Source organism: Cryptomeria japonica, chromosome 6, assembly GCF_030272615.1.
Source record: "Cryptomeria japonica chromosome 6, Sugi_1.0, whole genome shotgun sequence".
NCBI lineage: Eukaryota > Viridiplantae > Streptophyta > Pinopsida > Cupressales > Cupressaceae > Cryptomeria > Cryptomeria japonica.
Genome location: NC_081410.1, coordinates 496,237,303 through 496,525,660, shown reverse-complemented (window position 1 = coordinate 496,525,660; position 288,358 = coordinate 496,237,303). Strand labels below are relative to the sequence as shown.

The 288,358-nt window shown below is 37.7% G+C and overlaps 1 protein-coding gene across 3 annotated transcripts; it reads right to left on the bottom strand.

Moving 5' to 3' along the window:
• Positions 1-81,212: 81,212 nt before the first annotated feature.
• On the bottom strand, positions 81,213-248,790 carry LOC131052880 (protein BUNDLE SHEATH DEFECTIVE 2, chloroplastic). Of its 3 annotated transcripts, XR_009107520.2 has the most exons (6): positions 248,426-248,786; positions 248,187-248,223; positions 174,206-174,289; positions 81,801-81,877; positions 81,653-81,692; positions 81,213-81,538 (listed from the first exon to the last, which is right to left on the bottom strand). XR_009107520.2 is itself a non-coding variant. In XM_057987524.2 (5 exons), exons 1-4 carry the CDS (start codon positions 248,702-248,704, stop codon positions 81,825-81,827), a joined length of 453 nt encoding a protein of 150 aa, XP_057843507.1. In that variant the 5' UTR covers positions 248,705-248,787; the 3' UTR covers positions 81,213-81,597; positions 81,801-81,824. The 3 variants fall into 3 exon arrangements, 2 of the variants coding, with proteins under 2 accessions (XP_057843507.1, XP_057843506.1); XM_057987524.2 differs by lacking the exon at positions 81,653-81,692 and having other exon boundaries at positions 81,213-81,597; positions 248,426-248,787; XM_057987523.2 differs by lacking the exons at positions 81,213-81,538; positions 81,653-81,692; positions 81,801-81,877 and adding an exon at positions 87,992-88,172 and having other exon boundaries at positions 248,426-248,790.
• Between the last annotated feature and the right edge of the window lie 39,568 nt (positions 248,791-288,358).

The following is a 288,358-nucleotide window of genomic DNA, read 5'->3' as shown; positions in this document are numbered from 1 at the left end:
GAAACCCTAGGTCGTAATTTCGTCTTTTGGCCGACCTAGAGATTGAATATCCCGCCAATTTCTTGGGGTTAAGCTTTATTTTATGATTGGATCGTGCTCCTAAAATTTCGGGAAAAATGTCCGGGACCGTGTGCACTCCGGGCGCCACGGTCCCGACAACTTTTCACCAAATTTTCAGGGCCATCGGATATGATGATTTTAGAGAGAATCTCGAAGTTATAGGTGATTTCGAGATGTTTTGACCCCTGAAATCAAGCCCCCAAGTTCAAAATAGGACTTAATTAGGGTTTTTGATTAGATGATGTATTGGAGGAATAACATGAAAAGGGGCACACTTTAATGAAAGGGCCCGACTTTATGATGTGAAGGATGATGAAATAGGACCTTAGACCTAATTAATTTGATTAATTAAGTGCTAAAGGAGAAATGCAATGCAAAATGTAAAATGCACCAAGGCGGGTGCTAAACTAGGTGTGAAATTGTACCACCCTAGCAAGTGCGTACAATTTACGACGCTACAGGAGCAGAGTCAAAACTAAAATATAATAAAAAAACCTCTTCCTTATAACCTACAAAAGATCAAAATATTTCCATTCCAAGGAGAATATCCAATGCTTGTGTACTTCTTGGAAAGCTAAAAATTGAGGAAATTATTTACAAGGGCCAAAATCACCTCAAGCACAAGCTTTAAGGTGGATTCCATTAACTGCAATGGGAAGGGCCTCACTGTTGACCCTAGATAGATGGAAAGAATTGGCTTCCTTGCAGCTGGTGATGACATATGGGCCACTCCAAATAGCATCAAATTTGGAGTGCCTACTTGGTTTGGCCTAGTCAGCATCCCACTTTAGGATAAGGTCACCAACCCTAAAAGTCCTATGAGTGGCTTTCCTATAAAAACTTATTTTGACCTATCCCTGATGGATATTAAGGGTTTGCATGGCCTTACTTCCGATTTCTTCTAGCTCCATCAACTCTGCATATCTGACTATCATAGCATCTTTATCCATGAGCTCAGGCTGGTGTGCTAAGTCAAAAGAGGGAAATTCAAGGGAAAAGGGTAGCCTTGCTTCTCTACCATATGCTAATAGGAAAGGTGAATTACCAATTTCTCTCTTAGGTGTGATCCTATCAGCCCTTAGGGTTGTTTCCAACTTCAAATGCCAAGACATATGGTTGTCATCTTTCAAGGTAACTACCTCCATCCACCTTGTGAAGTAATTTTTGGTGGCCAAAATCCACTTATGGCTAGGACTTGACAGAGGGTTGATTGGGCCAATAAAATCTACGCCTCATTAAGTAAAGGGTTCATCAGTCTGTATAGGATGAAGAGGAAGGGAAGCCAACCTTTATTTACCTGAGAAAAGGGAACAGTCCTTACACCTCCTCACCCACCTATGAGAATCCCTAAATAGGGAAGGCCAATAATATCTTGACCTGATTATTTTTATGGTAGTAGTCCTTGTAGATAAATGGCCACCTAAGGGGCCATCATGAAAATCTTATAATAGTCTCTTGACCTGATCTTCTTTAATGCATCTCAGTAAGACCCCATTAGGGTATTTTTTGAATAGAATGTCATCCACTTATACATAAGGGATAGACTAAAGCCTACAGTGTCTTCTCTTGATTATGTAAAAATTAAAGGGGTAACTACCATTATTTAAGAAGGCGGTCATGTCTTCAAACCAACTGGTTTGTCCATATTCATTGTTGGTTGGTCGTTCTTCATCTTGCAACATAAGGGTAGCCTCTGGGTCCTTATCAAAAGATGAAACAAACTACTCACACAGGCCATTGCCTCATACAAGCTTGGTTATTTTGGTGTTGAGGTCGTATTCCATAACCTTGGTGATCCATCCAGCCCTCTTCTCACTAATATCCTTACTTCAGAGGAAATCCTTCACACTGGTGTGTGGGACTAGGAGTTGAATCCGATCATTGGATAACATGTGTCTGAACTTCTTCAATACCTTGACCATAGTGATGACCTGTTTCTCCACATAGCTATATTTAAGCTCATAATTTTTTAGACTCTCACTAAAACAGGCAATGGGTTGCTCTAATTCATCCTTATTTAGTTGTGATAAAATAGTTGAGATACTTGCTTCTCCTCCCAAAGTATAGAGGATGAAATCTTTCTCATAATTGGGATTCACCAGGGTAGGTGCCTAAGCAATTGCTTGTTTGATTTGTTCAAAACCTTATTTTCCCTCTTGGGTCCATCTGAAAACTATATCCTTCTTCAACGTGGTCATAAGGGGTTTAACCATAGTAGTTGGGTTTTGAATAAATATTCTTACAAAGTTGATCCAACCAAGGAAACTTTGCAAGCCCTTTTTGTGACTTGGAATTGGAAGAGACAAAATGGCCTCCACCCTTTTTGGATCTATGGCCAACCCTTCCCTTGATATGATGTGTCCTAATAAATTGCCCTTATTGGTGGCAAATACACACTTATTAGGATTTAAAGACACACCATATTCTATATATTTCTTGAATACTCACTTCAAGTGGCTTAAATGATTTATGCTAACACCTGCATTGGTTATATACATGGCTCTTTTAAAAGTGGCACCTGCATTGGTTAGTTCAAATGTTATCTTACAATGGGAATAGGTGCCCCATTTAGTAGTAAATACAATCTTGAATCGGTTTGATTCTTTGACTAGGATTTGATTATATCCTGAATATTCATAAGTAAAAGCAAACATATCATTATATTCTTTACAAAGGTTGATAAAGGCTTCCTAGTTTATTTTAGAATATACCTTTCCCAAGTTGAGATTCTTTCCATCAACCACTAAGATTGACTTGTAATCTTATTTCCTTGCGACCAAGTTCATAGTATTCCCTTTCCCTTGATCATCTGAGTTGAAAAACCCTTCCAAGGTGATCAATCCTTTGGGCATCTTGTTTGAACTGAGTTGCATGATATGGTCTCCATACTGGTTTTTCAATAAGGGTTGATTCTTGACTGAGAACTCTGCCTCTTCTTGAAAAAAGTTGACAATCTGTTGATCTGAATCAAAAAGTTGCCAATTAACTCAATTTTTCAGGTACAACAGGCCTAACTACAAGCCTAACTTGTTGCTCTTTTTTGTTTGCAACATGAGTTAGTATTTCATGCTAAGCACCAACTACTGCCAGTCTATCAGCATGTGTGTTCTCATTTCTAGGGACACTAGATATGTTGAAGGCTTCAAACCCTTCCATTAACCCCCAAACTCTATGCTTTTGAGATTTACAAAGGTTGTTCTTGGTTACACTTTGAGCTCTTACCTAATTGACAGCCAAATTGCTGTCTCCATGTGCATGTAGATATTTGATCCCTCTTCCTTGATCTATTTGAAGACCTAAGATCAATGCTTCATACTCAGCTACATTATTAGTGCAGCTAAAATGTGGCCTAAATGAAAAATAGTATTTCTCCTCATCAGGAGAGATGAGTAACACACCGGCCCCTGCACCATTTTTGTTTCTGGAACCATCAAAAAACATATTCCACAATCTCTCAAAGTCATTGCATACTTTGGTGAGATTGGGAATAAGAGTGTCTTCCTCATGAATGCAATAAGTACCAAAACCTGTATCTCTGACCTCACCAATTGGGTCGAATTGAAAAACATTAGCCCACTCATCAAGCAAGCAATTAGGAAGTTCTTCCAAAAGATTAGGAGGCTCTCTGACTAAAAGGTCCTCCTTTTTATCATGGAGAGTATGATTCATGTTTATAGGGCTCGAAATATAAGGCTTAATGTAATCTTTTGCAATGGGCTATGCCTGGATGGTAACCTATGTACCATATCTTATTCTAAAAAGCATATGTGACTGTTGGACAAAATGGATCACTGAGAGGGGGTGAATCGGTGATTTAAACTCTCTTCCTTCTACAAGGAGACACCAGTAATATATAAAACAAACTGAGTGCAAACCAGTAACTTAAATAATGCAAGCAGATTGTGTGAAAGGACTTGATAAAACATTAACATAACACATGCACAAGAATACATCACACAACACCAGATATATATGAGGAAAACCCAATGTGGGAAAAACCTTGGTGAGAATAGTTGTTGGAGATCTTTTGCTCCAATCCAGCCTTACAATGAATCTTTGATTATAATATTTAGGACACCAACCCCAGGAGCACCAATCCTTGATTTATGAGTACCAACTCAAAGGAGCACCAACCCTTGCACAATTTATAGGCTACAACCTAAAGGAGCTACAACCACTGCACTAAGCTACAACTTAGTGAAAACAATATAAAACTCAAATATACAAATGAAATCACTATTGCAAATGAAGTTTTGCAACCTTACAATATTCTCCTTTGTCGGTTTCAGCCTTACCGGTTTGTATTCTCTCCACCCACTTTGCAACTTAACTTTGTTGATCACTTTTCTAAATCCCCTCTCACAATGCCTTCCCTTTTTCAACTCACACATGATCACTCTTAATTAGGCACACTCTACCGGTTGTTCCTTACACCAATTTACTCTACTTCTCCTTATCAATCAATTCTTAGCTCATAAACACTTCAAGTGTTTATCTCTTTGGCTCTCAGACAATAATTTCACACTTGTCTTCACTCTGTAGCAGCAGCAATCATAGTCTCAAGTTATCATATTTAAACTTGAGCTTTCCCACCAAGAATCAATTCAAACTTGGGCCAGTTAGGGTTTCCTTCACCCGACAAAAATTGCATGAGATCCAATCCAATCTACCTTGGATCGATCACCTATACTCGAGGAATACATCTGTATGCATTTTCCATTATCCAATGCATATTTTCTAAAGATAGCAATCTCGTCCATGATTTTCTGCCTTGAAATCTGTCAACTCATTTACAGTCCAGTTGTTTCCTTCTCGAGGTCATCTTGTAGTCTGATTTCTTTTCTTCGATCTAGGCACCAACTACTCCCTGATCTTTCTTTGTCATTCTTTATTCCTCAAGCCGCATCAGTCAGTTACCTTCCCATGATTTTTGGTTGTTTCATTAATATCGACTAGTTTTTTCAACAACCATGTCAATGGAGGCTTCACCAACCTCTGCATGTTTGCCACCTCAACTCCACATAGCATCACAATGGTCATACACTTAGCTCACCGACACAAAATCGGTTTACACTTGAACATTCAGCAAACTCATACTCGTACAAGCCTTTACCAGTGAGACCTTCTCCTCCTGCTAATCGGTAGTGCACACTACACCGGTAGCACATCTTCACCTCTGGTGATTTGTGATTACTTTAACATTCTGCCTCTTCATCATAAACAGGAAGCCAACCCCCAAACTGGTTTATGCTCTACTAGTTATCACTCAACATGCTCACACACACATGCATCTTACCTCATACCGGTGAAGTCACTGATAGTCTCAATAACTACTTGTCTTCCACCATACCGATTGACAAGCCTTCATGTTAATCTTCTCAATACCTTATTTGTCTTCACCATACCAGTACACTCTTCTTCATACCAGATGGCATACCTCTACCAGTAGCCTACCTACAATACCGGTTGACATCAATGACAACTCAATGCCAACAATCTCCCCCTTTGGCATTAATGTTAACATTTTCTTTTCCAGTTTCTCTCCCCCTTTGACAACAATGGCAAAGGGAACCTTAGTCTGACATCGATAATCTCTCCCTTGACTGCATCTGGTTAAGGCACACTCTCCCCCTATGTCCATGCTTGATGAATCAAGAGTCATATGATAGTAGTAATAGTTGAATCCCCATGAATCATGCAATCCCCTATGCATTTAAGTGGTGCCAGATGGTGGGACAACTCCCATCTTTTGTCTCAAATACTCAAATGGGCCCAAAGGAAGTGGCTTGGTAAATATATCATCAATCTGCTCATCAGATGGAACATATTCTACTATGACCTCCTTGTCTTCTACCTTCTCTCTCAAGAAGTTATACTTGATTGCAATGTGTTTTGTTCTTGAGTGCATTACTGGATTCTTGGATATGTTGATTGCCCTTGAGTTATCACAACAGATTGGAATGGGTTCTAGTATCTCCACCTATATGTCTTTCAGTGTCTTCTTCATCCATAAAACCTATGAACAACATGTAGTAGCTACTATATACTTTGCATCAGCAGTAGATAATGACACTAAATCTTGCTTCTTGTTGTGCCATGATACTAATTGGTCTCCTAAGTAGAAAGCACCTCCACTTGTACTTTTTTGGTCATCAATGCTTTGTACCCAATCTACATTAGTATAAGTTTGCAAAGAGAAGTCTCCTTTCTTTGGATACCATAGACCATAGTTGATAGTTCCTTGCAGATACCTAAAGATTCTTCTGACCGCATTTAAGTGAGATTGTTTAGGAGAAGCTTGGAATCTTACTACTATGTAAACAACCTATATAATATCTGGTCTAGATGTTGTTAAATACAATAGACTACCATTCATAGACCTATACAGTATTTGCTCAACTTCCAATCAGTAACCATGGGAGTACTTACCGGTTTGTTGTCCTCCATTTGAAATTTCTTCAACATGTCTTTCGCATACTTGGTTTAGGTGATGAAAATTCCTTTTTCCTTCTGTGAGATCTACAAACCAAGAAAATAGGACAACTCAACCGGCATGGACATCTCAAACTCTATCTTCATCTGATTTGCAAATTCTTTGCACATGATATCCTTGTCTCCACCAAAGATAATATCATCCACATATACAACTATAATCATGTCATCTCCATTTACCTTTACATACAAGTTGTTTTCTACATTCCCTTTCCGAAATCTTTGCTCCTTCAAGTATTTGTCTAACTAGGAATACCAAGCTCTACAAACCCGCTTTAAACCATACAAGGCTTTCTTCAACCGGCATACAAAACTCTCATCTTCGTGCAACAAGTACCCTTCCAGTTGTTCCATATACACATATTCTTCAAGATTGCCATTGAGAAAAGTAGATTTCACATCCATCTGATATACTTTATATCCCTTGTAGGCTGAGAAAGCTAAAAACATTCTTATTGCCTCTAACCTAGCAACAGGTGCAAAGGTTTCTTCAAAATCAATACCTTCCACTTGAGCATACCCTTTGCAAACTAACCTTTCTTTATGCCAGAATATCTTACCTTCTTCATTCATTTTGTTCTAGTAAATCCATTTGGTACCTATGACATTCTTGTCTGATGGTCTAGGAACAAGTTCCCAAGTCTGATTTTTCTCAATTTGTCTCAATTATTCATCCATGGCATCTACTCACTTCTCTCTTTTGCTAGCATCATCAAAAAATTTGGGCTCTACTTTAGTCATGAGACAGAAATTTACCTACTCACCTTCTTGGGCTAATCTCCTTCTGGTCTGCAGACCTTCATTCCTATCTCCTATGATCTGTTCTTCTAGATGATTATTCTACACATACCAGTTTGGGATCTTGTTTGGTGTATCTTCTATAGGTCCATTGTCAGATTGTTCTTCATTTTCAATAGCTGAATCATCAATGTAGGGTGTTGGTGCAAATTTTCCTCTATGTGAGTCTTCATCTATTCTCACATTTACACTCTCAACCACCTTTCTCAATCTCTTGTTGTAGCATTTGTAGGCTTTACTGTTGGTTGAGTATCCTAAGAATATTCCTTCACCAATTCGGGAATCAAAACTTCCTAATCCATCAACATCTCTCTTGATGAAGCACTTACGTCCAAACACTCTAAAGTTCTTGAGTGATGGTTTCCTTTCATTCCATAACTCATAAGGAGTCATTCTACTATTCACTCTTAATTGTACCTGGTTTAAAGTGTAGACAACAGTATAAACTGCTTCCTTCCAGTATATATCTAGTATGTTGGCCTCATTCAACATAGTCCTAGCCATTTCCTTTACTGTCCTGTTTTTTCTCTCTACCACCCCATTTTGTTGAGGTGTCCTTCTAGCTAAATACTATCTTTAGATTCCATGTTTCTCATAGTAGTCAACAAATTCATTGGAAGAAAATTCTCCACCCCGGTCTGATCTTAAACATTTTAACCAGTGTCCACTTTCATTTTCTATCATCTTCCTAAAAATTTTGAATCTCTCAAAATCTTGTGACTTATCATGGAGGAAGGTTACCCAAGTCATTCTTGAGTAATCATCTATGAACAACATGAAATACCTTTCTCTAGCCAATGCTCTTGTCCTTGTTGGCCCACATAAGTATGTATGTATCAACTCCAAATGCCTTGAGGTGTTATATTCTTTTGTTTTAAAGCTGACCTTTGCTTGCTTACCTCTGACACATTCATCACAGAATGTGCTTGCTGGTTTTATGATCTGAGGTATGTTTCTCACATACCGGTTCTTGCTTATCTTAACCAAATTATCAAAATTCATGTGGCCTAATCTCTGGTGCCACAACCAGCTTTCATAAACCTATCCCATCATGCATTGGGACTCATAGCATTCCTTCAAATTGTAGACATTACCATCTTTTCTCTTTCCTTCTGCTACCACCTGACCGATACTCTTCTTTCTTATCTAATAAATGGCAAAGTCAAATGAGAACTTGTACCCTTTGTCACACATTTGACTTACACTTAGTAGGTTATGCTTCAAACCTTCCACATAGTACACATCATGAGCCTTGAGCTTTCCATCAATATTCAGTGTACCCCAGCCTTTGATCTTGATGGAGGAATTGTCACCAAACTGGACTAAACCACCATTCCAATCATCAAGCTTGATGAACTTTTTCTTATCTCCAATCATGTGATTTGAACAACCACTATCAACTACCCATAAATTCCTCCTTTCAACATGTAGAGCAGTCTACACAATCAGGTTGGACTCTGTTTTGTTTTTCTCCTTCTCTACCCAAACCGGTTTCTCTTCTTTCTTTTTCTCTTTTGTCACTTTGTGTTCTGGTTTTGTTTCCAACTTCTCATATGGTACAATTCTCTTTTTCTTGTCAGTTCTCAGCTAGCAATACCTTTCTATGTGACCAAAATTTTGACACTTAAAGCATTTCATATTAGCACCATAAGATGTACTCAATGCATTCTTGTAGGACATTTGCATATTACTCCTACATTCATAACTCTTGTGACCAAACTCGTTGCAATTATAACATGTGACATTTGTACTTTGTAATGCAGCAAATGAGTTTCTACTCTCAAAACTAGGGTTGACATTCATTTTCCTACAATCTTCTATTCCATGACCGAACTTATTACACTGGTGACAATAACCATGAAAATTTGGAACATACTAGTTGTCTTGAACTTGGAAACGGCTGCCTCATTGGGGGTCTTCCTTTCATATTGTTAACCCTTGTGAATCCTTCAAGATTAATGCTTGCATTTCTCCATGGATCTGCATGTCGGTGCATTGAGTATGGTCTCTGGTTCATTGATTGAGTATACAAGTTTATGTAGTGGTTTCTAGTAGCATCTAAATATGTCTTCTTGTCTGTATCCTTGCCTACCATGAATGTCTTCTTCTCTTCACCTTCATTTGAAAAAGTGAATTGTATTTCCTTATCAGATGTGTCTTTGTTGTTTGAACTTTGACCTTCTTGAAAACCTAAGCCACCAGTATCTTTGGATTGCTTCTGTTTGCTCAATATCTTGTCTGGGGCTTCAGTGTTGCCTTCATATTTGCTTCTCACTTTTATTTCTTCCTGACTTTTTTCTAAGTCCCTCCGGAGTTTCAGTCTTTCTGCTTTTAGATTTTAATGTTCCTTTTCCTTTTCACTTAGACTAGTACTAGTGAATTCACACATCCTCTTGGCCTCTTCCAATGGGAGTTTTAGTTCTGCAATAGTTTTCTTGGACTCTTCAAGAGATTGCTCCAACAATTCTTGTTCTTCAGCTGTAGCCCTTTTTACCTTCTTTAAGTCTCTTCTTGTTTTCTTTACCTCATCTAAGGAACTAATGAGCACTACTTCAAGATCTACTTCTCCTTTTTTCTCTTCATCTTCTGCTTCTTTAGGTACCGGAACCTCTTGAGCCATAAAAAAGTTTTCTCTAACTTCATCTCCATTGCATCAATCATCTGAGGCACTTTCCTCATCTATGGTATCCTTTTCATGAGTGTAAAGACTGATCTACTTCTGGTAGCCTCTTCTATCATTTCGGTAGAAATTCTTCTTCCTATCCTTACTATATGATCTGCTACCACTTGATTGATCATCTTCATTCTTATCACCATAAGGACATTTAGCAGCAAAATGTCCAATCTTTCCACAGTTGAAGCATTTCAAAGGTAGCTTTCCTTTGTATTTGTCTAAACCAAGCTTGAGTCTTCTGACAAAGTTTGTCACGATGTCATCAGAGTCTTCACTAGTTGCATCATGATCAGATTCTTCTTTTCCTTTTCTTGATGTCTTGAATGCAGCTTCTTTCTTCACACCATTAGTGTCGGCAATCCTCATCTCATAAGCAGTTAGGGAGCCATATAATTCATCCATTGTAAAGACTTTTAGATCTTTTGCTTCTTCTATTGTTGAGACCTTTGTATCATACTTAGATGTAAGAGATTTAAGTACTTTATTCACTAATAACTCATCTTTTTTTTCTTCTCCAAGCCCTCTAATGGTGTTTGTTGTTTCATCAACCCTTTAGAGATAGTCAATAATCTTCTCTTCATCTCTCATCTTCAAACCCTCAAGTTGTGCCCTTAATGTCTGCAACTTGGCTTCCTTGACTTTAGCATTGCCTTCAAATATCTTCTACAACTTATCCCAAGTCTCCTTGGCAGAGGAGTAGTGCATGACTTTAACAAACTCTTTATCAGACAGCCCACTAAGAATGGCATTCTTAGTTTTGGCATTGTTCTCATATTCCCTCTTAGCATCTGGATCAGTAGGGAGATTATTAGGAATTGTATACCCATTCACAACCAACATCCATACATCACAACCTAGAGAGGACAAATAAGTTTCCATTCTTCTTCTCCAAAAGGCATAGTTGACACCATCGAACATAGAAGCTTTTGAGAAGACAGATTCATTTGTTGCCATTGTGAACACTTGACAGGATCAACCTAAGCTAGAGAACTCTTTTGACAAAATAGGGTACCTAAACTCTGATACCAATTGTTGGACACAATGGATCACTGAGAGGGGGGTGAATCAGTTATTTAAACTCTCTTCCTTCTACAAGGAGATACCAGTAATATATAAAACAAACTAAGTGCAAATCAGTAACTTAAACAATGCAAGCAGAGTGTGTGAAAGGACTTGCTAAAACATTAACATAACACATGCACAAGAATACATCACACAACACCAGATATATATGAGGAAAACCTAATGTGGGAAAAACCTCAGTGAGAATAGCTGATGGAGATCTTCTGCTCCAATCCAGCCTTAGAATGAATCTTTGATTACAATATTTAGAGCACCAACCCAAGGAGCACCAACCCCTGCACAATTTATAGGCTACAACCTAAAGGAGCTACAACCCTTGCACTAAGCTACAACTTAATGAAAATAATATAAAACTTAGATATACAAATGAAATCACTGTTATAAATGAAGTTTTGCAACCTTACAATATTCTCCTCTGTCAGTTTCAGCCTTACTGGTGTGTATTCTCTCCACCCACTCTGCAACTTGACTTTTCTAATCACTTTTTTAAATCTCCTCTCACAATGGCTTCCCTTTTTCAACTCACACTTGATCACTCTTAATCAGGAACACTCCACCAATTGTTCCTTACACCAATTTACTCTGCTTCTCCTTTTCAATCAATTCTTTGCTCATAAACACTTCAATTGTTTATCTCTTCAGCTCTCAGATAGCAATTTCACACGTGTCTTCACTCTATAGTAGCAGAAATCACAGTCTCAAGTCATCATATTTAAACTTCAGCTTTCCCGCCAAGAATCAATTCAAACTGGGGCAATTAGAGTTTCCTTCACCCGACAAAAATTGCATGAGATCTCATCTAATCTGCCTTGGATCGATCGCCTATACCCAAGGAATGCATTTGTACGCATTTTCCATTATCCAATGCATATTTGCTAAAGATAGCAATCTCATCCCTGATTTTTTGCCTTGAAATGTGTCGACTCATTTACAGTCCAATTGTTTCCTTCTTGAGGTCATCTTGCAGTCTAATTTCTTTGCTTTGATCTAGGTGCCAACTATTCCCTGATCTTTCTCTGTCTTTCTTTCTTCGTCAAGTCACATTAGTCAGTTACCATTCCGTGATTTTTTGGTTGTTTCATTAATGTCGACTAACTGTTTCAGCAACCATGTCGATGGAGGATTCACCAACCTCTACATGTTTTCCACCTCAGCTCCACATGGCATCACAATGGTCATACACTCAGCTCACTAACATAAAGTTGGTTTACACTTGAACATTCAGCAAACTCGTATCGGTACAAGCCTTTACCGGTGAGACCTTCTCCTCCTGCTAACTGGTAGAGCACACTACACTAGTAGCACATCTTCACCTCCAGTAATTTGTGATTACTTTAACATTTTGCCTCTTCATCATAAACAAGCAGCCAACCTCCAGACCATCTTATGCTCTACCGGTTATCACTCAACATGCTCATAAAAACATATATCTCACCTCATACCAGTGAAATCACTGATAGTCTCAATAACTACTTGTCTTTCACCATACTAGTTGACAAGCCTTCATGTTAATATTCTCAATACCTTATTTGTCTTTCACCATACCGATACACTCTTCTTCATACTGGATGACATACCTCTAGCAGTAGCTTGCCTGCAATACCGGTTGACATCAATGACAACTCAATGCCAACAGGGACCAATTCGAGGACAGGTGTCCTCCTATCTTGGTAGTAAACTCTCTTGATAAATAAATAGCAAAGAAGGTAGGGAGGTCAATGAATAAAATCTCTTGTAGGACACTACAACTAGGGCATGCATGTAAGGTCAAACATAAGTCTTTAATCACTCCCAATGTCTGTATTGTAGTGCCTTCGAGTTACACTACTCCCTTAGCCACAAGTTCATATTTAATACCTAGGAAATCAGCTACATTCTTGGGCATGACTTAGCTACTAGCTTGTAAGTCTACCATTCAATTATACACTAAATTATCTCCTATAATCAAAGATAGATAGAAAGGAGGTGGCTTACTAATCTTGTTATAACTTTCTACCTCCAACAGTTGTACCAAACTTGTTGAAGTAGATGATTTGCTTCATGTCACTATCTTGTTTGCACTATTGATGTCCTTTAGGGCCTCCTGGAGAAAATTTCTTTGAGATGGTATAGAAAGTGCATCCCACATGGAGATGTTAAGATTAGCCTTCTTCATTTTCTCTATAATGCTAAAGAAGACCATGGCTTTTGTAGGACCCTTATTAGTAACAAGGTCAAGTTCTGCTCCTAGGAAAACCTTGGGCTCCTTCTGCCTCCCGTTGTTTTGGGTCACATTTTGATCCTTGTTTGGAGCAGTTATGTTGTTTGGGGTTTTTGAAGTTATGACTTGTATAGAAGCTTGGATAATTTAAGCTATTGTAGGATATGCATCATCTCCTATAGCCCTTTTCTTTTACCTAGTGTTGTTAGCCATAGGGTGACTATTTAATTAATTAATGCCACAAAATATGCCTCCTACCAATTCATAAGGGTAGAATCCCCCTCTACATAGGTCAGGCAGCAATGAGACTATTGTTCTGAAGTGGTTGGTTCACATTGTGCCACTAGGGCTTGAGAGAACTCCCCACTTTGGCACACAATATGATTGTGAGGTTGATTGCATGGGATACACCAATCCTACTCTTGGGCTAGTTTGTTTTGTGTGGGAACTATGGCCTTTGATTTACTTGCATGTGTGTTGGTTAACGGATTTTGTTCCCTACAAAAATAGACAATCTGACTCTATGCCCACACAAGAGAACAAACTATCAATCAACAGTTGGATAAGTTGCGATTACCTACGCAACTTTCCTCTGAATTTTAGAGGTACAACTCCCTCTTATGATATAAGTTTTGAGGTTTTTTTGGGGCAAGCTTTTGACCAGAAAGATGGAAAGGCAAATTTTCACAAAATGAAATAAGAATAGTGCACAACTAAACATTCATGACCTCTAGAACAAAGTATAAAGATCAACTGCCATATATTTAAAACTCAAATCATTCATCATTATTCATACAAATATTTCTACTAAAGAATGATCACTATATATAAAAGGTCATTAACAACAACTCATAGAATATCTTATCTAAATTCACAACAATGTATAAAATAACTCTTCATCACAACACAAAGCCTAAAATAGGAAACCCATTCAACACATTCGATTAATCATTCAGATATAGACATGATGATAGCATCCAAAAAAAATCAAAACTCTAATTGAAACAACACCAAGTCTCTTTCAAATAGAAATACCTTTTCTTTCTTAAAACATAAAGAATTACTGCTAATTGAAAATTCAATTTATCACCTTTTTCAAAATTTTGAACCCTTAATTATGGTTCCAACAATGTATAAATAGTTTACCTTAGCTAATCAAAAATAACACTTTCTTGGAGACAACCAATTAAACAAAGTTTAAACTTAACTATCAAATGAACGGTCCACCAGGACCAATAGTTCAAGAGCTAGATCAGAAATAAGACAACTAACTAAACAAGAAATTAAACAGCAACGCCTCTGTCCACTTCTTCATCTTCCAACTCATCATCATCATCATCATCCACCTCTTCACCTACTACTGTTGTGTTGGTTGCATTACCTTGTAATTGTTGCGCCACCTATGGATTCACTTTCTTCGTGTAAACTCTATAGTTGGATAGAACGAGAGATATACTTTCTATCACAGGTTCTGTTGTGGCTTCAACTCTAACTTTCCACTTGGCCACCTTCTTCTTTGATACTCATTTCCTCTTCATCTTTAACCCATTAAAAAAGGGGTAGGGTGGCATTCTGATATGAAATATCTATCAGGTTTGAATTATCCTCTACTACATTCTTAGGAACAGCAGAAATGACATTAAAATTCAACATCTAGTTCAAAGTGAGTCACTTGAAACCTCTTCTAAAAACTTCATTCTCATCAACACAATCTTCCCAAAAGTCTTCTAACTTAGGGAAATGGGCATAATGAGAAGCTCGATATAAATTATTTCTGACATAACCCTTATTGTCAAAGTAAGTCCTCATGGGTAGAGGATGAAGACTAAGATCAGCTAGAAGTTTATCAAAAAACCTTGCAGATTCATTATTTTTGCAAGAAAAGTGAGACAAGCTCAGGGGAAAAGAATACCCCTTCTTCCTCATTTGAACATACTTGATATTGACAAAATCCATCTATCGACATAGCTCTAAAAATACAAGGTAGTTGGAGTCATACCTGGGGAGCTTCAAAGGGTCATTCTCATAACCTCTAACTCTTAAGTATGAAAAACTCTTGAATTGTATGTAAAAACTTCCATACATTTGGATTATGATCATAGCCTCCTTTGATGTTCTCTTTTCAAGGTTTCCTTCAATTTCACTAATGACTATCATGAGGAAGGTGTCATGTACACAAGAGAAATTTCTCATACCCTCTCCTTTTTGCAGCTGAGGAAAAAAATTAAAAATGGGGGCACCATCTGAAAGATTGTCGACATGTCTCAACCCAGCCAAGAAACTCTTCCAGCAACTATTACATACAGAAGCATCAAACACAAATGAAATCGCTTACTGTAATTGAACTTAATAATTTGTTTGTGGAGGGAGTCACATATTAACGTCACCCATTTAATTTGATTTTCATCATCACCGATGGTAAGGATAAAGTGACACATCCATTCTTCAAAAAATTCCACTTAGGTCGACCAACCACTCGGCAAAACAACATAATGATATCGGTGATATCATCCCTAAAAAGTTAAGTTTTAATCTAGGATGGCAATTTATACTTATACACACCACAATAATTCGATAAAGCATTAGCGGCAATCACAATATCACAAAGAGGACCCCACCATGAGCTCAAACCATCACGATAGAGCAGTAAAAAAAATAGTAATTGCAATATCGCAGGGGGGACCAAAAGCCAAGTCCTAACCGCTGCGATACTGCAGTAAGCAATAAAGGTCTCCTGCTTGCTGGTAGCGGGTAAAAGGGGAGGTAATATGAATGAAAAAGCCCCAATCAACCAATGAATTTTAAGTGAAATGACCGCCTCAACCAATCAACGAACAAAAAGAACAAGGCCAAAAAAAGGCTAAGGCAAGAAGCCTTAAGGGCTTAGGGTTTAGGCCTTGGGGTAATAGGGTTTTAGCCATTATGATTTCTCATATCAGTTATCTGCATGGCTAAGGTTGACACAAAACTGGTCAACAAGTACCATTACAAATAGAGGATAATGTTGAGCAGGTATTACAACCAAGTTATAAAATGAACAAGATTTTCAATGTGTTACCCCTCATTTTTGCTAAGTTAGAATAATTCTTTAGAGTAATAAGCCTCTTTTGATTCATCCCATGCTTTAGATTCCTTAGTTCCCAAATTACTCAATCAGTTGATCAACTGTTTCCCAGGCGTTAAGTCTCATTTATGTCCAAAAGTGGCCCAACCTTGCTTTGTCGACTTATTTCTATGTAATAGAAATGAAACTCACTAGGTTTCATTGTCACTAAGTCTCATTCCACCTGATCTATGATCTTCAATAGTACTGCGTCAATGGATCCCTCATGAGTCTCATATCGATCAATCGCACCTTAAGGATTTTTCAATACACACTTTCTATTGTTCCATAGTTCTTAAAGGAAGCGATAGCCTGATGCTCCGATGGTAGTGGTCCCATAACCAACAACTGGTATGGTGATGTCAGCATGGTACCAACCTATAATATGTATTAAATGAAGTATTAATTAAATGTTTCATTTCAAATATCAAGGCAATACGGCAGCCACCGAAATGCATGAATTAATTGCTCCAAGTGCACATATGTATGTCACCTTTTCTTTGATCATTTACATTCGAAACTTTCGATGAATACGAAGAAGCATTCAAGCACAGGCATAGAAATAGGTTTGGAAAGAAAGGATTTTCTCTACTCAAATTGTCAAAGTTTTTTGTTTCTCTTCTTTCAAATGATAAAATAGAAAGAGTTTGTTAATTTGGCATTCATGAACATTTGTTCTTCCTATGATTCTTTTCTATTTTATCCCAATTCAAGTTTTCATCCCTTGTTAGAAACCCTAGCTTTTCTACCTTCGGTTTATATGGTGCCCAAAAGCTCTCAGCCAATTGAGAGAAAATTGGACCTTATTAAAGACACAAAGATAGGACCATTTGTGGTGCGTGATATCCGCAGGAGATTACACAGCACAAAAAGATCTCCTATTACGCAGAAATTTGTATAGTCCTCTTTGCCTCAAGCCGGTTGTTTTGTCATTGCATGTCCGGAATTGGTCTTCACCTGCGTGTAGCATTATCATCTTGATTCCCATGAGATTTAGAGCACTAATAAGTCGGTGATAGCTGGAATTGATAGAAAAAATGTTGCTCTTGTTCTACATATTCCTAAGGAGGAAGACGAGGTAAATTTGTCTTTGCAATCGGGATGGGAATTCTTTCAGAACTGAATAGATTTGCTTCTTGATACTATCGCTCAGGGTTGGTTGAAAACCCCTCAATCGGGCATGTCCAAATTACCCTCCTAGATGAAAGCAGAGTTGTTAAGAGATAATATTGTTAACATTATTGTTATGTTTTGTCATGAGGTTGGTAGATGGGATAGAATATTTTGAGGAGTGGATGTGTCAATTTGTTCTCACTAATTGTGATGATAGGAATCAAATTGACTACAGAAAATTGATAAGTGACTCACTCCATGAGCAGCTTACCAAGTTTAATGATAGAAAATAGTTTCATTTATGTTATGTACTCTTTTATGTTTTAGTTGTTGGAAGAATATTTTGGCCAGGTTTGAGACAGGTGGGTAACCTTGCAGATGGTGCTCATGTTTATAATTATTTTCCCCAATTACATAAAGAAGAAGGCGTGAGGAAATTTTCCTGCATCCATGATGCTTTCCTCATGACCCTTATAAGGGATATTGAGGGAAACCCTAAGAATAGAATTTCAAAAAAAGATAAGGCTCTAATTCAAAACTATGGCAACTTATAAATTTAGTTAAGGAGTTTTTCATATTTGAGAGTCGGCGGCTATGAAAAGGAATCTTTGAAATTACCTAGGCATGCCTTTGATTATCTCTTCTTCCTAGAACTTTTCTAACAAATGACATTTGTAAATATTAAATATGTACAAATGAGAAAGAAAGGATATTATTTTCCAATGAGTTTAACTCATTTTTCATGCAAAAACAATGAATCTACCAAACTCTCTATTGTTGTTTTATCTAGAAGAACTAAAGTTGCATAAAGGAAGAATCAAAAACTCGCACCGTATGTAGATGCTCTCACTTCCTTTATTCGGTCTGCTTGGACTGCCAAAATATTTGCAACTAGTTCATCTTCGAGAGTATCTATCATAGAAATTATCAACTCTGATTAGTTAGAAATTGTCAAGCGATCACATGCCATAGCCAAAGCAGCCAATGGTTGAGTTGGTTTAGTAATTTTAAAAGGGTTGTCTTTATTGAGCATGGTTTGAAAAATTATGGCACTCTATGAAATTATTACTATGCATTGAGTTGAGCTACAAAATTCAAAAAGAGACACTAGCCGATTATCTGTTACCCTTCTAGAAATGAAAGAAATCATTAAGTTGTCCCCTAATGTCTTGATTTTAGATCATATCATTGAAGATCCCAATATAAATAACATCACCGTTTGGATAGAAATGTTAGATTGGAAACACAATGTCACAAAAGAATTCCAATTCAATCTTATAGCTTCAGTTGTTTAGAATGTAAATCTTCAATGAAATCTGAAGAACCCTTTCGACACAATCGCTATAAATATATTTGGAGCTAATGGAAAGGAGTTGTTAGGAGTAAAGATAGTGAGAAGAACATTTCACCAAAAGGTGGAAGATAGTCTCTCCAAAGTTAAAGTTGGATCTGATTCTCTAGAATGTCTAAAAGATGTAATGGTGGTCTTAAATTCTATCATTGAAGAAGTCAAGGATGTTCCTGGAAAGGTCATTGAAGCTAGCCAAAAGGTTGCCAAGTGGAGGATTAGAGTTGAGGCCACAACCAAACCTACCACAGAAAAGATATCACCAATCCTCGCTAATTTTAGAGCTTACAGAAAAAGAGTAAGTCCACAAGTGGCACAACAATCCAAGGTTGGTGTAGTGGATGCAATAGCAGTAAGCCAAGAGTTAACAAATGATGCATCAAAACTAGAAGATGAAGAGGTAGAAGGGGACGTGGTTTTTCTTTAGTTGCTTTTTAGTTAGATTGTTTTATTTCCAGGTCTTTGCTCAAAAACTATTGGTCTTAGTGGATCGTTTATTTTTAAGTTATGTTTTAAAACTCTTTAGTCGATTGTCCTCAAGAAGTCATTATTTTAATTAGTTTAATGCTAAGATATTTAAAGATAGAGGGAACAATTGGAAAGGATTCCAATTTTTCTTTGAAAATTATCTAAATTTTAGTTAGCAGTAACACTGTAGTTTTAGAAAAGCTTAATAGAATTTTGTTTGAAGGATACTTTGTGCTAATTCAATTGGAGTTTTGGTTTATATCCGATGTTATCATCTATATTTATATATGAATGATTCATTGAATGTTGGAATATGTGTTCTTGAATTTAGACTTTGTGCTATGGTGAAGAATAGTTTCTTGCATTTTATTTAAATTCGAAAGTGGATATTATGTGTGTTGTTGTTATTGATCCTTTTTATGTGATGATCATTTACTGGTGGTAATCTTTGTATGAATACTGGTGGATGATTTGAGTTTAAGTTTCATTAAGTTTGTTCTTCATACTTTGTTGTGAAGATCTTGTGTAGTTAATTGCATCTTTAATTCCCCTTTTTTTTAGTTTGAAAAGTTTGCCTTTCCTTCTTTTTGGTTAAAAGCAAACCTAGAAAAACCTAAATTTATATCATAAGAGGGAGTTGTACCTCTCAAATTCAAAGGAAAGTTGCCAAAATAGTTGCAACTTCTCCAACTGTTATTAATAGTTTGTTCTCTTGCTTGGTGGTGCAGGAGCACCTTTCTAAGGTCTTTCTCCATGTGATCTTTGTTGGAAATTTTCTTCTTTAAGAAACCATGTAAATGTAATAAGAGCTAAGAGCTCATTGGTTTTGTTTAGGTCCTAACTTAGGTCCTAGGTTCATAAGTCTAGGTTGAGTTTTCTTGTGCACTAGAAGGTAACTGTACCTTTGATGTGTTTGGGGTCCTTTTGACATGGTTGTGTCCATAGGATAGCCCAAGGTAGGCTCAAAACCCAAGAAAAGCAACATTGTAGAAGTTGCTCAAAAGTTGTAAAAAGTTGCATGACAACTTTTTAAAGTTGTCATGCAACTTTTCCACCAAATAGGTCATAACCTTAGTTTGGCATTAGGAACCCTAACCATGGCACACCAACCAAGGTAGAGACACTATAAATTGTTGCAAACCCTAAAATGACGGGTTGGATGTCAGATTATGAGGCCAAGAGAAAAGACCTTGACTGTGACTGTGTTTTTGTTGCCAGTCAGCACAAATGAAGCATTAACAGTTTGATAATGGATTGCTTTGTAAACTGAGTGATGTTGTGAGTCTTGCATTGTGTTTATCTTTTCATTTTGAGCACTTAGGGTAGGTTCTTGTGCAGGTTTTGTGTGTTTGTAATTATTTTGTGAAGTAATGGAATGATAACTCCTATCCCCATTGTGGAGACACCATGAAACCATGGGGAATAGGAGTGAAAACCTTATACACTATCCCAAAGAAAGCAGGGCCCTTGAAGATGTAGGAAAGTCTTTCAAAGACCCACTCCTAGGCGAGACTAGATTGTGCCCAGCTAGGAAGGGTTGAAGTTGCAGAGGTCCATGAGAGCAAGGTAGGACAAGGAGGGAGGCACCCTTTGGAGGAGGTGTAGAGGGATGCGTGAAGCACCATTGGTGAGAAAGAGGAGCTTCCACCAATCCAGATAAGGTGGCAAAGACAGTAAACCATCACTATGACCCAGGCAGGCCTTAAAACCCTTGTAAAAACCCTCAAAAACCCCAAAATTCACCTAGGGCAGTGTACGGATACTTGGAGGCCCAAAACCAGAAAAATCTTTGAGCCCTTGCCAAATGATTAGCAGTCCTTTTGGGAAGTTTCTCAAGTTTGTGTATCATTTGCAAGAGGGAGCCCTAAAAGTCTGGAATGGAGGCCTAATTGGGCACATTTCTTATAGCCCTATTTTGTAGAAAAAAAGACAAAATAGTGAGATCAGTAATGAAATGGAAGGTTAAAACCTCTTGGGGGCACATGAATGGATGGATAACCATGTCAGACACTTGTCCTAACCTCGCTAGGACCTGAGAAGGAGAAGGAGGAGCTAAACCCTTATTAGCCTATGTGAGGGTTTTTGATGCTTGAGAATAGGTGTGACTTAGGGAGGAGAATCACATATTGTTGGTGGGTGGATTGGGCAAGGTCAAGGGATTCCACAAGCAAGGGAAGTCCTAGAGACCCTAGGGTATGGTTGAAACACCTGGTGATGCAAGGAGATGATCAAGGAGCATAGACTAGGCTAGTCTATCCCATTCCCATTCCCATCAGATGGGTATCAGAGCTAGTTAAAGATTTGGTGGACCGTGCATGTCTCTATATTCTAGTGAATCAATAGGGGAGAACATAATGGTCACCAATGCAGAGCTGGCTAGGGAGGTAGAAGAACAAAAGGAGAAAAATAGACTCCTTGAAGATGCTATGAGTGAGATAAGGAACAAGCTACAAGAAGTGGTTGATCAGAGGGCACAAGAACTCTAGGGTGCGGAAACTAGTCAGAGAGGCAAGAAGGCAATTGATCTTGATGACATCATACCTAAACCAGACCCCTTAATCAATGAAGAACCTTTTGTAAAGGCCTTCAAGGATTTGAATACAAAAGCTTTTGAAGGATTGTCACATTTCAGTGGAAGGATGGACATTGACACTGTCATGGAATGGATTGAGGGTATGGAGAACCACTTTGAGTGTGAAGGTGTGACAGAAGCTCAAAAGGTTAAGGTTGCCAAATCAAGACTAAGGGGAGCAGCCTTGACATGGTGGAAGTACTTGCAAGAAGAGAGAGTTAGCATGGGAAAGCTACCTATAGCCAACTGGAAGGCCATGGTGAGTACGATCAAGGAGAACTACTTACTAGAGGATTATGAAGTCCAACTTCATAAGAAGAGACAGGGATTGAAGCAGAAAGACCTTGATGTGACCTCCTACCCAGAGGAGTTTCAAAAGATTTGTCTTAGATCAAAATTCCAAGAGGAGGAATCTATCAAGGTGGCTAGGTATCTAAGTGGCCTAAAGTGGAACATCCAAGAGCAGATAAGCCTATGGACTCCTACTACTGTCCAAAAATGTCATCAGCTTGCTATCAAGGTGGAAGAGAGGAACAAAAGGAAGGGAGACTCTAACAACCAAGGTAGAGGTAGAGGTAGAGACCAAATGAATCACCGAGGTGGTTATCAAAGCAAGGCAAATGAGAAAAGGAATCAAGGAGAGTCCAAGTTGACTGAACATAGTAGTGAAACCAATCTCAAAGGAGATCATTCTAGAGGAAGAGGTGCACAAGGGGGTCCAAGTAGGGGTAGAGGTACCAGTAGGGGTAACTCCTAATTTGCAACCATGAAATGCTACAACTGTGTTCAATTGGGACACCCGGCCTATAGATGCCATGACAAGCCTACCTCATCAAACAATGGAAAGAGGGTTGCTTATGCTCATGAAGACACATCAAGCAGAAAAACACCTGAGGTGGACCATATTGAATCAGAGATTGGAGAAAATCTGATGTTCAATAGAGTCTTGATAAGACAACCAGTTAAGGATGAACCTAAGCATAGGAGAGCATTGTTTAGGGTGAGATGCAAAATCTTTGGTAAAGTTTGCAAGGTGATAGTTGATTCAGGGTCAACTGATAACATCATATTAGATGAGGCAGCCAAGAAGTTGAAACTCACAAAGATACCCCACACTAGCCCTTACAAGGTGACATGGTTGAATCAAGGACAGAGTGTGCTTGTCAATGAATAGACTTGGGTGGAGTTCTCTATTGGAGGATACAAGGACAAGATCCTTTGTGATGTGTTACCCATGGATGCTTATCATCTACTACTAGCTAGACCCTGGCAATTTGATAGGAAGATGATCTATGATGGAGAGGAGAACTCCATTTCCTTCAAGAAGGATAGCAAAACCTTTAAGATTCAGTCTTTGACAGAGAATGATGAGGGAACCTCAAGGACACCTAGTGTTTTACTTAATACTGGTAAAGAGTTCTTACACCTGCTACATGAAGAGGAGAAAGTGGGATGTGCCATTTTTGTGAAGCCAAAGGAGGAGGAAGATAAGTTGCAGACAGAGGTACTTAAGGAGGTAAAACAAATGTTGCAAGAGTATAAAGATATAGTGAGTGATGGAGCACCTGCAACACTTCCACCAAGAAGGTCTATTAGCCATCAAATAGACTTTGTACCCAGTGCATCCCTGCCCAATAAAGCAACATACAAGCTCACACCTGATCAAAACAAGGAAGTGGCAAGGCAAGTGCAGGAGTTGTTGGATCAAGGACTGATCAAGAAGAGCATCAGCCCATGTGCAGTCTCGGTAGTACTAGCAACAAAGAAGGGAGGCAAGTGGAGACTTTCTACTAATTCAAGGGCAATCAATAGGATCACCATAAGGTACAGATTTCCTATTCCTAGAATAGAGGATTTGATGGACTATTTAGGAGGTGCCATGTATTTTTCTAAGTTGGACCTTAAAAGTGGTTATCATCAGATTAGAATTAAGGAGGGTGATGAGTGGAAGGCCGCTTTTAAGACCACGAAAGGGTTGTATGAATGGCTTGTGATGCCATTTGGACTTACCAATGCCCCAAGCACCTTCATGAGGTTGATGAATGAGGTGTTGAAGGACTTCACAAGCAGATTTGTGGTGGTGTACTTAGATGACATACTCATCTATAGCAAAACCAAAGAGGAGCACCTTGAACATTTGAGGTTAGTCCTAGAGAGGTTGCATGAAGAGAAGTTGGCAATCAACTTAGAGGAGTGTGGCTTTTTGAAGCAAGATTTAGTCTACTTGGGGTTTGTGGTGTCTAAGGGAACCTTGAAGATGGATCCAAGAAAAGTGGAGGCAATCTTGAATTGGCCTGCCCCAAAAACAAGGACTGAAGTTAGCAGTTTTCGTGGTTTAGCCCAATTCTATAGGAAGTTTGTGAGGAACTTCAGTGGCATATGTGCACCAGTACTTGACACCATAAAAGGAGGCCTTAAAAATAAGTTCAAATGGACTGAACAAGCTAATAAAGCATTCCAATTATTGAAGCAAGAAATAGCCACAAAACCCATCCTACTCTTACCTACTTTTGACAAACTATTCACATTGGAGTGTGATGCAAGTGGAATTGTGGTAGGGAGTGTATTGATTCAAGAGGGGAGGTTTGTGGCATTTTTCAATGAGAAGCTTAATGAGGCAAAGAAGAGGTATTCAGCATATGATCTAGAGTTGTATGCACTAGTTCAGTCTCTCAAGAAGTGGAGGCATTACCTACTCCCAAAGGAATTTGTGGTGTTCATAGATAACCAGGCTTTGAGTTATATCAACACTCAAGAGAAGCTTAGCAATAGACATTTCAAGTGGATGGAGTACCTCTAATCCTATACCTTTACCATCAAGCATAAAAAGGGGCAGCTTAACAAGGTGGTAGATCCTTTGAGCCGGAAGTTGTTGACTGTCCAAGAATTACAATTGCAGAGCATAGGGATAGAAGGTTTCAAGGATCTCTATGAAGAAGATGAGGACTTCTCATTAGCCTACAAGGTCTGCAAGGAGTTTGAGAATCATTTTCATGGTGAGTATGCAGATTACACTCTCCAAAATGGTCTCTTGTTCAAAGGCAATCAGTTATGTGTACCTAGAGGATCCATGAGAGAAAATATCATGTAAGAGAAACATAATGGTAGTCTAAGTGGACACTTTGGAGTCAATAAAACTTTGGATCTAGTACAAAGGTACTACTATTAGCCTAAGTTTCCAAGGGATGTGAGAAAGTATGTGGAGTAATGTGGTGTGTGTCAAAGGGAAAAAGGAGGATCAAGTAATGCAGGCCTCTATCAACCATTACCGGTCCCAAATAGGCCTTGGGAGTGTGTGAGCATGGACTTTGTAGCAGGACTCCCCAAGATAAAGATAGGTATGGATAGCATCTATGTGGTGGTAGACAGATTTTCTAAGATGAGCCATTTCATTCCATGTAAAACTACTCATGATGCTAGTTATATTGCACATCTCTTCTTTAAGGAGATTGTAAGGATTCATGGACTTCCATTAAGTATTGTTTCAGATAGGGATAGCAAGTTCATGGGCCATTTTTGGCAAACCTTATGGAGGAGACTAGGAACTAATTTGTCATTCAACTCAACTTACCATCCATAAACTTATGGTCAAACTAAAGTCATTAATAGGGTGTTAGGCAACTTGTTGAGGTGTCTAACCAAGGAGTATGGGTAGACATGGGATCTAGTTATTCCACAAGCTGAGTATGCCTACAATGACCGTGTAAATAGGACCACTGGAAGAAGTCCTTTTGAGGTTGTCTATGGCAGACATCCAAGAGGGGTGTGTGAACTAAGAGAACTTGGTTCCATGGAGATGAAGAGTGGCCAAGCAGAGGACTTCATTCAAACTATCAAGGAAGTCCAAGAACAGGTCAAGAAAGCCATCCTAGAGTCTACTCAAAAAATGAAAGCAAAAGTGGATGAAAGAAGGAGAGAGGTTCAGTTCAAAGTGGGTGACTATGTGATGGTCTGTTTGAGCAAAGCTAGAATACAGAGCGGCAAGCCTACTAAGCTACAAATGAAGAGGGTAGGACCTTGTAGAATTCTATCCAAATATGGTGAAAACTCCTACAAGGTGGATCTTCCTATAGATTTGACTATATCACCAGTCTTCAATATTGTTGATCTGATACTATACAAGGGTGAAATAGCAGGGCAAACTGAGAATCAAGCCAAGGTACTACAAGACTTGGATGTGAATACCTTACCTCAAGGGAAGCAACCCATAGCAGAAGAGATCTTGGAGTCAAGGGTGAAGAAGTCTACTAGACACTAAGTCTACATGGAACACTTGGTGAAGTGGGTAGGTCAACCTAAGTCTGAAGCCACTTGGGTTGAAGAGAGCAGGTTCAAGAAATTCGGTATTGACCCAGCTCTCATCTCTCCCTTAGTTCCTTAATTTTGTGCAGAGGGGGAGTATGGTGCAGGAGCACCTTTCTAAGCTCTTTCTCCATGTGACCTTTGTTGGAATGTTGCTTCTTTAAGAAGCCATGTAAATGTAATAAGAGCTAAGAGCTCATTGGTTTTGTTTAGGTCCTAGCTTAGGTCCTAGGTTCATCAGTCTAGGTTGAGTTTTCTTGTGCAGTAGAAGGTAGGTGTGCCTTTGATGTGTCTGAGGTCCTCTTGACATGGTTGTGTCCATAGGATAGCCCAAGGTAGGCTCAAAACCCAAGAAAAGCAACATTGTAGAAGTTGCTCAAAAGTTGTAAAAAGTTGCATGACAACTTTTCAAAGTTGTCATGCAACTTTTCCACCAAATAGGTCATAACCTTAGTTTGGCGTTAGGAACCCTAACCATGGCACACCAACCGAGGTAGAGAAACTATAAATTGTTGCAAACCCTAAAATGAGGGGTTGGATGTTAGATTGTACGGCCAAGAGAAAAGACCTTGACTGTGACTGTGTTTTTGTTGTTAGTCAGCACAAATGAAGCATTAACAGTTTGATAATGGATTGTTTTGTAAACTGAGCGGTGTTGTGAGTCTTGCATTGTGTTTATCTTTTAATTTTGAGCACTTACGGTAGGTTCTTGTGCAGTTTTTGTGTGTTTTTAATTATTTTGTGAAGTACTCTGTCATTGTCCAATTTTGGAATGTTTTGTGTAATGGAATGATAACTCCTATCCCCATTTTGGAGACACCATGAAACCATGGGGAATAGGAGTGAAAACCTTGTACAGTATCCCAAAGAAAGCAGGGCCCTTGAAGATGTAGGAAAGTCTTTCAAAGACCCACTCCTAGGCGAGACTAGACTGTGCCTGGCTAGGAAGGGTTGAAGTTGCAGAGGCCCATGAGAGCAAGGTAGGACAAGGAGGGAGGAACCCTTTGGAGGAGGTGTAGAGGGATGTGTGAAGCACCATTGGTGAGAAGGAGGAGCTTCCACCAATCCAGATAAGGTGGCAAAGATAGTAAACCATCACTATGACCCAGGCAGGCCTTAAAACCCTTGTAAAAACCCTCAAAAACCCCAAAATTCACCTAGGGCAGTGTACAGACACTTGGAGGCCCGAAACTAGAAAAAAATTTGAGCCCTTTCCAAATGATTAGTAGTCCTTTTGGGAAGTTTCACAAGTTTGTGCATCGTTTGCAAGAGGGAGCCCTAAAAGTCCGGAATGGAGGCCTAATTGAGCACATTCCTTGTAGCCCTATTTTGTAGAAAAAAAAACAAAATAGTGAGATTGGTAATAAAATGGAAGGTTAAAACCTCTTGGGGGCACATGAATGGATGGATAACCATGTCAAAGACTTGTCCTAACCTTTCTAGGACCTAAGAAGGAGAAGGAGGAGGTAAACCCTTATTAGCCTATGTGAGGGTTTTTTATGCTTGAGAGTAGGTGTGACTTAGGGAGGAGAATCACAGATTGTTGGTGGGTGGATTGGGCAAGGTCAGGGGATTCCACAAGCAAGGGAAGTCCTAGAGACCCTAGGGTGTGGTTGAAACACCTGGTGATCCAAGGAGAGGATCAAGGAGCATAGACTAGGCTAGTCTATCCCATTCCCATTCCCATTCCCATCACTTGGGCTAGGGGTCAATATTGTTATATTTTGGAGAGAACAAAATCTGTTAACCGACACAATAAACCTAATCCAAAACCCAATTGGTTGAACTTGAAGTGTCCTCTATTAATAAGTTTACAAAACATATATTAGATGCTACTCAAGTATGGTTGAACTTATGCATCCAAGCCTTAAAAAAAGAGTCACCATCACATACAACAAAGAAAATAAAAATAAGAGAAAGGACAGATCTAATAAGGATGATGGTATTGATGATTTCCTGACAAAGAAGATAAAAGTTCAAAAAGAAAAAGCATTTCAATCAAGGAAATATCCTTGTGGGGTCGATTATATCAGATACATGGGTAGTTGTAGCAACCACTCTAGCACAAACAAACTTAAATCAACCCATCTATTTCATACCCGTCAATACAAATGAGGATAAGAATTCCATCAGTGTCAAGATCAATACCCCTCCCACATGCAAAATCTTTATTCCAAAATCTATATTCCAATAATCTCAGAGGCACTGCGAGGCTCATTGCCATCTCTACGAGTAGAAATCCCAAAAGGCAAGCATTTGATGATGAAAAACCCAACTTCATCACCAATTAATCAAGTATTTGTTTCTCCACCATCTATATCCACTACCATAAAGATTGCCAAAGAAATGGAAATTGTAGAATTAGCAAAAGAAGTAACAAGTCATCATTCCCAAGAAAAAGGAGAGACCCTAATTGGAGAATAAGAAGGCAAAGAGAAAAATGAAGAATTAAGGAGCAAGAAAAATAGGCAAGTCCTCTAATGCCTATCAACGAATAACTAAGTAAAGATATTGACCCCATAATTGAAAGGGTAGTGAATAAAGTTTGATTTTTAAATTGACATTCGTTTTCATTTTCAAGAGATTTGTTTGGAATTTCCCCAAGAAATAAAAAGAGAAGATCCATTTTTTAAACCAATACACCAAATTAATAAAGGGGTTGATCCTTCAATTCACATTGAATAGGTAATAGGACAATCAGGTGACAATATTCCGATAGAAATGGTGGTGAGTCAATCTGTTGATGAAGCCAATAAAGAGAACACATAAGAGTTTCACCAAAAATAGCAATTAAAAGATAATACTTTGTAGAGTAACAACAAGAGACAACTAAGGAAAAATCAAAATAGATAGGGTCTCTTGAAAGGAAATAGCAATAGGTAGAAGAACAAGAGACTAGCACCCCTGCATAGTTAAAGTGAGAGATTCAAAGAATGAAGTAGGTAGAGATAATCCCTTTAGACTTGAAGAGTCTAATTCAACAAATAAAGTACTTAAGAGGAAAGGTAGGGTATAATTTGCTATCAAAAGGGATGCAATTGAATTGAGAATTGCCAAAATTGCTAAACCAGTTGCTCAGAGATAAGAGTGATACAACACCTTCTAGTTACTAGATATCAACTACCAATATCAAGCACTCCACTAGAGAACAAAAAAATGCAATGTTAAAAGCCAACATGGAGCAACAACAAGAAGAATGGAGAAAGATGAAAAGAAAAGGAACAAATTGAAAAGGCAAGTTGTGGAGCTACAAAGGTACATTAAACAATTGGTTGGTCCACCTTAACTTTGGAGAAACTCCTACCGAATTTTGTCTTGTTATCACAGGATGAAATATCTTCCCTAGATAAAATTAAGCATATAAGAAATGTAACACAAAATTGGTTGAAAATAATAGCTAAAGGGGAAGATACAATAAACATTGTTGCTAAAGGATAGAGTGAAATAGTGCAGTAGGGAAGTAAAGACACTAAATTGGAAGATAGCAATGCTAAAAGGCTAGAACAAGATGAGTTAGAATCATCAAGACTACAAGTCATTGAAAAACTAGATGACAACTTATGGATAAAATAAGGCATACTAAATGTTCAAACCATTGCAAAGGTAAGGACCTAGATCGAACAATTTAAATTAGAAAGGGAGAAGAATGTTAGGATAAAATAGAGAATCTCAAACAAGATTTCTTGCATCTAAAATATGAATACTTGACAATTATTGAAAAGTTACCATGTTTATGGTGTGACCCAAACAATAAATCAAGATAGTGAAACAATATTGGCTAAATTCATAAAAGTGTCCACTAGTATCCTCGATACTCAAACATCTGAATTCAATGAAAAAATGTTAGATACGGTTGTGATCCAAATAAGATTGATGAAGGGATATCATACACATATTAAAACAAGAAAATCTCAATTAACAATAATTTTGGATATCTATGATACTTGCAACTACAAATGGAAAATATGTCAAAACCTCAGTAGGGGTGTAATTAATAAAACATCAATTACTTTCAATGAATATAGAAGAAAGGAGTATGAGATAAAAGGTCGACGCATCATCAAGTCGAGTACTGAAGTAGATGCTTAAAGGTTCTCCTTGTAAATTTTTGGAATCTACCAAGTTTTACAAATTTTCATATGCCAGCTAGTTTTGCAAAACCTCTATTACCATCTTCCTCATTGTCATATGAATTCAATTTTGGATGTTCAAAGATTCTAAGGAATATTCAGCAAACTATCAAATCTCAAAGTTGTGAATCTTAAGAGGATTGTGTCATATATTCCACCATGACAATTATAAAGATGTTGATACTCACTAGATATTCTCTTATTTTGAATCTCAACCTATCAATATCAAGATGTAATTCAATCCATTAATGTTGTAACTAATTATGGCGTCTTGTGTCTATAAAAGGGTCATTGTTATCTTTTGCAAAGGATTAGAATTTTTTTAACTGTAGAGCAAATAGTTGAAGAATGGTCAACTCTTGTAGACTTCATGGTTTACTCTGATTTTGTCAATGAAATTTCTTGTATACTCTTGTAAGGATTGTAAATTTGAGACCACCTGAAATTCATATACATTCTAGACCATAAGTGACTATATACACTTATAATTTTTTAAATATCAATTTGTTGTGTTAGCATTTGGGTGCATTTTGATCTCTTTCTCAATTTGAGGAGGTTTTCCTTTAATATTTACACTATTTTTGTATATTTGTAAATAATGTTGGTAAAACATAAACTAATAAGGTCTATATTTATAATTATAAAGTGTATTCTTGTAAAACCGCTAAAAATTTAAATTTCTCTAACCTTTTTCCTTCATTCCTTTACCTATTCTATTTTCTTTAAATAGTTTAGACAGTTTAGAAGAATTTATCAAAGTTAATTGTAATCCTTGCAAATTCTCTAAAATAACTTGTAATTTGTGTGAGTATTAGTGAAACCATATATTTATCTTATGGTGGCTAAAGTACAAAACATTAAGTTTGCAAGCGTTACATTCAAAGTCACCAAGCTCAAAAGCACACTTGCACCTTACAACTTGCAAGGGATGTATGCATTGTTGGAATAAATAATTGATATATTAATTATTCACTTAATTGCATTAATTCACTAAATAATTTATTATTTAGTTAATTAATAAATTATAAATAATTAATTAATATTTATCTCCATGCATAATGTAAACTAGGAAAAAGCAAACTATGTTTAGATTTTTGAGAGTTTCATGCATTAATTAATCTATTATGTTATTTGTGAATACATGATGATTCATGCATTGTGTCAAACTCTCAGTCTATCTTGTAGACTCCACCATTTAAGGTTTCTATCTTTAGAGTTAGATTTCTTTAGAAGGATGTCATATCCTTCATTGTAATTCAAGCTGTAGACACCTAAAATTGTCCTATTTAATTAAATAGATATTTTTATTTATTTAATTATTTTATCCTAATTCTTCTATTAATTAAATAAATCTTTATTTATTTAATTAATTCATTAATCCTCTTCTAAGTCTTTCCTCATTTAAATAAATACTTTTATTTATTTAAATTGTCCTTTTCCTAAATTAAATAAATACTTCTATTTATTTAATTGATCCCACTTCATCTATTAATTAAATAAATCATTATTTATTAAATTAATTCATTAGCCTTTTCTACCCAGGACACATGTCATTCATTTATTAATTCCTACACTACCTACCCCCTTTATCATTTAATTGTTTCTTCTACCTACCCTCTAATCCTAGCCGACCATTTATCTTTAAACCTCTTAATCTTATCCCTTCATTTTCTAAAGTGTCTTCTATATAAGGAGATGATTCTTCCATTATTAACCCTAAGCATCCTAATCAGCTAATGAGCATTCTAATCAATCTTATGCAATCAAGCCTTTTTGGGATCAAGCTATCAACCATATTTTCGTTCTTTGTTGAGCTCTTGTGCACACATAAAATCTGAGAGCAAATATATCAAGCAAGACCAATGGAGATAGGAAGAATGGAGATTCAAACCCTAGTGGACATGTGATGGTATAATCTTTGTGATTTTGTTGATTTGCATTGTCTTAGGTAATCTTCATATGTTATGCTAGATCTTTGTTGTTGTTAGGCTAGGGTTTTGTGGTTGAATTCATTTAGTTTTTCAATATTGTTGTTTCTATTATCCACTTTTCACCATACACATTTTGGCACGCTCAGTGGGACTCTTGTCCTTTTGCATTTAACATTTTTGGTTACAGATTTTGTGTTCTTAAAGTTGCAGATCTGACATTTTGACTTTTCGCGTCTACACCTTTTAGAACCGCATTTTTGCTTTTCTACCACGTCTGAGCACCCCTGAATTGCATATGTGTTTTCGGTAGTATTTTCATTTTCTGGAGTGCAGGATTTCATTTTAGGCGCATCAATGGGAAATATAAATCGCATTTGTGAAATATAGCGTCTGTGATCATTTTAACCGCATCTGTATTCTGCAGAATTCTTTGTTTTACTTTTTTGCAGAAATGCGTATGTGAGGTGCTAAAATGTGTATCTGTTCCAGAACTACGTTTGTGGTGGGTAGAATCATGTCTATGTTTGGTTTGCATTTTTTCATTTTTCGTTTCTTCATTTAGGGTTCCATTTCACCATTTTCTTGCATTTAGGGTTTCAGATCTGGTTTATTTGAGCTAATATCTTGTGATCCAACTAACAAGGTGGTGCATCTTGTCTTTCAAAGCGAATCATGTTTCGAAGGCCCCTAATTTTCACAAAGTGTTTTGGGATTTTGTTAAAATAAACCTAACTTGTTTGCTTGCAAGAATGGGTAATCATTTGAAACAAACCAAACTACTAACAAATATTTGTTACAGGATCTTGGCAAGGGTTTTCTTTGATTTTCATTGTGTGCCTTATTTTGATAGATTAGCAAACACTTCTATTGGTGCACGAAAATTATACTAATGGCTTTTGTGTTTAATCTTTAGAGGGCCTACCTCCTTGTGTGGTTATTAGGACTACTAGTGAGGAGGGAACGACCCAAGTGGTAGCGACTGAGAGGGGGAGGGGGTGAATCAGTGGTTCTTAAACTTTTCCCTTTAGATATCCTATGTGAGCATACAAATTTGTGGTTCTAACTCAATGCAGACATACCGGTTAGTAGGGAGACCAACACAGATGCAATCACAGACAAGAGGCATCACATAACACTAGCATGTACGAGGAAAACCCAATATGGGAAAAACCTCGGTGAGCAATTCTGCTAGAGTCTACTGCTCCAATCCAGCCTCACAATGAAAATTGTTACAATGTTTAGGGCACCAACCCCTGACTTTATGGGATACAACCCAAAGGAGCTACAACCCTTGCACCAAGCTACAACTTAGTGTTCTTAAAGTAAACTTCAAATACAAAAGTAGTTATCTTGTTACAAATGAATCTTGCAACCATTTTATATACCTTACTTTGTCGGTGATATCCCCTCTCTGCAACACCGACTCACTTCTCTTGCTGCTCTTCACCTGTTGCTTCTTTGTCGGTAAGCCCTTCCGGTACACCTCTTCTACTCTTCTTCTCTGCAAGATCTCCTCCTCACTGCTTTGCACTTTACCAGTGCTCAACTCTATCAGTCCACTGTCTGCCTTCTCTTCAGCACTCTTCACTTTTATTTTGTCAGTATAACTACTACCGGTTCTTCTCTTCACTCTCCCTCTTGTCTCAGATACTCTCTGAGCACTTGGCTGATTTACTCTCACATGCAAAAGCAACACTTGATCACTTCGCAATAGCACAATATATTTCTTCTCTTTAGTAGCAGCAACTAAAAATGTCTTTTGCCTTCATATTTATAGACTAGTTTCTAGCCAAAAGACAATTCAAATTTTAGGTGGTTAGGGTTTCTTCACCATCCTTGAGGCAAAACCAAATCCAATCAGATCCTGTCTGATCTGATCTTCCAGACTGCCAGCTGCACAACTCCACCATTTATGCACCTCCTAGATCTCGCCTTCCATCTCTAGTTATTTACTTTTTACCCTATCAGCTGGTCTCTTGGTGAAACACAAAGATTTGGTTCTACTATTTCCTTCATCTGCCTTGATCTCCACATTCACTCTTATCTAGCTCGTAGTTGTCTCCAGACCTCTAGCCACAAACCCTTGCAATACTTCTGCAACATGTCCCGTGATTTGTGGGACCTTCCATTAATGTCGACCAACCCAGCAACTAACTTGTCAATGTACATTCCATCATTTTCCAAATACAAGTTCGCCACCTTGCCTCCAAGTGGCATCCATGTTGACCATCTGCTAACTTGGCTCTTCATGTTGGTCCATACAGGATCATCGACCAAACACTTCTATCGGTTTCTCTTCACTGCCAGTATACAAACCCTGTCGGTATCTCACATTCTACTGGTTAACTCATCATGTCTTCTCTCTGTTGAACTGTCGATGGAACACCTTGACCGATTTCCAGACATGTCTCTCTTGAGCATGCTCATTCCCACAAGGTGGGAAGACATCTACATCTGCACCTTGCTCATATTACCATTGGACTTACATATCGGTAAACCTTCTTGATGACACTCTTTCATCAACCTTCTCCAGACACCATCTTTACTCAGGCCACTTTCTAGTGACTACATCTTCTCAGCTATGCCTTCTTCCTGATTAGCTCAGACCATATCTCAACTGGTTTATCATGCTAACAAACTCGTCACTCTTCATCTGTATCAGCATCTCAATATGCCTTTTCCGTCGGTCCGGTGCATAGCCCTGACTTTATGCACTTGAGGCATTCCTTTTGTTTCATCAGTGGATCCAGTGTGAGCCTTTAAGTACTTGTCTTTACCTCTCCTTCCTTATCTCACCAAAACTATGATGCACACAATGCATAATAGGAGATAAGCTCCACTTACCGATGGAGTGACACCTTGTCTTTTGCATATTGCACTGTACTCATGTGGCTTCCCTATTTGTGAAGCATATCTTCAAATAGGCACATGTGATCCGGTGAAGGCGCTTTCACTATCAGTCATTACTTTCCTTGATGACTGCATCTTCATCCATTGGGAGTCATGTTGTTCTGCAAACTCACAACATATCGGTGTTGATATGATTTAAGTAACATTCTGCCTCTTCATCACAAACACCAGCCAAGCGACCTACCCACTGTCAACTCACCACTTGTCAATTGACATAACAAGTCAGGCACTAACATGTGTACTGGTGTCACCAGTGATCACTCTTCCTTACCTTACCTAACCTGTGTTCAGCAACACAAGGTGATATCAAAGATATCTCAACCTGTACTCCTCCTTGACAGTGTTGCACATACATCTCTCATACCGTTAATCATCTGATACCGGTTGACATCAATGACAACACAATGCCAACAATCTCCCCCTTTGGCATTGATGTCAACTCTTGTAGTATCCGGCATACTACTGAATCATTCTCCCCCTTTGACAACAATGACAAAGGCTATTGTCAGGGTATTATTTCTCCTTGTATTTACCAGTCACTGACAGAATTCTTTCTCCCCTTTTATCTTCATTGAATACAACTCCTCCTTTGATACCACTCATTATCTTATCACCAACTATTATATCTTCTCAAGTCACAGCACTTGAGATGGGGAACTTAACCATCAACCGACACTAATTTGAGCATGCAAGTCTGATACTGTTTGATAGAGCACTCAATTTTTAGAAAGACTGATACCAATTGTTGATGTGTTAGTGAATACTATTCACTTGTCGGTCACCCTGCGACACCTCTTGTTTGATCCTAAATTTCTTTAGAATAAAATGTGATTGTACCATGAATACAACCAACCAGAAGATAGGTAGATACCCATAACTATGAAATTTTCTTGGGTATCCCTACTGCAATTTCCATCACCTATAGTTTGGGAAATCAGTATCCTTATCAATTCAGGCATGCCGACTCAAATCATGAGCACTTGAACTCCCCTTGAGTCATACTTCTCAGGTTCTCAACTCTAGTCAGGTACAATATCGGGACTCCAATCTCCTTCATATACCGGTTGAGGTATGAATATGTGATCATCTGATGATCTTTAGCTCCGTTGTATCCACCATAGCCTTTGACATGATCCTAGATCTACATAATGCCAGACAATGTTATCATCAAGCCAAGAATCAAACCAGTTAACCCAAAGATGTACAAGCCTGCATGATCAGCAACCAGGCCCACTCATGTCTTTCAAGTCTTCATCAACACCACCTAAGATATAACTTCACTCCATGCTACCAGGGATATTGCAATGATCTCCAACCTCATTGTCTTACATAACCTGCAAGTACCTGTTAGCAGACATACCGATAACAATCTGCACATATCAATTTTCTTGTCCTAGTCCATTATCACTACCGGAGCACCTTCCTGTGACTCCTAACATCTTGTGTCACTATGTATCTAATTCAAATTGTTAACTTGTCATGCACAGACACATCAGTAGTGATCCAACATTCATCTATAGGTGTGTAGTCAAGGAAGCCTCTACACACACTTATCTTTTCATTTTCATTTTTCATACTGGCAACAGCACGTCCTTCCATGTTGCCTCCAACACTAAGGGGGTGAATGATAAGTTCAATATACTACTCCCCCTGAGGTCCAGCATTTCCTTTAAGCCTTAGGAGACATTACCTGTGCAATGGGTGCATAGTGTTGGTCCATGGTCTTCTTCCTCCATTCTTTCTTGGTCTCATCCTTCTTCCCATTTTTTAGCCTTGGGAGCAGGTCTTTCCTTCTTCTGCTGATGGGTCTTTTCATTTCTTGATTCTCCATCATAGCCAGAAGTAATGCTATAGTAGCACACAACATCCATCCCAACTTCATGTTTGGGAAATCTCTTGACATACCAGCTTAACCACCTTCTCTTGGTCATGTTGTTGTGACTAGCAATTGGAACCGATGGACCTCTTGCTCTTGCAGGAACACTTCTCCTTTGGTTTCATGCAAGTCTTTGACTTTCAAATCCTCCATATCCACTTTTCTGTGGAGCATAGTTGTTATACCAACCTCCATGTGGCTGCAAGTTCCTCTTCCTGCACTCAAATTCTCTATGACCAAATCCATTGTAGTTATGACAAATAATCTTTGCATAATCAGGAGGGAGGACATGCATGTATCTACTCCTAGATACATGTTGCATATTTGCACGATGTCTATAAGATCTTAGATCATTCCTTCTAGATATCTTTCTACATTATTCTGCCCTATGGCCATAAGCATTACATGCAAAGAAGTAACCAGTAAATGATGGTATATGACTTACAAATTTATTTTGCCATGCATGAGGAGATCTTACCGATTTTGCATCTCCATTTCTTCTTCCTTGAGAATGGATTCTTAATTGTCCATTCTGTGTAGCTCTTCCATCTAATCTCTTTTTCTCCCACACTTGCTTCCCCCTATGGGTGGTAGTATTTATTTGTCCTTTTCTGATAGAGGGTCTTCTTGTTTCTGCTTCCTCATCTCCTTGCTTTCGGTGAAGTTGTCTTCTCTCATCTTTCCTTTACCTTTGGGATCTACACGATTCTTCCTTTTTGCAACACTGGTCTTCACTCTTGTCTGCAAGTTCTCTCTAGTTGTGGTTAGGTCAACCTTCATTCGAGGAGTGTTTCTAACTAGGAAGGTCTGGCCTTTGTTTTCTCCATTTGAGGAGATAGATTGAATGTCATTGTGGGGGACATTCATGTTGGTGGAGCATTCACCAGCACTACTTCCTGGTCCTTTAGTGTCCTTAGCAAGCCTTTGCTTCTTCGACATTTTGTCCAAGGCATCACTGTTGCCATCAGCCCATATTCTCACCTTGAGCTCATCTTTACATTTCTCAAAGTCATTTTGGAGGACCTCTATTTCTCTTAGCAGCTTTTGATGTTCTTTATCTTTAATCTCTAGCTAAGAGGCTAGATCTTCACACTGGCACACCTTTGTGTTCTCTGCCTGAGACTTCAACTCTGAGAAGAATTTCTCAGTATCTTCAAGGCATTTTGTCAGCCAGTTCCGCTCTATTATAGCAGCATTCTTGAATAGCTTGTATTCCTTTCTAACTTTGTTGAGTTCTTCAAGTGCATTCACAGGCTCTCCTTCAAGATCAACTTCTGCTTCATCCTCTTCTTCCCCTTCCTCATCACTTCCAAACACCTCTTGCCGATGGGATCTATTTATCCTAGCAGTTTCAGATGTGTGCTCCTCTTCTTCAGATTCTTGAGCCATAAAAAGGTGGGTTCCTTCTTCATCACTGTTGTGGCCGCTAGAAGATCTATCTTCATCATCCTTATAAATATGAGATGTATTTCTCATATTTCCTTCAAATGTTGGTTCTGTAGTTGTAGGCTCGTTTCCATAAAGCTTCTTCAATATTTCTCATAAGCTCTTTATTGTTGTGCATCTGCTCACCTGTGAGGAGACATCACTGGTGAGTCCACTGAATATAGCCTTCATGGCTTCTTCATTGCACTAGTTTCTTCTTTCTTCTACAGATCCAGTAGGGAGACTATCCTTTCTAGGGAGACCATCAACTACTAACATCCATACATCAAGCCCTAAAGAGGATAGGAATACTTCCATTCTGCAACTCCAAATAGAAAAGTTTGAACCATCAAATAAAGGAGCAGAGATTGACACTAGACAAAACATTGTGTCCTTAGGTCAGAATCTACCCAAGTTGGAGAACACTCTTCTAACTGGGAACCTAGGCTCTGATACTAATTGTTAGACACAATGCACCACTGAGAGGGGGGGGCTGAATCAATGGTTCTTAAACTATTCCCTTTATCTATCCCATGTGAGCATACTGGTTTGTGGTTCTAACTCAATGCAGACTTACCGGTTAGTAGGGAGACCAACACAGATGCAATCACACACAAGAGGCATCATAGAACACTAGCATGTACGAGGAAAACTCAATATGGGAAAAACCTTAGTGAGCACTTCTGCTAGAGTCTACTGCTCCAATCCAACCTCACAATAAAAACTATTACAATTTTTAGGGCACCAACCCCTGACTTTATGGGCTACAACCCAAAAGAGATACAATCCCTACACCGAGCTACAACTCAGTGTTCTTAAAGTAAACTTCAAATACAAAAGTAGTTATCTTGTTACAAGTGAATCTTGTAACCATTTTATATATATTACTCTGCCGGTCATATACCTTCTTTGCAACACTGACTCACTTCTCTTGTTGCTCTTCAACTGTTGCTTCTCTATTGGTAAGCCCTTTCGGTACACCTCTTCTACTCTTCTTCTCTGCAGGATCTCCTCCTCACTACTCTGCACTATACCAGTGCTCAACTCTATCAGTCCAATGTCTGCCTTCTCTTCAGCACTCTTCACTTTTATTTTGCCGGTATAACTACTATCGGTTCTACTCTTCACTCTCCCTCTTGTCTCAGATTATCTCTAAGAACTTGGCTGATTTTCTCTCACATGCAGAAGCAACACTTGATCACTATGCAATAGCACAATATATTTCTTCCCTTCAGTAGCAGCAACTAACAATGTCTTTTGCCTTCATATTTATAGACTGGTTTCCCACCAAAAGTAAATTCAAAATTCAGGGGGTTAGGGTTTCTTCACCATCCTCGAGGGAAAACCAAATCCAATTAGATCCTCTTTGATCTGATCTTCCAGACTGTCAGTTGCACAACTTCGCCATTTATGCGCCTCCTAGATCATGCCTTCCATCTCTGGCAATTTACTTTTTACCCTATCAGTTGGTCTCTTGGTCAAACACCAAGATTTGGCTCTATTGTCCTTCATCCACCTCAATCTCCTCAATCACTCTTAGCTGGCTTGTAGTTGTTCTCTAGACCTCGAGCCACAAACCGTTGCAATACTTATGCAAGATGTCCCATGATTTGTGGGACCTTGCATTAATGTCGACCAACCCAGCAACTACCATGTCGGTGTACATTCCATCCTTATCCAAATGTGGGTTCACCACCTTGACTCCAAGTGGCATCCATGTCGACCATCTGGAAGCTTGGCTCTTTATGTTGTTCCAAATAGGATCACCAACCAAACACTTCTACCGGTTTCTCTTCACTGCAAGTATCTCACATTCTACCAGTTAACTCATCATGTTTGCTCTTTGTTGAACTGTCGATGGAACACCTTGACCAATCGTCAGACATGTCTCTCTTGAGCATGCTCATTCCCACAAGGTGGGAAGACATCTACATCTGCACCTTGCTCATATTACTGCTGGACTTACATAACGGTAAACCTTCTTGATGACACTCTATCATCAACCTTCTCCAGACACCATCTTTAGTCAAGCCACTTTCTACTCTGACTGCATCTTCTCAACTATGCCTTCTTCCTGATTAGCTCGGACCATGTCTCAACTGGTTTGTCATGCTGACAAACTCATTATTCTTCATCTGTACCGACATCTCAATATGTCTTCTCAATCGGTCCAATGCATAGCCTTGACTTTATGCACTTGAGGCATTCCTTTTATTTCATCGGTGGATCCGGTGTGAGCCTTTAAGTACTTGCCTTTACCTCTCCTTCCTTATCTCACCAAAACTATGATGCACACAATGCATAATGGGAGATAAGCTCCACTTACCAATGGAGTGACACCTTGTCTTCTACATCCTGCACTGTACTCATATGGCTTCCCTGTTTGTGAAGCATATCTTCAAACAAGCACATGTGATCCGGTGAAGGCGCTTTCACTATCATTCATTACTTCCCTTGATGACTGCATCTTCATCTGTGGGAGTCCTGTTGTTCTGCAAACTCACTGCATATCGATGTTGATGTGATTTAGGTAACATTTTGCCTCTTCATCACAAACACCATCCAAGCAACCTGCCCACTGTCAACTCACCACTTGTCAGTTGACATAACAAGTCAGGCACTAACATGTGTACCGGTGTCACCAATGATCACTCTTCCTTACCTTACTCGTGTTTAGCAACACAAGGTGATATCAAAGATATCTCAACTTGTACTCCTCCTTGACAGTGTTGCACATACATCTCTCATACCGGTAATCATCCCATACCGGTTGACATCAATGACAACACAATGCCAACAATATCGATACTATGTCTCCCCATAAACCCGTTTGATCAAATTTATATGATCAATAGTAGGGCGTAACCCCTACCAGCTGGGAGCCTTCTGTATTTACAGAGCTGAAAGTGCCGCACGTATGGCCACACGAGCGGATGCCCTTACTAGCACCTTTTTGTTTTAGAAAGCCAAAATCCTTCTAGTTGTTGGGGTAGGAGGTTGGACATCTGGAGCAACCCACACACATACAATTCTTAATAGAGATACAAATCTTTCCATAGGGATTTTTCATGGGGACTGGTGCTTGGTTTCCCCGGAGAAGTGAGTGTTGAGGGTGGAGCCAGTGGGTTCAAGCACCTAAGTATCCGCTCTAAATTGCGTAGCTTGGGGTAACCCCCCCACGTGAGATTCAACAATTATTGTCGCAGCTAGCCCTAGGATTTGTGCTTGCATGATCAAAACACTCAAACATTTTCAAACAAAACAAAGAAATATTCTGTCTACCGTGTTTTCAACTGTATGCAAAAACATTTCACATTTGGAAACATTTTTTGGACAAAAACACTTTCAAACATTGAGTCTTCATTATTATTGTGTTTTCTTGCCACAAAAAGTTAAAACATTAAGATACAATTGGACAAAATTGCAAAACATTTTCAGAATCACATCTGGGTTTGTTAAAACTGCGTCTGCATTCCAAGTTGAGAGATTACAAGAAAACTCTTGAAAACAATAAGGACTTAAGTTTTAATATCTAAAGAGCTTCTAAGGTTGCTTCCTATAGGGCTTCATTCTTCAGTCAACCTGTCTTGGTCATACACAGTAAATCATTTTCCTTCACTTGCATTTCCCTCATACATATTTTCCAAATTTGAGCCAAAAGGTTACTTTGTTTGTCCTCATCAAACTTTGCAAACATACTACAACACAACACTAGGTGATTCCCATATCAAGATCCATCATCTCTTTGGAAGCCACACCTTACTCTCAGACATACATACCTAGAGTCAAGGTCAACTTACCTCATCAAGAGATCCATCATCTCTTTGCAAGCCACACCTCACTCTCCTACTTTGGTCTTACACTCTTGGACATTGCAAGTTTACCATAGATTCATCTACACTTAATACACCTCTTGGTCTTCCATAGTCTTTGCATTTTCATACTACCTTTCATTTTGGTCAAGACTTTAGTCCATTGTTGAAACTCGTTCACAAGGTCTAGAAGGGAAGCCAAAGAAGCTTTGAGGTCTTTGAAAATGAGTACCTATGAGTTTGATGGAGATGAATTCTACAATCCATTTGAACACTGCAGTAATATACCAGACAATGACAACAATGATAATAACAATGGAAATGATAATGACAATGACAATGCATCCATGGATTCTGTAGAAGTTGAGGAAACTATCATGGATCCCCATTTTAATAGATTGGTTCAAGAAATCATGAAAAGGGATAGACAATATTTCCTACAAGTCATGGCACAAAGTGGGACAAGAATACCTCATGGATTTGATATGTCACAAATTTTGCAAGATGATCCAAATCAAGCAAATCAAGCAAATCAAGTTAACACAAGACAAAGGAGGCCCAATAGTGGTGGCAATAGGAGAGAGTGTCTCGTGCTTGAGTCACCTGTTGGGATCCAAGAACACTGAGAGGGGGGTGAATCAGTATTCTGCTGGTAACACAAGATTTTATCCTTTTATACCATACACATATAAATTGGTAAACAAATAAATATATAACTTGAAGCAAATAAACCATCCACATAAATGAACACCATACCACACAGAATTTGTATGTGGAAAACCTCAAAGAGGAAAAATCACGGTGGAATTTGTGACCCACAATATCAGTTCACCGGCCATATGAAAGGATATTACATATAATGGGGGTCTGCACATGCAGGAAGGCACACTGCCTAGAGCATATCGCTCATCACTAAAGAGTCTCACTGACTACAAGCTTCTTGCTGAATTAAAACAATAAAATTGAACTCAAAATTCATCTGCTATACCAAATAGAGTTCTGGTTCTAGCTCTGCTCTGTACCGGTTCATAAACCCTGAACACTACTACCAGTATCTCTTCTCCTCCAAGAATGCTTTCCAAGCTATCTACAGATCATTGCATGATATAACACTTGCATACAAATGATCTACATACATATACTTCAAATTATACAATTATGTTATATTCTCTTATATCGCATCCTATGTCAAACCTTCATCATATATATCAAAATGACCTAGCAGACTGACCTATATACCCATTACAAAGAATATTCCTTATGTCGGCTTGCAATGCATTACAAAAGATATTCAATGTCGGCCTCGACAATAATTACAAAATGATTTACTAAATAAATCTCCCTTGATGTCAGCTTCCTTCAAGTACTGATGTCGGTGTCGGTGTCGGTGTCAATGTAACCCTGAATGTTCCAAAGCCGGTGTCTGTCGGTATATGCCTCCTAATGTCGATATATGACTTCCATCTAATCTTGTTTCCATCAATGACAACAAAATGAATCCGATGAGCATCAATTGCCAACATCACCTTCATACCTATTTCAAAAACCTGAGATTCCAAACACATACACACATCATCATGCTAGTTATGATAGAACCTCTCATGAACAACCCCGAAGTCATCCTTTCCCATGGAGAACAACTACCACCATGCATGACCATGATGATACCCAAGATCATACCAATGCATACAATTACACTCAAGCAAATATTCAAAATCATGACACGAGGAGACCCCATGTCATATTTGGGGGCAATACTCAAGATCGTGCTTATGACACCTCATATCCCCATGGTCATGACATGTATCGACCTAGACCTAGAGCTCCTCACTATAATACCATATGAAGTGGTCCATATGCAAGCTATAACTATGTCCCTCCTCCATATGAACATATTTATGATCAATACCATCCATATATGCATTATATCCCTCCTCTGCCCAATGGCTCAGGCATGGGACTAGCTCAAAGAGGAAAGACACCACCCAAGAATGACTTGCAACAGCAGATAAAGGACTTACAAAAGAAAATGGCGGACATAAATACACCTAAGCCACAGTACACAATGAGAGATATATGCCCTTACCCATTTGATAGAAGCATTCCAATGCCTCCATTCCCTCCACATTTTGTGACACCAAACTTCAATAAATACAAAGGCAAAGAGGATCCTAAGGCACACATAAGACAGTTTTTCACATCTTGCATTGAGGTAGCAGCAGAAGAAACATACTTGATGAGATTGTTCCCACAAAGCTTAGGTAAACAAGCTATGGAATGGTTCTCCCAGCTTCCACCTAGAATGAAGTCATGGGGTAATCTAGCAAAGGCTTTCATACAACACTTCTCATATAACATTGAAATAGATGTGTCAGTAGCCACCTTATGAAATACTAAGCTGAAATGTGGGGAATCTTTCTCTTCATTTTTACAGCGATGGAGAGGTCTTTCTAGTCGATGCTCTTGTGATATACCACAAAAACAAATGGTAGAAATATTCACTCAAAATGTCAACAAGGATATTGAATATGAGTTAAAAAAAACATGTTTGTCTACCTTCAAAGAGGTCATTGAGAAAGGAATGGTGATAGAGAAAGTCCTTATTGAACAAGGTATCATCAAGATATTCAAAGAAAACAAAGAGGAATCAAATGGGAAAGACAAACCCCACTTTTGGAAAAAGAATAATAATACAGTCAATGATGGGGTAGTAGATGCAAATGTTGTGAAACCAAAAATAACCTTCCTCAGTGCAAGTTCTTCTAACTCAAACAATCAAGTGAACAATCAAAGGCCATCAAAACCTCGAAGAAAATACACCCCATTGGGAGAACCAATTGAAACAGCATTCAAGAAGTTAGTGGCAAACAAGCTCATAACACTGCCAGATAATCCACCATATGAGCAAAAAGTGAAACCAAATTGGTGGAATGATGATGAATATTGCGAATATCACAAGAGCAAAGGACATCTTACTAGCAACTGCCACAGATTGAAGAATATCATACAGGATCTCATTGACAGAGGTCACAAAGAAGTTGATGGACATACCTCCAATGAAGAGCATGCGATGATTAAGGAGCAATTTCATAAACATGACAAGGGAAAAGAAAAAATTGTCGATAATCAACCCAATTATACCAAGATGCCCTATGACTATGATTCTACCATTAATCAAATTTCAATGGAAAACCATGTTTCAACCATCATCATCAAGGATAAAACTCCTAAAGGTCCTACCCAAAGGAGTAAGGTTGTCTTAAAAGGCATTGGACCATCTTCCTCATCTTCTAAAAATGAAATCTCTGAATGTAATGTCACAACCTGTTGAGTTAAAGTCACCTTGCAAGGTGTTCCATCTAAGACCAAAAACTCATCATCCACAAAGAATGAGTATGACCTTGTATATCAGCTAGGGAAGACACCCGCCCTCATTTCCATCCTTGAACTTTTATGCATATCCCCCGCACATAAGGCCATCCTTGACAAGACTTTGAGAGAAACTTTTGTACCCACTGATCTGAACGTGAACCAGTTTCAAGCCATGGTGGGATACCTTTCCATTCCACATACCCTCACATTTACAGAAGTTGATGACGCATTTTGTCACCCAACCTCATAATGTACCTCTACATATTGAAGCTTTTATCTATAAAAAATGCATCAAACGAGTCCTGATAGATGGAGGAGCAGGTCTGAACATTTGTACATTGAGCACTATTAAACAATTGGGATATTTTGAAAAGGTTGTGAATTCTACACGTGCAATCACCATAAAAGCATATGATGACGAAGAGCGTACATTGAAGGACAGAGTCACCTTACCTCTTAGAGTTGGACCAGTGATGAAGGATGTGGTATGTCAAGTCCTTGATTAAGAGTTCACATACAATACACTTTTCGAACATCCATGGATTCATGAAATGAGAGTTGTTACATCAACATATCAGTGTATCAAATTCCCACACAATAGAGTTGAAGTGACCATCAAAGATGATCCAAATCCGTTCATATATTATAATAACCTATGACATAGATCAGAAATAACAATCCCAATCAATCGAGAAGCTATTCCTTCATCAGCATATGTAGATCCAGAATCCTTGAAACCTTCTACATCAAAGCAAATAGAGCTCAAAGAAAAATTCAAGGTTAAAGACATGGGATGTGGTGAGTATATCTTTCATGTTGATCAAGTCCCACTATCTCCTAAGACATTTAGTTGATAGGAACAACCTACAAACAATTTACAATATCAAGGAATTGGGTGTGAACCACATAGTGTTGTGGCTACTAAGTCTGAATGCAAATCTCTTCTAGTGGTGCAAGCAGCTCTTGATATCAATAGTCCTAAGAGTGGTTCCAACAAAGAATCTATTGAGCGTATCACCAGCCCTCTTGAAAGCTCACATAGCTTTACCATTACATCCATTCATTCCATTTCCACTCCTCTCCTAGACTTGGATCAACAAGAATCAGAAAAGCCCTTACTCATTGGGGATGAAAAATCAAGGTATGAAAAGAAAAATCTAAAATTCAAAAAAAAAGAGAAGTTCTTCAATCCAAATCAAAATCAAAAGCTATTGGACTCTGCAAAAATCAAGATCAAGGATAAAAATCCTATGAAGAAAAAAGAACAAGAGTTGATCTCCCCTAATACCAAAATAACTGAGGGCAAAAGTTCTAAAATTTCAAGTCATAAAGCATACTAGTTGATCCTAAGTCTCCATCATGTCATGATACTTTCACTTATTTTCGTAGTCATAAGTCTTCAGAACTCATCCACTTGTTGCACACATCCTTTCCCTTCTAGCGATACATCATGGACCTTTAATGGAGCTTCCTTGAGGGACTTTGTTATCAGGGATGCCCAAACTTCTTTAGGTGACACGCATGCGGGCTTGTGTAGTCCACATACTAGTAATTCTATCTCAGTTCCTTCATCAAGGAAGACATACACTCAAGCTACACATCATTCAGTCAAGGAACAGTCTAGCTACAATCATAAGGTAAAGCCTCGCACACTTGAGGTGGGTGACTTAGTTCTCAAAGAAAATACAAAAAATCAACAGGACCGAGAGAAAAAAGGAAAATTTGAGCCCAATTGGCTTGGTCCTTATGTCATCACAGTAATCTACAGATCAAGTGCATACCAAATTTCAACCCCGGATGGAGAACCTTTGGAAGATCTGATCAACAGCATGCATCTTCGCAGGTTTTACACATAGCTCTTCAGAATATCCTAATTCAAAAATACAAAAAAAAATCAAAAAAATATTGAAAATACAAAAAAATCAAAAAAAAAATCGTTGTTTGGTGAAAACCTAGCAAACAGGCACCTTGTGACAAAAAAAAATTGAAATTTTGAAAAAAGTAAAGAGAAATAAATTCGGTCAATGGTGAAAACCACTTTGGTGGCGCCCTGGTCAAGTATCATGATGAAAATCGGGTTACTAGCGCCATGTGTAGAGACATTTCTCCTCCCTCCTTTTCACCGCTTTACATCCATAATAAATCAGCTCCTATTTGTGGCTAAGGCAAATTCTAAGTCTAGTGATGGGTGTGGAACTAAGAGCATCACATTTTCCGAGGAGTTCAGTTTCTTCCAGTTTTCTTCAGTCTATCCGTGCACAATCCACAATAAAGCAACACTTGCATCACAGATCCGTAATAAAGTTTCATCTTCTCCACAATAAAGTATCAGTTTCCTGGATTCAGTCAGTTTCAGATGAGATGTGAACAGCAACAATGGGCTTCAACAAATCAACTCTTTCAACAGACTCAGACAAGATTATGGTTTAGTGCTATCTATCCTTTTTCTAAAAGTAAACGTTGTGACTAAAATCAAACCGACTTATACAAGTGACAAGAGACACTAAACTTGAGGACTACAGTGGATGTTGGTGTTGAGTCTTGGTTTTCTTTTGATTTTATCTTTTGGTGACATGTCTTTTAGCTTTTCTAAGATGTCTCTGACTAGAGATTATATCTCTTGGATGTCTTTGACTAGAAAGGCAAGGATGGGACATGTTCACCTATTGTTTTGTTGTCTATGGATTGTCTCTTAGTAATGCTATGACTTGTCCAAGGATATGAGGACACTGTGAGTCTAGTATGAACTGGGGCATTCCTTGTTTGTGAATGTATGATCTCCATGCAAACAGGTACAATGACTTTTTGGGTCAAACCTATACCTCAATGTCATAACCTATTTGTCATAATAAAGCTCAATGATGATAAAGCACAAGACGTTCTTTCACTTACATATCTTCTATCTTCCATTCCCCTTTCTTGATTGACCTCCATCGTCCTTCTTTAGTCCACGTAGCCCGCTATCACATGACTGAGTATAATGGCACGCCAAAAATATTTGCATTTCATGTATTTTGCACCTGCATTACCACATATTATCTTTTCATACATACATATAGATATCACAATCATATCACATTTTGCACACAACACATGTTCACACATTCTACATTCTCATCATGTAAATAGTTATTTGCATTATCATATTCATCTGCATTTCATACACTCACATATGCATAACATATTAAAACATAAAAGAACAAAAACATATTGCATTTCATCACGTACATATTTGCATCCATATCATAAGCATCATATGGAAACATGCATCACATAGAAGCAACATCACATAGGTACACATGCATATAGTTTCCATAAGGATGAATCATCTCATATATATATATATATATATATATATATATATATATCTCAAAAATCATGTCATGATATAATGATGTTAAAATACATCTGGCTACAAAATCACCTGAAGGTGTCTATATCGTCATACAAAAATGATACCAAAAAAAACTGAGACATAGGGAGCCCTCTCAGGCTAGGATGAACTCCCTCCCTCAGAGCCAGCCAGCCTTGATGGAGTCTGAGCCCTGGAAGTCCCCACCCTAGAATCATCTCTCCTACCCCCTCTATCTAGTGGTGTTGGAGGAACCATCTCCAACATCTGTGCCACTGCCTGATCATAAGACAGTAACGGACCTAAATGTGTCTGATCTCTCACTGTTTGCACATACATCTCTGAGACACGTGGCATCTGTTGTATCCTGTCAAACTACCTACATACTCTGTCAATCAACTATCGCTCAATAACATATAGCATCCACCCAATCAGATACCTACTGCTGAACACATATGGCAGCTCGACTGCGTCATCCTCCCACTCACAACCTTAGTAAGGCCTCTATACTACACTGTCTACCTCATCAATCACTCGACACCAATACTCTCGCCTCCCAATCTGTTGTTGGGAAGTAATCATATCATAGAAATGCACATAATTGCGCCCATGTCTCTTGCCTCTAAAGTGTATCGCTCATGTCATCGGAAGATGCTCATATACCCGTTGATCCATGATACACAAACTGATGCAGCTCATAATACAAGTGTGCCAGCAGACATGGCCCCCATGCAAACCTAGTGTGCTCAGTCACCAATGTCTCCAGTGTCCTCCCCCATCCCACAACCAACCCTCGTGTTGCCCTATCTGGATAGAGGAACCCACTGATCACTCATGCCAGCACCACCAGTAGAGCCAATCCTGTAGCTGTCATGGTATCCCAAGCCACATGTCTTGCCCTCATCTCCAGTCCTAGATCCTAGAACACTCATCTCAATGCCTCCCTATCTCCCTCTTGATCGTAAGGAACCAACTCCCCATCGATCGGTATCCACACTATCCTGTACACATCCTCTAAAGTGATTGTCATCTCACCTATTGGCAAATGAAACGTGCATGTCTCTGAGTGTCATCTCTCAGCTAATGCAGTCAACAATCCCATGTTCGCCCGAAACTTAGGCATATACATAATATATCATAATCCCATGGCCTCAACTGCTTCTCTATCCTCCAATGTCAACTCTAGTCGTAATCCCTGAGTCAAAGGGTATCTCCCTCTTGACTCTAGCATAGGTAGGTCCTCCTGCAGTCAAGCAAATCAATTGTGTCAATCCTAGTAGTACTCCCTGTTCATCACAAGGTGTTGTTTTTTTATCCTAGTGCTTATATTTATCGTATGGCACTCTATACTAGTACTACTCCCTATTCATCACAAAGTGCTTCTTTTTATCTTATCTTTTAGGGCACCTACTTGAGTGTATCCTCTTAAGTAGCTTATCCAATTGACAATGTATGTTCTATCACAGAATTGTCAATTTCAGCCTAATCCAATTGACAACATATTTTCTTTCACAAAATTGTCAATTTCAACATAAACCAACTGACAATGTATGTTATATCACAGAATTGTCAATTTCTATGGTACTCCCTATTCATCACAAAGTGTCTCACTCTATCCTATCCTAGGGTCTTTGCTTGAGTGTATCTTCTTGGGTAGTTTCCTGATTGGCGACATATGTTCTATCAGAGAATTGTCAATCCTAGCCCTATTTATTATCCTAGTCTTCCCTAGAGGACCTGTTTGAGTGTATCCTCTCAGCAACTTATCCAATCAACAACGTATGTCTATCACAAACTATCGATTCGACCTTGAAGACATAAACGCGCATTCATGACACAAACGTGCTTAAATACTACACAAACGTTCCTACATTTCACAGACGTGCCTCTATCATGCAGATAAGCACTTGAAATACCCAGACGTTTCTACATTTCACAAACGCGCTCACATTTTTCATAGACGTGTTTAGACCAAACACAGATGCGCCTAACCTACTCAAACGCGTCTGGCACCAATGCAGACGTGCCTTCCCATCTTTTGCCCCGCTTGACAAGTTTCTACAACATACCTAATATGCATTTATTGACCTACCTAACATGCATTTATGACAACAATTAATGCAACAAGGTACAAGGAGGTTTTGTGGTACTCACTGGCTCTCCCACATCTGCTGGTCTCTGATATCGACAAACGCGATCAAATCTATGCACCAATGCCATCGTTGTTGACTACTCTCTGCTCTCTCTGCACTCTGATCTCTTAGGTGTGTGGATGACAATGAGTATGTTTTCCCTCGTAGTCTATCTTATAGACTACCCTATCCCTAGTCTCCCGTGTCAGTCTTCTTTATCCCGTGACTCTGTCACTCTATCCTATCTTGTCAGTCCTTATCTCGCCTTTCTTTCTTATCGAGAGATTGTCTATGATCTTTTCAGACATTTTCATCCAATCTCTCAAGGGGTCATATCATTCCCATCTTGGGGCAACTTTGTATCATTTTATCTTATCTTCTTCGAGCCAATGCGACAAGCTACATTGTCTCAAAGAGAGGAAAAATGTAGACACCTAAAATTGTCTTGTCTAATTAAATAAATATTTTTTTAATTTAATTATTTTATCCTAATTCTTCTATTAATTAAATAAATCTTTATTTATTTAATTAATTCAGTAATCCTCTTCTAAGCCTTTCCTCATTTAAATCAATACTTTTATTTATTTAAATTGTCATTTTCCTAAATTAAATAAATACTTTTATTTATTTAATTGATCTCACTTCTTCTATTAATTAAATAAATCTTTGTTTATTTAATTAATTCATTAGCCTTTTTCTACCCATGACACATGTCATTCATTCCTTAATTCCTACACTACCTACCCTCTTTATCATTTAATTGTTTCTTCTACCTACCCTCTAATCCTAGCCAACCAACTATCTTTACACCTCTTAATCTTATCCCTTCATTTTCTAAAGTGTCTTCTATATAAGGAGATGTTTCTTCCATTATCAACCCTAAGCATCTTAATCAGCTAATGAGCATTCTAATCGATCTTATGCAATCAAGCCTTTTTGCGATCAAGCTATCAACCACATTTCCATTCTTTGTTGAGCTTTTGTGCACACATAAAATCTGAGAGCAAATATATCAAGCAAGATCAATGTAGATAGGAAGAATGGAAATTCAAACCCTAGTGGACATGTGATGGTATAATCTTTGTGATTTTGTTGATTTTCATTGTCTTAGGTAATCTCCATATGTTATGATGGATCTTTGTTGTTGTTAGGCTAGGGTTTTATGGTTGAATTCATTTAGCCTTTCAATATTGTTGTTTCCATTATCCACTTTTCACCATACACACAAGCAATAAGCAATAAGCAATTTCAAAACAATACATTCAATTATTGTTAATTGTCTTCAATTATTCTTTGTTGTTCAATTCTCTCTTATTGTGAGATAGGTATTCTTGCAGAAGATAATTGGGCTTGTGGGATTCGCATTTCACGAACTCTAACATGGTATCAGACCTCCAAATCTGAAGATTTATGTTCGTTTTTTTAAAACTTATTTGCATTTACACAACAAATTGTTCACCTTGGGTTAATTTGGAGCTCACCATCAATTCCATAAGGCTCGATAAAATCATGATCGCCTTTCGTTTCGCTGAAATCCGTTATACAAAATCCATTTTGCAAGGGTTCGAAGTTCAAGGGTTTTGTTTATTCTAGAAAGTACCTAAAAATTCAGAGTGTTTTGAGCCCAAAAGGACCTCGTGGTTGGATACAAAAGGCTGATTCCATGAATTTTGATATATAGTTCGACCTATTTGGGCATCTAGGGCATGATTTTTTATTGGCACGTTTTTCAAGTCACAAAAATATGTACGATCGTACTTGCACCTACGTCAAGAAACATTTTCCAAAAAAATCAACTGGCTAGTAAAAAAAATTCATTGCTGGGTTTTTAATTTTTATTTTTTTTAAATCAAGTGGGTGCATGCTATTTCAAAAAGATTAATTTTTAATCAATTAAAATAAGTCAAAGTACCTTCAGCGACTTTTCCATCTGCTGACATCAGCATAACGTCATGCTAATGTCAGCGGTACAGTCAACATGCATGGCCCCTCTGTTACAAGCTAGGGTTGTCGTTGCACCAAAAGATCGACATGTCAATGCCCGATACAACCACTAGACTTATAGAATCCACAGGAGGCTGTTAAACCATGTTGTGAATCCCTGCGAGGGACACTGGCCCACTGCCAACAATCCCCCTCCAAGCGTCACTCGTCGCGGCTTGCGTGATTTGAACTTGTGACCAAGCTCTATTACCACTTATTACAAGCTAGCGTTGTCATTGCACCAAAAGATCGACCTGTCAATGCCCGATACAACCACTAGACATATAGAATCCACAAGAGGCTATTAAACCATGTCGTGAATCCTCGCGAAGGATCCTGGCCCACTGCCAACACCCTCTTTGTGCCCTAAAAGAGGGGATTGGTATTTTGCTCATAACGTGAGCATACAAAGGCATTTTTTTTGGAAACCCATATACCGTTTGAAAGCTCTTTCTGAGTCCGATCCAAATATGGAGGTATATTTTTCTGATTTTTTCACTTCACAAGTTTTTTTGCCAGTTGAAGTTAGAAGTTGTATTTTGCACTCTCGGGGCATATCTTATGCATCTGGACTCCATTTTTCGCAAACAAGATATCGTAGGAAAGGTGATTCAGAGTTCTATCCAGATCTCAGGTCCATTTTTGTATATAGCTTTCCAGCCCACTGTCTCTTCCTTCCGAAGTAATCAGTGACTTCCTGACCCTATTTTGCCCTCTTGTGATGCGAGCTCCATCTTTTCTTCTTAGATCTCTATTGTTTTTAGCATCATGGAGAATATAATTTAGATTCAGTGTAACTACCATACCTCTCCATTGTCGGCATTATGGGGGGGGTTTCTACTATTGTTGTTAATGTTTCCTTGGTTTTGCATTGGATTATTCTATGTATTCTGATGCAAGAGCATCCCCGGTTCACAAAAATCTTGCATCAACCAAAAATATTTTCCTTTTTGTTTTGTTTTATGTTTGCAATTTCAGTTTTCTTTTTTGTGTCCCGGTTTTGGCTCACCGGATCCTTTGGAGTTGGATTCTACTTAAAGACTTGATCATCTTTCTTGCTTTTTGACTGCATCGCATTTGGATCACTTTCCGGCAAGATATCGCTACCAGTTTCCATGATAGTTTCTTGTTACTGGTTGTTCCTTTGTTACCGGTTGCCTGAGACCTATTATGGTGATCTATCGAAACCCATTATGAAGCTTGCAGAGCCTTGGGTGTTGATTTCGATGTTCCTTGGCGTGTCGCTGACCTTTTCCTGCGATCTACATTTGATCCTTTTGATTTTCTAGAGGAATCTCTTGGTGGAGGTTGGCCTTGTTATTTTCATGTTAAGTCTTGTTCTTCAAGTTTTGATCCCTTTTGGACCGACTGAATCCTTTGGATCAATATATATATATATATATATATATATATATATATATATTTGTAATTATACTTTAGAATGTAACGAAGGAGAGAATCAAGTAGATATACTGTGTATAGAAGATAGATCTTTCAATTCAAGGACCCGGTTGTGACCTATTCTACCAGGCTTGTGAGTTGGTATGTTGTAACCTGGTTGTTACCAGTTGGATGTGACTAGATTTCATACAATAAAATTATCTATTTTGCATTGCCTCCATCATATCTTTGTGTTTCTGTTGTGTTTAATCTTGCTGACTGGTACGGATTGATCTCTTTGAGGTCCCTCCTCACCGGTGACTGATTCAAGTGGTATCAGAGTGAAGTTTCATTTCAGAGACTATGTCTTGAAATTTTGTTGTAGGGTGGCGGATTGCAGATCTGACCTGCAGCTGCAGAGGACTAGTGTGAACGATGGCGCGAAGAGGAACTAGGAATGGTGGAGCATGTGGGAATGAATACCCTACTGTGATGGAGATGTTGCAAGGAATAGCAACCTGGTTAGAAGTCCTAGAGACAGCCTAGAGAAGAGGTTGACATATTGAAGATGTAAGTGAAGATGAAGGAGAAGAATCCCTAGTAGAACAAGTAAACCTACTGACAGTTGATCCGGATGAAGAAAGGTTTTTAAAGGTTTTGAGTAGGGTGAACACTAAACCTCATTTTACCCCACTGGAATATGATGGGAAGTTAGATTCAAATGAATTGATGGATTGGATCTTAGAGATGGAGAACACTGCAGAAGAGACGAAGGCGAAATATGCCTGTACCCAGTTGAAAGGTCATGCATCTCTTTGGTGGGAGCATTTGCAAGTTGATAGACAAAGAAGAGGTAAAGAAAAGATTAAGACATGGGATCGGATGATTGCTAAGTTGAAATCGAAGTTTGTGCGGGCAAATTATCAAGTAGATTTGTTCCGAAAGTTGCAAAATCTGAGACAGAAGGAATCTAGTGTGAAGGAGTACATCGAAGCATTTTACAAGTTGAACATCAAATCTAGACATGTTGATGATGAAGTTGAACAAATTGCAAGATATTTCAATGGATTGCGGATGTCTATACAAGATGAACTCAGTATGATCAAATTGGCGAGTGTTGAAGAGGCTTACCAGTATGCCCTAAAGGTTGAAGAGAAATTGAACAAAAGATGTGAGTAGAGACAGAGAGGTAGAGGTGGAAGGTTTACCGGAGGAAGATTTCAAGGAGGAAGAGGAACCAATTGTTGAGACATCAACCAGCTAGGACTCAAACCTAGGACCTTCCATACGTTGTTGGAGTGCTCTACCACTGAACTACTGGCCCCTCTTGGACTAGTCCATCGTCGGTCTGGGTGTGGCTTATTTCCAACACCAACACCCCCCCTTAAGCCACACCTCTCGTGTGCTTGGGGCTCATAGCCTGGACCTGGCTCTGATACCATGTTGAGACATAGACCAGCTAGGAATCAACCCTAGGACCTTCCATACACTGTTGGAGTGCTCTACCACTGAGCTACTGGCCCCTCTTGGACCAGTCCATCATCGGTCCGGGTGTGGCTTATTTCCAACACCAACATCAATACAAATAAGAACAAGGACAATGAAGTGAGAAAAGAATCTAATTCATACTAGAAGAATGATAGAAATTTCTATCGGAGGAGAGAATCGGATGGTTACCGGAATGAGAACTTTGAAAGACAAGACAAGAGGACATTTAGAGGAACTTTCTTTAAGTGTGGAGAAGGACACCGTGCATTTGAGTGTAAGAAGACAGAGGCTACCGAAAGAGCAGTAGTGGTGGAAGAAAACCCCACCAGATCAGACAATAAACCGAAAGATGGAAAACTGATGATGATGAGGAGAGCTTTGTGTCATACTAGAGGAGATGAAGAGCCCTTGCAGAGGAAGAATTTGTTCAAGACCAGATGTAAGGTATCCGGTAAGTGTTGTAAAGTTGTTATTAATAGCGGTAGTTCAAATAATCTTGTTTCAGAAGAGATGGTGAATAAGTTAAAATTGGAGAGATTGAAACATCCTAAGCCTTATCATATAGCATGGATTCAGGATGAACATAAGTTGTTAGTAAGTGAACAATGTTTGCTGAAATTGAAAATTGGAAATTATCATGATGAAGTTTTGTGTGATATTATGCCTATGGATATTTGTCATCTTTTGTTCGGTAGACCTTGGCAGTTTGATACACAGGCAATACATTATGGGAGGAAGAATACATACACTATTGTGGCCAATGGGATGAAACAAACCTTGTTACCTATGGAGGAACCTTTGAAGAATGAAGTTTGTACAAATACCAAAATTTGTTTAGTAGATAGAAGGAAATTCATGGATGGACTGAGACATGAGAATGTGTGTTTTACCTTAATTTCTAAGAAGACTGAAAGACTGGAACTGGAAGGAGAGCACCCAGAAGAGATAAGAGATTTCCTGACAGAATATGAGGACATCATTTAAGATAATGTACCTGATGGATTTCCACCTGTAAGAAGTATTAGTCATTGCATGGACTTGGTTCCTAGAGCTAGTTTGCCTAACAAAGTTGCACACCGGTTGACACCAGTAGAGAATGAAGAACTGAATAGACAAGTGCAGGAGCTATTGAAGAAAGGTTTGATCAGGGAGAGTCTGAGCCCTTGTGCAGTACCAATAGTATTAGCACCTAAGAAGAATGGAGAGTGGAAAATGTGTACCGATTCAAGAGCAATAAACAAGATCATAGTGAACTATCGGTTTCCTTTGCCTAGGATGGATGACATAATGGACTGTTTGAGTGGACCAAAATACTTTAGAAAGATAGACTTGAAGAGTGGATATCATCAGATCAGGATCAAAGAAGGTGATGAGTGGAAGACAACATTTAAGACAAATGAAGGACTATATAAATGGTTGGTGATGCCTTTTGGATTGACTAATGCACTAGGTACTTTCATGAGGCTGATGAATGAGGCATTGAATAAATTCTTGGGTAAGTTTGTTATTGTGTATTTGGATGACATTTTGATTTTTAGTAAAACAAAAGAGGAGCATTTGTTGCAGTTAAGACAAGTTTTGCAGAGGTTGAGAGAAGAAAAGTTGTTGATCAATATCAAGAAGTGTACTTTCATGAAGGATGAGTTAGTCTATTTAGGACTTGTGATATCTGAGGATGGTTTGAAGATGGACCCTGAGAAAGTGAAAGCCATTGTTGAGTGGCCTACACCAGAAAGTATTGGGGAGGTAAGATCATTTCATGGATTGGCTAGTTTTTACCAGAAGTTTATCAGAAATTTTAGTTCAATTTGTAACCCTATGACTAAGACCATGAGAGGAGATCGAAAGGAATTCAAGTGGACCACTAGAGCAAACAAAGTTTTGAATTGTTGAAGCAGAAAGTGATTGAGCAGCCTATGTTAGCTTTACCGGATTGCAATAAAGTATTTCAAGTGGATTGTGATGCAAGTGGAACAACAATAGGAGCAGTCTTGAGTCAAGAAGAGAGAGTAGTAACCTATTTCAGTGAGAAATTCAATGATGCCCGAAAGAGATATTCAGTGTATGATCAAAAAATTTATGTCATAATTCAAGCCTTGAAGAAATGGAGACACTACTTGTTGCCTAAGGAGTTTGTGTTGTATACAGATCATCAAGCCTTGCAGTATTTGAATAGTCAGAGTAAGTTGAATTAGAGACATATGAGATGGGTATAATTCTTGCAGAGTTACACCTTTTGTGCTAAAGCATAGAAGTGGAAAATCTAACAAGGTTGTTGATGCATTAAGTAAAGGAATTTGCTGATAGAGATGAGAGTGACAGTATTAGGTTTTGAATATTTGAACACCTTGTATGATGAAGACCGGGATTTTGTAGAACCTTGGAAAGCATGTAGAGAACCAGTTATGGTTGATAGAAGCAAATGGTTGGATTATTTCATCCAGGATGGGATGTTATTCAAAGGAGTTCAATTGTGCATACCTAAGAGTTCCATGAGAGAGAATCTGGTAAAAGAGAAACGCAGTAGAAGATTAGTTGGACATTTTGGCATTGACAAAACAATTGCATTGGTGAGTGAGCGGTACTTTTGGCCCCAGATTCATAAGGATGCTAAGAGATATGTGCAGAGTTGTAGATTTTGTCAAGTTGCAAAGGGTAGTAGTCAGAATGTGAGATTGTATAAACTTTTAACAGTACCGGTAAGACCTTGGGAGGATATAAGCATGGATTTTGTACTTGGATTAACTACGACACCGAGAGGGAATGATTCTATATTTGTTATAGTGGATAGATTTTCGAAGATGGCTCATTTCATACCTTGTAAGAAGACATCAAATGCATTACATGTAACAGACCTATTTTTCAAGGAAGTGGTGAGATTGCATAGATTACCTAAGAGCATAGTTTCAGACAGAGACACTAAGTTTGTTGGCTATTTTTGGAGAACACTTTGGAAGAAGATGAAGACAAATTTGAAGTTCAGTTCTACTTTTCATCCATAGACTGATGGAAAGACAGAAGTTGTTAAACGAAGTTTGAGAAATTTGTTGAGATGTTTAGTGGGAGATAAAACCAGAAGTTGGGATTTGATCCTTGCACAAGCAGAGTTTGCCTACAACAATTCAGTGAATAGAAGTACCGGAAAAACACCTTTTGAGATTGTTACCGAAGTGCACCCTAGAGGAATATCAGAATTGAGAGACATTAGCAGTGAAGACAGGAAGACTTCAGAAGCAAAAGATTTTGCAAATCACATGGCAGCATTACATATTTAGGTTAAACAACATTTGGAAGACATGAACAGCAAATATAAGGAGAAGACAGGTGAGAAGAGGAGACATAAGGAATTTGAAGTTGGTGATGAAGTGATGGTATATCTAAGAAAGAGAGATTCCTGGTTGGAACTTATAATAAGTTGCAGATGAAGAAGTTTGGACCCTGTAAGATTTTGAGGAAGTTCAATTCTGGAAATGCATATGAAGTGGAGCTACTAGATAGTCTAAGTATTTCACCTATATTCAACATTGCAGATCTTCATGAGTACCATGAACCAGAATTCAGTGAGGAAAATGTTACAGACTTGGAGGAACAATTGCCCCAGAAGGAACTGGACCAGATTGAAGAGATTTTGGATAGTAGGATTGGGCGTAGTACCCGGAACAGTCAATATAAGGAATATCTTGTGAAGTGGAAGGGTAGACCACTTCAAGATTCATCTTGGATTTCTCAGGTAGAGGTAGACCACCTTGCTTTCCCTCCGATCCCAGCAAAGTGAGAGGCTCGCTTTTTCATTAACCCCGGACGTCTGATGCAAGAGCATCTCCAGTTCATAACAATCTTGCATCAACCAAAAACAATTTCCTTTCTGTTTTGTTTTTTTGTTTGCAGTTTTAGTTTTCCTTTCTTTGTGTCTTAGTTTTGGCTCACCGGATCTAGTGGAGTTGGATTCTACTTGAATACTTGATCATCTTTCTTTCTTTCTAACCACATCGCATTTAGATCACTTTCTGGAAAGATGTCGCTATCGGTTTCCATGATAGTTTCTTCTTACCAGTTGTTCCTTTGTTACCAATTTCCTGAAACCTATTTTGGTGATCTACCAAAACCCATTTTGAAGCTTGCGGAGCCTTGGGCATTGATTTCGATGTTCCTTGGCATGTGGCTGACCTTTTCCTGTGATCTACATTTCATCATTTGGATTTTCTGGAGGAATCTCTTAATGGAGGTCGACCTTGTTATTTTCATGTTAGGTCTTGTCCTTCGAGTTTTGATCCCTTTTGGGCCGAATGGATCCTTTGGACCAATATATATATATAATTATGCTTTAGAATGTAAAAGGAGGAGAGAATCAAGTAGCTAGACTGTGCATAGAAGATAGATCTTTCAATTCAAGGTCTCGGTTGTGACCTATTCTACCAGGCCTGTGAGTCGATATCTTGTAACCCGGTTGTTACCGGTTGGATGTGACCAGATTTCATACAATAAAATTATTTGTTCTGCAATGCCTACATCATATCTTTGTGTTTACTCTTCCTGACCGGTACAGATTGATCTTTTTGAGGTCCCTCCTCACCGATGACTGCTTCATATTCAATACGTGTTCCTATGTACTAAGAGATGTAGGGCTATTTACCCATGCATTGTTTGTGAGATGGAGCACGCACTTACTTGTTCTAATGTACTATGAAATGCAGCGGCCATTTACCCATGCATTGTCAATGACATGGAATACTTACCATATCGACACTATTGCATTCCTATTTCTGGAGGTTAGATTTTCAACATCATCGCATTCATTATACGACAGCATTTGCAGCTTCTTCATGCTTCAATGTTTCTTCATGCTTGTCTTTTGTTTCTCTTTTGGAGAGGAGTTTTTTTCCCATTCAGGGTTTTCTCCTTTTCTCCGTTTCTGAGAAACTTTCATATTTTTTCATGGGTACCTCATCAGGGATTAGGCCAAGACCCATCCTGCGTTCACCTTTTCATGCTTTTTTCCTACATCTTTTTTGCGTCTCTCCCAATTGTGCATTCAGGGAGGCGTTGGAATAAATAATTTATATATTAATTATTCACTTAATTGCATTAATTCACTATATAATTTATTATTTAGTTAATTAATTAATTATGAATAATTAATTAATATTTATCTCCATGCATAATGCAAACTAGGAAAAAGCAAACTATGTTTAGATTTTCGAGAGTTTCATGCATTAATTAGTCTATTATGCTATTTGTGCATCATGAATGATTCATGCATTGTGTTTTAAACTCTCAGTCTATCTTGTAGGCTCCACCATTTAGGGTTTCTATCTTTTGAGTTAGATTTCTTTATAAGGATGTCATATCCTTCATTGTAACTCAAGCAATAAGCAATAAACAATTTCAAAGAAATGCATTCAATTATTGTTAATTGTCTTCAATTATTGTTAATTGTCTTCAATTATTCTTTGGTGTTCAATTCTATCTTATTGTGTGACAAGTATTCTTGTAGAAGATAATTGGGCTTGTGGGATTTGCATTTCACGAATTCTAACATGCATGTCCAAGTAGCACAAGGTTGCAAGAACTAAAAGCAAGGTTAAAGGCACACGGAAACCTTGCAACTTGCAAGGTAGGTATACAAAGTTCAAATAGCATGAGTTTGCAAGAACCAAAAGAAACATTGCACCTTACATGTACATATTTACTCATCATGTCTGCAAATCTAAGTAACATGATGTTGTAGTATCTAGAGGTAAGGAACATGTAAGGCTTCATATGAAGTTCACCAACCCCAAAGACCTTCCAAGTATAGTGCTTATGAAGTTCCAAGGTAAGAAACAAACATTGAACACATTCAATCGAGTGAGAAAGGTTCACCTTTTAGGTCTTTGGGGTTGCATGAACTAAATGTAATTTTGTATTTTGCATGTGCAAGGAAAATATTTTTAAGCTTGTGGAACCTAAAGGAAAGTCACATCTTGCAAGACATGTGCATGATACTCATGAAGTTCACACAATCGTAGGAAACAAGGAGTTATAGGGTTGTAAAAAATCAAGGGTAGGAGAGTAGTTTGCATTGGTTGCAAAGGTGCATGCTAGGTCTGCCAAATCATTGAAGATGGCAATTGCAAAGTTGTGAGAGTTGAAAGCATGTGTATAGTTCACAATGGATAAAGAGGCCTTGGAGGTCCATCACTCAAGTTTATGTGGGAACACAAGTTGTGATGCACTGCAATCAATGCTAAGTTGCATGCCTAGCCCAAAACTCTTAACACTCTAGTGCATTGCACACTTGTTGGGTTGTCATGCAAAAGCCATGCAAAGTTGCAACTCAATTCCCCCATCTTGCCACTCAAAAAGTTATTATTAAAACAATAATATTTTGTTTTTTTTACATATTTGCAAGAGACGATGTTAGTGGAATACATCCTATCATCATCATAGTGGACTATATCATATCATCACATTATGATCATCTTGCAATAGATTTAAGCCTTCTACTAGTATAATCATGCTTTATACATTTCTCTTGTGTTCTTTGAGCATTGTGTGTCACGTGTCTCTTTTGACACATTGGTGTTGCAATTGTAATGTGAAAAAAAAATTGTTAACCCTTGTCCTTCAATGCCCTAGGTTTATTCTTAAGGCATTGCCTTCCCCCTCTATGTTGTCATTTTATCTAATAAGATTTGGTAGAAAAGGAATTATATAAGACTATTTGGCTTAGATGTTAGCAAAGTTCACTCTAGAAGATGTTCAAATCAAGAATCTCAACATTCCATGGGGAGATCCATCCTCTTATTTGGAAGCTCGTTATCATTTTTGTCTGGAGGAAATATCTATAGAACACAAGATGCCACTGAGAGGGCAGATGAATCAGTGGTTGTCAATATTTTTTAATCCTGACTAAGTGTATCGGTTAGCAGTCCTAACACAAAGTAAATACATCGGTGAGATAAGGGAAGAGATCAAGATGCAAGAACACACAAATACACATCGCATAACATCGGATATACGAGGAAAACCCAATGTCGTTAAAACCTCAGTGAGAAACGTTGTTGGAGTCTACTGCTCCAATCCAGCCTCACAATAAACAACTGTATTACAACATTTAGGGAACCAACCCAAGGAGCACCAACCTCTGTTGATTTAGGGCACCGACCCAAGGAGCACCAACCCCTGTTGATTTAAGACACCAACCTAAGGAGCATCAACCCCTAACGGTTTATGGGCACCAACCCAAAGGAGCACCAACTCAGTGAATACAATGAATACTATCAAAATAATACATTAGTAATAACTTGGTTACAAATGAGTTATGTAACCCCTGCAACAGATTCTCTCTTTCGTTTTTACTCTTCTCTTTCGGTTCAACCCTGTTATGATCTCTACCGGTTCTCTTCTCACTTTGACCCACTACTACTTGTCACCACTGGTACTCTGCTCACCCTCTCTGAATCTTCTGCTACTCAGCCTCAGCTATGTCTGACCTCCCCTGATTCTAAGCCTGCACTGCTTCACAATCTATTGCCTTCTTACCGGTTATAACACAACCGGTTCACTTGACTGCTACAATCTTTAGCAGCTTACCGGTTACTTTGCTCTCACTGGTTAAACCCTTCTTACCAGTTCACCTTCATATGCTCAATCGCTTCACTCTTCTCAGTTAGATCAACTCTTTGTTCGCGCTCTTTTCCTGCATCTGGCATCCCAACATATGGCAGCATCGATCAGCTAAGGTCTTTGGTCGACATATTTATATTCGAGCTTTCCTGCCAACATGGACATTCAAACGTTGTGCACTAGGGTTTCTTCATCAACCACGAGTCGTACCAAATCCAATCAGATCTTGTTCCTCGGATTGACCGCCTGCAACATATCACTCAACTCCACCATTTATCTTCCTTCCAGTACACGTTTGCTACACTTTGCAACCTGCAAACTGATCACCGACCCTACATTTATCAATCACATTAAATGATCTCATTGTTTCCTACTTCACATCAGATCTGCATATTGGACATCCTTCATCGATCATTGCATTACATAGATCTTCAGTCTGCATCGAGCCGCAAACCCCTGCAATCGACCCGTGATATTTGCAGTTTGCATTAAATGTGGACTTAGTCGGCAACAACCTCACCGATGCATCATTCAACTATGACGGTACGTTCGCCACTTGGAGACTACATGTCAACTCTATCGACATCCATCTCTGTCCACTTTGTTGGTTCAAGCAAAGGTACTGACCAAAAAACACACAACTGGTATACACCTATTGGTTCATCTTACCTTACCGCTTACACTAACCGATTAACCTCTTTTTGGTTCTTCTTTGTCCTATCGGTTAGGTCATGATGACCTCGACAGCTCCTGGTTCAAAGTTCATCACTTTACTATGCACATCTTCATCTTAAGAGAGTCCTTCACTTTGTCTCTTTGTCAACTTACCGGTTGCCTTACCTACCTGCATACCAGACTAGTATTCATTCTCCTCCACAGAATACATATCAGTCAATTATAACTGAGCTCTCTGGTTCAACAAACTTGATGTGGTTTCAGTCACAGACACATGCCAATGTTATGAACATTTATTCTGAAGTGCAACACCTCGATGCTCTCCAATTATTCTTACCAATTGTTTGATCTCTTCTTTGTTCCTATTTACCAATTGATAACACATCTGATTGCATATTGGTAACATGCTTGATGATTCCATACCATCAACCTCCAACTGTTATGCATCAATCTACATCTGCATCCTGGTAACTCACTTTTGCCTATCGATGTAACTCCATATCTGCAAGGCTAAACCTTTCGTTCTCCTTCATTAACTCGGACCTCATCTCAACCGGTTTGTCAAAGTGACAAACTCATCACAACTTACTCTTCTTCTTCTGTCCTGGTAGCTCATCATGCCTTCTCTATATGATCTGGTGCATATCTCTGTTTTCACACACCAGAGGCATCTTTATGTTTCACATTGGTCATCCAGTATAGGGCTTCAACCACCTTCCTTTAACTTGTTTAAAATTCTTATCTCGGAGGGTTATGATGCATTCATACATGTTGTGAGATAAGCTAAGTATTACCACTAATCGATGGGAGTAGATAGATAGATGAACTTAACCTATCAATACCCAGTGCGAGTGGATCTTTGTTGCTCATTCTTCTTTCGGCATTGCACTAACATGGCATCCCTGTTTGAGCAGACACAAATTCAACTAGACATATAACCCAGTATACTTCACATTTGTCTTCCTTGCTTTCTTGAGGCAGCACACTTTCTATCATTCTTCTCTTCATCCAGTGACAACACCTTCATCTGGTGGGAGTCCTGATGTATGACATCAAACAAACCACATATTTGTTGCATGTAGTTCAACCTCACTTTCTTACCGGTCACAAGCTTACCAGTTGGCAACAACATACTATCGACACATCACTCATCAGTTGACATACCATATCGGTCTCCAATACTTGCTCACCGATCAACATTCCATACTTACCGACGACATGCTATGCTGGTTGACATCAATGACAACACAATGCCAACAATATCCCCATTTGGCATTGATGTCAACACATGTATTCAATACACTACAGTTTTTATGTCCCCCATTGACAACAATGGCAAAGGAGACAGAGAGAACTTTCTATCAGTTGCTTCTCCCCCTTTGACTATTATACTCTGCATCCTCTCATCCAGCAACACTTGAGATAGAGGGCTCAGACACCAACCATAAAGGGATGTAAAGCTATGAACTACCCCTGAACCACATGTCTCAAGTCTTCTTTGCCTATCAAGTCCTAAAGCGGGGCTCAAATCTGCACCTTGTACCAGTAGAGATGAGCATACATGATTTTACATGGCTTTCCACTTCCATGATATCTATCACAACTTGTGACATGATCTTACATGACCACAATGCCAAACCTCATCAACATTATGTCAATCACCAAATTGGTTGCCCCATAATGATACATCCATACAAGGTTGACTATCGGACCAATTTTGTTTTCCATTCAGGACCGTTCAATGTCACTTAAGACATAATTTCATCAATCCAAGTCATCGGAGCCACTGTAATGATCCTAGAACACATTGATTCGCACAATCTCCAATATCAGTTGACCCTATACCGGTCCAATATTTCCATGGACACTTTATCCATTAGCCTTTGTCTTCTTGTGTCAAGTGTCTCTGATCCCAATTTGCAATTTGAACCATCCATTGACACTTGCAATAGTAATTTATCTCACATATGTAGATGTGTAGACAAGGCACTAACTATACACACTGCCATCTCATCTTTTCCCTTATGTCGGCAACAACTTGTCCTTCTATTTGTCATTTTCCAAATTGGGGGTGAATGATATGATCGATATGTAGCTCCCCCTAAGGTCTTGCATCTCCTTTAAGCCTTAGGAGATATCACCTATGCATTGAATGCACAGTGCTTGCCCATGGTCATATCCTATTGCTTCTTTTTCCATACCTGCTTGATCTCACCCTTTTTCTCATTTGCAGTCTTTCGAGCAGTGTTGTTTTTCTTCTGCGGATCGATCTTTGCTTCAAAAATATTGTTGTAATAGTAGACAATGTTCATGTCAGACAAATGATAGGAGGTCCTACTATCAAACCGGTTTGTTCTTCTTCTCTTGATCATGTTGTTGTAGCCAGCTACCGGAACCAATCAATTTCTTGATCTTGCAGGAACACTTCTCCTTTTGTTCCATGCGGGTCTTTGATTCTCATATGCTCTATAACTAATTCCATTTTGAGCATAACTGTTACACTGGCTGCCATATGACTGAAAATTCTTCCTTCTACATTTATGACTTCTATGGTCAAAACCATAACAATGATAACATATAACATTTGCATTTCTTGGAATAGAAAAGAAATTCTTGTTAGCATAACCGGGAGAGGACATATGCATGTTTCTACATTCTGACATCTTATGCCCATATGCATTACACCTTTTGCAAAATAAATTGATATTCTTAGGAAAAATATTTTGTCTAATCCTAGACCTCATTTTACATTCATCTGCCCTATGACCATAATATATGCAAGAGAAGCAGGAACCGAAGAAAGAGGGCATATAACTTACAAATTTGTTTTGCCAAACATGAGGTGATATTGCTAGTTTGGCTTCTCCATTTCTACTTCTCCGGGGATTGTTCTTGAGTTGTCCAATTCCCACAATCCTTTCATCTGATCCCTTCCTTTTCCACACTTGTCTTGTCTTGTGGGCAGCAGCATTTCTTTATCTTCTACCAGCAGGAGGTCTTCTAGACTGTCTCCTTATATTCTTGTTTCCGATGAAACCATCTTCTCTCAACTTACCTTTGCCTTTTGGACCGACATTATTCCTTCTTGCAGCAGCACCGGTCTTCATCATCATGTCTTCACCGGTTGTAGTTAGGTCAACCTTCTTCCTTGGAGCATTTATGACTGTGAAGGCCTGACTTTTGTCATTTTCATTTTTGGAGAAAAATTGAATGTCTTTGTTGGAGATGTCCTTCCTTGTGGAACACATACCAGTATAAAATCCTAATCCACCGGTATCCCTGGAGTGTTTTTGTTTGTTCAACATTTTGTCCAAGGCATCAGTGTTGCCATCATACCGGATCCTCACCTTGAGCACATCCAGACACTTATCAAGGTCTTTTCTAAGATTCTCCATCTCACCTTTTTGCTTCAGACATTCTTTGTCCTTGGCCTCTAGCTCTAATGATAAATCTTTACACCAGCACTTCTTGATATGCAAATCTTAGTTTGATTCTACACTCACCCTTTTTGCATCATCCACTTGTGCTTTCAGATTAGCAATGGTTAGATCTGACTATTGAAGAACTTTGATCAATCGGTCTTGTTCCACAATGGAAGCATTCTTGAACATCTTATATTATTTTGTTACTCTTACTAAGCTCCTCGAGTGCACTTACAAGTTCTCCTTCAAGATCAACTTCAGCTCCATCTTATTCTGTGTCTTCGCCATCACTGTCAAACACATCTTGTCGGTAGGATTGATTTGAGTTATCACCTTTTGTTGTGAGCACCTCATTGTGAGTCTCTTGAGCCATGAAGAGATGAGTTTCCTCTTCATCATTTCTGCAGCAGTTGATTGATCTATCTTCATTATCTACACATGTGTTTGTTCTATTGTCCTTCTTTCTTCCACAAACCAGTTTTGCAGTGGTAGGTTCATTACCATAGAGCTTCTTCAATCTATCCCACAAACTCTTTGCAGACTTGCACCTATCCACCTGTGAAGAAACATCACCGGAAAGTCCACTGAGTATAGCTTTCATGGCTTCAGCATTGCACTTAGATCTTCTTTCAGCTTCAGGATCAGTGGGAGGACTGATAGGACTAGAGAGACCATTAACAACTGACATCTAGACATCATAGCCTAAAGAGGACAAGTAGACTTCCATTCTACAACTCCAAATAAAATAGTTTCACCCATTAAACACCGGAGTAAGGATTGAATCAAATTTAACCATTGTGTCCACACACCAGAATCTACCTGAGCTGGAGAAAGCTTATCTAACCGGGAACCTAGGCTTTGATACCAATTATAGAACACAAGATGTCACTGAGAGAGGGGGTGAATTAGTGGTTGTCAATATTTTTTAACCTTTTAATCCTGACTAACTGTATCGGTTAGCAGTCCTAACACAAAGTGAATACACCGACGAGATAAGGGAAGAGATCAAGATGCAAGCACACACAAATAAATATCACATAACACCGAATATACAAGGAAAACCTAATGTGGGAAAAAACACGGCGAAAAATGTTGCTGGAGTCTACTGCTCCAATCTAGCCTCACAATAAACAATTGTATTACAACATTTAGGGCACCAACCCTTGTTGATTTAGGGTACCAACCCAAGGAGCACTGACCCATAACTATTTATAGGCACCAAGCCAAAGGCGCACCAACTCGTGCACCGAGCACCAACTTAGTGAATACAATGAATACTATCAAAACAATACATTAGTAATAACCTGGTTAGAAATGAGTTTTGTAACCCTTGCAACTGATTCTCTCTTCCGGTATAACTCTTCTCTTATGTTTCAACCCTGCACTGTTCTCTACCGGTTCTCTGCTCACTCTGACCCACTTCTAGTTGTCACCACCAGTAACCTGCTCACCCTCTCTAAATCTTTTGCTACTCAGCCTCAACTATGTCTGACCTCCCCTAATTCTCACTCTCCACTACTTCACACCCTATTGCCTTCTTACCGGTTCTAACACTACTGGTTCACTTGATTGCTACAATCTTTAGCAGCTTACGGGTTACTTTTCTCTCACCAGTTAAACCCTTTGTTGAACCCTCTTACCAGTTTACCTTCAGATGCTCAGTCGCTTCACTCTTTGTTCGCACTCTTTTCCTACATCTGGCATCCCAGCATCTAGTAGCATCGATCAATTAAGGTCTTTAGTCAGCATATTTATATTCGAGTTTTCCTACCAAGATGGACATTCAAACTTGGTGCACTACGGTTTCTTCATTGACCACGAGGCATACCAAATCCAATCAGATCTTTTTCCTGGGATTTACCACCTGCAACAGATCACTCAACTCCGCCATTTATCTTCCTTCCAAAACACGTTTTCTACACTTAGCAACCTGCAAACTGATCACCGACCCTGCATCTGTCAATCACATTATATGATCTCATTGTTTCCTACTCCACATCAGATCTGCATATTGGATGTCCTTCATCGATCATTGCATCACTTAGATCTTCAATCTCCATTGAGCCGCAAACCCCTGCAATCGACCCATCATATTCGCAGTCTGCATTAAATGTGGACATAGTCGGCAACATCCTCACGAACGCACCATTCAACTACCACTGTACGTTCGCCACCTAGAGACTACGTGTAAACTCTGTCGGCATCCACCTCAGTCCACTTTGTCGGTTCAGGCAAAGGTAGCGACCAAAAAACACACTACCGGTATACACCGACCGGTTCATCTTACCTTACCGCTTACACTAACTGGTTAACCTTCTTTCTAGTTCATTTTTGTCCTGTCGGTTAGGTCATGATGACCTAGACAGCTCCCGGTTCAAAGTTCATCACTTTACTATGCACATCTCTGTCTGAAGAGAGTCCTTCACTTTGTCTCTTTGTCAGCTTACCGATTGCCTTACCTACCTACATACCGGACCAGTATTCATTCTCCTCCACATAGTACATATCAGTCAATTATAACTGAGCTCTTTGGTTCACCAAACTTGATGCAGTTTCAGTCACAGACACATGCCAATGTTATGAACATTTATTCTGAACCGCAACACCTAGATGCTCTCCAATTATCCGTACCGGTTGACAATGCATCTGCCTGCATATCGGTAACATCCTTGATGACTCCATGCCATCAACCTCCAACTGTTATGCATCAATCTACATCTGCATCCCGGTAACTCACTTTTACCTCCCAATGTAACTCCATATCTACAAGGCTAAACCATTATTTCTCCTTCATTAGCTCGGACCTCATCTCAACCGGTGTGTCAAAGTGAGAAACTCATCACAACTTACTCTTCTTCTTCAATCCCAGTAGCTCATCATGCCATCTCTTGATGATCTGGTGCATATCTCTCTTTTTACACACCAGAGGCATCTTTATGTTTCACTTTGATCATCCGGTATAGGCCTTCAACCACCTGCCTTTAACTTATTTGATTGTCTTATCTCGAAGGGTTATGATGTATTCCATGCATGTTGTGAGATAAGATAAGTATTACCACTAACCGGTGGGAGTAGATAGACAGATGCACTTAACCTGCCAATACCCGATGGGAGTGGATCTTTGTTGCTCATTCTGCTTTCCACATTGCATTAACAGGACTTCCCTGTTTGAGCAGACACAACTTCAACTAGACATATAACCCGGTAGACTTCCCATTTGTCTTCCTTGCTTTCTTGAGCCAGCACACTTTCTATCATTCTTCTCTTCATCCGGTGGCAGAACCTTCATCCAGTGGGAGTCCTGTTGTATAACATTAAACAAACTGCATACTAGTTGCCTGTAGTTCAACCTTGCTTTCTTACCAATCACAAGCTTACCGGTTGACATACCATGTCGGTCTCTAATACTTGCTCACCAATTGACATACCATACCAGTCTCCAATACTTGCTCACGGGTCAACATTCCATACTTACCGGTTGACATCAATGACAACAATATCGGTTGACATCAATCACAACACAATGTCAACAATCTCCCCCTTTGGCATTGATGTCAACACATGTAGTATCCGGTATACTACAATTTTTCTCTCCCCCTTTGACAACAATGGTGAAGGAGACTGGCAGAACTTTCTACCGGTTGCTTCTCCCCCTTTGACTATTCTACTCTACATCCTCTCATCTAGCAACACTTGAGATAGAGGGCTCAAACACCAACCAGATACCAATTGTATGTACCAATTTGATACCAACTGTATATTCTCCCCCTATGCGGGTAACTCTCCCTCTTTGGCCAGCATATGGTTCAAAAATCAAGGGATGTAAATCTATGAACTCCCCCTGAACCACACATTTGAGGTCTTCTTTGCCTGTCAAGTCCTAAACCGAGACTCCAATCTGGACCTTGTACCGGTAGAGCTGAGCATACATGATTTTACATGGATTTCCACTTCCATGATATCTATCACAACTTGTGACATGATCTTGCATGACCACAATGCCAAACCTCATCAACATTATGTCAACCACCAAACTGGTTGCCCCATAATGATGCATCCACACGAGGTTGACTACCGGACCAACATTGTTTTTCATTCAGGACCGTTCAATGTCACTTTAGACATAATTTCATCAATCCAAGTCATAGGACCCACTGCCATGATCCCAGAACCCATTGATTCACACAATCTGCAATACCGATTGACCCTATACCAGTCCAGTATTTCCACCGAAACACTTTATCCATTAGCCTATGTCTTCTTGTTTCAAGTGCCTCTGATCCCAATTTGCAATTTGAACCATCCATTGACACTCGCAGCAGTAATTTATCTCACATATGAAAATGTGTAGTCAAGGCACTAACTACACACACTGCCATCTCATCTTTTCCCTTATGCCGGCAGCAGCTTGTCCTTCTATTTGTCCTTTTCAAAGTTGGGGGTGAATGATGTGATTGATATGTAACTCCCCCTAAGATCTTGCATCTCTTGTAAGCCTTAGGAGATATCACCTCTGCATTGAATGCACAATGCTTGCCCATGGTCATATCCTCTTGCTTCTTTTTCCATACCTGCTTGATCTTACCCTTTTTCTCATTTGCAGTCTTTGGAGTAGTCTTAATTTTCTTTTGCCGATTGACCTTTGCTTCAAAAACATTGATGTAGTAGCAGATAGTGTTCATGTCCAACAAATGATTGGAGGTCATGTTTTCAAACCGGTTTGATCTTCTTCTCTTGATCATGTTGTTGTAGCCAGCTACCGGAACCCATGGATTAATTGATCTTGCAGGAACACTTCTCCTTTTGTTCCATGCAGGTCTTTGATTCTCATATTCTCTATAACTAATTTCATTTTGAGCGTAACTGTTACACCGTCTGCCATATGACTAAAAATTCTTCTTCCTACATTCATGACTTCTATCGCGAAAACCGTTACAATGATAACATATAACATTTGCATTTCTTGGAATAGCAAAGGAATTCTTGTTAGCATAACCGGGAGAGAGCATATGCGTGTTTCTACATTCTGACATCTTATGCCCATATGCATTATTTCTTTTACAAACTGAATTGCTATTCTTAGGAAAAACATTTTGTCTAATCCTAGACCTCATTTTACATTCATCTGTGCTATGACCATAATCTTTGCAAGAGAAGCAGTAACCGGAGAAAGAGGGCAAACAACTTACAAATTTATTTTGCCAAACATGAAGTGATCTTGTCGGTTTGGCTTCTCCATTTCTACTTCTCCGGGGATTGTTCTTGAGTTGTCCAGTTCCCACAGTCCTTTCATCTGATCCCTTCCTTTTCCACACTTGTCTTGTCTTGTGGGTAGTAACATTTCTTTGTCTTCTACCGGAGGGAGGTCTTCTAGACTGTCTCCTTATATTCTTGTTTCTGATGAAACCATCTTCTTTTAGCTTACCTTCGCCTTTTGGATCGGCATTATTCCTTCTTGCAGCAACACCGGTCTTCATCCTCATGTCTTCACCTGTTGTAGTTAGGTCAACCTTCTTCCTTGGAGAATTTATGACTGTGAAGGTCTGACTTTTGTCATTTTCATTTTTGGAGACAAATTGAATGTCTTTGTTGGAGATGGCCTTGCTTGTGGAGCACATACTGGTATCAAATCCTAATCCACCGGTATCCTTGGAGTGTTTTTGTTTGTTCAACATTTTGTCCAAGGCATCGGTGTTGCCATCATACCGGATCCTCACCATGAGCTCATCGTGGAACTTCTCAAGGTCTTTTCTAAGATTCTCCATTTCAACTTTTTGCTTCAGACATTATTTGTCCTTGTCCTCTAGCTCTAATGATAAATCTTTACACCTGCACTTCTTGATATGCAAATCTGAGTTTGATTCTACACTCCCCTTTCTACATCATCCACTTGTGCTTTCAGATTAGCAATGGTTAGATCTGACTCTTGAAGACCTTTGATCAATCAGTCTTGTTCCACAATGGAAGCATTCTTGAACATCTTATATTCTTTTCTTACTCTACTAAGCTTCTCAAGTGCACTTACAAGTTCTCCTTCAAGATCAGCTTTAGCTCCATCTTCTTCTTCGTCTTCACCATCACTATCAAACATATCTTGCCAGTAGGATTGATCTGAGTTATCACCTTTTGTTGTGAGCACCTCATTGTAAGTCTCTTGAGCCATGAAGATATGAGTTTCCTCTTCATCATTTCTGCAGCAGTTGACTAATCTATCTTCATCATCTACACATGGGTTTGTTCTATTATCCTTGCTTCCACAAACCAGTTTTGCAGTGGTAGGTTCATTACCATAGAGGTTCTTCAATCTGTCCCACAAACTCTTTGCAGACTTGCACCTATCCACCTGTGAAGAAACATCACCGGAAAGTCCACTGAGTATAGCTTTCATGGCTTCAGCATTGCACTTAGATCTTCTTTCAGCTTCAGGACCGGTGGGAGGACTGACAGGACTAGAGAGACCATTAACAACTGACATCCAGACATCATAGCCTAAAGAGAACAGGTAGACTTCCATTCTACAACTCCAAATGAAATAGTTTGACCCATTAAACACCGGAGTAAGGATTGAATCAAATTTAACCATTGTGTGCACACACCAAAATCTACCCTAGTTGGAGAAAGCTTATCTAACCGGGAACCTAGGCTCTGATACCAATTGTAGAACACAAGATGCCACTGAGAGGGGGGTGGGTCAATGGTTGTCAATATTTTTTTTTAACCTTTTAATCCTAACTAAGTGTACCGGTTAGAATTCATAACACAAAGTGAATACACCGGTGAGATAAGGGAAGAGATCGAGATGCAAGGACACACAAATACACATCACATAACACCGGATTTACGAGGAAAACCCAATGTGGGAAAAAACTTGGTGAAAAATATTGTTGGAGTCTACTGCTCCAATCCAACCTCACAATAAACAACTGTGATGTAGAGCATCATGGATGTAAATGATATTAAAAATTATGTTCAAGTCTGAAGTTATATATATTATTAATTCTTTACTGATATTCTTTGTTTCTTATGTCACATGTTGCTGAATATAACATTAATAATTTCGATGCATCCTCGGCACTCCGTTTGCATTTATTTATAGTCCTATGCTTCATCGATCAAGGCATGCCTTGATCGGTCATGTCTTTTAGACATGCCCGATCAAGACATGTCTTGATCGATGCATAAACACCGTTTCAATTAAGATTAACACTTGCATATGTTAATGCCAATAACTATCGGTCATGTCATTTCTCTTTATCGTGAGTTACGTCGATAGCTATCGGTCACGATATTTAATATGCCGATAACTATTAATGATCGTGGCAACGTGAATTAGTATAGATGCCCAATAAATGATTGGGATAAGTTAACAAATTAATGATCGATATTTAACATGCATTTTTGAATGATAACTATTATAGTTATCATATGATAGCATTATTCGATGCTATCATAAAATGTGAATTAGTATAGATGCCCGATAAATGATCGGGATAAGTTAACAAATTAATGATCGATATTTAACATGCATTTTTGAATGATAACTATTATAGTTATCATATGATAGCATTAATTGATGCTATCATATGATAGCTATGGTAGTTATAATTCTGGTCTAATCACAGCATGAGTAATATTATCGATTATGAGGTCTATACTTAATTGTAGTTATATCGATAAGGTAGATGATTGACTGAGAGATAAATGAAGTGTCTCATTCAATCATTTATCTTACCGAAGCTACTAAGTTTCAACAATGGAAACCCAACCAAGAACCCCAAAACAACCATAGAGTTCCAATTCTAGGGTGCTCACTAACCCATTCAACCTGTAACTTTGTTAGGTTTGAGGCATCTAACAAGATTAAACTCATCTCACAAAACCAACTCATCCAATACCCAATTAGTCCTTAATCCATTCAAGACAAAATCCAACATCTTTCAACTCAATGAGAATCCACATTATCAAGATTCACAACATCATCTTATACACCTAATTCGAGGTCACATTTATAACTTGATTCCATTCCAAGAGTTAGGCCTCAAAACCTATTTGGCCACAATGCCAATCAATCACAAAAACCATTACCTCTCACCTTGCAAGAATCCTCCACTCTATCCTTTAATCTCACATCCTTCACTTTTTTCTGTCCTCATTTTGTTGTCTTCACACAAACTCAAGGTCCATTAATCCTCCATAACATCTTCATGATCCTTCCATTGCCTGCACTAATATCAACTTCCAATAGTATGATCAACAACATAACAATGCCATAGTCCTCCAAAACCTGAAACATATCTCATTATATCAACCTCAGTACTTTCCACATCAATGAAGATCATTTACCAACTTCCTGGATGATTCATGAGTCAAAAATCCAAACCAAAACAAGCAAGAGTTTCCATTCTTTATGATTGTCCTAGTTATGACAGTTTTGACATTACTACACTCTGTCATTGACAACTTTCATTCAAGACATGATATGGCAAATCCCTCCGGTGAAGATGTAGATAACTAGGTTTAACATAGCATATCCCAAATTCAAGAAAATCCAACGGTTAAATACACATTTATGACCTCTGCATAGAGACTGTTTTGACTGTTACAGAAAAACAAGAAATGTGCATGCCCAGTCCGCCTAGGGCATCAAATATCTCGTGATTTACACAATCAATAACCTTAAAACCAAATTCATATGAAATGTTGTTGAGTTTACTATTAGATTCCAGAATATGGAAATTTTTGAATGCTTGTATCTTAAGATATCTTCAAACCCTTGTATACAACTTGGTTATAAAGGGTTTCTAATTAGATTTTGAAAAATCTAATAGAACTATTACACAATCTATGGCACACGACCAAATTGGTTCTTAAAGGAAGCCAACTCATTGTTCTTTGTATTCCAATCATTAATTAGGAGTTTTCAATCCATTTACATACAAGGAAATGTCAAATAGCAGCAAGAAATATGCCTACAACCAATACAACCAATAACTATCAACTGAATGAATTCAAAACAACAAACTTTTATCATTTTCCCAATAAAATACATTACAAAATTGATTTGTTGGTGGTCATTTGTCTTCCTAAATCTCCCTTCTCAGTACATGAAGATCCTTTCCATTTGGATGCACAAAAATGTTCAGGACTGTCACCATAAACCTGCAGTATGGGTGACAGCCAGAGGTACAAATGATGTAACCTCTAAATCCTCTCTTCCAACTTGATCACCATGACTCAAATTCGACCATTACATGAAATATATAATATCTTTCCCCCTATAAATGATTAACTACCCCTTTAGGACCGAATGGAAACCTTTTACATCAATTTTTGCAACTTTTTGCAATGTTGCTCTTTGCAACTTTTTGACAATTTTTGCATTTTAACCCAAATGACATCAAAACTTTGCATACACATTCTTGACACTTCAAAAGGGACTAAACAAAACATATTACATCATATTTACCCTTCCTTGGGCAATTTTTCCTACTTTGACCCTATTGACCAATATTGACCTTATGAGGACCTAGGTGAACAACTTTTACAATGTGGCTTTCCATAGCCTTACATTGGATTCAATTAGACTCAAATGCAATTAAACTACTCATGTTATAACTTTTAACCTCCTAGAACCTCCTAGTGCATAGGTGCTCCTGCACCAAACTGTATTACAACATTTAGGGCACAAACCCAAGGAGCACCAACTCTTGTTGATTCACAATAAACAATTGTATTACAACATTTATTGGTGCTCTAAGGTTTCTTCATCGACCACGAGGTGTACTGAATCCAATCAGATCTTGTTCCTGGGATTGACCGCCTGCAACATATCACTCAACTCCGCCATTTGTCTTCCTTCCAATACACGTTTGCTACACTTAGCAACCTACAAACTGATCACCGACCCTACATCTGTCAATCACATTAAATGATCTCGTTGTTTCCTACTCCACATCAAATCTGCATATTGGACGTCCGTCATCGATCATTGCATCACTTAGATCTTCAGTCTGCATCAAACCGCAAACCCCTGCAATCAAACCGCAAACCCCTGCAATCGACCCGTGATATTCGCAGTTTGCATTAAATGTGGACATAGTCGGCAACAACCTCACAGACGCACCATTCAACTACCACTGTACGTTCGCCACCTGGAGACTACGTGTAAACTCTGTCGGCATCCACCTCAGTCCACTTTGTCGGTTCAGGCAAAGGTACCGACCAAAAAACACACTACCGATATACACCTACCGGTTCATCTTACCACTTACACTAACCGGTTAACCTTCTTTCTAGTTCTTCTTTGTCCTGCTGGTTAGGTCTTGTTGACCTATACAACTCCCGATTCAAAGTTCATCACCTTACTATGCACATCTCTGTGTGAAGAGGGTCCTTCACTTTGTCTCTCTGTCAGCTTACCGATTGCCTTACCTACCTACATACCGGACTGGTATTCATTCTCCTCCACAGAGTACATATCAGTCAATAATAACTGAGCTCTTCAGTTCACCAAACTTGATGCGGTTTCAGCCAGAGACACATGCCAATGTTATGAACATTTATTCTGAACCGCAACACCTAGATGCTCTCCAATTATCCGTACCAATTGCTTGATCTCTGCTCTGTTCCTATTTACCGGTTGACAACACATGCCATTTACCGGTTGACAACACATATGCCTACATACCGGTAACATCCTTGATGCCTCCATGCCATCAACCTCCAACTATTATGCATCAATCTACATCTGCATCCCGGTAACTCACTTTTGCCTCCCGGTGTAACTCTATATCTGCAGGGCTAAACCTTTCCTTCTCCTTCATTAGCTCGGACCTCATCTCAACCGGTGTCAAAGTGACAAACTCATCACAACTTACTCTTCTTCTTCTGTCCCGATAGCTCATCATGCCTTCTCTTGATGATCTGGTGCATATCTCTCTTTTCACACACTAGAGGCATCTTTATGTTTCACTTTGGTCATCTGATATAGGCCTTCAACCACCTGCCTTTAACTTCTTTGACTGTCTAATCTCGAAGGGTTATGATGCATTTTGAGCATATTGTGAGATAAACTTAGTATTACTACTAACTAGTGGGAGTAGATAGACAGATGCACTTACCCTACCAATACCCGGTGGGAGTGGATCTTTGTTGCTCATTTTGCTTCCGGCATTGCACTAACATGATTTCCCTGTTTGAGCAAACACAACTTCAACTAGACATATAACCCAGTAGACTTCCCATTTGTCTTCCTTGCTTTTTTGAGGCAGCACACTTTCTATCATTCTTCTCTTCATCCGGTGACAACACCTTCATCCGATGGGAGTCTTGTTGTATGATATCAAACAAACTATATACCGGTTGTCTGTAGTTCAACCTTGCTTTCTTACCGATCAGAAGCTTACTGGTTGGCAACATACTGTCAACACATCACACACCGGTTGACATACCATACCGGTCTCCAATACTTGCTCACCGGTCAACATTCCATACTTACCGGTGACATGCTATACCGGTTGACATCAATGACAACAATACCAGTTGACATCAATCACAACACAATGCCAACAATATCTACTCCCACTAAATAGTCAACTTTTAGGCTTATTTTTAAAAGGACAACTTGTAAACCAATATAAAAATATGCTTAAATTTCGTACCATAGAATTAAAGTAGCCATGTGTTCATTCTTTCTATGGAACTCTAGGCCAATTACTAAAATTGTTAAATTCTACATGAGTAATGAGAACTAGTGTTGTGGATCGCTATACTAACCAACTTTGTCAAACCGTACACTTTTTCAATCTTGACTAGCAATGTATAACATTCCTAATAAAAGTTTGATGTTTAAAGGCAAACTAAATCAAGATAAGGTTCAATAGCATTATGAATACTGAGTGAGAATAATGAGTGTAAAATGATAAGCCAAGGTAAAGGATGAGAAGCCTATGGTATTTAACAAATCAAGAAGCTTGAAGTTCTTAACAAACAAAGGGTGAGAGGTCTATAGATCATAAATAGCCTCACCGTAACAAAAGAATCAAGCAATAAATTTCCAAATTACACCAAAGATCTGCAAGATGGATATCGTAAGGGAATAGAAGTCAAAGTGCACTCAAGACAGACTATTGGAACAAATGCTAAAAACAATTTTATTTGAGCTTATTTAAAAAGATAAGAACTTGTTTCTTCCAATTTTACAAAACTAACGAGTATTGTAAAAGATTTTGCATTAATGAGAATAGAGTTGGAGCTAGATGCAAAGCTTCCCAAGATGAAACCGAATTGTTTGAATTCTCAAGAAAAAGGAACATAAAGAAAAAACCAACTGAATACTGGAAGCAAGAATTATTTTTCCATTAGAAAATTAATATAACCTAAACTTGATCTTTATCTTTTGTCATGCCCCTAAAATTTGCGCAATTAATAAAGACATGATTAGTTGAATTTGATTTTGATTTTATTCATTCAATTGAATTGGTCAATCTGGTGGAATGGTTATTGTTTGGTTATAATGATTTTTGCTTTACTGATTAGATTCTCAATTAATCATCAAACATTGATTTTTTTATAATTCTCAAATGGACATTAATTAGCAACAATTTTATGCTATAGACATTTGTAGAACTCGATACTGCTGTGGTTCATATTTTTGAAATTTTGAGAAGTTGCAACTCAGCCAAGTTGTAGAGACTACGATGGAGAAAGGCTTGTTTAATAAGACCTCCTACAAAGCAATGAAGGAGTAGTAATTATCATAGGATTTTTCAGAAATAGATAAGGTCCTATAAGATACATATCATCTGTATTATGAATGTCTTGCCTAAACCCAGATCAGCCTTCAGATTAGTTGATTTTTGCGGGTTTCCCATCTGCATTATATTAGGCTGGATTTAGTCAACATGGTAGAAATTAGTAGTGAGCAACAAAACTTGATTCCCCTAGGCATCGATTTGCCACAAGTTGGATATCCTAGTCAATAGAAAACGCATCCTTGGGTAACGTTGTTTATAATCCTCGATACCAAAAAGCCTAGGGGCATGGAACAATAGAGACACTTGGGATATCTATATTTTCAACAAGACTGTTGTTGGGGCGCATGTCCCGGAACCTGTGAGATGGCACAAAATTATACAGTGGTTCTTAAAGAACTGGGGAAAAATCATCACTAAATTTGTGCATCATATGTTCAGTTTGTTCAAGGGTTTTGAAAGCATTTCATCAAAAAAATATCTAAAACCAAATCACATAAATAAAACACTAGAAATTAGTCAGAGTATTTTAATATATATTAACCAATCTAAGAAGTAAAGCACAACAATATAACAGCAATAACTGCAAACCAATTTTAAAACTAGGCCAAAGAAAAGTCTGAAGTAATATAGACGAGGCCTAAACTAATGACTCAAACCAAAAAGAAAATTAAAAATCCTTATTATATATAGTTTTGTATGCTCCATAAATATGTTGCATGTTAATAAAAATCAAACATTAATATCTTTTACCATATATTTTTATAATAAAAAAAAATCTATAGGAACAAGCATTATGAAAAATCATTTGAATTGTAAATATATTTTCCCCGTGCAACTTGAAATAATAAACAATTCACATATTAAACTCCAAGAATCAATAAAGCTTGATGAGAAAAAGTATTGGTTTACAATAAATGATTTTTCAAATATGAGGCTCAATAGTTATGATACAAGTAATTGGCCTCAGCAAGCAAAAGCCCAAGCTTGCTTTTCACGTTTCTTACTACTAGTTACAAGAAGAATTGTTTTTCCTTATATTCTTCTCGTGTTTGCAGTTTGTGAAAACCCAGTCAACTGAACAGCAGCAACATAATTTAGAAAATTCCTCCCAAGACCATTCCTTATAATTCTTCCTATAAAAAGCATAAATTCAAAAATTATGATGAACTCCTATGAAACACACCATACCTTATAAAGCTGCATTTACAAGGTTCATAACCGTGGAAGCCTGTTTGATTCCAATCCAAAGTAAAAGTTATGAACATTTAGAATTTTTCTGCAAACACATTTAGCACCAAAAAGGGCTTGACTACCATGTTCTAATAGTTTTCTATACCTTTTAAGCACAAAAACCTCCCACTCATAGGCGCCGTGAATATCCAGAACCTCTACAGTTCTTGCAAAGTATAAGACCTGAAAAAATCACAATGTAAAATACGTAGTAGGGAAAAAATCCATCACACCTATCCCCAAAAGAAGGTTTCAATGAGCTGGAGAACTTGCCAGCTCAAAAATTAAAATTACTGCAATCGCATTTCTTTGATGGAAAGATCTTCAAAAAGACCAAATAATAACCACTACATTTATGTCAAGATATGCATGCTTTAACTAATGATATACAGGAACCAAGAAGCTTCCAAGAAGTTGTTCAAAAAGCGTAGCCAAAATCAAATGTTCTGGCAAAGATGGTGAACAATTGCCTCTTGGCACAGGTTCAATCGTAGATTTTTCTGACCTATTTATCTAGAGATTTCCTTTGTGTCCCATTGTTAGATTGGTGTAATTATTTGTTTCATTAAGTAGAATAGGATGCATTTCTCAAGAGAAGTAACAAATTTATCCCTTTCTTTGGAAAAATGTATGCATCACAAATACAAATCTGCATAAAACACATACCAAACACAGTGATTTTCAAATGAACTTCCTAAGGACCATTACTACTGTTCAATAGAGAAAAGTTACAAACAAAAAAGTACACAAACAAATTATGTATATTATAGTACAGTTTTTCTCATTGACTGGTATTTTTAAGACATCATGAACGTGCAACCTAGAGCAAGTCACCAAAAATTCACAGAGCATTCGTAGAACTAGCAAGGGGATAAGGCATAGTAAATGACAAACTATTAATAGAGAGCTTGAATAGCTCAATGGGTGATTTATCTTGGAAATGGAAAGCATGCTTCCATGAAATCAAGATGATGAACTTTTGACTCGAACAATTTTGTGCAAAAAAAATGCTTCTCTTCAAATAGCTCATAAAAAAAAATTAAAATCACAATACAAGAAAGGAAGTGCCAAGGGACTATTAGTGTTCTAATTTGCACCTTCCAATGCAACATAAAAATGGAATAGATATTATGGTATAACCATTTTTCAAATTACAAGGGGAAGCTGCCTATAAATAAACTCTAACCTGATCAAAACAATATATACTTGCTATATATAATCTTTACAATGTTTTCTTAGGTGGTTTATCATCATACTAAGTAAAATTAAAATGTCTATCTTTTTGGATTCGCCTAGGACCAAAAGGATGGCACACACTTCAATGCAAGGCAACAAAAATTGTCCTTTAAAATCAAAATAAATCCTATGACTGTGCCCTTGCACCGTTCAACTGAACATAGAGACTGAATAATTCAAGTATACATGAAGATTGAATAGGGTAAATGTTGATGTGTTTTTTAGGCACATGCGAACACAGAATAAAATACCTTAAGTATTTTATCCTCTCTTGAACAAAATCTATCGGATGCTGAAGATTAGCTTAAGGATCACTCGATGTGTTTTTTAGGCACATGCGAACACAGAATAAAATACCTTAAGTATCTTATCCTCTCTAGAACAAAATCTCTCGGATGCTGAAGATTAGCTTAAGGATCACTCGAGAAGACTCCAAGGTTCATGAATGTAGGGTCACTACGTGTGGATAAGCTCATTGATTTGATGTGATTATGCTGGAATCACAAGGGAACTTACATTTGAATGCCTGAATCCTTGATTCGCTGGAACTTAGATCATTTGATGTTACAATATGGTGATGCTTTTGATCCTAAACTAGCTAGAATTTGAAAAAAATGGCAAAAGACGAGGGGTTGAGAGAGTCTATTCTAATCCTAAGAATGTAGGAAGATGAATGAATGATTAGATGGAATCCTACTGAGCGAGGTCTCACCATCAAACTGAACAATTTGACACAAGCTCAGTGCAATCTTCTAAGGACGATTCAAAGATGTTTGAATCAATACCATCAAACACTGATCACCATTCAAGTTAATGCATAAGCAATGAGTGTAGAACGATTCAAAGTTAGGCTCATATCATTCCAGTTGACTACACAAGGCACACTTACAATCAGCAAGAGGCTATTGGTATGGACAAAACGGATCCCACACAAATACATTCAACATATTCCTCCACTCAATCTAATAAACATGAAAATAAATCGAGAAGCAAAGACCATGCGAGTTGTTGAAATAACGAATCAAATTCACCATAACTTCAATGAAATCAATTGTTCTTTACAACAAGGTTTGGCAACAATCTTTGCCTTCTCCTAATCTAATTTCTATTCTAATTGTTATTCTATTCACTATTTGCTAGCCATTAACTATTCTCCTCACTATTAGCTATTCTAGCCCTATTAACTATCAACCTTTACAAATGAAGAGTCTGAGCTTTTATAGAGAGCTCATTACAATGAATGGCCAGGATTGAATCTCCATCAATGGCCAAGATTTTACAATGAAAACCCTAATTAGGGTTTGTTACAACAAACTCTTCTTAGCCAATGAGAGAATTACATTCAAAGAGTGTGGACCAATAAATATTGAGGATAGTTACATTGGAGTTTGTGCCTTCATATATGAGCTTGATTCATTGAACTTCGACGTGTTGATGTGGACCCCTCGGATTGGTGGAGGTAGTGACTGGGACGATGACTAGGATTCCACCTTTATCTTGCACTTCGTAGACTTGATTTGATTCATCATCATGAAGAGATGTTGAGAGATATCTCTTGATACTCCACATTATTCAGTCGCTCAATGTGATGATGATGAGAAGCAAACTTTGATTAACTCTTCTGAAACTATCTGCTTCTTCAATCAAGTTCGATGTAGGTCTTGTGATGACTTTGGTTGATCCTCCTTCGTTTTTTGACATACTTGATGAATGATGCAACTGGTTGAATGTAGCTCCTCATTATACTGACTTCGATTCTTGGATTCCCGAAGGGAATTCAAGATTGTAAAACATCCTTCCATCATGTAGGTTATCCTTCCTTGATGGTCTAGTGCCTTGAGGCAGTTGGATGATTTCTCCTTTAATGAGAACCTTGAAGATATCCTGCTCTATTGCTTACAGCTATTGAACATTTGAAGTCTTTCAACTTGGTAGCATTTTGAGTCTTCTTCATGCAATTGAGGTGGTGAGAGTCTTTAAATACTTTGAGATCTTCTCCTCCTTGATGTTCTTGTGTTTGCTGATGAAGCTTCTGGAAGAGGTTCTCCTTGTATCTTGCTCCATCTCCTGCAAAACAAACAAGTGAGTATCAAATATACTTGATATATAAATTTAATAAGAATATATAAAGAGAAATCACCCTCATGAAGTGACACTTGAAGTTGTTTTTGCTCGTGGAGAGAAGCTCTTGAGGTTTATTCTACCCTTGATGTTCATTAAGTCGCCTTCGTCTTGCATTTGAATTTACTTTCATTCTTGAAGTTCGCTTTTACATGTTGAGTTTGTGAGATTCAATATGAAATTCGCTCTTGCATGCTAATTCATGGAGTTGAGATTTGCTTATGTAGGTTTGAAGATGAAGATTGCTCTAGATGGTGTGCATGGGAAGCCTGTTTCAATCACCTTGCTTATTAAGTTCTCGTCTTTCTCAACTCATGAAATTCGCTCCAATCTTCTAAGTCATGAAGTTCACCTTTGTAGAAATTCACTCCAAATCCTCAACTCCTAAAGTTCTCTCTTAACCTCTAACGCATGAAGTGCATTTTGTATAAAGTTCGCTTCATTTCATTGACTCATGAAGTTTGTTTTGTAAAGTTCACTCCAAACCTTGAGCTCATGAAGTTCGCTCTTAACCTTGAACTCGTGAAGTAGGAAATTCGCTCCAAAATGCATAGTCATGAAGTTCGCTCTAAATGTTGAATTCATGAAGTTCATGTTCTCAAATTTGCTTCATTCCTTTATTCCCAACTTCACTCATGAAGGCTTGAAGATGTAATTCATTCCAGCATCCTTATTCATGAATTTCGCTCCAAACTTGCAATTCATGAAGTTGGAAATTTCGTTCCAAGAAGGCAACTCATGAAGTTGGAAAATTTCGCTCCAAGAAAACAACTCATGAAGTTGGAAATTTCGCTCCAATAAGGCAACTCATGACGTTGGAAATTTCGCTCCAAGAAGGCAACTCATGAAGTTGGAAAATTCACTCCAATTCGTAAACTCATGAAGTTCGCTTGGAATCATCAATTCATGAAGTTCGTTTCAAATTTAATCCATCCTAGGCAAGTGCTATCAAACCTCTTTTGTTTCTGTTTCAACTTTTCTCATGTAGGCTCGCTCATGTGTGTTCATTGATAAAATTTGCTCCAAATTATGAAGTCATGAAAATTCGCTCCAAGATGGCAACTCATGAAGTTGGAGATTTCGCTCCAAGAAGGCAACTCATGAAGTTGAAAATTTTCACTCCAAGAAAGCAACTCATGAAGTTGGAAAATTCGCTCCAAGAAGGCAACTCATGAAGTTGGAAATTTCGCTCCAAGAAGGCAACTCATGAAGTTGGAAATTTTGCTCCAAGAAGGCAACTCATGAAATTTGCTCCAAACTAGCAACTCATGAAGTTCACTCCAAACTGGCAACTCATGAAGTTCACTCCAAGAGGTGAAGTCATGAAGTTCACTCCAAGGCAGCAAGTCATGAAGTTCCCTTGTGAATGCTTAAACATGAAGTAAGTGATTCCTTCATCTCTTTATCTTTCCATTTCGCTCATGGAGCCTTGAAGGTGAAATTCACTCCAATACCCCAACTCATGAAGTTCACTCCAAGAGGTGAAGTCATGAAGTTCACTCCAAGGCAGCAAGTCATGAAGTTCCCTTGTGAATTCTTAAACATGAAGTAAGTGATTCCTTCATCTCTTTATCTTTCCATTTCGCTCATGGAGCCTTGAAGGTGAAATTCACTCCAATACCCCAACTCATGAAGTTAGAAATTCGCTCCAAAAGGTGAACTCAGAAGTTGGAATTTCTCTCCAAAAGGTGAACTCATGAGGTAAGTGTTCTCAAATCCTTCACTTCATTCCTTTATTGCCAACCTTGTTTATGAAAGCTTGAAAGTGAGATTCGCTCCAATCTCCTCATTCATGAAGTTCGCTCCAAATCCTTCAAACATGAAGTTCGCTCCAAAAGTCTCACTCTTGAAGTTCGCTCCAAGAAGTGAAGTCATGAAGTTCGCTCCAGGGCAGCAAGTCATGAAGTTTGTTTTGTGCTCCAATCCTCTCAAGCATGAAGTTCACTCCAAACCCTGAGTTCATGAAGTTTTGAAGGTGAAATTCACTCTTGAGGCTGTGAAGATGAAGTTCGCTCCTAAGGTTAAGCTCATGATGTGGCTTTCAAACCAAGACCAAACTCCCCTTTGCTCATTTTCACTTACACTCTCAACTTCAATACCTGATAACTTGCTCAACATGAGATCTTAGAGTGAGTCTTTGCTCTGTGGGAGAAGTGTAAGAAATTCACTACACAAGGAATGTTCATGAAGTGAAGTTCTTTCCTTTAAGAGGAGCACTTGAAGTGACCTTCAAATTGGCAAACCTTCCTTACTCATGGTTCAACTCTTGACATCTAGACCTTGCAAACTTACTTACTTCACAGTCATGCAAGACTATCTACCTGACTCCTAGCCATTGTAAGCGCCTATACCTCTCTAATGCAAAGGCTAATAGCAAAAGATTCAAACACTACGTAGAAAGCAAAAAAAAAAAGTGGGGGTCCCCATTTGCAATGGGGCGATGTGTGAATACCTCACAATAGTAAAGCATAAGGACAATAACACTTTGGTAACTTAAATTAAAAGATCAGTACATAGCCACAATCTTTGATTTCAAGTAGACCTGCGATACGAAACTTGCAACTCACTAGAAGAAATTTACTCTCTTCTATTAAATGAACACTACAGTTTGGATTAACAAAATAAATAATCAATGAACAGCAATTTCAGCAATATTCAAACATGGAAATTACCATTAGAAAACTAAGTGCAAAGGCACTAGTTTTATAAACTTTACAAAGCTCTTACATAAAAATAATAGAAAGCTAACTACTACTACTCTAGGAACTGATTGCTTGCATGCAATACATGTTTTATTATAGAATTCTCACCAACAGACTCCAATTAAGTTGTTTATTAGAATTCTTACAAACAATCACTTAAAGCTCACACCTCTTTCATGACAAGAGATGTATAATTAAAAGATCTAACAATAGTTGACTCCAATCGCACTAAAAATAGATAATGCTAAAAATATCACAGGCTATTAATAGGGTCGCTCAAAATAGGCTTCTCAATGGGGAGCTCTGAATAAAAAAATTCTCTAATCATGGTTGCATTCTGAACAAAGTCAAAAACTTTGAAAAACCTTGGCAATTTGATGTTTTGAATATGAATACCCTTCTCTCTGGATTCCAGCATCCTTTGCAAAAAAAATTAACACCAAACTTTTAGCAATTTCCTTTGACGAAAATCAAGTTATTGACCTTAAAATACTTTGAATGAAGATGAAAGGAATAGTTTTACAATTGTTTGTTCTAAAAACCTAGAGCCTGAAGATTTAGTAGATATATTCATTTCAAAACCATACCAATGTAATGGTCTTGACATCTGGAACCCCTGCTATATTTTGGTGAATATTTAAAATCGTTTAAAATCCTGACACCCTCTTGACACCTTAATTCCAATCAATCTTTTTTCCTAAATGAATTGATGCAGGGAATTTGAACAAGGATTTGAATTCAGATAAGTGCCAAAACCTAGATGCAGCTAATAATCTGAATTTTCAAAAAAGAATGTTTGCTAAAGATGAAACCCCCTACATGAAATGACAAGGAAAATCGCTGCCGAAAATTAAAAATTCCTGTCACTCTACTGCTGCCATTTAAATGAATATCACTGTCACCCTACTGATATGATTGCTTCTGTGGCAGAAAATGAACATTAAAGGTCATTTTAATAAACAGAAAATGCCTAATTTAGACCTTTATCACCTAAATTTAGAATGCTTTTTCCTTTGCTTTATGCTCTTAAAACTGATCTATTTCTGCACTGGGGCAAACTTCTATTCATAACAAATTTACTTTTGTTTCATGGATGTCTCCATATACAGCTGTTTGCTTCCATTTTTTAAAAACCACACTTACCATTCTGGACTGGCCTTAAGACAGAATTCATGCATTGATTCTGAGATCCAATCCTTCCTTCTCAGGCAAGCAACTTTGTTTCACATGCATGCTTATACATTACAAATTCTAACTTGATTTCATTATCAATTTTACTGTATACCGGCATGCCCTTGTGCACTGAAAAATTGAATTCAAAAATTAGGTTTTTGACACCCTAGGGCACACATCACATGCCATGGAAATGCATTTGGGTCTTGTAAATCTTATATGCTTATTTAAGGGTGTATAACTCACCAAAGGGTGTCACTTCGATTTTTAAAACAAGTTTTGTTCACTACCGAATGCAGGCATCTTCACAAGTAAAAATAATCTATTGAAAGGAAAGCAAAATAAAATAACAACCCTATTGCCCTCTGTTAGGCACACAAATAGGGCTTAAGTGAACATTATACTCTGCCCTGCTAATTTTTGGTTCCAAAATAATTGCATACCCTTCTACAGTACTCAACAACCACTTAGGAGACAAGTTTTAGGTTGAAACTTTTTATTTGATCCTCACAAGGAAGCACATATACTCTACAAATTCAAACATTTGTTCTACTGAAACCAATTAACACTCCTATACTCAGGTAACAAATCTTAAATGCACACGAAGATTACTGAAATTACTAATAAATACTGATTAAAAATCACTAAAATTAGGCACCTTGTCTTTAAGAGAATTTGCTGAAGAAAGATGGTCATTGAAATCAAGTACTACGAGTGACAATCATTGTTTCTTCATAATTGAATTTTTCTATTTGCCTTCACAATAGGGTCTTAAGGTTCTTCCTTCTCCCTTGAAAAATAAAGAAAGACAATGAAGACCAACAAGACAAAGGTTTGAAACATAACCTTTGGCTGAACAAAAGACAAGATTTAGCTTGAAATTAAACATAATTTCAAAAAAAAAATATGGGCACAACAAGGAGGACATCACGATCGATGTGCTAATGATGGATGGAACCCATATTGGTACATATCAAATAAGAGATCATCTCTAATAAATAAGTTTTTCATCACAAGTCATCAAATTTTGAATAAGCACAAAGGACGGAACATCAAACAATCTACAATAGGATTCCCTATGCAACGCCTATATAATTCTAGTATAGACATTGCGTTAGGAGGTGGGCATGAAACCCTATTGCACAGCTAGAAAAGGACATGTAGGACAGCATCATAATTGAACGTATAATTAGTAGGAAAATATCAAACTAGTAATGTGTGAAATTGTGAATAAAGAGCAAGACAAATGAAATGAATCCAAATAGATGCAACCCTAAATGGAGCGCTCTTTAGTGAGAAAATATTGAACTAGTAATGCATGAACAAAGAGAAAGATATCAAATGAAATAAATCCAAATAGGTGCAACCCCAAATGGAGCACAACAAGAGTGAGATAGCTCAAGTAAGCATTAACCCTAAGGTAGAGCAAAATGAAAATGAAATAACATGAAGTTAAAAATATAGAATAAATGAGAACAATGTTGTTAATTTTGTAACGTCGGTCGTACTATTTCATGCTTCCGATATATATATATATATATATATATATATATATATACATATATATATATATTAATTTGATTACATATACTAATATGTTAACGTTAACTAATGATAAATAAAACCAAAGTTTGTTGGCATATGTGCAGAGTATGTTGACATCATGATATTGTGTTGTCATTGATGTCAATATGCTGAAGAGTGAACCGGTAATATGTTGAAGAATGAACCGGTTTATTGAAGTTAAGCAACTGGCAAAGTGAACCGGTATATGTGCAAAAGGTGAAGCGGTACGTTTGTCCAAGTGAACCGGTATATGGAATGTTTTCTATCAAGGTCTAATATGGTATGACTACCGGTTGGTAGTCCCAGCCTCAGGGTTTCTGGTTGAAGTGTTTCGAGCCTGTGTGATTCAACCGATGGCATTGTGTGATGAGTTAGCATTGTAATGGAGATCAAATCGTGTTGCCACGTCAACCTCATGCGCGTGAAGGATCTTGCATGAAGGGGATTGATCCTATCTACCTCGAGAATGTGCGAAGTCCCTGCAAACGGTGAAGAACGCATGATGGGTTATCGCCTCCAAGAAGCGATGAAGAACGAACAATGGAGAATGTCTTGAGATCTGTTCAAGACCGTTGTATTCAAATGCAAAGTGTTCAATGATCAAGATTGAACCGACTGAATTGCTCAACCTAAATGTTTAGGGTTTAGGGTCTATGCTACCGACCTATCTATTTCCTATAAGGTCGATGTTGTGTTTCATGTTGAGGTTGTTGGCAAATGTTGTGTGTGTATCTAAGTGCAGAGATAACGTGATTCTTGCTAGACCAAATAAGAGAATTGATACCTGAAAAGTGTGTGTGCAGAAGGAAGGAACTAAAACGGATCTGCATTGGCATTGAGTGCTATTACCAGATCATTGTAATACCTGTTGATCTCTAATCACTTCAACAGTTGGAAAATCCCTTAACAGTGTAGCTTTAACCAACTTGCTATTAATCCTTTAACAGGGTGACTCAAAGCCATTGAGTTCATAAAATCCTCTAACAAGGTAACCTTTAACAGAGTATAACCCTTAATCGAGTATTCTAGCCATCCCTTAACCGAGTGATCCCTAACAGGATCGGTTCCTAACAGAACCTGTTGTAACAGTCTTTAACCGAACTAAGCTCCTAACAGAACGGACTTCTAAAGAGTTCAAAAACAGCTTGTGGGTATTCATCCCAACTGTGGTTTTTCCCAGTTGGGTTTCCACGTGAAAAATATGTGTGTCATGTGTGATACCTCTTTCATGTGATGTTTTGTTATTTCTTGTTTAGTGGTGAATCATGTTGTTCTAGTAAATTATTGTATCTCTAATGATAGATTATCTGTTTATGCATAAGGATGGAGTGGAAATGAGGGAGTAGATTGTATGGAAAGCTAAGTGTTGTCGGTTTATATCTTTCACAGTCTCATTATGTTTAACCGGTAGTAATCTGGTTTAGACTGGTATTAGTGTTTGTCTGTCAAGTGCACTGTTTGCAGTCAAACCGGTTCAAGAAAAGTTTTTTGTGTCTGTACTGATTCACCACCCCCCCCCCTCTCAGTACCGGTTTGGTACTCACTATTCATCATTGAGTTATCAATTGGTATCAGAGCGTCCTCCAGGTCCTCTGTGTTGTAAGCTTAACCACTTGAGGGAAAGATCCTAGTGTAATGATGAAGAGGGAAGGTCCAAAGTTCAACAAAGATAACTTTAAAATATGGAAGGACAAAATAAAGATATACATCAGAAGCATGGGTACTCAACATTGGAGCTATGTTGAGAATACTTATGTTATCCCTACCGGTACTCTCACCGATGACCAAAAGAGAGAGATTTAGGAGAATGGGCAAGTCATGGAAGCCCTAATTAGTAGTTTATCTGACATTGAGTTTATTGATGTTCAGGACAAAGAGAATCCCAAAGAAGTATGGGATGCCCTTGAGAATATCTATGGCAGTGATGAGCATGTGAAACAAGCTAAGGAAGAAAGCCTTAGGGGAAAGTTTGAAGACATGCAGATGGTTGAAGGAGAGACCATTCAACAATATGGAATAAGAATCAAAACTGTTGTTGGAGATATCAAGAGTGCAGGTGGTAAAATGGAAGATTCCATTGTTGTTAGCAAAGTTTTGAGATCCTTATTACCGGTCTATGCAATAAGGGTTGCAGCTATTCAGGAGTTGAGGTCTATAGACAAGACAAAGGTATCCCTGGACTCCATCATTGAAAAGATAATAGCTTATGAGCTAAATAATTATGATGGCAGTATTCAGAAGACTGAATCAGCCTTCAGAGCATCTGCTACACCATCCAGAAAAGGCAAAGAAGCTAGTACCAGTGGTGAACCAAGACAGAACAGAGAAATGGATGATGAGGAGATCCTGATGGAATTTGAAGCTCTTCTTGCCAAGAGACTTCCTAAGGGAACCGGTAAATACAGAGGTAAGCTCCATTTGAAATGCTTTTCTTGTAACCAGATAGGACACATTGTTGTAAACTGTCCTAATGGTGATAGCAAGGACAAACCGGAAAAGTTCAAGAAGTTCAAAGGAGGAAACCGGAGAAACTGTTTTGTAGCCGTTGATGAAGGTGTCACTGATGAGGAATCAGAAGATGAAGATATTGTGTTTGTAGCAATCAAAGAAGATGTGTCAAACAAGAAGGCTCTTGTCTCCCGCTTTGATAGTTCCAATGAGTGGATTATTGACAGTGGTTGTTCTCACCATATGACTAGTGACCGGAGTAAGTTTCTATCTCTGGAAGAGTATGATGGTGGTGTGGTTCGTTTTGGTAATGATGCACCATGTATGGTAAAAGGCAAAGGGTCCATCTCTCTGAATGGAAGAAGCAATGCTGACAATGTGTATTGGGTAGAAGGTCTAAGGCACAACCTTTTGAGTGTTGCTCAACTAAATAATAATGGACTCACTCTGGAATTCAAAAATGGAGTGTGCAAAATCAAAGGAAAAAGTGGTGAACTGATGGCTACCGGTATGCAGACCAAAGGTAACCTATTTCAGCTAAATGCTAATGTTAGTACATGTCTTATGGCTAAGTTTGAGGACAACTGGATATGGCATAGGAGACTCTGCCATGTAAACTTTGACAATATTGTGAAGGCCAGTAAGATCAAGGCAGTTAGAGGATTGCCTATGTTGAGCAAACCAAAAAATCCTTTGTGCAGAGAGTGTCAACTGGGGAAAATGTCTTCCTCAACCTTCGAAGGTAAACCTTTCACTGCAGAAAATTTACTTGATCTTGTGCATACTGATTTGTGTGGTCCTATGAAAACTAGGAGTGTGCAGGGAGAAAGGTATTTTATGATTCTTACTGATGATTGCTCAAGAATGAAGTGGGTCACATTCTTGAAGGACAAAACTGAAGCTTTTGGAAAGTTCAAAGCCTTCAGAGCACTTGTAGAAAAAGAAAGCGGTAAGAGGATTAAGTGCTTAAGAACCGATCAAGGAGGAGAATTCACTTCCGGTGAATTCAACAAATACTGTGAAGAGAATGGCATCAAGAGGCAACTGTCTACCCCCCGAACTCCACAGCAGAATGGCCTAGCAAAAAGAAACAATCGAACTGTGGTTGAAGCGGCTAGAACTATGTTGATCCAAGGAAAGGTTGCTCACACCTTTTGGAGAGAAGCGGTGAGCACTGCAGTCTACACAATGAACCGGGTACTCATCAAGAAAGGAAAGGATAAGACTCCTTATGAGTATTGGACCGATAAGACACCAGTAGTAAGCTACTTCAGAGTGTTTGGTAGCAAATGTTATATCAAGAGGAGTGAACATTAGAGCAAATTCGATGCAAAATGTGATGAGGGAATATTCTTAGGATATTCCACCAAGAGTAAAGCTCTCAAATGTTTCAACAATAGGACTCAGAGAATTGTTGAAAGCATCAATGTTAGGGTTGATGAAAACTCTGAGAAACCTGAGGAAACTGGCAGAGAGCATGTAGGAGATGAACCGATAGTAACCCTCTGGGAACCGGTTGCAAAACAGCCCAGTACCAATAATTGTGCTCCTACACCGGTGGATGCTGATGCTGATGAAGATGAGGATGAAGAAGAAAAGCAAGAGGAATCTGTTAAGAATATACCTAGGTATGTAAAACTCAATCATGATCCAAAGCAGATCATAGGAGACAGATGCAGGAATTCTTACAAGAAGAAAGGTCAAAGAAAACTCATGTATGATCTCTGAATTTGAGCCTAAATCATTCAAAGAGGCACATGGTCTTTGGTACCCAGACCGAAGCATAAAAATGTCATTGGAACCAAATGAGTCTTCAAAAATAAACTGAATGAGGATGGCATAGTGGTAAGGAACAAAGCCAAACTAGTATGTAAAGGATATGCCCAAGAAGAAGGAGAAGACTATGGAGAAACCTTTGCTCCAGTAGCAAGATTGGAAAGAGTTCGGATGCTTCTTGCATATGCATCTTTTAAAAGATTCAAGGTATACTAAACGGATGTAAAATCTGCATTTCTAAATGGAATACTTGAAGAGGAGGTGTATATAGAGCAACAAGATGGATTTGCCCTATCAGAAGATAGTGACATGGTGTGTAGGCTACATAAAGCCTTGTATGGACTGAAGCAGGCACCTAGAGCATGGTATGAACGCTTGCACTCCCATCTTGTGAAGATTGGATTTGAAAGAACAAGTGAAGATAGCAATATCTACTTGAAATCAGAAGGAGATCAGATTCCGATCTATGAAGTATTTGTTGATGACATAATCTTTGGTGGAGATGACAATACGAGTCATGACTTTGTAGATGAAATGAAGAAGGAATTTGAGATGTCACTCATAGGGGAGATTAAGTTCTTCATTGGACTGCAGATTCAGCAAATGAAAGATGGAACCTTTATTACTCAGTCCAAGTATGTCAAAGAGGTGTTGAAGACCTTTGGCATGGAAGACAACAAACCGGTTGGTACACCAATGGTGACCGGTTGTAAACTATCAAAAGAGGATGACTCGGCATTGATAAATGAGAAGGAATATCGATCAATGATTGGTAAGTTGCATTATGTAGTGCATAGCAGACCGGACATTGCACATGCAGTGGGTATTACCGCTCGGTTTCAGAAAAGCCCAAGAGAATCCCACTTGGTAGCAGTCAAGTGGATTCTTAGATATCTGAAGGGAACTATTGACTATGGATTATGGTATCCAGACAATGATGATTTCAACCTGAAAGTGTTCACAGATGTTGATTGGGCTGGTAATGTGGATGACCGGAAGAGCACAACCGGTGGTGCATTCTTTCTCGGTGGTAGACTGGTCTCATGGATGAGTAAAAAGCAGAGTTGTATCTCTCAGTCTATAGCAGAAGCGGAGTATGTTGCAACTTTTATGAACTGCACCCAGACTATTTGGATGAAGCATGTATTGAACGGCTTCAAAGTTCCTGTATCTGAACCAGTAAGTATATTTTGTGACAATACAAGTGCAATTAACATCTCCAAGAATCCGGTTTTACATACTAGAACCAAGCACTTTGAACTCAAGTATCATTTCTCGAGGGAAAAGGTTCAAAACAAAGAGGTGGTATTGGAACATGTTTCCAGTAAGGAGCAGTTAGTAGACATATTCACCAAGCCTCTACCGAAGGCTACTTTTACCTATCTGAGAGGTGAATTAGGGATGTTGCCCCTTCAAGAGGTAAACTAAAGGTTTGTGCTCCACATCAATCAGATCTTACTTTGCTATATCTTTTCAGGATTGATGTGTTGAAGGATACTACTCCTCGGGGGGAGCAGCATAGTGAAACAGGGAAGCTCGTCCCTCCACTTTGGCATTGTTGTCAAAGGGGGAGAAGATGTGAAGCGGAGAAGATATCTGTAGTATTAAGGAGAAGATGTGATGCAGAAAGAGAGATATCTTTGTATATTGCCATCAATGCCAAAGGGGGAGATTGTTGGCATATGTGCAGAGTATGTTGACATGATGATATTGTGTTGTCATTAATGTCAATATGCTAAAGAGTGAACCGGTAATATGTTGAAGAGTGAACCGGTTTATTGAAGTTAAGCAACTGGTAAAGTGAACCGGTATAATGTTGTGAACTGGTATATGTGCAAAAGGTGAAGTGGTACGTTTGTCCAAGTGAACCGGTATATGGAATGTTTTCTATCAAAGTTTAATATGGTATGACTACCGGTTGGTAGTCCCAGCCTCAGGGTTTCCGGTTGAAGTGTTTCGAGCTTGTGTGATTCAATCGATGGCATTGTGTGATGAGTTAGCATTGTAATGGAGATCAGATCATGTTGCCACGTCAGCCTCGTGCGCGTGAAGGATCTTGAATAAAGGGGATTGATCCTATCTACCTCCGCAATGTGCGAAGTCCCTGCAAACGGTGAAGAACGCGTAATGGGTTATCGCCTCCAAGAAGCGGTGAAGAACGAACGATGGAGAATGTCTTGAGATCTGTTCAAGACCGTTGTATTCAAATGCAAAGTGTTCAATGGTCAGGATTGAACCGACTGAATTGCTCAACCTAAATGTTTAGGGTTTAGGGTTTATGCTACCGACCTATCTATTTCCTATAAGGTCGATGTTGTGTTTCATGTTGAGGTTGTTGGCAAATGTTGTGTGTGTATCTAAGTGCAGAGATACGTGATTCTTGCTAGACCAAATAAGAGAATTGATACCTGCAAAGTGTGTGTGCAGAAGGAAGGAACTAAAACGGATCTGCATTGGCATTGAGTGCTATTACCAGATCATTGTAATACCTGTTGATCTCTAATCACTTCAACAATTGGAAAATCCGTTAACAGGGTAGCTTTAAACAGCTTGCTGTAAATCCTTTAACAGGGTGACTCAAAGCCATTGAGTTCATAAAATCCTCTAACAAGGTAACCTTTAACAGGGTTTAACCCTTAACCGGGTATTCTAGCCATCCCTTAACCAGGTGATCCCTAACAGGATCGGTTCCTAACAGAACCTGTTGTAACAGTCCTTAACCGGACTAAGCTCCTAACAGAGCGGACTTCTAAAGAGTTCAAAAACAGCTTGTGGGTATTCATCCCCACCGTGGTTTTTCCCAGTTGGGTTTTGTTGCGACATTTTTCACACATCGCCCCATTGCAAATGGGGACCCTCTCTTTTCCTGCTTTCTAGGGTTTTGTTAGTGTCCTGTGACCTTTTGCTACAGTTTGACCAAGCCTTGTCCAATTCAGAGCATTTCAGGCCCTGACGATTGAAAGTTAGTTTTTGCAAGTTATGTGATTCCGAAGTGTGAACACCACCAGAGTGCTTAGAGAGGCCAAAGGACGAAGATCGCAATTGATTTGGACGAATTTGGACAACTTTCTATTTTTAGAAAGTTTGCTTTTTTGCTTTTTCCTATTTTTTAGGAAGTTTCGTTTTTGGCATTTTCAGCCTGATCCCCGGTATGGCTATTTTTAGAAAGTTTTTCCTATTTTTTAGGGATGTCTGTTTTTTGCTTTTTCGGGATGCAAACCTAGGGTTTACACTTGTACCACTGACCAACTTCGACCGGAACTCGAAAATTCCAAGTTTTGACCTAAAAAAGCTAAATCCCTAGATTTTAGGCTTTTTGCTTTTTCGGGATGCAAACCTAGGGTTTACACTTGTACCACTAACCAGCTTCGACCGGACTCGAAATTTTCAAGTTTTGACCCAAAAAGCTAAGTTCCTATATTTTAGGGGGTCATGGCACCTTCAAAGGATAATCAGCTCGAAAAATCATCCTGATCCTCAAATGTCCTGAAATTTGGCTAAGTCTAGAATGTCATCCTGATCCTGAAATTTGACTAAGTCTGGAAAATTGGAGAATCCTCCAAAAACTAGATTTTGCATTATTAGTCCTAGAGGCCCGAAACCACTCAAACATCCTGACAATATATATGAAATATAACTTAAAGTATTCTTATACTTAAATGTTATATTTCATATATAGTTCACCCTCTTGAGAGCCTCCAAAAGTCCGCCTTGAAGAGCAAAGGTCTAGAAGTCCGCCCATGTTGGAGATGTCTAAAAGTCCGCCATGTTGGGAGGTAGACCAAAACTCCGCCAAGATGGGAGAGATGCTTGAAGTCTGCCCAAGAGGAGGGATGCCTAAAGTCCGCCCTAGGAGGTGTCTCCAAAGTCCGCTCAAGGTGGGAGTGTAGCCTAAAGTCCGCCCAAGCATGCCAAGTGATGAGAAGCCAAGTCTAAAACTCCGCCATAGGTTAGAGAGCCATGAGGAGGTGTCTCCAAAGTCCGCCCAAGGTGGGAGAGATGATAGAAGTCCGCCCAAGATGAGACACCACCAAAGTCAGCCCAAGGTGGAAAGCGCCTCAAAGTCCGCCCAAGGTGGAGAGTGCCTCAAAGTCCGCCCAAGCATGTGGGAGCACTCTTCAAAGTCCGCCCAAGGTGGGAGCACTCTTTAAAGTCCGCCCATGCATGCCAAGTGATGGAGAAGCCTTGTCCAAAGTCCGCCCAAGAAGAGAGGTCATGTGGGAGCTAACTTCAAAGTCCGCCATGCCTTAGGAGAGTCATGAGGAGGGACCTTCAAAGTCTGCCCCATGCCTTAGTCAAATCTACACCTTGATGGAGGCCATGAAGGAGCAATGTCTAAAGTCCGCCCCATGCCTTAGCCAAAATTTCACCTTGATGGAGCCAAGTCTAAAGTCCGCCAAAGGTTAGAGAGCCATGTAGGAGGTGCCACCAAAGTCCGCCATGCCTAAGGGGACTCACCAAAACTCCGCCCATGGTGCTGGTCATCCAAAACTCCGCCCAAGGTGTTGCTGAGTGAATGGCCTTGAAACTCCGCCCTATCCTTCCATGTTGGTGGCCAACCCTTCAAAGTCTGCCATGCTTTGGAAGAGGCCATGATGGCCAACACTCTAAAGTCCGCCATGTGTGTGGGGTGCCCAAGGGGTGAAGTCCAAAGTCCGCACTATGTTGGAGACCCATCAAAACTCCGCCCTACCCTAGAAAAATGATGCAAAGGTCTAGAAGTCCGCCCATGTTGGAGATGTCTTAGAAGTCCGCCTAGGGGGTGTGTTCCAAAGTCCGCCCTATGCCTTAGCTAAAAATTTGCCTTGATTGAGCTTTGCTCAAAGTCCGCCCTCCATGTTGAAGGGACCCTTCAAAACTCCGCCCAAGGAAGTGGATGCTAAGTATGATAGGGGAAGGCCCTCTAAACTCCGCCATACCTTGAAGAGGTAAGCGAAGTCCGCCAAAACTTGAAGAAGATGAAGATAAACTTCCAAAAAGTCCACCTACACATAAAAGTCAAACAGAATCAACGAAAATACAAAATGATGTCATGAAAATACTTCAAGATTTCGAACTTAAATCCAAAATAGAAAGTTTTCAAAAGGAGAATATTGGAAGATTAATAAATATTTCGAACTTATAGCCAAATTGGAAACTTTTGGAATATATTTTCTTCGAATTTGGAAACATGACAACACTTTCCTAAAGAATGAAGTTAAAATTGGAAACATGAGTTGGAAGATTTTAAGGGTTTCTGATTGAGGATTTAACTTTATTTACAAATACTTAGTGGTAAACTTCATTTCTACACCAAGAAGTTCGAGTTACTAACGAGAGCTTAGTAAAGTATTTTCGGTTTGAAGATCATCTAGAGAAAGTTTTGAACAGTGTTGGAGGTTGGATAAACTTTTTTGACAAAAGTTTCATAGATTTTTTTGAGAAAGACAACCAGCATAAGGAAGAGTTATTGAATCGTTCTTGAATTTCCTGAGTGTTCTTGAGAAAATCCAGCCTTACTTCCATCCATTCGAAGGTGAAATGGAATTCATGACGCAGATTTATGAATTTTCTAAGTATTTTTCAGAGTTTAAGAAATGATTTTTAGTAAACTTATTCGAATTTCTAGAGAATGAAAATCATTTTTTTTTGGGTAAGTATAAGAAATTTTCGGAGTTATAACACTTGGTGTTGATTCACGATCACAACCACCCTTGAAGACTGAAGGGTTTTGAGGATGAAATTTCAGTTTTTATGGCTAAGTATGAAAATGAAGTGAAATTTTCCAAACACTTAGCCGTTCGCAGCCTCGATTTTCTTTAATCCAAGATAGATTTCTAACTTATTTTCCTTTGGTTTTACAGGTCACAAGAGGAAATAGAAGCGGGATCATCACAGAGATCACAGTTGGAGTTCACATCCAAGGTTCATCCGGGCGTGAAGATAGCCAAAATTTGGCTAAGTGTGGGAAATGTTGAAGGCATGTCAGGGTATCGAGAAGAAGGACATGATCACAGCGAATGCCTGAACAGCTTGATCCCATCATTTCATATTTGCAAGGGGTTACCCAGAGCTTTTTAACCCTCCTCCCACGCAACATAAATTGGCAACTGAAGGCAGGATCATCACAGAAAACACAAATGGAGTTTCGAGCCAATTTCAAAATTGAAAATGGGACCACGAGCAAGGTTCGCCTGAGCATAGAGAGGGACAAAATTTGGCTAAGTATGAGAAATACTTCGCGAAGAGATTTCTTCTCCAAATTCGAGGCACTTGAAAGAATCTCAAGGCATCAAGAAAGAAAAGTTCTCAGACTTGGTGAAAATATGGGAAAGTTAAATAAACTTCCAACTTCTTGAAGGATTTCATCTCCTGAAGGAATAAAAAAGACAAGCTCCCAAGCAGAATCAAATGGCGACAAGAAGGAATCAAATTTCCATACTTAGATGATTTCTTGACACAAATTGGAGAATTCAAGGAAGACATCCAACACGTTGAAGTGGTGCCTCGTCATTTTCCAACCAATCAGATCGCTCCAAGTCGGCATGTCCAGGTTCGATGAACATGACTTATCAAGAAGCTTCTAGAAGGGCACACTTCACAATGCAACAACCTTCTATTTTCATTGATGGTTCATATTTAGCAAGAAGGACAAGTGTCCCAAATGTAATTGGTCGAGGGTAGTTAGTTTTGGGAAACCCTAATTAGGGTTTATAGCTTTCAATCTGGGCCCTTGATCACTGTTTGATCTCGGCCGTTCATTTATTCTTGAAAACTATGTAAGGCTACCTCCTCTCATTTGGAGAGTGTGAGGTTTTTGATGTATTGTTGCTTAAGGTCATTTCCAAATAATATATTGCATGTGCACTGCTTTGTAATCTCTATTATTTGAATGATTTGCATGGTTTCAATTGCCTCAACACTTAGTTAAAATTAACTTAGATTTGCTTCCATTGTTGTTAATTCGAATGAAGGATTTGATAAGTATCAATTGATGGTGTATCTTCGCTCATACTTTTGGTGTATGGATGATTTCCACCGTGCAAACTTAGTCTAAGCCCATCCCCTGTGCATCCCAACATCTCGATCATAAGCACAACCCATTGAAGATTGCACCGGCCTTGTGTAGTTGTCCCTAGTGTGGCGAAGCAAGGTTTGGTATCTCGAGAACACCCACTTGATACCATCTCCAGAATTCGTAGGATTAGATTAGCCTTCCTAAACCCTATCCCTTTTTCCATTTCTTTTGAAAATCTAGATCCCAGAAAATTCCCAAAAAAAGAAGACCCTAAAATTGCTAAATCCATCTAAGTCTAGCAATTCAAGATACTTGTCAAACGTAAGTCCCCCTTGAAATTTCAGCATACACTACCCAAGAAGCTATTCCACTAAAGTCGCTTGTTCGCACATATAGACCTTGGAATCAGTAGTGATTTTTCAGGAGAGGATAGAAAACCTTCGGGTATCCTATCCTAATGTTTGGTAGATGATAAAACAGACACCAACAGGTTTCCACGTGATAAATATGTGTGTCATGTGTGATGCCTCTTTCATGTGATGTTTTGTTATTTCCTGTTTAGTGGTGAATCATGTTGTTCTAGTAAATTATTGTATCTCTGATGATAGATTATCTGTTTATGCATAAGGATGAAGTGGAAATGAGGGAGTAGATTGTATGGAAAGCTAAGTGTTGCCGGTTTGTCTTTGACAGTCTCATTATTTTTAACCGGTAGTAATATGGTTTAGACCAGTATTAGTGTTTGTCTATCCAATGCACTGTTTGCAGTCAAACCAGTTCAGGGAAAGTTTTTTGTGTCTGTACTGATTCACCCCCCCCCCCCCTCTCAGTACCGGTTTGGTACTCACTGTTCATCATTGAGTTATCAAAGTTAACTTATCACGGTTGACCAACGGTTACACCGTTTATGGTATCGGGTGGTAAAGCGATTCTCAAACAAATCGCATTCCTTTCGATCGGGTAAGTAAACGGTGACTAGTTCATATACGGTGGTGAGAGGTACATATGGAAGAGATGTGTCTTCCCACGTGGGAAGACATATCTCTTAACTACGTAACCCCTCATCCACTTATATAGCATTCTTACATTGAGGAGGATGTACACACCGAAATTGATAAGTGTGGTGCATCTTTAAAACACGCTATAGCAAATAAAATACAACTTTCAAATCATATCTCCATCTCTTCTATTTTGATCACAGAATTTTGAAAGAACTTAACATGGTATCAGAGCGAAGTTAAGGAAGATCATATTAAAATTCTGTAACGATCTCATAAACTTTCACCAAGCTCTTACTAAGATCACATTCCCATAATCCTAATGGCAACCTATTGTGACCATTTCACACATCGCCCCATTAAAATGGGGACCCCCTCTTTTTGCTTTTGTTTCGCCTGTTCTTCTCTCTGCTCTTAGGGTTTTGATTAAGTGAGTGAGTTGTCTAGACTAGGGTTAAGCCTTAGGGGTCTCTATTGGATATTTTCAGGCCGAGTCTAGTCAAGTTCTTGAAGGTTATTGCGCATCCTCCTGAAAATTGATTACTAAAGTTAGGGTTGTCTCAAGTTAGGTCCAATCAAGGTTTTGAGGGCACATTCAAATTTTGTCTAAGTGTTATCATTTTAATGATGGAATTGTGTATTTTTTTTGCCTGGGTAATTTTTGACCAAATTTTGATGGCTTGATAACTGATTCCTGACCTTAGAAATGACCTAATTATGCCTTGTGAAGTGACTGAAGACCTAAATTTTGGATATTTTGGCTTATAGAAGTAAAATCGCTCCTATCCCTCTCCCAGGGACCAAGGCGAAAATGATATTTGGTGCATCTTGGTTATTGACTTGTTTTAATCGTTTTGTGCAGGGTCGTCAGGGGATATGATCGAACATGAATTGAAGATTTTGAAGATTTTGAAGACTCAAAAATGACAAGTTTTTAAGGTTTAAGGCAAAATCGCTCCTATCCTTCACTGAAGGACCAAGGCAAAATGGCTTGTTTTGATCATTTTTGGTCTTGGTTGATCAAACTGGAGCATCAAGGACGCAAGGAAAGATGAAGCGAGCATAATGGAGTATCCAGACTTAGTCGTTAGCAGTAAAAGGTTGAACTTTTGGCCTAGAAAGACAAGTTCGCTCCTGTCCCTCTCCAAGGGACCAGAGCGATTTTCTTCAAACACACCTTCTTGGACATTTTTTGGACTTAGGCTCTCGTTCACGGATTGCAAAAGGATCGTATCTTCCCCAGCAAAGGAAATTTGAGATGAAAATTGTAAAGATTTGGCCTTGAGGACAAAAGGCGCTCCTGTCCCTCGCTGAAGGACCGGAGCTTGAAATCTAAATTTGCATTATCCTTGCAGGATTTAAGTCATTTCGCGATTTGAGGAGGTCGAGAGAGGCATGTTTTGCTCGTTGAATATAACTTGAATGAGTCACAATGGAGAAAATCAACTCGAATTGCAGTAGGCGCTCCTGTCCCTCTCCAAGGGACCAAGGCGATTTTTAAAGGAAGCTCCTGTCCCTCTCCAAGGGACCAGAGCGATTTTCCCTCAAGACAAGTTTCTGGCCAAGGAAAAGCAAGTTTTTCGTTTGAGATGAGTAAAGGAAGGCATAATCACTCCATTGAAGATAATTTTGAAAGATTGCAAAACACAAGTGAGCTCATGATGGCCAAGGCGCTCCTGTCCCTCACCCAGGGACCAGGGCGAAAAATGCATTATCAAGTCTTCCCTTCCAAATTTGGTCAAATCCAGGCCAAGGCACATGATGGCGATGATATTTGGAATGCTTCAAAGAAGAACGAAGTTGCAAAAAACCACAAGACTTGATGAAAATGGCTAAGGCGCTCCTGTCCCTCACCAAGGGACCAGAGCGAAATCTTCAAGTATGCCTAATTTTAGAATGCCACCTTCGTTTCAAAGATTCAAGATGGAAGGCGGAGTGATATTCTACATTCAGAAAGTGATTTAAAGACGACACGATCAAGGGTTTGTACCAAGAACTAAATGGCGCTCTTGTCCTTCACTCAAGGACCAAGGCGATTTTCATAAAAACAATCATTCCCTTCCAAAACCACGTCAAGGCAAGGATATGCAAAAGTCAAAAATGTCTTTCGAAGGATGATGAACAAGGAACCAACCCTAAAAATCGACTATCTTAAGCACAAATGCAAAAATCGCTCCTGTCCTTCACTGGAGGACCAGGGCGAAAATCCTAAGAAGGTCAATTTTGCCTTGAGAAAGCAAGCAAAACATGCATAGAACGAGAGATGATGATCATTGCCTACCTCACATCATGAATTGGCGATTTGGAAAATGAAGTCCAAAGATAAATGTTAGGGCGCTCCTGTCCCTCACCAAGGGACCAGAGCGAAATCTTCAAGTATGCCTAGTTTTAGAATGCCACTTTCATTTCCAACACTCAAGATGGAGTAAGCAATGACGTTTTTTGCCTTGAAGGTTATTGAAAGTTGATATGATCATGAATGTGTGCAATAATGCAAAAAATCGCTCCTGTCCTTCACTGGAGGACCAGGGCGAAAATCCTTGGAAGAGCTCATTTTGTCTTGAGAGGGCGAGTGAAGCATGCATTGAAAGGACAAATGAAGATCATTGATTGCCCTGCAACATGAATTGGCAATCGGAAAGACAAGGACTAAGGACAAAAGTAAGATCGCTCCTGTCCCTCACCAAGGGACCAGGGCGAAAGTGTTTTAAGGTGCACTCCTTCCAAAGATGGAATAAATCAAACTCAAGATTCCAAACGAAAATGCCATTTTGGACGTCCAAGATAACACTTTGAACGTAAAAAGCAAGAAATACAAGGCCAAAATGCATGGGCGCTCCTGTCCCTCTCCTAGGGACTAGAGCGATGTTGTTTGATCTCCCTTATTCTTCCCATGCTTAGGCGCCAATATCCTCTAAAGACACATTAAATGCTAAATTTCGCTAAAACTCCAAAATCTTTAAAAAATTAAATTGATATTTAATAAGGGCCCACATCATTTAATAATTAATTTAGGCCTTTAAAAAATCGAAATTTTAATTGCAAAGGCATTTAAAATTAATTATTATTAAATTAAAATTCAAAGCGCTTAAGGTGTCTTTTTAATGTTTTTGCCAAAGTCGGCCTCTCCTTTTATTTAAATTTTATTTATTCCTTGGCCTATTTTCCAAGTCGGCCTATGGGCAATTGCAATAGCGAGTGCCTATATAAGAGAGGTATTTTGGAGCATTTTAATCCATCATTTAATCATCTATCCAAGTGCGATTTGGAGAACCAAGGAAGAGTGCGAAATCTAACCAAGGAAGAGTGCGAAATCTAACCAAAGAAGGAGTGCGAACTTTGTTGGAGGCTAGAGGTGGAGCGAATTTTCCTCAAGGCATTGAAGACAAAGGTGGCGGAGTTGAGGCTCGTGAGGAAGACCATTTTGTTGAAAGGAGGCGCATTTGCTAGAAGACTTCGATCTTCATTTTACCTAGCAAATTTTCTAATTTTGCATCGTTTTTTAGAGTTAGTTCTCAAGAAGAGGTATGGCGAGATCTCCCTGGTTCAAATTTTGAAAGTTTGAATTTCCAATTGCATAGTTATATTTAGGAAATGATAATTCAAAGATTTATCATGAAGTTTCCTAAATTTAAAACTTGAATCCAGTCTATATTTCTACGTTGCAAAGTATATCGCTCATTATGAAATGTTGTGTAGGTGACAAGATGGCGACCCCGAAGACAGGAGCATCCACTAGTCGTCCAGCCCTCATGAAGGAAGATCAAAGGAATGAAGAATTGGAGACCAAGATCATGTCCAAATGGAGCAACATTGGAGATACCAACTTGGGAAACTTCAGTGTGAAGAAGTTTCGAGAGGTCCCTTACATTGGAAAGCCATCACCTATCGCAAGGAGAGTAATTGAAAGTGGCATCATCAAGGCGGTCGGCTTCCCTCCAGCAGTCCAGTGTCCTAAGCTGATGATCGAGTGTGCCCGCCATTATGACCCACAATCCAGATCAATCGTGTCCAAGGAAGGAAACACTTTGGCTTACCTTTCAGAAGAGGCTATCAGTGAGGCTCTCCATCTGCCAGGAACATAAAGATATGATTTACAAAAGCTTGGAAGGAGCTAGGTCCATGTACGAAGATGATCCAGACACTTGCTTAAGCATCATCAATAAGAATTGGTTACTCAAGAGTCGTCCTCGCCTGAGCAAGGTTCCAAACACACCACATAGGATCGACTTCCAAGAGGAGTACAGAGATTTGATAACCTTACTCAATCAAGTTACAGGGGCTCCTCAAGCCTTCTATTTTGAGAAGTGGATGTTCTACTTCATCCAAGTGATAGTTCAAGGAAAAGGAACAATTCATTGGGCTAGAATTATTAGCCATTGCTTGGACGTGCAGTTGAGAAGACTAAAGGCTACCAAGTCCTTCCACATGAGTTCATACATCATATATGCCTTGATCAGAAGTTTTGAATATGAAGGACTACCTCACAGAGGAGTGATCGGAAGAGGACCGGGGGAAGTCAGAGTCTGTGAATCTTATGTTCATTTGCATCATCCACCTGGAAGTAACTACAAGTTAGTTAATGATACCTTCACGATGAACATCACCAGGACATTGCAGGGTGGGATTCACAATCGGATATCTCAAGATGCACAGGAGCTTGTAAAGAGGTATGGTGCTTGGTTTATCCAAATTCAGAAGTTTACATATATTAGAGTTCATGGGTGTCCTTCACCACCATATATGTTGCCAAGATATCCGACAGACAGAATAGTGTTACTGGAGGTGACTAGGCAATTGGCAGCTTATGCAAAGGCATTCAGACACAGGCATGGAAATGGGATTCCTGTGCCTATCAAACTAGGGAATTCAGTTGAGGTATGTCCTAATGATCTAGCCATGGATGATGCAGAGAAGGAGTTAGCCTTATATTCATTTTCATCCTTTGCCTTGAGAGAGAATTTTGATCCTTATGGATATGTAGAAGAAATAGTTGGTAGAAAGTACAAGCACGAATTTCAGATAGAGGACTTTTTGATGAATCTCTCAAGTGATTTAGAGGTGAAAAGAAAGATGCATTCCAGATTACCTTTAGATCTAATCCGGAAATGCAAAGTTTACAGAGTGGCCGATCAAGCCCAGGATAGTGGCAGGCATCTCCAATCGTCTTATGACTGAGAGGACAAAACATTGAAAATAGATTGGAATGAACCTGAGATTACAGACTTGAGAACTTTGATGACTCCGATTTTGTCTTGTACTCGCAAATGGGTGGATATACAACATCAAAAGTTGAGAGAACAGAACACATCGATGACTTTTACTTTGGAGGAAAGGCCAGGGGAAGGAGGAGCAAGCACAAGCGAAGGCAATCCTCATCCTAGGAGCACAAATGAAGACAATCCACACCCTAGATGCGTAAGTGAAGGCAATCCTCACCCTAGAAGCGCGAAGAGGAAAGAAAGACCTGAGAAAAGGGAACCCTCCAAGAAGAAGCAAGAGGCCCATCGAGGTCACTCATCTAGCACATCTTCCCAACATGAAAAAAGGACAAGTCAAGGACAAGAGAAGAGGGTACTTGAAGTTGAGGAATCTATGGAATCAATGGTCCAGAATGATAAACATGAAGAAAGGCAAGCACCTCAACATTCATCAAGTCAATCTCCCCAAGTCAATGAGCTACATGAAGACAGGAATGATGATGAAGTGACATCTCCTCTCCGAGAAGAGGGCTCCGTGCCTAAAGAAATACAAGTTAGAGAGACAAGGTCCGCCATTCCAGACTGGTTAAAGGAGAGGCTAACGAGGGTGATTGTGATCGAAGATGAAGATAATGTAATTGATTTAGAAAGCCTTGTTGGAAAGTCTCAGGAAGTGACAGAGAGAAGGAAGGCCACCAAGATTTCCAAGATGATCAGAGATGAGACAGGGTCCAGGAAGTTGCAGATAGCTACACAAGCAGTAGATAAATATGAAGGTGAAATCCTTGCAGAAGAGTATGATGTAGAAACATTTGAGCTTGGTCCACTCACAGCCGAGCAGACACTAGATGAGGCCACTGATTCATTTGAGGCACTTAAAGACAAGCTTAGAGAAGAAATGGAAAAGAATAGAAAGCTTGAGCGAGAGGTCGGTGCTTGGAGAGGCTACTTTAGCCATCTCAATCAGCCTTTGGGACATCAGGATCCAGCAGTATCTCCTGTGCAAGCACTTCCCCTTGAATCAGTTGGTGAGGCAGAAAGAGTTAAGAGCTTGGTTCAGCTTATGAGCTCTTGGATTGACAAATCTCATACCGTTGCCATTGAGTTCGCAACAAGAATGATGCAGACCACCCATCGAGCTATCCAGGTCCTTGAGATCATTCACAACCTAATGATAACAGTAGCCGCCTTTGCCCACACTAGAGATGTTATCATTCCTATATTGCAAGTAATCAGGCAAACACCAAGGAAGATCTTAGCACAAGAAAAGATAATGGATGGAGGAGCTCATAATTTACTTTAGTGGTCAACTCTACTTCAGATGAAGGAAGTTCTTTTCGAAGACATTAGTACGAAATGTAATCAAGTTGAGGAGGTCATCCATCCAATTCAGGACAAGGTGTTTGAGGTGTTATGTTCTATTCTTGGCAGGAGGATTGAAGATGAGACAGATGCGAATCTTCAAGAGTTGGAGGAAAAGGTCAAGGTCATCTTTTGCAAAGATGAGAACGTTATCACAAATGAGCAAAGAGATCAAATGTTCGCCACTATGCTCTTGATTGAGAAAATCAAGGAACTCGAGCCTGGATGGGACATAGCTCTTCTCAAGGCTTTCGATCAGGTCATCCACTTGGAGGAACGAATGAAGAATCTTCCAAAGATTCCTATTGCTGAGATCGAAGGAATCGTGTCCAGATTCACTACATATGCTAAGGAGCATTGGAAAGGGAACAAGGTTCTAGAAGAGAGGTTGTTATAGATGATGTGGCACCTTAATTATCATTGGTCTATGTTTCCTAGATTTTTGTGCCAATTAAATATTTGGCTATGTATTTAATATTGTTCAGTAAAAGGGGAACTTTTTGTAATAAAACCCTAATTAGGGTTTAGGTGTCAAAATCTCAGCTGTTGATCTTCTTTTGATCTGGGCCGTTCATTGTAATTGAGGATGCTATATATACCCTCATTCATTTTCATTTTGTAATAGAATATAGAATATAGATAGACAATAGCAGAATAGAATTAGAGCTTTTGGAGAGAAGAAAGTTATTTTGTAGCAAGATTGAGCATTGAAGAAAGAATTTCAAGCAATTGTTGTCTATGTTGACTTTGAGATCAATAAAATATTGAAGTTATGGTGTTTTATTGCAATTCTCGTGGTTATCTTCATGGTTGTTTACTTTCTTGAATCATTCTCAGTCGAAGTAGTGTTTAAATTTGAAGGACTAAGTGTTGAGCTTGATCTTTGGTGAGATTCACATTCCAAACCACTAGCTTCTTATTGATTGTAAGGACGCCTTGTGTGGTCAACTAGAGATATTTGGAATGCTTAAAACTTCAGTCATTATTGAACTATTGACATGTACCTTCATGGTAGTGTCTATGATTCTTGCTGATTTGAAAATCAATAATCACCTTAGAAGATCGCATCAATCTCAGTAGAGTTGTAATTCCTTGGCAATACTGAAATTGGTCGGATCTTACCAAGTCGAGCCTACATTGAGTCATTCTTAGGATTAGATTAGGATTCATCTCTTGCAAACCCTACCTTTTGATCTTTTTGAGAACTTGTTAGTTTTTAGGAAAAACTGTTCCTGAACGGAAACGTAAGGCCCCTTGATGAAACAGCATTCACAACGACCACTGGTGCTTATCCACACGTAGAGACCCTACATTACAGAACCTTGGAGTCACCCTGATTGATCCTTCTTCGCGACATCTTCAGCAATCAGAGGCTTTATTCAAGAGAGGATAAGGTACCCTTGGGTATTTTATTTTGTGTTTGATTGTGTACAAAATACACGTCAACACAACCGGAGTTAGGTTTGGAGATAGATTAGATGGAGCATCAAATTTTGTATCTTGGAAATTCAAGATCATGCTTGTTTTGAAAGAAAATAAAATTGACTCCCATGTCAAAAGTGAAATTCCTGAACCCTTTGATGATACAGAGAAAATTCAGTGGAGCAAGGACAGTGAGAAGGCCCTTAAGATAATTGTGGATTCAATAAGAGACCACATTGTACCAGTTATTTCTAAATATGAGACGGCCTTTCAGATGTTCAAAGCACTAGCTGACATTTATGAAATCAACAACACTAGCAGGGCTCTCACCCTAAAGAATCAACTACACCATATAAAGATGAATAAAGGAGAAACAATTACATCCTATTTCTTGAGGATCACTGAGCTTAGGGATCAACTATCCACTATTGGACATCTAGTAGACAACAAAGAACTTGCTATGATGGCCCTAAATGGACTTCCTACCTCATGGGAATCGTTCATTCAAGGAATCAGTGCTCATTCTAAATTTCCTAAGTTTAATAGATTGAAAACTAATTGCATTCAAGAGGAATCTCGGCTTGTCACAAGAGGAATAAAACAAAACAATGGTAATGAAGACATTCAAGTTCTAAACTCTAATTCCCACAAGAAAGGAAAGAAGAAGAACTTTAAGAGAAAGAGGGACAACAACTCAAATGGGAAGAGGTCTTCAAAGAAGAAGAGAGTCATTTCTGAAATACAATGTTTCAGATGTGACCAATATGGGCACTATGTAATGAAGTGTCCAGACAGGATCAAACAACAAGCTTCAATGGCAGAAATTAAGAAAGGGAGTAATTCCGAGAAGCTAGTCTTCTACTTAGCCCTCTCTAGTCAAGTCACCTCCAGTTTCAACACATGGGTGATTGACAGCGGAGCATCTCAACACATCACTGGATTTCATGAGCACCTAGACACACTTGTGGAAAGTTCAAATGAAGAAGTGACAATTGGTAATGACTCAAATTATCCAGTTATGGGAATAGGAACCTGCAATATCAACCTAAAGTCAGGCATATCCCTACAACTGACTGGAGTTCTATTTGTACCTAGTATAAAGAGAAACCTTGTCTCAGTTTCTGCACTTGAAGATAAGGGTTACAAATTAACCTTTATGGAAGGAAAGGTACTTGCTTGGCCAAAGAACTCCACCATCAAGAAAGCCCACACCATTGGAGTAAGACAAGGGAGCCTCTACACACTTTGCACCACTCCACCTCTAGCCTTGATTCATGAGACTCTAGATTTGAATGAACTTTGGCACAGAAGATTAGGGCACCATCATTTCCATGTCCTACCTAAGATAGAGAAGATGGTGATCGGCTTACCCAAGCTAAGTCAAAAATTTGAAGGATCTTGCAAAGGGTGTGCCTTGGGAAAGAATACTAAAGGGTCTTTTAATTCTAGCAACAGTAAATCCAAAAATGTATTAGAATTAGTTCATTCTAATTTATGTGGACCCATGTCTGTACCCTCATTAGGGGGATTTTAATATTATGTAATATTTGTAGATGATTATTCTAGGAAGACCTGGATACAAAGAGTTTGAAGAAATCCTTTCTAAATTTAAGGAATTCAAAGCTCTTGCAGAAAATATGACAGGTAAGAAAATCATAACCTTAAGAACATACAATGGGGGGGAATACACTTCTGATATGTTTAAAGATTATTGTATAAATGTCGGGATTAAGAGGGAGTTAACTGTACCTTATAACCCAGAACAAAATGGGGTAGCTGAAAGAAAGAATAGGACTATAGTAGAAGCTACTAGGGCTATGTTGTTTGACCAAAATATAGAAACCTCATTTTGGGTTGAAGCATCTAGGACAGTTGTGTACATTCAAAATAGATGTCCTCATTCTCTTCTTGACAATAAAACCCCTGAAGAAGCCTTTACTGGCAACAAACTTGACATAAGTCATTTCCGGATCTTTGGGCGTCTAGTCTATATTCATGTCCCCAAAGAAAAGAGGTCAAAGTTAGAACCTTCTGGAAAGAAAGGAGTATTTGTTGGGTACAGTGAAACCTCTAAAGTCTACAAAATATACATACCTGATCAAAGACAAATTGAACTAAGCAGAGATGTCATCTTTGAGGAAGACATAGCATTCAGGAGATCCAAAAGCTCTAACGAATTAGAACACCAAGATCCTCCTACAAGCTTGGATGAGGTTTTCACCCCTGAGATTCAAAGGGAGACCCCTGAAGATGCTGAGCATGAAGTTCAAGGCTTACCTTTAGAAGAAAATTATCTCGAAACTAGGAAGTGACCACTTTGGGCTAAAAAGATGCTTCAAGAAGCTGAAGATTATGCTGCTCCAAAGGGGACCTTCAGAGAAAGTAAGAGACCTAACCTATTTTCCAGTTATACTGCCTTGATGAGTGGGATCATTGATGCAGAACCTTCCTGTGTTGGAGATGCGCTCAAGCATCAAGTTTGGAAAGATGCTATGTCAGAAGAGTATCAGTCAATTCTGAAAAATGATGTCTGGGATATTGTGCCTAGGCCTAAAGGCAAATCTGTGGTATCTTCTAAATGGCTCTTCAAAATCAAACATGCAGCACATGGCAGCATTGAGAAGCACAAAGCAAGGTTTGTTGCCAGAGGTTTCTCACAGAAAGAAGGTATTAACTATGAAGAGACATTTGCTCTTGTTGCCAAATACACTTTTGTCCGAGCAGTTTTGACTATTGCAGCATCTAAAGGATGGAAAGTCCATCAAATGGATGTCATGACTGATTTTCTGAATGGTAAGATTGAAGAAGTTTATTTGGAGCAACCTGAAGGTTTTGTGATTCATAAGGCTGAATCACATGTCTGCAAATTAAAGAAAGCTCTTTATGGACTGAAACAGGCCCCCAGAGCATGGTATGAAAGAATTGATCACTATCTCTTGGAATTAGGGTTTTTCAAGAATGAAGCAGATCCAAATCTCTACTACAAGGTAATCAATGGTGAATTATTAATTCTTATTCTTTATGTTGATGATCTACTAATCACAAGAGAGGATAATTGTATTTCTCGATGTAAGAAAGAATTAGCCTCTGAGTTTGATATGAAAGATTTAGGAATTCTTCACTACTTCCTTGGATTGGAAGTTTGGCAGCAAGCAGATGGTATAATCCTTAATCAAGGAAAATACACCATTGATATACTCAAGATTTAGAATGTTGGATTGTAGATCCATGACCACACCTATGGAAACAAATCTGCACAAGCTAAAGGAAACAGCTGCAAAATCAGAGTTTGCAGATCCTACACTCTACAGACAGATTATTGGATCTCTGATGTATTTGGTAAACACAAGACCTAATATATGTTATGTTGTAAATGCACTAAGTCAGTTCATGTGTGAACCCAAGGAAATACATCTTGTTGTTGCAAAGCATATTTTGAGATATCTTCGAGGAATTATTGGTTTTGGTTTGAAATATAAACATGTAGAACTTGACCTACATGGATTCACTGATTCTGATTGGGCTGGAAGCATAGTTGACAGGAAAAGCACATCAGGATGTTGCTTCAGTTTAGGATCAGGAATGATCTCATGGTTATGTAGAAAACAATCTTCAATTGCTCAGAGTTCTACAGAAGCTGAATACATTGCAGCCTCCATGGGAGCAAGAGAAGTTGTATGGCTCCGGAAATTGCTTGTAGGATTGTTTGATCAGCCCTTAAATCCTACTGTCATCTATTGTGACAATCAAAGTTGCATCAAGCTTTCAATGAATCCAGTATTTCATCACAGGTCTAAACACGTTGAGATTCCTTATCACTATGTTCGAGATATGGTGGAAAGGAATGTGATCCGATTGAATTATATTAGTACAGGTGATCAGATTGTAGACATTCTTACCAAGCCTCTCTCCAAGATCAAGATTGAACACTTTAGAGATAAACTTGGTATGGTTGAAAATGTTATTTAATTTTGAGATAGAGTCTCATTTATTCTGATATACTAATATATTTAAAGATGTTTATTGTGTAAACTCTTTTATTTGTCATGTGTGTGACTCCATGACTGTGTGGGTCTTCTGTGAACATTATTGAAGGGTGACGACTTTTCAATAATGAACACTTGTTTCAAATTGATATTGTAAGGTGACGATTTTACAATTATCAATTTAACTATCTTGATGGATATCATGTGACTTGATATCTGTGGACATGTCATGATAGTATATATATCTCTGAGACATTATGGTAGATATTTGTTGGTTGATATCATTAAATAAACCATAATTATGATAGAGATCTTCATGGTGAATATTATGAACATAATATTCGTGGACATGCCATGAAATCATTATCAGTATGGTAGGCATCATGTGACTTGATGCCAGTGTACATACCTTACTTGATAACTATGAGTTATGGTGAGTATCATGAGACTTGATATTCATTGTTGAACCATATCTCTGAATATCACTATGGTGTGATATCTCCTCTCTTCACAATCAATGGATAAATTGTGATTTTTTCTCTAACATGAAATGTGTCCTCCCTAGTTAAGAGGGAGTGTTAATTTTGTAACGTCGGTCGTACTATTTCATGCTTCTGATATATATATTAATTTGATTACATATACTAATATGTTAACGTTAACTAATGATAAATAAAACCAGAGTTAACTTATCGCGGTTGACCAACGATTACACCGTTCATGGTATCGGGTGGTAAAGTGATTCTCAAACAAGTCACACTCCTTCTGATCAGGTAAGTAAACGGTGACTAGTTTATATATTGTGGTAAGAGGTACGTAGGGAAGAGATGTGTCTTCCCACGTGAGAAGACATATCTCTTCACTACATAACCCCTCATCCACTTATATAGCATGCTTACATTGAGGAGGATGTACACACCAAAATTGATAAGTGTGGTGCATCTTTAAAACACGCTATAGCAGATAAACTACAACTTTCAAATCATATCTCCATCTCTTCTATTTTGATCACAGAATTTTGAAAGAACTTAACAAATGTAACATTCCTCATTTTTGGTCCCTTTGTGAGTCTATGATGTTCCAATTTTGTGGTAAAATTGGATGTGAACTATTGTTCAAGGTCGAATGCAATTATCTATCTACCACATTTGGATATCATGTGTGTTGCATTGCCATGGTTAATTGATTAATGGTGATTATGTTATTGATTGATGCCTAACAATCCTAGTAAGGATCTTGTGCTGAGATTGATTTATTTTTTAATCTAATTCTTGGTAATTTCTATTATTATTTAGAAATAAAATTGAAATAACGTAACATTTTGATTATTTTATATGATTATTCAATTTTAGATATTTTATGATATCTTTAGGAAAGACATACGTGAATTAGCAATTTTAATTACAATAATTATTTATTTTAGATTGATTTGAATGTGCAAGTTATTATTAAGATTTGGAATTAAATATTTATGTTTATTCTTTTTCGAAAAAGAAAAAAGATAATAGATTTCTTATCTTTACTTTTTGACTAGAAAACTAATATTTGACTTTCTAATTTTTTATATTTAGATATGTGCATAATGGAAAAGATAATTTAAATATGTATATGTATATGTATATGTATATGTATATATATGTATATGTACATGTACATGTACATGTGTATGTAAATGTAAATGAACGTGCTTATGTATATGTATATGTATATGTATATGTATATGTATATGTATATGTATATGTATATGTATATGTATATGTATATGTATATGTATGTGTGTATATGTGTATATGAATTTGTATATGTATCAGCATAAGTATACGTGTGTATATGTAGACGTATGAGACCTTTTTTGTTTATTATTTTTTCCTTTTTTTGTCTATTATACATATATTATATTTTTTCTTATTTTATTTACTGCAATTGAAGTTCTTTATATAATAACATATATGCAATGTATACATGTATGTATACATATATGCATATGTATATGTGTATATGTATCTATGTATGTTGCTTCTATGTATTTTTGTATATCCATATATATAACTGTTGTTTATTTTGTTTATGTTATGCATGGTTTTTGTTACTCTTGCTTTTTTTATTGTGTTTATGTTTATGTATTTATCTGTGTGTACGTGTGCATGCATGTGTGTGATTCCCTTTGTTTACTCCTTGTCTTTATTGTAATTCTAATTATACATACATATATACATATAATGGAATAAGTTATTGACACGATTTGTTGTATTGGCATTTGAAGCAATGAATATTTGATACCATTGTAATGTCCCACCCTCTCTGGCACACTAAATATTTGATCAGTAGAAGAAGAACACCTGCTTGTTCTTTAATTAGATTAATAATACTATATGTCTTTTGAATGTTATCTTACAAAACTAGACAGAAGTTGCAGATGGTGTGTTTTTTGTTTTTGTTTTGAAGAGTCCCACTTAGTTATGGTTTTGCAACATGTTGGTAAACAGATTTGTTGCTTTAAGAAACTTTCTTGAAAAACTCTGTTTTGCCCTGTAATTAGCAACAAAGCGTTCACAACAGTTGAAGAATCACAAAAAAACAAAAGAATGGTAATTCTTCTCTGCGTTTGAGAGGGGCAGCTCCCTCGTATAATGGGGGTATTTGGATTTTTTTTGAAAATTTAAAGAACGAACAATAAAGAAAGATTGGATGCCATACAAGGTATGAATCTAGTTTAAAATAAATTCCATATAATCAAGTTTGAGATATCACAACTTGAAATAATCTTCTTCACATTCAATGTTAAAGGGAAAGCATTAGGTAATCATCAATTAAACATAAGAACATTGATAATAACCCATGAGAATAAGTTGAACACACATCCAAATTGATCTCTATTGCTTAATTTCTCGAATAATACTATTCAAGTCTTTCATACAAAGCTTGTGAAAAAGTGGAATCCCCCTTTACATTGAATAATAATGAGGTATATATAGGTGAAGCGGTAACCACCTGAGGTAACTACCCTAACCACCTTTATAACTACTTTATAACTTCCTCAACTACTTGAAATAACTTCCTCAACTTTGGGAGAAATAACTACTTAGAATAACTACCCAAAATGAGAACTTAGGATAACTACCTCATATGAAAAGAGCCAAGATTATCCTTTATTACAATACAGAAATAGAGATGAGAGAAAGGAAACTCGATCATGAGAGTTATTTACAAAGAAAGACAAAAACACGATGCGAGTAACACAACAAAAATGAAGACTATACAAAATGCAACTCTGCACTTATTCTAAGCTAACTCCTTGCATTGTCGATGAGGTTGTTGCTTTTGTAGGCACATTAGGTTGTCCACGTCCTTTGTCTCTGAAGATTCTGAAAAGTCGAATGGCCGAAGTGACAGATTTTCCTTTGGGAATTAGGATGTTAGCTATCCTCATTTTCCATGTCTTCAAGTTTCTATGAATGCCACTTAGTTTTGTCACCATGCTGAGTGTCTGAGGCATAGAAGTTCTCAAGGAATAGTAAATATCAATCAACCTTTCGATGGTATTTTCACTGAAGTTTGTCTTGTTAAAAAGCTGCTGATCTACCATGTTCTGGAAGCTATTCTGTAACACCTGCAAATCTTCCATCAATGTCACATCTGGGAGAAGAGTAGTGAGTTGTCCTTGGAGTTTGGTACACACATGAAAGCATGAGCTTTTCTAACTCTGATGAAACTTGATCTATGATCACTAGTTTCCAGTTAATGCTTTCTATCCATATCTCTGGATAATCTTTTTCATTACTAGGCAAGATTTTCTCGGTTGCAAGGGTGTCCATTCCAATTTCTATCATTTGTTTAAAATCATTCACAATTTCTTTCCAGGCTGCCTCCTCTTTCTTGACATTCCTCAAGTCTTTCTCAATAGTATTTTTCTTTATTATGGCCTCATCATGGATAGATTTTGCTTGGACTAGGAATTCACATGCGAGAGTTTTGACCTTTTCTACCCATCCTTCAGTTACTTTTCCATAGGCTTGGTACTTTTGAAGATTATCCATAACATTCTTTTCAATTACTCCTTCTGGTGTAAACATAATTGGCTGGCGATCTACACTTAGTGACATAGTGGAGGTATCAACTACGGATCTCAAGTAAGAAGACAAAATGTGCACTTGCTGTTTCAATTGATCCTTGGATTGCTTATCCTTTTCACTTCTCTCCACCATTCTGGCTGCCATCACATTAAAGTTCTGAATATCAGACTCATGAGAAGAAGGTCCCGTATCAATCTTTGTCATAACAAAGTCCGCAGAGGTGGCCTCATTTGTATCCTTCTCAGATATGGGTTGAGCAATCTCTAAGCACATATTCCTTGAATTCGGATCAGTCTTTATTCTTGAGGATACTTTGAGTTTCTTCGGTTTTTCAGCTCTTTCAAAAAGATCAGATATGCTACTAAATTCAGGTACCACTAGCTTTTCTACCCTCCTCTTCTTCAATAGACTTTGTTCTAACCATGGGAATGAAGAATTTTCTGTGGACTCTTGGATGTTTTCCTGTCTTGCTACCAGTGTTGTAGTCACCTCTCTGATTTCTTCAAATTGATCGCTTGGATTGCTTGGAAATGATGAATCCATGACTAAAGTATTTTGTTGTGCTTCTTGTCGTAGGGATTCAATAGGAACTGAGGGAGATATGGAATGCATTCCATCATCAAATCTTGTGTCAACCAGAATTTCCACTGGAACTTGATCCTTTACTTGACTTGCAATAGAATTTTCTTCTATGTCTTTTGCTCTGGATTTCTTCTTCTTTTGTCGGGGTTCATCACCACATGTGTTTTGAAGATTGTTCCTCCTTGGAGGGTCTTCATCTCCATCACTTCCTTGAGTATTCTAGTAAGAAGGAGTATCCCTAGCTGGAGTATGGGAAGAATGCAGTGACGTGGAGCTCTCAAGCTGACTTCCTTTCCTTCTTGGAGTTTCCTTTGTTGGTCTGGTAGCAGTCATTTGAGTAATCTTCTTCTTAATCCAGGCTTCGGAATTCTTGATTACAAAACTTGTTCTTTCTCTGATATCTCTCATTTCCGGATCTGCCCAATTCAAACTGGGAAGTGGCTAAGACTGGACTTGCTCAAAATAGATAGGATCAATCAAATCAGATCCATCATCTTCAATGCCTTCTATGGTCCAATCCATCTTGAAATCTTTCATTTGCTTCAAAGTTAACCTGGTCCAATCTCTTCTTCTAACCTCGAACTCGTCTTCGCAATCCTCCCAAAAGTCTTCGAGATTAGGAAAATGAAAATAGCCAGGGCCTAACTTTAAGCTGCTCTTGACATAATCCTTACTATCAAAAGGAAACCTCATCTGATATGGATACAAGTTGACCTTGGATAAAGCTTTTTCTGTCTCATCTGCTCTTGAACTTGACTCACATCTATAGTGCCCGAGACAAATGGGAAAGGCTACCCCTTTATTCTTTCTATCTTTGCATTTCTTTTGAACTGAAACCAATTGCCGACAAAGCTCAACTAAAATGAGCTTATCATCAACATATCTGGGTAGCTTGTGTGGATAACCTTCAAATCCTCCTACTTGGAGATAGGTAAATCTCGGAAACTGGATGAAGAAACTTCCATATTTCTTTATCAATTTAGCGGCTTCCTTTGATATCCTGGTGGCAATGTCTCCTTGTAATAACCTTACTGCCCACATTGTGAAAGCATCATTCACCCGCCTGAAATACACAAAGCTTTCCTCAAGTTGCAATTGCTTGTAATAATGGTAAACTTGAGTTTCTTGATTCAGGACACCATTAGTACTCAACCCTGGCCATGACCTCAAATTAGCAATAGCATATATCAAGTAAGAGATCATATGGAAACGTTGACTTGTTTTGAAGTGCACTAACTGGTCATGTATGCAGTTGCTGATGAGATGGCCCCAGTCAATGAATTGTTTACCGGCAGAGATGACTGTTATGAAGAGATACATCCACATTTCAAACTCAGTGGAGTCAGGACTTCCTGTCACTCTATGGAGTAACAAAATCAAGTAACAAATCTCTTTGATGAAAAGAGAACGATGGAGTGTTTTTGGAAGCTGAGACTGTCCTCCCCGTGGCGCAACCATCCATTCTTTAGCCAGATTGTTGAGGCATTTGCTTCTATTGTCGCTGAAGTATTTATAAGCTTTTTGCTTATCGATGTGAGTGAACTTTTCCTTATATGGCAAACGAAGAATAATAGCTATTGAAATTCCGTCTAGTTTGGCCATTAAGGATCCGTCTGCAGCTCTTATCTCTCTTGCATCGGGATTATATCTTTTTGAGCATTCTAGTACCAAATCTACACATTGAATTGATATGGGAAAACATGCTGCTTCAATCAAGCCACTTCCCGCCACTCTACAAGACAATTTTGATCTGTCACCTTCCATGAAGAACCTTTTGATCTCCTGCAAATTTATGTGCCCAATCTTGGTATCATGAACCTCTGGAATCATGGTGGTGATCATCGGAGCGTACTCGTACTCCTGAGCCTTGTACTTCATGATGGTATTTTCGCAAACCCTTTGTATTGAAGTCCTCTATGTCAATGTTACTGAAACTTTGAGACTTTGAAGATTTGCGACTGACTTGATTAAGTGACTATGTCTCGCCCATAAGTAAGATCTACCCACTGTCTTTATCATGGATGATCCATTTGTTCCTCCTTGAATGGCTACTCATAGAATTTGATATTACTTTATTGGCCTTTAAGTGATCATCATAATGATTCTTAGCTAGCATCTGATATTAATCTGCTCATGATTATCTTGACAATCAATGACACAATGTTACCTTCTTGAAACTGAGGTTTGTGATTGACCTCTCTGTCACTTCTTTGAATGGAAAAATGACTTTTCCTTTGGTGTTTTGGGGCTGATTATGACAAAGACTCGGACCATTATCTTCTCACTGTTTATTGAACTATGCATTAGATCTATTGGGGTTGTTGTGATAGCTGTGACCATGCCTGATAGATTCTCTGCTCATTGATGATTTCTATCAACCATTCATGTTGTCAATGTCTTCAGTATTGTGAATCAATTGTCCAATAGCTTGGACTGCACTACTTGAGATGTAATGTATGCACTGTCTCAGATCTTTAGCTTTGTTAGCACCGTTCTTTATGACTAAGGTTTACCTTTATTCATCATTCAAAACTTCATACCTCTGTTCACTGACCTAAGGCTGATATCTCCTGTAGATATGCTACTCACTGTTTTGACAGGTCTATGGTTGGCTTCTATTTGAAATCTTTGGCACTATATTTACTTTGTTTCTCATTGTATTGGACTAAACCATTGTGTCTTGTTTTTTTTCTGTCTAAGCCTCTTAACGCACTGTCATAAAGCTTTCATATCGTCATGCAGGAGTGAGGATGCTAAGGAAGGTGGCGTAGTGCTATGCTCAGCTATCCATGAGATAGTATCCTTTCTGGGAAACCTTGGAACATCTGGTGACTCTATTCCTTGCTGTGAAGTTCTTGCATATCATCAATAACCTACAGAAAACACCTCGAAATGCAATATTTCATTTTTAAAATTTGCAAGTGTGAGTAGCGTTAAGGGGCACGATAGCATGCAAGTTGACCAGAGCATTTGTAACTGTGATATCTGATATACATCTTCCTCCCAGCGATGGTTTGGTGGATGTTTACAACCTATTCCATGTTTGCAGAGCCTAGCGCTATGTCTGCAATTCCATTCACTTGGAAATGAATACCTCTACACCCGCGTGAAAGGAGCCATTTGGGTATCTGCAGAAATCAGGCATTAAAACACTTCTTATCCAACACCTGCGAGTAGTCTTGAACTTGCGAGTGGAGCACGATAGCATGCATATCTATCGGTATGCAAAACAAATGTGGAGGTAGTTATAAAATCGGTTTTCACCTTCCTTTCTGGCCACGCGGTAGGTTCCTTCTGCCAAATGGATGTTAAAACGAGCTTGGTGGAGCAATTTCCCAGTTGGAGAAGGATCAGCATGTTAGCCAACTTAGCCAAGCTGCCGATAGCAATCCAAAACATAACTTGAAACAGTTAGTTGGCTATCGATATTTATATTGGCTTGTTTACCCTTTGGTCAACTTGCCAATATCTTTCATGCATAAGTGAGTTCGATGCAAACTCCTTGGTAACTTGTTAAAGTTGGCCAACTCACCGATGAAGAAGATGTCAATGTTTAAACCTTGCGTAAAGAAACATATCGGTCACTTGATGATTTTTACCAACTTGATGATAATTTCTCATTCGCAACTCGAAGTTGGTGTTCATTGGTCCCTTTAACCATTTTACCATGTTGCCGCTAACACTTGGTCAACTATCAGCGTAGACCGTTGATGATCATGTTTACTTTAAACTCTCGGAAATGCCAATAACAATCCTAGACAATACAATATTATCATTCATTTATTGGCGATTCGAGGGATCATTTAACTTGGAGTTTAGAAGTCAACATGTTATTTTGAATCATATCCTTTACTTTGAAAATGTTCATAGGATTACAAATATAAATACAAAGAGTTTCTCGATTTTCTCAAAAACATGATTTGCGACCCTTCACCATCATAATGTGAAGTACAATTATAACTTGGGCGAACTTTGGGAATTCACATATAGTCCTTATTTTTTTTTACGAATACATCCAAATATTTGACGAACCATTCACACTAAAACGACCCGTTATTATATGGAAACGAAGAAGAATTATAGTTGTCAAATTTACAATTAGGATCAACACAACATATATAGAATTAATAACCAACTGAAATCAAATTGTATACAAGTCACTGAACTACTAATTTTTATGATTTTTGAAAAAATTTACAACATATAGGCACTATTGAAAAGGATGACCAGCTTGTAGTCTGAGCCTTACAAGAATTCAGTTAAGAATACCCGATTTTTAGAATCACTATAGGTTATAGGTGAAGGTGTCCAAGAGCTTGCTGATGACCAACTTGGAACTGAGTTAGCAGCCAACCAACTCACTCAGAAAATGATTTGCAAGAGTTCCTTCGGTAATGACTTCCCACTCTTTTGATGTTCCCTTGTTTTGCCACAAGTAGTTCACTAGTTCACACTAAAAAAAATATGTATTTCCCGTCTTACTATTTCAAAATTGCTCTTGAATGGTACGGCCAGACAAGAAAGTCGGTTACTCAAAAAATTGATGATAAATCATTTGAAACTCCAAAACCCCAGCACTGAAACCTCAAAAAACTTTCTTCTTGGACATCCAATTCTTTTCCAACTTGAGCATAGCAGATTTGACCTCTTAAACCCCTTCAAAATGCCTAGGTAGGGGTCGGCTAGGCAAGCATGCAGGTCACTCAAAGAGTCAGAAATACACCCAAACATCTTCAAAAACTATGAATCTTTTGTTGTTGCATACTACAAACCCTCTTCTCTGCAGCTCTAACCCACCATGTGCAGATTGGAACTCTCTAGATTCTTAATTTGTCAGGAAAGGGGGCGGTTGGTAGTAAGCACCTCACTTAGATTTCCTGTAACAACAACTTTCCAAATCTTTGAAGCTCCAATGAAACCCCCGCTATGAGATTTCCCTTTCACACTCTTGGTTGATCTCCCACAACTGCAAGTGTGTTTGCTAATGGAGGTTTTCGACTCCACAAGCACTCTAACCCCTAGGGTTCAGCCATGCTCCTCTTAGGAGACAAGAATGAGAAATAATCCAACATAACATGCCAAATGATTTCCAAATAGCCTTTTCAATATCCTCCAAGTCATGCGCCCTAATTAGGGTTTCTTCCCAACACCCACTTTATGTTTTAAAATTGAGTTTTTCTTTTCTCTTTAATACTCCTTTTAGTTTGAAATTATTTAAAACTTTTAATATCTCACTCAATTCCTTTTAATAATTTTTTCTCTCCTCAAGGGCATCCAAGATAATTCACTTAATTCCACCCTTTTATCATTTTTAATGACTTTATTATAACTTAATAATTTGGCTTTTCAAGACACCTTTAATATCTTTTATAACATAACAAATAACCATAAAATGAGTGAACTCCATTTCCTCTCTCCTGGGACATCTAGCAAGGAAGCACCTCACTCTCTCTCTAGACTCATCTATGCCTTTGAAGGAGATATTCTAGGGTTTGATGCAGTTTTAGATTGGCAACTTGGAGATAACAATTCTATTGACTAATTCCACCCATGTTTACTCTAAAGTGCCCTTTGAAATAGGAGAAAATCACCAGTCCAGTGTCCTCTGCTCATCCTTATCAATCTATGAGGACTTCGTTAATAGACTAATCCTAATCTGTTGACTCTGGCTAAGAAGGGGACATTACAATCTGCCCTTCCCAAGATTGCTTGTCCACAAGCAATGCTAATGCAATCTTGGAATCAACTGCCTGAAACCAACTGAAAACATGAATGACCCCAAGGTCCTAGGTCATCCTCAAGAAAAATCCACCATGCTAACACTGCACCACTCTGATATAAATATCACTAGGCCCTGAATTGAGAGGCAACTCTTCCTGATCCCAAAGAAATAGTGCACTGAATATGCCAATGCCAGGATCCCAAATCAATATGTTGTCATATCCATCAATTATAGGAAGATAGAAATGTCTTGAAGAGCTATTAACATACAACTCTTCAACTCCAATTGATCTCTTATGGATATGCAAAATCTCCATCATAGGTGCAATAAAGGACATAGTGGTCCATCCTACACTGCTGATGTAGACTAGAATATCTCCCATAAATCTGAAAATCAGACCTATGATGATATAAGGGGTGCCTCTAATGAACAATGATAATAGTATCTCATCATTAAGCCATCTTCCAACAGTCAAGAAATGACCCATGTTCTTCCCAATCACACAAACAGATGCTGTCCTCCAAGTTTCTTCTAGATAATCAATGTATAAAAGTATAGGACAGTCATTTATTTTTAACATATGAAGTAGTGAACCATGGATTTGAACTGAATCTTTAAAGTCCTCGTGCTCATACTCATTCCAAGCACCAAAGTACAACTGAAGCACAAACATTTGCAATTCAAAACCAGGTTTCATCATAGTATCCTTATGCTTAAGTTCATACATCAGTTGAAGCTTAATTTCCCAAAATCTATTGCCATCAAGAACCAATGTCTCCACAGCATTTGTTTCAAGTCCTAATATTAGGACAGCTGCATGTTCCTTCGGACAGTAATCAACATGATATGGTTGTATCAAGAAAGAAGAAGACTTATAAATCAGTCCAATATCTTTTGGACTACCTATCAAATCTGATTTGTGCTTAACCTCTTCTTTTCGTGAAGGCAAGCTATTACTAGCTGGCTCATAACATGTAGACACAATCTTCTCTTGTCCCTTCATGGTTTGTGTTTTCATACAATTTTCCAAATGCCATGTCTCAATGACGTCATGTCTAGAATCATCAGCACAACAAGAAATTTTTTATTTACTCCTTAGTTCTTGTTTGCAAAATTCTGATTGCCTTCTACACTTTGCTGTCATAGGAAGTTTATTCAACCTTTGCTCATCACCTATAATATCTCTCCTTTGTTGTTTTGCATGATTTAGGTGGTCGACTGCTCTTTTGCCTTTTTGAAGGTGTTGTGTTGCATGGACAGCCAACAACTTAGTCTCCTTAACTATCTCCATCCACCTACTATGTAAACTTGGGGTCTTCATTACATTGTCCATGCTATGATGGATAAAATCAGACCTTTTGTAGAGTGGACCTGAATCAGAAGCACCATGTCTGTCTCTTGAATCATGAGAGCCACCATTAGAGGGTTCAACATCACTTACATCTTCATGCTGGAATCCATAATCCACGTCATATCCCGAATCATTTCCCGGATCCCATACCCTGCTATCTCCAACCAGCTTGTGCAAATCTGATTGGCCTTCATTCTTAGTTATCATAAGAGGCTCATCCAATGTAGTCACTTTAGTTCTTCCCATCCAATCATTAAATAAACTTTGGGTCCCCTTTTTATCTTCCAAGCTGTGATAGATAAAATCGTACTTTTTGTAGAATGGATCTATTTTAAGAACATAATGTCCAACCCTTGAATCTTGAGAGTCCTCAATAGGAGACTCAATAACCCTAACATCTCTGTGTTTTAAAACTGTCATCTCATGATTCTCAAGAGATATGTGACTGCTGTTGTAACTTAGAAAATCATAATTTGTCCTGTTTCTTGGTATGGAGTTATCAACACTCTCAAATATCCTTTCTTCCATGTGAGGATGACCATTGGTAAGTTCTGTCTCATGAGACATTTCCATCTAAAATTCAAGCATATTATGAGACATTTCCATCTGAACTTCAAGCATATTACCCATAATAATTGTTGTCACATGGCTGCAGGTGTAATCGTCATTAGTTTCTAATAGTTTTTCCACAAAATGCCAATCCAACTCATCTTCCTTAATGACATCTCCTTCAGATTTTAAAGCCTTGTCATTATATGTTAATCCATAAGGAATATTTTCTGTTATGTCCTTTTCCTCATGGCTGCAAACTCCATTTCCGCTTTCATCTCTAGAGCGTTCTTCCATCCCTCAGACTATTTGTGTGATTTCTAACAATCTAGCATTATTCCTTATTCCATTGGAGTGGCTGTTGTAGATGATTGAGTGTTTATCTTGGATGACAAAGCATATGCCAAACTTACTTGTAAACAAAGATCATCAATTTCTTTGTCCTTTTCTTCAGCCATCTTGGTAGCTTGATCTCTATCTTTGAGCAAGTGAAGGTAATCAGTTTTTATTACTTCCATGGCCTCTTTGATAAATTGCAATTCTAATTGAGAGATCCTACTTTGTAGCCCTTTTTGTCTTTCCTCAATTTTTATCTTACCAATAAGGTCTTCAATGGCTTTGTGAGTGTTATCCATCCTTGTAAGTGCTTGTGTTATCTTGTCATCTGAAACCACACATTGATTCTCAATACCTTGCAATGCCATGAGTTCATGATCAAACTCATTTAAGTGATTTGAGTTGCCACTTAAGAAATTTTATGATTCTTCTTCGTTTGATTGAATGTTGTCTTTGTCAATGATACGCGACTTACATGAAGACACCGTATAATCTTCGGAAGGTAAGATGGCATTGTGAATGCAATCTATTCCTTCACCATACTTGTCAATGTTGATCTCCACATTTCCCACATAAAAACTTGAGTAATATTCGCCTGTAGCAGCATCTTCTTCACGGCTATCCCATGACCTATGTACCTCATGGCTATCAATTTGTTAAAGGTGCTTCATAGTAGGTTCGACGATCTCATGTACCCATTGCTCAGAATTAGTTCCCAGCAATATTAGATCAGATTTGTTTTGAAACCCTTCATCTGAAAATATGCTTTTGCCATGCTCTTAAATTCTAGGAACATTATTGAACCCAACATAAGAAACATCACCTAATAAATCTGAAGTTGTTTCCCAGGCTGCTGCCTTGTCCTCTTCATTTTGCACAACCTTAACTACTGATTTTTCTATTGGCATTATACACTCAGATGAGAAAGGTGGATTGTAATGTCCCTACTAGTTAGGGATCATTCTCCTGCAAAACAGATTGTTAGAACACAACAAAATATATACATAACTAATCTAATTTGCAATTAAAGTTCAATTACTTAATTAACACTAATTTCAATTCTTAAAAAGAATACGACTGCAGCACTGGGACATGTCCTTAGGCGGTTGTGGAGCTCGCCTTCTTGGAACCCATCTTGGTTCCAAGCCATATCAGGAAATCGAAGGTTAATTCGATTCCTGTCTTGTATGTAATTTCTTACACCCAAGCCATCCAGGGAAGACCATCATTTATGATCAATTCCTTGCCTTGGATGATGCATCTCATCATCCAAGTCTACCAGAGAGTGTTAATGTATGATAGCTTCGGTAAGATAAACGATTGAATGAGAGATAAATGAAGTCTCTCATTCAATCATTTATCCTATCGATAAATTATGATGAAAAACTTCAAGCTATTAATCCTTCATTTGATAACCATTCTTCATTTGTATATGATCAATCTACTTAGTTCGATCAAATTCTTAACTATCGATAATCATCCTATAGCATAGTATCCCGATTAATATCGGTTATATTATTTGTGTTCACCGATTATTAAATCGGGCTAACCAATGTATTCCGACTTATATCGGTTAAATTTCACAGTGGACAATCATGATTATCGGATTAACTAAACACCGATTGGTATCGGTTGGCAATGTAAGCTTGCACTGATTGATATCGGGTTAAGTATGCACCGATTGATATCGGGTGGCAAGGTAAATACGCACCGATTGGTATCGAGCTGTTAAGTTAAGCATAAACCGATTGGTATCGGTTTGTTAAACATGCACCGTTTGTAATTACTGCAATAAGCCAAGGGGCACGATCAAGTAATGTCTAGCTCGGTCATGTCTAAAAGACATGACCGATCAAGGCATTGCTTGATACTACCCAGCCTGCATATACATATCAATTGGCATTTGTGAGAAGGACATCGAAATCAATAAATGCTCTTCTCACCTGCCATACAAAAGAAGATAGTCAGATTTATCATATAAATAGATAATACATAGATCAAGAAAATATACACCAGAATATAACTTGCATATTGAATTGAGAATTGAACATCATTTACATGGTATCAGAGCTATAGTTAAATCGAACCTGAGGCTATTCAATTTTGTGGAAAATTCAAAACAAGCATATATTCAACATCACAATTTTTCTAATGGCTAGCGCTATCAGATTTGAAGATAGACTCGGAGGAGGTGATGACTTTTCAGCATGGAAGTTCAGAATTCAGATGATTCTAAAAAGAAATAAAGTCTAATCATTTGTAAAAACTAAAACTGCAGAACCTGAGACTAAACCTAACAAAACAACTTGGAGAGAGGGAAATGAAAAGGCAATCAAAATCATAGTTGATGGGGTGAGAAATAATATTATGCCCATCATAAGGAAACATGAAACAGCCTACAACATGTTCAAAGCACTTGAAGATGCATTTGAGATATCTAATGCTAGTAGAAACTTGGCTTTAAAAAGAGAAATAAATCACATAGCCATGATCATAGGAGAATCAGTCAATGCCTACTTCATGCGAATATCAGCCCTAAGCGATGAACTGGCAACTCTTGGATATGAGATCCAAAGCAAAGAATTAACACTCATTGCTCTAGATGGGTTGCATAGCATATTAGAAACATTCATCCAAAGCATCAGTGTGAGGGATGAATTTAAAAAATTCGATAGGCTAAAGGCTAACTGTCTCCAAGAGAAATCAAGGCAAAATAAGAAAGGGATCAAGCAAAAGAATATAGATGAAGATCTCCAAATTCTAAATACAAACTCAAACAAGAAAAGCAAGCAGAAACAATTTACAAAGAGAAAAGGTCGTCATGGCAAGAACACCTTCAAGAAGGACCTTTCACAGATTCAATGTAACAGATGTGACAAATTTGGGCACTATGTTGCCAAATGTCCAGAAAGAGCCAAACAACAAGCCACATCTGTCAAAGCAGGAAAATCTAAAAGAGAAGAATTCCCTGAGAAGTATGTACTCTATTCAGCACTCACAAACCAAGCATCAAACAAAGTTAACTCCTAGGTGATCGACAGTGGCTCATCCAGACACATTACAGGATTCAAAGAAGTGCTAGACTCCATGAAAGAGGAGAATGATGAGGAAGTAACTATCGGAGATGACTCCACACATCCAGTCAAAGGAGTTGGAACCTGCACCATCAAACTAAAATCAGGTGAATCATTACAACTTAAAGGAGTACTATATTTCCCAGGCATCAAGAGAAACCTAGTCTCAATATCAGCACTAGAGGACAATGGATACAGAGTGACTTTCATGGACAACAGAGTATTGGCTTGGCCAAAGAATTCATCCATCAAGAAAGTTAAAACTATTGGTCAAAGACAAGGCTACTTGTATGAGCTATGCACAGAGCCCAATTTAGTCCTAATCCATGAAACTATAGATGCTAATGAAGTATCGCATAGAATACTAGGCCACCTGAATTTTAGAGCTTTATCATCAATGCGAGACCTTGTCACAGGCCTACCTAAGTTAAGCAATATCATTTAGGGGCATGCAAAGGATGTGCCCTAGGTAAAAATACTAAGGGTGCTTTTCAAAATAGTACTAGGAAAACAAGTAAAATTTTAGAATTAGTTCATTCTGATGTATGTGCACCCATGTCCGTACCTTCTTTAGGGGGATTTTTGTATTATGTAATATTTATTGATGACTAGTCAAGGAAAACTTGCATCTACTTTCTGAAATGTAAAGAATCAGAATAGATCCTCAATAGGTTTAAAGAATTCAAATCACTAACATAGAACTACTCAGGAAATAAAATTAAAACCCTAAGAACTAATAATGGGGGGGAATACACATCAGAATTATTTAAAGATTTTTGTAAAAATTCAAGGATTAAGAGGGAGTTAACAATACCTTATAGTCCTCAACAAAATGGGGTAGCTGAGAGGAAAAATAGGACAATCATTGAAGCTGCCAAAACTATGATTCTTGATCAGAATCTAAATGTCAATCTTTGGGCAGAAGCAACTAGCACTGTTCTATATATTCAAAACAGATGTCCTCACTCCCATCTTGAAGATAAGACCCCTGAGGAAGTCTTTACTAAATCAAAACCAAATATCAACCACCTTAGGATATTCGGATGCCCTGTCTATATTCATGTACCTAGGGCGAAAAGATTAAAATTAGAGCCTTCTGGAAAAAGGGGAATCCTTGTAGGATATAGTGAAACCTCCAAGGCCTACAGGATCTATATACCTGGTCAAAAGAATATTTAACTAAGTAGGGATTTGATCTTTGAAGAAGACTTAGCCTTCAAAAGAGCCCAAAGCTCACTAGAGCTTGAAGTCTATATCCCTACCCCTAGCATAGATGAAGATCCTACTCCTGAGATTCAGAGGGAGAATCCTGAGGAAACTATAGGTGAAACTCAAAGTCCACCTAGAGAAACCTCAAGAAAAGACCACTATGGGCCACCAAGACTTCCTTCAGGAACCTTCAGGGAAAGCAACAGGCCTAATACATTCACTAGCTATGTTGCCCTTATGAATGATCTCTCTAAAGCCGAACCAAACTATGTATCAGATGCACTTGAACATCAAGTATGGAAGGATGCCATGTCTGAAGAATATCAGTCCATTATGAAGAATGATGTTTGGGAAATTGTTCCTAGGCCAACTAAGAAATCTGTTGTTTCATCTAAATGGCTTTTCAAGATCAAACATGCTGCAGATGGCAGTATTGAGAAACACAAGGCCAGATTTGTAGCTAGAGGGTTTTCACAAAGGAGAGGAATAGATTATGAAGAAACATTTGCACCTGTTGCCAGGTATACATCAGTAAGAGTTGTACTAGCCATTGTAGCAGCAAAGGGGTAGAAGGTACACCAGATGGAAGTTAAGACAACATTTCTAAATGGTGAGATCTCAGAAGAAATCTACCTAGAGCAACCTGAAGGGTTTGAAATTCATGATGCAGAGTCTCATGTGTGTAGACTCAAGAAAGCTCTCTATGGACTTAAACAGGCTCCCAGGGCCTGGTATGAAAGAATTGACACCTATCTCTCAGGACTAGGCTTCACTAAGAATGATGCAGATCCTAATCTCTACTTCAAAAGAAATAAAGGCGATATGCTAATATTGATTTTATATGTTGATGACTTATTAATCACAGGAAATGACCACTTTATAGATCAATGCAAGAAAGATCTATCCAAAGAATTTGATATGAAGGACTTGGGGCTCCTTCATTACTTCCTAGGATTGGAAGTATGGCAAAATTCTGACAACATTATACTAAACCAAGGAAAGCATACCTTGGACATTTTGAAGAGATTCGGAATGCTAAATTGTAGGCCTATGACCTCTCCTATGGAAACCAATTTACATAAACTTAAAGAAGCAACAGCAAAGTCACAACCCACTGACCCTACTCAATACAGACAGATGATTGGGTCCCCGATGTACCTGGTAAATACAAGGCCAGATATTTGTTATGCAGTTAATGCTCTAAGTCAGTTTATGTGTGAATCTGAGGAGATACACCTGGTTGCAGTAAAACACATTATGATATACCTACAAGGTACCCTGAACCTTGGTCTCAAATATGAGAAAGTTGATATAGACCTACATGGATTTACAGATTCAAATTGGGTTGGAAGTGTGACTGACAGAAAAAGCACTTCAGGGTGTTGCTTCAATCTAGGTTCAGCTATGATATCTTGGATCAGCAGGAAGCAGTCTTCTGTAGCTCAAACTTCCACCGAGGCTGAATACATTGCAGCTTCTATGGCTGCTCGAGAAGCAGTATGGCTTAGGAAGTTGCGTGTGGGGTTGTTTGGAGAGCCTATGAAACCCACTGTTATACATTGTGACTCCACTTTTGTTGTTGAGCGGTGAGCTCCAAGCAGTTGGCCTTCCTACATGTGCAGGCCCCTTTTGTACTAAGTAATATTTATTCATATGGCCAGTGAGTAAATATTGTGGGTCACAAATCCCACCGAGGTTTTTGCCTTACCAGGTTTCCTCGCCAAAATATTTGTGTTATGGTGTGCATTGATGTTGATTCCTTTGTTTTTCTTTGCTGCATTATTGTTTGCTTACCGGCATATTAATCTCAGTTACAGAATTGTAAATAAGTTTAAATCTTTCATTTACCGGTCAGACACTGATTCACTCCCCCCCCCCCTCAGTGTCTTTGGGATTAATCAATTATCTAACAATTGGTATCAGAGCCTGGTCCTCTATTTGCAGAAGCGTAACAGCTTGAGGAAGATTCTGAAACCGGTACCCATGGAAAGTTTGAGACAATAGTTGGAAGCGGCTCTTGAAGATTTTGATGCAAAAAAATTAAAGAATATCAAACTGGAAGAAGAACTCAGATCTGCTCAAGAATTCATCAAAGCACTTCAAGAAAACCTGGTCATGGCACAAAGTAAGAGAAAAGAATTACATAAGCAAATGCAAAAACAAGATGATGAAGAAAAAGAAACTCTCAGAGATATTGCAGAGAAACTGAGACAAGAGAACAATAACATGAAGAATGAGATGCAAGACTTAACCATGAGACTATGTAAGGATATTGAAGATAGAAAGAAGAATCGGGAAGATTTGGCCAGACGACTTAATGAAAGATCAAACGAATGTATAAGGCTTAGTCATGAAAATGATATGCTTAAAACAGAGTTGATTTTGATGCAACATGACAAAGAGGAACTTATGAGACAAATTAGCACTCTGGAAAGTGAGTTGGTCACTGCAAATGAATAGAAAGACAAATTCAAAAAGAGCTCAGCCAAGCTTGATGATATGCTGAAAAATCAAAGACCTGATAAAGATGCAGTTGGACTTGGATTTGAACGTGGACAAAGTTCTGGAATTGCAAATAATCATGATCAAAGCAAACCGGTAAGGCAACCTAATACTTATAAATTCAATGGCAAATGTTTTAACTGCAACAAATTTGGTCATACAGCAAATCAATGCAAATGTAGGAATAATCAAAATACAAACTCATTTACCGGTCAATGTTCCAAATGCAATAAATATGGTCATCAATCAAATAATTGCAGAATGAATGTAAAATGTTATGCTTGTGGTAGATTTGGACATCTATCTAATCAATGCAGAACTCAAACCGGGCAAGGTTATGGAAAAGCTATTCAAAGAAACAATGTAACCTGTTATGCATGCAACAAGACTGGGCATATTGCAAGATTTTGCAAAAGAAACAATGTACCGGCAAACAATAGAGGATCTAATGACAAAGGCAAAGAAAAGGTGAATGAAATCAAGCAAGAATTCTCTAAACAATGGGTCAAGAAGACAGATCAAAGAAATGATGAATCTGGCTCTGCACCAACAGGAAATTCTTCATCTAACTAAGGAATAATCCTTAGGGGTAAGGCAACTAATTGAAGATCATGCATTTTGCCCCTTAGATGATGGTAAGAAGTCATAATCCTTCTTTACTGGCACATATGTTGAGCTACAATGGAAATTCACTTAACCGGCGAAGCATTTAATGCGGTTGTGTTGACGTGTATTTTGTACACTGCCTAACACAGAATAAAATACCCAAGGGTACCTTATCCTCTCTTGAATAAAGCCTCTGATTGCTGAAGATGTCGTAAAAAAGGATCAATCAGGATGACTCCAAGGTTCTTTGATGTAGGGTCTCTATGTGTGGATAAGCACCAGTGGTCGTTGTGAATGCTGTTTCATCAAGGGGCCTTACGTTTCCGTACAGGAACAGAGTTTCCTAAAACTAACAAGTTCTCAAAAGATCAAAAGGTAGGGTTTGCAAGAGATGAATTCTAATCTAATCCTAGGAATGACTCAATGTAGGCTAGACTTTGGCAAGATTCTACCAATTTCAATATTGCCAAAACATAACAACTCAACTGAAATTGATGCGATCTTCTAAGGTGACTAATGATTTTCCAATTCATCAAGGATCATAGACACTACCATGAAGGTACATATCAATAGTTCAATGATGATTGAAGGTTTAAGTAATCCAAATATCTCCAATTGACCACACAAGGCGTTCTTACAATCAGTAAGAAGCTAGTGGTTTGGAATGTGAATCTCACCAAAGATCAAGCTCAACACTTAGTCCTTCAAACTTTAAATGCTACTTCGACCAAGAATGATTCAAGAAAGTAAGAAACCATGAAAATAGCCACAAGAATTGCAATAAACACCATAACTTCAATATTTTATTGATCTCAAAGCCAAAATAGACAACAATTGCTTGAAATTCTCTCTTCAAAACTCAATCTTGCTACAAAAATAACTTTCTTCTCTCTAAAAGCTCTAATTCTTTCTGCTATTCTCTATCTATATCTATTTCTAATTTTTCTAATTACAAAATGAAAATTAATGAGGGTATATATAGCATCCTCAATTACAATGAACGGCCCAGATCAAAAGAAGATCAACAGCTGAGATTCTGACACCTAAACCCTAATTAGGGTTTTATTACAAAAGTTCCCCTTTTATTGAACAATATTAAATGCATAGCCAAATATTTAATTGGCACAAAAATCTAGGAAACATAGACCAATGATAATTAAGGTGCCACATCATCTATAACAACCTCTCTTCTAGAACCTTGTTCCCTTTCCAATGCTCCCTCTTAGCATATGCAGTGAATCTAGACACAATTCCCTCGATCTCAGCAATAAGAATCTCTGGAAGATTCCTCATTCGTTCCTCCAAATGGATGACCTGATCGAAGGCCTTGAGAAGAGTTGTATCCCATCCAGGTTCGAGTTCTTTGATTCTCTCAATCAGGAGCATAGTGGCGAACATTTGATCTCTTTGTTCATCTGTGATAACATTCTCATCTTTGCAAAAGATGACCATGACCTTCTCCTCCAACTCTTGAAGATTCACATCTGTCTCATCTTCAATCCTTCTGCCCATAATAGAACATAACACCTCAAACACCTTGTCCTGAATCGGATGGATGACCTCCTCAACCTGATTGCATTTGGTACTAATGTCTTCGAAAAGAACTTCCTTCATCTGGAGTAGGGTTGACCACTGGAGTAAATTATGAGCTCCTCCATCCATTATCCTTTCTTGTGCTAGAATCTTCCTTGGTGTTTGTCTGATTACTTGCAGAACAGGAATGACAACATCTCTAGTGTGTGCAAAGGCGGCTACTGTTATCATTAGGTTGTGAATGATCTCAAGGACCTGGATAGCTCGATGGGTAGTCTGCATCATTCTTGTTGCAAACTCAATGGCAACGGTATGGGATTTGTCAATCCAAGAGCTCATAAGCTGGACCAAGCTCTTCACTCTTTCTGCCTCACCAACTGATTCAAGGGGAAGTGCTTGCACAAGAGATACTGCTGGATCCTGACGTCCCAAAGGCTGATTGAGATGGCTAAAGTAGCCTCTCCAAGCACCAACCTCTCGCTCAAGCCTTCTATTCTTTTCCATTTCTTCTTTAAGCTTGTCTTTAAGTGCCTCAAATGAATTAGTTGCCTCATCTAGTGTCTGCTCGGCTGTGAGTGGACCAAGTTCAAATGTTTCTACATCATACTCTTCTGCAAGGATCTCACCTTCGAACTTGTCCACTGCCGTTGTAGCTATCTGCAACTTCCTGGACCCTGTCTCATCTCTGATCATCTTGGACATTTTGGTGGCCTTCCTTCTCTCTGCTACTCCCTGAGAATTTCCAACAAGGCTTTCTAAATCAATCACATTATCTTCGTCTTCGATCACAATCACCCTTGTTAGCCTCTCCTTTAACCAATCTGGAATGGCGGACCTTGTCTCTCTGACTTGTATCTCTTTAGGCACTAATCCCTCTTCTCGGAGAGGAGATGTCACTTCATCATCATTCTTGTCTTCATGTAGCTCATTCACTTGGGGAGATTGACTTGATGAACGTTGAGGTGCTTGCCTTTCTTCATGTTTATCATTCTGGACCATTGATTCCATAGATTCCTCAACTTCAAGTACCCTCTTCTCTTGTCCTTGACTTGTCCCTTTTTCATGTCGGGAAGATGTGCCAGATGAGTGATCTCGATGGGCCTCTTGCTTCTTCTTGGAGGGTTCCCTTTTCTCAGGTCTTTCTTTCCTCTTCGCACTTCTAGGATGAGGATTGCCTTCACTTACGCATCTAGGGTGAGGATTGTCTTCATTTGTGCTCCTAGGATGAGGATTGCCTTCGCTTGTGCTTGCTCCTCCTTCCCCTGGCCTTTCCTCCAAAGTAAAAGTCATAGGTATGTTCTGTTCTCTCAACTTTTGATGTTGCACATCAACCCATCTGCGAGTACAAGACAAAACTGGAGCCATCAAAGCTTTTAAGTCAAAAACCTCAGGTTCATTCCAATCTATCTTCACTGCTTTGTCTTCTCGATCATAAGATGATTGGAGATGTCTGCCACTATCTTGAGCTTGATCAACCACTCTGTAAACTTTGCATTTCTTGATGAGATCCAAAGGTATCCTGGAGTGCATCTTTCTTTTCACTTCTAAATCAGCTGAGAGATTCATCAAAAAGTCCTCTATCTGAAATTCATGCTTGTACTTTCTACCAACTGTTTCTTCTATATACCCATAAGGATCAAAGTTCTCTCTCAAGGCAAAGAATGAAAATTAGTATAAGGCCAACTCTTTCTCTGCATCATCCATGGCTAGAGCATTAGGACATACCTCAACTGAATTCCCTAGTATGATAGGCACAGGAATTCCATTTCCATGCCTGTGTCTGAATGCCTTTGCATAAGCTGCCAACTGCCTAGTCACCTCCAGTAATACTATTCTATCTGTCGGATATCTTGGGAACATATATGGAGGTGAAGGACACCCATGAACTCTAATATATGTAAATTTCTGGAATTGGATAAACCAAGCACCATACCTCTTCACAAGCTCTTGTGCATCTTGAGATATCCGATTGTGAATCCCGCCTTGCAATGTCCTGGTGATGTGCATCGTGAAGGTATCATTAACTAACTTGTAGTTACTTCCAGGTGGGTGATGCAAATGAACATAAGATTCACAAACTCTGACTTCCCCGGGCCCTCTTCCGATCACTCCTCTGTGAGGTAGTCCTGCATATTCAAAACTCTTGATCAAGGCATATATGATGTACGAGCTCATGTGGAATGACTTGGTAGCCTTCAGTCTTCTCAACTGCACGTCCAAGCAATGGCTAATAATTCTAGCCCAATGAATTGTTCCTTTCCCTTGAACTATCACTTGGATGAAGTAGAACATCCACTTCTCAAAATAGAAGGCTTGAGGAGCCCCTGTAACTCGATTGAGTAAAGTTATCAGATCTTTGTACTCCTCCTGGAAGTCGATCCTATGTGGTGTGTTGAGAATCTTGCTCAAGCGAGGACGACTTTTGAGTAACCAATTCTTTTTGATGATGCTCAAGCAAGTGTCTGGATCATCTTCGTACATGGATCTAGCTCCTTCCAAGCTTTTGTAAATCATATCTTTGTTTTCTGGTAGATGGAGAGCCTCACTGATAGCCTCATCTGAAAGGTAAGCCAAAGTGTTTCCTTCCTTGGACACGATTGATCTTGATTGTGGGTCATAATGGCGGGCACACTCGATCATCAGCTCATGACACTGGACTGCTGGAGGGAAGCCGGCCGCCTTGATAACGCCACTTTCAATTATTCTCCTTGCGACAGGTGATGGCTTTCCAATGTAAGGGACCTCTCGAAACTTCTTCACACTGAAGCTTCCCAAGTTGGTATCTCCAATGTTACTCCACTTTGACACGATCTTGGTCTCCAATTCTTCATTCTTTTGATCTTCCTTCATGAGGGTTGGACGACTGGTGGATGCTTCTGCCTTTGGGGTCGCCATCTTGATACCTACACAACATTTCATAATGAGCAATATACTTTGCAACGTAGAAATATAGACTAGATTTAAGTTTTAAATTTAGGAAACTTCATGATAAATCTTTGAATTATCATTTCCTAAATATAACTACGCAATTTGGAAATTCAAAATTCAAAATTTCCACATTAAACTAGGAAGATCTCGCCATACCTCCACTTGAGGACTAATTCTAAGAAATAATGCAAAATTAGGCAAGTTCGCTAGGCAAAATGTGGATCGAGGCTCTCCTTTCAACAAAATGGTCTTCCTCTAGACTTCGCAAGCATTAACTTTACCACCTCTAGCCTTCAACCAAATTCGCTCTTCTCAAATCAAACTTCGCACTCCTTCTTGGACCAGATTTCGCACCTTTATTGCTTCTTCAAATCGCACTTGAATGGATGATTTAAACGATGGATTAAAATGCTTCAAAACACCACAACTATATAGGCGCTCATTACCCCATTCCTCATAGGCCGACTTGGTGAAAATAGGCCCAAAAAAATAAACAAAATTTAATAAAAGAAGAGGCCGACTTTTATAAAAAATATTTAAAATAATACCCCAAGCGCTCTATTTTTAAATTTAATTTAATAATAATTAATTTTAAATGCCTTTATAATTAAAAATTTTGATTTTTTAAAAGGCTTAAATTAATTATTAAATATCAACGCACCTTTATTAAATGCCAACTTAATTAGAATATTTCAAGGTTTTAGCGAATTTGGCATTTAATAGGAATTTTTTTCAAAGTACGTGCTCAAGCATGGGAAAATAGTAGACATGAATAACATCGCTCTGGTCCCTTGGAGAGGGACAGGAGCGCCCATACATTTTAGACCTCGCACTTCTAATTTTTACGTTCAAAATCCCATCCTTGATGTTCAAAATGGCACTCTTGCTTGGAATTTTGAGTTTAATTCATGTGACCTCTGGAAGGAGCTTGCTTTAAAACGTTTTCGCCCTGGTCCCTTGGTGAGGGACAAGAGCGATCCCACCTTTTGTCCTTGGACTTCATTTTCCAAATTGCCGATTCCTGATGTGAGGTAGGCAATGATCATTATTGCTCGTTCTATGCATGCTTAACTCGTTTCTCCAAGGCAACATAGACTCTCCAAAGGTTTTCGCCCTGGTCCTCCAGTGAAGGACAGGAGCGATTTTTGCATTTGAGCTTAAGATTGTTGATTTTTGGGGTCGATTCCTTGTTCATCGTCCTTCGAAAGACATTTCTCACCTTGTATCACATTGCCTTGGCGTGGCCTTGGAAGGAAATGATTGATTTTATGAAAAATCGCCTTGGTCCTCCAGTGAAGGACAGGAGCGCTCTTTAGCTTATTGCACACATTCATGATCGCATCAACTTCCAATGACCTTTGAGGCGTAAAACATCATCCCTTATTCCATTTTGAGTCTTGGAAACGAAAGTAGCATTCCAAAATGTTAGGCTATTTAGGCAAATTTGAAGATTTCGCTCTGGTCCCTTGGTGAGGGACAGGAGCGCCTTAGCCAATTTTCATTAAGTTTTGTGGTCCTTGCAACTTCATTCTTCCTTGAAGCATTTTAAATATCATCGCCATCTTGTGCCTTGGCCTGTATTCGTCCCAATTTGGAAGGGAAGACTTGATAATGTGTTTTTCGCCCTGGTCCCTTGGTGAGGGACAGGAGCGCTTTGGCCATTATGAGCTCACTTGTGTTTTGCAAACTTTCAAAATTATCTTCAATGGATCGATTATGCCTTCCTTCCTTCATCTCAAACTTGAAACTCGCGTTACCTTTGCCAAGAATTTGTCTCTTGAGAAAATCGCTCTGGTCCCTTGGAGAGGGACAGGAGCTTCCATTGCAACTTGGGTTGATTTTCTCCTTTGTAGGCCACTCAAGTTATATTCAACGAATAAAATATACTTCTCTTGACCTCCTCAAATCACGAAATCAATTAAATCTTGTGAGGATAATGCAAATTCGGAATTCAAGCTCCGGTCCTTCAGTGAGGGACAGGAGCGATTTTTGTCCTCAAGGCCAAATCATTACAACTTTTATCTCAAATTTCCTTTGTTGTGGAAGATACCATCTTTTTGCAAGCTATGAACAAGAGCCCAAATCCTAAAAAGGTCGAAAAAAGGTGCATACAAAAAAAATCGCTCTGGTCCCTTGGTGAGGGACAGGAGCAAATTCATCTTAAACCTTCAAAACTTGACATTTTTGAGTCTTCAAAATCTTCAAAATCTTTAATTTACATCCAATTACCTCCCCTGGAGACCCTGCACAAAACAATTAAAACAAGTCAGTGACCAAGATGCACCAAATATCATTTTCGCCTTGGTCCCTGGGAGAGGGACAGGAGCGATTTTGCCTTTATAAGCCAAGATATCCAAAATTTAGGTCTTCAATCACTTCACAAGGCATAATTAGGTCATCTCCAAGGCCAGGAACCAGTTATCAAGCCATCAAAAATTTGGTCAAAATTTATCCAAACAAAAAAAATGCACAATTCCATCATTTAAAATGCTAACACTTAGACCTAACTTGAATGTGCCCTCAAAATCCTGACTGGACCTAACCTGAGACATACTTGACCTTTTGACAGGCTTATCCTATTTCAAAATTTGCAATCTTCGGGAGGATGCTTAAAAATCTTTAAAATTTGACTGGACTCGACCTGAAAATATCCAAAAGAAACCCCTGCTTAACCCTAGTCCAGACAACTCACTCACTTAATCAAAACCCTAAAAGCAGAGAGAAGAACAGGCAAAACAAAAGCAAAAAGAGGGGGTCCCCATTTGTATGGGGCGATGTGTGAAATGGTCACAACAGGTTGTTAGTTAACTTTTTGGCTATAAAGTATTGAAATTTCTCATTTCGACTCACCAAGCATTCAAAGAGCATAGAAGTAGAGCACCAACATTCAAGAAGCGAAGACGCAAATATTTTCTAGGGCATCCAAGGTTTTCACTTGCATTCGACAGAAAAAGGTATTTATTTTGCGTCATGGCTTCATCTTCCGTTCCTGAATTCATAGCAAACCCTACTGTTGTTGAAAATATCAAACGTCCTAGGCCAGTTTTTAAGATAATTCCTAAGATAGCTAAGATGGACGACTCTATTGGAGCATTTTCGAAAATTCCGAACGGAGTCGCATTCGCAGAAGACCCTAGGGCATACATTCACTGTAATATTGAAGATTTAGGGTCTGAGGAGATAAAGATAATGTTTATGAAAGTCATCACAAACAACCAAGGTGTAATCAAACCTGAACATAAGATTGTGGAAGATTTAGGGTTAGTAGACATCCTTTATATGCCTAAATTTAAAGATGAAATTGTCTGATATGTTCTCAGTAGAGTTCACGGTGAATTCTTATGGCTTGACTCTGTCTTCAAAATCACCAAGGAAGCTATTAAAGTTGTTACAGGTTTACCCTCTACCGGCACAAGGCCTTGTTGTGACCTTTTTCACACATCGCCCCATTGCAAATGGGGACCCTCTCTTTTCCTGCTTTCTAGGATTTTGTTAGTATCCTGTGACCTTTTGCTACAGTTTCACCAAGCCTTGTCCAGCTCAGAGCATTTCAGGCCCTGACGATTGAAAGTTAGTTTTTGCAAGTTATGTGATTCCGAAGTGTGAACACCACCAGAGTGCTTAGAGAGGCCAAAGGACGAAGATCGCAATTGATTTGGACAAATTTGGACAACTTTCTATTTTTAGAAAGTTTTTCTTTTTTGCTTTTTCCTATTTTTTAGGAAGTTTCGTTTTTGGCCTTTTTAGCCCGATCCCCGGTATGGCTATTTTTAGAAAGTTTTCCCTATTTTTTAGGGATGTCTGCTTTTTGCTTTTTCGGGATGCAAACCGAGGGTTTACACTTGCACCATCGACCAATGCCGACCAGATCTCGGAAATTCCAAGTTTTGACCTAAAAAAAGCTAAACCCCTAGATTTTAGGCTTTTTTGCTTTTTCGGGATACAAACCTAGGGTTTACACTGGCACCATCAACCAGCTCCGACCAGATCTCGAAAATTTCAAGTTTTGACCTAAAAAAGCTGAATCCCTAGATTTTAGGCTTTTTGCTTTTTCCGGGATGCAAATCTAGGGTTTACACTTTTGCCACTAGCCAGCTTCGACCAGATCTCGAAAATTCCAAGTTTTGACCTAAAAAAGATGAATCCCTAGATTTTAGGTTTTTTGCTTTTTTCGGGATGCAACCCTAGGGTTTACACTTTTGCCACTGGCCAGCTTCGACCGGAACTCGAAAATTCCAAGTTTTGACCTAAAAAGCTGAATCCCTAGATTTTAGGCTTTTTGCTTTTTCAGATGATCCACCTAAGCACGGATTTCAAATTTCAAGTTAATCTAGTTAAATTAGATTAAACTGTGAAATTTTGAAATTTCTTTGAAAATTCTTCTAATTCTGGCTAACAAGGGTTTTGAAGTGTTTCTGCAGGTTCAAACCCCATCACGAAGGCTGAAGAGGCCATGATGGAGCCATGCATGAAGTCCGCCATGCCTTAGGGATCTGTGTGGGTGCTCTCATCAAAGTCCGCCATACTTCAAGGAGGCCATGTGGGCGCCTTGCCTAAAGTCCGCCATGAGTTTGGAGGTCACATGGGTGCCCACTCCAAAGTCCGCCCCACCTAAGGAGACCAGGAAGGAGGCCAAGTCAAAGTCCGCCATGCCTTAGGAGACCATGGAGGAGCAAGGGTTGAAGTTCGCCCAAGGAGGAAGGAGACCATGAAGGCGCTAAGGCCAAAGTCCGCCCTACCTTGATGGAGACCATGGAGGAGCAAGGGTTGAAGTCCGCCCAAGTCTATAGAGGTCACATGGGTGCTAAGGTCAAAGTCCGCCATGGGTTGAAGGGGCCATGAAGGAGGCCAAGCCAAAGTCCGCCAAAGCTTGAGAAGCCAGGAAGGGGCTAAGGTTGAAGTCCGCCCAAGAGGAGGGATGCCTAAAGTCCGCCCTAGGAGGTGTCTCCAAAGTCCGCTCAAGGAAGGAGCTAACAACAAAGTCCGCCCAAGCTTGCCAAGTGTTGGGAGCAACCTCCAAAGTCCGCCATAGGCTAGGAGGGTCCATGGGTGTCATAGCCAAAGTCCGCCAGGATGATGGAGAGGCCATGAAGGAGTCAACACCAAAGTCCGCCAAGGTAAAGGAGGCCATGGAGGAGTCAACATCAAAGTCCGCCTCAATGCCTTAGTCAATTTTTCACATTAATAGAGGCCACGAAGGAGTTCTAGCCAAAGTCCGCCATACCTTGGAAAGGTTGGCAAAGTTCGCCAAAATTTGAAAAAGATGGAGATAAAATTCGAAAAATCAACCTACACATGAAAGGCCAAACAAAGTCAACATGATGTCCCAGAGATTTCAGAATTAAATCCAAAATGAAAAAAAATCTAAGTAAAAAAAAAAAATCCTCGAAATAAATCCAAAATGGAAAGTTTTTTGGGAATATTGAGGGAATATTAAAAAAAATATTGAGATATTAATTCAAAATGGAAAGTTTTTTTTGAAAGGGAATATTGGAGGATTAATGAATATCTTCAAACTTAAATCAAAATGGAAAGTTTTTTTAGAATTAGAAGTATGAGCTGGATGATTTTAGGGGTTTTGCTTAAAACTTGTCTACAAATACTTCATTATCAAATTCATTATTACACTAAGAAGTTCAAAATTACTAAGGAGAGCTTAGTAAAGTATGTCAGTTTGAAGATCATCTGGAGGAAATTCTAGATATTGCTGGAAGTGGGATAATATTTTTTTGGCAGAAGGCTTACAGATTTCTGGAGAAAGGCATCTTTTCTGAATTTTCTCAATATTTTGGAGAAAAGTCTAGCCTTATTCCTATCCAAGTTAGAGGTAACATTAAAATTGTGAATTTTCTGAATATTTTCCAGAATTTAATAAATGATTTGTTTCAAAAATTTTGGAGAAAGAAAATTATTTTTTTTTTGGCAAAGTATGAAATTTTTTGAAAGTTTTAACACTTGATGGTGACTTCAACCAGCTTCAAGGCTGAGGGTCTGGAGGTGAAAATTCAATTTTTTTGGCAAAGTATGAAAATTTTCGAAAGTTTTAACACTTGATGGTGACTTCAACCAGCTTCAAGGCTGAGGGTCTTGAGGTGAAAATTCAATTTTTGTGGCTAAGTATGAGAGTGAAAAATGGAAAATTTTCCAACACTTAGCCATTTCGCGGCCCCGTAGTTTTTTTTGAAATTTTGCGGAAATTTTCTAACTTAAAGTTTTCATCATTCATCTGCAGGTCTTAAGCACCATGAAGTTCCAGGTAGATAAAGATGCTCCTCCAGAGTCGAGGATGACTTCCAAGTGGAAGAACATCAGCGACACCAACCTCGGACACATCAATCTGAGGGAGTTTAAGAAGCGAATGTTTGGTCTGGACAACCTTGTACCTACCACTATTGCGCAAAAAATGATGAAGAGTGGTATCGTGCACGCTGTCGGCTTCCTCTCCACCATGCAGTGCAATGAACTAGTAGTTGAATGTGCCAAACACTACAACCCCATCAGTAAGGATATTGTTGCACCTGATGGAAGAGTGTTGGTGAATGTCAGCGATGAGGCCATCAGAGAGGCCTTCAGGATCCCTGAGTACCACAACACAGTATATATGACCAAGGACGAAGCTGACAATCTGTACCATGATCACCTGGAAGAATATGACGCCATAGTTAATCATTCCTGGCTAGACAAGCCGAGGAAGGGTGCCTCTAAACTCCAGAGAAAAAGCCTAGTGCGAGCATACTTCAAGGAGGACATTGGGGACATGATTGTCTTGCTCAATAGAATAATAGGAAATCCTCAGGGAGCTCCATTCGAACCCTGGATGTATTATTTCATTAATGAAATAATCAATGGAGTAAAAATGATAGACTAGGCTCGTATAATCAGTGACAGTTTAGACAGCCAGCTAAGGAATCTGGAGGGAAATAGGACTTTCTTCATGAGTTCTTACTTGTTCTATTCTTTAGGTAGGACCTACAGGTACAGAGGTCTCACTTGTAGAGGAGAAGTTGGGAACAAGGAGAACCAATTTCCGGTATATGATTGCTATCCCTAGCTCCATATGGAGGAGAAGTTCCATTTCAAAAGGGTGAATGATGCCTTCCTGATGCACATTACCCGCACCCTTCAAGGTGGCCTGCACTAGAGGCTCTCTCAAGAGTCTATGGACTTCATCGGTCGGTTCGGGTGTTGGTACATCGAATATCCAAAGTTCACTTACCTCTGAATTCAGGGATTCTTTGGTCCTCCATACAAGCTTCCAACTTACCCTACCAACCGAGTGGTGTTGCTCGAGGTTGTGAGGCAATTGGAGGAGTATATAGTGATCCAAAGGGATAAGCAGAAGAAGGCAGGGACATCCTCACTTACAATTGGTAATGGGCTGGAAACATGTCCATCATCACAGGCTGCAGCTATCGCTGAGAAAGAACTGGCCTGGTATCCCTTCTACCAATACAAGGCAAGAAAGGATTTCGATCCATTCCATAGGATAAAGAAGATCGAAGGGACAACGTTTGAGCACAGACTGGATCTGGAAGACTACTAGGCTAATGCAGCTGATAGTTTCGAGATCCGAAAGAGGTTCTGGTCAAGAATTCCTTTAGGTATGGTTAGAGCAACGGAAGTATTCAAAGTTGCCGATCAGGTAGAAGAAAGCCTAGAACTTCAGCAGCCGGGTTTTGAGAAGATGAAGAATGAACCTTTAGTCTTCATAGATTGGACAGAGGGAGAAAAATCAGATCTAGGTGGTGGGCGTCTGAAAAGACAAAACAGTTGAAGGCCAAAGGTGTGGTTATAACTTATGAATTAATGGGAGTAGATGATACTCTGTCCGTCCATCCTTGTACCTCCGCCGGTGATGCTCGGAATCCAGAAAGTGTTGGATCTCGAAAGAGAAAGGAGTTGGGTGGAAGCTCCACAAAGTGCATAGGGAAAAGGGTTGTAGTTGAGAGAAGAGAATCCAGCGAAAGTCACTCCATCCTGAGTGTTGCTTCCATTGCGCCTGATCAGAGTACAATTGGGGAACAAGAGATGAACATCTATGTGAGTGATGATGAAGTAAGAGTGCTTTCCTAGCCAATTGAGGAAGTGGTGGAGAAGGTCTTCCGAACTCCAGACAGGAGGTAGGATGAAGCCCCTATAATCTTCTTGGATGGCATACCAGCGAACCCAGGAGAAGCAGACGATGAGTTTGATCAGAACACTGTAGAGCAATCAACCATTCCTGATTGGCTGAGAGCAAGGATAAAGGCCAAGGTTCCCAAGGATGTCCACTCAACCAAGGAGGTTACCGCAGCATTCCTGGAGAAGGTGAATGAACCCACCATAGCTAAACCACCCAAACCAGCCAGGAAGTTCTCCTTGATTCAGAGAGACAGTGCCGGATTCAGGACAGTCCAGATAGCAGTGCCCAAAGAAGGGAAGACTAGGGACAATGTCACCGCAGATGACTACCAGATTACCACCATAGAGATGGGTAAGCCTACCCAGGACCAGGAGATCCAATATTTTGACGACTCCTGTAATGTTCTAAAGACAACGCTGGCTCATGAGATAGAAAAGAGGAAGAAAGTGGAAGAAGAGAACCAACAGTGGAGGAAGTATGTTCTCCATCTTACCAGCCCGCTCAACCATGAAGTCCCAGCTACTCCACCACAGCCTCTTCAGCAGGGATCAATGAAGGGATCATACACTCAAGAAAAGGAGTGGATTTCAGACGCTGTGATACGTGCTGACACCCTGGTAGAAAACTTAGTATCAGCACATGAGGCAACTTCTTTGTTGATTGATCGTATCCAGGATCTATCATCCAATTGGGAAGAAGTGGATGAAATTCAAAATGAAATAATCCCTCACCTGAAAGTTATCCGAGGCATGTCAAAGAAGAGCTTAGTGGATGCAGGCATCATACAAACAAGAGACAGGTACGACTTCGGCACGTGGTACTATGCTCTGGTCACTCGAATTGAGGTTCTGAAGAAATCCGAGACCAAGTGTTTTGAGACAGAGGCAAGGGTTAGAAAAATCCTGGGCAAGGTATTCCAGGTGGCGTCAAAGATCTGGCAGAAGGAAAGCCTAAGGGAGAAGCATCTACAAGCAGAGAACCTGAGAACCAGGATTCAGACAAGCTTCTTCCGAGATTCAGGGATGATTAACAAAGGCGATCTTTCGAAGATTGCAATCTTCCTTTCCATCGATGACAACTTCCTCACCCAAGCAGTGGAGTGGGAAGGCATCCTTGCTACATGCGTCGACGATGTGGATCTCATCGACTTCCAAATTGGCGGTTTGCCAAGTGTCACCATGGAGGAGGTCAAGCTCGTGGTGTCCAGATACGTTGAATCTCTAAAAGAGGAAAGTGGCCACTCACCTCAATAAAATTAGCAGCTGTGCCACTTGTCACTCTTTCATTTGCTTGAACTGATAATATTTCGGGAAACCCTAATTAGGGTTTAGGACTTTCAATCTTGGCCCTTGATCACTGTTTGATCTTGGCCATTCATTTATTTTTGAGAAACTATATAAGGTTGCCTCCTCTCATTTGAAAAGGGTGAGGTTTTTGATGTATTGTTGCTTAAGGTCATTTCCAGATAATATATTGCATGTGCACTGCTTTGTAATCTCTATTATTTGAATGATTTGCATGGTTTCAATTGCCTCAACACTTAGTTAGAAATAATTTAGATTTGCTTTCATTGTTGTTAATTTGAATGAAGGATTTGATAAGTATCAATTGATGGTGTATTTCCGTTCATACTTTTGGTAAATGGATGATTTTCATTCTACCGTGCAAAGTTAGTCTGAGCCCATCCCCTGTGCATCCCAACATCTCGATCATAAGCACAACCCATTGAAGATTGCACCGGCCTTGTGTAGTTGTCCCTAGTGTGGCGAAGCAAGGTTTGGTTTCTCGAAAGCATCCAATTGATACCGTCTCCAGAATTCGTAGGATTAGATTAGCCTTCCTAAACCCTATCCCTTTTTCCATTTCTTTTAAAAATCTAAATCCTGGAAAATTCCCAAAAAAAAGAAGAGCCTAAAATTGCTAAATCCATCTAAGTCCAACAGTTCAAGATACTTGTCAAACGTAAGTCCCCCTTGAAATTTCAGCATACACTACCCAAGAAGCTATTCCACTAAAGTCGCTTGTTCGCACATATATACCTTGGCATCAGTAGTGATTTTTCAGGAGAGGATAGAATGCCTTCGGGTATCCTATCCTAACGTTTGGTAGATGATAAAACAGACACCAACAAGCCTGAAAAGAAGAAGAAAATTCCAAACAAAGGTGTTATGGATCTAACCAGCGCTACATCTGATAACAAATCACTCAGGGTAAGTGACATAAATGATGACAATGTTAAATATGCCAGCATGGTTATTGGTTACAACGTTGCACATACAAATAGGTTAAATTTTGTTTCCAATCTATGCATTCACAGTGCTTATGAAATTGTAAAGAATAATGCAAAAATTGATCTTTGTGAATGGTTAAAAGATGAATTGATAGATAACTTGGACAAAATCAAGGGTGAAAAAAAGGGAACATTCAAATTTGGGAATTTAATTGTATGTTTGATGCTATACTTCTCAAAGGAGATTCCCGGCATAGGTCATAGAGATTTTGCTTATGATATTTTTGTTGGAAAACAGATTAAGGAGGTAATTTCCGGCATGGGTTCAGAAGGAAACAAGCAGGTAAAGGATTACTTCAAAAACTTTCAATCAAGAATGAGGCAAAGGGAAAGAATCCCTCAAAGTATTGTTGATAAGTATGACAAATTGATATGCTTTGTTATAAAGAGAGATGAAATATGGATGGAGGCTATCACACCTAGAACTGTTTGGGTAACAAAAATGGGCTACGAAATGGACACCAACATTCTGGAAACTTATGCCAAGAGACTTCTAGATGCCCCACCGAAACCTACTGAGAAGATCTTTGGCACTACTGAAACCATAGAGAAAGATGTTGCTATTCAGAAGCAAAGAAAGAAAAGGGATAAAACATTGAAAGATGCTGCAAAATTTGTCGAAGATGTTACCAAGGGATTATTGAAACTTGAACAGTTGAGTGATGTTGCTACAAGCATAAAAGAAAGAAAATCTGACCAGCAACCGGTAACACATGTTTCCCCTGTTATTACCTCATCCAAGACTGATAGTGACAAAGCTGCGGAATTTAAAAGGGTAGATAGGAAGAAGAGAAAATCTCCACTGGCACCTACTCCGTCACCTAAGAAGACAAGGACACTTAGAAAGAAAGAATAGACTGTGAGAGAGCCTAGCGGTCCAAAGAAGAAGATTACACAGAAGCAACCGGCACCAAAGAAATCTGATACACTTTCCCCAGCAGAGCTCGTTAACGAAATAACTCAGGATGGTAATCTTAGCAATGTCAGTAAGTTTTATCATTCTTTTGATGATTCGGATAAGAACACTATTGAAGAAAGCATAATCTTGTATTTAGATATATATAAGAAAGTTCTTATTGAAGTCATTGATTTTCTCCCCAATGACTTATATCTAAAACTTGAGGCAAAAATAATGTCCATCATGGAATTAGATAAGAAATTGAAGGTTGAAGCACTGTTGGTTGTTCATCCAACTAAGTCTGGACAAGAAATAGATGAATTAATAGCAAAAGCTAAAAGAACTGTTTTTGCAAGTGGTCACCGGCAAGTAAGCCTCATGGCCGGCAGGATGAAGGAAATCGTAGATGAAACAACAGACAAATAGGATATTTTCTTTGTGGAGAAAGAGAAAAGGGAAGAAAAAGAAAGACAAAAAGCTAACAAATCTTTAACTAAGGTATATCAAAAAGGAGATAAAGGTAAGAATAAAGTTGGCAATGTTCCTGACTTAAAAATAAAAGATAACTTACCACCACCGGCTCAGGACACCCCACCGGCAACAGCAGAGGCACAGGCAGAAGTACAGAATCAGCCCACAGAAAAGATATCAGAGGAAGAAAAAGCAACAGATGTCGTTGATCCCGAGTCAAACATTCTATTCACAATGAAGGTTGACACTTAGGACATCAACATTACAATGGATGATACCTCTATTCCAGAAATTGGTAAGGACCAGCCCACTGACACTCCTTTAAATGTTGATATCGATAAGATAACTGTTGATGATGCAAATAAAGTTGTAGATAAAGAAAGTTTTGAGGAGAAGGAATCAGAATCGGTAAATATTGAGATTTCTGACTCACCAGTAAAGGCAGCTGACACTCAGCAGGATATAAGTAATGATAAGGTCATCGATGTTGAGATACCGGCAGATAAAGCACAAGAACAGACAGCATCTGAACCGGCAAAGGATAAGAATGAGAATAGGAAGAGGAAGAGATTAAGATAGCAGAACAGAAAACAGAGAAAGGGTCAAAGAAATCAGGAGAAGAAAAGAAAGACGATGCAGAACCTAGCACCTCTCCCAGTACTTCTATTTTGGATTTCAAACCAACATCTGTCACAGAAGTATTATTGGATTCTATAAAGAAAATAACGGAGTGTAATGCCTTAGCATTTAAGGATATTGATGATTCTCTACCGATTTTGTAGATGATTGCACCGGAGTGCAAGGTAGATCATATTGTTGGCTCGATATGTAAATTGGACACATTGTCCAAATTCATTTCTGCTAACATTCAGTCATTAGACAAAATAAATGAGGAGACTATTCAAGAAAAAGTTGATAAAGAAAAGGAGGTATTCTTTGGAAAAACAATAAAGGAATGTACTCAGCAGATTGATACACTGCTACCGGCATTAAATTCTACCATTTTGGAGTATAAGGAATTATACCGGGAAGCTTGTAAACCACATCAACTAATAGAAGATATTGATGATCAGATCAGAAAAACTCAAAAGGAAATTGATGATATTGCGGATAGCATAATTGGTTCTTTGGAACTAACATCAGTCATAGAACAGGAGATGGCTATATATGAGGAAGAGATTGAAAATCTCGAAAAAGAAAAGGCAAGACTGAAAATGAAAACCAGGGAGTTGAAGAATAAGCTTGGTCCAAGATTGGACAATCTAATCACTCACCGGAATGCACTATCAAAGGTTACAATTCAAGGAGATAGATCACAGGAACAGCAAATGCACTATCTTACCGGAATGATCAGACAAACAGAAATAATAATTACCGACAGTACGAAGTTCATGCAGGGTCTGAACTTAGTTCTTGTGGATATTTTTCAAGTTGTACACAACAGACTTCAGAGTTCTAAGTAAATTTTTGAATTTTTTTTGGAAATTTTTGACATCCTTTGTCATTGATGCCAAAGGGGGAGTGGTATAGTGAGAAAAATGTACCGAGTAAAATATGCAGAAGATGAATAGATCATTTGCTCAGGGGGAGCACTCACAGTTTTGGATTCACAGTTTTTTATTTTTCTCATGAGTGTTGCCATCAATGCCAAAGGGGGAGATTGTTGGCATTATACACTCAAATAAGAAAGGTGGATGTTGTCATTGATGGCAACAAGGTTCCACCGGTTCAATTGGCCATAGACTTCACCTACCAACACCGGCAGATACAAGGCTTATTCACACCAGCATCCAATTTACACCGACAGAAGATTATACCGGCATTCCAGGCCGACTTGACAATAAGTATTGTTTATGCGAAATAAATTGTAATGTAAATTATAATTGTATAGCCGACATGTTGTACTGTAAAGACTCATATATTTATGAGTTCTTGTAGGTCATTTAGAATGGAAGGAAGCAGTAATATGAGATAAGATAGGATATGATAGCGAATAGTTGTATATGCATTTTGATGTGTTTATTTTGGAGCGAATAAGAAGCAGAGCAGAGCGAAGACTATTCTGTATAAGCAGAATCATTTGACAGCATACCGGCTAGGGTTTTTGGCAGAGGCGGAACCGGTATCAGACAGAGCACAATAGCGAACTCATCCAGCATTTTGATGCAAATTGTAAGAGTTCATTTTATGTTTTCATCAGTGTGATGTTGTAGTCAGTGAGAATCCACTTTTGTTGTTGACCAGTGAGCTCCAAGCAATTGGCCTTCCTGCATGTGCGGCCCCTTTTGTACTAAGCAATATTTATTCATATGGCCAATGAGTAAATATTGTGGGTCACAAATCCCACCGAGGTTTTTCCCTTACCGGGTTTCCTCTACAAAATATTTGTGTTATGGTGTGCATTGATGTTGATTCCCTTGTTTATCTTTACTGCATTATTGTTTGCTTACCGGCATACTAATCTCAATTACAAAATTGTAAATAACTTTAAATCTTTCATTTACCGGTCAGACACTGATTCACCCCCCCCCCCCCCCCCCCCCCTCAATGTCTTTGGGATTAATCAATTATCTAACATTTTCTTCTTCTTATTGAAGGACAGATCACCCATGATAGGAGCATGCATGTCATAGGGATCATCATCAAATCAGCATTGTCATTTGTAGATACTGCATACGCTGAATCATCATTTTCCTCTAACTCTTCAACTTCCCTTTTGCTGATACATAATAGCTTCGGTAAGATAAATGATTGAATGGGAGATAAATGAAGTCTCCCATTCAATCATCTATCTCATCGATAGATAATTTCAGATCTCAATGATTATTCCTTATCTGGTATTTATGTTATAATTGCTCTCCTTATTCTGTTACAGCATCTATCAATTATGTAACTCATGCAAACTGATGATTAAATTAAGTGCAAACTATTAAACTGATAAACCGATAATGATCAGGTTTTATTCTAACCCCCCGATTCATTATCGGGTTACCATTTTAATAGCCACCGAATTTACATAATGATCGGGCTTGATGAATTAAATGGTTATCGGGCTTAATGCATTACAACCGACTAACTAATGTTATCGGGTTAAATGAATTGCTAACCAACTAACTTAAGTTATCGGGCTTAAACCATTTTTGCCACCGTATATATTAATCGGGCTTAAACCAAACATTGCCACCGATTAATATTGATCGGGTTTTGTCAAACATTGCCACCGATTACCATCAGCCTTGTTATGTTGTATATTGACAACCGAAATGATATCAGTTCATTTGCATATGTTATGGCACCGATTACCAATCATTTATGGAGGGACACGACCAAGGGGTATCTTGGTCGCTCATGTCCAAAGGACATGATCGATCAAGGTACCACTTGATCGGTCCCCTCCATGATATATATACACTGATAAAATGTTGTGGAGAGTACATAGAAAATATTAATGCTCTCTCTCCACCTGCAACAAAGAAAAGAAATCAGATTTATTATATTGTGCAATAACTTATACTTGAAAAGAAAAATTACATTGAATATAACTTGCTCTTTGAATTGAAAATTGAAATACATTTACATGGTATTAGAGCTATAGTTAAATCGAACCTGAGGCTATTCAATTTTGTGGAAAATTCAAGACAAGCATTAATCCAACATCACATTTCTCCAAATGGCCAGCACTATCAAATTCGAAGATAGACTTGCAGGAGGTGATAACTTCTCAGCATGGAAATTCATAATTAAAATGATTCTAAGAGAAAATAAAGTTGAATCATTTGTAAAAACTGAAAATAAAGAACCTGAGACTGAACCTGACAAAGCGGCATGGATAGAAGGAAATGAAAAGGCTGTCAAGATCATAGTTGATGGCGAGAGGAATAATATAATGCCCATCATAAAGAAACATGAGACGGCCTAAAACATGTTCAAAGCACTTGAAAATAAGTTCGAGATATCCAATGCAAGTCGAACCTTGGCCTTAAAACGAGAAATAAATCATATAGCTATGATCAAAGGGGAGTCAGTCAATGCTTACTTCATGCGGATATCAACCCTAAGGGATGAACTAGCAACCCTTGGATACGAGATCCAAAGCAAAGAGTTAACACTCGTTGCTCTAGATGGGCTACCTAGTGTGTGGGACACATTCGTCCAAGGCATCAGTGCAAGGTCTAAATATCCAAAGTTTGAAAGGTTAAGAAATGACTGTCTCCAAGAAGAATCAAGGTTAAATAAAAAAGGAATAAAACAAAAGAATATAGATGAAGATCTTCAAGTCTTAAATACAAAATCTAATAAGAAAAGCAAGAAGAAACAATTTAGGAAGAGGAAAGGTCATCAAGGCAAGAACACCTCCAAGAAGGATCTCTCACATATTCAATGTTACAGGTGTGACAAATTCGGACACTATGTTGCCAAATGTCTGGAAAGAGCCAAACAACAAGCCACATTTGCCAAAGCAGGAAAATCTAAAAGGGAGGATGACTCCGAGAAGTATGTACTCTACTCAGCACTTACAAACCAAGCATCAAACAAGGTTAACTCCTGGGTTATCGACAGTGGCTCATCTAGACACATTACAGGGTTTAGAGAAGTGCTAGACTCCATGATAGAGGAGAATGATGAGGAAGTGACTATCGGAGATGACTCCACACATCCAGTCAGAGGAGTTGGAACCTGCACCATCAAACTGAAGTCAGGCATATCATTGCAACTTAAAGGAGTACTATATGTCCCAGGCATCAAGAGAAATCTAGTCTCTATATCAGCACTAGAGGATAATGGGTACAGAATGACCTTCATGGACAACAGAGTGTTGGCTTGGCCAAGGAATTCATCTATCAAGAAAGCTAAAACCATTGGTCAAAGACAAGGCTACTTGTATGAGTTGTGCACAGAGCCCAACCTAGCCCTAATCCATGAAGCTACAAATGCTAATGAAGTTTGGCATAGAAGACTAGGTCACCTGAATTTTAGAGCTTTATCATCAATGGGAACCTTGTCACAGGTCTACCTAAGTTAAAGCAATATCATTCAGGGGCATGCAAGGGATGTGCCCTAGGTAAAAATACTAAGGGTGTTTTTCAAAATAGTACTAGGAAACCAAGCAAAGTTTTAGAGTTAGTTCATTATGATGTATGTGGACCTATGTCTGTACCTTCTTTAGGGGGATTTTTGTATTATGTAATATTTGTTGATGACTCCTCTAGGAAAACTTGCATCTACTTTCTAAAATGTAAAGAATCAGAAGAGATCCTTAATAGGTTTAAGGAATTTAAATCACTAACAGAAAACTACTCAGGAAATAAAATTAAAACTTTAAGAACTGACAATGGGGGGGGAATACACCTCAGATTTGTTTAAGGAATTTTGTAAAAATATTGGGATTAAGAGGGAGCTTACTATACCTTATAATCCTCAACAAAATGGGGTAGCTGAGAGGAAAAATAGGACAATTGTAGAAGTTGTCAAAGCCATGATTCTTGATCAAAATCTAAATACCAGTCTTTGGGCAGAAGCAACCAGTACTGTTGTATATATACAAAATAGATGTCCTCACTCCCATCTTGAAGATAAAACCCCTGAGGAGGTCTTTACTAAAACAAAGCCAGATATCAACCACCTTAGGATATTTGGGTGCCCTGTCTATATTCATGTACCTAAGGAGAAAAGATTAAAATTAGAGCCTTCTGGAAAAAGGGGAAAACTTGTAGGATATAGTGAAACCTCCAAGGCCTACAGAATCTATATACCTGGTCGGAGGATTATTGAACTGAGTAGGGATGTAATCTTTGAAGAAGACTTAGCCTTCAAAAAAGCCCAAAGCTCAATAGAACCTGAAGCCTATATCCCTACCCCTAGCATAGATGAAGACCCTGCTCCTGAGCTTCAGAGGGAGAATCTTGAGGAAAATGAAGGTGAAACTCAAAACCCACCTAGAGAAAATCTCAAGAAAAGACCACTATGGGCCACCAAAACTGTAGAAGAAGCTCAGAAGTATGTTGCTCCTTCAGGAACCTTCAGAGAAAGCAAAAGGCCTAACAAATTCACTAGCTATGTTGCCCTTATGAATGATCTTTCAAAAGTTGAACCTAACAATGTATCGGATGCACTTAAACATCAAATATGGAATATGCCATGTTTGAGGAATATCAGTCCATTATGAAGAATGATGTTTGGGAAATTGTTCCTAGGCCAACTAGAAAATCTGTTGTTTCTTCCAAATGGTTTTTCAAGATCAAATATGTTGCAGATGGCAGTATTGAAAAACAGAAGGCCGGATTTGTAGCCAGAGGGTTCTCTCAAAAGGAAGGAATTGATTATGAAGAAACATTTGCACCTATAGCCAGATACACCTCAGTAAGAGCCGTCTTAGCCATTGCAGCAGCAAAGGGATGGAAAGTTCATCAAATGGATGTTAAGACAGCATTCCTTAATGGTGAGATCTCAGAAGAAGTATACCTAGAGCAACCTGAAGGGTTTGAGATTCATGATGCAGAGTCTCATGTGTGTAGACTCAAGAAAGCTCTGTATGAGCTTAAACAGACTCCCAGGGCTTGGTATGAAAGAATTGATACTTATCTCTCAGAACTAGGCTTCTCTAAGAATGATGCAAATCCTAATTTCTACTATAAGCACAACAAAGGTGATATGCTAATATTGATTTTATATGTTGATGATTTATTAATCACAGGAGAAGATCACCTTATAGATCAATGCAAGAAAGATCTTTCTAAATAATTTGACATGAAGGACTTGGGACTCCTTCATTACTTCCTAGGCTTGGAAGTATGGCAAAATTCTGATAGCATTATACTAAACCAAGGAAAGTATACCTTGGACATTTTGAAGAGATTTGGAATGATAAACTGCAGACTCATGACCTCTCCAATGTAAACAAATCTTCATAAACTTAAGGAAGCAGCAGTAGAGTCACAACCCAATGATCCTACTCACTAGAGGCAAATGATTGGGTCCCTGATGTATCTGGTAAATACAAGACCAAATATCTATTATGCAATTAATGCTTTGAGTCAGTTTATGTGTGAGCCAAAGGAGATACACCTGATAGCAGTGAAATACATTATGAGATATCTACAAGGTACTCTAAACCTTGGTCTCAAATATGAGAGAGTTGATCTAGATCTACACGGATTCACAGATTCAGATTGGGCTGGAAGTGTGACTGACAGGGAAAAGCACCTCAAGATGTTGTTTCAGTTTAGGTTCAGCCATGATATCTTGGATCAGCAGAAAGCAGTCTTCAATAGTAGCTTCCATGGCTGCCCGAGAAGCAATATGGCTCAGGAAGTTGCTTGTGGGATTATCCAGTGAACCAGTGAAACCTACTGTTATCCATTGTGACAACCAGAGCTGCATAAAACTTTCAATAAATCCGGTGTTCCATGACAGATCCAAGCACATTGAGATGCCATACCATTATGTGCGAGATATGGTAGACAGGAATGTGATTCAGTTGGAATATATTTTTACAAGAGATCAGACAGCAGATATTCTTACCAAACCACTTTCCAGAGTGAAGGTTGAACACTTCAAAATAGGTTTGGGTATGATAGAAAGGTAATTTGCTTTGTATTTTGTACTTACATATCAATAAGATGTTTAATGTGTAAACTTCTTTGTCGTGTTAGCACTTTTATGGGTTCAACACCCTATGTTCATTTCTAAGAGGTGACGATCTCTCAGATAATGAACACTTGTATATAGACATTATAAGGTGACGATCTTATAATGATCAAACCAATTATCATGTGCGATTTCTGGTATGTCATGGATGTGCCATGATTATGTTGTGGTAAAACATTTGGAAAGATGTTAGTGCACATACCAAAATGTGGATAAGTTGAGAAATTAATTATTCTCATGTGTTTATCCTTAGTATTGCTTGTTTTGCAATACTGATATCACGTGCTTAGGTGACATCATGTCATCACAAGGTGATGAATTTCTTGTATCACGTGTTTAGGTGATACTCCATGTCACGTGCTTAGGTGATATGGTTACTTGTATCATATGTTTTGATGATACTTCATGTCATGTGTGTTGATTTTATACTTTCAGATTAATGTAAAAGTTAGAAATCAGAATTTAGTTTCTAATTAATTTGTTTATTGTAAAATTTAGAAATTTCTAGATCTAGGCATAGCATAGAAATGAACAAATAAGAACAAAACACAATTACCCTGGGAAAACCTCCTAGGAGGAAAAACCCAGCCAGAAAAGATCCTCAGATCTGATTATGGATTATATTCATATAATGATTACAACACTTATCTCAAGTACTTGAAGATGTCTGAATGTCCGCTCTTAGGGCTGATGAAATCAACAAGAAGTTTGCACTTTCATGAGCATCAGGTCTGCCCCTTAAACACACCAACCAGTACTTAGGCTCATACCCTAGATCTGCACTTTTACTTGAGACTGGGCTGCAACTTTAGCGCCTTGATTCTGGAATAGTTCACCTTCCTTTATGATGGTATTTGCCCTTAATGTTAGCACCTTCGATGGCAGAGATAATTCTGATTATTCCTTCTTCAAACTTCGCATTTAGGCAGATGTATAATTCGCACCATTAGCAGATGTATAATTCCCATCATTAGTAGATGTATATTTCGTATGAGGGATGTAATGATTGTATATTTGAATGAGGTGAAGATGACTTTATTTATATGGTGCAAGATCTAGGAATGTCGGCTTATGATAAATTAATAACCTTTAATTTATTTATGTCTCTTTTACCGAAATGCTTCATAGGGTCAGCCCTATTCATGGGAGCACGTTACCTTGAATGTAGCATGAGGTTTTAGAGGTGCCATGAGAGAGGGCCCAGCCCTATATGTTGAAGAAGGGGCTGGCCCCTTGGGCGGATTCCAATGTTGCCCAAGGCAATTGGAATCCGCAATTCCCTAATTACAATCAACAATGTGTTTAGGTGATATGAACCCTTGGAGAATGAGATTATAAACTATATAAGGAATACTGGTCATCAAGAAAAATGTGATGCTAGACAATTTGTCTGTTATTCATCTTCCCAAGCTAAGAGGGAGTGTTGATACATAATAGCTTCGGTAAGATAAATGATTGAATGGGAGATAAATGAAGTCTCCCATTCAATCATCTATCTCATCGATAGATAATTTCACATCTCACTAATTATTCCTTTATCTGATATTTATGTTATAATTGCTCTCCTTATTCTGTTACAGCATCTATCAATTATGTTACTCATGCAAACTGATGATTAAATTAAGTGCAAACTATTAAACTGATAAACCGATAATGATTGGGTTTTATTCTAACCCCCCGATTCATTATCGAGTTACCATTTTAATAGCCACCGAATTTACATAATGATCGGGCTTGATGAATTAAATGGTTATCGGGCTTAATGCATTACCACCGACTAACTAATGTTATCGGGTTAAATGAATTGCTAACCGACTAACTTAAGTTATCGAGCTTAAACCATTTTTGCCACCGTATATATTAATTGGGCTTAAACCAAACATTGCCACCGATTACCATCGGCCTTGTTATGTTGTATATTGACAACCGAAATGGCATCAGTTCATTTGCATATGGTATGGCACCAATTAGCAATCGGTTATGGAGGGGCACGACCAAGGGGTATCTTGGTCGGTCATGTCCAAAGGACATGATAGATCAAGGTACCACTTGATCGGTCCCCTCCATGGTATATATACACCAATAAAATGTTGTGGAGAGTACATAGAAAATATTAATGCTCTCTCTCCACCTGCAACAAAGAAAAGAAATCAGATTTATTATATTGTGAAATAACATATACTTGAAAAGAAAAATTACATTGAATGTAACTTGCTCTTTGAATTGAAAATTGAAATACATAACTTTCACAGACCTCACAGGATTTTCTTTTTTCCCCTTCCTAAGCAAATAGACTCAAAGCTACCATATGATATTGATTCTTTGTAAACTCAGTTTTGTAGCATTGCCTTGGATGTATGTTCATGAATCTGATGAAAGATAATTCATTTTTAACAGGTTGAGGAAGTGTATCATATTTCTCAAAACATACTGAGAATTTCTTCCCTCGTATGTTGCTCATATGAACCCATTATTAACTCTAAATGTCTACTGAAAACACAGCATGGCATGAATATATGTGCTCTAACCCATTGTAATGTCCCACCTCTTTGGGACACTGAATATTTGATCAATAGAGGAAGAACACCTGCTTGTTCTTTAATTAGATTAATAGTTTTATATGTCTTTTGAATGTGATCTTACAAAGATAGACAGAAGGTGTGTGTTTTTTTTTTTTTGAAGAGTCCCACCTAGTTATGGTTTTGCAACATATATAGAATTAATAACCAACTGAAATCAAATTGTATAAAAGTCACTGAACTACTGATTTTTGAAAAGTTTACAACATATAGGCACTATTGAAAAGGATGGTCAGCTTGTAGTCTGAGCCTTACAAGAAATTAGTTAAGCATACACGATTTTTAGAATCATTATAGGTTGTAGGTGAAGGTGTCCAAGAGCTTGCTGATGACCAATTTCGAACTGAGTTAGCAGCCAACCAACTCACTCAGAAAATGATTTGCAGCAGCTCGTTCAGTGATGACTTCCCTCTCTTTTGATGTACCCTTGTTTTGCCACAAGTAGTTCACTAGTTCACACTAAATAAAATATGTATTTGCCCTCTTACTATTTCAAAATTGCTCTTGAATGGTACGGCCAGCCAAGCAAGCTAGTTACTCAAAAAATTGATGATAAATCATTTGAAACTCCAAAACCCCAACACTGAAACCTCTTAAAACTTTCTTCTTAGACAACCGATTCTTTTCCAACTTGAGCATAGCAGATTTGACCTCTTAAAACCCTTCAAAATGCCTAGGTAGGGGTCGTCTAGGCAAGCATGGAGTTCACTCAGAATTACGTCCAAACATCTTCAAAAACTTTGAATCTTTTTTTGTTGCATACTACAAACCCTCTTCTCTGCAGCTCTAACCCACCATGTGCATATTGGAACTCTCTATATTCTTAGTTTGTCAAGAAAGGGAGCAGTTGGTAGCAAGCGCCTCACTTAGATTTCCTGTAACATAACATCTTTCCAAATCTTTGAAGCTCCAATGAAACCCCTAATATGAGATTTCCCTTGCACAATCTTGGTTGATCTCCCACAACTGCAAGTGTGTTTGCTAATGGAGGTTTTTGTCTCCACAAGCAGCTCTAACCCCTAGGGCTCAACCATGCTCCTCTCAGGAGACAAGAAAGAGAAATAATCCAGCATAACATGCCAAACGAGTTCCAAATAGCCTTTTTAATAGCCTCAATGTCATGCACCCTAATTAGGGTTTCCTCCCAACATCCACTTTATGTTTTTAAATTAATTTTTGCTTTTCTCTTTGGTACTCCTTTTAATTTGAAATTATTTAAAACTTTTAATATCTAATCTCACTCAATTCCTTTTAATAATCTTTTCTCTCTCCTCAAGTGCGTCCAAGATAAGTCACTTAATTTCACCCTTTTATCATTTTCAATGACTTTATTATAACTTAATAATTTGGCTTTCCAAGACACCTTTAATATATTTTATAATATTACAAATAACCAAAAAATGAGTGAATTTTGTGTTCTCTCCTGGAACGTCTAGCAAGGAAGCGCCTCACTCTCTTTCTAGACTCATCTCTGCCTTTGAGGAGATATTCTAGGGTTTAATGCAGTTTTAGACTGGCAACTTGGAGATAACAAATCTGTCAACTGATTCCACCCATGTTTACTCTAAAGTGCCCTCTGAAATAGGAGAAAATCACCAGTCCAGTGTCCTCTGCCCATCCTTATCAGTCTACAAGGACTTTGTTAATAGACTGATCCTAATCTGTTGACTCTGGCTAAGAAGAGGACATTACATAACAGTTACAACATTGAGGTTTTCTTGTTTGGACAATCTGAAGGCATATAAGATTTCCTTATTCAAGAGAGGATAGGATATACTTAGTATATTCTATTATGCGTTGTTAGAAAGTGCAAACTTCCTCATCAACGTCAATGTTTTTAAATAAATAATAATTCATATTAATATTAAATGATTTGGTTAAGGGGCCAACATTGTTGAATATTATTAAATAATGTTTTAATTGTTTAAGCTAACCTGATTTGGAATTCGTTATTGGGTTGATTTTCTAATCTTGGCTGACCTAAAGAGCAATCTATATATAATTGGGGGGCGGATGTGAAGAGATCATCGAAGGTTTTATATTCTTGATGCATACTGTGAATTTGGGTTTATTTGGGACAGAACCCCTAGAGAACCACGATTAGATAGGGCGACAATCTTGGTTGAATCTCATCCCCATTCCATGCATTCCCACCATCAGACTGTGAGTGAGTTGCTGCTTGGAAGCAACTTCAGGATAGGAGGATGCTAGGGCATGATTATCACTAGCACTGGTGCAAGACTAAGGACATAAATTAATATTTTCTTTGTTGTGTGTCATTCGACACCAGCAAGCACAAAGACTGCATAAGGAGTGCCAAATTGATAGCTGGCAACAACAAGGTTCACTCTTGGTGCTGACTCAGATTCATATTGTTGCTTCTGAGGACAAGTTGTGCATTCAAAATCCCTTTTCAAGGTGATATACACTTCAACGAATCTAGCACATCTTTGACTCAATATTGGATACAATACAGTAAGAGTTTCCGACTCATTTTGTTAAAAATTGTATATCAGTATTTCATCTATAATAAATATGTTGAAGATATAGCTACGATAGAGACCATCTATGCAATTTTCCTTATTTATTTCTTCTAGTATTAGTTATTTAGCTTTCGTTCTTTTCTTGCCTTGTTTGCATTGGTGACTGTCAGTGACTCTTCATGTTGCTACGGCTATCGATGAAGGTGAAGTAGCTATCACTTCATGTGGTTGTCAGTGTATATGAGGTTGTTGGTGCAGATGTAACTGTCTGTGCCTTTCCCTATCCCTTCATGTGCCTCTTCATTGGAAATCCCGATATGTTATATTAATCATTCTTCCTTGTCTCGTGCTCTCTTCTTTAGCAGTTTCGATAGATTTATGATCGGCTTCTCTCATTCATCAAAATAGTGTGATTGTGTCTGTCAGATCAGAGATATTATGTGTTTCTTTTGCATTCAGAGTTTTCAATCATATGAAGGTTTTTAGATTGTGTGTGAGATGTATCATCTGAGTTCATTCTTATGATTGATTTGTAGAGAATCAAACTCATATTATTGTGATTGATAGTAATATGAGACTATCATCAGTTGTATTCTTTTCTGAGATATAATAAAGTTCATTGAGTGGGCTGGGTTTTTCACCCTCAGATGGAGGGTTTTCCCAAGATAAGGGCTTGTGTATTTGTGTTTCATTCTTTATTTTTTGTTTTCAGATTTTCTATATTCTGGTTCAAGTTTAACATGGTATCAGAGCGGGTCTAGAAGATCGATCCAAAACCAGAATTTTTAAGTTCTTTAATTATTTCAGTTGTTTGCCTAAGTCATTCATTATGGTGAACGGATTGAAAGTAGAAGATAGACTAGATGGTCCGTCAAATTTCTCTTCTTGGAAATTTAGAATTCTAGTCACTCTAGAAGAGAATGATCTCCTTGACTATGTCTCGAAAAATGTAGAAGAACCTTCTACTGATGCAGAGAAAGTTCAATAGAGAAAGAATGCAGACCATGGCTAAGAAAATTCTGATTGATTCTGTTAAGGATCATTTGGTGCCTATCATCTCTAAGTTGGATTCAGCTAAGGAAATGTTTCAGACTCTAAAGGATCTTTATGAATTCAACAACACCAGCAAAGCTTTAGCCCTGAGGCATCAACTGCTGCATGTGAAAATGTCTAGAGGAGAATTTGTTACTTCTTATTTCATGAAGATTTCTGAGTTAAAAGATCAGCTTAGTGCAATTGGAGATACTTTTGCTAGTAAAGACTTGGTTATGTTAGCTATGAATGGACTTCCCATCTCCTGGGAATCCTTCATTCAAGGCATTAGTGGAAGAGATGAATTTGATAGGCTGAGGAAAGATTGCATTCAGGAAGAATGCAGACAAGATGCAAGAGGTTATGGTCGCAAATCTCATCATGAAGATGATCATGTGCTTGTTGCCCATGCATCTAAGGGGAAAGAAAAGAAAGGTAACTTCAAAATATTTAGAGACAAGAATGTTGAGTCAGCCCCTGATGCCAAGAAAAAGTGGAAGGACCTTTCTAGAATTCAGTGCTTTAGGTGTGACAAATTTGGTCACTTTGCCAAAGATTGTGTATCAAAATCTAAGCCTCAAGCAGCTGCTGCAAATGTTGAGAATCCTTCTCCTCAAAGAGTGTCAAGTGAAAATTTTGAAGGATTCTTATTTATTTCTACACATTCTAGTAATGTTCCTACTAACAGTGATACATGGTTGATAGAAAGTGGAGCATCTCGTAATATCACTGGTTTTCGTGAGCACAAAGAAAAAGACTCTCATCTTCAAGTTATCATTGTTGATGATGCTTGCTATTCTATGAAGGGTGCTGGTTATACTTCTTTTCAACTGGACTCTGGTATTCCTCTTCATTTAAGTGATGTCCTATTTGTTCCTTGTATTAAGAGGAATCTGATTTCTATTTCTGCATTAGAAGACAAAGGTTATCATGTTGCTTTTGCTAATGGAAAAGTACTTGCATGGAAGAAAAACTCTAGTATTCAATCAGCTCATGTTATCGGTGTTCGTCATGATAGTCTTTACAAGCTTTCAGCTCATCCTATTCAACTCTTAGCTCATGATTCTTCAAGTTCAAGTGAGCTGTGGCATAAAAGATTTGGTCATTTAAATTTCAAAACTTTGTCTTCAATGGAGAAGGTTGTCATTGGTCTTCCTAAGCTGAATCAAAACCATGAATGTGTTTGCAAGGGGTGTGCTCTAGGTAAGAACATTAAGAGCACCTTTCATAGTAGTGAAAGTAGGGCAAAGAATGCTCTAGAATTAATTCATTCTGATTTATGTAGACCTATGTCAGTTGCTTCTCTTAGTGGTTTTTGGTATTATGTCACCTTTATTGATGATTTTTTACATAAGTGCTAGATTTACTTGCTTAAGTCTAAAGAGTCTGATGAAGTGTTGTCCAAATTTAAAGAGTTCAAAGCTCTAGTTGAACATTTATCTAGCAAGAAAATAAAAATTCTTAGATCTGATAATGGAGGAAAATATGTTTCTGGTGTTTTTCATAACTTTTGTGTTGAAGCTGGGATTAAGGAGTTATGTGTCCCTTATAATCCTCAACAAAACGGTGTGGCTGAAAGAAAGAATAGGACAATTGTTGAAGCAGCAAAGGCTATGATTCATGACCAAACTCTTCAAACATTTCTTTGGGCCAAGGCTTGCAAGACAGCAGTTCACATTCAGAATCGTAGTCCTCATCAGATTCTAAACAACTTGACTCCAGAAGAAGCCTTTACAGGTGTCAAACCAGATGTAAGTTATTTCAAAATCTTTGGATGCCCTGTTTATATTCATGTTCCTAAAGAGAAAAGATCTAAATTAGAACCTTCAGGCAAGAAAGGCATCTTTGTTGGTTATAGTGAATCTTCAAAAGCATATAGAATCTACATTCCAAGACAAAAACAGATTGAGATCAGCAAGGATGTTTCTTTTGATGAAGATGTAGCTTGCATGAAATTCAAACAATCTAACATAGAATCTAATAAAGAAGATTTTGAGCATCCTCAAGATTTAGATACAGCTGATCCGAATCCATCTTCAGACATTGAGAGGGAGTTTACAGATTTAGAAGATCCTGTTGATTCAACTGATCAAATTGATCCAGTTGACTCTATAGTTACATCAGCAGGTCCCAATAATAGTTCAGCTAATAAGAAAAGACCTTTGTGGGCTAGACACATTATGGAAGATGCTGAAAAATATGTAGCCCCTCGTGGTACTTTCAGAGAAAGTAAAAGACCTCACAAGTTTGTTGGCTATGTATCTTTGATGATTCATATCTTAGCATCCGAGCCTTCATATGTTGAAGAGGCTTTAAATCAGCAAGTGTGGAAGGATGCCATGATAGAGGAATATCAATCTATTATGAAAAATGATGTATGGGACATTGTTCCAAGGCCTAAAATCAAATCAGTGGTTTCTTCTAAGTGGCTGTTCAAAATCAAACATGCAACTGATGGGAGTATAGAAAAGTACAAGGCCAGATTTGTAGCTAGAGGTTTTTCCCAAAAGGAAGGCATAGATTTCGAAGAAACCTTTGCACCTGTAACACGTTACACTTCTATCAGGACTATCATAGTTGTTGCAGCTGTTAAGGGTTGGAAACTCCATCAAATGGATGTGAAAACAGCCTTCTTGAATGGTAAAATTGAAGAGGAGGTTTACATTGAGCAGCCAGAGGGCTTTATTATTCACAATAGAAACTCTCATGTATGCAAGCTGAAAAAGGCCTTATATGGTCTTAAACAAGCCCCTCGTGCCTAGTATGAAAGGATAGACCACTATCTTTTGAGCTTGGGTTTTCTAAAGCGTGACACTAATCCATACTTATACTTCAAGATATGTGATGATAAGGTGCTAATTTTAGTACTATATGTTGATGATTTATTCCTCATTGATAATGATGATCTTATTGACAAATGTAAGAAGGATTTACCTTTAGAATTTGAAATGAAAGATCTTGGTTTGTGACATTATTTCCTTGGACTTGAGGATCTTATTGACAAATGTAAGAAGGATTTAGCTTCAGAATTTGAAATGAAAGATCTTGGTTTGTGACATTATTTCCTTGGACTTGAGGTATGGCAAAGACCAAATGAAATCATATTGAGTCAAGGTAAATATGTCGTTGATATTTTGAAAAGATTTGACATGTTAGAGTGTGAATCTATGATGACTCCTATGGAAGTAAATCTGAAGAAATTACATGATGGCTACTTCATATTTAATTGAGCCGACTATGTATAGACAATTAATTGGCTCTTTAATGTACTTGGTTAACACAAGGCCTGATATATGCTATGCAATTAATACCTGGAGTGAATTCATGTGTGAACCAAGGCATATTCACCTTGTGGCAGCCAAACATATATTGAGATATGTACGTGGTACAATTGGACTTGGCTTAAAATTTTCTTCGTGTGTAGAGCTTAACTTGCAAGGGTTTTCTGATTCAGATTGGGCAGGTTGTGTGCATGACAGAAAAAGCACTTCAGGTTGTTGTTTTAGCCTAGGTTCCGCTATGATTTCCTAGTGCAGTAGGAAACAATCTTGTGTTGCACAAAGTATAGCTGAAGAAGAATATGTTGCAGCTTGTGTGGCTGCAAGAGAAGCTGTGTGGCTTCGGAAATTACTTGCAGGCTTGTTTGGACAGCCTTTGGAACCTACTGTGACTATGTGTGATAATCAAAGTTGTGTGAAGCTTTCAGTTAATCCAGTATTTCATGATAGAAGCAAACATGTGGAAATTAAATATCATTACTTGAGAGATATGGTTCAGCGAAAAGCAATTGAACTCAAGTACATTTCTATAGAGGAGCAAACTGCAAACATTCTCACCAAGCCACTTTCGAGAGTGAAGTTTTGTTACTTCCGAGAAAAGCTTGGTATGATGGAGAATGATGCTCTTGCTGAGAGAGAGTCTCAGCTTCAGTGATACATTGCCTGTGCTCAATGAGTTCTTCTCTGCGAGAGAAGTTCAAGGTGAAATCCCTTGGTTAATGAGTTCCTCTCTGCAAGAGAAGTTCGAGGTGAAATCCTTTGATCCACCCTCTGGGAGTAGCTATGGTGGAAATCATGTGTATGACTTTATGATTTTTATTTTTTGGTTTTATTCATCCTCTAGGAGTAGCTATGATTTATATGGGTCTGCTAGAAAAAGTCATTATCTACTCCTTGTAGTTTGTGCCATTGAGGCTATATGTTAATTATCATTGGTTCTTTTTGATGCAGAGCTTTGACAACTGAAACTTGATAGACCCAATCACCTTTATGTTATTTGATGTTTACTCAATGCATTAATGACACCAAGCTTGAAGTCGGTTCTTGAAATCTGATCAATTTTCTAAAACAGAAAAGACTCTTCTATAATCATAGTATTGTAGTGCATAACAACAGAATACGATCAATAGAAGCCATTCTAACAAATTGAGCCAAGTTCAATCAATAAACTTTTGGAAAGTTTTTAGTCTCTTATCTGCTCTCGGTCAGACCCAAAACAGAGTTCGTTCCTTTTATCGTGAAATCAGTTTCTGAGACTGATACTGGTTCATAACATTGATTTTGTATTTTCTTAGGAACAGAATACACCCATTTCCCTGTTTAGATATTCATGTATTGAACTTTTGGCACTGTTATAGGATCAATCGGCAATGTAATTTATCCAAACAAGATTTCTTTAAATGTTTTCCACAAACGGTTAAACAAATCTGTGAGAGTTTCAAATCGATACCCCAAATCACTATTCTTTCAAAGCGACTGCTAAAACATCAATCTTTTTCCAATGAAATTATTGACTGCGAATAACGTTTACAAAGACACCATTACTACCCACGGTCTGTCACCAGAATATAGTTTCAGAATTATTTGTGGAATTCACACCATACATTAAACTATGAATTGATACTCATAAACATACGTTCATCACAGCAGATAACTCATGAACCAGGGCAAGTGTATAAACTCGATTCCAACAATATTATGAATTCCCTCCAATAAACCCGATATCATTCACTTAACGGTGAAACCCGATGCTCAACACTTCAACATGTATTCAACAACAAGAATTTGTTAAAACCCGATACCCAGCACACCCGATTCATAAACAAATTGTTCTGTTCTTTCGATACCTTCACTCATCGGCATCTTCCCCTGTTTATCAACGGTGATCACCTAAACTTCTCCAAACTGCACATGCATAGTCAGTGATATATTTTACATGTTAGAAAACGTCTCCCATGAATATAAGGCCTTAACATATTCATGGGATGACTTTCATCTTCTAAAACTCTGCTGTAAACTCAACAACGGCAAATAAAAAAAACTACTGTTACTATAAACGGCACAACAGAGAATTCAAATTAATAATAAAGTTCAACCCCCAAACAAAATAATGATCAAGGAAGCTCAATACATTTCAGAACATCAGTCGATCATTCCAAAATCAATATAAAAGATCTGGGCCTATTCAAACTTGATGGTCTTTCTTTATTAACTGTTCGCCAAACTGTGTATCCGAGAACATCTGTGTACACTGAGTTCCCTTCGCATACATTAATCCCGGTTACAACTGTTTCAACCCCATTTTTTGTTGGTTACATCCGTTTACAATATTTAAAGATCTTTTAAAAGGTATTTCACTGCAAAAAGACTACATAACCGTTTCACTTTGAAAATCTGAATTATTTAACTTTAAAAACCTTAAAAGGTTCCCAAACACTCCTACTTCCTAGACTTCATGAACATTCTTTGAGACTTGGACATTACAATTAAGTTTCTAGTCTCTTGAAGGACATTGAAAACACAAAATGAGCCTTTGAAGACCTTACAAATAGAACAAGACATGGCACTGTTTGAAAACCACAATATGACTTTGATCGCACATGTTATTCTTCTGATTTGTCTTAATGTCCTATGAAAGTTTCTGCATCTTTGACCTGAAATTGAAAATTGGAGGTGCTCCTGCACCACTTTTCCTCAAAAGAACATACATTCAAGAACTTGTAAATTTCTCATTGGAGGATATTAAATGCAAGGAGGTGATAGTTGTAACTACCTCACTTTAGGGTTTCTTTGAATTATCTTGGCCATTGATTTAGAATCAATCTAGGCTCCCTTTTTTCATTTGTAAAAGATTCAAAGTTCATAGTTAGAAGGAGTAGAAGTAGTAGGAGGAGGAGATCAAAAATTGTTGCCAAGGCTATGCTGGAGTAAATACATAATTTTCATTGAAGATATGGTGGATCTTTGTGTGTTGTTTCAACATTTTGCATGGTTTCTACTTTTCGAATATTCAATTAAAGTTCATTGATTTTGGTGGATATATGTGGAGATATTTGATGATTTCTTTGGTTCGTACCATTTGTAGTTTGTTGATTGCAAATTGTAGTGTATGATTAGCCTGAACCTAATTTAACACCAGTTCGATTGTGGATATTCATTTGGATTGCGCTAGTATTGGGTATTTGGATGAATGTTTTACAATATGAAAAATCCTTCATTACCTGTGGAGATTGCATCAGTTTGTGTAGTTGTTTTCTCATGGCGAAGCAAAGCTTGAAATGTGGGATTCATCTAACAAAGCACTATCTATTATCATCATTGTCCTCAGGTTTTAGATAAAAAATTTGTAACCCTTATCCCTTTTGTCTTTTATTTTAAGTTCAAGTAGGTTAAGTATTCTAGTTCCAGTAAGCATAAGTCCCTTTGTGTAAACAGCAAAATCACATCAATCACTGAGTCTATCAATTGTAAAGTCGCATTGTTTGAATTGTAAACCTTGGGGTTGCCTTATTTGATTACATTGTTTAGCATTTGAGGTTTCCTTGTTCAAGAGAGGAAAAAATACTTGGTATTTTGTCATGATCCCACATTTTTTGTAATAAAACATTTCCATTTTTCAATATTATTGTAACCTAATTAGTGATGACTCCTTATTTTTTTAATATATATATTGATCATATTTTTAATTAATTAATGTTAAATATTAAATGAGCTTTATCATAATATATTAACACATAATATAATATAACAATCATACAACGCAAAACAAAATAAATTATCATATTAATATAACATTATATTTATCATATAATATATAATTAAACAAACATAAAACTACGATATTAAATTTCAATCACCCAAGGAATACTTTATAAAGTATTATGGAAATAATCTCCTAAAGCACCATACGATATAAATGGAATTCTATCGCACATAATCTAAAAGTAATTATATTAACAAGTTTATGATTAAAACGTATACTAAAGAGGGGCGCATCATGGAAATGGCGGCGTCTATTAACAAAGGCGTCCAGGAGGGTAGCGGCTGGAACAGGGAGCAGTCACCACCGCTCACCACAAGCAGTCACGTCCCATGGAGGTATCCACTCCAAGCGCCTCCCCCACAAGTATAAGGATGCGAGCCGAAAGGGAGGAAGGGCACAGAGAGACGGACGAGGAGTTAGCGCGGGATAACAGCAAAAGAACCAGGTAAGAACTATGACCCGCTAAATATTCATTCTGCAGTAGAATTTAATAAATAAAAGGAAACTCAGGCATAAAAAGATAGGAAATTAAATACTAAACAAATGTATGAATACATATAGACATTAAATTAGGCATTTTGTATATATAGATGTAGTCAGATTACAACCATATATAAATTGAGGATAATACAATGGGAATTACTATGATTACATAATATTAATATTAATATATATATATATATATAAACCATAAGGGTATTCAAGTATATGAATGAACCTCTATATACAATCAATTAGCAAATAAACCTACAACTCCTATTTAAGGAATAAACAACATTATGCAATTAAGGGCTAATAGGTATGATATGAGTTACTACCAAGATTATGAATAAAGCAATTGCATATCCAAACCCAGTGAGGTAGATGAGGAATTAGGCAACAGGGATAGCAGGAACTAGGCCTCTGCCAGGTAGGCCACCCACTGCAGTTGACAAAGGGCTTCTGACAGTAGGGCCAAGGGGGAGTGTACCGCCCTTGGGCCTGATAAGCGCTACGGGCATCCTATGGTAGCTAATCCTCTCAATCTCCTTAGGAATTAAATATGGGAATTGATTTATTGATAATAAGTGACTTTAAACGAATTTGGCTAATTACACTATAAATAAATTATTCATACTCAAAATAAATTGTTGAAATCCACTGTTTATATGTCTCTTTAGATTGCGGAGTTGGGGACATTACATATTTTATTCTATGTTGGCGAGTGTCAAAAACACACATCAACAGGTATGACATGTGCCCTGCCTGTAGTTCCCCAACAATGACCCAATCAACCCAACACCTTTAATGTGCCATTAGCAAAAGTGGCAATCTCAATCAATTCTTCTTATTTACTTTAATTTGCTTTTTCCTTGATACAATGGTGATTCAAATACACCTATCATCCTTTTGCCAATCCTCAAAATACAAGATCACCATGTTCTAGTTGAATAGTATTGCACACTATCATGCCAGAGTCAAAACCTAAGCACCGTTAGAAGCATTGTCACCCAACCCTCCTACCAAACTTGAAGTAACCATGCAGACCGGAATTCCTCTTAGCTTCCATCTGCTCAAAATCTCAAATTCATCAATGACTGTAGGATGAACCTCAAAGGCACTTCATGCTCAGCAGATCTTTAAACACTAACATCATTAATCAGCTTCATGCTTGAAATACTTCATATGCTAAACCCTTGTTCTATGGAAAGCAGACTCATTGTCAGGGTGTCAAATATACACAACCAAACAAGAAAAATATTCGCAACAAGTTAAACAAACAGAACAGCGTAATAACTTACAGCCTTGTGTATGTGTGTGTAATTTTATCTAAACAGACCCATACAAGGAAGTTGTTGACTTTTAAAACAGTGTTCTCATTTAGGTTAACAAACATGCAATTTCATCTTAGCTATATGTTTTAATCTAGCTTGTGTTCCCTTAAATGAGGCATTGACTGCTGCTATGCTTTATGTATGTTCATTGTTAATATGAATATACTTCAGCTTAGAATATTACTAATTAGTATAATTATAGCTTAATTATTAATTTATTTTGTGGAAACTAATTTCAGTTGTGTTATATTCAAAGAATTGTCCATGGAATCCTCTACATGCTTTATCAGAAAAGGTTTTATTTTGTTGCCTTAAACACAGTAGTTTGTGTCATTATTCTTGGTAGCCATTAGACTTGAAATATTTTGTACTTCTCTTGAATTAAAATTGTCCTTTTCCAAAGAGAAATCATTAAGACCTTCAGTATGTAGAGACAGTGCAGAGGGATTTTAATTCACTATGTTAATCTGACATCTATTAAGAAAATCCTACATTGAATTCAGTGTATCATAAAGTAGAAAGCCTAGACATTCAATATATTCAAAAGAGAAAAGGTTACCCTAGTACAATTATAAATTCAAAGATATAATGGAAGAAAAGGAAGTCTAAATTATTAATGGAAAAATTCATAATTTACCCATAAACATCATAAATCACATTGGCAAAGAAATGTAAATATACCTGCACCTTTACAAACGCGACAATCAACCAACCCTGTTTCTACTTTCATTTTTCCATCTTTGCAGAATACGCATTTTGTGCCACCTGTTCACCCAACCAAACTGCAACAAGTTACTTCTCTCTCTCCCTCTCTCTCTCTCTCTGATAATTTAAGGACAAAATGTAGCTTATATGTAAATGATCATGTTAAATTTAGAGGACAAGCAAAAAAAATGCAAAAGCACACAAGAATTTGCAATTCTGTATTTAGCAAGCAATGATCCGAAGCATTGCCGAAAGTTGGAATTTTGAGAAGATATAAAGATCTAAACAACAGCAATGAAATTACTTGGACACAAATTTCCAGCTCTGAACAAAAACTGTTAACACGAGAAACAGACACAGAGAAAACTTAAGACAAGATAAACTGTAACTGTATAGGAATAACAAGCTATGTGCCATATAGTAAAGTTACAAGAAATGTTTATCAAAGATAAAATATTTTGGGTTCGTTTTTATTCAGAATTGGAAAGAGGACAGTTGGGATATAAATAACTATATAGAGATGAAAACAGATGATATAACATCCAATTTGAATTCAATTTGCAGAGATCCTCAAATAAAGGATGTAAATACCAAAAGGAAAACCCTGTCAATTTAGAAATTGATGTTTTGAACTGTATCATCCTGTTTTAGAAGAAATAAGCAAGACTTTATCGGCTTCTTCCAAGATAAAACTAAAGGTGCAAACAATCTTGCAATATCTGCCAAATTATTTGAAAAGTTAGAGCTTTTTGCAATTACAGTCTCGGGATGACTAATGCATAACCATGGCCTGGTAATCAAATCAAGACTGCACAAGTTTAGTTTGGTATATGACAGATTTTTATGCAGTCTGTGGGAGAGATGAGTTGGTCATGTCTTGTAGAAGTGTAATTCTGCCAGGGATTTTTCACCATTGTTAGACCAAATTTAAATATGATTTCATCACCCTCTTTTCTTGGCAGGTCTTTTCTTGGCAAGTCCCCCTTGGGACACCTGGATGATTAGAAATATCTGCAAAACTCCATGGTAATACAATTTGACTATTTGTCACTGATTTCTTATGGAAGACAAGAGGTAAAGCTACTTTTTATGAGGTAATATATCCATAAGCTTAAGGGAGTTGAGAATTTTCCCACAGAACTTGCCCACGCTTGTAAAAGCTAAGCTCGATTTTTTAATGAAAATCTCAAATCTTGGCCTCTTCAGGCACAAGGCTCGGATCTTGAAATTTCTAGCTTTTATAGGGTGATACTTTCCATGTAATCCCCTTGTCTATCTGATGAAACTATAATGTTCTTTCCTATATAAAATGTGTTTCTCCAAATTAAAAATATATATTTCAACATCATTTCAATATGTTGATCTATTAATGTTTTCAAATATAGATCAAATGAATGTGCATATGTATCTATCTGTTATGATTTTAGGTAAACTGATCCATATAGGATCAGCAAACAAACACCCTGCCAAAAAACATGAATAATATGTGAGTTTTCAGGTAATAGGATGAACTGCCTGTAAAGTGACTCGACCTCCTTGGCAGTCATGCCTTTGCAAGTGAGAGTTTGAGCATGTGACAGCAGCAATCTTCCATAAGAGGCAATTGTGAATGTGACAATGACTCTTGTGCACATGACACCAGCAGTCCTGCCATACAAAGACCCACAAAATGGCAGCCATACATGAACACAAAGGTACAATCCAAAATGGCTGAGACATAATGTCTTTCCCACTTATCAAAGAGTAGGGATTCCTTAGTCAACAAAATAACACCCCCAACACATGTAAGTAAGAGGCAAAGCCCAATTGTAACAGATGATAACAGGAAGTAAGTGGCAATTGGAAATTGACTTTTTCTCTTTGATGAAATAGATCCATATATATTAATGCAGGAAAACAGATACAGCCTATCCTCAAAAAATTGCAGATAAAATGGCATCGTGTCCCAAAGATGAACAAAACAGCAAAGCTGGGAAACAAAGTATCATGCGGCTCCAAAAGTGAAACAACCTCAACAACAGCCATTAGGGTTACCCTACCTTCCATCACACAAGTCCTGCCATCATCCATAGAATTCCCAACTAGTGAGAGCAATGTCCTCTCCCTACTCAAAGGCCTTCTTGCAATTGCAAATCCCAATCTAAATCTAAGAACTCCTTGGTGGCAAAATGGTCGGAGCCAAGTGAGGAAACTTGTCCTAGCCACTTGAGGGGCCAAGGGCAAAGGCAAGGGTGGAGGCATGGGAGGGGTCCTATCCCTTCTAGCAGCCAACAAGAAAAGACCATCCAAACACTTGCACAACTAACGAAGCACAAGACACTCTTTGGTGGCTAAGGGGAAAAAAGTTAGAACCTAACAATGGTGCATAGGGCATCAATGATCAACAAGAGCCCAAAGGTCTTAAACTTTCTAGGCTACTTTGTTGGCCCAAACTTGAATCTACATGAGCACATTAGAAACCATCAATGACTTGAACTTGTTGTGTTGTGAACACACATGCCTTTTTGTCGCTTGCTAGCTTAATTTCGCTTAGTTGTGATTAGTTCGGCAGTAATTTTGGTCTCCTAACTATTGCGAGAGATGAGTTTCATATTGTTCTTATCAAATTGTCAAATTTCAATGAAAATGCCTAAGTGTTGGTTAAGAGTACTATTGATGTGTTTTTTATGACACTGTGCGACAAAGAATAATATACTAAGTATTATATCCTCTCTTGAACAAAGACCTCTTGGATGCTAAACTATGTGATCAAACGAGATGACTCCAAGGTTCCGATAGTCAGGTCTTGACTTTATATTGTGGATAGACTCAATGATTATGATGTGATTTTGATGGAATCACAAGGGAACTTACGTTTATACTTGAACGGAGATGGAATGTGGAAGTTTACTTACTTAAAAAAAAGGATAAAAGGATGAGGGTTTAGAAAGCTAATCTAATCCTAAGAATGTAAGAAACTGTGAATGACTTAGTGAAATTCAACTAGACTTTGCTTTGCCATTCAAAGCAACAACTCCACAAAGTTTAGTGTGATCTTCTAAGGAGAGAAAAATGATGTTTAAATTACTACCAACGACATAGACACCATCAATGCAATGCATATCAATGAGTGAATAGCAATCGAAGTTAAGCTCATGAAGAGTTCAGGCCAACCATACACTACAACTTATAATCAACAAATTGTAAATGGTATGAACTTTAGAGTTTCACCATGAATCCTCCACAATAACTTCCATCCATCTAATCAACATTAAAACAAATGAGAAGTAGAGACCATGCAAAATATTGAATGAACACATGAAATTCACCATATCTTCAATGAAAATAATATGCTTCTTGCAACAAAGTCCTAGCAACAATCTCCTTTTCTCCTACTCGACTCTAACTATCTGGCTATGATCTATTGATCGACTAATAACTATTAAACTTCACCTATGAGAGGTTTGAGCCTTATATAGTTGTAGTATTCCCCTTAAATTTTCTTTTTGTTTTTAGCAATAAGAGTTACAAGCAAACACCATAACCCGTTAAGGTTAGAGAAATAATCCAAACTGCTGAAAGGGAACCCTTCCACCTTTTGTTCACCAAGAGCCCAATCTGGGAGGGTGAGAGCATACGGTGTTCCGAGGATCGTTAGCACCATAAATCAAACTGAAATTACAATCCACGGGCGGCAAGCCAGCCCCTTCTGCTTATCCAGCAGGATAGAAACTGAACTCTTGGCGGTAAACCAGCCAAGGGAAATAACAAGACACTGAAACCCAATCACTCTACCGCATATTTCAGCGGGAGGACATTACATTAAGCTATCACTCTACCGCATATTTCAGCGGAAGGACAATTGCATAAAACTTATCACTCGACCACTTATTCAATGGGAGGACTGAGTACATAAACTGAATTACAAAGCAAGAAGGCGGCTAAGCCAGCCTCTTCCACTTATGCAGTGGGAATTACAAATAAGAACAACAAGAATGATTGATCAGTACTACTGAAACAATCTTACAAAAATAGAGATATGAGATAAGATAAGAAGCTTAATGCTGATCTCAAACAATCCACTATCAAAATCACACCACACTTGAACACTACTGCTGTTCTAATTCTGCAAGCTAGAAAACACACTATCCAGCCACTACTGTAAACACCAAAACACTCATAAATTTCTCAAAACTAACCGGAATCACACCAAATAAAATGCAAATGACTAATATAACATAGGCAACCAATCCAATACCTCAAACTCGCAACTTGGAAGCCCCGAATGTGTTGCATGCATCCCAAGGTAAGTCTGAAAATGGCGCTACAGCAGCAAACTTTGATTTGCAACCAAAAATTGTGTTGACCACCAAAAGCCACACCAAGATAGGAGAATGATTGTCTTCCCAATACCCTTCCAAAGAGCCGATACCCAGAAGTTAGAACGATGCAATCACTTGGTCAAGAGGTATGAGCAAAATATGGTTTAAGCAACTCCGCGACCAGCAACAAGGAAACACTCCAAAATCCACACAAAACTCTCCACAATTTGCAGAACACTCACGGACAGCACTAGAATTACAGGAACACAGCTAGGTACTATCTTCCAAGTACAAAACTGAGACTTAGCTACGAAGCCACACTTCGAAGCTCAGATTTTCAATCACCAAACCGGTAACATAACAATGCAATTTCATAAGATACCAAAATGAGAGCCCAAGGCTCTTATTTATAACTTCTTGCTCCACCAAATTCAAATGCAAATGCACACAAATACGCCCAAATTACATGTCCTCCAAGGTGCCCAACACATTTGAATTTAATTAACCATGTCTCCTCAAAATGGCATCCACTTATTCCCAACTCCCTAGGCAAAGTTCGAACTTTTGCTAGGTGAACAACTTGCAATATTAAAACAATATAAACATGACATTTTTAATCACTCTCAATGCCACCTGGCTAAGGGAAATAATAATATTAGTAGCATATATTTATCCTTTTCCCTAAGTCACCCAAAACACAATTAATCAATAATAAAATAATTAAATATTAAACCTTAGGATAAGGAAATAATATTTAATTCAATAACTTATAACTTCGGTACTGATTAACATCAAAATCAAGGATGAAGTTGTGCGACGAAGACCATAGAACTGCGTTGAATCGGGACCCTATCTCAGACTGCTAAAAATAGAAACGCTCAATACTGCCACTTACTAAAAATAGTAAGTCATGAAATACTTCTCCAAAAATCATGATCTTCGCACCAAAAGGAAGAGCTTGGAAAGCTCAGTTTGACAGCATCATCCAAACAGCCAAACCCTAACTTACTAAAAATAGTAAGTTCTCACTTCACCAAAGAATCCAATGCATGTTATGCTACCTGTTGACGTGTATTTTGTACACAGTCATACACAGAATAAAATACCGACAGGCATCTTATCCTCTCTTGAGAAAATAGTCTCTAACTGCTGAAGATCTGCAAAAAGGATCAGTTAGATGGACTCCAAGGTTCTTTTAGTGGGGTCTCCACGTGTGGACAAGCTTTTTTAGTGGTATGATGTGATTTGCTGTTTCCTCCAAGGCGTCTTACGGATTCAAAAGCTCGAAGATTTTACTAAACTAAAAAGGAACTTTCAAAAAATGGAAAAAGGACAAGGTTTAAGGAAGTCTAATCTAGCCTAACCCTATGAACGACTTAGCATGAATGAGATTTGGCAAGATTCAACCAACTTCAATTTTGCCATAAGATAACAACTCAATTGAAATTAGTGCGATCTTCTAAGGTAATAATGGTGTTCAATGCATCAAAGACCAAGGACACTACTACAAAGGTACATATCCTAGATGCGAAAATGCTTGAAGGTTAAGGACTCAAAATGTTTTCCAGTCGACCACGCAAGGCGTTCCTACAATCAGCAAGAAGCTAGTGGTTTGGATTGCGAATCCTACCAAATATCGAATCTCACACTTAGTCTTTCAAATTAACAAACTACTTCGATTGAGCGTGATTCAAGTACATCCAACAACCATGAAGATAACTCAAGAAACTTGCAACAAAACACCATAACTTCAATATTTTATTGATTTCCAAGTCATCATATACAACAATTGCTTGAATTTCTCTCTTCAAGACTCAATCTTGCTACAAAATAAAATTGCTTCTAACTCTAATCTCTCTATTACATCAACTATTATCTCTCACACCTATTCACTATTTTTCTATTACCAAATGAAATGAAAAATGGGGGTATAAATAGCATCCCCAGTTACAATGAAAGGTCCAGATTGAAAGTAAATCAACGGACAAGATCATGACACCTAAACCCTAATTAGGGTTTGTTACAAATGACCTCCTTTTTACTGAACAATATTAAATACATAGCCAAATATTAAATTTGGCACAAAAATCTAGGAGGTATCAACCAATGAGAAACAAGATGTCATGTCATCTGTAACAACCTTTCATCTAGAATCTTATTCCCTTTCCAATTCTCTTTCTTAGCATATGCAATGAATTTTGTCACGATTCCTTCGATTTCTGTGCTTGGAATCTCGGGAAGATTCTTGATACTCTCTTCTAAGTGGATAACCTGATCAAATGCATCTAGAAGAGCTGTGTCCCAAGTAGGTTCAAGTTCCTTTGTTCTATCAATCAGGAGCAAGGTGGCATACATCTGATCATACTGCTCATCTGTAACATCTGCGTCCTTGCGAAAGATGATCTTGATTCTATCCTCAAATTCTTGTAAATCCACATCTGTCTCGACCTCGATCCTTCTGCCAAGAATGGTACGAAGTACCTCAAATACTCTGTCCTGGATCGGATTGATCACCTCCTCAACTTGACCACATCTAACACTGATGTCCTCAAAGAGAACACTCTTTATATGGAGTAAGGTTGACCACTGAAACAAACTGTGAGAATCACCTTCTAAGATCCTCTCTTGTGCTAAAATTCTTCTGGATGTGTGTCTTATAACTTTCAAGACAGGGATGACAACGTCCTTGGTATGGGCAAATGCAGCAACTGTTGCCATCAATCTGTGAATAATCTCAAGAACTTGGATAGCCTGGTGGGTGATCTTCGACATCCTTGTAACAAACTCAATGGCCACCGTGTGAGATCTATCCATCCAACCACATGTACGCTGGACCAGGTTCCTGAATCTTTCTGCTTCATTGATTGATTGAAGGGGTAATGCCTGCAATGGTGATCTAACTGGATCCTGACGTCCCAAAGGTTCATTGATGTGACTGAAATACGTCCTCCATGCACCGACCTCTCTCTCAAGCTTTCTATTCTTTTCCACTTCTTCTCTAAGCTTGTCCTTCAATGCCTCAAATGTGTCGGTGGCGTCATCTAAAGTCTTCTCTGCTGTGGATGGTCCTAACTCAATAGTCTGTATATGGTAGTCTTCTGCTAGGATCTCACCTTCATATTTGTCTGCTGCCGGTGTAGCTATCTGCAGTTTTCTAGATCCAGTCTCATCTCGAATCATCTTGGACATCTTTGTAGCCTTCTTCTTCTCTGTTGTCATATGTGAACGTCCAACAAGACTCTCTAAATCAATTGCACTGTCCTCGTCCTCTATTACGATCACCTTAGTCAATCTTTCCTTCAACCAATCTGGGATATTTGATCTTGTCTCTTGAACTTGAATTTCTTTGTGTACTATTTCTTCTTGTCTGGGAGGAGATGTTACTTCATTATCATTATCTAAATCATAGTCTTGGAGAGATCCATCGGATGAAACATGCTGTGCCTGTCCTTCCTCCTGTCTATCATTCTGTACCATCGATTCCATGGATTCTTCCACTCGAACTGTTCTATCTTCTGGTCTGGAAGAAGTACCTGGTGTTTGATCTTTGTTGGCACCTTGCTTCTTCTTGGAAGGCTCTTTCTTTTCTGATCTTTCTTTTCTCTTCGATCCTCTCGAATGGAGATTGCCCTCACTGGCACATCGAAGGTTACCTTCCCCTAAATTCCTAGGATTAGGATTGCCTTCACTAACACTGGCTCCACCTTCGGCTGGTTTCTCTTCCAAAGTAAAAGACATGGCTATGCCCTGTTCTCTCAACTTCTGATGCTGAACGTCTACCCATCTGCGAGTACAAGACATCTAAATCCACGGCCTCGGGCTCATTCCAATTCAAACTAATTGTTTTACTTTCTCTATCATATGAGGATTGGATGTGCCTGTCGTTGTCCTGAGCTTGGTCGGCCACTCTGTAAATCTTAGATTTCCTGATGAAATCCAAAGGCAATCTAGAATGTATCTTACGTTTCACTTCAAGATCATCTAGGAGATTCATCATAAAATCCTCAATTTGGTACTCATGTCTAAATCTTCTACCGACCGTCTCCTCTAAATGTCCATGTGGATCAAAACTATTCCTCCAAGCAAAAGATGAAAAAGGATACAAGGCTAACTCCTTCTCTGCGTCATCCATGGCTAAGACATTAGGACATACCTCAACTGAATTACCCAAAATAATAGGTACCTGAACTCCATTCTGATGTCTGTGTCTGAATGCCTTCACATATGCTGCCAACTGCCTTGTTACTTCAAGTAACACAATTCTGTCTGTCGGGTACCTCGGCAACATGTATGGAGGTAAAGGACATCCATGCACTCTAATGTAAGTGAACTTGGGAAACTGAATGAACCAAGCACCGTACCTCTTGATGAACTCCTGGGCATCCTGAGATAATCTGTTGTGAATCCCTCCTTGCAACGTCCTTGTGATGTTCATCGTGAAAGTATCATTGATTAACTTGTAGTTCTTCCCTGGTGGATGATGCAAGTAGGTATAGGATTCACAAACTCTGACCTCGCCGGGTCCTCTTCCAATCACTCCTCTGTGAGGTAGTCCTGTGTACTCAACGCTCCTGATTAAGGCATAGATGACGTATGAACTCATGTGGAAGGACTTAGTAGCCCTGAGTCTTCTCAACTGTACGTCCAAGCAATGGCTAATTATCCTAGCCCAATGTATTGTACCCTTTCCTTGAACAATCACCTGGATGAAATAAAACATCCATTTCTCAAAATAGAAGGCATGAGGTGCTCCTGTAACTCTGTTGAGCATGGTAATCAAATCTCTGTACTCCTCCTGGAAATCAATCCTGTGTGGTGTGTTCGGTACTTTGCTCAGACGGGGACGACTCTTGAGTAGCCAGTTCTTGTTGATTATGCTTAGGCAAGCATCTGGATCATCATCGTACACTGATCTGGCTCCTTCAATGCTCTTGTATATCATGTCCCTATGCTCTGGAAGATGGAAGGCTTCACTTATAGCTTCCTCTGAAAGGTACGCCAAAGTGTTTCCCTCGTTGGACACAATTGTCCTGGACTGTGGATTGTAATGACGGGCACACTCGAGCATCAATTCGTGGAACTGAATAGCTGGAGGAAAGCCAGCCGCCTTAATGATGCCACTCTCTATTATTCTCTGGGCGACAGGTGATGGCTTGCCGATGTAAGGGACCTCTCGGAACTTCTTCGTGCTAAAGTTCCCCAAGTTTGTATCTCCAATGTTGCTCCACTTTGACACGATCTTGGTCTCCACTTCTTCGGTCTTCTGATCTTCTTTCATGAGAGCCGAGCGACTGGTGGATGCTCCCGCCTTTGGGGTCGCCATACCTACACAACATTTCATTATAAGAAATAGATTTTGCAATAAATAACGTAAATAAGAGAGATAAATTTTAGGAAACCTCATGATAAGTCTCTAGAGTTATCATTTCCTAAAATACAACGATTGAGCCAAGAGATTCAAAATTCAAAATTTCAAAGTTTGAAATATGACGATGAATGAATAAAACAATAATAATAAATCGCCATACCTCGATAGAGAGCTAACTCTAGAATGCAAAAACAAAATTTGCCTAGGCAAAATTTGAGGTATAAGATAATCTTCAATATGATCTCCTCAAAATTGACTTCGCCACCTCTGGAGAGAATGTGATCTTCAATTATCGCCTTGGACGTGGTCTCAAATGGATCTTCAAGTTCGCATAAACAAATCTCCAAGTCCTTAGCAAATTCGCCTCAATGTATCCTCAAGTTCGCACCACCTTTGGTCTTCAACGCAATTCGCACTCTATACTTGATGATATACTTCGCATCACTTATGGTTTGGATAAAGCGCCACCCTTTGGATCGAAGCGCCACCTTTGGATGAATGAAACTCGCACCACCTTGGATAATATTCGCACTATCTTTGAACACACTTAACACTTTCCTTCGTCTTCCTTAATTCGCATGTAGAGAGGTAAAATAATGATGTAGAAATGATAGTTTTTACCCCCCCTTTATATAGCGCTCTCATCCTTCACCCCTTTGGCCGACTTGGAGATTAAAAAAACACTTTTAAAAATAATTTTAAATGATTTGCAATAAAATAAGAAGGCCGACCTCCTTAAATGAGCGCTTGAAATCGATTTTTTATTAATTAAATAATTAATTATTAATGCCTTGCGTTTTTTTTTAATTTGCAAATTTCGATTTTAATAAAGGCAAAATAATTAATAAATGTTTAACGCCATATTAAATGCCAATTTAAATAGAATTTTCAATTTTTAAATCGATTTAGCATTTAAGGAAATTTGAATTGTTTAATTTGGCGCCAAAAATATGAAAATAAAGGGACGTACCTCATCGCTCTGGTCCCTTGGAGAGGGACAGGAGCGATTCACCATCTTTGGCATGATTCTTGCGTTTTCAACGTTCAACTCCTTCATCTCCATGTTGATTTTGCGATGTTTGTTGGGTCCTTCAAATTTGAATTTTATTCCTGTGCGAGCAAGTGCATCTCATGACCATTATCGCCCTGGTCCCTTGGAGAGGGACAGGAGCGATCCTAAGGTTTTTGCTTGAAATTCTCCATTTTGGTACGATCCTTCCCTTGTATCATCTTCCAAATGCCATTTAAAACCTTGTGTGTCCTTGTCTTAACGTGATTTTCAAAGAATATCATGTGTTTTGCCTAACATCGCCCTTGTCCCTTGGAGAGGGACAGGAGCGATCTCCATGTCTTCACGTTCATCTTGTATCTTTTGACCTTCGAACTTCCATTGTAAGGCGAATAACGTCTATGCTCATTCCTTTCGCGCTTATTCCATTTGTCTTCATTATGTGTTTGGACGTATTAAAGGGACCATCGCCCTTGTCCCTTGGAGAGGGACAGGAGCGATCCATTATTTCTCCTTGATCCTGGCGACTTTTAAACTTCGATCTCCTTTGCAATGTCCTTCAAACGTCGTCCTTCGCACTTCCTAACCTCGCTTCGCCTTGATCTTTGAAGGAACGTGAGTGTTTTGATAGTATCGCCTTGGTCCTTGTCCAAAGGACAGGAGCGATATGGGGCCTTTACATTATTTGGCGATGTTTGGACGTTCAAAACCCTTGCGAATTATCTTCAAACGATGCCTTGGACCATATGCAATCTTAGGACGTCTTGACTTAGTTTGAACTGGAACCAAAACAAGGAATCCAAAGCAAATCGCTCTGGTCCCTTGGAGAGGGACAGGAGCGAAGTTCATCATTGCAAGCTTGTTCTTGTTTTTACCAACTTGCAATTATCTTCATTGCGTGAAATGACGTCCTTTAAGTCCTCTTGGTAGCTTAATATTTGCTTGTCCTTTGAAATCGATGCCTTAATGGAAATATCGCTCTGGTCCCTTGGAGAGGGACAGGAGCGATATGGGTCTTAGAGTGCACATTCCTTCCATGTGATGACCTTTACAACCTTGCGCTTGATGGAAATGCCCTAAAATGTCTTCGCCACCCTTCGTCTTGACTTGGATCGGTTTAAAGTTTAAACATGAACAAGAAGCAATACAATCATTGTATCGCCCTGGTCCCTTGGAGAGGGACAGGAGCGAACTTGCTCTTGTGGCCTTCATTTCACTTTGTCTCCTTCCAAATTTATATTCAATGGATTTGTCATGCTCTACTCTATTCGTCCATGCCTCGACATCATTTGCAACTTTGCAAGAAAAGCAATTATATCAAAAATCGCTCTGGTCCCTTCCTGAGGGACAGGAGCGAACTAGGCTTTTAACACTGTTATGGACGTCCCAAAAATCTTCAATTATATTCAATGCGTGCATCTCATGTTTTCCCTTGCTCTTGAACGTAAACTTGCCTTGACCCTTGTCTGGATTTTGCAAAATGAAGGAAATCGCTCTGGTCCCTGGGAGAGGGACGAGAGCTACAAGGTACCTCGCCCTGGTCCCTTGGAGAGGGACAGGAGCGATTTGGTCAATATAGGTCATTCTCCTTCGTTTTTGCATCTCAAATTATATTCATTTGGCAAAGTATCTTCCTTCGTGTTGTCCTCATTTTTGTTTCCAAAAATGAAGGACCACTACCATGAAATTTTTGTGAAAAAATGAAAAAATTTACTCTATGGCACGCTTCCCGAGGCAGAATTTCGACTAATCCTTGGACTGGCTTAATCCTCAGTCCATCCTCGAACTACGTTTCGAATTTCGTCAAATTCTGGGTTCGTTTGCCATGCCTTTCCTTCAATTTCGGGTTTTAAAACCCAAACTGCAGGTGGAGAATTTTCTTCAAAATGCAAGTTTTAATGATATTCATTGTTGTGGTCTTTGTAGGGGAATTTTTGATCACTTACATGTGCATTTTTTATTTCAAATATGTCACTTGTAATTTATTTTAAGTTTCCCATTTAATGTTTTTATCTTTTTGTTGTTTTTTGGTCATTTTTAGTTAAAATAGGGGTTTTTTAGCTCAACTGCAAGTAAACTTGCAGTTTGTCCAAAAAACCCCTACTTTAATGGGTTTTACATGTAATAGGGATTTTAAATCCCCATTACATGTGTGCAAGTGTTTAATACTTGTTGTAGGGATTTTATTTCCCCCTTACAAGTATTTTTAAAACTTGCAGTTTGTCTTTTAAAACCCGATTTTAGCATAAAGTTCATTTTTGACAATTTTTAAACTTGTCATTTGTCCAAAAAAACCCGATTTTGGCTTAATGAGTGAAAAAGTGAAATTTTAAACTTGTTGTTTTATATTTAAAACCCGATTTTGAGCATGAAAAGGAAAAAGGAGAAAATCGAACTTGTCATTTTATGTTTAAAACCCGATTTGCTTCCTTTTGAAGAAAATCGAACTTGTCATTCATTTTTCAAAACCCGAAATGCAAGAATGAAGCGATTTTGGACTTTTTCAAGGCGAAATTCGTGGATGAATCGTTGGATGATGGGGGCGTTTTGAGTTTGCATCCTATCTTCTTGCATTTTTTGACATCTATCATGCCATTTCAAAGACAAATCCGCTGGTTTTTACCCTAAGAAACAGCAACTGCGTTTTTTTTAACGTGCCTCATGAATGCCACGATTTGAGCGGTTAAATCTTCAATGTTGCCCGCACTCCTAAATCGTTTTGGCCTTTCTTCCTAAGGCGTGGAGGGTAAGAGCAGGTTCGCACCATTTAATGGTGCATTGAATGTGTAATGAATGCCACGTTTTTTCATAAAAACGTGACTCTCTTGGCTGCGTTTTTTGGCATTGATACCTCTTCAAACACCTTTGGTATTATTGCTTTAGCAAATACCTTGATCGTTTTGCTGCAACAAACTTGAAATGAACACTTTCATTGGCATTTTACTCTTGCAAGTTTAAGATTGCTACCATTTTTGGGGGCATTTTCACAAAAACGTGATAAGGGTTTAAAAGTTCAGTTTTGCTTCTTCATCTCAAGAAGTATTGCATTGTTGGAGAAGCATTTTGATTTTCCAATCAAGGTATGTTCTTCCTTTCTTCTCTTCTTTTTATTTTCATGTTTTCTTCTTTTTTTGTTATTAATTGCATTCTTCACATGTGTTGTTCTTCCCTTAAAATTGGTTTTCATGAAACAAATCTTCCCTTTAAAATGCAATTGTTAAATTGCATTATTCTTCTCAAAATTCCATCTTAGCTAGTATTCGGGATTTTTAATCTCGATTACAAGTTCGCTGGAAATTGTTGTTCTTCCCTTACAGTTGAGAAATTTAATCATTTTTGGTTAAATTTCCAAGCTTGAAAAATGTGAAATACCTCTCTCTTGCAAATTCGTGTTTTGAAAACCGGATTACATGTTGTAAAGATCTTCCCATTTTCATGAAAATGACTATCCCGGATATTCCCATTTCTATCCATTCACGTTCCCCATATCCGCACTTTCCATTTCCATCATTTCCCGCAAGTCAAAATCCCATTTTTCATTCGTTTCTCCATTTTCGAATTTACAAGTATACTTGTATTCGGGTTTTAAAATCCCGATTGCATGTATGTACTTTCCAACTTGTATACTTGCGAAAATTCCCCCAAGATCCGAAATTGGTCAAAGTCAAGATTTTCCCATTTCTACATGTCTTCTCTCTTCTTCTCACAAAACCGTGAAATTCAGAGATCAAAGTTTTACCCAGTTGAAAAAAGAAAGAATGATATTTGCAGCTGATTATGATGTGGCCTTAACCCTTTTAAGTCTTCATCACAGCATTCCAGGTTCGCAATCAATGTCAGATTTGCCGGCATCGCCAACTCCAAAGAAAATGAAATACAAATATGATAAATACCAGAATGAGGTTACACCTTCCCAGGTCTCCTCGCCATTGGATCGCATTAGGGACACAGAAATAGGGCATGTTGATATGGCAGAATTCATTCACAGGGTAGAAGATCCACAGGATAACAACTTGCAGCGGCTGTTGGACAGCCATATCCATCATGCGTCTTCTTTCCCAGTGGCTGCCCTAGAACCTGAATTTGTTCTTGCATGCGCCCATCATTTTGACAAAGAGTCAAGAGTCATAAAAAATGATGATGGTGAAGCCATAATTCGTCTTGATGCGGATACAATCGAGAAGGTCTTCAAAATACCTCCTGCACCTGTTTACATGGAAATCACCAAAGAAAGTGCAGCAGAGTATTATGTGAAAAGAGAAAAAGATTGCAAGCGCCACATCAATAGGTGGATTCATGAGCCACGTCCTTCCTTCTCAAGATGGGCAAAGTTGTACCGTTGTGATTTCAAGTGGGAGATAGGAGACACCATCACTCTTCTCAGCAGAATGTTAGGCCTTGAGCACTCTAATGTCTTTGAGCCATGGATGTATCAATTCATCATGTTCATACGGCAGTCGCATCACATTTCATGGGGTGAAATCATCAGCGATGCTTTGTGCGAACAACTTGCAGCGGTTCCTACCACTATGACCTTCTTTATGAATTCTTATTTGGTATATTTAGCAGCATCACTTAGACACTTTCCAGGTCTTTCTACCAAGGGTGATCGCTCTCTCATACCAGTTTGGGAATATTATGACCAGCTGCCTTTGAAACCTAGCAGACTACATTTTAGAAGAGTCCAAGACGCATTCTTTGGATATTTTATGTGTCAGTTTGACATGGATCTCAGAAATAAGCGAGTATCAGATGAGGCATGGGTCAAGGTATCTGAGTATGGGTGCTTATTCCTGAAATTTCCCACCTTCACCTACATGAGGATTGGGTGCTATGATGGACAACCATACATGCTACCAAGATACCCGACCGATAGGATAATTCTTATGGAGTTGGGTAGACAGATTATGGCTGTTCATACTCTTCAGTCTGCTAGACACAAGGTTGGAATGGGGATCTCCAGCACAAATCCGTTGAAAATTGGTCGATACTCCCTTGTCACATCTGTGAAGGCTAAGGCCATGGAGGTTGAATTGCAGGAAATCAAGCTTAAGAGGTTCAAACCTAGAGCTGATTTTGATTATAGAGGTATGAAGGAAAAGATCAAAAAATCCTTTGTACATGTTCATCGCATTGAAGACATCTGGGCAGATCTCCGCACAGAAGCTGAAGTCCTGAAGATGGATTACTGCAGGCTCACTGTTGAGCAAATTGTTGACTTGAACTTGGCAGATATCCCACAAGGAATGATTGATGATGGGCGTATACTTGATCCTGAATACACTTCACGGAGGGTTGAGGAAGCTCCACTTCCTTTGATCCAATGGTCACATAAAGAGTGCGTCTCCATTCTTGACAGATTTCAGCCTATCTTGGCCAACACTAACGCATGGTTGAAAAGCAATGCTGTTAGACTTATCAAAATCAAGGTTGGTAAAGAAGATGATTCTACAGGGCCTCTTGGACGAAAGTCTGAGATTCAGATTGATAATAAGGAGGGTGCTTCATCTTCGAGCACAAGGATCAAGTTACGAGTTAGTCGTGCAGTAGTGCTTCCTCCTGAGGAGACAACTACTCGTGGGAAGGAGAAATCACGGTTCCATGTTCGGGTGATCGATCTGGATAATCCAGAAGAGGGGCAGCAATCTGATGATGCGCCTAAGTCTCCAGTTTCAGACACGCCTCATGAGGTCATTCCTCCAGTTTCTATTGAGACGCCTCTTTCTCCCCCTGATTTGCTCATTGATGAGTCTCCTCAGAACGCAGTTCCCATTTCAGCATACGGACCTTCTCCTGAGCAACAACGAGAAAGTGTGTTGGAAGTTCCTGAAGATAATCCCACTTGCATTCAGTTATCAGAAATTGATACTTCCACTTCTGGTTTTGAAGAATTCATGAGGCAATCTTCATGTCCGTTGGTAACTGAGCAAAACATAGTCGCTATTCAAACAGATATTCCTCCCAGGGTGACCACAGTGATTCAAATAGAAACTGCTTCTCCTTTGCCTACAGTTGTTACAGGAAGTGAGTTGATGACTTTGCCTCCATGGCTTAGTTCTTTCACCCCGAAAAGAAAGAAGCAAGAGATCTCACCTGATGCCTTCGACTACCAGCAACTCAAACAGTCCAGATCCAAAGTTGCTAAGAAGGCGAAGACTATTTCCAGGGTAACTGTTGATAGCAACAAGATGAAAGTAGCTGAAATTGTGGAACCTATTGCAGATAAACCACTTGATGAAATGTCAGCTGCTGATTATAAGGTTACAAGGGTAGAATTGGGCAAGCAAACACATGAAGTCATTAAACATGATGCTCAGTTTTCTGTTGCTTCACTAGTGCAAAGGTGTGACGATCTTCTTGCAAAGAAAGACAAGCTAGAAGAAGAAAACCGACAGCTCATGGCAGCCATCAATAAAATCACAAAACCTGCTGCTGAAGGGAGTAACTCCATAGGTTCTTCCGGTTCCCAAGAATCGATTCGTGGAGTAGAAAGGGCTGCTCAAAAAGTACAAGCACTGGATTCCTGGATTGATCACCTTCATGATCAATGCGTGCAAGTGATAAAAGACATTTTTCAAATAATGTCTAAGCTGGAAACCATTGAGGAGAAATTGGATCAGACTTCTAACACTTTCAAAAAGAATCTGGAAAGTGTTGAGAAAAGTCTGGCAATCTGGCGTACCATGCCCCAACAACAGCTGAGTATTTTGCAGGAGCACACCATCATCTCTTCCAGGGTCATGTACTTGGAATATGAGGAACTCATGGAAAACAAAACCCTTGTTCTTAAGTCCCTCATCGAAGAGATCAGTGATGCAAGGAGATTCCGGAATGAAGTTTATCAAGGTATTGTCTCACATTGTGAAAGGGCCTCTTGCAATATAGTAAGTCAGGATGGAGAGCTAATTCCAGAAGAAGAAGTTCTTGCGGACTTACAGATGAGGATTCATGGTGAATGGAGGAGTGAACAATTCTCGGCAGTTTCAATTCAAGCATTGATGAAACATCAAGCCTTTTTGCATGAGATCCAGTCCATCCTGGATAGAGACAATTCCGCGCTCCTCCGCTGTCACGACACTATTGTGAAGACTATGGTAGTTGCTAAGAACACTCATGAACCGAATCCCGAGGAACTACAAGCGAGCATCCGGAAATTTCAAGGATTCATGTCTTCACAAAAGGCAACCTAAGTGTTTTTCAACACTTAGTTGAATTTTCTCTCTTTCGTAACCTTTAGTTGTAATTTCGTTTTGACAAGTTACATGTAAAAGTAATTTTTGTAAAATACAAGTTACACATTACTTGTACTTTTGTAATTACATGTAAGGCAACTACAAGTTATGTCCGATTAGGACTGTAGTTGGAATAAGTCTTAGTTAGTTAGAGTGACTCTTAGTTAATTAATGAAGTCTCAGTTATTTATTGAAGGAGTCTTGGTGGTTGAGAGAATCTCTCAAGTTAGTTAGGATCCTCCCACCTTTTTCTCAAGGCTCCTCTTCTATAAATACTTGAGAGGTCCATTGTAAATATATCTTTTGGGAAAGCAAGCAAAAACTCTGCCAAATTTACAGCAAGAAGTCTTTGAGCTTATGTATGTGGATTGAAAGTTTTTGAAGAAATAATAAAGAAGGACTACTCAAGTTTTGAGTCTTTGAGCTACATGTTTGAGTTTGAATCTTTTATTTCTTCTATGCCAAGTGTTTCTAAAGGAGCTTAGTCCAATCTGATTTGAAGTCTTTGAGCTGCAAGTAGAGAAGATTAATTAAAATAGGAAAATCTCTAGAAGGAGCAGCAAGTCTTTGAGCTTGCGTCTATTCTTGAGGAAAATTACTGTTTGATAAGAAATAGCAGCAAGTCTTTGAGCTTGCATTAATTCTTGTCTTTGTGTTAAAAGAATAGATTATTTCAGTCTTTGAGCTGTTATCTTTTATTCGTTGTAAAATTTAGTATAGCAAAGGGTAGATAGGACTTCCAGTAGTCAAGTCTTTGAGCTTGATATTGCTGTCCCGTCCCGAAGGAAGTGACGGGAGTCTTTGAGCTTTCAGGAAACTTCACTTCCTTTCTCTCATTTTACTTGAAAGTGGTTACTGCTGTTATTCAATCGCTATCCTTTTCTGTGAAGAGAAAAAAGGATATTGTCTTTCTTGAAAAAAGAAGAAAGATTGCTGTCCCATCCAATTTTATTTTCCAAGTTGTAGTTAGATAGGGGGAGCCTTCCCTTAATTAGGAGAGTTTTTACTCGTGTGCTGTAGTTGAAACCACAATTTTGTATATTTCCCCAAGTGTACAAAATTTTCAACCAACACTTCGGACGTCCTCAAATCATTAAGTTTTCGAAATCTTGCAAGGACAAGGCGAAATTTGAATTGTAGCTCCGGTCCTTCACTGAGGGACAGGAGCGATTTTCCTCCTGGAGGCATTTCTGTGCTCGTAAAAATTTTCAATTTATATTCAATGGGAAGATCTCGTCGTTCTCCATCACTTCAAACGTAAAACTTGTCTGGACTCTGCAGGGATGATGAGATATTTGAAAATGAGCTACCGTCCTTCACTGAGGGACAGGAGCGATTTTGCTCCTACAGGTCAAAATAACAAGATTTTTCACATTTTAACACTTCACGAGGCGAAAACAAATCAATTCCAATGCCCAGGATCCAAAATTCAAAAAAGTCAAAATTTGGTCAAAATATTCAATCGGACAAAAATTCACATTGACGGTCAACACTTAGACAAATTTAAGCTCTGCATGAATATTCCATTTGAAAATTAGACCATTTTGGCGAAATCATTGCATTCAAAATTTGCATTCTAGAAAAGAAGCTCGAAAACTCTCAAAAACGACTGGATTTTGGCTTGAAAAGGCAAAATTTAAAACCCTAAGGCTTAGCCCTAAATCCAGACAACCAACTAACTAACAAAACCCTAAAAACGAAAGCAAAAAGCGAGCGAAAAACAAGCAAAAAGAGGGGGTCCCCATTTGCGATGGGGCGATGTGTGAAATGGTCACAACATCTGGCGACACCACTGAGAAATGTTGCAAAACATTTGGGAATCAATCCTTCTAAAAGAAAACTCAGAAAACCTCCCTCAACAAAACCAAGAGTTAAGAAACACTTACAAGAAGAGACCATCATATTGAGACAAAGTATCAAGTCCACAGTTACCCATGTGTGTGCAAATGCGTTAATTCCCCTCAACAAGACAATCATGATCTCCAGGTTCCCCTGTGATAAGCTACATAGTTCGTCTAAACTCCAAAAGCATCCTGGATAGAGCCTCGCTGCCAGTCAGACGTCCATAGTCCCGACGAGGTTATCGCCGCAAGCTCACGAACATTGCTCCATTACCAGCCAGGCGTCTATAGCCCCGATGGAGTTACTCGTAAATTCCCTTTAGCCAATTTGATATTTCCTTTTAGCTCATTTTTTCTTTTGATTTTCTCATTTTTTTTAACTTTTCTTTTGATACTGCTTTTCAGTTCTGTCAATTCTTTGGCTCGTGAGTATTGAAAACTCACTAGGGTTTGAGGATTGCGGTGGCGCTGAAGCTAGACTTTAGATTTTTCACTGATCACAGCTTCGCCTGTAAACCATAATGACTCGGAGATTATAAGTATGTGAAAATATAATAACTGGAGGACAAAAATACGTGAGTTCAATAAGCTAATCTACTTCAATGCAAATACGTCCTGACTCAAAGCTTTATTAAAAGAAACTCCCTTGGTAATTCCAAAAGACCTCATGATTTTCCAAATGCATCCAACAATCCAGCAGGAAGTCAGAGCGTTACATAACAAAATCACCCAATGTCAAATGGATACCCCTCAGGACAAAACAAACCTAACCTAAAACAAACAAAAACGCCTAAACTAAAAAAAACAAAAGGGGCAAAAACAAAAACGAGGAAAACAAACAAACGGAAAACAACGAAAGCAAACTAAACTAACTATGTACAAGGGAAGGCCTTGGCATTTTAGGATTGGAAATAATGTTTGAGATATCTCCCATTGATAGGCAACGGGATGTCCTCCCCTGTTAAAGTCTGCAACCTAAATGCATTTTCTCCCAATATCTCTGAAATTTGATAAGGGCCTTTCCAAAGCCTATCAAACTTATCATGCTCTCCTCTTTTCTCATGTGCTTTGTCCCAATACAGGACGAGATCTGAAATTCGGAACGCCTTGACCCTTGCTTGTCGATCAAACCATCTCTTCACCACTCCTTGGTGTTTAGCAAAGGTTTCTAGTGCTTGATCTCTTTTCTCTTCTAGGTTCATCAACTGTGTCAACCTGGCCTGCACTGCATCAGTGTCTTCCATGTATTCCTGAATGAATCTCAAAGTCGGAATCCTGAGTTGCATGGGGAAGACTGGGTCTTGGCCATAAACTAGAAAATAAGGCGAAATGCCTAATGCGTTCTTCGTTCTGATTCTGTCTGCCCATAAAGCAAATCTCAACTGGGTGTGCCATTCTCTGGGGCTTCTCTCTAATAATTTCTTGATAACACTGAGCAAATTTTTGTTGGTAGATTCTGCTAATCCATTACCCTGAGGATAATAATTCGATGAGAACTTGAGGGTTATCCCGTACTCAAAAGCCCAATTTGAGAATCTCAATGATGTGAATGCCGATCCATTGTCGCAAACCAATGCATAGGGACATCCAAACCTCGTGATTATGTTCTCCTCTAGAAACTTGATTACGACTTCCGTAGAACAAACCTTAAGTCCCTGTGCCTCTGACCATCTGGTACAATAATCTGTAGCTGTAATGATGTATTTGTGTTGTGCTGAAGATGCGGGGTTGATGACACCAATAAAGTCCATTCCCCATTTAGCAAATGGTCTGGCTTCAATCACTGGATTCAATGGCATGGCAGGATTTCTTTCTCTAATAGCTGCGACTTGACATGTGTGGCACGTCTTAATGTGATTGAATGTATCCTTAAAAAGCGTAGGCCAGTAATATCCTGCTCTTAGGATCTGGTGAGCTGTGGCGAGGTTGGCTCCATGTCCGGTTCCAAACTTGGAATGGAAATGTTCAACTATCTGCTTTGCTTCATCTTCGCCAACACATCTCAGGTACACTCCTTCATAGTTTTTACGGTATAAAACAGATCCTTGAAGCATGTAATGTTGACACTTTAATCTTAATGCTCTCTTTTGTGTAGGTGTCATATGAGCAGGACATCTGTGATTAAGCAAATATGTCACAATGTCTTTGTACCATTCATCAGGCGTGACATCCTCTAATTCATAAACTTGTTGGACTAATCCTGGCCCATCTATTGCCAATGTCTGCGCCAAAGCTTGTCCTCGGACAAGTTTCATGGGCTGTATCTCAATATCAAATTCTTGGATAATGGCGACCCACTTTCCTCTTCTCTCACCTAATTCATTTTGCATGAGAAGAGTCTTGACTGCCGCATCAGGCACTATTGCATAAATCTTGGCTCTCAGGAGGTAATGTCTGAATTTCTTAACTGCCTTTACTAATGCGTATGCTTGCTTTTCAATGTTTGGATATCTGAGTTCCGCATCTTTCAACGGGGTGCTCATGAAAGCAATTGGGTTTTCATCCCTCTCCTCACTTCTTTGGGTGAGAATGGCGGCACAAGTGTAATCGGAAGCGAAGGAATATAAATAAAATGGTTTGAGATAATCAGGACTAATCAAAACTGGCGCTTCCATGATTGCGGTCTTTATTTCTTCAAATGCCCTTCTGGCTTGTGGAGTCCATTCAACCTTTGCATCTTTCTTTAACATTTCATTCAGTGGTCTGACAATCTCGGCAAATCCGGTAATGAACTTTCGGACGAAGTTGATCTTGCCGAAAAATGATTTGAGCTCTTTCTTGCTTGCTGGCAAATTGATAGTAGATATGGCCTTCACTCTTTCAGGATCAATAGATATTCCTTTTTCTGAAATGACATGTCCCAAGAGCTTTCCTTCTGTGACTCCAAATATGCATTTCTTTGGATTAAGGGAGACACCGTATCTTCTACATCTTTGGAAGACTCTTCTCAAATCGTCCACATGATCTTCTCTCTGTCTGGAAAATACTGTGATGTCATCCATATATATAATAATGCTTTTACCAATTAAATCTCTGAAAGCGATATCCATAGCTCTCTGGAATGTGGCCCCGGCGTTTATGAGTCCAAAAGGCATTCTCTTATAGGCAAATGTTCCCCATTTGGTAGTGAAAGCAGTCTTTAGTCGATCTTCAGGTTCGACTAGGACTTGATTGTATCCTGAATATCCGTCTAGGAAGGACATCATCTGTGATCCATTGACGATCTGCAATACTTCATCTAATGATGGGAGCGGATAGTTATCTTTCTCTGACGCTCTATTGAGATTTCTAAAATCAACACACAATCTGATCTCTCCATTTTTCTTTCTAACAGGTACCAGGTTGGCGACCCACGTCGAGTGTCTCACTGGGAAGATGATTTTAGCTGTGAGTAACTTCTTCACTTCTTGGTATATCAGTGGTTCCAACAAAGGATTGACGGGTCTTTGTCTTTGCCTAAATGGCTTGCTTCCTGGCTTCAACGGGATTGTGTGAGTGATAATCGCGGTGTCGTAGGTCTTAAGATCTTCATAGCTCCATGCGATGACGTCTAGGAAGTCCCTCATGTTTTTCAGGATTCCATCTTTTTCAGTCGCTGTGCAGGACTTTCCAATGAAAACATTCTTAACTTGTGTCTCGTCACCTAGATTGATTGCGTCACACATATTGCCTTCTACGCTGTGATTCTTCTTTTCTTTCAGCTTGTCAGGATCAAAAATCCTTTCTAATTCAACCATTCCTTTCGGAATAGTGTTTGTCTTTAAGTTCAGGACTCCTTCGGCATCGAACTCAGCTTCACCTACTTCATCTTCATCTATGATCTGTGTTAAGAAGACGTCCGTGCTGGTTAGGAAGTCTAGAATGTGCTTGTCGTCTTCGAAAACTTGGAAACTGGTAATGTTATCTGGGACCGAAGGGACTGATATTAACTCGATTGTAAACTTCTTTAATCCTTCCATTGCTAATGGAATCAATGAGCTCGCGGCCTGTGCAAGTGAATTGGCCACTTGGTTCTGATGTCTATAAATTGAATTGATATTGAAAGCATCAAAACTTTCGATTAGATCCCAGACTCGATTTCTATACTTAGTTAGCCTTTTGTCATGGCAAACATATTGCTTCCTGATTTGCCTTATTGCGATTTCTGAGTCTCCATATACTTGCAGTATCTTCACCCCCTTTTGGATGGCTAATAATAATCCATGAACCAAAGATTCATATTCTGCTACGTTGTTGGTGCAAGGGAACTGCAATTTGTGAGCGGCAAGGTATGTTTCTCCCTTAGGACTAATTAATTCATATCCGGCTCCGGATCCTTGTTTGGACTTAGATCCGTCGAACCTTAATGTCCATATTTGATTTTCTTGATTGTCTGTTTCTGGACTTTCATGACTTTCATCTGTTGTATTGGATAAGACTTCGTTTTCTGTAGAGCTCTCATCTTCTGAATCTTGAATTTCTTCTATAAGTAGTGTCTGTGGGACTCTTTTGTTTACTTGTTCCAATGCAGTCTGGCATAAAGCACAAGATAATTCTGAGTGGACGACATTGTGAATTCTACACCAATTCGGAAGAAGCAAATCTCGGACGGATGCTAGATTGCCAAGTTGCACACTTTGCTGGATGTTTCTTTGTACGAATCTCCTGAAATTTTCAAACATGCCTTCGTCCTCTTGATCGGATCCTTGATCGCTTTCAATGACTATCTCCGTAGATTCCATGACTTCTTGCTGGGTATCTTCATCCTGTATATCTTGTATCATCAAGATCTCCTCCACTTTTGGCTTGTATGTTCCTAGGTCGGACTCTAAAAATAGGACTTCATTGTCTTCCCCATATTCAGTTATCATCAACCTCAACCTTGGGGTGCTATCAATTTTAATCTGGTTCGGGACTCCTCTCCATGGTAGCCACATGTGTGCAAAATCGGTCGACACATATCCATTCAATTTTCGGGACCAATCTCGACTCAGGAGCATTCCATATGAATCTGGAATATCCACTACTGATATATCTATAAAATTTTGGACTCTTGGATCTGCGGCCAATTGCATATGAATATTGTTCAATTCTCCCATGACTGGAACTTCTGTCTTGTCAAGCTGAGTGACTTTTCTCTTGGTAGGTGCGGGAGTTATTCCAAGCCTTTGACAAACGGCTAAAGGCATCACGTTGCTTGAGGCTCCGGAATCATAAAGACAATTGTGTAATAGCTTTCCAAATATTCTGACTGATAACAGGAACGGGGCCGGTTCGTCCTTTCCTTGAGAAGGAGCTGAATTCTCTTCACTTGATTCTTGATGTTTAACTTGATTAATCTTCGAGTGATCTTCCTTCGCTGGGCTCTCCTCTTTCGAGTGACTGGCTTGGCTTGTAGATTTTCCTTTTTTAACCACATCTTTCTTGATTGTAACTTCTTTTTCGGGCAGAACCAAGTTAGTGGTGAGGTTCTCTTTGACTGTAGGCTGAGCTTTCTTGGTCTCGCCTCTTTTGAGTAATACTTTTCCTTCCAACATATCTTCCTTTTTAGCTGGGAAGGTTATAGTTTGGACCATGCACTCATTTTGTTCGGGTTGTTCTTGAGAATCGACCTGCTCTTGGGTCACATTGATAGTGGCTTGAACATTTGACCTTGTCGCACTAGGTTCACTTAAACTATTGATCACCGTATCTTTAATTTCTGACACCTTAAGCAATTCATAGAGTGGAAGGTTTACCTTGACTTTCTTAAGTTCATCTAACACCAAGGCGGCCAATCTTTTCATTTCATTTCCCGCGGGAGGTGAAATATTTCTTTGTCTGTATTCTTGAGTGTTTTGTGGATATTCAGGGACGTTACTAGCTTGGGGATCCGGCGGAGTTGAAAAATTGTTTGGAGGAATCGACGTTGTTAAAGGTTCAGGATTTCTCTGATTCCTGTGATAAACTCTTTGGTTTGCACCTCCTGACGATTGGTGGAACACTTCCTTTATTCCCTCTACTAAGACACTGTCGTTCAATGGTGGGAAATAGTATTCTGAATCCTCTACAGGTCCATTTGCAGATGCTGGCGGAAACTGAGATCCTGGTGGTATCATCGGTCCATTGGCCGATTCTGGAGGAAATCTCCCATTTTGTACTTGACTAATTTCTTCTTGCGAATATCTGCAGGTTTCAACGATCATAGCTTGACCATACTGCGTGGTTGGAACAATTTCGTACCCTGTGGTGGGAGGATTTTCAGGTGGATTGGTGGTACGCATCTCTTGTTGGAAAATGTCGGCCGCAATTTTGAACTCAGGACACTGCAACTCGGAATGTTGGTTCGTGTTGTGGAGTCTGCACCAACTGGACAAGGCTGTTTCGGCTAAAAACACTTTGCTCGAAGAGGAATTCTCTTGACTTTGCGCGTTTGGTGGATTGTCCAAAGGCGTCACCACATTTCCATTGTTTGGAGCCGTGTTCCATGGTCTCCTTTGGAAACCTTGATTATTATTTCCTTGATAATTGTTTCTGAATCCTTGATTATTATTCCCTTGGAAATTCTGATTGTTCGTGTGTTGGCCATGGTTGGCCCTCTGCATGCTCTGGAGTTGATTATTCTGGTTCCTCAAGTGAGTTACCTCGGTCGATAGCCTCTTGACTTGTTCAATCAGCTCTTTCATTTCGTCTTTCTCTTCTTGTGTCCTTGACGAATTTGTAGCATTTTGCAGGTACACAGGTTGAGCGGGTGGGGCTTGAGAAATTGGAGCTCCTGGGTGAAGGACCAACTGATTTGCCGGCTGTACGCTTGGATAGGTCGCTTGCGGAATTGGGTTCATGACTGGAGTTTGGTTGGCCAAAGCCGTGCCAACTGCCTGCATTTGGTTAGGTGCTGCGACGGGTCCCATATGTAGTAGTGGTCCAGTGATGTTTTGACCCATGTGTTTACTTATTTCAATGGCCTTTGCATAGGCCGCATTTAGATCATTCAGAGTTGGATGTGTCCTTACGAACATAGCTGTGAGATGATCTAAGGCTCCATAGTAAATTTCCCTTGGATCTGCAATAAGATAAGGAGGACGTAACATTGTGTATGCTCGGTGAAATCTGTCGTTGAAGGAAGTAATAGGTTCATGCTCTCTCCTTCGAACCTCAACAAATTGTCTGTATAACTCTGCTGGTGTAGTTGGGATGCCAAATTTAGCAATGAATGCGTCCTTCATCGCGTCCCAAGTCCTGATGGATCCTGTAGGCAAGTGAATAAACCAAAAGTATGCCTCTTCTCCCAATGAGTAGGGAAAAAGCCTACATGCCACATCTCCATATTCAATTTGTCTGTTACGAAGAAGGTCCTCGAACATCTTGATGTGATCTTCTGCCGTGCGATGGAAATCACTAACATTGAACTTGGAACAAAAGTGTTCTGGATTCTTCGGCATATCATGATAAACTGCAAATTCCAACGGTGATGGATTGTTGACTAGCCACGTCGCACCATTAAGTACATGAGGAGGAGGAGGTGGAGGTGGAGCACGATGAGCCATTGTATTCCTCGAAACTGAACTTGATGAACTAGCTTGGCTCTTTGTTTGTGAAATCGCCTGGATACTAGATTGGATTGTCGCTTGTACTTGTTCTTGAAGAACTTGTGATGACTCAGGAGATCCTTCCAATCTTAGTTCGAACTCTTTGGGAGTGTCCTCTCTCTTAACTCGCTTTGCTTTGGAAGTAAACTGAAGTTCACTTAGATCTTTGATGCCTGGTGTGGACCTCAACAACCTTTGATGTTTCTCCGGCGAGAATGAACCAATGCGATCCAGCGTGAAGTCTTGCAAGGATTATTGTGGGTTCCTTTGATTGCGAAGATTCCTAGCTATGACCCTTTGATGTTCTTCGGCTCTATCTTCCTCTTGCTCTAAGATGATTCTGACTCTGTTATATTCGACTTGACTTCTCCTTGCGTTCCAAGCTACTTGATTCAATTGGGAAATGATGTCTTCTTGGGTATTGCCTATTTGCAAATTGGGTTGCACCACTTGATTCAGTCCTTCATTCGGCAACACCATCGTACTTCATGATCATGTTTGCAATGTTTTTCTCTTTTCAAAATCTTCGGACTTCGAACTTTGAAACTAAAGAGCCCTCCTTCTAGCGCCAATTCTGTTGACGTGTATTTTGTACACAGTCATACACAGAATAAAATACCGACAGGCATCTTATCCTCTCTTGAGAAAATAGTCTCTAACTGCTGAAGATCTGCAAAAAGGATCAGTTAGATGGACTCCAAGGTTCTTTTAGTGGGGTCTCCACGTGTGGACAAGCTTTTTTAGTGGTATGATGTGATTTGCTGTTTCCTCCAAGGCGTCTTACGGATTCAAAAGCTCGAAGATTTTACTAAACTAAAAAGGAACTTTCAAAAAAATGAAAAAAGGACAAGGTTTAAGGAAGTCTAATCTAGCCTAACCCTATGAACGACTTAGCATGAATGAGATTTGGCAAGATTCAACCAACTTCAATTTTGCCATAAGATAACAACTCAATTGAAATTAGTGCGATCTTCTAAGGTAATAATGGTGTTCAATGCATCAAAGACCAAGGACACTACTACAAAGGTACATATCCTAGATGCGAAAATGCTTGAAGGTTAAGGACTCAAAATGTTTTCCAGTCGACCACGCAAGGCGTTCCTACAATCAGCAAGAAGCTAGTGGTTTGGATTGCGAATCCTACCAAATATCGAATCTCACACCTAGTCTTTCAAATTAACAAACTACTTCGATTGAGCGTGATTCAAGTACATCCAACAACCATGAAGATAACTCAAGAAACTTGCAACAAAACACCATAACTTCAATATTTTATTGATTTCCAAGTCATCATATACAACAATTGCTTGAATTTCTCTCTTCAAGACTCAATCTTGCTACAAAATAAAATTGCTTCTAACTCTAATCTCTCTATTACATCAACTATTATCTCTCACACCTATTCACTATTTTTCTATTACCAAATGAAATGAAAAATGGGGGTATAAATAGCATCCCCAGTTACAATGAAAGGTCCAGATTGAAAGTAAATCAACGGACAAGATCATGACACCTAAACCATAATTAGGGTTTGTTACAAATGACCTCCTTTTTACTGAACAATATTAAATACATAGCCAAATATTAAATTTGGCACAAAAATCTAGGAGGTATCAACCAATGAGAAACAAGATGTCATGTCATCTGTAACAACCTTTCATCTAGAATCTTATTCCCTTTCCAATTCTCTTTCTTAGCATATGCAATGAATTTTGTCACGATTCCTTCGATTTCTGTGCTTGGAATCTCGGGAAGATTCTTGATACTCTCTTCTAAGTGGATAACCTGATCAAATGCATCTAGAAGAGCTGTGTCCCAAGTAGGTTCAAGTTCCTTTGTTCTATCAATCAGCTAAAAGGAAATATCAAATTGGCTAAAGGGAATTTACGAGTAACTCCATCGGGGCTATAGACGCCTGGCTGGTAATGGAGCAATGTTCGTGAGCTTGCGGCGATAACCTCGTCGGGACTATGGACGTCTGACTGGCAGCGAGGCTCTATCCAGGATGCTTTTGGAGTTTAGACGAACTATGTAGCTTATCACAGCGGAACCTGGAGATCATGATTGTCTTGTTGAGGGGAATTAACGCATTTGCACACACATGGGTAACTGTGGACTTGATACTTTGTCTCAATATGATGGTCTCTTCTTGTAAGTGTTTCTTAACTCCTGGTTTTGTTGAGGGAGGTTTTCTGAGTTTTCTTTTAGAAGGATTGATTCCCAAATGTTTTGCAACATTTCTCAGTGGTGTCGCCAGATGTTGTGACCATTTCACACATCGCCCCATCGCAAATGGGGACCCCCTCTTTTTGCTTGTTTTTCGCTCGCTTTTTGCTTTCGTTTTTAGGGTTTTGTTAGTTAGTTGGTTGTCTGGATTTAGGGCTAAGCCTTAGGGTTTAAAATTTTGCCTTTTCAAGCCAAAATCCAGTCGTTTTTGAGAGTTTTCGAGCTTCTTTTCTAGAATGCAAATTTTGAATGCAATGATTTCGCCAAAATGGTCTAATTTTCAAATGGAATATTCATGCAGAGCTTAAATTTGTCTAAGTGTTGACCGTCAATGTGAATTTTTGTCCGATTGAATATTTTGACCAAATTTTGACTTTTTTGAATTTTGGATCCTGGGCATTGGAATTGATTTGTTTTCGCCTCGTGAAGTGTTAAAATGTGAAAAATCTTGTTATTTTGACCTGTAGGAGCAAAATCGCTCCTGTCCCTCAGTGAAGGACGGGAGCTCATTTTCAAATATCTCATCATCCCTGCAGAGTCCAGACAAGTTTTACGTTTGAAGTGATGGAGAACGACGAGATCTTCCCATTGAATATAAATTGAAAATTTTTACGAGCACAGAAATGCCTCCAGGAGGAAAATCGCTCCTGTCCCTCAGTGAAGGACCGGAGCTACAATTCAAATTTCGCCTTGTCCTTGCAAGATTTCGAAAACATAATGATTTGAGGACGTCCGAAGGAAGATACTTTGCCAAATGAATATAATTTGAGATGCAAAAACGAAGGAGAATGACCTATATTGACCAAATCGCTCCTGTCCCTCTGCGAGGGACCAGGGCGAGGTACCTTGTAGCTCTCGTCCCTCTCCCAGGGACCAGAGCGATTTCCTTCATTTTGCAAAATCCAGACAAGGGTCAAGGCAAGTTTACGTTCAAGAGCAAGGGAAAACATGAGATGAACGCATTGAATATAATTGAAGATTTTTGGGACGTCCATAACAGTGTTAAAAGCCTAGTTCGCTCCTGTCCCTCAGGAAGGGACCAGAGCGATTTTTGATATAATTGCTTTTCTTGCAAAGTTGCAAATGATGTCGAGGCATGGACGAATAGAGTAGAGCATGACAAATCCATTGAATATAAATTTGGAAGGAGACAAAGTGAAATGAAGGCCACAAGAGCAAGTTCGCTCCTGTCCCTTTCCAAGGGACCAGGGCGATACAATGATTGTATTGCTTCTTGTTCATGTTTAAACCGATCCAAGTCAAGACGAAGGGTGGCGAAGACATTTTAGGGCATTTCCATCAAGCGCAAGGTTGTAAAGGTCATCACATGGAAGGAATGTGCACTCTAAGACCCATATCGCTCCTGTCCCTCTCCAAGGGACCAGAGCGATATTTCCATTAAGGCATCGATTTCAAAGGACAAGCAAATATTAAGCTACCAAGAGGACTTAAAGGACGTCATTTCACGCAATGAAGATAATTGCAAGTTGGTAAAAACAAGAACAAGCTTGCAATGATGAACTTCGCTCCTGTCCCTCTCCAAGGGACCAGAGCGATTTGCTTTGGATTCCTTGTTTTGCTTCAAGTTCAAGCTAAGTCAAGACGTCCTAAGATTGCATATGGTCCAAGACATCGTTTGAAGATAATTCGCAAGGGTCTTGAACGTCCAAACATCGCCATGTAATGTAAAGGCCCCATATCGCTCCTGTCCTTTGGACAAGGACCAAGGCGATACTATCAAAACACTCACGTTCCTTCAAAGATCAAGGCGAAGCGAGGTTAGGAAGTGCGAAGGACGACGTTTGAAGGACATTGCAAAGGAGATCGAAGTTTAAAAGTCGCCAGGATCAAGGAGAAATAATGGATCGCTCCTGTCCCTCTCCAAGGGACAAGGGCGATGGTCCCTTTAATACGTCCAAACACATAATGAAGACAAATGGAATAAGCGCGAAAGGAATGAGCATAGACGTTATTCGCCTTACAATGGAAGTTCGAAGGTCAAAAGATACAAGATGAACGTGAAGACATGGAGATCGCTCCTGTCCCTCTCCAAGGGACAAGGGCGATGTTAGGCAAAACACATGATATTCTTTGAAAATCACGTTAAGACAAGGACACACAAGGTTTTAAATGGCATTTGGAAGATGATACAAGGGAAGGATCGTACCAAAATGGAGAATTTCAAGCAAAAACCTTAGGATCGCTCCTGTCCCTCTCCAAGGGACCAGGGCGATAATGGTCATGAGATGCACTTGCTCGCACAGGAATAAAATTCAAATTTGAAGGACCCAACAAACATCGCAAAATCAACATGGAGATGAAGGAGTTGAACGTTGAAAACGCAAGAATCATGCCAAAGATGGTGAATCGCTCCTGTCCCTCTCCAAGGGACCAGAGCGATGAGGTACGTCCCTTTATTTTCATATTTTTGGCGCCAAATTAAACAATTCAAATTTCCTTAAATTCTAAATCGATTTAAAAATTGAAAATTCTATTTAAATTGGCATTTAATATGGCGTTAAACATTTATTAATTATTTTGCCTTTATTAAAATCGAAATTTGCAAATTAAAAAAAAACGCAAGGCATTAATAATTAATTATTTAATTAATAAAAAATCGATTTCAAGCGCTCATTTAAGGAGGTCGGCCTTCTTATTTTATTGCAAATCATTTAAAATTATTTTTAAAAGTGTTTTTTTAATCTCCAAGTCGGCCAAAGGGGTGAAGGATGAGAGCGCTATATAAAGGGGGGGTAAAAACTATCATTTCTACATCATTATTTTACCTCTCTACATGCGAATTAAGGAAGACGAAGGAAAGTGTTAAGTGTGTTCAAAGATAGTGCGAATATTATCCAAGGTGGTGCGAGTTTCATTCATCCAAAGGTGGCGCTTCGATCCAAAGGGTGGCGCTTTATCCAAACCATAAGTGATGCGAAGTATATCATCAAGTATAGAGTGCGAATTGCGTTGAAGACCAAAGGTGGTGCGAACTTGAGGATACATTGAGGCGAATTTGCTAAGGACTTGGAGATTTGTTTATGCGAACTTGAAGATCCATTTGAGACCACGTCCAAGGCGATAATTGAAGATCACATTCTCTCCAGAGGTGGCGAAGTCAATTTTGAGGAGATCATATTGAAGATTATCTTATACCTCAAATTTTGCCTAGGCAAATTTTGTTTTTGCATTCTAGAGTTAGCTCTCTATCGAGGTATGGCGATTTATTATTATTGTTTTATTCATTCATCGTCATATTTCAAACTTTGAAATTTTGAATTTTGAATCTCTTGGCTCAATCATTGTATTTTAGGAAATGATAACTCTAGAGACTTATCATGAGGTTTCCTAAAATTTATCTCTCTTATTTACGTTATTTATTGCAAAATCTATTTCTTATAATGAAATGTTGTGTAGGTATGGCGACCCCAAAGGCGGGAGCATCCACCAGTCGCTCGGCTCTCATGAAAGAAGATCAGAAGACCGAAGAAGTGGAGACCAAGATCGTGTCAAAGTGGAGCAACATTGGAGATACAAACTTGGGGAACTTTAGCACGAAGAAGTTCCGGGAGGTCCCTTACATCGGCAAGCCATCACCTGTCACCCGGAGAATAATAGAGAGTGGCATCATTAAGGCGGCCGGCTTTCCTCCAGCTATTCAGTGCCACGAATTGATGCTCGAGTGTGCCCGTCATTACAATCCACAGTCCAGGACAATTGTGTCCAACGAGGGAAACACTTTGGCGTACCTTTCAGAGGAAGCTATAAGTGAAGCCTTCCATCTTCCAGAGCATAGGGACATGATATACAAGAGCATTGAAGGAGCCAGATCAGTGTACGATGATGATCCAGATGCTTGCCTAAGCATAATCAACAAGAACTGGCTACTCAAGAGTCGTCCCCGTCTGAGCAAAGTACCGAACACACCACACAGGATTGATTTCCAGGAGGAGTACAGAGATTTGATTACCATGCTCAACAGAGTTACAGGAGCACCTCATGCCTTCTATTTTGAGAAATGGATGTTTTATTTCATCCAGGTGATTGTTCAAGGAAAGGGTACAATACATTGGGCTAGGATAATTAGCCATTGCTTGGACGTACAGTTGAGAAGACTCAGGGCTACTAAGTCCTTCCACATGAGTTCATACGTCATCTATGCCTTAATCAGGAGCGTTGAGTACGCAGGACTACCTCACAGAGGAGTGATTGGAAGAGGACCCGGCGAGGTCAGAGTTTGTGAATCCTATACCTACTTGCATCATCCACCAGGGAAGAACTACAAGTTAATCAATGATACTTTCACGATGAACATCACAAGGACGTTGCAAGGAGGGATTCACAACAGATTATCTCAGGATGCCCAGGAGTTCATCAAGAGGTACGGTGCTTGGTTCATTCAGTTTCCCAAGTTCACTTACATTAGAGTGCATGGATGTCTTTTACCTCCATACATGTTGCCGAGGTACCTGACAGACAGAATTGTGTTACTTGAAGTAACAAGGCAGTTGGCAGCATATGTGAAGGCATTCAGACACAGACATCAGAATGGAGTTCAGGTACCTATTATTTTGGGTAATTCAGTTGAGGTATGTCCTAATGTCTTAGCCATGGATGACGCAGAGAAGGAGTTAGCCTTGTATCCTTTTTCATCTTTTGCTTGGAGGAATAGTTTTGATCCACATGGACATTTAGAGGAGACGGTCGGTAGAAGATTTAGACATGAGTACCAAATTGAGGATTTTATGATGAATCTCCTAGATGATCTTGAAGTGAAACGTAAGATACATTCTAGATTGCCTTTGGATTTCATCAGGAAATGTAAGATTTACAGAGTGGCCGACCAAGCTCAGGACAACGGCAGGCACATCCAATCCTCATATGATAGAGAAAGTAAAACAATTAGTTTGAATTGGAATGAGCCCGAGGCCGTGGATTTAGATGATTTGATGGCACCAGTCTTGTCTTGTACTCGCAGATGGGTAGACGTTCAGCATCAGAAGTTGAGAGAACAGGGCATAGCCATGTCTTTTACTTTGGAAGAGAAACCAGCCGAAGGTGGAGCCAGTGTTAGTGAAGGCAATCCTAATCCTAGGAATTTAGGGGAAGGTAACCTTCGATGTGCCAGTGAGGGCAATCTCCATTCGAGAGGATCGAAGAGAAAAGAAAGATCAGAAAAGAAAGAGCCTTCCAAGAAGAAGCAAGGTGCCAACAAAGATCAAACACCAGGTACTTCTTCCAGACCAGAAGATAGAACAGTTCGAGTGGAAGAATCCATGGAATCAATGGTACAGAATGATAGACAGGAGGAAGGACAGGCACAGCATGTTTCATCCGATGGATCTCTCCAAGACTATGATTTAGATAATGATAATGAAGTAACATCTCCTCCCAGACAAGAAGAAATAGTACACAAAGAAATTCAAGTTCAAGAGACAAGATCAAATATCCCAGATTGGTTGAAGGAAAGATTGACTAAGGTGATCGTAATAGAGGACGAGGACAGTGCAATTGATTTAGAGAGTCTTGTTGGACGTTCACATATGACAACAGAGAAGAAGAAGGCTACAAAGATGTCCAAGATGATTCGAGATGAGACTGGATCTAGAAAACTGCAGATAGCTACACCGGCAGCAGACAAATATGAAGGTGAGATCCTAGCAGAAGACTACCATATACAGACTATTGAGTTAGGACCATCCACAGCAGAGCAGACTTTAGATGACGCCACCGACACATTTGAGGCATTGAAGGACAAGCTTAGAGAAGAAGTGGAAAAGAATAGAAAGCTTGAGAGAGAGGTCGATGCATGGAGGACGTATTTCAGTCACATCAATGAACCTTTGGGACGTCAGGATCCAGTTAGATCACCATTGCAGGCATTACCCCTTCAATCAATCAATGAAGCAGAAAGATTCAGGAACCTGGTCCAGCGTACATGTGGTTGGATGGATAGATCTCACACGGTGGCCATTGAGTTTGTTACAAGGATGTCGAAGATCACCCACCAGGCTATCCAAGTTCTTGAGATTATTCACAGATTGATGGCAACAGTTGCTGCATTTGCCCATACCAAGGACGTTGTCATCCCTGTCTTGAAAGTTATAAGACACACATCCAGAAGAATTTTAGCACAAGAGAGGATCTTAGAAGGTGATTCTCACAGTTTGTTTCAGTGGTCAACCTTACTCCATATAAAGAGTGTTCTCTTTGAGGACATCAGTGTTAGATGTGGTCAAGTTGAGGAGGTGATCAATCCGATCCAGGACAGAGTATTTGAGGTACTTCGTACCATTCTTGGCAGAAGGATCGAGGTCGAGACAGATGTGGATTTACAAGAATTTGAGGATAGAATCAAGATCATCTTTCGCAAGGACGCAGATGTTACAGATGAGCAGTATGATCAGATGTATGCCACCTTGCTCCTGATTGATAGAACAAAGGAACTTGAACCTACTTGGGACACAGCTCTTCTAGATGCATTTGATCAGGTTATCCACTTAGAAGAGAGTATCAAGAATCTTCCCGAGATTCCAAGCACAGAAATCGAAGGAATCGTGACAAAATTCATTGCATATGCTAAGAAAGAGAATTGGAAAGGGAATAAGATTCTAGATGAAAGGTTGTTACAGATGACATGACATCTTGTTTCTCATTGGTTGATACCTCCTAGATTTTTGTGCCAAATTTAATATTTGGCTATGTATTTAATATTGTTCAGTAAAAAGGAGGTCATTTGTAACAAACCCTAATTAGGGTTTAGGTGTCATGATCTTGTCCGTTGATTTACTTTCAATCTGGACCTTTCATTGTAACTGGGGATGCTATTTATACCCCCATTTTTCATTTCATTTGGTAATAGAAAAATAGTGAATAGGTGTGAGAGATAATAGTTGATGTAATAGAGAGATTAGAGTTAGAAGCAATTTTATTTTGCAGCAAGATTGAGTCTTGAAGAGAGAAATTCAAGCAATTGTTGTATATGATGACTTGGAAATCAATAAAATATTGAAGTTATGGTGTTTTGTTGCAAGTTTCTTGAGTTATCTTCATGGTTGTTGGATGTACTTGAATCACGCTCAATCGAAGTAGTTTGTTAATTTGAAAGACTAAGTGTGAGATTCGATATTTGGTAGGATTCGCAATCCAAACCACTAGCTTCTTGCTGATTGTAGGAACGCCTTGCGTGGTCGACTGGAAAACATTTTGAGTCCTTAACCTTCAAGCATTTTCGCATCTAGGATATGTACCTTTGTAGTAGTGTCCTTGGTCTTTGATGCATTGAACACCATTATTACCTTAGAAGATCGCACTAATTTCAATTGAGTTGTTATCTTATGGCAAAATTGAAGTTGGTTGAATCTTGCCAAATCTCATTCATGCTAAGTCGTTCATAGGGTTAGGCTAGATTAGACTTCCTTAAACCTTGTCCTTTTTCCATTTTTTGAAAGTTCCTTTTTAGTTTAGTAAAATCTTCGAGCTTTTGAATCCGTAAGACGCCTTGGAGGAAACAGCAAATCACATCATACCACTAAAAAAGCTTGTCCACACGTGGAGACCCCACTAAAAGAACCTTGGAGTCCATCTAACTGATCCTTTTTGCAGATCTTCAGCAGTTAGAGACTATTTTCTCAAGAGAGGATAAGATGCCTGTCGGTATTTTATTCTGTGTATGACTGTGTACAAAATACACGTTAACACTACCCTGGAGCTCATGAAAAACCTAGAAGGAAACCATAGACAGAGCTGAAGAATTCCCTCCTGATAACCCTAAAAAGCTCGAGCAGAACTCCACAAAAGTTGGAAACCCTAATTCTCATTTCCAAATAGCCTACGGGTCTCCGGAATAGGCCAATGGACCACTGAACTAATCGCTGCGGAGAAGGGGACATTACAATAGTGCTCTCCATACAATTCAATGGACTAGATCAATTTGAGATCAATGGTCGAGATTACAAAATGAAACCCCAATTAGGGTTTGTTACAACAAACTTCCTTCTAGCCTATGAAATAATTACAAAAATTTGGACACGTGTCCGTCTTGAATTTCTCACCAATGAGAAATGAGGGTAGGTATATAAACAATATTTGATAAAGTGCCATGTGTTAATTGCTCCTCCTAGGATGAATCATGTCAACGAACTTAGACATGCTGACTTGGAAGAGCTTGATTGGGTTCACGATGACTGGATTCCACCTCAACTTGCCATGTATACGATCACAAAGTGTGCTTAAGCAACATCTCTTAATACTCAACATTTCAGTTGCTCATCGTGATGTGATGAAGGTAATGGGATATATTCCCAAATTGTATCATCTAAGTGATCAATTTGAGTTTCTAGCTTTGATTAACTCTTATGAAACTATCTTTGTTTGATCACACTTGCTTTTTCATTTTCTAAATTAGGAATTTTCTTCCTTGTGAAGTACTTCATCTTGATGATGTTTGATGTAATCTTCATGACGCCTATGCTGGATCGTCCCTTTGTGCATGGTACACTTGAATAGCTCGCCTTGGTGTGGGGAGGTATCCTCATGTATATGCGGTGTATTTGCATGTATAGTCTCTTGCTGTGAAGCCTTCTTCATTAATCTCTCCTTATACTAACAATAACCTTGGATTTCCGAAGGAATATCAAGGTAATTGCAAAAAAACTCCTCATTTTCATGATGTTGTCACGAACTTGTTTCTCCTCCATCTTGCAATGTTGATCACTTCCTAGCATGTACAAGTGTGATCTCCCTTTTATTCAATGATGCCTTGACTTCCTAAGGTTGCAATGCTAGCCTTTGAATGTCTTGATTATCGCCTTCACTCCATGCCTACAAAACAAACAAATCACGAATTAAGACATCAATAACATTAAATCATCTTACTATACCATTCAAATCATTAAGTTGATTGGGTGCCTCATAAGCGCACTTCATTGGTACACATGCACAAACTTGTACTTTAATTTATCCCCTTGGATCAACTTCAACTTGGGCACAAATGCCACCCAAGCTTGCATGGCCGAATTGTGAGTGACCTGATTCTTATGACTCTAAAGAAGTCTGATTATTACTCAGAAATCTGAGATATGTCCTTTCAAAAAATTCTTTGGTGATTGAATGAATTCTGTGATTTTATCTTTGAATTAAGGACGAATGAGGTCTGGTTGCCAATCAGAAATCGGAATTTTAAAGCGATTAGGGCTTTGGTCGGGGACCAGCCCACTTGATTCTTCTCTCCTTTTTGCGAATTGGTTATATTCTCCTTGAAACAAATTTAAAACATTCTTTCCATGAAGCGATCTTGTAAGAATCTTCCTTCCTTAGCAACAATCTTCTTTCTTTTATGCGAACTTGAAACACACTCTTACTGGAGTGAATCTGAGAACAATTCTCCTTGCTACGATTTCTGCGTCTTTCTTTTCTTCATACGAATTTGGGAGAGAAGATTATAATTTGATTTGAATTTTCTCTTATTGAAATGTTTTCTCCTTTAATATATATGCCTTACATCTTGGTAATCACACCCTTTCATTTCCTTGATATAGCCTACTTGGCAAATAAAAACGTATTTTTTCTTTGCTTATCAAATTTGCCTTGCCCCCTTCCAGCTGACGACTTCTTTCTTCAAAAAGTGTTTATAAATTTTGCCTCTAAAATTCATCTTCCTCACTTATGAGGGTAAAATCACACCATGTCTCTTCTTTGATTGTTTGGAAGGTAAATTTGAATTCCTTCTTTCCCAACGGCTAGCTTGCATCTCTTTAAGTGGGGAATTTTGCCTTTGTCTTCCACATTTTTGTGAGTTGACTTTTTGCCTTCCACATTTGTGGAGGTTGACTTTCTTGTCTTCCACATTTACCTAACTTGATGCGCACCCCTCTTCTATGTTAACTTAAGTTGATCCGCACCCCTTCCATGTTAGCTTAAGTTGATCCACACGCCTCTTCTATGTTTTGTAAGGTTAACATTTTTCTTAGGCAATTTTTACTTTGAGAGATTGATTTCACTTCCTCATTAGCCTAAGTTGTCACACAACCCTTTCGTGCTAACTTAAGTTGACGCGCAGGCCTTCCATGTTTACTTAAGCTAATGGGTAGGCCTTCCATGTTTTGGAGGGTTAAACCTTTACTTAGGTGATTTTCTTCCTTAGAAGGATGACTTCACTTCCTTGTTTACCTAGCTTAATCTGCACCCCCTTCCATTTTGGGGGAGGTTAAAATTGCACAAGGTAATTTTCTCCCTTGGGAGATTAATTTTTTCTTCCTCATTAGCCTAAGTTATTGTGCACCCCCTTCAACTAAATTTGATTTCACATAGGGCAATTTCTTTGGGGTTAATTTCTTCTTCCTTGTTTGCCAAAGTTATCGCGCACCCCTTCCTTATCTACTAAGGTTGTCCCGCACCCCCTTCCTTGTTTTAGCCAATCAAGGCTTAATGTTTTCATCCAAACTTAGCTTCTCAAAATCGTCCCTTAAAATTGCTAAAGATTTAAAGCATTGAAAATGAAGTAAGTTTAATTTTTATTCTCAAAAAACGTTCTTCCAAAAGGCAAACCCTAGATAGAAATTTCCAAATTTTGCTCACTATGACTTCTTCCTAACAACCTTGGCAATTCTTGCAACATATTGACATTATTGACAACTTCTTACAAGCTCTAGTAATTTTGCAACGTGACCTCAACCTAACATTTCTTACTCATTGGCAAAGGTTAATGACTAAAGGAACTACTACCAAGCTAAGCAAACTAAGACACCTAATCTAAGCAAAAAGTGTGGGTCCCCATTTGCAATGGGGCGATGTGTGGAAACATCACAACAACACCTAACCCGTGGTTAAGGAATTCAATGATGAAAGAGTGAGAAATTGTGAATGGACTTCACTTAACAAAATGTGGAAATCTATAAGAAGAGATAGAAGGAAAATGGAAATACGTTTGGAAGAAATGAAAGTTGAGAATGAAAGAGAGATTCCAAAACTTGAGAAGGAAACCACAAAAAAAATCCAAAGTTGTGAAAAGATTAAAATTGTGCAAGAAAAAATTGCAAGTGAAGGGTTCAAAATTGCAAAGGTTAAAGTCCACTTCAAAGAACTATACCAAATTTCCCTCAAAATATTGAGACCCTTGCAAATGACGCTCCAAATTGTTGCACAACCCTTAAACTCCACCCAAAAATGTTGACTTCTTTGAAATTTTCATCGCAAAAATGTTGAACAAGCTTTTATTTCCGATTGAAATTCTTGTTTCACCTTGCAATTCCTCTTGGAAATGCAAACACAAGTTGCATCTCTGATTGAAAGTGCATCACCAACATCAAATCCTGCTTGAAAATGCTAGTAAAGGGTCAAGTTTCATTTAAAAATGCAAGGCATTATCGAATTTCTGCTCTAGAGTGTAAACTTACCTTGCAAACCCGCTCAAAAGTGCAAGTGAAGGTGCAATTTCCACTAGACAATGCATGATGACCCTTGAAGCCTGCTCCACAATGCAAGACCCCTAGTGATTTCCGCCCAATATTGTTGGATAACATGTAATCTCCACTGGATGATGTAGAGTAAGGTCTAAAGTCCGCACAGCATTGTCAAACAATCTTTAAATCCCACTTAATGAAAAATCAAAGTAAACGTTGGAAGAAAGCAAGAGCCAACTTGAATAGCGTCCATTGGCAATTTAAAATTTGAAAAAGCAATCTAAATGAATAACTTAACTCACCCTACGAAGAGGAATTGCTACAAGAGTGCATATAAAGGTGAAATCCAAAGAGTTATTTTGCAATGTAATTAAAAAACAAATCAATGCAATTCACAAGTGAATTCAAGGCAGAGAGAAGAAGCGAATTCCATAGCTGATAGAGGTGAGTTTGAACAAGAAAATCAGATTCGAAGTCAAGTGCTGAATGAGGAGGTAAATTTTGTCAAGAAGTAAATCAGAAGTACCTGAAAGGAAGTGATTTGTAAAGGAAAAACAAGTAATTCAAATTTCAAATACAGATCTGAACGATTTCCTCGCCCATTTTGAGCATTTTCCAAGTTTTGAAATATAATTTCCATAATTTCAAGGATATTTCCAGATTGTTAAAGGTGAAATTCAGAATGTAGTAAGATTTATTTTTAATTAAAAAAATTTAAAAAAATTGAAAACAAAGGTTTGCAAGTTGTTTACGAGGCATTTTTTTGGTGATATTTTACAAATCCAAATGAACTGGTTGCTTAGGCTATAATTTGTTTCACAATTTCTCCTTGAAGATTGATTTTCATGAAATTTCTTTTAAGATCTTTAAGATAAATTTGGATACAAGACTTTATATTTTCTTTTCCATATCATAATTTTACACTTAAAATGTTCCATAGGGTTTCATTCACTACCATGATTCAAGGTATTATTCTCTTTTCAGGTGATGCAAGGAGTGAATGCATGGAATGATGGCGAATGAAGGATGAAGAACTCAAATACAACAAGGAGGTCAATGTCAAGAATACCCAAGAAGGAGGATGGCGAAGATGAAGATGGAAGTGCGTAATGAAGCCTAAAGAAAGTATTTTGAAGTTTCAGAAGAGTTAATCAAAGTTATGATGTTGAGTATCAAGAGATATTGTTGGAGATGTAGAGACTTCTTTATGATGATATAGAAGTTAAGTAAAAAACAAAGAGCTAGGTAGAGAAAGGAGAAACTTTGCAAAACGTGCAAGCTAAGGTGGCACCTACTCACCTCCACCAACCAAATAATTCAAGGTCAACATGCCCAAATTCATCGAACCTAAATCATCCAAAGAAGAGGAGATGGACATGTGGGAGGCATTAAATGAGATATTACAACCTTTTTTCTTATTAGTCCTTTCTGTAAAAGGGATATGTATTCAAAAACTTCTAATTTTCTCATTGGAGGGCATTAAATGCATCAAGTGTTAGTTATAACTAACCCCACCTTAGGGTTTTATTGTTTAATCTTGGCCATTGATTTAGAATCAATCTAGGCCCTTCATTTTGTAACTCAAAGTCTATAAAAAGCTTGGCCTTTTCATTTGCAAGGGTTGATAGTGGCAGGAATAGTGGCAAGAATAGGGATAATGGTAGTAGTAGTAGTACTACCAAGAAGAGATTAGAAATTGTTGTGAACATTTTGCATGGTTTCTACTTCTCAATATTTAATTGAAATTCATTGAATTTAATGGAGAAATGTGAAGATAAGAGATAGATTCCATGGTTCATACCATTTGTAGTTTGTTGATTGCAAATTGCAATTTATGGTTAGCCTAAACCTCATTTTGGCAATAGTTCGATTGTGGATATCACTTGGATTGCGCCAACATTGGGTATTTGGATGGATGTTTACAATATGAAAATCTTTCACTACCTTAGAAGATTGCAATCTTTCTATGGCATTGTGAATTATCTCTAGTTAAGTAGAAAGTAGTTCTTTAAGGAATTTGTTTGTTTTACAAGTCTAGTGAAAATCAAAGCTCGAGGAGAAAGAGGTTGAGCATTGAGGCAAATGTACAATGGGATATCAAGTCTAGAAGGCTATGCAAATCAACATCAAGATTCAATTGCATCAAGGAGTTATCAATGCAAGGATTGTATGTTCAATAATGTAACATTCAAGGTGAATCAGGCAACATAGCAATGAAGATGGGGGATACTTCACAATAAGGGGTTCTACATCAAGCAAAGGCATCGCAAGGTCTACAAGGAATCATTGCATGGAAGAAAGAAGGGGAAGTGAAGAGAACATCAAGACAAGAGAACATGTCTCTATCAAAGAAGAAAGTGCAACGATAACGTCAAGAAGTTCAAGATGATGAAAAATGATACTACAAGACTCAACAACAACAAGACTTCAAGTTGACAACGAAAGTACAAAGACAAGATTCATACCTCACCATTTGAAGAAAAGGATCAAGATATCACAATAATAATGAAGGTGGTTTTCCAACAATCTTGAATTTCGTCCAGAAATCCAAGAACCACCACTAGTACAACAAAGAAGGAATCTCGGTGAAGAGCATCAAGATGAGAGGATCCAAGATCATTACAAGTATGAAGGGTGAATGCATTCCACAAAGAAGGAATTCCCAAGTTAGAAGGTGAAAATGTGTATGGGGATCAAGGAGATAGTTCCAGAACAGTTAATCAAAGTTAGAAGGCTTGATCCCCAAGGATGTTGCAATTTGAGAATATGATCATCATCACACCATGTCAGGCTTGGAGATGTTGGGCAATATCTCTTGATATTGCCCAAGGCATCAACACTTACTTGTGATGAGGTATCAAGTCTATAGATCAAGGTTGAGGTGGCATCCCAATCATCATTCCACCAATCAGAGGACTCCAAGTCATGTCCAAATGCAATGTACCTGATTCACCCTATTGATGCACAAACTCTGAGATACCTAACCTCATATTTCATTGGTTAACATTCAATGATGGACATGTGTCCAATTCTATGTAATTATTTCATTGGTCAAGGAGTTCATTGCAACAAACCCTAATTAGGGTTTTGTCTTGTAATCTCGGCCATTGATTGGAGACTCAATCTAAGTCATTGAATTGTATTGAGAGCACTATAAAAGGTTCAAATCTCTCATTGTAAAGGTTAATAGTTCATAGATAGCAATTAGATAGTAATTAGAGTAGCATATGAGGAGGGAAGAAAGAATTGTTTCCAAGACTTGTTGATTTTAATGCATGATCTTCATTGAAGCATGGTGGATTTCTATGTGTAACATCTACATGTTGCATGGTTTCTTATTACTTCTCAAGTTTTAGTTGAAGTTCATTGATTATGATGGAGAAGTGTGTGGATGTTGATAATTCCTTAGTTCATACTTTTTGTGGTTTCCTGATTGTAAGCTACAGTGCAAAGTTAGCCTAAACCTTGTTATTGTCCTAAGTTCAATTGTGGATATATGTTCAAGTTGCACCATATTTGGGTATTTGAATGGATGTTCATGATATGAAAACCTTTCTCATCCTTAGAAGATTGCACTAGTTTAGTGAAGTTGTTCCTAGCATGGCAAAGCAAAGCTTAGTTTAAGGAATGTGTCCATCCAAACATCATCCATTGTTATCATTGATCTTAGAATTAGATTAGTTTCTCAACCCTTAATTTCTTTTGCCATTTGTTTTTCAAGTTCAATAAGTCTTCATGTTCCAACCAAGTTCAAGCAAAACATAAGTCCCCCTTGTGATTCCAGCAATATCACATCAAACTATTGACTCATCCACATGTCAAGACCTAACAGTAGAAACCTTGGAGTCACCTCGTATGATCACATAGCTTAGCATTCAAGAGGATTTTGTTCAAGAGAGGATATAATACTTGGTATTTTATTCTGTGTATGAAGTGCATAAAACACACATCAACATGTTTGTAGGTCCTTTTTAACATTGACAAGAAAGGCTTTGGAAGTATCAGCGTCTATGCATCAAATGATGAGATGGAGAAACTCTTCTTTGGTGCTGCCTTATTGTCCAAGGTCTAGCAGGTCTTAAATGGTGACTTCAACATGTTGAGGTGGCATTTGATAAGAAAGGCCACCTTCTAATGAGATGGATGACTAACAAAGGGAGGTGTGATTTTATATGCTTAATATTTTTTTCCTTAATGTTCCTAGTCTTGGCCACCAAAAGTGTAGCTTCTATTTGGTAAACTTGGTCCAACTTCTAGAGTGGCTCATAAAGAGTAATAAAGTTACTTGAATGTGTTATAATTTCAGTGTAAGAATATTTCCCCTTTTATAGTTGGTATTCTCTTTTTGTTGAACCTTTGTTGGATTGTGTGCTTTCCAACCACTCCAACTTTCTTTTTGCTAGAGTGGGGTCTTCATAAGCCCAAGATTGAGGAAACACAAAAAACATTAACATGTCTTTACTTCATCATGAGCCCATGTTAGCACACATTTGATGTGCTTGGAATCTTGTCCCATTCCTAAAAGATGATATTGTAATGTCCCACCCTAATTTGGGACATTGAACAATTGTAGAACTGAAAAAAACCTGCTTGTTCCTTGTATTATTATTTGTTTAATTGATTTTATCTTTCAGAACTAGACAAAAGTTGCAGGAGGGTTTGGTGATATGGTGTCTGCAATGTTTTTTGGATAATGAACAATGATATTCTTGCAATAAATTATAGTACCAAAAATAGCATTAAAATCTATGCAACCTAAGAACGTAAATTCTAGTTTTCATTATAGTTTTCAAAGTTACAAAAATTGCTGCAAAAGAGAATGACCTAGTTCAGAAAATAGGTCTTACAAATCAGATTGAAGTATGCACAATAATAGCCTTTGAAACTTGATGAAGGAGGGCTCCAAACAGCTGTCTTGTAGGTCTGATTCACCAAGCTAACAGCCACATAGGATACTCAGAAAACACCAAGTTGGCAGCCGCTTAAGTCACTCAAAAAATTACATACAGCTCTTTCAAAACTGCCATTTTCAACTCAAAAAACCTCTTAACAGGGTAGTCTGATCTTGGCACTCAAGACGCGCAAATGAGTTGTCAAAACTCCAAAATGGCCAGGAAAGGGGGCAGCTAGGTAGGCAGGCTACTTACTCAGAAAAACCAGCAATGGAGCTTCAAAAACTAATTTCTTTGTTGCCCAAATGAAACCCTTGAAGTAGGATTTCCTTACACACCTTTGGAAGATCTCTCACTTCTACAGGTATGAATACTTCATAAAGGATTTCGTCTTCACAAAGTGGATTCTAAACCCTCAAGTTCAGCAAGCTCCTTAGGAGGTGTGGACATGTTTTTTATGACAGCGTCTAACACAAAATAAAGTTGCCTAACGGTCACTTCACTCTCTCTTGATCAAAGTACGATTGCATGCTAAGATTCCAGGAAGTTCAAACAATCGATTCCAAGGTTCCTTTATGCTACGGATGTGACTCAGTCAACTATTGTGATTGCTAGTAATCCAAGGGGACTTACATTTAAATCATTCTTTCACTTCTTCGTTGTGGCTGGAACTTCATCATCGGATATAGCAATTTTGTGATGCTTTTGCTTCAAATGAACTGAAATTAATGGGGAAAAGGGGTTAGAAAGATCTAAATCTACTCCTAAGGATAGTGATATCAATAGATAATGTTTTAGCGGACAAATTTCAAATAAACCAAGCTCTGCTCCGCCGAGTTTATCTACAACTCCGCAAGAACCGGTGCAATCTTTTAAGCATGTTGAAGGATTTTCACCATGAGAAAGTGAATTTGAATACCCAAACGACTATTCACAATCGAACTTAGCACAAATTCGGTGGCTCAAGCTAACTTTACACTACAACTTATAATCAACAAGATGTAAAAAGTATGAACCATGGAAATTCATCAAACACCATTGCATTCTCCATTGAAATCAAAGCACTATACTACTTCTACTCTAAGTGAGAAAGGTGAAACCATGCAAGTTTTGAAAAATAACTTAAGTGAACACCATCAGAGAACAATGCATCATTGTTATTATCTCAAATACTTATCGCAAAAATTTCATACAAATCTCACTCCCTTACAAATGAGGGGGGTCTCGCCTTTATATAGGCCTCAAGCCTTGGCTACATGCAAAACCCTAATTAGGGCTTACCCCAAAAGATTCCCCACACATGATGCAACAAGGTGTGAATCAACAATAAATGCCCATTATGCCCATATACAATTAATTCCAGCCCATTATAATTGGTATCCAAAATACATTAAATGCACCACTTTTCACTAAATTCGCCCAACATGCAGTAAATATTCCTTCATGCAAAAATCACCCCATTATGTCATAAATGCACCATCATCTCTGCATGAGACAATTACATGCAAAAAGAATCAGCCATAATGCCTTAAATGTGATGGCTACATGCAAAAAGATGCTCCACTACCTCAGCATGCATTGACTTGGCTACCACTTGTCAAGAAACCCTTGGAGTGAAAATTCCTTGAGAGAAAACTTTATCCGGGAAGAATTTTCTTAAAGTTTTCGAATTTGCCTTGTTTTGGAGGGAATTTTCCATCAATTTTCAACATCTCCTATTTTTTAGGAATTTTTTCAAATTAGGGTTCTAGGGTCTAGGGGAGAGAAAATTCTCTCACTTAGCCAAATCTGAAAAAAATTGAAATTTGGATGAACCTTGATGCCCGAAAATGGATTTTTCAAAAATTTTCCCAGGGGGGATTTTCTTTTCAATTTATCCTTGACTTCCATTTTCCTTGCCTTGGAATTTATTTTTCAAACCTGTGCGTGGAATTCATCATGAGGAGGATTTTGACCTTTTCCTTGGCTCCCCATATCCAAAGCTCTATCTTTCTTCTTAAGCACTCACCCTCATGGAGGAATTCTTCATCCATTGACCTTTTCCAGGCCACCTTGGTTTTGGCACCCATCCTTGCACTTGGGCAGAAATTTGGTCTCATGGAGGAACGTTACCTTTTGCCAACTTTCCTTGGCACCTTGGTTTTGGTGCCCATAGACCTAACTGGCGGATTTTAGACATGGTGGAGGAAAATTTGGTGTGGAGGAAAATTCCTCCACACCCTAAGTTTGGCGCCCTCCTAACCACTTGGGAGCTAGATTGGCATGGTCATGGAATTTTGGGGGTGGAGGAAAATTCCTCCACCACCCCACTTTAGCGCCCAACTCCCAACATGAGCGCCATTTCAGCATGGTCAAGGAATAATGGATTTTCTTGCTTTTCTTTCCTGACCTCAATCCAGCACTCATTCCTGACTTGGATGCCTTTCTTTGGTGAGGGATTCTTGCTTGGTTCTTCATCCAAACTTAGCCATTTTTTTTTTTACATTTTCGAATTAGGATACCATTTTGAACCGAAGTGGTTTTCTTGCCTTAAGAAGATTTTTCAATGCTTTACATGTTTTGAGTGATTTCCACACAGCCATTTTTTGATCAATCAACCTGCTTTTTCAAACTTTTTGGATTTAGGAATGTTCAGGAATGCTCAATCTTCAGTGTCTATGAAGAACTTGCCAAAAATAGACTTTCCCAAAATAAGAAGTGTTTCAAAATGTTAGGATCAAGGCAAAACAGGTCAAGAAAGCACTTACTATAAAAAGAAACTTACTAAAAATAGAAACTGCTAAAAATAGTAAGTTTGATTTTTGGCAAAATTAGACCAATCCAAGAGGCAGTGAAATCCCTCAAAAATAGGAACTTTCTAAAAATAGAAAGTTGCTCAGAATTCACTCAAATTTCATGTCTAGGTTCCTTGAAGGGTCCTAATTTCAATGCAATGCTCGGTTTTTCCAATACCCTAAAGGAAAGGCCTCAAATCTAAGTTTGAAGGGAAAAACCCTAAAATGGACCTAACGAGTTACAGACTTAGCCAAATTTACTCAAACGAGTTCCAAACTTGATCAAATTGACCACACATCACTTGCAAACCAAGGAGACTAAAGAGATTGCTGCAAAAAGACATCGAGAAACACAACCAACTAACTAAGAGAACCTCAAAGTAAGGGGTCCCCATTTGCAATGGGGCGATGTGTGAAAACATCACAATAGGAGGCAAGAGAGGAAATAATCAACATAACATAGCATGGCTCAAGTTGCCTTTATAGCCTCTTCTATCCTTACGCCCTAATTAGGGTTCCTTTTTCAAGTGCCCACTTTGTGATATTAAGTTGAGTTTTATTTAAATTCGGATGTCTCATTAATATCTTTTTCTTTCTTCGGCACCCACTTAAGTCACCTTTTTTTTTAATTATTTCCAACTCTACTTGGAGTGGTGTCCAAGGAAAGTGACTTTATTATAAAGTCATTTTCATAACTTCATAAATCTAGCTTTTAGAGTCACCTTTCAATATCATTAGCAATTTTATAAATAACCTTAAAATGTAGTGAACTCCACTTTCTCTCTCCTAAGGTGTCCATACTCTCTCTCTAAGATATCAAGTGACATATCATAAAGTTCACTTTTGATGTTTGTTATTTAAGTTAAATATTAATTTAACTCTTAACAACATTTTTGCAATATCAGAAAATAATGTTATACCTCCCAATCCACTCAATTATGATGCTTGAACCTTGAGAGAATCAACCCAACACGGGTCCTCTATCCATCATATTAGTCTATGAGGACCTGATGATAGACTAACCTTGACTGGTTGACGCTGGCTAAGAAGGGGACATTACGGATATGAGTTGGATTGTTTGGAGGATTGATGCCATCACTTGCATTGCTCATTTTTTTGAGGATCTATGATTACTAATTGGAAAGGGTTTGTTGCAAGTCCTATGTGGCCATGTCATTAAAGATCAATTGGCTTTTATTTTGGCTTGAAGAAATGCCTTTCCATTAGGCCTTTCAGATTTAGGTGGCCAAGCTTTGCCAATAGGTTTAGGTGGTTGATGCACATGATGCCTAAGGAGCTTACATCAAAGCTAGACTTCGCTATTGTAGGTTGGTGATAAAAGTCTCCAAGGAACTATTTCCAATGTTCTGTGGGGACACATCCCCAAAAAAAGCCCTACATTTCTAGGACAAGGGAGTTTCCGAGATGCAAGGACTTTGAGGAAACGTCCCCCCATTGCACCATCACCACCTCCATCTTAACCATGCGTAACATAATGAGTATGAAACTTGGCATCCACAAGCATTACCATATCTCTCCATCTTTGCTCATGATTGCCATTGAAGCAAATGCTCCCTAGCCATATGACATGATGCACAACCAAGAGCCAAAAATATACCTCCTTGATCTCTTGAAGACAAAAGAATGTTCAAAGAAACAAATCTCTATGAAAATCCCTGTAATGTCCCTTCTCAAAAGCTAAGCCTTAGCGGGGAAATTAAATTAATTATTTAATATTTTGCTTAAAAATGAAAATTAAAGAAATACTAAATAATTAATTAATAAAGTAACTTAAGCTTTAGTTAAATAAATTCACTTATAATAAATAACTGTGCGGAAATGTTTGTATAGGGAAAATAGCATTATAATAATGGCATTGAGATTGGAGATTATCATTAGTTTTAATATTTTCTCATTGGCATTGTTTTGAGAGTTTTCTCGAACTTCCAATCTCGGGATTGGAGACAAGAAGACCATCGTCAATGCAAGACCTAACCTAAATGGCCTTGGAAGGATCACTCTAATTATTCAGGTGGGATTTTAATGGAGTTTGCAGAAATCCTTGGAGGCTAGAAAGACTATTGACAATTTGCTTCCAAATTTGCAGTGAAATAATATTTTATTCCAGAAGTTAATTTAACAAGGCATGAGCAAGAAATTATATTTTGTATATATATATATATATATTTGTGTTGTGGAACTAAGACTAGAATTAACATTGCAAGTCTAAAATCAATTATTAAAATATCTGAAACAAATATTTGATTCAGGCCTACCTATTGGCTCGAGCCATTCTTTGGGAATTAGCATTTCAAGAAGCGCTCTATAGAGTTTTTCCGTCTAATGATCACCATATTGTCCCCGCTGTAAATGTATTTCAATTTTCAATTCAAAGAGCAAGTTATATTCAATGTAATTTTTCTTTTCAAGTATATGTTATTTCACAATATAATAAATCTGATTTCTTTTCTTTGTTGCAGGTGGAGAGAGAGCATTAATTTTTTCTATGTACTCTCCACAACATTTTATCGGTGTATATATATCATGGAGGGGACCAATCAAGTAGTACCTTGATCGATCATGTCCTTTGGACATGACCGACCAAGATACCCCTTGGTCGTGTCCCTCCATAACCGATTGCTAATCGGTGCCATAATATATGCAAATGAACCGATATCATTTTGGTTGTCAATATACAACATAACAAGGCCGATGGTAATCGGTGGCAATGTTTGATAAAACCCGATCAATATTAATCGGTGGCAATGTTTGGTTTAAGCCCGATTAATATATATGGTGGCAATTCAAATGGTGTAAGCCCGATAACTTAAGTTAGTCGGTTAGCAATTCATTTAACCCGATGACATTAGTTAGTCGGTGGTAATGCATTAAGCCCGATAACCATTTAATTCATCAAGCCCGATCGTTATGTAAATTCGGTGGCTATTAAAATGGTAACCCGATAATGAATCAGGGGGTTAGAACAAAACCCGATCATTATCGGTTTATCAGTTTAATAGTTTGCACTTAATTTAATCATCAGTTTGCATGAGTAACATAACTGATAGATGCTGTAATAGAATAAGGAGAGCAATTATAACATAAATATCAGATAAAGGAATAATCAGTGAGATCTGAAATTATCTATCGATGAGATAGATGATTAAATGGGAGACTTCATTTATCTCCCATTCAATCATTTATCTTACCAGAGCTATTATGTATCAACACCCACCAGCAATCAAGTCGTGAAATGAATTCTTTCTATTGCCAATATACTATTATTCTTGCAACGTTGTGAATCCAAATTTGTGGCATTAGTCTGAAACAATTAGATATATTTGTTTGATGACCACATGTTTCTTTCAGTAAAGTCTTTGTTGGCATCAAGCCAAATGAGCACTTCATTCATCGGCGAGGTTTATAACATTGGAGTTCATGAATAAACAAAAGGAAGTCAAAGGTTGTGGTTTGAACGAATACAATGCAATGACCGTGCATCACACATCCCCTGGAGCCGTCTAGCCCACATTTGCTATCGGGTGTTGAACTGGAGTATTATATTCTTGGTGATCATTTAAGTCTGGGAGCAACATATAAATAGTTGGCGAGCCAATTGCTATCGATATTTGCTCACGATGACTGAGGGAAAATTGTAAATATTAATGAAGCGGACTAAGCAACTCGATATCGGTATTGGGATAGCTGTTACCATCACACATTCACACTCTGGGATCAATCAGTTGACTGCATATTATTACCTGTGGATGGCCATAATGTTTCGATTGATCCTTTCTGGAGTCGGCACTAACAGCTAGAAAGCTATATGATAGGTGGCATATAATTCCTAAGTACGCAAGGTTGCTGAGAAGTAAAGGTCAGATTTTAATAAATTTCCATTGAATGATTTGTTATTGTGAAGTTTATATTCTTTCAGTTTTCATCTACAAAGGAACAGCCATTATTAAATTACACGTCTGAGACAGTCCAAAACAGCAAACACTAGATATGTGTATGATTAGAACAAGTGAGTAGAAACATATGCAGAAACAACTATTTGATAGAATACATGAAAATTAACAAATTGGGTTGAAATAGTGTTAAACTGGGTTAGGGTTTTACAGTCCCACTCAATGAACTTGTGATGTGATTCTGCCAAACCCTTGACATTCCATGGAGTGCAATTCATGAAAAATTTGTCTAGGGGCATTTTCTATAATTAAAATTTACAACCCTTGTAAAGCAAAAAAAAAATTCCACATGAACCACCTCTAGTTTTGTTGACAAAACTCTCTAAATCGCATGTCATTTTTCAAGAAAAAATGTCCCTTCCTCCACCTCTCAAGAAGAGCTGCAAGAGTGCATATTACCCTCAAGTGGAGAGGAGGTTTGAATGATCAAACATGCAAAGGATAAAACACTTGTAGGGAATTGTTCTCTAGAATAATGGAGCTTACTAAAATCCTTTGAAAGTTTGTCGAAAGAATGAATAAGGTCTAGCTAAGTTGCCAAACATGCTTCATTTTGTCATTGACATCAGGTCAAGGGTGCATTGCAAGACTCGAGGCTTTGGCTGCCATACCGTTGTTATTTCTTGCATTACTACACTAAGAGCCTTTGTTGGGCCCATTACAACCACCTTTATGGTTTCCAATGTAATCCTATTGTCTTCATTCATCACTTTGAGGCATTTCTTGTTGGTTTAGAGGTTGGTTTGGTCTTGTGGGCGACTCAAAGATAGTCCAAAGGATACACACTTAAAACAAAGTGTCAAGAAGATTGATATGTGATACCCATTACACAAGGCACATATCACCAATTTGTTCATCAATGGTTTCCTTAAGGTCCTAAGAAAATATTCTCTTATTTTGTGTTCAAAGGATAGACACCTAAACAAGTGTTAGGAAGATTGATATAAATACTCATTGCACATGTTGAATATCACCAGTCTACTTATCAATGGTTTCCTTAAGGGCCTTGAGGTCCATTTCCACGCAAACCTTGCATTGCGGTCGAATTGAATAAACTTATCCATTTCAACAAAAAACACCCTCCCTACAAAGGAAGTGGAACAGATCAAAAACAGCTAGCAAAAGAAAGGCAGACCAAGAAATTCGACCCACATTGGCACCTTAAGAGCTTGGTGGTTGGACACAACAAAATCACTAGTCCAAGGGAATAAACTAAAAGTGAAATATGAAAATAGCAAGGCCCATTTCAAAGAACAGCATTCACATGGTTAGCTTTCACAAAGCAAAAGAGGGAAAAAAACATTGACTAAATTCTAGATAGCACTTAGTTTAATGTACTTTAACACCATGAAGGACCCAAGTGATATTCACTAAGCTTATTAGCTTGCTTTGAAATAGAAATTAGAATCCTTCCTACAAATTAACCTATAAGAGTAAATTTTTCTAACCACTTGCATGCATCATCAAAATCTGGAACTAAATGAACAATATCCATGGGGGTTTCAAAACTCTTGCCTCATGGAATACTTTTGGGACAAATTTTTGTGGTTTCTTCAGAAGAGGAACCATTAGCAGCTCCAATACCAACTGCTTCAGCATTAACAGCTGAAGCAAAAAGTTTGGATACCATTATAGAGAAAGCTACATGCCCAAAGGGCTAAAAACCCTAAAAGCTTCAGTAATAAATGCAGGAAATATAAAATATCCCACTGCAATATTGGAAAGCAATATGACTGGAGGGAGAAGTCCTAGCAAGGGAAAGAGGCATCAAAACCAAACCCCTCTCTCTCTCTCTTCACCATTTTTGAAAGAATCGTGTGTAATGAATTTAATTGTGTGTAAATTGTGGAATTTAATCTTCTCCACTATCTCTCTCTCTCTGAATCACTTTCACATTTGGTTTCAGGTAAGGTTTTTTATTCTTAGACAAATGACAACCATGGTCCTACTCCACTCAGTAATGCTAGAGGTTGTTTCAGATCTATACAAAGTCACTTTAACTACACAAAAATTGCACTTTGTATGAATGAACTGAAAAATATGGTATACAACACAGAGGGAAACGTTAGAACTGGATTTATGGAACTTTTCTACCACATTGTAGAATTCTTTGGTTTCAACTTTCAGCCATGATGACATTCACAGCCATTAGTAGTAGTCTACAAAAGAGAAACTACTAACCAAAGAAACCTTCATGACCCTATTGGAATTGCCTAAAAGGCTAAAATAGATGCACCGCCACCAATCTAAACTCCCACAAACCATGAACTAGAATAGGTAAATGAGATATGATCATGTCAAAAGTTGCAACAAATGATATACCCAATCTAGAACATGGCATAAAGGAATGGGTGAGTAAGGAGACACTAGAAAAGAAAACACCAATTATAATAACAACCAAGGTCATCCTGCCAAGATTGACGTGATGATAATGCCCACAACATCCATGAAAATGCCTAATAGTAATACCCACAATGCCTAGCAAATAGGAAGCTAACCAATCATGTGAGCCTAACCAAAAATGAAATGCCCAATGCAGGGAATGATTAAAGACCACATCACAAAGGCACACCCCACAAAAAATAGCCAAATTTGAACTAGCAAAAGACAAAAGAACCTAAACACACACAACATTAGAACAAAAACCAAAATTTTTACAACAAGATAGACAACTTGAATGCTCTTGCATCAAATGGAGACATCAAGAAACACAAAGATGTTAATGTTTTAGCAGCACAGAAATCTGAAACAAGATACACAGAATTTATCCTGGGAAAACCCTCCACCTGAGGATGAAAAACCCAGCCCACACAAAAATGAACTTTATTATATCTCTGAAAATTAATACAGCTGATGATAGTTTCAGATTACTATCAATTACAATAGGATAATCATAAAACTGATTCTCTACAAATCAATCAAAACGATGAAGTCAAATGATACATCTCATAAACAATCTATAAACCTTCATAAGACTGAAATCTCTGATCACAGAAAACAGACAGTGTATCTGATCTGACAGACTACATTCACCATCTTCTTGATTTTTCTTTTTTTTTCTTTTTTTTTTTCAAAGGCAAATGAGAGAAGCCAATAATATATGTATCGGAAATGCTAGAGAAGAGACACACGAAAGAAGAGGGAAAGGCACGGACAGTTACATCTGCACCGACAGCCACATAAATACCGACAGCCACGAATATACTGACAGCCACATCAACTTCACCGACAGCCACATCAACTTCACCGACAGCCACAGCAACATGAAGAGTCACTGACAGCCACCCAAGGCGATCAAGGAAAGAAAACGGAAGCTAATGAATCGAAACAAGAAGAGATAAATATTGCATTGAGGATCTCTATCGCAGCTATATCTTCAACACTCCCTCTTAGCAAGAGAGAGATCTTCATTATGTCATCATATGACAAGTACACATAACTGCAACTCAGAAGATGTCAACAAAAAAACTCATCACAGATTTTATTCAATAAAGTTGTTATCTCAGAATAACAATATTCACCATAGCTATTCCTAGAGGGTGAATGAAACCAAAAATAAAATCATAAAGTCATACACATGACTTCCACCATAGCTACTCCCAGAGGGTGGATCAAAGGACTTCACCTCAAACTTCTCTCGCAGAGAAGAACTTGTTAATCAAGGGATTTCACCTCGAACTTCTCTCGCAAAGAAGAACTCATTAATCAAGGGATTTCACCTCGAACTTCTCTCGCAGAGAAGAACTCGTTAACAAGGGATTGCACCTCGAACTTCTCCCTCACAGAGAAGAACTCATTAGCAAGGGATTGCACCTCGAACTTCTCCCTCACAGAGAAGAACTCATTATTTCACCTCAAATTTCTCCATCACAAAGAAAAATGCTTTAACCAAATCTTCATGACGAGGTAGCTCCCTCTCAAGCTGAAATGTCATGCTTCCTCTGAAGCTGAAATCAATCTTCTAACCTCCATGTCCAAAGTTACTTCTGACGATATGTCAGACTCCCTCTGAATGTTGATTCTTCCTCTGCGAAGAAATGCAAGCAATCTTCCTTCCTTGAATGCAATCTCTGATTCGTCCTTTTATAATTTTGCTCAACAATGGAATTTCCATTCACTTGGATTGATCACACCGAAGCACCTAGTGATGATCTGATGGTTGTGTGGCCTTTGGCCCTCGCCATCACTCATCATCTATTCACAATATCTGCCCCGTGCATAGTTTAAGCATCATCTGAAGAACTATCTTTAATACCATCCACAGCAAAGTGATGGACCAACCACATAAATGTGACAGAAATCCACCTGTAGCAGGGTGTGCCAGAATGGTAAGCTGCAGTGCCCATCCTAGGACAAAAGCGCAGGATCTACCTTCAAGCGGTTAGGCTCTATAGGAGGAACCTGGCTCTGATACCATGTTAATGTTTTAGCAACACAGAAATCTGAAACAAGATACACAGAATTTATCCTGGGAAAACCCTCCACCTGAGGGTGAAAAACCCAGCCCACACAAAAATGAACTTTATTATATCTCTGAAAATGAATACAGCTGATGATAGTTTCAGATTACTATCAATTACAATAGGATAAAACTGATTCTCTACAAATCAATCAAAACGATGAAGTCAAATGATACATCTCATAAACAATCTATAAACCTTCATAAGACTGAAATCTCTAATCACAGAAAACAGATAATATATCTGATCTGACAGACTACATTCACCATCTTCTTGATTTTTCTTTTTTTTCCTTTTTTTCTTTTTTTCAGAGACAAATGAGAGAAGCCAATAATATATGCATCGGAAATGCCAGAGAAGAGACACACGAAAGAAGAGGGAAAGGCATGGACAATTACATCTGCACCGACAGCCACATAAATACCAATAGCCACGAATATACTGACAACCACATCAACTTCACCAACAGCCACAGCAACATGAAGAGTCACCGACAGCCACCCAAGGCGATCAAGGCAAGAAAACGGAAGCTAATGAATCGAAACAAGAAGAGATAAATATTGCATTGAGGATCTCTATCGCAGCTATATCTTCAACAAAAGACACATTTAAGGATGACAAGCCTTATGGGATATGAGGCCTTTTTCTAGGGACAATAGGGGGTGACAATTAAAAATATAGGAAATTTCAATTATTTATTTGACAAGGCATTCACCATGTTCATTACATAACCACTTGACATAACATTAGATATGAACTGGGAATTCAAATGAGTCAAAAAACAAATTAACAAAATTTCATTATTTTCATTTGAAATTCCAATGTCAATAAAGTGCATATACAACAAAATACCAAAAGGATACAACTACAAAATGATAGTGTCAAAAATCTTAAAACAATATGTTCCATACTTCAATGCACATTTCTCAATTGGGTATTTGATTTGTAAATGATGTTCAATTCTCAATTCAATATGCAAGTTATATTCTAGTGTATATTTTCTTGATCTATGCATTATCTATTTATATGATAAATCTGACTATCTTCTTTTGTATGGCAGGTCAGAGGAGCATTTATTGATTTCGAAGTCCTTCTCACAAATGCCAATTGATATGTATATGCAAGCTGGGTACGATCAAGCAATGCCTTGACCGGTCATGTCTTTTAGACATGACTGATCAAGACATTACTTGATCATGCCCCTTGGCTTATCGCAGTAATTACAAACGGTACATGTTTAACAAACCGATACCAATTGGTGTATGCTTAACTTAACAGCCCGATACCAATCGGTGCGTATTTACCTTGCCACCCGATATCAATCGGTGCATACTTAACCCAATATCAATCGGTGCAAGCTTACATTGCCACCCGATACCAATCGGTGTTTAGTTAATCTGATAATCATGATTGTTCACTGTTAAATTTAACCGATATAAATCGGAATACATTGGTTAGCCCGATTTAATAATCGGTGAACACAAATAATATAACCGATATTAATCGGGATTCTATGCTATAGGATGATTATCGATAGTTAAGCATTTGATCGAACTAAGTAGATTCATCATATACAAATGAAGAATGGTTATCAAATGAAGGCTTAATAGCTTGAAGTTTTTCATCATAATTTATCGATAGGATAAATGATTGAATGAGAGACTTCATTTATCTCTCATTCAATCATTTATCTCTCATTCAATCATTTATCTTACCGAAGCTATCATGCATTAACACTCCCTCTTAGCTAGGTAAGATAAATGAAAAACAATATATCAAGCATCACAATTCAAATGATGGTTAGTATTCTTTACACAATCTGACTCTCTAGAAAATCATATCATCTAATCACATGATATGAAGTATCACCTAAACACGTGATACAAATGTCCATCATGTCAATCTTGTAATGACAGGATATCACCTAAGCATGTGATATCAGTATTGCCTAAACATGCAATACTTAAGGATAATCATATGAGAAGGATTAAATTCTCATCTTATCCAAGTTGTGGTATGTGCACCAACATCTTATACAAAAGTTTTACCACAACATAATCATGGCACATCCATGACACACCAGAGACCCAACATGATAACTGGTCTAGACATCATAAGATCGTCACCTTATAATGTCTACATACAAGTGTTCATTATCTTGAGAGATCGTCACCTCTTTAGATGTGAACCCAGGGGATAAAATCCAAAAATGTCCTATCATGACAAAGAAGTTTACACATTAAACATCTTATTGATATGCAAATACAGATTACAAAGCAAATTACCTTTCTATCATACCTAAACCTTTTCTGAAGTGATCAACCTTCACTCTGGAAAGAGGTTTGGTCAGAATATCTGCAGTTTGATCTCCTATACAAACATATTCTAATTGGATCACATTCCTGTCTACCATATCTCGCACATAGTAGTATGGAATCTCAATATGCTTGCATCTGTCATGGAACACTGGATTTACTGAGAGTTTTATGCAGCTTTGATTGTCACAGTGTATAACAGTGGGTTTCATAAGCTCACCAAACAACCCCACAAGCAACTTCTGTCATAACCCCTCTTTGGACATTGGATTATTGTGATTAAATAAATACGATAATTAAAACATTTATTAATTAACATTTAATAATATGGGAAAATCGTCTCATTTATGAGACTTCACGATTTTCCTCTAAAGTGAGAGGGTTGTCATAACCCCACATCTGGTGACGTGTGATGTCCCCGTATTGTCAAATAATAATAATAATTTATATCTGAATGGGCTTATGCACCAATTATTTAATTATGAGTTATTTGTTAATTCAAATTAAAGATTTGAATGAACCTCTTAATAGTAAACTGATTATTATATTATCAATTTTATTAAATAACATCTTCATATTTAACTTAAAAGAGCATGCCTTGCATCTTTATGTGTGCCTTATGACTGGTGTCTTTAGTGTGTTCACTCGATGAATGCCTTTCTTATATATACTTTGTACCTTATGTGTATTTGTGTATTGCTTCAAGCCTCACATTTCTTATGTACATACTTCATGCCTCAATGTATTTTCATATTATGTGAATGTTCCATGCCTTATGTATATTACTTCATAACTTACATGTGTGCTACTTCATACATCATGCTTCATGCACATGTCTGATGTATATTCAAGTGCATTTCTTCATGCTTACATGTCTGTCGTGTATTTATTGCTTCATGCCTGACATGTATACTTCATGCCTTACATGCATTTATATGTCTACATGTTTATTTCATGCCTTGGATGTATTCTTGTAGATGATTCACTTATATTTATGACTCATACGTGTGTTTATGTATATATTTCATGCTTTGTATGCCCTATAACTTAAGTGAATTTATATGCATTCACGTATATACTTCCTGACTTAAGTGAATTCCTATGTGAACTCCATGCTACTTAAGAAAAGTCAAGTGTATACTCCATACTTTATGTACTACATGTATTTCACGTGTATGTTGCAAACCTTGATTGTAGTTACGTATATTACACATAAGCTTCACGCCTGGTGTATATTCATGTGTATCCCCCATGTTTTACGTAGATGCTTCTTACCTCATATGTTTTGGATTTAGACCTTATGTGTAATCGTATGGATGACTCATGTCTTATGTGTTCATGTGTATGCTCGATGTATTGGGTTTGTGCATAGAGTTTTTACTGTGTGTTTTTCACATACATGTTTTGCACCTCCATGTGGCGTGTGCGCTTCATATTTTATGTGTATTATTAAATGCATCACTTATGTCTATGCTTCAAGATTTCCATGTATTCTTCAAGCCTTGCATGTATTTACCAAACTTCATGTGTATTACTTCATATCCTATGTAGATGTTTCATGTCATTATATATACATATGTATACGGTTCAATTTGAGAAATTGTCGATTGCTTGAGGACAAGCAATTTCAGGAAGGGCGGTCTGTCATGTCCCCTCCATGATCCTTATATATATAAAAAAACCTTAAATGAAATAATTATTATTAATTAATATAATATAATATTTATTAATAAAAAATTAATTGCAATTATTAAATACTTATTTATTTATTAATATTATTATTTAATTAATATTCATTAATGAAAATATTCTGAAATTATACAAATAAATCAAATGTTATTGTAGACATCTTCCAAATAAAATCAGTGGCATAGGATTGATATAAAAATCTTATTGCAGAAAATTGTCTTATTCAAGCGATCCATAAAAAAAGTAACCAAGGTCGTCAGACAACCCTCCATAATTGCTGACATGAGTATCAAGCAGGAAGTCGCAAGTATTAATCGCCACCAAAGAAATATATTAAATGATGTTAACTAATCACCGATTAGATATCCACTAAGGGAGGCGATTACCATGGATGGTTAAATATTCAAATGGTACGATAATGAACAGATGCAACCATTCGACTTATATTCCTTCGAGACATATTAAAGAGATATTGATACCTTTCCAATAGGGGGGGGTGGGGAAAAATGGAACACAAGAGTAATGGCTGTAGGCACATAATCGATTGCATAAGGAATGTAGAATAAACAATCTAATACAATCATATAGGTAATAAAAAATATTTATGTATAATCTGCAACCACCAATCATATCAGATCCGAACCATTATTGAGCTATAGGCAGTAACATCCTTCTCTTGGTGGTAGGCATCGAAAGCTATTTAATATGTATGCCTAATATATGAAGCCCGATAATGTCTTTATACAAAACTTAAACAATAATATTGGCATAGACGGAAATATGTAATATAGCAGTACATAATTTCATGACAGTGGCAGACCAGATCTGACATGTGTCAGATCTGTCTGCCATTACCAGCCACTATAATATTAATAACCAATAATGTTTGAAGCAGTGGTAGTATTAATAATCTATATAATAGATTATTAGCAAATACATAAATAATTGATAATAGAATTTAATTCATTTATTTATTTGTTTGATTATTTATTTCTTTATTTATATATATATAATGTTTTAAACAGACAAATAACACATTAGATTGTAAATCAAAAGAGCTCATAAGATAATAAATAGTAAGAAGAAAATGTTTGTAAATAAATCCTCACTACTGCTGTTAGTATTCAAGAAGTGAGGAATTGAGTTTTTTCAAAGAGGGGTGGCCTAAATCCCATTAATAAGATGAGTCCCAAAGATACGGTAGGGATCGGCGACCCATAAACCTTGAAGGCAAGGTCCTAAGATCGGTAAGGACTTGGATTTGTAAACTTATTATGGATGCATGATAGATGAACAATTTACCTATTAATAAACTAATTGATTGAACAATGCAATATCAACCATTTGATTCTTGTGAGGATAGATTTGTGTCCTAACCAATTTAGTTGAAGCCATACGTATATGGAAATATATTAATTATGGTCAAGACAAGACTAAACCTAGTAGGAGACATTACAACTTCCTAAACCATATTGCTTCTTGGGCAGCCATAGAAGCTGCAATGTATTCAGCCTTGATGGAGCTTTGAGCTACAGAAGACTGCTTCCTGCTGATCCAAGATATCATAACTGAACCTAGACTGAAGCAACACCCTGAAGTGCTTTTTCTGTCAGTCACACTTCCAGCCCAATCTAAATCTGTAAATCCATGTAGGTCTATATCAACTTTCTCATATTTGAGACCAAGGTTCAGGGTACCTTGTAGGTATCTCATAATGTGTTTTACTGCAACCAAGTGTATCTCCTTAGGTTCACACATAAATTGACTTAGAGGATTAATTGCATAACAGATATCTGGCCTTGTATTTACCAGGTACATCAGGGACCCAATCATCTGTCTGTATTGAGTAGGGTCGGTGGGTTGTGACTCTGCCGCTGCTTCTTTAAGTTTATGTAAATTGATTTCCATAGGAGAGGTCATAGGCCTACAGTTTAGCATTCTGAATATCTTCAAAATGTCCAAGGTATACTTTCCTTGGTTTAGTATAATGTTGTCAGAATTCTGCCATACTTCCAATCCTAGGAAGTAATGAAGGAGCCCCAAGTCCTTCATATCAAATTCTTTGGATAGATCTTTCTTGCATTGATCTATAAGGTGATCATTTCCTGTGATTAATAAGTCATCAACATATAAAATCAATATTAGCATATCGCCTTTATTTCTTTTGAAGTAGAGATTAGGATCTGCATCATTCTTAGTGAAGCCTAGTCCTGAGAGATAGGTGTCAATTCTTTCATACTAGGCCCTGGGAGCCTATTTAAGTCCATAGAGAGCTTTCTTGAGTCTACACACATGAGACTCTGCATCATGAATTTCAAACCCTTCAGGTTGCTCTAGGTAGACTTCTTCTGAGATCTCACCATTTAGAAATGTTGTCTTAACATCCATCTGGTGTACCTTCCACCCCTTTGCTACTGCAATGGCTAGTACAGCTCTTACTGATGTATACCTGGCAACAGGTGCAAATGTTTCTTCATAATCTATTCCTCCCCTTTGTGAAAACCCTCTAGCTACAAATCTGGCCTTGTATTTCTCAATACTGCCATCTGCAGCATGTTTGATCTTAAAAAGCCATTTAGATGAAACAAAAGATTTCTTAGTTGGCCTAGGAACAATCTCCCAAACATCATTTTTCATAATGGACTAATATTCTTCAGACATGGCATCCTTCCATACTTGATGTTCAAGTGCATCTGATACATTGTTTGGTTCGGCTTTAGAGAGATCATTCATAAGCGCAACATTGCTAGTGAATTTATTAGGCCTTTTTCTTTCCCTGAAGGTTCCTGAAGGAGCAACAAACTTTTGAGCTTCTGCTACAGTCTTGGTGGCCCATAGTGGTCTTTTCTTGAGGTTTTCTCTAGGTGGACTTTGAGTTTCACCTATAGTTTCCTCAGGATTCTCCCTCTGAAGCTCAGGAGTAGGATCTTCATCTATGCTAGGGGTAGGGATATAGACTTCAGGCTCTAGTGAGCTTTGGGCTCTTTTGAAGGCTAAGTCTTCTTCAAAGATCACATCCCTACTTAGTTCAATATTCTTTTGACCAGGTATATAGATCTTGTAGGCCTTGGAGGTTACACTATATCCTACAAGGATTCCCCTTTTTCCAGAAGGCTCTAATTTTAATCTTTTCTCCCTGGGTACATGAATATAGACAGGGCATCCGAATATCCTAAGGTGGCTGATATCTGGTTTTGATTTAGTAAAGACTTCCTCTGGGGTCTTATCTTCAAGATGGGAGTGAGGACATTTGTTTTGAATATATACAGCAGTGCTAGTTGCTTCTGCCCAAAGATTGACATTTAGATTCTGATCAAGAATCATAGCTTTGGTAGCTTCAACGATTGTCCTATTTTTCCTCTCAGCTACCCCATTTTGTTGAGGATTATAAGGTATTGTTAACTCCCTCTTAATCCCTGAATTTTTACAAAAATCTTTAAATAATTCTGATGTGTATTCCCCCCCATTATCAGTTCCTAGGGTTTTAATTTTATTTCCTGAGTAGTTCTCTATTAGTGATTTGAATTCTTTAAACCTATTGTGGATCTCTTCTGATTCTTTACATTTCAGAAAGTAGATCCAAGTTTTCCTAGAGTAGTCATCAACAAATATTACATAGTACAAAAATCCCCCTAAAGAAGGTACAGACATAGGTCCACATACATCAGAATGAACTAACTCTAAAATTTTACTTGTTTTCCTAGTACTATTTTGAAAAGCACCCTTAGTATTTTTACCTAGGGCACATCCTTTGCATGCCCCTGAATGATATTGCTTTAACTTAGGTAGGCCTGTGACAAGGTCTCCCATTGATGATAAAGCTATAAAATCCAAGTGGCCTAGTCTTCTATGCCATACTTCATTAGCATCTGTAGTTTCATGGATTAGGACTAAATTGGGCTCTGTGCATAGCTCATACAAGTAGCCTTGTCTTTGACCAATAGTTTTAGCTTTCTTGATGGATGAATTCTTTGGCCAAACCAATACTCTGTTGTCCATGAAGGTCACTCTGTAACCATTGTCCTCCAGTGCTGATATTGAGACTAGGTTTCTCTTGATGCCTGGGACATATAGTACTCCTTTAAGTTGTAATGATACACCTGATTTTAGTTTGATGGTGCAGGTTCCAACTCCTCTGACTAGATGTGTGGAGTCATCTCCAATAGTTACTTCCTCATCATTCTTCTCTTTCATGGAGTCTAGCACTTCTCTGAATCCTGTAATGTGTCTGGATGAGCCACTGTCGATCACCCAGGAGTTAACTTTGTTTGATGCTTGGTTTGTGAGTGCTAAATAGAGTACATACTTCTCGGGGTCTTCTTCCCTTTTAGATTTTCCTGCTTTGGCAAATGTGGCTTGTTGTTTGGCTCTTTCTGAACATTTGGCAACATAGTGCCCAAATTTGTCACATCTGTAACATTGAATCTGTGAAAGGTCCTTCTTGAAGGTGTTCTTGCCATGACGACCTTTTCTCTTTCTAAATTGTTTCTGCTTGCTTTTCTTGTTTGAGTTTGTATTTAGAACTTGGAGATCTTCATCTATATTCTTTCGCTTGATCCCTTTATTATTTTACCTTGATTCCTCTTGGAGACAGTCAGCCTTTAGCCTATCGAATTTTGGAAATTCATCCCTCGCACTGATGCCTTGGACGAATGTTTCCCATATGCTAGGCAACCCATCTAGAGCAATGAGTGTTAATTCTTTGCTTTGGATCTCATATCCAAGAGTTGTCAGTTCATCCCTTAGGGCTGATATTTGCATGAAGTAGGCATTGACTGATTCTCCTTTGATCATGGCTATGTGATTTATTTCTCTTTTTAAAGCCAAGGTTCTACTAGCATTAGATATCTCAAATGCATCTTCAAGTGCTTTGAACATGTTGTAGGTTGTTTCATGTTTCCTTATGATGGGCATAATATTATTTCTCACCCCATCAACTATGATTTTGATGGCCTTTTCATTTCCCTCTCTCCAAGTTGTTTTGTTAGGTTCAGTCTCAGATTCTGCAGTTTCAGTTTTTACAAATGATTCGACTTTATTTTCTTTTAGAATCATCTGAATTCTGAACTTCCATGCTGAGAAGTCATCACCTCCTCCGAGTCTATCTTTAAATCTGATAGCGCTAGCCATTAGAAGAATTGTGATGTTGAATATATAGTTGTTTTGAATTTTCCACAAAATTGAACAGCCTCAGGTTCGATTTAACTATAGCTCTGAGACTATGTAAATGATGTTCAATTCTCAATTCAATATGCAAGTTATATTCTAGTGTATATTTTCTTGATCTATGTATTATCTATTTATATGATAAATCTGACTATCTTCTTTTGTATGACAGGTGAGAAGAGCATTTATTGATTTTGATGTCCTTCTCACAAATGCCAATTGATATGTATATGCAAGCTCGGTAGTATCAAGCAATGCCTTGACCGGTCTTTAGACATGACCGAGCAAGACATTACTTGATCGTGCCCCTTGGCTTATCGCAGTAATTACAAACGGTGCATGTTTAACAAACCAATACCAATCGGTGTATGCTTAACTTAACAGCCCGATACCAATCGGTGTATGCTTAACTTAACAACCCGATACCAATCGGTGCGTATTTACCTTGCCACCCGATATCAATTGGCGCATACTTAACCCGATATCAATCGGTGCAAGCTTACATTGCCAACCGATACCAATCGGTGTTTAGTTAATCCGATAATCATGATTGTTCACTGTTAAATTTAACTGATATAAATCGGAATACATTGGTTAGCCCGATTTAATAATCGGTGAACACAAATAATATAACCGATATTAATCAGGATTCTATGCTATAGGATGATTATCAATAGTTAAGCATTTGATCGAACTAAGTAGATTGATCATATACAAATGAAGAATGGTTATCAAATGAAAGCTTAATAGCTTGAAGTTTTTCATCATAATTTATAGATAGGATAAATGATTGAATGAGAGACTTCATTTATCTCTCATTCAATCATTTATCTTACCGAAGCTATCATGCATTAACATGATTAAATTAGCGGTCATGCCTTTCTATCTCTTTGAATGACTTTTAAATTTCATTTCAAGTAATATTTTTTTATGCTTAGCCAACTAACAAGTCATAGTCTTACTATACTTTGGTAATGCAATATCTTTGACATTGAAATCCTTGCAGTACTCTATTACCAATGAGTTGTAGCATGGCAATTCAGGTTGCTTCAAATCTATACAAGGCCACTTTAACCACACACAAGCTTCACCTGTATATGAATGAACTGAAAATATGGTATACAATATACAGAGGGAAACATTATAACTGTGTTTATGGACGTTTTTTTGACAAGTAGAATTTTTAGGTTTCAACTTTCAGCCATGGTAAGATCATATTCACAGTGATTGTTAGTAGTATCATAGCAAAGGCATGAATAACAATTTAAGCTAGGTGGTGGTGTATGGACATAGTTTTAACAAAGGTAGACAACATTTCATGGTTCCAATCTTTAATAAAGTAGTTGAATTATGCTATGCCGTATAGTCTTTCTAAATTGATCACAAATTCATTTCAGAACATTTGACTTACAAAATAAAGAATCCACAGCTTTGTAATCAAGATGATCCATATTAATTTGCATTCAAATCTTATAAGAGAATTAGATATAGAGTTGTGCCATCTAGTTGTGAAAGAGTAATGAATCCATTTGCTTTTTAAGGGTTCACAAAATTTATTCCATGATTCTAGCAAAGCTTTTTTGGGGGGAAGAATGAATCAATAGGTGCAGACAACAGTCAAGGAATATATTTATTAACAATTATGCTTATTTATAGAAAAGAAAAATAAATGCAGAACAATCTTTGAGCTTGTATTAAAAACTGTGATTGTCATCTAGAGATAGTTAGTTGTCCCTAGGGTGGGCAAGGGACATTCATTATTGACATCCTTAGTCATCCCTATATGACTGAGTGTCATTTCCAAACATACAAGGGATATCAAGGATGGCTCAAGGACATTTATAACGCATACCCATGTCTCCACAACATGATGAGGACAGGACAGATGGAAAATCCCTAGGGATGTGTCCCTATGTATCCCTGGTTTTTTTGTGTATTGTACCTTTTTAGACATTTAAACTATCCAATTGTTAGTTAACATATGCTCTCTCATGGTTTTCCAAATATTTTCAATCACCCAATTATCAAAAGTGTAAGGCCCAACTGTTTGCCACATACGGGTAAACGATTAAATGCAGAAAGTAAATGCACAGTACATAATGGAAATATATTAAAGAACCAGTCTCTGTATTAATTCAACAGTCCATGTACATCAGTGCTTATAACATCACACCCAGATACGACTATCATGATGATACTAAGAAGGAAAGGTATGCAATATATAATACCCGAAGGGGTGCGACCAACCGTCGCATCCAACTACCCTTCGGGACAACTAACTGACTGTCGTAACCCATTATTACCAACGACAACATAACATAATGATTATTCCCAGCAACATCATCCCCCCCAAGAAAAGAAGTCGTCTCCGGACGACTTAATACAAAATAGAGATGATGTTCATACATTAAATAGACTCAAGGTATGGAACTACAGGAACTGCCGACGCCAGTTGAGCCCGGAACTCATACACCTGCTGCGTCCTCGCCTGAAAACCCTTTTCTACTACCATCCGATGCTCAAGTGCGGATTTCACCATTATTGCTTCTGCAAGGAGGTCATTTTATTTTTTATTTTTTATTTTTTTCCTTGACATCACAATCCTCCTGTGCCTAAACCAAACTTGTCTACAAAACACGCTTTTCAGCCTCCACCAACTGCTACTCAAATGATACTGTCTCCCTAGCCAATTTGTCATCGATAGCCACCCATGTTGCCCTCTCGACATCCAACTCCTGGGTACACTGAGCTAAGTCTCACACTACTACTACCTCCAACTTGGTGGTCAGCTCCTCCTGAGCCCTCTGTGCATCCACCAAGGCAACCTCACGTCCAGCGAAGACATACTCCAAGTTCCTCAAAGCGTACCATTCATGCCTGGAAGTGGCCACAACCTTCTGGCACAAAGGCTAGGAGACGCCTCAAATCCTCCATCACACTCCCCAAAGGCTGATAACTGAACTAAATAACTCCCCGGTGTCGTACGACTTCGCAGGCCTGCAATGTCTTCCCTCAAACTCTATTTGTTCGCAACCTCCAAATCCGTCTCCCTCTACGACTTATGGCTTCCCCGCCAATGCTTAGCTTCAGGCTTCTTTCTCACAATACGGAACAACCCCAACACTTACCGTGACTTCTCTGATGTCTTCACCCAACTCAAAAGTGTATTGTAGCTCAAAAATAAACTGGGGGTCTGGGGGCAATGCCCCCAACGGGGTCGAGGGGCAGCGCTCCTCGCGGGGTCTGGGGGCACAAGACGGGGTCGAGGGGTAGCGCCCCCGCCGCCAACACCAATTTACAACCTTCAAAACCACACGGAAGTCTATGGCACACATCATTTCTATCGGCGTTTTGTTTTTTTTAAGATGCCAAAAACCTTCTCCACTCTAAATTTTTCAACATCTTGGCTCCAAACTCCATCGAATGATTTTTCAATCTAGTCGTCGTTTTTTTTTTCACGTGCCATCACCACCATTTATCCCTGTCGTGCTGTGGTATTTTTCCTTTCACCCTCTTTTTAACCGCCGCCGCCGTGCTCCTTCAGGCCTACAGACTGCAATGTCCCGAGCCCGTACAGAGGTTATCTGTCGTACGATGGAGTAGTCTGTCGTACGATGGAGTAGTCTGTCGTACGGTGGAGTGAACTTATACGGTGGCTGAGCCGTACGACGACTGGTGTCACCCGAAGCTTGGTGTCGTACGGTGATTGGTCTCCCGTACAGTGACTGGGAAGGTCGTACGGTGGATGAATACCAGCCGAGTTCCACCCTCAAAGGCCAGTGACCTCCGTCGACGGTGGTGCACCGGACGGTGTCCCACCGCACGGGCCCCACCACACAGTGGTGCACCGTACAGTGTCCCACCACACGGTGGTCTCCCGTGGTGGTCCCACCACCACTTGCAAAAAATATATATTTATTCATTTTTATTTTTTTCAATTTTTTTTTTTTTCTTTCTTTCTTTTTTCAATTTATTTTCCTAATCTAATTGTCCAGAAAGTCTTCGGCTCGAGTCCCGTGTCTCTGGGATCACCCTTCATCCTTCTCGGTTTGCCTCACCCGAGAGTCTCCTGCTTATTCCCAGCAACACCAACCACTTTGCAACCATAATCACACTCATTGTATCTAGTTCCCATAATAGTGACACTCATTTTGGACACAAAGTGTTCATAGTAGTTTTTGATAGTTGGTTATATATTACATCGATTTGTTATGCTTTATGGATGAGCTATATCTTTATGTTAACAAAAATTGTGCTGAGATAATTAATTGCAATTAACAGATCATGCTTACAATCTCCTTATTTGATTATAATGATGATGATGATTTCTCATTTTATGATGAGACATAGTAGAGACTACGTATTGTGTTAGAGAGAAATTGTAGAATGTATGCATTTGTGTTTACGATAAATGTATGCTTTGTGTTTGTTATTGAGTGATGATGTGCTATGTCTTTGCTTCAACTACCTACCTTCCTCAAATGCATTTGATAGGTGAAATGAAAGCACTCTTGGCAACCATCAAGTCCTTTAAATAGTTTGTGTATCGTCAAGAAATGAGTATGATCTAGTCAGATCCACTTTAATCCTTGGCTGACCATCTTTGGTCTTCTTCTATAATAATTTCATGTGTGAATAAAGGTAAATTTTACTCCTTTATGTGGTTTGTATTGTCATTCTATTATTCATTCATGTATTTATTTTATCAGATAGAGTAGTAAACATACGCCAAAGTTTTCCATGTCAATTTTCACACCAACACTAACAACATAAAAGACACATAAAATCAAAGTCAATCTCATCAGGTTAAGCTCCATACAAATCTTAGTTACCAAAGCAATTTCAGTCTTGTTAAATTTCATTTCAGTATTAATCAATTTCCATTTATCACACATTAAGTCTATACTTAGTGCATTGTCTGCTGAATTGGAGCTTTAGTTCTGATTGCAGGAAACCAATATTGTTATAGAAGGGAAGCAAACATTGTACTGATGCCTAGAAAGAACAATTAGAGTGTATAAATAGAGACTATGGAACTATACATTCATTGACATACAGAAGATAACATCAAGGATCCATGCAAACACAAGAAGATAGACCTGTATCTGAAAAATGAACTCTGGGAATGCTCCGTACAATCATCATGAGTAGAGTAAAAATGGAAAATGAATGTATGCAGATCAGGATTCAACTCTTCTGGCAAGGGCAGAAAATATGATCAGAAAAGTTCAACATTTGAAAACTGGACATAAAGGAGAAAGGGAGGAATGTCAAAAAGTTCCACAACTAAAAGCAGGATACAAACGAATATAAGGGATGATATGTCAAGGTGTTCTCTCTCACCTACTTAGAAGAAAAAGAAGAAATTATTTTAACGTCCACGAGGCTAAAAATAGCCTATGGGACAGACCGCCTCACAAACAAACTTCTGCATTTCAGCCCTTTTCCTATGCAACGTGCTGAGCACCCCCAACTTCTCCACAGACTCCTCACTGAATAAATTATCCCAAGAGCTGGCTGCAAAGGTATTTACATAACTGTCTCTGCTGTCCTTAAAGGCATCACACTCTAAGATTAAGTGTTTTCTGTTTCCACTTTTCCGGAGGTGCAAAAAATACACACTCTTTCTTCCCAAGCTTCTTTTGGTCTTTTCCAATGCCCGGTTTCACAATGGAGTTGGAGAGAGTTAGTTCTTAACTGAGCGATAAAAATTTTGGCTCTCCAAGGGATATTGGCCCCTATGTATGCTGTTTGATGATGATTCCAAGTGGGATTAAACTCTTCAATATAATACTTTTTCTTTCTCCCTAGTTCTTAATTCCAAGTACACAGGATCTTCCTGTGAAGAATTGTGAGCCCTTCTTTCTACAGGTGTAACCAAGGCCAACTTTATACAGGTGTGACGCCCAATGTTTAATGTCATGACTTGCATTAGTTTTATGCAGGATGTCATGCCTTGCTGATTATTGTGAGGGAATCAATATTACTTGCTTAATCACATTAAGTCCAGCTAGGCTTGGAAACAACGCTACAAATTAAGCTCTCAAATGTTCCTCGTTGTATAAAATCAGACATTAGAAATCCAAGTGACTAGTAAAACATAAAAGTAAGTCTTGATATCTTTTTCCAGAGCAAAGGATTTTCCGGTTCTCCTTTCCTGTGGATTCTTTCTGGCTATTATTGAAGAAAATGCACCCCAGTCCTATAGATTGACTCAGGCCATTTGTGAACATTAACATAATTTCGATTCCAATTTATATCATATAACATTTCATTACGAATCAAAGTGTGTAGTAGCCAGGTAGATATACAAAAAAGAAATATGTCAAAACATAATATATTTGTAAAGAATAAAGAAAACAGAAACAGAAAGCTGTGAACAAAGAGAATAAATGATAGGTTACATGATACATCTATTAATCAATATATGCATATAGTAAGTCCTGACCCTATGCAGCAATAGGTTGTTTCCCTTCATTGAAGACTCTTGACTGCTAATGAGCCTTAATTAGGTATGGAAGAGAATAGCCAATAATGGATGCTAGAGCACGAACTCTCCTGATAGTCGAAAACATTGTTTGTGTTCCCTTTTCCAGTCACAAAAATCAAAGGCCTCCCAACCACAGGTAATAATTGAAACCCTTTAACAGCTCCGATAAGGCCGCACCATACTAGAAGCATATTTATTAATCAAGGAACGGATAGCGTAAATCCTGACCCTATGAAGCAGTAGGTTGTTTCCCTTCGTTGAAGACTCTTGATGACTAATGAGACTTAATTAGATACGGAAGAGAATAGCCAATTATGGATGCTAGAGCATGAACTCTCCTGATAGTCCAAAACATTTTCTGTGTTCCCTTTTCCAGTCACAAAAATCAAAGGCCTCCCGACAACTGCCTATAATCGAAACCCTTTAATAGCTCCAATAAGGCCGCACCACACTAGAATTAAAAAAGCATATTTATTAATCAAGGAACGGATAGAGTAAGTCCTGACCCTATGAAGCAATAGGTTGTTTCCCTTCCTTTAAGAGTCTTGATGACTAATGAGACAATTAGATATGGATGAGAAGAGCCAATAATGGATGCTCCAGCATGAACTCCCCTAATAGCCCAAAACATTGTCTATGTTCCCTTTTTCAGTCACAAAAATGAAAGGCCTCCCGATTACAGGCTATAATTGAAATCCTTTTCCAGCTCCGACAAGGTCGCACCACACTAGAATAAAAAAAAGCATATTGATTAATTCAATGGAATGTCTAATTAGAGCCCAAATTCAGCTCAAACAAGTCCAGGTGTTCTGACATAATTCTATTGAGGGGTAATTCAGAAGGGTGTGATCCAGGTTCAAATCCCACGCAACAATAAGATGTGTATGGACATGAAGCTAGCCTGATGTAATGATTATTGAGGTACATTTGAATGTAAATCATTTTTACAAAATTAATTATGGGATATATTTAAGCTTGGCCATGTCCACAAATTCGTGCGTCCCAAATTATTTAAGTCTCCCACCCTAATAAGGCAACCCATAACTTGAGCATGATCCCTGTTAAAGGCGGCCTCTACGAAGCTTAGAAATCATCAACTTGAACAATATTTCTCTTCAATTCATCATGGTATTTGTTTCTAAGACTTTAAAAAGTCATGCATTTGAAAAGGGCCAAAGTTTTATACCCAACCTGAAGCAATTATCCATCTCTATTTTAGAATTTCAGTGTGATTTCATGAATTTACACAAAAGCGTGGGAAAGAGATTTCTAACCATTTCCTGCACACCTTTCACAGCGAACAGGGTCGCCCTGTACATTGTAAATTATTCATATTACTCTTTACACACTCCATATCCAGAATTTCAGAAATGCTACTACTAGAAAAATCAAAAATCTAAAAACATATCAATAATCCACACTAAGCTGATTCTCAGCTAAGATTGGTACAAAAGCATAGTATTCCCATCTACATTTGGCTAAACAATGTTTCCAAAATATGGGAGTTGCTTACCTTCAAACCGAAGTACAGGGACAATAAAATTCCAGCCAAAACGCTCGAGGCTATTATAAATGTCTGCAAATTTGGTGGCTTGTATATGTCAACAAAAAATATATTTGAAGGATCAATAAATCTTGCTTGACACCTCAATTTTCTTCTTCTACAAGTGCGTGATAGAGGATTACATTTATACAGAGCTTGTTTGACAGAATTATTGGGAGGTACAGAGATGAATAGAGGATTTGATTGAGAATGTGGATGAAACCTGCAAGGAAAAGAGGATATCGCCATGTTATAATGAACTAAAAATCTATGCCTTCGGTTCAGCTAACACTCGGATATAAAATATGTTATTTTGTAATTAGCGTTTGAGAAAATAGAATTTATGTGAGTTCTAATTCGGCCTCTTTAAACAGCCAAAAAAAACAGTTCAATTTCGATTTAAATTTTTTTTAAATAAACAGATATTTTAGATACTTCTCTCTAAATGACTGCAAGAAATATAATTTGAAGGTATTATTCTTTTTATCAATGAGATGTTAATATTATATTTATTTTTTTCACTAAAAGCAGCAAAACAAGCTATTCTTATAAGCAAGCTCTCAGCACATAGCAGCACATTAACAGCCAGCTAAAATCAAAAACTAATCATAAGCAGCACATACAAAGAAAATATATCACTAGAATTTTTGTCTAACGAGCTATCTAAACTACTTAGAGTCTTGATAAAAGACCACCTAGAACCGTAAACATACACACACACATATATATATATACATACAGACACACATACACTCATATATATCAAGCTTAGTCTAAGCTAATACAATAAAATGTATAATGTAAATACAATTAATTTAGATCAAATCAATTATTGAGTTGAGATGATTTGAATATTGAGTTTAGTGAATGAAATGTGTGAAAATATAAATAGAAAATAAGTGTACTTAGCTTTATAACTAATGAATGCTCAAAGACTTAGTAAAATATGGATATAATAAGCCTTAGGATCAAGAATAGTAGATGATAAAGTGGTAATTGTCTTGGGATTAGAATTTTCTATTGACCCTATGCAAACAAATCCACTAATCTAAAAATCATTTGCAACTATAAAACTTGTCATGTATATTATATTAGTTTTTGTCCTTCAGCTCACCTAATTGCTCCTAACTTCTTCTTCTTGTAAGTCTAGGGGACTACTAATATTTGAAAACGTCTTAAATGATTATTATTACATCACAAGAAGCTTTCACCTAGATCAATCCTTAAAAAATGAATAATACTTGAACACAACAATCTTTAGTCATATAAATGCTTCTAAAAGTGTAAAACTAGATTAATTTTAGCAAATTAATTAAAGTGTTAATATGAATTATATGTGAACATAGCTCCTAAGTCACCAAATGATTAGAAAGAATGGATCAAATTCCTTTAAATTCAAGGATGTAGAAACATATTACAAAAACTTGTGTTTGGTCAACCTTAAACAAGAAGTGTAAAGTGGGCAATTAGTCATATTTTAATTTTAATTTTTTAAATTTGGGTGGGACAAGTCTGTGATCATAAACTAGTCTTGAAATAAAAAAAGGGGGACTAGATTTTGATGAATAACATGTTCATAGGAATAAAAGTGAGCATAATTATCGTTATCAAGTGGATAGGATGAATGTAAGAAGGTGTATGAACAACATTTGTTTAAGGGGATAAGTAGTAGGTGTATATATACATGTAAGTAGTGTGTGACAAACCTAATGAAAGGAACTCAACTTTGTATAACATTATGTCCTTTTATTAATTTATCTATATATCATAGCACTCCCTCAAAATAAACACAAAACTAAATGGAAAATTATGTGGGTATAAAATTTCACCCTCACAATTATACAGGTTTATCATATTACTATTAAGTAATATAAAAATATGTTACATTTTTCATTGCCTTGAGTCTTGGGGACTACGCCTTTCTTTATTAAAAGAGTATTTAATAATATTACACAAAAAAGTATCACTTGATTGTGCAACAATTTTAGTATCCATGCATGCCTAAACATAAGATCATGTTTTCCTACCATAAAGGGCTAAAAGTAACAAAGAAAAAGGCTTGTTGTTTGAAACATATTTACGTCTATAGCTCAAGGTATATACTTTAAAAATGACCACTTAAAAATTGTATGAAAATCCAAGTGATTCCACTACAAATGAGCATAATCTTAGGCAATTTTTTTAGAAATCAAAATTTTGTAGTGAATCGTAATATTTTTAACTTGTACCAATTTTTTTATAATTTATTCACAAAAAAAAATCATTAATATTAATTTTTGATGGTGATTCAATGTTTGAATTTTTAATCAATGTATAATTTTTAAACAAATATGTTGACATGGTTCAAGTATAAAAAATAAGAAATAACTCATAAATAATAGGGTAGATTATGACCCATATTTTTATATACAAAGTGTGATATGTGTCCATCTTAAAGGATTAAATTTTTTAATTTGAGAAAAAAAAATTTGAAAAAATCTCAAATATGGGTGAATTGGACACTTCTAAAGATCCTAAAAATAATTATATTTAGTAGAATTTAAAAAAAATAGCTAAATGGTGACATGTAGCCACTTAAAAATCATTTTTATAGGTTATCCTTTTCGAAAAGCCCTTAATATTTTTAAAAGAAAGAAAAATATTATTTTTTCATTTAAAGCTCATCTTCCTCCTATAACCCCTCATTATCTGAGGCCAATTTTCCTCTATCTCCAAAATCCCTATAATATGTTCAAGAAAATAACCTGCTTAATAAAATATACTATTTTTGTTACCTTCTTCCTTTGATGTGCTTCATTATTTACATGTGATAATACTAAATGGTTGGCATGGCCCTACAACCTTACTACCATGAATTATTAGACTTGTAGATGTTAAAGGGGCTACTAAAGAAAAAGATATTAGGAGATTCCTCATTAATATATTGACTAGAAGTAACCAAATAGATGTTTACAAATTTTCTAAGATTGACAATTTTTTGAATCTTAACAACAACCAATAAAGACTTGTCATCAATAAATTAAAGTTGAGTTTAAGGGTCCAAATCCTAAGTAATAGTCTAACCATGAATATAGCCATTGGGTTTTTGGTCCTTTAGCAATCTTCCCAAACCTTTATCCATAAGGATGAAGAGATAAGGAGATAAGGGAGAGCCTTGTCTCAAGCCCTAAAGGTAGAGAAGAGGGGGGAGGCAATACCATTAATTAATATAAAACGGATGGAGAGCCCACATATCTCATCACCCAATCAATCCATTCTAAGGAAAATCCAAAGGCCATAAGAGTGTTCCCAACCTGAGTGACTATTTCACCATATCATAAGCCTTGGATATATCCATTTTGTTAAACATTTATTTATCATTATAGTTAGACATAGATTCAATGACCTCAATGATACTAATGATACCATCAAGGATTTGATGTCCCTTCACAAACCCATTCTACTTAGGAGAGATGAGGAAATCTATTATTTATTATAGATTATTTGTAATGAGTTTGGATATAATCTTATAGGTGACAATATAGATAACAATAAGGTAGAACAAATTAAATCATTCAACACCATCAATTTTAAAAATAAAGGCCAAAAAGGTGGAATTAAGCACCTTGAGCATCCACTTGTTACCTTGAGATTCTCATACCAACTCCATAAGAACAAGCTTCAAGATATCCCAAAATCATTGAATAAAATTCAATAGGAAATTCATTAGGACCAATAATTTTCCCTTTATCCACCAAAAACACCACATGTTTAAGCTCCTTGAGAGAAATGAGACTTGAGAAATTTTTCCATATCCATAAATACTATAGGAGAGATGCAATCTAAAATCACTTGCTCATCCTCCTTGGTTGAAGTCCCACTTTCATAGAATAGGAAAGAAAAATGTTGAACTACTTCCCCATTTATATCATGAAAGGAGGACAAAGGATTCCTTGGGTTGAGATGAGATGAGATATAGTGTTCCCACTTCTCCTATATTTGGCTAAACTGTGGAAGAAGGAAGTGATATTATCCCCTTCACACAAACAATCAATTCTCAAATTCCATTCTAGAAGATCTCCCCCCCTTAAGAGTCATTAATTCAACTTTTTAAAAGGGGGCAATTCCCTAAGAAGGTAATCCCTACTCATGCCATATTTCTTTATTTGAAAGGCAAAGTACCTATTTTTTTCTCAGAATGTTTCCAAAATATGATATACTTCATTGTTTGATATTGAACAATTTCAAACACTTGTCTTTTAAAGAAAGAATATATAGTAGTACCAAAAAAGGGGCTTTCCCTCCAACCAAGGTAATAATACAAAAATGAATCATCTATTTTCTAAGCGACATAAGTTAAAAATTGAAGGGTGAATTTTTCACTTAAGAAAAGAGTGAGGAAGAAAATTTGATAAGCTATTGATCCAATCCTTTCAAATGAAAAATATCCAAGAGGAAAAAGAATCATTAAACTGACAATAAAAAACCAAGAATATCTCAAGACTTTTAGATATAGAATTCATCCCAAACCTTTTATTATTCCAAACAAATCTAAATTCAATGTCAACAATATTATGAAATGATAATTCTATTTTGATATTCCTTGTAAATAGATATAAAAATTTAAAAAAATAGCAAACCACTTCGAGGGGATGACCGTCAATAATTAAATAATAATATATTGATTTAATAATTTGAATTTATGATGATTTGGGAGAGACTTATCCTCTTTATTGTTAAGATTAACCTTGTAGGGACACACTCCCTCATCTTGACTATGTGGGATTAGTATATTAACTAAAATTAATGTTAAGGTTTAGAATGCCACAAGCGTTTCACCTTAGATAGGACATTCTTTTACTTAATTAGGAACTCATAGATAGCTCTAGTTTGCCACTATTTCACTTGTTTCTAAATTATTTTCTTAGGTTATAAGATAAACTTACCTTCTTTATCTAACTAAATTATAATATTCTTACCCATTGCTTTCTTAAAATAAGAGACGTAGAATATTGGATGAATTTGGAAAAGGGTGGAAGTTTTGTTAGTGTACATAGAGTCATGATACACCTAGTTAGCTAAATACCTTTCTAGGATTGACCTATTCAGACCTAGCTTAAGTTTACTTAGGTTATTTTATGTTTTTTGTATCACTTTGTATGGTTGAGACATGTGTCCTCATCACTTGAGACCAAAGTTACAGGACTCGCAAAGTTTGGCCCAGACTCAGTGAGTCCCAAGGCGGGTCACGTCTATCTAGGCCAAAGGACCCTGGACTCAGACTCAGCTGAGTCTAGTCGGGTCTACTCAAACTCGCAAGTCTGACTCGACAAACTCGTCGAGTCTTGAGCCCCAGACTCTACCGCCCAGCAAGTAAAAAAAAGGCAAAAAAATTTAAAATGTCAGTGTAGTTTCCATTAAAGATAAATTTCAAGGATGTGAGGAGTGATAAATCCAACGCAAACCTTGGAATTTGATGGATATTCTACAAATATTATCAGCCAATAGAAAAATGACTCCCAACACCTTATAAAATAATAAGTCATTTGAGCTTCTTGGGGCACCTGGACCTCGCAAGGGGCGTTTCCCCTTGACCATGTCTTGGGGGCGTTGCCCCCTAACCTCCACTGAATAATTTGGGGGGAAATTGTGATGATAAAAGGGGAAAATTTAACCTTCAAGTCTGATTAGGCTCCATATAACAACATTGGTCAATATTTATATCAAACTCATATTTAAGAAATTATTTATTAAAGTTTTTTCTACAAATGTGTCCAGTAATAGTTGATCATTTATTATGATTTAGTTGCTATTCATTGTGTAAATATGTTGGATGACACAGTTGATAAAGTGCACCATGTTGTAATACTCTGAGTTCTTATAAAATGTCAAGTTGGTTACAAACTAAGTCTTTCTTCGTAAATATTATTTTCTGAGCATTAGAGATTTTGAAAATGTTTGTTATACTTGTTTGGAATATATTACAAGGACTTGGGGTGAAATCAGTAAGGGTATCTCACAGTGGTATCAGAGATTTGACCCTGCTAACTTGTCGACTTAAGAGTTGCAGTTGTTAGACAAAGATAAAGTCCAATCAAAATCACATTGAGGAATTAAATATAGAGTTTATAAAGTGTTTGCAGGTGTTCTACAAATATTGAGAAGATTATTCATAATATTTCCACAATCCATATTGTTGATTTGCATTTATACTTATGTGATCAATGTAAACTTTTGTATGTGCTTCTTTTTGATGAGATTATTGTGTCTCTAGTGTTTATCTATTAAAGGATGCATGAAACATGTTTTAAATCCTCAAAAAAATGAATTTCTTGGGTTTTTCAATTTGCCACGTCTTGGTCAAGTCTGGGCACCGAGTCCAAGTCCGAGTCAAAAATCAGCTTGTTGAGTCTAAGTTGAGTTTGAGTCTTGTAACTATGTTTGAGACATATATTGCATGCATACTTGCCACTTGCCAACACACTTATCAAATGATCTCACAAGTGACAAGTGTTGCACCTTTGGAGGGGTAGTAAAATTTTGACTCTTACCTTCTCACCTCCTCTACCTTGCCTATATATACAAGGCCATCTATCTACATTTTACACACTTTTGTATTATATGATAGATATTCTATTATGTTTCATTGGTGGAAGATTATTTTTGTGTTTTCAATCTTGTCTTACTCTAATATGGTATCTAAGCCATGATTACACGTTCCATCACACACTAGGAGACGCTTGCACATAGCCTTGTCATCAAAGTGGCATAGAGCCAAATGGATACCACCATCATGTTTAGAAGGCTAAATAAATGAAAAAATACCTTTCATTTGTCAATTTTGCAAAGTGTGTTTAAGTTCAAAGTTTGTTTGTGTTAGAAAATCAAGGATTGAAGCTCATTCTTACATTCCTAAGTATTATCACAAAGACTACTTGATGTTGATGAATTTTTTCAATATGAGAAGGAAGCCCTTAGGAAATTTCTTTTAGTTTCTTAAAAGAGTCTATAACCCTAGTCAAAGGAGATGCAAATCCAAATGGTATTTTTACACAATGAACAACTATATCCTCTTTTGAGTGCATCCAAAAATATTTCTTGTGAAGAATCGAACCTTTGTAGAGGTGTCTCATACACGTCATATAGATATATAATATTTATAGTGGATAATATAGCCTTTGCACAGAGAGTAGGGCTTTTAGGAGAAACAACCTTCTTCCATAAACCACCTCTTTAGGTGCTCATATCATCTATCTCTCTCTACAAGCTAATTGTTTGCAATTCTGACATATTCTAGAGTAAGAGACACCTCTAATGGTAAGGTGATGCACTAAAAGTAGCTCATGTGGGGATCTTTGCCAATGCATGACCTGTGTAATTGTAACTTCTTTACTATTCTAGAAATTTCAACAAACTTTCATTTGCCTATTTGACACGAGATCATCACTTGGAGGGAGACTTGGTAAAAGTTGAGAAGATGTATTATTCAAGTCACCTAATTGTTAAGCAAGCCACCATCATAAGCTTTTTAGACCTATATGCCACCTCTCATAGTTATCTACCATTTCTAATGCTCATACTCAATAGGTGTTTGTGTAACAACCCTTGAGGAATATTTCAAATCATATCTAACATTATTTTCAACCCTTTAATTCAACTTTTCCAAAATTTGAAAGTACACCTGAAACTATCAAGGATTATGCTTAAGAACTCACTCCAAAAAATGGGTAAAAATGCATGGAACTTAATATTGTATGCTCATATTGTGGTACTTGCAAGAAAAACACAACACATGCCAATGGGACATTGCATTAGAGGTTGGAATCAACAAAACAAGTTAGTTAATCAAAAACTCTCAAAATTGTCTCATTGTCCTCTATCTCTAAGGATCCTTCAAATTCAAGGTGGCTCTCAACTTGGAAGAGCACTTGATCTTGGATGACTACTCAAAGAACGAGAGATAGTGTATGATCTAAGATCTAAATGGATGCAACTAAGATCTTAGTGATATGTTATGGATATGAAACTAGATATGGTACAATATAACAAGATTAGTATGATATTAAGCTAGTATGAGAGTGATATGAAGATGGAACTATCATGAAATTAAAACTAGCATGATACTCTAAGCATGGTAAAAACTAAGGTATGATGCAATTAAAATGATCTAAATGCTTGAAGATGACAAAATGAGCTCCTTGATAACCTGCACAAGATAAATTAACTATAACTTGGATGCAAAATAAATATCGGATCCTTGGATTGAAGAAATGGGCTCTATTTATAGAGGAATTGGTCAAATGGATGGCCAAGATTGAATAATCTTGACAAAGGCTAGGATTGAAAGTTATCAATTCATGTGGGGTTTTCAATCCAATCTCAGGTTGACAAATGCCACCATGAGGAGGCTTGAGAGGATCTTAAGTAAGCATTAGATGCTTATTAAGCTTGGAGGATAAACCTTAAGAGGATGAGCCATTGGATAAAGCTAATATCCAATGAGGAAGGTCATTATCCATTGGTTTAATTCTTGTGCAAAGTCCAATTTGTACAAAGGGGACAATCCATTAAGGTTGATGTGTTGAAAGGATGATGTCTTGTAAGAGCCTTAAAGGCTCTTTGAAGACTTTGGAGGTTTAGCTTGTGTGAAAGGAGAAACCTTCAAGTCTTTTGTACGTAATAGCCTTTAATGGTTTAGAAGACTTTAGAGGCTAATTTGTAAGAGCCTTACAAATTTGTGAGAACTCAACAAGTTAACTTGTTGAAGGAATACAGTCTTTAATGCATTTAGAAGACTTTCTTCCAAATTTGGAGAAGTGACTTCCCCAAATTTAGGGATGTGACATGATAGAAGAATTAAGCTAGTTAAGTGGGATTAGAGGGGTTCTAGAAGAATGCTTAGGATGCAAGTGGATTTTGTAGGAGGATGCAAGTGGGAGAAAAGTGGAATTTTAATTAAAATAAAAAAAGATTTATTTCAACCAAAATAAATGCAACTTGCATTTGTAGGAAAATACAAGGGGGTTTTATCAATAAATTTGATTTATTTATATGCAAGAAATGATTTTAATTAAATGTAAATTTAATTAAAATGTGAAAAGAGAATTTAATTAAATAAATAGAATCTATTCAATTAATGGAAGAAAGGGGATTTAATCAAATGTTGTATTTAATTAATGGTTAGATAGAAGAAAAGGGGATATTAATTAAACCTTAGTTTAAATAATAGGTGAATAAGAAATAATTAAACAAATAAAATTTATTTAATTAGATGTGCAAGTTTAGGTGTCTACAAATATAATTTTAAATAATCATATTTTCAGTAGTAATAGAGCTTTATATGTCTATCATGAATTTATTTGCACATAAAACCACTTTTGAACCAAATATTATCAAACTGAAATCTAAAATGTAGCTTCGACCTGCACTACTGAACATCCCAACCAACAAGAAACTTCACCCATCTTAAAATTATTTACCAAATATCTCAATAATATTGGACATGAAATAATAGAAATGAACAACCACAATTTTGTTACTAAACACAACCAAAATCTGATTTACAAAACTTATTACAAAACCCAACAAACTACTAACCAATACCCTTACAAAATGAATATAAATTCAGCCCATCTTGCAAGGGAAACACTCCAAACTCCACACCAAGGTCTATTATGATAAAATAAAATATAATAAAAATAAATACTAGTAAAATCATGTTCGCAATGAGTCCATAAATATTTGCAACAATTAGAGTATCCAAATCCAAAACTACCTCTTCAAACCCTTGCTAGCAAGCCAAGATTTGAAACTATTGTAACTATCGAATCCTTAAGCACAATGGTAACCTCTGGATGAGATTACTCCTAGAAACCCTTGGCCTCTCAACCTTATATCACTTGGAAACCATGAGCATGCCACTTAGATACTCTCCTTCTCCACTAGTTTATCAACCACTAAAGAAACAAGCCAAAGCTCTACCAAAATATGTGAACAGGAACACCCAAAATGTGAAATCGCCTCTAAATATATAGAGGAAAAAACCCAAGTTGCCCCTTATTCAAAAAATTATCTCCAAGATAGCCCAAGCAAGTTTTCAAACCCAAATTAGTAAACATCGCCCACTATGACAACCTGCCATATAATCTGCCATAACCATTAATGCCTCTTGAGTTGACTCCACCAAAATAATAATAAATTTAATATTTATTTGTCCAAAGGATGTAAATTTATCTTGGACAATATAAATTTTAAATAAATATTTTCTCTCAATATAGTTGACTTACTATTTCTGGAAAGTGAGAACTTACTATTTTTAGTAAGTTTTATTTTTAGAAAATGGGACATTACAAGTTCTCCCTTCCTTAAATTGTTTGTCCTCAAGAAATTTCAATCATGATTCTCTAAGATCTTGATGTCAAAGTGACCATTCATGCCAAATCGCAAGTTAATTCTTGATCTTGTACCTATGAGATGTTGCATTTTTTGCCCAAGAACATTGTACCAAATAAAGGTCTCAAATATTTTTGTGACAACGCCATGTACCAAACAACAATAACCATGTAATACAATCCCAATGCTATATAAATTTATGATTTCTTCTATTTGATACCTCTACTAACTAACAATCTTTTGAAAAGCTTTTGTGAGCTTCCTAATAGTTGCTTCATCCAACTTCCTTCTTGGCATTCTAGTAAATCTCAAAGATGTGGGCCTGAACTGAGTGACTTTGTTGTATAAATACTCAAGGTATATAAAATTCATCCTTTATACCTTATTTGATTTCCAATTGAAATCATTTGATAACCTCTCTTTTTTAATCCTTCTTATCTTGGAGTTGTTGGGATATTGCCTACATGAAACAATTCTATTTGTTCCAAAATTTACCTCAACTTGATGGATGTCATATCCAAATTTAAAATATGATATATATAAGAAATAGTACAAATGATAAATATAAATTTATATCATACCATAGCAACACATACCCCTCCCAAATTTGAATTCATCCTTGTAAACTATTTTAGGTCTCTAGCTAGTGATGTACTGTCATTAGGAAACTTGCACCCGGAACTTATAAGACAAATGATGATGATACAAATCTGATTTGTGTAGCTTAAAGATCCATGAAAACAAACATGACAATCCTTATTATAGTAGTTACACATTTTGAAATCAACAACTAGCTTAAGCCCCCAATTTGTTGAAACAAACATAGTTGAAAAGCATAGTAGGAAGCTCATACTTTACCCCAATCTATGAGTGATCATTTTCAAATTCATGTAATGATATTTGGGATTCAAGGTACAATTGTGGAGTAGCCATTAGCATCGTACAAAGAAAAATCTCATGCCTCAATACTCTAGACAACTCATTTTGATAGAAGTAGATGTGTTAAGGTATACATAGTTGAAATAAAAATCAACTAACCCATCCTTCACCTCAATTTGAAAGATATCAGTTTTAATAGCATGGAATGATTTTAAATAATAGGGTTATGTTGAAGGAACAACAAAAAACAATCAACGCCACCAAATCTGACATACTAAATCTGCAAGCATGATATTTGTTAGGGTTTAGGCAGATCCAGAGCAAATACAAATTAACAATTATATTCTTATTTGAATACACAAAGATGAAGAATAATACACAACACAAATAACACGGAGATTTATCATGGTTCACCCAAGTTGGGCTACATTCATAGAACATAGTCATCTAACCTTTTCTTATTATCCAGTAATACAACACAACATCATTACAATGCCTTTTACATTCCAGCCGCTTATAACATGCAATTTTTAAGGCAACCTACAAAGTCATCTTTTTAGGATTTTTTTTCAATGTCGGTTTTTCAATCAACCGATGCCAAAATTATTTTTCCTCAAACCCTGGCAAGGATACATTACAAGTGTACCGTATTTGCATGACCAGTCACCACATACCAACACTCATAAAATGTAGGGACCGCCTCTCCATTTTTTCTCAAAACTTCTTGTGTAGCATTCTCATGTTTTCTCATAGCACACATGACTTTTATAAATGATATTAAATTATTCCCCCATGTAAATGTTTTAGTCACAAATTTATTTCTATTGAATGCATTCCCATTTTTAATGGCATCCCTTCTCCAAGAGATACATTTGAAGTCAATTATGATCAAATGAAATTGCTTACTTGAATTTTGAATGCTTCTTTATCATGGGCACATAAAAGGTTACATTCTTCTAATCCTTGCATTGGACTCATAGGCTGTAATAACTAAACCATATGATTCTTCACCTCATTCTCCCTAAGCCTTTGTTTGTTATATATGAATTGCCCTATACAAATAATTAATCTGGCAAGCTGAAATACACTATAAGTAATGAGTGTAGATCCCCGTTTATGTACATGATTTTTAATGCATTCATCTTGGAGTTCTTTCTCATGATCACATAAGGTAGCAAGTGTTAAGGAAAAACATTCAATGCAACCCATAGGAAAGTGTAATCTTTTATCATCAATAGAAAACCCATTTCCCACAACTATCAACTTCATGTTCTTATTTGGGACGAAGCCAAACCTTGGCATAAATGAAGCCCAATCAATTCCCCTTCAATCTTTTTAACACTACTGTATGTTGAGAGGGGGGTGAATCAACATATGATAGAACTTGATCAAATTAAAATATTTAATCTATAACATCCATTCATCATTTGTGCATGAAAGTAAATAACCAAAACAACAAATGCATCCACACAAGAACGTCGAGATTTTTATGTGGAAAACCCAAAACGAGGAAAAACCATGGTGAGAATCAAACTCACAATATATGTAATAAGTGTTTACAATAATTTAGGCCATAGGCTAGGGAGCTCACTGCTTCGGACTTGCAGGCTAGGGTGCACAACCTTAGAGAAAGATACAAAAGAGAGACTTGCATAATAGATAAAGAACGCTTCTTCAAGGCAAGATACAAATTATTTGTCTAGATACAATGAATTTAAAATATTGAACTGTAAAAGAAACACATCTATCAATATGCGGGTAACAATTCACTAATTAATACTCATTTGACTCAATCTGCATTGTAACACATTTAGACCACTATATTGCTTCAAACTTGCATCACATTCACACCATACATCTTAAATTCTCATCTCCATCAATACATCTACAAAACACACCTCTACCTCTCTTCATAACCCAACTGATCTATCCATTGTATACCAAACAAATCAACAATAATCTCTATTAGGTCGACCAAAAGAAGATGTAACATGCATATGCATCGACAACCCAAAAAATTGCACTTGAAAGGAAAAAGAGAGGTGTGAACGTTCACACCAAGTTGGTGCACCTCCCAAATATTAACAAAAAGACTTTACATGCAACTGCTCAAACCAAAACACATAAGATAGTTCATATAGTTTTGTTGTAATTCAAACCCAAAAATAAGATATGGGAACCACCACAAAAGTAGCACAATGTGATAGGAACATAATCCAGTGGTCCACAAAATCCATAGAGAACTAGAAAGAAGAGGAATGCAGTGTATTCCTTCGCAACACCCTGAAACTGCACAAACCCTGATCAAAGACATCGATAGCTCTTACAGTAAATATCTATTGATTGAAAAACTAAAATTTAAGAAGATCGATCCATCATAGTCATTCTAGTTCAATTCATAAGTCCATTTGATACATATCTGGTACAACCATACATTACTAGACAATGATACCATTCACTAGAATAGTTTCTAGACCAAACACAAAGATATCAGTCCTTTAGAAATACAACAAATCATAAATACTTATCGTTAGAACACTTATCCACCTATCCCTGAAAACACCACATTAGAGAGATAATATTTCCGTAGTCCATAATGACATAAAAATTGTGTTGTGATTCTCGATATAACTGTATACGGTGAAAATGGATAACAACAATATTGAAAGACTAAATGAAATCAACCACAAAACCCTACCCTAACAACAACAAAGATCCACCATAACATATGAAGATTACCTAAGACAATGAAAATCAAATGAAATCACAAAGATTATACCATCACATGTCCAATAGGGTTTGAATCTCCATTCTTCCTATCTCCATTGATCTTGCTTGATATATTTGCTCTCAGATTTTATGTGTGCACAAGAGCTCAACAAAGAACGAAAATGTGGTTGCAAGTAGGCTTGATCGCATATGAAAGTTCAAAAGCGTAGTTGGGAAGTCAATCGATCAGGGTCAATAATGAGGAAAGCATCTCCTTATATAGAAGACACTATAAGAAATGGAGGGATAAGATTAAGAGGTGTAAAAGATAAATGGTCGGCTAAGATTAGAGGGTAGGTAGAGAAAATAATAAAATAATGAGAGGGTAGGTAGTGTATGAATTAAGAGGTGAATGACATGTGTCCTAGGTGGAAAAGGTTAATGAATTAATTAAATAAATAAAGATTTATTTAATTAATAGAGGAAGTGGGATCAATTAAATAAATAAGAGTATTTATTTAATTTAGAAAAAGGATAATTTAAATAAATAAATATATTTATTTAAATGAGAAATAAGGCTAGAAGAGGATAAATGAATTAATTAAATAAATAAAGATTTATTTAATTAATAGAAGAATATAAATAAATATATTTATTTAATTAGTCTAGACAATTTTAGGTGTCTACATTTTGCCCCTCTTTGAGACAATGTAGCTTGTCGCATTGTTTCAAAGAAGATAATATGAACTGATACAAAGTTACCCCAAGATGGGAATGATATGCCCCCTCGAGAGATTGGATGAAAATGTCTAAAAAGATCGCAAATAATCTCTCGATAAGAAAGAAAGGCTAGAATGGATTGACAAGAAAGAGTGATAGAGTCACGAGATAAAGAAGACTGACTCGGGAGACTAGGGCTAGGGTAGTCTATAAGATAGACTATGAGGGAAAACATCCTCATTGTCATCCACACATCTAAGAAATCAGAGTAGAGAGAGAGAATAGAGCAGCAGTAGTCAGCAACGATGGCATTGGTGCATAGATTCAATCGCGTTCGCCGATTTTAGAGGCCAGCATATGTAGGAGAGCCGGTAAGTACCGTAAAACCTCCTTGTACTTTGTCATAATAAATGTTGTCATTAATGCATGTTAGGTAGCGCAATAAATGCATTCTATAATATGTCAAACAAGGTCAAAAATGCTGAGGTGCGTATGTGCTGGTGCCAGGCGCGTCTATGTTTGTGTCAGGCACGTCTATGAATGAAAAGGCATCTATGTCAAATGCAAGCGCATGTGCATTGTTCAGGTGCATTTGTGTTGTATGGGCATGTCTGTGCAGAGCAGGCGTGTCTGTGCAAAGCATAGGCATGTCTATGTATTTCAGGAGCGTCTGTGCAGAGCAGGCGCGTTTGTGCAATATGTAAGCGTGTTTATAGTAAGCGCGTTTGTACAATTAGGACTTTCTTTGTTGCCAAGCCTTTTTCAATGACGTCCTTGAAGGTGGACAAAAAAGCTTTTCTAAGGTCATAACCAATGGCTTTGTTAAAATCCTGAGTGAACATTTCTACCATGTGTTTCTGTGGAATTTCACAAGAGCATCTGCTGGCTAGATTCCTCCATCTTTGTAAAAATGATGAAAAAGATTCTCCATCCTTTTGCTTGGTGTTGCACAAGGTAGTGACTGATATGTCTGTCTCTATGTTGTATGAGAAATGTTGAATAAATGCCTCTACTAAGTCACCCCATGACTTAATTCTAGGTGGGAGTTGAGAGAACCATTCCATAGCTTGATCACCTAAGCTCTATGGGAATAATCTCATCAAATATGTCTCTTCTGTTGCTACCTCAATGCAAGCTGTGAAAAAATGTCTTATATGTGCCTTAGGATCCCCTTTTCCTCTATACTTATCAAACTTAGGCGTCACAAAGTGTGTAGGAAATGGAGGCATTGGAATGCTTTTGTCAAATGGATAGGGACATATGTCTCTCATTGTGTAAGTTGGCTTCGGTGTATTTATGTCCTCCATTTTCTTTTGTAAATCTTTGATTTGTTGTTCCAAATTATTCTTAGGTGGAGATCGAATACTTGGACCAAACCCCATGCCTGAACCACCGGGTGGAGGAGGAGCATGTTGCATATATGGATGATATTGATCATACACATGTTGATACGAAGGAGGTCTATAATGATGTTGTGTATATGGACCACTTGGTATAGAGTCATGATGAGGAATGGAATGTCTGTTTTGTCCATGTATACCATACTCTATAGGAATGTCATGAGTTTGTTCTAGTGTTGCCCCCAAATTTGACACGGGGTTTCCTTGTGTCCAAATTTTGAACATGCCTTTGAATATCCAATTGCTTTGGTGGTTGATCCTTAGCATTGGTATGCAATTGAGTATATTTTTCTGCATAAGACTTCCATAATGGTCTGCGAAGGTGAGTATCATATGCTTTACCATGTGTGTAGGGGACCTCTGGTTTTTGAAACAAAGATTATGGTGATTCAGGCACCATATGTGGTCCTCTATTGCCTCCACTATTAGGCCTCCTTTGATCCATGCTTGTTGCAAAGGTCGATTGTTGTAAAGTTCGATTTTCCATTATTTGAGACATGTCAAAATCATGAGGGATCTTGGCTCCACTTTGTGCCATCGCTTGTAAGAAGTATTGTCTATCTCTCCTCATTATTTCCTCAACCAATCGATTGAAACAGGGATCCATAATGGAGTCTTCCACTTTTGTTGAATGTACGAAAAAGTTGTCCATATTATCATTGTGTGTATCATTGTTGTTTGTAGTGTCCATGTTCTCAACATTTGGAATGTTTCTATAGGCATCCATGTCAGTTAATGTAGTATGATCAGAATTGAAAAAGATATCATTGTCAAACTCATAGGAACTCATGTTGGGGACTCTTGAGCCTCTTTAGTCTCTCTCCTAGATTTTTGGGAACGGGTTTCAACCATGAACTAGGTATTGACCAAGATGTGTGAGACTAGGTGAAAATGGAAAGAGTATGGAAGACCAAGAGTTGGATGAAATGTAAATGAATCTGAGGTGTACTTGCAATATCCAAAGTGTAAGACCAAGTATGTATGTAGTAGAGTAGGTGTGACTTCCAAAGAGATGATAGTTTCTCTTGATGAGGTAAGTTGACCTTGACTCTAAGTAAGACCAAATGAGACCCAAAGGTGATAGACCTTGATGAGGGACCACTTAGCAAAATGTTGTTGTATGTAGTATGTTGACAAAGCAAGATGAGGACAAGCAAGTGACCTTTTGACTCAAGTTTAGACAAATGTGAATGTAATGTAAGGTGTAAAGCAATGATGGACTTTGTGAGACCCAAAGGCAGGTTGAATTCTAGATGAAAACCCAGAGAGATACCTATGAAGCTCAATAAGTCTGAAACTAATTGTTCTTGTTTGTTGGACTGTAAAAGTTTTTCAATTCTGAACACAGACGTGCCTGTATACTTCATAGACGCGCTTAAATGACATAGACGTGTTTATAAATGCAATGTTGTTCAAAAGACACAAACGTGTTTCTGCCCTTCATAGACGCGGTTATATGACACAGACGCGGTTTTGTCAGACACATACGTTTTTCTAAAAACTTTATGCAATTTTCCCAATCTGTGAAGTTGTTTGTTGTGACCAAATCTAAAATTTTGACTGTTTTTCATGACAAGAGGACACAGTGTTGATGAGGACTCAATGTTTGCAAGTGTTTAGACTCAAAATGACTCAAATAAAAGTGTTTTGTTTGATGTAAAATTGTTTTGCATACACTTGAAGACACAAAAGACACAATGTTTTAATGTTTGGTCTTGAATGTTTGATTGTTCAAAATAAGACAAGCACAATTCTTATGGTTGGCTAGGACAATAGTTGTTGATTCCCACATGAGGCTACGCTATTCAGAGCGGATACTTAGATGCTTGACCCCACTGGCTCCACCCCGGGCACTCACCTCTCGAGGCAGCCGCTCCAGAGGTCCGACCTCCTGCCCCAACAACTAGAAGGATTTTGGCTTCTAAAACAAAAAGGTGCTAGTAAGGGCATCCGCTCGTGTGGCCATACATGCGACACTTTTAGCTCTGTAAATACAGAAGGCTCCCAGCCGGTAGGGGTTATGCCCTACAACTGATCAAATAAATTTGATCAAACGGGTTTATGGGGAGACATAGTGTCAGTATGAACTAATTAGCACACGTTATGCATAGTTTTCACCATGAATACAAATGTTTATAGTGGTTCAGAAGAGGTGGGTTTTCCTCGCTACCACTTGGGTCATTCTCTCCTCACTAGTAGTCCTAATGACCACATGGGGAGATAGGCCCTCTAAAGATGAAACAAAAAGAGCCTATTGCCTAAGACACAAAAGACGCTGGTACAATTTTAGTGCACCAATTGAAGTGTTTGCTAATCTATGAAAACAAGGCACACAATGAAAGATCAAAAACCCTTGCCAAGGTCCTGCGGCAAAGATTTGTTAGTAGTTTGGATTGTTTCAAATGATCACCCCTTCCTGCAAGCACACAAGTTAGGTAAATTTTTAGAGCCAAAAGACTTTGTGAAATAGGGGCCTTCAACAAAATGATTTTGCTTTTAAAACAAGCTGCACCAATTTCGTTAGATCTGAATATGTTAGCTTAATATAAACCAGATTGGAAATCTGAATGTCGAAAAACCAAATCAAAGAAGTCAAAATGCAACAACTGAACACAGACGTGGTTCTAAGTAACACAAACGCTATATAAATGCGTAGACACGACTGGATCTGACACAGACGCGGTTCTTGAACACAGACGCATCTGGTGACCTCATAGACGCGAATAGGAAACACAAACGCGTTTCCCAGAATCTGCAAAGGAAAAATAAAATGATGTCGAAGGTGCAAACGCGATTCCAGATGTCACAGATGCGACAGAAAATCAAAAACGCGATCTGAATGTACGCAGATGCGAAAATATCAAAATATTGTCGGAAATGTCAGATCTGCAACTTAAAAACACAAAATCTACAACAAAAGATGTTAAATGCAAAAGGGACAAGAGTCCCACCGGGCGTGCCAAAATGTATATGGTGAAAATGGATAACAACAATATTGAAAGACTAAATGAATTCAACCATAAAACCCTAGCCTAACAACAACAAAGATCCATCATAACATATGAAGATTACCTAAGACAATGCAAATCAAATGAAATCACAAAGATTATACGATCACATGTCCAATAGGGTTTGAATCTCCATTCTTCCTATCTCCATTGATCTTGCTTGATATATTTGCTCTCAGATTTTATGTGTGCACAAGAGCTCAACAAAGAATGGAAAGGTGGTTGCAAGTAGGCTTGATCGCATATGAAAGTTCAAAAGCGTAGTTGGGAAGTCAACCGATCAGGGTCGATAATGAAGAAAGCATCTCCTTATATAGAAGACACTATAAGAAATGGAGGGATAAGATTAAGAGGTGTAAAAGATAAATGGTCGGCTAAGATTAGAGGGTAGGTAGAGAAAATAATAAAATAATGAGAGGGTAGGTAGTGTATGAATTAAGAGGTGAATGACATGTGTCCTAGGTGGAAAAGGTTAATGAATTAATTAAATAAATAAAGATTTATTTAATTAATAGAGGAAGTGGGATCAATTAAATAAATAAGAGTATTTATTTAATTTAGAAAAAGGATAATTTAAATAAATAAATATATTTATTTAAATGAGAAATAAGGCTAGAAGAGGACAAATGAATTAATTAAATAAATAAAGATTTATTTAATTAATAGAAGAATATAAATAAATATATTTATTTAATTACTGGACAATTTTAGGTGTCTACAATAACTACATAACATTTATTTGCATCAACATTTTGGATCACACTCCATGATCCATCATCGGGATGAGAGAGTTGTGAAAAGAAAATAGACAACCACATTACTCTGCACAAGAATCTGCATACAACTCTGCATCATATTACTAACTGATAAACATCCAAACCAACAACTAGACACAATCAATATCAAAGGCTTAACCATAATAGTGTTAGACCATATACATCTGTAACATATAACTTCTGAATCAATAATCATACCACCAATAAGACTTAACAACCCATAACTGGACCACTACTAATTTTACCAACACTGTCAACCAAGACTCATATATTTGACATAAATGACAACTATAACTCACATGTTCAACAATCTCCTCCTTTGGCATTGATGGCAATAAAAATATTTATCCCCATATAAAAAACTATCAAGACACTTCTCCCCCTTTGACATCAAAGACAAAGGGTAACTCTTCTTGCCAAAACAAACTGCACATATCCATTACTCCCTCTATCAATAATAATTACTCCAGAAATAAAGGAGGGACTATTCGTCCAATATACATAAAACTATCATACATTATCGGGTTGGAAATGTCTTTGAATCATCTCTTAAGCCCCACAAGGGAAGATTCCCATGAATGAATATAAATAGACAGAAACCTACAGCGACACACTCAAGACACAAATTTACTACTAAATCAAAGATATCAACATTCATCACACTTCGTTCCACCTTTTCAGCATCCGTCAGTATTCAAGTAAATGAAGACTTCTAGAACTCCATTGCATCTTTTAGATTACAGAAATATCTCATATAACCATCTCTTTGTTTCTATCGTAGGAATAACTTTGAGTGAAGATCATGAATCGTAGACCTTGTAGCACCATTACCATATTTATAGATATCAAATGAATAAGCCAACTCATTAAGCTAAGACTCGATAGAGTCTATCGCATCCTTAAACTTCTTTGTAGTAGCAGGCCATGATCTCAAGCAATACCAATATAACCATGCAACATTATCAAACACCTTTTTGAAATTCTCCAAATTAATTTTAAGATTCTCATGTGGCCTTACACACTTTTTTGTCATATTTCCTGCTAAGTTCATCTCAGTACATAGTTCATTTGAATCACTATTCTCATTATCAACTAAAGTCATACACTCAATCAATATTTCTACCAACACTTCTGGAAGTAAGTCTGAAACATCATCAGAAACACAAAATTGTTTTAGACTAGAGATGGGCAATAAATGCTTATTCAATAACATCATGATCATATGTAGGAATGGTAAGATACAAGTTACCAACATCCTTCATAAAATTAGGTCATCCAATCAAATCAAGAACTTTATCAACCTCTAGAGAAATTTCCCTAGAAGATGTAGGGGAAGCAACGACCTTTTCTTCTTTCACAACACCTTCTTGCACGCTAGCCTTTTCCAGTTCTCCTTCATCACTTTCCACTACTATAGTATCTACACTCACCTTCTCAACCAGACTCACATGTTCATGTTTTAATATCTTAGAGATAGAGGAAGAAGCCTATGCAGATAACTTCCAAGTCCTTTTTACCTTTGTAACATCACCTTTTTACACACCAACATCATCAACTTTTTCACTACCAGATTTTCCCATGATCTCATGAAAAATTTTGAACCTTGTTGCACTCATATCTTCAAGAAATCTAAAAAGAATCTCAACAATACCCATGCATTAATCCTCAGATACTTCATAGGAAATCTTAGACACACATGAAGTACTTAGCACTATAGCCTCTATAAAGCAATTATTTTATCTACAATCTCATTCTTATACCACTCTACAAGTTTTGAGGAAATTTTGTTTTTGCTAACCATCTCCTTCCAAAGATACATAAAGAACTTACAAAAATCATCCTTACTATCATCCAAACTATCCAAATACTCTTTGAATTGACCATCAACAAACACATCCTTTCTCCACACAATTTTTTTCATTCTGGGTAATGCATTTAGAAAGTAGAATACCAAAAAAATAACAAGAGAGCTATACTAAAATGGATAATTCTCTTTCTTCATCATTGAGAGATTGTCTAGCAGTTGTCACCTAAAGAGCTCGCACAAATCATAATCCTTGTTGTCCTTCACCATTTGATAAGCCACATAGATTGTCGTAGAGGAGGAATATCCTTCCCAATTTATAAACACACCTTTTACAAAATACCCATCGTCACATACCTCACACCTAAATCTATAATGTTGTCAATTTGGAGGGATCTGCTATCAAATATAACTCCAGTCAACTTCTTTACTTCCTCATTCTTCACCGATTTCAGAACAGGGACCTTTTCAATACAACATAAACCAGTCACATCCCTTAGGACTTCCTTAGAAATTAGGTTTGTTTGATCCAACCATAAGTAATCATGAATTTTTCTCAATACAATCCTTACTACCTCTTCATCAAAAAACCTAGGGAAATTGCTCTGATTATCCAATCCCATGTGCCCTAGATTGGTATAATTAGGTTTAAAACTCTACAAACCATCAACTAGATTAATTCTATTAAAATAATTGATTTTTATATGATCATACTCATCCATAGAAATGTGAAGGTAACAATAGACATCCTCTTTATGTATAACTTTGTTTGGAACAACAAAAAATATCAACACGGTTTTCTTGTCGAATATCTAGGCAATTGAGAGAGGGGGGTGAATCAATTGTTAACTTAAATCAATTTCTTTTATTCTTTTCACTTCTGAACTCAAGGAAAAAAATTAACTGGAATAAATATAGCATGAAAACATAAACATACAACAAATCACACAATGAACACTAGATATGACGTGGAAAACCCAAAAAGGGAAAAACCACAAAGAATGTTAATTCTCAATATAAAACACTGGTTAAGGTGATTTTTACAAAGGGTGGCTTATTGCCAGAATGCTCACTGCCCAGAAAAAGGCTCACTACTGAAGAAAGAGAGAAAGAAAGAAAGAATCTACCACTAAATTACAATCTGCAAAACTCGGATGCTTCTGGTGCCTCAATACCAATACACTCTCACATATCACCAACAATCAAATCTTTCCTTTCCAATCTCGCATATCTTACTATCACACTTTTTATACTAACACAATCAGATCATTCTCATATATTATTGTCTTCTCAGAAGCATAATCTTCCAAGTCGGCCAAGACAAAGATTTTAAATAGGTCAACACTAAAAATTACAGTGGTGGGCAGGAATGAGAAGTAGACCATATCACAATGCACATCGATAGTCAGATCAACACGTTACAACCATTACAAATTCTAGACCCAAATCAATATTCACACGCTATACATCCTTGAATTCCAGACTTAATCCAGATCCAAACATCATCACCTAAAACATCAAAAATAAGAATGGAACCAAGATATGCATGAATACCATTGATCGACACCATATCCGATAACCAAAAATATCTGGATGATCAATGTTAGGACCCGGAGGCAACTAAGACGAGGGGGTGAATCAATTGTCTATTAATTTCAACCAAAATATAGCTTAACCAAACTTAATGCATAATACCAGTAAACCAAACTTAATGTCAGTTGACAATTTAATAGTTAATAACAGTATCGGTAAAGTTTAATGCATTAAACAGAAAAAAAATAACATCCACATCACATAACACAGATATTTGTACGTGGAAACCCTATAAGGGGAAAAATCACGGTGGGAAACCTTACCCACAATCAGATGATACTACTGTAGATAGTATGTGTGTACAATGGGGTCTGCACATGTAGAAAGGCCAACTGCCTAGAGCTCACTGCTCAATCACAAAATGGGAGTCACACTGACTACAATTGGATGGTTAAATCCAATGATAATGTATTGCTCAAAATAACATCTTCATATGCTGGATTTAGTACCGGTTAAGCTTTGATTGCCTTCTTCAAACCTTCCTTGTATCTTCAAATGATGTCTACGTGTAGAGCTCTGCTTATATTCACATATACCGAATATCACAACCTTGTAATACCTTATTGCATTCCCTATATCAATCTCACAAATGAGATCTTACATATATACCAAAACCTAAGACCAAATGTGTAGGTCGGCTCACAAAGAATATTACAATTAAATCAATTACAAATGAATCAATATGTGATGCATCATGTTGGCTCAATGTATTTACAATAATAACTAATCAATAAATCATCTCCATAACCTGTCGTGCTAATTTGGAATAGATAATGCTTGTCGGTCCATAACCTAGACCTATTTGCCGGTAACAACAAATATGCAAACTCGATTAGACCAATAACCAAATCACCAAAACCAAGTGTCAAAATAATGTCTTCAACATAACCAAGTAATCTCCAGGTGATAACAGATCATCCTCAGTGCTGGTGAACAATATAACCTACCGGTGACTATGCATAAGTCACCGAATCATGCCAGTGAACATAACCAAGGATCTTCAGTGTTGATAAGTGTTCACAAGTGTTGATAAGTGTTGACATCAATGACAAAACCAATGCAACATATCCATAATACCAACAGTCTCCCCATTTGGCATTGATGACAACACAAGATGGAAAAACCATCTAAGTGCCAAAGTAGAAATGCCAAAAACCAAAAACCAACAATCTCCCAAAGAGATCAATTATCAAAAATTAAAATACATAATATTTCTCCCCCTAGGAATAATCTCCCCCAAAAGATAATGTGTTTTTCCATAGATATCTCTCCCCCTTTGACATCAAATGCCAAAGCAATACAAAACCAAATACAATCAGTTCATAAAACTTATTACAAATACCAACTTATCCAATTTATCCAATCTACTCCCCCTGAGAAGTAGCTCTCCTTCATCAAGGCCGGAAAAAGATTTCTCTATTAATTCTGTCGGTCTGATGCCATGCTCCAACTATCTAAGTTTCTACCGGTGAGGGTATAACTCCATGCTGCTCTCTGAGATATTCAAAAGTTTCCTTAGGCAAAGGCTTAGTAAAGATATCCGCAATCTGCTCTTTAGTATTCACATAAACCAATTTCACTTCTTTTGCTTCAACATTCTCTTTCAGAAAATTGAATTTGATAGAAACATATTTAGTTTTAGAGTGAAATACCAGATTCTTAGATATATCAATTGTTTCCATATTATCACAGTAAATGATTATAGGTTCTTTGCATTTTACCTGTATGTCCTTCAACATTTGCTTAATCCATAATACTTGTGTACAGTTAGTTGTTGCTGCAAGTTTCTTGCTCAACCATGAAATTAATCTGCTACCAAGAAAGAATGCTCCGTCGGTGGTGCTCTTTATGTCATCTACATCTCCTGCCCAATTTGCATCTATGTATGCACATAAATCAAAATTTTCATCTTTAGGATACCATAAACCAAGATTTGTTGTGCCTCGTAGGTACCAAAAAATCATTTTCATTGCTGATTCATGATTTTCCTTAGGATTACTCTGAAATCTTGAAACAATACATACTGCATTCATAATATCAGGTCTTGTTTGTGTCAAATACAGTAAACCTCCAATCATAGATTTATATCTTGTCAGATTAATAGGTGTTGATTCATCCTTCAATGATAGTTTATCAGTTGTAGTCATAGGAGTACTTACCGGTTTAGAGTTTTCCATACCAAATTTCTTTAGTAGTTCTTTCAAGTACTTTGATTGATTTTGAATATACCTTTATCAGTCTGTGAAATCTGCAATCCTAAAATAATTTTTTATCTCCTAGAAATTTCAATTTCTTGTTGCATCTTATTAGAAAAGTCTTTACACAATCCTTCTTCTCCTCCAAAAATGATATCATCAACAAAAACTTCAATAACCAAAATGTCATCATTAGTCACTTTGTAATATAAGTTGTTGTCAGCATTACCTTTAGTGTAACCAAGCTTCAAAAGATATTTGTCCAATCTAGCATACCAAGCTCTAGGAGCTTGCTTCAATCCATATAAAGCTTTCCTTAACTTGCAAACCATATCTTTGTTATCTGTCAAAGAAAATCCATCAGGTTGTTCAATGTAAACTTCATCTTCAAGATCACCATTCAAAAATGCACATTTAACATCCATTTGATATACTTTATAGTTCTTGTGTGCTGCAAAAGCTAATAATAGTCTGACTGCCTCAATTCTGGCTACCGGTGCAAAGGTTTCATTGTAATCAATTTCCTCTTTCTGTGAATATCCCTTACACACTAATCCTGCTTTGTTTCCGATTACCTTACCATCTTCATTAAGTTTATTTTTGAATACCCATTTAGTTCCAATTACATTTTTATTTTTAGGCTGGGGAACCAATGTCCATGTGTTATTCTTTTTAATTGTTCCAATTCATCTTCCATAGCCTTAATCCAATGTTTATCTTCACATGCCTCAAAAATAGTTGTCGGTTCAATTTGAGAAATTAAACATACCTCTTCATTTGCCAGTCTTCCTATAGTCATAACACCTTGATATTTATTTCCAATTATCTGACTTTCAGAGTGATTCAATCTTACATACCTGGGTGTGTTCTCTTGTTGTTGTTCTTTAGTCACTGTGAAATTCTCAGATGATGCCGGTTTGACTGGATCAACATTTTGTATCGGTGTACTCAGTGTAGGTTGATTGTGATTATCTCAACTGCCGGTTCAGAGTCTATGGACCTTGAATTACCTCTAAATTGTTCATCAATCTTCACATTTGTACTCTCAATGATTTTTTGTAATCTCTTATTAAAACATCTATATGCCTTGCTCTTAGATGAATAACCAAGAAATATTCCTTCATCACTTCTAGGATCAAATTTGCCAATATAATCATCTCTCCTAATATAACATCTGCTTCCAAATATTTTGAAATATTTAAGAGTAGGAGTATTACCAAACCATATTTCATGAGGGGTCTTACCAATTTCACCTTTGATGTGAACTCTGTTGAATGTGTAAATAGTTGTATTCACTACTTCTCTCCAATACACATGAGGTATATTTGCTTCTGATATCATGCTTCTAGCTGCATCCATAATAGTTCCGTTCTTCCTTTCCACAACTCCATTTTGTTGGGGTGTCCAAGGTGCTGATAGTTGTCATCTAATTCCACTCACTTCACAAAATGTATTAAATTCCTTAGATGTGAATTCACCTCCTCGATCTGATCTCAAACATTTGATTTTCTTACCGGTTTCATTCTCTACCATTACCTTGAATAGTTTGAATTTCCCAAAAGCTTATGATTTCTCCCTAAGAAAGGTAACCCAACACATTCTAGAATAATCATCAATGATTAGCATAAAATATCTATCACCTTGCAAACTTCTAGTTCTTGTTGGACCACATAAATCAGTATGAATTAAGTCAAGAACATTATTGGATTTCTCTGGAATACTCTTAAAAGTTGCTCTAACTTGCTTTCCAAATTGACATTCCTTACATACCGGATTGTGAGGTTTTATAATCTTAGGTAAATCCCTTACTCCTTAGTAGTACTGATTTTCACAATACAATCAAAATTTACATGACAAAGTCTCTTATGCCATAATCAACTTTCATCAACATGTGCAATTAAACATGTTTTCTCATTGTTATTCAAATGAAAGATATTACCTCTAGTCTGATTACTGATTGCAATTTCCAAATCAGTTCTATTCATGATTTTGTATTTACCATTCTTGAATTGTAACTGAAATCCCTTTTCAACTAATTGACCAACACTCAATAGATTATGCTTCAAACCTTCAACATAATAAACGTTGTTAGTATTGTGCTTACTATCAAAAGATATAGTGCCTTTTCCTCTAGTCAAACAAGCTTTATCATCCCCAAATCTCACTAGACCTCCATTGTATTCCTGAAAGGTTAAGAATTTACTTTTATCACCAGTCATATGATGTGAACATTCGGAATCAATGATCCATTCATCCTTTTCTTCAATTTTAGCTACCAGGGCTTGCTCTACCAATTGAACAGTAGGTGCCAGTTGATCTTCTGTTATTGCAACAAAATCCCATCCATTGTCTGTCGGTTCCTCATCAGAATCATCAGTAACTCCTTCATCAACATAGTAACATGATTTGTCTCTATTCTTCTTAAATCTGTATCTCTGATATTCAGGGTTAGGCTTATATGTTCTTTTAGCTTCTTCTTTCAATCTTGCATGTCTATCAGGACACCTAGATGCCATATGACCAATTTTACTACAGTTAAAACATTTAAATGGTTCTTTACCTTCATACTTACTTCCAATTGGATCTTTAAGCATTTTCCTTGCAAATAGTGCTTCAAGCTCTTCAAGTTCTTCATTCTCCCTTCTGATATCTTCAAGTTCTCTAGCATAGAGTGCTTTCCAATCAGATTTTTAAGATGATGATGATGATGCCTTGAAAGCCAAATCTGTCTTAATTGTAGCAACAAGACCAAATTCCTCAAGTTCAAAAGCTGAAAGTTTTCCAACCAAAGTATCTCTAGATATTGATGCATTAGGCATTGTTCTTAATTCATTCATAACAGTTACTTTCATTTTGTATGCCGGTGGCAATGCTCTTAAAACTTTAGAAACAATTTCATCTTCACTTAAGGATCCTCCATAGCATTGAATACCCAAAACAATTTCATTAACTTTTTCCATAAAAGCATAAATCCTTTCATCTTCTTCCATTTTCAGATTTTCATACCTGACCTGGAAGCCTTCCAATTTTGCAATTTTGACAGTGATATCACCTTCATTCAATGTCTCCAATTTATCCCAAATAGCTTTAGCAGTAGATCAGTCTGATAATCCCATGATTTGTTGATCTGACAATGTGCTCAAAAGTGCTTCTCTTGCTTTGCAATCATTCTCCTGATCTTTAGCCAAGGTAGGTGGATTAGGTTGACTTTGTGTAGGACCAACATACCCATTCTTTGTAACATCCCATATGTCTTTTCCAATGCAATTCAAATGTGTCTCCATTATGATCTTCCATATACCATAGTTAGTTCCATCAAGCTTCAAACTGTCCTTCCCGAAATAGTTAGTTGCCATAGAATCTCCTCAAGCTGTTAAACTTCTATAAAAAGAGGACTAGGCTCTGATACCAATTGTTAGGACCTAGAGGCAACTGAGAGAGGGAGGCTGAATCAGTTGTCTATTAATTTCAACCCAAATATAACTTAACCAAACTTAATGCATAATATCGGTAAACCAAACTTAATGTCGATTGATAGTTTAACAGTTAATAACAGTACCAGTAAAGTTTAATGCATGAAACAGAAAGACAAATAACATCCACAACACATAACATAGATATTTGTATGTGGAAACCCTGTAAGGGGAAAAACCATGGTGGGAAACCTTACCCATAATCAAATGATACTACTGTAGATCATATGTGTGTACAAATGGGGTCTGCACATGCAGAAAGGCCAACTGCCTAGAGCTCACTGCTCAATCACAAAATGGGAGTCACACTAAATACAATTGGATGGTTAAATCCAATGATAATGTACTGCTTAAAATAACATCTTCATATGCTGGGTTCAGTGCCGGTTAAGCTCTGATTGCCTTCTTCAAACCTTCCTTGTATCTTCAAATGACGTCTCTATGTATAGCTCTACTTATATTCGCATATACCGAATATCATAACCTTGTAATACCTTATTACATTCCCTATATTAATCTCACAAATGAGATCTTACATATATACCAAAACCGAAGACCAAATGTGTAGGTCGGCTCACAAAGAATATTACAATTAAATCAATTACAAATGAATCAATATGTGATGCATCATGTTGGCTCAATGTATTTACAATAATAACCAATCAATAAATCATCTCCATAACATGTCATGTTGATCTGGAATAGATAACACTTGTCGGTCCATAACCTAGACCTATTTGCCGGTAACAACAAATATGCAAACTCGATTAGACCGATAACCAAATCACCAAAACCAAGTGTCCAAACAATGTCTTCGACATAACCAAGTAATCTCCAGATGATAAAAGATCATCCTCAGTGTCGGTGAACAATATAACCTGCTGGTGAAACAGATACCGGTGACTGTGCATAAGTCACTGAATCATGTCGGTGAACATAACCAAAGATCTTCAGTGTTGATAAGTGTTCACAAGTGTTGATAAGTGTTGACATCAATGACAAAACCAATGTAACATATCCATAATACCAACAATCAACAACACATTTGAACACATCATCTATGTTGAAACACATCTTCTAGAGCATCAACGATTCTGAGAACACATATTCTGAATCACCAACACCAAGAACATTAGAGACATCAATCACAACCATTATGTTGACATCAATGACAACCACATATAGTCATCAACAACATATCTGCAACAATCTTCCCCTTTGTCATTGATGGCAACATCCATCAACAACAAATGCATGACACTCTCTGCACCGATCTGAATTTTCCCAAAATCTCAAAGCTCTCATAATCTCTCCCCCTTTGACATCAAGGACAAAGGTGGGCATAAATTCCCATAAGAAACTTACTTCTGCTCCACCTATGAGAAAGCACCCAAGCATTAGTCCAAATAAAAATACGCAGGTTGATCTCTAGAGAAATGCACAACCAAATGTACATCAATTCACTTTAGGAAGGGGTAATAACCCTAACTTATACCAGAGATACTCAAAAGTATTTTTACACAGCGCCTTCATGAAGATATATGCAATTTACTCTTTTGTAGGTACATACTCAAGCTTTACTTCATTATCCAACACCTTTTTCCCTCAAGAAGTGATATCGAATGGATATATACTTTGTTTTGGAATATTGTATCAGATTCTTAGAAATGTTTATTGCACTAGTGTTATCACACAATAGAGATAGGTTCATTGAATGTAACACCAATATCCTTCAAAGTCTGCTTCATCCATAAAATTTATGTGCAACATGAAGATGTTGCAATGTATTTTGCTTTAGTTGTAGATAAAGAGACAAAATCTTGCTTCTTACTTGACTAAGCAACTAATCAGGAGCCAAGAAAAAATGCTCCATCACTTGTACTTTTCTTGTCATCAACACTTCCAACCTAATCTGCATTGATATAAGTTGTCAAGGAGAAATCTGAATTTCTAGGGTACCACAAACCAAATTCTTTTGTTCCTTTTAGATATTTGAAAATTATTTTCAGTGCCACAACATGTGATTCTTTGGGTTGTTCAATTGATGTAAACTTCTTCTTTCAATTCTCCATTCAGAAATGTTGATTTCACATCCATTTGATAAACTTTGAAATCCTTAAAAGTTGTAAAAGCCAAAAACATCTTGATTGCCTCCATCCAAGCAACAGGGGCATATGTCTCCTCAAAATCAATGCCTTCAATTTGAGTATAACCTTTGCAAACCAACCTTGTTTTATTTCTTACAACCTTTTCATCTTCATCCAGCTTGTTTCGGAATACCCACTTTGTTCCAATCACATTATTATATGTTGGTTTGTTGACTAATTCCCATGTCTGATTCTTCTCAATCTGATCTAGCTCTTCTTTCATTGCCTTCATCCAATTCTGATATTTGCAAGATTCTTCTACTAATTTTGGTTCAATCTCTGAAAGTAAACATAACAAAACTTGTTCTTCAGCTGCTTTGCTTCTTGTGATGATACCTTTGTTCTTATCTCTAATAATTTGATCCACTAAGTGATTTTTCTAAACATATCTTGGGGTCTTAGATGTAGATGCTAGAGCTTCCTGAGATTCCTTTTCTTCTCCTTCTCTGATCTTTTCTTTCCTTTTTCTGTCATTCGGTTCATCAAACTCATATTTTGCCAATTTGACAGACTCTTTAGAAATGCCTTTATTAACTTTCACATTTGCACTTTCAACAATCTTGTTTAGCCTTTCGTTGTAACATCAATATGCCTTATTCCTTGTAGAGTATCCTATGAATATGTCTTCATCATCTCTGTTGTCAATTTTTCCAAGATTATCCTCATCTCTCCAAATGTAGAACTTGCTTCCAAATACCTTGAAATATGTTACTGTTGGAGTTCTACCATGTCCCAGTTCATAAGATGTCTTTCCATGTCTTTTCCAGTATAGAATTTTGTTAAGAGTTTAGACTACAATATGAATTGCTTCTCTCCAATAGACTTCTAGGAGTTCTTCTCCTTTGATCATTGTTATAGCTACCTCTTGAATTGTTCAGTTCATCCTTTCCACTACACCATTATGCTGAGGTGTTCTCGAGGCATACAACTATCTTCTAATACCATGTTTCTCATAAAAATTGTTAAACTTATCAAAGGTAAATTCTCCTCCTCTTTCAGACCTCAAACACTTAATCTCTCTTTCAACTTCATTTTCAACTTTAGCCTTGAATATTTTGAATTTCTCTAATGCATCTGACTTCTCTCTAAAAAAATGCAACCCATGAAATTCTAGAATAATCATCAATCAACAACATGAAATACTTCTCACCATGTATACTCCTTGTTCTAGTCAGACCACATAGGTCTGTATGCACTAAATCCAACAATCTGGTGGATGAATGCTCCTTTCCTCTGTAAGTTCATTTTTTGTGCTTTCCAACTTGGCATTCTCTGCAAATGTTGTTATCTGGTTTGGTCAGCCTTGGTAAATCTCTCACTGCACTTAATGAACTAATATTCACTAAGTTGTCAAAATTGATATAACACATCCTCTGTTGCTAGATCCAACTATCATTGATCTGAGATAACAAACAATGCTTCATAACTCCTTCTAGTAGATACATGTTTCGTCCAGTCCTTTTCCCTATTGTAATAACAATTCTAGATCCTTTCTAGATTTCACAACCATCATCCTAAAAAACAACATTGTAACCATTTTTGCATATATGTCCAACACTCAAAATATTATGTTGCAATCCCTTAACATAGTAAGCATTGTTAGTATTATGCTTTCCAACAAAATAAATAGAACCAATTCCCAAAATTTGTGTTGTCTAATCATCTTCGAACCCAACAAAACCACCATCAGACTTATCAACTTTCACAAAATTATTTTTGTCACCAGTCATATGATTTGAACATCCACTATCAATCAACCATTCATTTATATCTCTTCTAGCATGTAAAACAATAGCAATAGTCTTAGGAGTATCAATCTTAGTTATATCTCTCTCTACCAGAAACAAACAATCACCATCTTCACAATATGATTCATCATCTAAAATATCATCACCATCTTTGACATAATAGGCTCTCTTATTAAATTTTCCTTTGCCTTCTCTAGATTTTTGTCTTGAACTCTTTTCCAGACACCTAGTAGCAATATGACCAATCTTTCCACATCTAAAGCATTTAAGGGGTAACATAACTTTGTATTTGTTGGTGCCTTTCTTTGGTTTCCTTACAAAGTTTGCTTCCATCTCATTTGAAATTTCATCTTCTGGATCTTTCTTAGAGGCTTTAAAGGCAGACGCAGTCTTAGCTTTGTCTTTTCCAAACTTCCTTATCTCAAATGTTGATAGAGTACCATAAAGTTGCTCTCTAGTAAACTTCTTTGGATCATAGGTTTCTTCAATAGTCGAGATCTCGACACTGTAGCTTTCTGGTAGGGACATAAAGATCTTCTCAATTATGTCTTCATTAGTCAAGGTGCTGCCAAGTTCTCTGATTTCATTTACCGTGGTATCAACCTTCTGAAAATAGATAGTTATGTGCTCTCCTGAAGTCTTCCATTTTCAAGCTCTTATATCCGCGTTTAGCTATGAGCTTCTTTGATAATTTTACTCTGTCATTTCCTTCATAGATATCTCTCAACTTTTCCCAAACCTCATAAGTAGTATCCAATGAAATAACCTTTGTCAACTCAGTCTTAGATAAAGTACTAAAGATAACATACCTTGCCTTTTCATTCTCTTCATAAGCTTGAATCTCATTAAGAGTAGTAAGACCATTTGTCAGTTGAACATACTTAGTATCTACTACTTTCCAAGTATTATATCCTAAAGAGATTAGGTTGCCTCTCATCTTCACTTTCCAAAATCCATACTCGAATCCTTCAAAGATAAGAATAGTCAGTTTATGTGCTATCAGATCAGGATCTACCTCAAGCGGTTAAGCTCTTCTCTAAGGAACCAAAACTTTGATACCAATTGTTGAATATACATGCAACTGAGAGGGGGGTTGAATCAGTTGTTAACTAAAATCAATTTTTTTTATTCTTTTCACATCCAAACCAACTAAAAGAATTAAATGAGGTAGATATAGCATGGAAACATAAACATACAACATATCACACAATGAACACTAGATATGACGTGGAAAACCCAAGAAGGGAAAAACCATGAAGAATGTTAATTCTCGATATAAAACATTGACTAAGGTGATATCGGTTAAGGTGATTGTTAGAAAGGGTGGCTCACTGCCAAAATGCTCACTGCAGGAGGGCTCACTGCCTAGAAAAAGGCTCACTACTGAAGAAAGAGAGAATGAAAGAATCTATCACTGAATTATAATCTGCAAAACCCAAACTATTTTTGGTGCCTCAATACCAAAACACTCTCACATATCACCAATAGTAAGATATTTCCTTTATAGTTTCACATATCTTCAATAACAATGTCACACTTTTTCATACTAACACAATTAGATCATTCTCATATATATACTGTCTTTCGGGAAGCATAATCTTCCAATTCAGCCAAGACAAAGATTTAAAATAGGTCAACATTAAACATTCTGGTGGTGGGAAGGAATGAGAAGTAGACCATATCACAATGCACATCAACATGTTACAAGCATTACAAATTCCATACCCAAATCAAGATTGACATGCTACACAAAAGCTACTACGCATCCTCAAATTCTAGACTTAATTTGGACCCAAACATCATCGCCCAAAACATCAAAAATAAGAATGGAACCAAGATACACATGAATACCATCGATCAACACCATATCCAATAACCAGAAATATTCGGATCACCAACAACACATCTGAACACATCATCTATGTTGAAACACATGTTCTAGAGCATCAACGATTCCAGGAACACATATTTCAGATCACCAACACCAAGAACATTAGAGACATCAATGACAACCATTATGTTGACATCAATGGAAACCACACATAACCATCAACAACACATCTGCAACACTTCTATCATAGGAATGAACAAACGAGTCCTAAAAATAGGTTGAGGCTCATCAAGGACACTAAAAATCTTAGAACTAGCCATTTCAAAGATCACAAACTTTAAAAATACCTTTGACTCAATGTAGTCACACTTTTGCTCCTCTTTGCATTCAGCAACTCCTCAATCACAATTTACACAAAATAAATTCAAGAAAACAATATATACTTGTCACTTAGGGTTTCTACAAAGTTGATACATTATACACTAGAGACCACAAAAAAAGTTTTGGATCATTAAATCAACTCAAACACCGCTAGAATCGCTTTCCAAACTTCTTTCATGCTAAGAACAATTCAACATCTGAACCATAGGGGGCGCAAGACATCTACATTGAGTTATCCCCCTCAAACAATGTTGTCTGAATTAGTTTCTGGAAGAAGGGTCAACACCCATAGTAGGTGTGGATCTATATTCAGTCTTCTCTTCAACCTTATCCTTTGATTTATTTATCCATGTAATCTTCATTTTCTTGTTCTCTTCATTGATATCAATTTTTTTTTGGATCAATTATCTTCTCATTACTTCTAATGCAATGTTTCGCAGTATGTCCCATTTCATTACAATTATGGCATATTGGACCTTGTTGTGATCTACTTCCCTTCATTCTGTCATTTCCACTTCCCCCAAAACTCCTATTTGACCTACACTCAACAGATTTGTGCCCATATACATTGCAAACATAACAATATCCATTGAAAGATTGAACATCTTTGTTAAAGCTTGTATTTCCATATCTATTCCAATTCAACCTACTTTTGCATTCACTTTCCTTGTGTCCAAACATATTACAATAGTGATAGTTTCCATTAAAGGATTGATTTTTAATATGACTTTTGCATTCACTAGCTCTATGTCCAAATTTATTGTATGAAAAATAGTTATCATTAAAAGATGAGGAATACTTGGAAAGAGTAGGACGAGGTCTGCCAAAGTTCTTCAAGTTTCAGGAGCTCCATAGGTTTCGGTCCAAAATGAAATCTTTCTGATCTTTATTAGAGTTCATCAATTCATTCTTCATCTCTTCCTTTAATTTATCCTTCTTATCAGATGTCGTAGAACATTCACTATTTTCAAAGCCAAGTTCACCTTTATCTTTACTCTTTTTTTGAGAACTGAGGATTGCATCAAGTGCTTCACTTCACCTCTGAGTTTTAGCCCATTATCAAGTTGATTCTTAGAATATTTTAGTTATTTCTTAAGTCTGATAACTTATTCTTCAAGTCTTGAACATTTTTTAGTCTTCTCATCGAGTTTTGTTTCAAAATCATCAATGACATGTCCTTTATCAAGCAAGCTTCTCAAATAAGTAATCTTTTCAACTGCCTTCTTCTATTTTTCTCTACATTCATCCAAGTCTACCAATGTAGATCTTAACTCTCCTTCCATATCAACAACACCATCAACATCATCCCAATCACTCTAACCCATACCACCCATATCATTCAAATCTTCTCTAAACATAGTGTTTAAGATCCTGGATCTACCTAAGTGATTAAACTGTCTCTTCAAGAACCAAAGCTCTAATAGGTCAATTGTTGAACACTATCGAATGGTAAGAGGAGGGGGCATGGGGAGTGATGGGTGAATCAAAATATGCTATAACTCGATCAGATTAAAACATTTAATCCATAACATCCATTCATCACTTGTGCGTGAAAGTAAATAACCTAAACACCAATATTTCTACATTAAAAAACCAAACTGGAAAAAACTAGAGTGAGAATCAAACTCACAATATATGTAGCAAGTGTTTACAATAATTAGGCCATAGGCAAAGGATCTCACTTCTCTAGACATGTAGGCTAAGGTGCACAACCTTAGAGCAAGATACAAAAGAGATAATTTTATAGTTAAAGAACACTTCTTCAGAGAAAGAAATAAATTATTTGTCTAGATACAATGAAGTTAATATATTGAATTGTAAAAGAAATGCATTTATTAATATGCAAGTAACAGTTCACTGATTAATACTCACCTGACTCAACCTGCACTTTAAGACATCCAAACCATTGTATTGCTTCAAAATCACATCACATTCACACCATACATCTTACATTCTCATCTCCATCAATACATCTAAAACACACACCTCTACCTCTCTTCATAACCCAACTAATATGTCCATTATATACCAATTGGATCAACAATAATCACCAATAGGTCAACCAAAAGAAGATGTAATGTGTATATGCATCATCAACCCAAAACAATACATGTAGAAGGAAAAAGAGATGTGTGAAGGTTCACACCAAGTTGACACTCCTCCCCAATATTACCAAAAAGATTTTACACGCAATTGCTCAGATCAAAACACATAAGATAGTTAATATAGATCTATTTTCCAAAACACTTAATCCGAACCCAAAAATAAGATATGTAGACCACTACAAAAGTATCATAACATGATAAGAACATAGTCCAGTGATCCACAAAATCCATAAATAACTAGCAAGATGAGGAATGCAACACATTCCTCCGCAACAACCTGAAACTACACAAACTCTGATCATAGACATAGATATCTCTTATAGTAAACATCTATCAACTAAAAAAATAAAATAGAAGAAGATCCATCCACCATATATTCATTCTACTTCAATCAATAAGTCCATTTGATACATATCTGGTACAACCATACATTACCAGAAAAAGATACCATTCACCAGAATACTTTCTAGACCAAGAAAAAAGACATCAGTCCTCCAAAAACACAACATATCATCAATACTTACCATCAGAACAATTATCCACCAATCCTTGAAAACACCACATCATTCTGCACAAGAATCTATATACAACTTTGCATCATATTACTAACCGATAGACATCCAAACCAACAACGAGATACAACCAATATCAAATATTTAACCTTAATATTGTCAAACCATATACATTTGCATTATATCACTTATGAACCAATAACTAGACCATCAATAAGACTCAATAACCCATAATTGGACCAGTAACACTAACAACTAGACCACTACTAATTTTATCAACACTAAAAACCAAGACTCATATATTTGACATCAATGACAACCATGTATGTTCAACAAAAATATCATATCCTTTTGCAAATTGATGTGAGAAATTTGAAATCTAAATAAGATATGAGTTGTTTACCTTAAAAATTTCTTCTTGCATTACATTCTCCTTCATTACTAAAGTACCATTGATATGATCTGAGTGTGATATCTTTGCAACCCTATTAATGCTAGGAACAATGAGGCCATATTTTTTAATTTTGTCCTTCTTGAAAACTCCTCTATATAAACAATCAAAGAAAAATTGTATGAGGCTTGATCCTATAAGTACCATGCCATGTTGCTTTGAAGGCTTCCATTTATCAAAAATAAGCCTAGGTTGCTTATTGGAAGAAATAATGATTTGCATACTCTACTTCATTGAACAACTTGCTGCTCAAAGAGCTTATCCCTCATCTATTAATTCTTTTCTATGTCCATTAAGTATGGCAAGAATAATACCATTGTCTTCAATCATGGGATTGAGCTCCAAGGAGTTATTCATGAATTGCAAATATTGGACTCCCACAACTTCATTGGGGCTCATAAAATAATATTGTTTATTTGTCATTTTTATTCTTACACAAGAGATAAAGAATTCATTAAAGATATCAAATCTTCTTTCCTCTTTCCCATTTTCTGCAAACTCCCCTTGTTCACATAATTTTTTAATTGGCATAGGAAGAGGCAACAAATATAAAATAGATAATCTTTTCCATACCTTGGGCTTACCACTAAAAAATTATTCTCACCTATGGAATGGAAAATGGATAATCTTTTCCATACCTTGGGCTTGCCACTAAAATTTCATTCTCATCTATGGAATTGAAAGTTGTGGAGAATCCAACATGTTTATCCACCTTCGTAAATAGAGATGCTCTTGGGATGTCCTCATTTCCTTTGATCTAAAATTCCATCACTGGCACCATCTTTGTATGTACCAAGGAAGATGCATGTCTCTTCATTTGGAGCTCCTCATATTCAATTAGAAAGGCCTTTCCTTTCTTACATCTATCATAAGTTTTCTAATGCAAGCAATAATTAGTCCTCAATGGAACATGGTTCATTATCAAGAGGTTAATACCTTCAACTTGCACGTTGGTTTTCTCTAAGACACCTGGATCCCACAACATCATCTATGAGATATTTTATAATTGTGAAGATAGATTTTCCTTCCATCATATATATCTTATTTCTGATTTGGAAATCCTTGAGTGATATAAATTATTGCTATCATGCTCAAAATAAAACTGATTAATAGAAAAGGATTCACCTAAATCATTCTTCATGAATTCATGCTTATAATTTCATCTTCTTGGTAGACCATCCTTACACAACATTGGAATTTATTTCAAACATATATCTTCAACATCCAAGTTTGATTTCTTATTGAATTCATTGCTATAAATATTCTCTTCATGTGATAGATTAGTAGAAGAAACTAAAGTATTCATCAAAGAATCTTTACCTGGAGGGAGCTGATTATTAGCTTGAATTCCCTTGAGTAGAATATAGTAAATTCTTTCTCATTTCCAATTTCTCTATTTTATTCCCTTCATAATTTTCATCTCAAGTAGGCTATTAAGTCAAATCTCACAATATCCCCCATGTTGCCTGATATGGTAAGGGTAGACGATCGCATCAAGCTCGTCCTTCACCTCTAGCTCCTACATCACAACCTCCAAGGGTACCCTTGTTTCTCTGACTACTCCCAAAGAAAAATGAGGAAGGGTGTTCATGACTACACTTACAGAGCCTATTCTAGCAACACCTCCTACCTCATTGGTTGGGCCTTCTCCTCTCCAAAAATGATGTAGGTGGCCTCTACTATGGAGCAAGACGGTTGATCTTTTCACACCTCCCTTCCTGGGCCCCATCTATGTCAAAACTAGCTTGCATGCAAGCATAAGTGTTTCTAGTAGGTGATGACCTTAGAGCGTGAGGCCAC

Coding starts and splice junctions, on each gene's coding strand:
- LOC131052880 (XM_057987523.2), bottom strand. CDS start 248,704: ATGGCGATATCCTCTTTTCCTTGCAGGTTTCATCCACATTCTCAATCA. Junction 248,224..248,425: donor CCCTGTACTTCGGTTTGAAG/GTAAGCAACTCC, acceptor TACAATGTACAG/GGCGACCCTGTTCGCTGTGA. Junction 88,173..174,205: donor TCGCGTTTGTAAAGGTGCAG/GTATATTTACAT, acceptor TTTTTTGCAAAG/GATGCTGGAATCCAGAGAGA.